Below are 253,968 nucleotides of genomic sequence, written 5' to 3' on the forward strand. Positions count from 1 at the left end.
CCACCCCAGCTTAGATAAAAGCCAGCACTGAAGGAAAAGAAAGTTCCGCTTCGCACACCCTGAGTCATGGCCCGGCAGTCATAGCTGGTGCTCAGCTAGAAAGTTTCCTTGTTGTTGCTCACGGCCTGGCCTCTCGGAGCCTCAGTTCTGTCGCCTGTAAGCAGCAGGGTGTTTCATGCCCCCCAGGACGCTGGCACAGGTTTCAGTCCTGACAGACAGCTCCCGAGGGCGTGCTGTGCCATCTCATTTAATCCTCTCAACAGCCCTGTGGGAAAACTCCTCTAATGTCTGCTTTACAGATAAGGAAACTGAGGCACAAACACAGGTCCGAGGCTGAGTAGCTGGTCTGGCTGGAGCGGGACTGTCTAACCCCAGGCCCGCCCTCTCCACGCAGACGAAGCAGGTCACAGAGAGTGGGACGGTGTTTCCCAAACCACAAAGACCCGTGCAGATGACAGGAGGGCCGCGGGGAGGGTGGGGGCCCCGGACGGAGCGGGGACCGGCAGGGCGTGGCTCAGCACTGGTCAGTGTCCAGGGGCAGGTGCAGAGCTGTGCCGGCTGGGAAGGGATGGAGCAGCCCCGCCCCGCCCCCTTCAGCCGCGCAGGGAACGCTCCCGATTGGCGTCCAGGGGCGCAGGTCAAGTGTCGGCCTTGGCTCTGGCTCTCACGGTGACCTCGGCAAGTCCCTGTCCTTTCCCGAGGCCTCGGTTTCCCGTCTGGCCCGAGTGCGGATGAACAGTCCCCGGACGGAGACAGCGGGAGGCCCGCTCTCCCAGCTCTGTGCTGCCCCCTGGTGGACAAACGGGCGCACTCCTCCGTCGGCTCCAAGACCGGGACCCGCCGAACCTGCCCGCTGTCTTGACCCCTGGCCCTGAGCGCCCGGAGGAGGCGCCCACAAGACTCATTTCCAGGCCCCAGACGAAGGGGAAGGTCCCGAGGACATCTGCGCGGGCCAGGAGAATTCCCTGGTTCCCGCGACTCTGGTTCTGCCCCTCACCTGCTATCTGAATCTGTGCTCACCTTCCTCTCTCTAGGCCTGTTTCCCTGTCTCTAAGAAGGGAGTTAATAGGATGAACCCTGGGGTCGGCCAGCTGGCGTAGTGGTTAAGGTCATGTGCTCTGCTTACCCTGCTGGGGTTCACTGGTTTGGATCCCGGAGGGGACCTATACACTGCTCATCAAGCCATGCTGTGGTGGCATCCTACATACAAAAGAGAGGAAGACTGGCACAGATGTTAGCTCAGGGCCAATCTTCCTCAGGAAAAAAGAAAAAAAAAAAAGAAAAAGGATGCATCCTAATCTGGGAGGCATAAGGCTTGGTTTCCATCCTATTTATGAGTCGTGTGAGCTTAAACAAGTCCCTGCCCTTCCTTGGGCCTCAGTTTCCCCATCTGCACAAGTTGATGTGACCAAATGACCTCAGGACCCCTCTGGCTCTGACATTCAGGGGTCCAAGTGGGAACTATGTGTTTAGGGAAATAAAGAGGAAGTGCAAGGGGCCCCAAGGAGAGCTTTCTTGAGGGAGGGACTGGGTCAAAATCATCTCCGAGGACAGGAGGCCACATGGCATTAAATATATATTCAGGTTTTTAAATTTGACATATTTATGGAGAATACACTGGGTGCCGGACCCTGCACTGGCCACTGGCCACACGATAGCATACAAGACAGACACAGTCCTTGTCCTTGAAGGAAAATTTACAGCCTAGTCAAGGGCACTGATTAGTAAACAAACATTCACACTCTTGTTTGAACAAGTAATGACAGGAATATGGACAAGTCATACGATAGCACTGTTGGAAGGGGAGAAATCAGAAGGGAGGGGTCGTGTGAGTCGGGTTTTAAAGGATGAAGAGGAGTATAACAGGCATTGCACTCTTTTAAATTTAAACCATTTTTCCTGTGACATTGGCTTGTGCAAGGATATCAATGACCTTAGTGAAAGTTCTGTCTTTCCCTGGGAAAGAGGACAAGCAAGTTGTCACGGGGATGGAAAAATCTAACAAGAAAGGCTGCTCCTCTGGGGTGAAAACAGGGAACTACTGACCACGATGAGTAGGGGGAGTCTCAGACACAGAGTGGGGTGCAGAAGGGGCTGGGGCCAAGGGCCAGGGAAGTCTGTTGTGCACTTATTAATAAAAACAACAATCTCCCATTTTAATATGGAGGAACCAAAATGGCCTTGTCAAACTGGCCGTGTTTATGTGTCCTGCCCTTGAATTTGACAGTCATTGCTTCAAGTTTCTTCCTGTGCTCCAAGGCACGAACTAGCTCAAACCTTCCAGGAGCAAAAGGCTTCACCACAGTCTCTCCAGGCCTGGGGACTCCTCTGTTGACGATGTCCCCGGGATGCCTTTGGATGGAGACAAGCCCAGCAGTGCGCCAGAGCTGGGCTCACCCCAGCTGGCAAGAGCCTGTGGCTAATGTTTCAGGAATTTTGCAAGCCAGTTGTGGAACAGTCATTATTAAAAATTAAATTGTATAAATTTGCAATTAAATAAAATATATGAAAATAAAGATAATACTCAAAACTCATCACTTCCTGGTGATTTTACTACATTTCACTATTATCTATTCTCTTGAGGTTGTCTACAACTATCGTGTCTGGATAGTGGAACACTGACATCACGTGGGCTTCTGACAGCTCCTCCCCACTCTGTGTTCGGTGATAATTACATTGGTGACTTGAAATCAGCCAGGGTGGGAGTATTTACAACACAGGAACGGGCAAACACCACAAACCAAGACTTGATTTATTGTTTTGTTGACTTTCTTTGTTTTTTTTTTAAAGATTGGCACCTGACCTAACATCTGTTGCCTGTCTTCTTTTCTTTCTTCTTCTTCTTCTCCCCAAAGCCCCCCAGGACATAGTTGTATATTCTAGTTGTAGGACCTTCTGGCTCTGGTCTGTGGGACGCCACCTCAGCATGGCCTGATGAGCGGTGCCATGTCCGCGCTCAGGATCGGAACCTGCAAAACTCTGGGCCACCGAAGTAGAGTGCGTGAACTTAACCGCTTGGCCACGGGGCCGGCCCCTTTATGACTTTCCAGACTAAGAAAAGTGATGGACAAAATGCTAACAGTGCAGACTAGACTGAAGTGCTAAAGCTGGGAAAGGCCTCAGTTTAACAAATATATTTATAGCAGAGTGAGAAAGAGTGTAACGGTAGATGATATATCAGATTTAATGACAATAAATTTATTGGGAAAAGAGTTAATAGACTGGAATGCAACTCCATTTCAAATTTTGGTTGAATTGCAACCATAGGTTAACTACAGTTACAAGAGTTTATCAAAAATTAACAGAAGCATTCTGTGAGAATCAATTGACCGCCTGGGACTTACCATCGAGAGTTCGTACATTGTGTTGTTATCAGTAAAATTTGGGCTACACGTCCTTTATATCAGTAAAATTTATAATAAACATATGTACATATATCACGTATTCCTTGGGATTTCTGAAGAGCCAGCAGTCAGACCTTCGCCAGCACACCACTGCACAGATCCAAGTTTAATAAAGTCCTTTTCCAAGCTATTTTCTTGGGGGGGAGGCCATCTCCACTATGGGAAATATCTTCAGGACAGAGAGACAGGTGACCTCATGCTTCCACTGAGGACACTCCCGGGACACAAGTAGCTCTGTGGCTCTGGGGTCTGTCATTTTCAACAAGGACAATGAAACCAACACCTTCAAGAGTTTTGTGGTACTCCGTTTCCTTTGACATCTTCCAGTTTAAGTGCCTTAAATAAGGCTATGGGACTACAAGCGACAGCAGCTTCTCAGGGTAACTGCAAGGAAAGCGGGAGTGCTAAGGATGGGTGTGGGGGAGGAGCAGCCACGGTGGCCATCAGCGGGAGCGCCCGCAGCTCCCTCCTGCTCCCTGCGTCTTCATCTCCACTTCATTCTTCTCTTCCCCTGTCCACAGCTTCCTTCTTTCCTTTTGTGCAAACAGCAGCTGCTTTGCAGTCAACAAGTTTACCTGTCCCCAGGACAGGGACCAGCTGGAGCCAGCTGACATGCCATCCACATTCTGCAGACAAAGGATCGGATTGGCCCTTTTGGATCAGGTAGAATTCCTGGACCAATGAGTCATGGCCAGCAGGTTGGAGGGGCAGGGTCACAAGACAGAGACAGGGTCTCAGGGGCCACAGCGAGTGGGACAGGCTCCCGAAAGTCTATGATATTGAAGGAGGTCACACGTGAGGCCAGAGGGATGCCCAGGACTCACTAGGTAGGGTGGTTTTCTTTCATTCCTGCCAGGGAGAAACTCCTCTAGATAACAGGCCACCATGTGGACTGTCCATTACGCAGCCATGCTCCTTGTTATCAGTGAAAACGCCTCAGTGATATAGTTGACATTTTTGTTTGTAAAAAGTTTAAAAGGAATACGTCTCTCGCTCAGACATCTTCCAAATATTGAGATTGTAATACAAGAAAGTCATGTTTCTGCAGTCTAGTGGCTACGCTGGGGCTCCCGGGGTCGTCCATGATCCCAGTCAAGGTGATGATGAGTCAAAATCATCTTGCTCTTCATTTCGCAAGAGGTCCTGAACTCTCAGGCGCAGGCTCGGGAACCACTGGGTCCACCGTGCCTGACACGCTCCTGGTACCGAATGATCGCAACAACTGACAGAGCAGGCTCTGTGGAGCAGATGGCCTGGGTTCAAATCCCGCTCCCTTACTAGCTGTGTGATCTCAGACAAGTGAATCAACCTTCCTGTGCCTCAGTTTCCTTATCTGTAAAATGGGGACAAGTAACAGTCCCTACCTCATAGGGTTGTGAGGATGAAATAAGTCAGTATCTATAAAGTGCCAGAACAGCGCCTGGCACATGGTAAGTGTTCAACAAGTGTTAGGTATGATTATCATTATGATTGGCATCTCACTCTCAGCACCGCCCCTGCAGGCTGGCACAAGGAGTGGGCAGAGGGGCTGGCATTGCCCTCTCCTCTATCATCCACCCTCAAACCAGCAGGCAGGCTGGTGTGTGTGGGGAGGAGCTGTGTGGAGCAGGAGAGTAGAAGAGAGCATGGCAGCCCAGATGAGGGGTGAGTGCAAGGGCACTGTGGCCACCCTGGTGGGGGTGGCTAGACCCGCCCCGCTGGGAGGGGCTCTGGCTCATGTGAGGCTCCAGCAGCACAGGGGCTGGTGTGGCTGTGTGCTTCTCAGGGGAGGGCAGTGTGTGCTCTCAGTGGGGGTGGGTCTAGGGGTATGAGTGCCTGTCTCTGGGTAAGCATGTGGCTCTGGCAGGATGGTGTGTGGGACTGTGGGTCCCCAAGGGAATGGTTTGAATGTACTGGGAATGCGACCAGCTTCGTGGGTATGAGACGCATGCAGCTGAACAGGGCCCTACGCTCAGAAGGGCCTCCCTCTTGGTTAATGCTCAGCTGTCACCATCTTGAACTTCTTCAGAATTTTTGAACAGGGGGCCTACATTTTCACTTCGCACTGGGCCCCACCAGTTATGTAACCAGTCAAGAGTGGAGGATACATGTGTATGTGTGTGGGTGTGTGTGTGAGGTCGTGTGGCTTCTATGTGTGTGTGCGTGCATGTGCATGTCTGGGATGTCTCTTCCTCTGGGCTTGGGGACCAGAATGCTGGTCTCTGTAGGAATTCCATAAATTACAAAGCAAACCTACCCCATCCCCACCCCAGACCCAGGGAGAAGCCTCTGTCTTCGGTTCCTCCCTGTGTCACCCAGCCCAGGACCCCTCTGTCTCTGCAAAGTCCCAGTGCCCACTGCACCCTGAGCCCCACCCCGTGGGACAACGGGAAGGGCAATTGGAGACCTCCGAGATCACCAGCCCTGGGGAGAGCGCAGGACGGGCAGAGGGAGGAGAGGAAGGGTAAGCAACGCTGGCCAGGCACACACTGGCACCACACCCTCCACAGGGGTCATCTCCATCCTCCCCCGCCCGCACCCACAGGTCAGGGAGGGGTCAGTCTCCCCACTTCCCAGACAAGGCCACTCCCTGCACTTCCCAGTCAGGGCTCCCTGTTAGGAGAAGCTGAAATGGTGGTCAGGAGCCCTAGTTCTGATCCTGACTCCGCCCACAAGCTCTTCTGGGACCCTGGACAACTGGGCACCCCTCTTGCCTCTGTTTCCCCATCTGTAAACCCAAACTGTTGAATGTAATGGTCCCTAATTTCCCTTCAGCGCTCACATCCTACAACTCTCAGGTTCCCCCCGGCCGTGAGAGCCAGTGACTCTGCACAATGGGACCCAGGCCCGGGGCCAGCACCAGACCCCTGCCCCAGACACAGTCACTGACTCCTAGACTGAGAGCATCTGGTCCCCTTAGACAAATGAGGAAAGTGTGGCCCTGAGAGGAGACAACACACGCCAACTTAGCCTCAGAGCCCAGGCTCAAAAGAAGTCTTCCTGCCACTTCCGCCCCACCTGCCCCGACGCCCTCCATGCCTCTGATGCTGCGCCCACCATCACTGCCTCTGAACTTCCAGCAGGATTCCATCTCTCTCAAGAAACTCAGCACCTACAACACAATCTCCACCCCCTCTCCACCCTGTCTTTCCTCCAGCCACAGATGAGAAAGGGTTTGAGGACATCATCACATCCATCCCTTATTGTGCAGATGGGGAAGCCGAGCAGATCACTTAGCCCAGTGGCATCAAGTGCCTCTTGACTCCCAATCTCGTGTTCCCCCTCATTTCTCCTTTCCTCATCCTCCTACTCAGGACTCCAAACCCTGCTAACCCAGAGGCCCTGGCTCCTGAGGGACCCAGGGGCTTGGGGTGAGACCACCATATTTTCTTGGGTAGGGCCGGCTCCCAGGGATGGGAGGGTAACCTGGGGAGGGCGCTGCCTGCTCTTTGCCACAGCTGCTTGGGCACCCACACCCCCCACCACTCCTGCCCAGGCAGGGGTGTGCCAGCCAGGCCTGCTGAGGCCCAGAGATCCATTTCGGCCCTCCTTACAAGTGCCTCGCCCCACACAGGTAGGTCCCGGCTTCCACCGGTACAGCTCCCTTTTGTTTGTTTCATCTCCTGGATTTCCACCCAAGAATTTGTTGGAAGACAGATCTCTGGTGTAAAACAGCTCTCAAACCAGGGCCCCCGGCTCCCGTTACTCAGATGGGGAAACCACGTCAGGAGACAAGTGGTTTGTCCCCGATCACAGAGCAAGGCAACACGGGAGCCTCGCCTGGGACCCAGTCTCCTGCCGCCCAGCTGGGCCTCCCCGCCCAAGGCTGCCTTTCAGATCTCCCCCGAAGCAGGGCCTGGTGGGGGGGCTTCGTGACTGCCACGGCAGGAGGCTGAGCCTGGAGTTCAACCAACGACCTCTGACAGCCCAACTGTTTTGTGGGGGCCCAGGTGGCGTCCTGGGAACGGGGCAGAGGGAGGAAGAGGGCACCGCGCCTGCCCTCGGCAAGCTCTGCATCTGGGCCTGAAGATGGGCAGAAGGGGTCCCCCCAAAGCTGACTCTACACCCCTCCCCGCTCACTTTAAGCTCCTCGTTTTCCCTGCCCACGAGCCCTCCTCAATCTTACCACTCTGCCTTTTCCCTGACGTTGCTGTGTCTCCCCCACTCCTCCCTCCCGCCCCAATCTTCCTGGGCTCACTTTCTCTCCTTCCCACATCAGCTCTCCTATCTCACCCTGTTTTACAGCCAGTCGCCTGGGAAACGGAGTGCAGGCCAGAGGAGGGAGAAGGTAGGAGGGGCAAGCGGCTCAGCAGGACGAGCTGCGATGCTCCCCCTTCCCAGGAGGGGGCGCCCTGTCGTGGGCGTGACCCATCCCTCCCAGGGCTCCGCCCCGCAGGTGCAACCCGCCTCCAGAGCCAGGACCGACCTCTTCACAGTCACGGGGCAGGAGGGCAGGGATAATGAGCCCCAGCTTCCAGATGGGGAGCCCCAGGTCCAGAGAGGGGCCAGTGGTGGTTGGGGGTCTGGGGTCACCAGCAGCTATGAGTCTGAGCCCTGCTTCCGGGGCCCTTGACTCAAAACTAACCAGCTCCTGCTGGTCCTGGGAGAGCTGCTATCCTGCAAGAGGGCGGGGCTCCGGCTGGGCTTCCTCTGAAACTCCTGGGCCCACGCCTATCTTTTCTTGGGCCATCTAGTCTTCTTTTTTTTCTTTTCTTTCTTTTTTTTTTTTGAGGAAGATTAGCCCTGAGCTAACATCTGCTGCCAATCCTCCTCTTTTTGCTGAGGAAGACTGGCCCTGAGCTAACATCTGTGCCCATCTTCCTCTACTTTATAGGTGGGACGCCTGCCACAACATGGCTTGCCAAGCGGTTCCATGTCCACACCCAGGATCCGAACAGGCAAACCCTGGGCCGCCAAAGTGGAACATGCGAACTTAACTGCTGTGCCACCGGGCTGGCCCGCTGGGCCATCTATTCTTGAATTCCCTCCAAAATGGACCTTTCTTTTCCCAGGATTCCCATGACCTGCTCCCAGCACCCTCTGCCTCAGCCAACCACTGGTTTGAGGGATGGGGGCAGAACGGTCCCGGCTGCCCCAGCCATGCGTCAGCCCCTGTGGGTGCCTCAGCTCTGCCAGGGGACTCAGGCTGCACCTGCCCCAGAGCACCCCCATCTCTCAGAAACGAAAGCCAGCTCTGGGCCCCGCGATGTGCCAGGCTCTGCTCTGAGACCCGGTGTGTTGGCTCACTGTACCCTCAGAGGAGGTAGCTGAGGCCCAGAGAGGGTAAGTGACCTGCCCACACGGCTGGTAAGCCATAAGGTGGCGCTTAAACTCAGGAGATCTGATTTCAGAGAGAGACTTTAACCACCCTGTCAGAGACCTCCAGTCCCCTGATAGCCATTCTCTCCTTTTTCTAGACCAACAGGCAGTCCAGAATAACGTCCGTGTTTCCCAGTCTCGCTTACAGCTAGGCATGGTCAGGAGCCTAATTTCTGGCCAAGAAAGAGATGTGCACAGTTGCCAGGTCACGCCTTTAATTGGGAGAGGTGTGTCCCCCGCCTTTTCCCTTCCGGCTGGCTGCAGCAGGGGTGAGAAGCCCGGGACGGCAGCCGCAGCCTCCTAACCGGTCTCCAGTCCAGCGTCCACACAACAGCCGGAGAACTCTTCCCATGATGCGGGTCAGATCAGGGCACTCCCCTGCCCCAAGCCCTCAGTGACTCTCCGTTGTCTTCAGAACAAAGGGCAGCCTCCTCGATGATGGGCAAGGTCTTTTCGTCTCTGGCCCTAAACCGTCTTCCCACTCCATCACTTGCCACTTTCGTCCTCTGCCCTCATCCCAGATCAATCATCAGGAAAATCTCATCCTTCCTTACCTACCCCTTCTTCCCCTGCCTTCCCAGTTCCTCTCCCCACATCTGGCACTCTCCTATGTATCCTTCAAGACCCAGCCCAAAGGGCACCTCCTGTGTGAAGCCCTTCCCGACCCTCCCGGCAGAGTGAGCGGCTCCCTCCCTGGTCTGCCGTGGTCGTTGACAGCCCTCTGAGATAGTGATAGCCTTTCTGTATTGTCACAGTCCGCAGACACATTCACCTCTCTATAAGAGCAGGGACCAAGTCTGGTCATCTGTTGGTAGTCAGCACCCAGCATGGGGCCAGGCACCAAGCCAGTGGCAGTCAAGTTCAGTGAGTAATAAAGGAGAGAGAGGGAATGTGTGTGTGTCTGTCCCCTGAGCTGGCTGGAGGCCCAGGCCAAGGAGAGAGGGAGGACATCTAGAAATAGCCACATCCCCAGGCCCCAGATCAGGCCTAGTGCCCAGATAAACTGACTCCGAGTCAGGGGATGGTGGCCCAGAATGGGCGGGTGGAAACTAAGAGGTGTGGCTCAGGCAGCCCATGGCCCTGCAGCCCTCTGGGGTCTGCTAGCCAAGGCAGATGGGCCCTGCCTGCCTGTTGGCATGCAGTCCTGGCTCTCAGACCTCAGTGACCCTCAGTGACAGTGAGTATTTCAGGCTGGGGCTGAGCATCACCTGTTCCCTTGGCCCCACAGCTTGTAGGGCAAAGGGGAGCCTGCCAGCCCCCCACTGTGGAGGGGGCAGTGTTGGGGCAGGGACACTGGAAACATTTGTCCTCTCCCTATTCTGGCCCACCTCACCCTCTTCCCCACTTGGAAGTTCCTTTCCTGAACTACCAGTTGCCAATGCTTAAAGGATTAATGGGATCATCTGGTGAACCCGCTACCATGGAGCTGGGGACACCGAAGGGAAGAGACTGGCCCAAGGTCACGGAGCAAGGCAGGGCGAAGACTACGACAGGGAAAGGCAAGTGGAACAGCAGTATGCCGCAGAAGATCTAGAGCCGGTCTCCCTGGGTCCAAATCCTGGCTCTCCTCTGTAAATTGGGGATGGGAGCATCACCGGGTTATGGTCAGATAACTAGAGTTGAAAGAAAGCTGCTACGTCCAGTGCCTGCACTCGGTGAGTGCTCATCGACGTTAGCGATCATTTTCCGCACCACACTTTACAGCATACAATGCTTCTCTACACCCACTATCTCCCTTGTTCCTCCCAACAGCCCTGAAAGGTAGACAGTACAATCCCATCACACAGCAGAGGAAACAGGCAGAGGGACTGGCTGGCCAAGTTCACACGGCTGGTGTCATGTCCCCCAACTGCCCTGCCCGCGGTCTCTCCACCTGCTCCCCCTTGCTGCCCGCAGCTCATACGCTGCTTCACCCAGCGGAGAGGGTGACTGGGCAGGAGCCAGCCCTTGGCTCCAGATGCCACCCTGGGCTCCTCTTACCCCTGCACTGGACAACCCCATTACTCGTCTGCCATCATCCTCCCCTGACCCTGATCCCATCCTTCAAATCTCCTGGTCTTCCCACTTCCCACCTGTTGAAGGGGAAATCTCTCGCCATAGGCTCCGGTCCTGGTCACCCCTCAGCCCACCCAGACCCTCCGCAAATGGCTCCTTCCTTTTCCTATCTAGCGTCTCTGTTTACTACAGAGCCCAGAGAGGCTGCCCCCCACCAACTCCCAGCCAGCCCCAAGATCCCAGGTCCCCAAAAAAGCCCATGCCAGGCTGACAGCCTTGGCTCTGCACCTGCTTCCTGGAACACACCTGGCCCAGACTCCTGAGGCCAAGGTCTACTTCCTGCCAGCCCTCCTGCCATGGCTTGCCAACTCTCCTCACCTAAGGATACACAGTGGTCACCTGTCCACACCAACCTGGCTCATCAGGCTCCCAGAGCTGCCCGAATCTTTCCAGAATCTTGAACAGGCTGCTCCCGAATGAAGCACACTCTGGGAAACGACCATTGAACCATTGTTTGGTGGCAGGTCACATGACACGTGAACACGCCACAGACCTCAGGTGAGGTGCTGTTTTATAAGCATTAGGTTTACTTTTCTAATTCAGCTTTACCTAATCCAGTATTGTTTGTATTTTTGCAGAGGCAAACTTTTCATTTGAGAGAGGAGTAGTTTGGGGAAGGCGCCAGGGGCAGCCCTGAGTCTGGGATCCAGTCTGATTACCTCCTGGGAACGGCCCTGTCCCCAAGAAAGCTACTGTTGAGACTCGGGCCTCACTGATGCACCCAGGGCAGTGCTCACCTGGGAGGACATGGGCCCCAGGGCGCAGCAGAAATGGCCCAGTCTCGTGGCCCTTGAGATGGAGTGAAAAAGAGACAGGATACTTGGCAGGAGGACAGTTGAGGTGGGGGGCGGGCAGAATTTTCAAACAGAGAAAACACTGAAGAGAAGTGACTTTCTTTGCTCCAGAGACTGTCCATCCCACAAACCCGTGCCAGGCCCTCTACCAGGCTCTGTGGACACGGCAGAGAGCTCTCGCAGGACTTCCGGTGTAACAGGAAGGACAGACTCTGAAACAAACGGACCACGTGAAAGCAGGACAAAGTGCTAAGATAGGAAGATGGGGCTTCCTGGAGGAAGGGACGGAAAGCTAAAAAGTGAATAGGAGTTAACTAAAAGAGGAGGGGCAAGGGAGGAAGAGTATTCTAGGCAAACGGCCAGAGAGAAACACGGCCCCTCTTCAAGGTACAGAAAGGGCAGAGTGGCCACAGGGTGGAGAGCTTGGAGAGGCAGGCAGGGGCAGAGCCCGGGAGCCCTGGGGCTGGGGCAAGAGATGTGGGTCTGGTGTGGAGGGCCATGGACAGCCAGGAAAGGAAGAGAAACAATTAACCTCTGTACTGCATTCCCAAGCTTATCCCACCTTATCTTCCCAGAGTCTTGGGAGGCTGGCTGGGTGGGAAGCGTAATGTGCTTTTTGCAGAGGAAGAAAACGAGACCCAGAGATGGTGACTTGCTCGAGATCACACAGCTGGTATGTAAGTCACCGGGCAGGACTGGAACCCAAGTAAGTCTCACTCTGAACCCCTAAAGCTAGAAAGGTAGAGTCACTCACTCACTCATTCATTCAATACGCTCATTCATTCAATGTCCAATATTCATTCCTGCCTACTACCTGCCAGGCACTCTTCCTGGAACAGGATTTCAGCGATGCATGAGACCAATGAAACAGACGGGACAAGGCTAGAGTTTGGACTTTATTCTGTCGGTAGCAGGAGTGAGGGCGCTGGTTTCTGGGAAGGCAGAGGTGACTGCCCCTCCACTCTGAGCTGCCCACGCCTCTCCTCCCTGCGCAGGGAGAGCCACTGTTCTTCCAGGGAGCATCCTGCCCCAGGCAGCAGTTTCTCAGAAGCAACGGGTGTGGAGTAAACCTCTGTCTTTGCCAACATTTGTTCTCTCAGCCCTACAGTACCTAGAACTCCTGGGGAATAAGGAAGCGATTTCCTGGTGGCAGAAAGAACGCTCCATTCCACCCGCTGTGACTGCACTCCCCCCGCAGGTCCAGGGAAGGCAGGCCCTCCCCTTCACCCTGGCTCCCCACTGAGCCCGCACAGCGCCTGGGCGTAGGAGGTGCTCAGTGAAGATTGATGGAAGGGATGGATTATACAAAGAGAGAGAAAGGGAGAGCTGAGGAAACTTCTCTGCAGTGTCTGCAGGCACGCGATGACCTCAGTGAGGAGGAGATGGAGATATACGTGGGCCGTTTCCTATTGATTCAAGAGAGAAGGCTCATTCTTGTGCGCCTCTGGGACAACCGCCCTGGGGAGGACACCCAGAAGGGAGAAGGGAGTCACTGTTCATTGAGTATTAGTGTGTGTTAGGCTTTCTGTAAGTTCTCTCTTTTAATCCTCGTGACAACCCTGAGAAGTACATCCATTTGGGCAAAAGGAGACTCAGAAGGCAGAAGGGACTTGCTCTGCGTCTCTAGCTAGTAAATGGCAGGCTTGGGATTCAGAACCAGGCCTCTTTCCAAAGATACTCCTTCTGAACACACCATGAACCAAGGAAGGGTATGGAGGGTGTGGAGAGAGGGTTGTCTAAGACTTGATTCCACGGCAGAGACAGAGAGCCCACCAGCACTGTCAGCCAAAGAGAAGAATTCCCAGTTGTAGGTACTGGGGGTGGGGTGGGGTGGGGATGGTCAGCATCCACAGACTTAGGCCCTGAAGGGGGAAACGGGGTCTCCATATTCCTGGGTCACTGGAGCCTCCAGCTCAGTTTCTTTGGCCTCTGTCTCTTACATCTCTCCCCGTGCCAGCAGCACATCCCCTAGTGGAGGCGTCCAGATGGCAGGGAGGGTCCAGGGAACAGCTGAAAATGCTGAGTAGGCCTCCCGCTCCCCTCCTGCTCATGGCCCCATGGATCATCCGGTGCTGCCGGCCCATCTCATTGGCTCTCTCCTGGTTACTCATCTCTCCTCTTCTCCATCTTCCCAGCCTGTGGTTGCCATGGAAACATAGAACAGTGACATCACCATAGGGCAAGGGCTGGGGAGATGCCGCTCTTGGCAGCGACTGGTCCTGCTGCCTGCCAGATGTTATTATCAATATCTGGATCTGCCAAGGGCAGGACAAGGGACAGGGCTCACCTTCCCTCCCCTTTCCCCCTTTTTCCCCAGATAGTGAACATAACAGGACAAGGAGGATACGGGTAATCAGAGGGCTGAGAAGCTGTACACACTTAGAAGGGAGAAGGAGGAAAACCAGGTGTAAAGGAGATAGGGTGCAGCTTAGGAGTCAAACTTTGGTGACCAGGTCCGAGGGGTGGGGAGATGAGGGTAGGGCAGCAAGAATAGTGGGTCTGGGGTTTGTCTCAAGTTCCTCAAAGCACCCTGCCGCTCACCTTAGGCAGGGCCCAAGAGAAGGAGCAAAAGGACTTTGTGGCAGTGTCCCTGCCAACCCGTCCTGAAGACCTCTACAGCCCCTTCCTCACAGCTGCAGCCATTTCTAATCCTGTCTCAGGAATAAGAAGACAGGATTAGAGAAGCAAGGCAACCTGCCTCGGTGGCCCGGCAGGTGAGGGCAGAGCTGCGAGCAGGTCCGGGATCCTGCACGGCCCTTGGAGACAATGACGAAAACAGCAGCAGTGGGAGCAGCAGGGAACATGCAAGTCTGCCACGCTCGGCATTTGAAACATCTTATCTCATTGGATCCCCGATCGCCTCTGTCAGGGTAAACATCGTCATTATCTCCATTTTCAAGATGAAACTGAGGCTGACAGTGGCTTAATTGAATTGCCCACAGCCACCCAGCTAGCACCCGATGGAATGAGAACTGGGACACAGATCCACCTGCCAGCAGCTGTCAGCCCAGCCCCAGCTCTCCCCCACGGCGATAAAGGGAGCACGCCAGGAGGCAGCTTTGGTCCCTGGGGCTCCAGCACCCAGTCCTTGGGAGAGGAGGCCCTGTATCCAGTGGCTGTGACCTTCAGTCACAAACCATTCCACACCCCTCCTCCGCCTGCACCTGCTCCGGCAGTGAGGTCACCAGGGCTCCATGCCCAGCCCCGAGGCCTGATCCTGCAGCTTTGGCAGAAATAGGCCCTTCGGCATTCTGGCAGGTGGACCTGTCCAAAAGAACCGAGACATTGGGGGAGAGAGGGCTCTTCCTCCCTGGCCTCCTTTCCAGAGAGTCAGGGGAAGCGAGCTAGGGGCAGACGTCCTCCACTTCCACATGGAGAAACAGAGGCCCAGGGAGGAGGGGGGGGGGGGGGAGGGAGGGCCCGCCCCACTGTAGGTGTGCGGCAGAGCCGGCGGGGCCCCATGGCTCCCGTGCCGTGCCGTGGCTCCTGCCTGCCCCCTGGATGGACCTCTGTCGGCTGAAGTTCAGTTGGGTGTGACTCCTTATGCTGGGCCTCCTTCTATCCGTCAGGGCTTCGCTGGCACCACACTTCCCCTGGGAAGTCTCCCTGAACCCTCAGATCAGGACAGGTCTCCCCCTAGTCACCACACTAGTTTTGGGTCTCCCCACCCAAAGGGGAGCTGTCTGCGTCTTATTCATGGTGGTCTCCCCAGAGCCCAGCCAGGGCCTGGCACAAAGTAGATGCTTTAATAACTGCTGGATTCAGAAATGAGTGGACTCCTCCAAGCTTTGGTTTGCTCATCTGTAAAACAGGGAGAATAACAGCAGCTGCTTCATGGACTTTGTTTTACAGGTTCAACAAGACAACATATTTAAAGCCCTCAGCATGCAATAAACATCAATACAAGGTGGATCTTATTATATTAAAGGTGCTTTGTAAGCTCTAAAGTGTCAAACGCCTTTGGCAGGCTCTTTAAAGCAGGTGACTGACGGTCTATGGAAGCGCAGGAGGCTTGCCAGGGGCGCAGAGGTCAGAGAAAGGGCGGCAGGTGGGGGCTGCGGCAGCCAGGTAGGTGGGGAGCTGCCCTTGGGCCTTGAAGAGCTGGCTGGTGGGACAGAATTTCCGAAGGAGGGTGACCTGACCAAATGCTGAGAGCTGTGCACAGAGCTCAGAAAAGCCTCGAGCACTGGCAGGTGGATGGGGAGCTGGACTGCAGGGCGGAAAGGCGCGCGCAGGAGACATTCCGAAGGGAGGGGCGAGCACGCGTGGGGTGGCGCGGCGCGGCGGGAAGGGTCACGCTGCCGCCGGAGCAGACAGAGGGCGCAAGGGCAGCTCAGCCGCCCACGGTGCCCCTGGTGACTCTCCCCGCCACCGGGCAGTGGGGAGTGGCAGGAGAGCGCGAATTCTGGCGCAGGCTGGCCCAGGTTTGCAATCTGGGCTCCAATCCACCCTCTCCTTATTTCCTGCGACCTTGTTAGTTCCCCTTTGAGCCTTGGACTCCTCACCTGTAAAATGAGGACCAAGATGCCTGCCCCGCGAGAGTCAGCCAGAGCCTTTCCGGCGTGGGCATCCGCTCTGTGCGAGTTTCCTTTCTCCTCTAGTCTCTCATCTCTGCTCTAACGCCAGCCTCAGTGACTGACGATGTCCGTGGCGTGCGCCCCAGTCTGCCGGCACCGTGCCCCCAGCTGCTTCCTTCTCAGATTCAAGAGCTCCTTGAGGCCGGGAAAGAGAGCAGGTCCGGCCAGCCCAGGGCAGCGCCTTGGAGGCCGGGTAACCACGCCGACGCAGGCGAGCCGGGCGTTAGTGACTGCCCCCTCCCCGGCTCGGCCGGTTGGGGGATGGGCGGCCAGCCCCGGGCGAGTGAGCTGCAGCCTGCGGCTTCCTATTTCGGGAGCCCGGGTGTGGGCCACGCCTCATCACGTGATACAAGGGCTATTTAAAGCGGCAGCGCGGGCCGAGAGCTTCGGGTCCCGGAGTCCTTGCACGCCTGCTCTCTTGGCTCTTCTTTGTTGACCTAGGACAGCCTCACCATGGTGGACGCCTTCGTCGGCACCTGGAAGCTAGTGGACAGCAAGAATTTCGATGACTACATGAAGTCAATCGGTGAGCGCAGCTTGGGATGCTGGGCTGGGGAGGGGCTGGCTGCGTGCCCAGCCCAGCGCAGCGCTCCCTCCCTGACTAGTACCCTGCTCGCCGGCTGCATCCCTCCCGGTCAGGGTTGGGGAGTAGGGAGACGCGGAGAAGGTGGCAGCCTGGGCCAGGGCATACGAGGCCTGTTGGGAGGGGGCTTTCACAGTCTGAACCTGGCGTGAGGGATTCCCAGGTAAGGAGGAGCGAGGAGGAGGCAGATGTGCCGGGCGATGTGGGGGCAGGGAGGCGCTTTCGAGGAAGAGGGGTATATGATCTGGAGTAAGCGGGTGGGTCTGGATAAAAAGAGCATTGATCGCAGAAGGTGGAAAGCTGGCTAGGGGAGGAAAAGAAGAGGTGCATGGGTGGTTTAGGAATTGGAGATGGAACACAGAAAGGGAATGGGGCTGATAGGGAGTGTGCTGTGGCTCAAAGAAGTCGGGAATCCCCAAGAGGAGGGGGAGGAAGAGTGGGGAAGCACGGGGAGTGGGATGTGAGGAGGGGGTGAGATGGGGCCTGCACAGTTAGCAACAACCCCTGCCCCTCCATGTTGGGTTAGGGAGAAGGATTGTCGCTGGAGGATGCCCTCTTTCTCACCAGCCGGCCTCTGACCTGGCCCTGCAGTGGTGTGTAACCAGGCTTTGATCGCTGTCAGTGAGCCTAGTGGTAGGGTGGGGCTAAGGGCCCATGACCAGCTACAACCCAAGGCTCGGGCTGCTCGTGGGGAGGGACTTCTGGGGTGCAGCACAGAGCCGCAGAGCAAGGCCAAGACCTGTTAAAGGCAAGGAGGGTCTTTGGTCTAGGAGAGTGTGGCATTGGGATGGGGAAGAATAAAGTTTCAACGAACCTTACAGGTGAGGTCCTTGGAGATTCCCATACCTTGCCTAGTTCAACAGATGGGGAAACAGACCCAGAGAGAGGTGAACCTTGTCATATCAATTCTGCAGCAGAGCTGATATGAAAACCCAGATTTCTAGATCTACAAGGCAGAACAGGTCCCACTATGGGCCCTGGGGCTGGGAGTGGTAGGGACTGCTTAGCTAATGATTGACCTTAGCCCTTCCCCTCCTGGAATGGGCTTAGATGGAGCAGGTGATACTCTCTGAAATCCTCAGCTATGAGATTATCCTAGTCCCCCAGGCTGGGACAGGGAAAACCCAAATGTTGTGCATGGTCGAGCTAGGTTCCATACCTTCCTCCCAGGGAAGGGGGCCTGGATTGTGACAGATACCCAAAGAAGTGGCGGGGTGGGGGGGGGGGGGGGGGTGGTCCACTCCAGACACCTCTCACCTCTGTTCCTAACCCTTTTCTGAAATAGGGACCAAAGCCCTCCACTGCCCCTACCCTATGCTGGGCACTCTGCCCAGTGACTCCAGGAGCGGAGCCATTCTTTAGAAGCAGGGGGCCCCAGGCAGCTGTTGGGGAAGTTGGGATGCCCAGGGTTAGTTCCTCCTCCCCAAACAGACATTCTAACTGAAGACCTGAGCCCCTGAAGTGGCTGCAACATCCTTGTCACCCTTGTTCCATTATTTTGCCCCAACTTGGACTAGGGGGCTGAGAATCCATCCAGCCTGCTTTTCATGTGTACAGATGGAAAGGATGAGGCCATGGGGGAGAAAAGACTCCCCTCGGCTCTCTCAGTAAATAGCTTCAGCTTCATTTTTGAGTAGAACCCAGCTCTTCCCGAGTCTCCTAAATTCTGTAGCTCAGTTTTAGGTCATAGTTTCTCTTAGCTTAGTCCCTCACTCACCCCCAATGGCTTCCTTCCTCAAACACTCCATACCTCTGGGTAGGTCCTAAGCAAACAGAGCTCCTTGTGCGGTGACAAGGCCCTGCTCTGGGCCGGGGAGGGGACGGGCCTGACTCACTGTGACAGCAGGGGCAAGGCTAAGTCCCTCACTGCCAGGCAGGGCAATAGCACACTGCAGAGCTGCCCGTGCTCCTCTCATTTTAGACCAAGGGTTCTGAGGGGCAGAGGCCCAGCCTGGTTGGTACCAGTGACCACAGGCACACCCAGTGGCCTCAGTGCCCGGATGAAGTATGTGCTGGCAGGCAGAATGGTCCAGGATGAACAATGAAGTTTTGGAGCCTAGACTCAAACTGAGATCACTCTTTGACTTTGGGCAAATCACTTCACTCTCCAAGTCCCATTTGTAAATAGGAGAAAATAAAACCTGCCGTTGAGGGCTGTTAGGAGCAGTAAGTAAAACAACCTGTGTACCACACAGGCCAAGTACCTAGCTTCCAGCAAGCACTAGGTAGCCAGGCATGTGCGGGGACTTCACACACACCACCTCGCCACACTGGGCTGCTCCAGCCTCGCCTCTGCCCTGGGGGACAGCTCAGCATAGGCGGCTGGGGGCAGAGGCGTGGGGCAGTCCTGATGAGAGGTTAGAGGCAAAAGGACAGATCTCAGGGAAGCCACAACCTGAAGGGGTGAAGGCTTTCCTAAGAGCTCTGTTCCACACACTGGCAGGACACTGAGGGCCTCGCCTAGCACCCAGGGAAGCCGAGCTTGGGTTGGGAGGGGAGTCCCCGCAGGGCCTTAGAATAAGAGCCAGGAGACCTGGATTTGAGTCCTGACCACGCACCACTTTAGGCCTCTCCTACATCTGTACACTGAGACAAACACTGCCGTCTGCCTGCCTCCTAGATCATGGATAAGAGGCTTTGAAAACATCTTGTTGCCATATATGGGGGACAAGGGCACCAGTATGTCTCAGGGCAAAAAATTCCAAAGGTGGAAAATTCTTATCCCTAAGGCTTTTGGAAGCCAAAGTCCACATTTCTCTTCTTTCCTCAGCCTGTGGCTTGGAAGCTGCTCAGGTGCCCTGGAAGGGAGCCCTGTGCTCCAGCCTTGGGAGGCTGGACAGCTGAGCAGTTAAGTGAGCTCTGCCGTCAAACAGTTCTGGGTTTGAATTCCAGACACGTGATCCTGGGCTTCACCTCTCAGTGTCTGCATCTGTAAAGTGGAGATCAACCCTTCAGGGAGACTAGGATTGAGTGAGAAAACACTTACAGTGCTCACCACACAGAAAGCACTTTAGCAGCTTATTCTAATCTCAGCTCTGCCAAGACCTGCTGTGGCATGCCTGTCCCTTAAGTTTCTCATCTGTCTAATGGGCTCAATAGTGTCTCTTCATTGCATAAAGCTAACAGGAAGACTGAATTTAAAAATGGCCCGGTGGCGTAGTGGTTAAGTTCATAGGCTCTGCTTTGGTGGGGTTTGCAGGTTCAGATCCTGGGCGTGGACCTACACACTGCTCATCAAGCCATGCTGTGGCGGCATCCCACATGCAAAATAGAGAAAGATGGGCACAGATGTTAGCTCAGCAACACTCTTCCTCACAAAAAAAAAAAAAAAAAAAAAAAGCCATGCAGTCTTTGAAAGTTCTCATCCTCCTTTTCCCTCTGCCCCACACCCAGGCCTAAGAGTTGTTCACTGAGCTCCCTGTACCCTGCCTCTCTGCTCCAGCTCATATGCTCATAACCTTCCCTCTGCCCTCAGGTGTGGGTTTTGCTACCAGGCAGGTAGCCAACATGACCAAGCCTACCACAATCATCGAAGTAAATGGGGACACTATCACCATAAAAACACACAGCACCTTCAAGAACACGGAGATCAGCTTCAAGCTGGGGGTGGAGTTTGACGAGACAACAGCAGATGACAGGAAGGTCAAGGTGAGTCAAGGAAGCAGGCCTGGGGAATGGAGGGTGTTGAGACTCTGAAGGTGAATAGGATGGTAGCCTTGGCGCCCTATTTTTGCAACCTGAGGGGTAGGCTGTTATGCAGGATTAAAACAAACAAGGTCCATAAAGCCTGTGCAGTGCTGCAATGTCCTCAGCACTAAACGCTGAGTCCTGTCCTCTTGTTTTGCACCCTCCGTTCTTGGGAAGCACCTGCTAGCTGCTTCAGAGAATGGGCAGCACACGGCCAGCATGTTCTTCTGACCTCAATGTCTGCTCCAGCTCCAGCCCCAGCCGGGTGACCTTGTGCATGGCACGCAATAGCTCTGGGTTTCTTTCCCCTTCCATAGATGGGGGAGTTATGTTGTCATGGCTGTGACCTCAAGTGCTTTAGGAATGACACCCAGGAGAATTCAGAGCTCTCCACTGAGTGAGCAGGTCATCCTGACTTCCAGCAGCAAAGGAGGCACCTGGGGACAAGAGGTTGAGACCTACTCAGATGCTTCCTCTTCCCCAACCTCCACCTCCCAGGCTTGGCCAGTAACGCTGAGGAACTATTTCTGATGCTGCTAGCCCACAGGCAGGAAAAGCTACCTTCTGGATGGGGCATTGTCTCTGGTGTGTTTGTAGTGTCTTCCCGCTGAGTCTTGGTGCCCCTCCTCCCAGGGAGGGAGGGGATAGCCACCCCCAGTCTCAGGGCTTGTCAGGCTGCAATGGCTGTCTTGACAGCTTGCCTCAGGCCTCCCAGCCCCTGGGCCAGGCATGGGAGAGAGAACTAAGGGCCTTTGACCTCTACAGGGTGTCCCTACAGCAGTGTCCTCCCACCAGACCCTGTCACTCAGCACTTCAGCTGTTTCCTCTTCCTCACGGCTGCCCCCCAGGAAGGACAGGGGAGGGTCTGGTCTCCTCCTTGTGGAGGAAGCTCATTCCAGGATCACATAGGATCACATAAGGAGGCGGGCAGCAGAGCTGGGATGGTGCCCAAAGATGGCAGCCTACATTGGAGAGGTAGCTGCCCTACAACATGCCTCTACCTCCTTGGAAAAGCCCACCTTCTTGAGGGACAAGAACCCCAATTAAACACAACAGTAGTTCCCTGGGATGCCTAGGCTCAAGTAATCTGCTCTGAGTGGGCAAAAAACTAGAGGAATGGGAAGGAGGAGTAAGGTGGTGGTGAGGATGCACACCCAGCCTCCACCCAGCCCCAAACACATACACACAGCCTTCTCAAGATTCTCCTACTGTATCCTGCTCAGTTAGGGTCCCCTAGCCTGGCCTAGAGCCCCCAAATTCCTCGAGAAGAGAGACCTAGGAGAGCTACCAAATGAGAACCAGCTGATGTAGGCTGGCAGCACCCAAAGACTGAGTGGGCATTTGACCTGGGCTGTGGAACACACCAAGGGCACCCAGTCCCAGGACCTGGCAGTCGCTGCCCACTTGTCAGCTGAAGGGTCACGTGATGTGGACAGAGGAGAAGGGTAGGAATACAGGGCAGGAAGTCTAACTTTCCAATACCTCCCATCCCCAAGCCTACTTGAGACATTATGTGTGGTCACCACTAGGCTGGAGAGTCTCAGGACTCCTCCTCACCAGTCTTTCTTGGGGATCTAGGCTAGTACGTGCCCCCTCTGTTTGGGGGTGTGGGGCTGTGGGCATCACCTAGAGTACAGGCCAAGAGCCCATCTTGAAGGTTGGTGGTGCCTTTCAGAGCGAGGCTGTCTGGCTCCACAATACTGCCTGCCTCTGCCTACTTGTCCAACACCTGAAGGCCCCTCCCCCGACCTGGCAGTAGTGGAGCAGAGGCTGGTGGGGAACTGAACATCCTGCAGGGCTGGGTTGGAGGTGGGCTGCCTGAGTTCTGTCCTAGCACCATCATTACTTTGGGTCAGAGGCTGAGTCCTCTGTGGTCCCAGTGGCTGAACCTCATGCTGTCCCTCAATTCTGGCTTGGATCACAGCTCAGGCTCCACCCTTTTTCCACAGTCCCTTGTGACACTGGATGGAGGCAAACTTGTCCATGTGCAGAAGTGGAATGGGCAAGAGACAACACTCGTGCGGGAGCTAATTGATGGAAAACTCATCCTGGTAAGATGGACAACTGTGGAGCCTCACCCAACTGGTTACTACTACTGCCCTTTCAGCCAAGCCTGCTGTAGAAAGCCAAGGCCTCTCCCTGAGAGCAGTGGAGGCTGGGACGATGGAGGGGGAGGCAGGGTCGGGTGGTATAGGTGGGAATTTTCTATGTAGTGGCTTTGGACTCAACCAGGCCTCGGTTCAGATCTCAGCTTATAGGCTGTTTGACTCTGGACAAGTCACCCTCTCCAAACCCAACTGTAAGGAATGGGTATTACTAACATCAGCCTTGCGGGGCTGCTGGGAAGTCGAGGAGACAGCGGAGGCACAGCACAAGGCATCCCTGAGTGGGAGGATCCAGCAGGTGCTCCAGAGCCTTAGCTTCCTCCTCTGTGTTGCCGCCCTGCGTCACCCCAGGGAGAAGTAGAAAGCAGGGCTGACTGGGATCCCAGGCCCCGAGGAGAGGCTCCCATCTCTATCCCAGCATCCCCTTCCCTCCTCTCCCTAGGACTGCACTCCCCAGGCAGAGCCTTTGGGTAGGGACAGGCTGGTGACGGGGGGCACTGACTGCCAGCACAGTCCTTCCACTTCACTCCAGCCCCCCTCCTCTCAGTGCTTCCTATGCCTGGCCTACTGCAAGTACCTGACTGCAGCCTGGAAGGAAGTAACAACCAGGCCAGCAGATCTCTCTCTTTAGGGACAAACCTGGGGACTTCACTCAGAGAATGCAGCCTTGACTGAACACCCTGAGACCCAGGGGCAGAGACAGCAGCCACCTGCAGTCTGCCTCCTAACTCTGTAAGGCCTCAGAATCTTCACTGCAGACCTCCTTGGGGCAGTGTAACCTGCTCACTGCGTTCTTGCGTTCACAGGGGGCAGGGGCCCGGCAGAGTGAAGACTGAGGTGCCTGGCTTTGGTGGGAATGTGATATGCAGGACCAAACACTCACTGGACAACTGGGCTATGGGTGGCCGTGGGCCTGGCTTGCAATGCCAGGCTGGATGGTGGGGTTCAGGCCTCTGGCCCTGGCTCTACCCTAAGTAAGGGAAGGAATGGAGAGTTGGTGCCCTAGCACAGTCCCTCCCCAAGAGTGTCTGGACACTTTTATTGACCTATTTGTCTACTACGTGCCAGGCCTCACCTTGAGCACTGGGGATGAAGGGAGAGGAGTAGTGCAAGGGAAAAAGAAACGCTGCAGTCTTGACCAAGTGATTTCCTCTCTCAAAGCTCACTTTCCAAAATCTCTGAAAGAGGAACTACAATGCCTAACTTAAAGACCTGGGGTAAGTATTAGAAAAAATACATGCAAAGTATCTGGCACATAGCAGGTAGTAAATGAAGACTTAGGATGAAGGTAGGGGACTCTCCCCACGAGAACAGAGAGTGCTCCCAGTACTTCCGGTGCCCTCACCCTGCCCTAACCTGTCTGTCTTTCCTTCCAGACACTCACCCATGGCAGCGCAGTGAGCACTCGTACTTACGAGAAAGAGGCCTGACCTACCGGCTCCTTCACTGACTGCGCCTCTGCCAAGTGGCTGCCTGTGGACTCAGCACCAGATTGCCTCATTTTTTCCTCTGGCATTTTGTATAAACCCAGCTTGGTTGGGGAAGTTCTTCTGGGCTCAGGGGGCACCAGCCTGGATCTAGTTCCAGTTCCCATTGTGTATGTGTGTTTTTTAACTGCATGCAGAGTGTGCTCTGAAGTCAATAAAGCAGAGCTAAGACCACCCGGTTGCCTTTTTGCCTTTGGTGACGTGACTCTGGGAGTCTCGGTTTCCCTGTGTGTCAGAGAGTGGGCAGAAATGACTGCCTGAAGGCCAGTCAGGAAGAGCACTGGAGACTGAGATGGATAGTCTCAGGGACAGTGGTAGCTGACCACCTTACACATATGATGATAAAACCGCTGGACCTACACCTCGCCTTTACACGGTCCCCTCCCCATGGCCAAATGAGCTGGTCCAACCTGGGGTGATCAACCAGTGATGGGGCTTCCCCTGGCTTGGCTACCGACCTGTCCCCACAGGCCCATCCCGCACTGAATGCCCCTGGGTCTGGACAGTTGCTCCCTCTGTGGAATGCTGTGGTCTCTCTCCAGAAGGCAGGCTCAGGACACAGGATCCAGGCTTGTACCATGGTGGTGGGAGAAAATGCCCACTGGCCAGGACGACTGCTGAGCTCCCACCCATGCCCCAGGCCACTGCTCATGGTTACAAATGCTTACTGGTTCTCTAAGAGCTCTGAGGGCAGAGATCATCTGATCATTGCAGAAGGGCGGGGCTTATAAGTGATCTCCTGAGAAGACTGTGACCTGCGGGTGCCTCTGGCCCTGTGCCTTAGCTGGGCCTCCGTCCAAGGTCTAAGGTAACATATTAAATGCTTTTCTGTCAACTAATGCAGACTCAGTGACTTTTAAGTCTGTAAGTTACCCGGGAAGAGGGATTATATCAATAAGAACTTGCAGTAAATTTAAATCCAAACACACGTCCATTTAGTGCCAGGGATTGAAGCAGAGGCCTGACGTGGAACCAAGTGACTCACAGCAGTAAATACAAAGGGAAGCAATGATCTTGGCTTGAGCTGCCTGGTTCAGTGGTCTGGCAGAACGTCACACACAAGCGCAGTCACTGCAAACAATAGTCCTCTGGCTGTGACCACTGGCTGTCACTTCTAGCACAGTGGAATCATGTTAGGGGGAATGGAAAAAGTGAGCACCACTTCTTCCCATGTTCTCCCTCATACTGGCAGTCTCCCTCTGCCCCGACGCTGGATGCAGCAGCGATCAGCCACCCATCAGCCCAGGGCAGACCAACAGGGAGGGCCAATCACTCTGCTCTCCACCCACAGCCAGACGCACCTCCACAGCAGACCCTGTGGCTCCCGCCTGGACTCCTGTGCAGGAATCTGGCTTTGGCAGTGGCAGCTGGAGAAGGTAATAGGACCGCCTGCTGAATGAAGGAAACCGGGTGAATGAATGGGTGAGCTGCAGGGGTCACTTGCAAAGGGACCAGGGGTGATAAGGAAACAATTCATTCGGGCAGATGCTTTTGACATCTAACTCCCAAACCTGCCTGCAGCATGAGGGGAAGCCACCTCCCATGGGAGAAAAGTCAGTGGGGTGGGAGGCCATATTCTCACTATCGAGTCTTTCCAGGAGCCAGGGCTTCAAGGCACAAGGCTCCTGATCCCTCTTCTCTCAGCCACCCCTCCACTCTTTCCACTCTCATTCCTTGTGCTTCTTCTTATGCTTCTTCTTCTTTTTCTTCTTCTTTGCTGCCTTGCTGTCTTTTGATGTGTGTCTTGCCTTCTTGCCTGTATCACTCTCAGAGTCTGAGCTGTCAGAATCAGATGATTTCCTGTCTCTATGTTTCTTTTTCTTCTTTTCCTGAAAAGAATTTAAAAAACCAACATTGTTATGTGTACATTTGCTTTAAAAAATCATGGCATGTAATCAGTAGGGGACCACTTAATGAATTAGAAAATGTTAATTTGAAACAATAAATTAAATTTTCAAGTAATGCCCAAAACAAGTTAAGTGGAAGGATAAGTCATAATACAGTATGTATTTTAGATTGCATTGTTTAACATAGATATGTGTGTGTGTGTATATAAATACACACATATATACATGCATACCATATAATGTGTGTGTCTGTGCACATGCGTACACATATATATCTACCCATTGTTCTTGTTAGTGCCGTCGAGTCGATTCTGACTCCTAGTGGCCCTGTGGACAACAGGGCGGAGCCCCGCTCAGGCTTTGTGCACCACCCTCTCCTCTCCCAGCGCTCTATCAGACAGTGCTCCGCTGCTATGCAGAGGGTTTTCATGGTCAATGTTTTTGGAAGTGGGTGGCCAGGTCCTTCTCCCAATCTGTCTCAGACGGGAAGCTCTGCTGAAACCTGTCCACCATGGGTGACCCTGCTGGTATGTGAAATACCAGTGGCATAGCTTTCAGCATCACAGCAACACAAGCCGTCACAGCATAGCAACCCACATACAGGTGGTGTGGTTCCTGAATGGGAAATGAACCCAAGCCACAGTGGTGAGAGCCCCGAACTTTAACCACTAGACGACCAGGGCTGGCTATCTTTACACATGGCTGTATATATTTAAAATATACAGAAAACAATGGAAAGGACACAAATTGGCAACAAGCGTTACCGTGGGAATTAACTGAATAGGGGGAAGGATAGAGGTCTTTCACTTTTTACTTCATAAAATTCTGTTCAGTTTGATTAAAAATCAAACAAACACATTTATTACTTTCATTTTTTAAAAGCACAGGATATTAAAGCTGAAAGGAGTCCTTATAGATCACGTAGTCCATCTACAGATAGGGCCTCACCTGCCCAAGGTCACAGGATAAGAGTAATAGATTTAGGACTCCTGACTCACAGTCTGGTTTCTATTAGACTCTGCTGCCGGGGAAAATAACTGCCATCAATTAATAAGGCTCTACCTGCTCCCCTTGAATATTTATCATCTCTAACCTTCACAACAACCTTACAAGATTATACTGATAAAGAAAAAAGGTCAGAAAGAACTTTCTCAAAACTATACCCTCCACACCATGCTGTCAAAGTAATAGCACAAACTCATACAAAGGATGGGAGGCAGATTCCCAGGCTTCTCTGGGGTGCTCTGTTTTTTAAGCACTGCACAAGTCTTTTCCTTGAACTGCAAATGTTTATATTGCCTGAGTAAGGTTTCTAAGAAGGAGGAGAGATTACAGGAGGAGAAAGAGACAGAGCAGAAGAGGGCAAGGCTCCCGCTCCCCCTATAGGCTTCCAACCAGCAGCCTAAGAGCTGTAAGTTTGCCTGACTGATACAGCAGGTCTTAGGAGCTGGCTGTGAGAAATGGTGGACAGAACACTGAATCAGACCTGAGTTCTCACACTGTCACTTACTATCACTATTCTGTAACCACGGGCATGTCATTCCACCTCACCTCAAATGTCAAATGGAGATAGGAATAGCACCTATGTCATATGGCTGTGGTGAAGATTTAATGAGATAGTATCCGGCTGGAGAAGTTGAAAGCCACTTGCCCCAGAGATCACACAGGCAGGGTTGGGATCTGCATGTTGATTATACGACTGGAGATCTGAGTTATCCTCTGCAGCCCAGGGCCCCTCTTCCTGTAGAGAGATGGGAAGCCTCATGCTATGGTAGTCAGAACAATTTTGGGATAGGAGAGAATTAAGTTCAAATTCCACCTCGGCCACTTACTAACTATGTAACTTGGAACAAGAGACTTTAACTTTTTTGAGCCTCAGTTTTCTTTTCAGTAAAGTGCAAATAATAAACACCCATTTCAAAGAATGCTATGAGGATTAAACAAGAGAAGTACTTACTATAGTGCCTGATACATGGTAAGCACTCTGTGATAGCCAGAAGTACTGTATTATTCTCTCATTTCAGAGAACTCCCAGAATGTTCTGACAGTCTGGCCAAGTATCTACAGCAAATGACTCAAAGTTTTGAGAGGACATTAAACCAAAATTGTTCCTTGGAGTCTCCAATGGAGTAGAAGGGGGAAGCTCCCCAGACTCACATTACTAAGCTGTAGGAACCATGGCTGGGAGGAGCTGAGAGCTGGCAAATCAATGGTTTGGCTTATGATGTTGCACCCTCCCAGATGGCAAGACCATGGAGCCCACCAAAGGCTACATAGGCGTGGGAGCCTTACCAGGTCCAGCCCCGTAGGTAGGCGAGGGTCCTAGGAAAGCAGATAAGCAAATGCAGAGTCTGGCACCAGTTCCCCCCAAGCCTGTCCCAGCTAGGATAAATAAATGAGGAAGGAGAGTAATAAGACTTCCTCGCATCCAAATAGCACTTTAGTTTATCAAGATTTCTGTGTCCCTTATCTTATAATAATAATCTGGTAAGGTAAAAATTCAGGAATTATTATTTCCATTTCACAGATGAGAAAACTGCAACTCAGAGAAGTAAAGCGAACTGACCACACTAAAGCGACCTGAATGTGCACATTCTAACTCAGAGTCTGGCGTTATTTCTGTTCTGCTCTCTCTCAAAGACAAGGGCTTAGGAGGAGAAAGGAGAAAAACAAAACACTAGAGAAGCCGGGCATACTGGAACGTGGACTCCGGCTAGCAAGGGGGACTGGGGCAGATGGTCTTCTAGACCTCAAGCCAGATGCAAAGGCTCTTTTGTAACCCGAACAAAGAAAATCCAGTTCTCCAGCAGATGGCGTGGTTTTCATCGTATATTTAACCTTGAGCTGGAGAACAAAGAACAGTGACTTCCGAAGTTGCAGACCAACAGGAAAGCCGAGAGTCAGGGTGAGGGGAGAAGATGGAAAGCCAGAGGTGAAACTAGCTTTTGGTGCCTCGACTGCATTCAAGGGAGAAGTGGAGCAGAAGATACAGGGTAAAAAAAAATGACCCAGGGGTGTAAGCCACGGAAGACAGGCCAGGAGGGGCATGGGAAGCAAGTCTTTACTCCAAACTGCTCTCCGGGAAAAGCACACGCCCCGCGCTGCAGCAGCTAGCCCACTGAGTTCCTCTACGTTCCGAAACAGGAGAGCAGCAGCCCTGCTGGAGAGGAAAACAGAAGCAAACCTGAGACAGAGGAGTAACAGCAGCTAGGATTTACTGAGACCTTAGTTTTCTAAACGCTGGGCTGGGCACTTCACAGCCATACCTCATCTACCTCCACAACAAACCTATTAAGTGGGCATAATTATGCCTATATTTTCAGGAAAGAAAATTATAACTTCAGAGCAGTTGACTGAAATAAAATGACTTTACCACTTACTTGCCCAAGTGGTAGAACCTGGATTTGACTCAGGCCGGGTCCCAAAGCAGGTGTTCCTTTTAGCCCTGCCAGTATTAAAGGCAGCACCTAACTTAGCACCTCCCAACTAAAATACACTGATTTGGCCAGAAACCAATCAAGCAAACATTTATTTTTTTTAATTTATTCTTAAGAATTATTCTTGAGAAATGACTATTCTTTTATTCCTGAGAAATGACTGATTGTCAAAAGATGATTTGATTCTCAAACTGACTCTCTGGGGTGAACTTTTGGGAAGTAGGATAGAGGGCAATTCCTGGCTAGAAATTTACCTATAAGGCACCAGTTCATCATAGCTTGGAGAGGGGAAGACCAGAAGAAAAAGGTATATTAATCAACTCACAAATATTTACTGAACTTTAGTTCATACAAAGCACTTTAGAGAGCCCTAGTTACATACAATGTTGCTTAGGAGACAAGGAGAACACACAGATTTTTAATAGAATTCAGACAAACAGAGAGTACCCACCAGTGAAAAGCAGTAGTAGGCGATGCAAAGTAAACACACTCCACAGTAGAGCCTGGCGCCATTCCTCCAAACACGAGCCAAGTTCATCACACAAGGGAAAGAGCAACTCCTTATAACCACACAGTATACTCATTCAACAAATACGTACTGAGTACCTTCTAGGAGCCAGGAATTATCTATTAATTAATTTGTCTCTTATAATGGTTGAGTGAGGTAAAAAATCAGGGATCATGAGCCTTCAAGGAACAAATTATCTAATTAAGAAGAAAGACTAATTAAAAAAGTACAAAAAACATGCCATGGACACACAAGGGAAAGAAATCGATTATGTCCGAGGAATTGGAGGATGGCTGCATGAAGGACACGTCACGTGTTGTACTTCTGAAGGACGAATATGGTTTTGGCAGGTGGAGTGGTGGTGATAGTGCTGATGCAGAAGGAAAGTGAGGGCCTTCCAGCCAGAAGGAAGACAGGATGAGGCAGAGGCTTGAAAGACCTTTCAAGGAGTGACCAATTATCCTGTGTGGCCTACTGACTAGGCACTGGATCCCACCCGCTCTCTGCTCAAAGACATTGGTCCAGGAATTGTCCCCTTTCTCCTGCATCACTTTTTCCCTTTTTACTGGCTCATTCCCAACAATAAAAAAATATACTATAATAGTTCCCATTTTTAAAAAAACTCTCCTGAACAATTTTAACCAGGTTGTCACCCTACCACTCTAGTGAAACAGCTCTTGTCAAAGTTACCAATGACCTCCACATGGCCAAATCCACGGTCAATTCTTGGGTCTCATTTACTTGATCGATTAGTTGAATTTGACACAGTCCGACTTCCTTGCAACACATTCCTCACTTAACTTCCAATACATTCTCTTATTTTTCTGCTGACATCCCTGACTGTTCCTTTTCAGTCTCCTTTGCTGGTTCATTCTCATCTTCATAACCTCTAAAATTTGGAATACTCTGGGGCTCAAGTCCTCGAATCCCTTCTCTTCCCTATTTTTACTCTCCAGGTGATCTCATATATGAACTTAAATACCACCTATGTGTAGATGACTCCCAAATTTATATCTCTTCCCTGGGCTTCTCCTCTGAACTCCAAACTACACATCTAACTGCCTCCTCTACATGGCCACGTGGATATCGGATAGGCATCTCAAGTCTTATGGCCGTCCCCTCCCAAACTATTCCCCTGCAGCTTACTCTCCCATCTTCACAGGCAGCAACTCAAACTAAACCCCTGGCTGCTCCCCACTCATGCTTACTCCTGCAATCCTTCTCCTTCTAACTCAAATCTTCCAGTCAGTCCCAAAACCTTACAGTCATCTCCAACTCTTCTCTTTCCTACCTCACAGCCAATCACTCAACAAATTCTGTCACGTCTACCTTCAAAATAAATCCACACTTCAACTCTCTTCTCACCACCTCCACTGCTATCATTCCAGTCCAAGCCACCATCATCTCTCACCTGGATTATCAATAGTCTGCTAACTAGCTTGCTGCTTCCAACCTTGCCTTCTGACCACCTAGTTTCCACAGAGCAGCAAGAAAAATTCTCTTAAAAGGTAAGTCAGATCATGCCATCCCTCTAGTCAAAACCTCTAATGACATCCATCTCACTCTAAGTGAAAGCTCGAGTCCTCATATTCTCCCGTAAGACCTTCCATGATCTGGTTTCCTTGAACTTCCTCTCTTATTCACTTCACTCTGGCCACAATGGCCTCCTTACTGTTCCTTAAACATGCCAAGCTCATTCTCAACATCCGGCTACTGCACTTGCTGAAATGCTCTCTCTCCACTTATCTGAGTAGCTTGTTTACTGTCTTCCTTCAAATATCCACTCTCATGATGCTTTATGAGAAAGGCCTGCGCTTACCACCCTATCTAAAATGGAAGTCAACTATGCCCCCAACCACCAGTCCAGTCCTCCCTATCTCTCATAACCAAATTAATTTTTCTCCACAGCACTTATCACTATTTGACATATTAGTATTATTTGATATTTGTTTACCAGTTCATTGTCTGTGACCCCCATTAGAATATAAGTACCATTAAGATAGGGATTTTACCTGTTTCATTCACTATTTTGCCTGCAGCAACCACAACAGAGCCTAGCACATAGTAGAAGCTCTTTTAATGAATGAGGTTGGAGGACAGTGTGTGTGGGAAGGGACTGGTGAGAGATGATGCTGGGAAGTCGACAGATTGTGAAGTCTTAAAGGAACTCAGTCTTTATTCCATAGAAGAAAGGGAATCACTGAAGGTTTTTGAGCAGACTACACTGGACAACTCTGTGCTCTATCAGAACAGGCCCAGGACTAGCAGCCTCTCTCTCTCAGATAGGTACCAGAAGAAGTTCTCTGGATAACAGGACAGAGCCAGCGCTGTAGCCAAGGAATGGCATTCCTATTTCTGTTCTATATACAGTACAGCAAAGAGTAATTATCGCAGCCACATCAAAAGAAGAAAATCATGTTCTGGATCAAATATAGCTAAACTTCACTATAATCAGTGGGCAGCCTGATTCCCAAGGCAAATGCTTTTCTTTCTTTTTTTTTTTTTTATTAATGTTATGATAGATTACAACCTTGTGAGATTTCAGTTGTACATTTTTGTTAGTCATGTTGTGGGTACACCACTTCCCCCTCCGTACCCCCCCCCACCCCCCCTTTTCCCTGGTAACCACCGATCAGATCTCCTTCTCAATATGCTAATTTCCACCTATGAGTGGAGTCATATAGAGTTCGTCTTTCTCTGACTGACTTATTTCGCTTAACATAATGCCCTCGAGGTCCATCCACATTGTTGTGAATGGGCCAATTTCGTCTTTTTTTATGGCTGAGTAGTATTCCATTGTGTATATATACCACATCTTCTTTATCCAATCATCAGTTTCTGGGCATGTAGGCTGGTTCCACATCTTGGCTATTGTAAATAATGCTGCGATGAACATAGGGGTGCAACGGACTCTTGAGATATCTGATATCAGGTTCTTAGGATAGATACCCAGTAATGGGATGGCTGGGTCATAGGGTATTTCTATTTTTAACTTTTTGAGAAATCTCCATACTGTTTTCCATAGTGGCTGTACCAGTTTGCATTCCCACCAACAGTGTATGAGGGTTCCTCTTTCTCCACAACCTCTCCAACATTTGTCGTTCTTGGTTTTGGATGTTTTTGCCAATCTAACGGGGGTAAGGTGATATCTTAGTGTAGTTTTGATTTGCATTTCCCTGATGATTAGCGATGATGAACATCTTTTCATGTGTCTATTGGCCATATTCATATCTTCTTTTGAGAAATGTCTGTTCATGTCCTCTGCCCATTTTTTGATCGGGTTGTTTGTTTTTTTGTTGTTAAGCAGTGTGAGTTCTTTGTATATTATGGAGATTAACCCTTTGTCGGATAAGTGGCTTGTAAATATTTTTTCCCAATTAGTGAGCTGTTTTTTTGTTTCAATCCTGTTTTCCCTTGCCTTGAAGAAGCTCTTTAGTCTGATGAAGTCCCATTTGTTTATTCTTTCTATTGTTTCCCTCAACTGAGGAGTTACAGTGTCCGAAAAGATTCTTTTGAAACTGATGTCAAAGAGTGTACTGCCTATGTTCTCTTCCAAAAGACTTATTGTCTCAGGCCTAATCTTTAGGTCTTTGATCCATTTTGAGTTTATTTTGGTGTGTGGTGAAAAAGAATGGTCAATTTTCAATCTTTTGCATGTGGCTGTCCAGTTTTCCCAGCACCATTTGTTGAAGAGACTTTCTTTTCTCCATTGTAGGCCCTCTGCTCCTTTGTCGAAGATTAGCTGTCCATAGATGTGTGGTTTTATCTCTGGGCTTTCAATTCTGTTCCATTGATCTGTGGACCTGTTTTTGTACCAGTACCATGCTGTTTTGATCACTGTAGCTTTGTAGTATGTTTTGAAATCGGGGATTGTGATTCCGCCGGCTTTGTTTTTCTTGCTCAGGATTGCTTTAGCAATTCGCGGTCTTTTGTTGCCCCATATGAATTTTAGGATTGTTTGTTCAATTTCTGTGAAGAATGTTCTTGGGATTCTGATTGGGATAGCATTGAATCTGTATATTGCTTTAGGTAGTATGGACATTTTAACTATGTTTATTCTTCCAATCCATGTGCAAGGAATGTTTTTCCATCTCTTTATGTCATCGCCTATTTCTTTCAAGAAAGTCTTGTAGTTTTCATTGTATAGATCCTTCACTTCCTTGGTTAAGTTTATCCCAAGGTATTTTATTCTTTTCGTTGCGATTGTGAATGGGATAGAGTTCTTGAGTTCTTTTTCTGTTAGTTTATTGTTAGTGTATAGAAATGCTACTGATTTATGCACGTTAATTTTATACCCTGCTACTTTGCTGTAGTTGTTGATTATTTCTAATAGTTTTTCTGTGGATTCTTTGGGGTTTTCTATGTATAAGATCATGTCGTCTGCAAACAACGAGAGTTTTGCTTCTTCGTTACCTATTTGGATTCCTTTTATTTCTTTTTCCTGCCGAATTGCTCTGGCCAGCACCTCCAGAACTATGTTGAATAGGAGTGGTGAAAGTGGGCACCCTTGTCTTGTTCCTGTCCTCAGAGGGATGGCTTTCAGCTTTTGTCCATTGAGTATGATGTTGGCTGTGGGTCTATCATATATGGCCTTTATTATGTTGAGGTACTTTCCTTCTATACCCATTTTACTGAGGGTTTTTATCATAAATGGGTGTTGGATCTTGTCGAATGCTTTCTCTGCATCTATTGAGATGATCATGTGGTTTTTGGTTTTCATTTTGTTGATGTAGTGTATCACGTTGATTGACTTGCGGATGTTGAACCATCCCTGTGTCCCTGGTATAAATCCCACTTGATCATGGTGTATAATCTTTTTGATGTATTGCTGTAATCGGTTTGCCAAAATTTTGTTGAGGATTTTTGCATCTATGTTCATCAGTGATATCGGCCTGTAGTTCTCCTTCTTTGTGTTGTCCTTGTCAGGTTTGGGGATCAGAGTGATGTTGGCTTCATAGAATGTGTTAGGGAGTTCTCCATCTTTCTCAATTTTCTGGAACAGTTTGAGGAGAATAGGTATTAAGTCTTCTTTGAATGTTTGGTAGAATTCTCCAGAGAAGCCGTCTGGTCCTGGACTCTTGTTTTTGGGGAGGTTTTTGATTACCGTTTCTATTTCCTTACTTGTGATTGGTCTATTCAGATTCTCCATTTCTTCCTGATTCAGTTTGGGGAGATTGTAGGAGTCTAGGAATTTGTCCATTTCTTCCAGGTTGTTCAATTTGTTGGCATATAGTTTTTCATAGTATTCTCTTATGATCTCTTGTATTTCATTGGTATCTGTTGTGATTTCTCCTCTGTCATTCCTGATTTTATTAATTTGCGATTTCTCTCTTCTTTTCCTGGTGAGTCTGGCTAGGGGTTTGTCAATTTTGTTAATTCTTTCGAAGAACCAACTCTTTGTTTCATTGATCCTTTCTATTGTCTTTTTTGTTTCAATATCGTTTATTTCTGCTCTTATTTTTATTATTTCCCTCCTTCTACTGACTCTGGGCCTTGTTTGTTCTTCTTTTTCTAGTTCTGTTAGGTGTCGTTTGAGGTTGCTTACGTGAGCTTTTTCTTGTTTAGTGAGGTGAGCCTGTATTGCGATGAATTTCCCTCTTAGGACTGCTTTTGCTGCATCCCAAATGATTTGGTATGTCGTGTTCTCATTTTCATTTGTCTCCAGATAATATTTGATTTCTTCTTTAATTTCTTCAATGATCCATTGTTTGTTGAGAAGCGTGTTGTTTAGTCTCCACATTTTTGCACCTTTCTCTGCTTTTTTCTTGTAGTTGATTTCTAGTTTAATAGCGTTATGATCAGAAAAGATGCTTGATATTATTTCAACTCTCTTGTATTTATTGATGTTTGCTTTGGTTCCCAAAATATGGTCAATCCTTGAGAATGTTCCATGTGCACTTGAGAAGAATGTGTAACCTGCTGTTTTTGGATGAAGTGTTCTATATATATCTATTAAGTCCATCTGGTCTAATTTTTCATTTAATTCTATTATTTCCTTGTTGATTTTCTGTCTGGATGTTCTGTCCATTGGTGTTAATGGTGTGTTGAGGTCCCCTACTATTATTGTATTGTTGTTGATGTCTTCTTTTAGTTCTATTAAGAGTTGCTTTACAAATTTTGGTGCTCCTGTGTTGGGTGCGTATATATTTATAAGTGTTATGTCTTCTTGGTGGAGAGTCCCTTTTATCATTATATACTGTCCCTCTTTGTCTTTCTTTATCTGTTTTGCTTTGAAATCTACCTTGTCTGATATTAGTATAGCGACACCTGCTTTCTTTTGTTCATTATTAGCTTGGATTATTGTTCTCCATCCCTTCACTCTGAGTCTGTGTTTGTCTTTGGGGCTGAGGTGTGTTTCCTGGAGGCAGCATATTGTTGGATCTTGTTCTTTGATCCATCCTGCCACTCTGTGTCTTTTGATTGGGGAGTTCAATCCATTTACATTTAGAGTGATTATTGAGACGTGGGGGCCTACCACTACCATTTTGTGTCTTGTTTTCCGGTTTTCTTCAGTTTCCTTTGTTTCTCGTCCCATGGTTTAATCTGTTCTGATGTAGAGCTGCTACTCTCTGTTGTTGTCCTTCTACTTATCTCCTCTGCTCTTGGTTTTGTAGCCCCTTTCCTTTTTTGGATTTTTCAGGAATGAGGGTTTTCCTGAGGATTTCCTGAAGAGGAGGTTTTGTGGCAATGAACTCCCTTAATTTTTGTTTATCTGGGAAAGTTTTTATTTCTCCATCGTATTTGAAGGATATTTTCGCTGGGTAGAGAATTCTCGGCTGTAGGTTTTTGTCCTTCAGATTTTTGAATATATCATTCCACTCTCTTCTAGCCTGTAAAGTTTCTGCTGAGAAATCTGCTGATAGCCTGATGGGGGTTCCTTTGTAGGTTAGTTTCTTTTGCCTGGCTGTCCTTAATATTTTCTCCTTGTCGTTGACTTTTGCTAGCTTCACTACTATATGCCGTGGAGTTGGTCTTCTTGCATTGATAAAGTTTGGAGATCTATTGGCTTCTGTCACCTGAAGATCCATCTCCCTCACCAGATTTGGGAAGTTCTCAGCCATTATTTCTTTGAATAGGTTTTCTGCCCCTTTCTCCTTCTCTTCTCCCTCTGGTATACCTATAATCCTTACGTTGCATCTCCTAATTGTGTCTGATAATTCTCGGAGAGTTTCTTCATTTCTTTTAAGTCTTGCTTCTCTCTCCTCCTCTGCCTGCAACAATTCTATATTGCCATCTTCCAAATTGCTAATTCTTTCCTCCATATTATCGGCCCTACTGTTCAGAGCATCTAGATTTTTCTTAATCTCCTCTATTGTGTTCTTCATTTCCAATATTTCTGTTTGGTTCTTCTTTATCGTATCAAACTCTTTTGTGACATAGCTCCTGAACTCGTTGAGTTGTCGGTCAGAATTCTCTCTTAACTCAGTGAGTATTTTAATGATGGCTGTTTTGAAGTCATCATCATTTAGGTTATATATCTCATTTTCTTTGGGATTGTTTTCTGCGTATTTGTTACTTTCTTTCTGTTCTGGAGATTTAATGTATTTTTTCATATTGCTTGATGATGTTGATTTGTGCCTCCGCATGGAGATAGAGTTTAGTTGCTCCTTTCACTTGTTTCAGCTGCTGCGGTGGGGGGAGCAGCTGTTTATACTTCACCAACCAGGAACCCTGTCCGTAGTTGCTAACTGGGCCTGGGCCCCTCTTCGTAGCCACAGTGGCCCTTTGGATTCCCTCCTCTGCCGTGGGGGCCGTCACGGGGGGCTTCAGGCTGCAGGTGCCTACTGTTGTTGCCCACCTAGATGCGCTCTCTCCTTGGGGTCTGCACCGGTGTTATGGGCTTTTCCAGCGGTCAGGGGTGGGATCACTTATATTTGTCGCTCCGTTGCTGTCGGCACCCACCAAATCTCACTTGTCCTCTATGGGTCGCAGGAGAGCTATTGGCATCTTCTACAGTCTGTGGTTAGTACACCTAGCTATGCTGCTTTTGCCCTGGGGTCTTCCAGCCTTGTGGCTGGCTGCTGGGTGCCTTCTACTGGTGCTGTGCAGAGGCTTTCCCTAAGGCTTCTGTGAGCCTGTAGGGTTTCCCCCTAGGCTACTAAGCTGGGTCTCTGGAACTCTCTCCAGCCCCAGTCCTCTCCGAGATCTCCGGCAATCCCTAGCCTCACCGGGTGGGCAACGGCAGCTGGGGGTCGCCCCGCCCTCTGGGCTTCTCTCCGGGCCTCTGCCGGGAGCCCTGAGTGCTCAGCGTGGCCCCTCTGCTACCGGCAGACAGAAAGTTTTGTCTGCTGCCTGGCGGAGCTCCGGCGCTTCCCCACCGGGTCGCCGGACCCGCCTTTGAAAGTTCCCCCGCCCCGGTCCTCTCCGAGATCTCCGGCAATCCCTAGTCCCCCGGGGTGGGCAACGGCAGCTGGGAGACCTCCGTGCCCTCCGTGTCTCTCTCTGGGACCCTCCGGGCGCCCCGAGCACCAGGCTGGGTCTCCCCGCCAATGGCGGGGAGAGACTCTCCCCGCGGGCTCAGGTGTGCAACTCCAAAGTTTCCCTCTGCGTTTAGGAGTAATTGCGGGGGGTTTAAGTAGGGTTCTGGTCACCTGTTTCCACCGTCGCTCCTCTGTTGTGTTCTCGCTCCTGCCCTAGATGTGTGTGGATCCTCTGGGGGCGTCCGTTGGAAGAAAGCCGCTTGCGGGTACTAGGCTGCCCGTCGGGGTCGGAGAGTTTTCACCTATTTCCACATCCTCCCGGAGGACAGTCCGTCCGCCTTCCGATGTATAGTCGCGTGGGTGTCTCAGACGTCCTGAGATGCTGTCTGGATATCCTTTGTCAAGCGATAAGTGTCCAAATAATTGTAGACTCGAAGGGCGAGAGACAAAGAGGACTACTCACGGCGCCATCTTGGAATCAGTCTCCCCAAGGCAAATGCTTTTCATAAGATAGCACTGATTCAGAAAGACCCATAACGGCATATGATAGGCGAAAGAAGTTAGCAAAGCACAGACCACAGGTTCATGGAAAGATTACCCAGGGCTTCACTACAAAAACGTCTATTCCTATTTTACCAACCACTTCATATCCCATTTCCATTTTCATTTGCACAATCCTGCCCAACAAATATGACTTTCACTTTTCAGACACAGGGACAAAAACTATCATGGTACTGAATAGGTATATAGAACTAGACCAATGCATACTCGATTTTTGAACAAGGGTATGCCTGCAATGCATGTATCTTTGATAAAGAGGTGAGGGGCTCAAGGCTAGGAAGATCTCTTACTCCTGCCCCTCCTCCTTCACTATTACCTACCGGCAGCAGCAGGAGCCAGTCCCTATTACTCTCCAAACTGAGGGCAAATCTCACGGAGTGAAAGAAGCTGAGGAGCTACAGATAGCAGAGATTATGGAGTCTATCTATTCAAAGGTAGCTAGCACATGCCTATTATGTGCCAGGAATTATTTGGAACAAGTGACATCCCTTCTCTATCCTGGTTCCCCAATATGCCTAGCACGTACTCCCGTCTTAGAGGTTTTACATTAGCCATTCTTTTCCAGGAGACTACAGAAGCAAGTGAGACAATGAAGAAACCTTGTGAAGCAGCAGAGATGAGAACCCAAGAGCCTGTTTCCAACTTTCCAGTTCCAGTTCTGGGTGGCCCAACCATACTTCATTTCCTGTCATTGGACTTCTATGAGATACAATATCCCCCTTGGAGTGAGTGTCTGTCCTTTGCCACCAGATATACCTTGAGTGCTTATCTTTCTCCTTATGCTATTAGCTGCTTGAGTGTAGGTGCTACGTATAACCTTTATTTCATGTGACTTGCCTACCACATATGCCTGCCACACCCTAGGAGTTCCTGCTACCAACTGACCTATTCAGCAACATGGACTGCTGAAGGCATTTCCCTCCAGATGAACCTATTCGGTGCCACATTTGGCGCCCAGAGGCAACTAGTGCTGGGACAGGTGTCAGAATCTGCCACTCTCATACACTCCAGAACATCTATCTGGGGTAGAAGATTTTACTGGTAAGGAAAGCCAACCTTCTGCTGGAATCAAAGATTTAGAGGGTGAAAGGAAATAGACAGGAGGCCTGAAATCTTGACTTATGGTTGTGAACAGAAATAGATCAACAGCTAACATCAGATGGTTGCCAGGGGTAGCTGTGACAGAGCAAGAACTGGCAAAAAAAGTGACCTTATGAGCCCTGTTAAGTCAAGCACCTAACACAACGCACAACAGACATATATGAGACACTCAATACACATTATTTGTTGAGTAAATACATAATTGAAGAGCTAAATGAATTAATGGTTGAAGTGTGGTATATAGAAAAGAATACTGAAGACCTGGGTTCTCATTTCAGTACTATTTCTTATAGTTGTATGACTTCAAGTGAGATCATTTCTCTTAATCTCCATTTTCTTAATGCGTAAAATGGGAGAATAATAATATTTACTCTGGCTACTTCACAGAATTGTATAGGATAAAACAAAATAAAAAATATAAAGATATTTTATAAACTATAAGTACTCAGCAAATATAAGGCATAAAAGACAACGAAGAGATTAACAACGAGGTGAAAAGACAACGATGCCAGATGCTATCTTGGTAGAAACAGTGGGCATCAAAGGGGAAGTTTTAACGGTGTCAACTCCCTAGAGCATTTTTTAATCAAAGAGAACTCGTGAGTCAGAAGTTCATATACACAAAGGTACTTTAAAAAATAATAGGGCATGGTGATTATTACTGCCATTGTTCATCAGACCATTCCTCTCCTAAGTGAAGACTGATGGAGGCTAGGACAAAGGGTTGACTAAGCAGGTCTACAGAGCCTCATACCTAGCAGATGCTTAATAACTGCGCTGGTGAAGTGAAAGACGTATCTCAAAGCAGCTTTAGAAATAAAGCAATAACTACTTTCACCAGATGTATTAAACAATACAAAAACAACTTAACCAAAGACCCACAGAAGTGAGACATCCACAGACACGCTTTAGAAATCTGACAAATATAATTTACCCTCTAAAAGGTTAAAAGAGAAAGAAAAATGCTTGGAACATATAAACAGAATCATGGTAAAAAATCTAGCTCTACTAAAGAAGTAAATTTACCTGTTTGCAGACAGAATCTTATGTGTAGAAAATCCTAAAGATTCCACCAAAAAAACTGTTAGAACTAGTAAATGAATTCAGCAAAGCTGCAGGATACAAAATGAACACACAAAAATAAGTTGCATTTCTATACACTAAGAATGAGCAATCTGAGAAGAAAATTAAGAAAACAATTCCACTTACATGAGTATCAAAAAGAATGAAATACTTAGGAATAAAACTTACACTGAAAACTACAAAACACTGCTGAAAGAAATTAAAAACAACACAAATAAATCTCAATGACATTTTTTGCAGAAATAGAAAAATCCATCCTAAAATTCGCATAGAATTTCAAGGGACCCCAAATAGGCAAAATAATCTTGACAAAGAAGAACAAAGTTGGAGGACTCACATTTCCTGATTTCAAAACTTAACACAAAGTTAGCGTAATCAAAACTTCGAGTGTGGCACTGGCGTAAAGACAGATACAGCCCAATGGAACAGAATAGAGAGCCAGAAACAAACCTCACGGATACGGTCAACTTTTAACAAGGATGCCAAGACCATTCAAGGGGAAAGGACAGTCTTTTCAACAAATGGTGCTGGGAAAACTGGATATCCACATGTAAAAAAATGAAGTTGGAACCTTATTTTACACCATATGCAAAAAAACCTCAAAATGGACCAAAGATCCAAATGTTGGAGTTAAAACTGTAAAACTCTTCGAAGAGAAGGAAAAGCTTCATGACATTGGATTTGGATTTGGCAGTGATTTCTTGAATATAACACCAAAAGTACAGGAAACAAAAGAAAAAATTAATAAGTTGGACTTCAAGATTAAAAATTTCTGTGCATCCAAAGACACAATCATGCGAATAAACTTAACACTACTACTGAACCGTACGCTGAAAAATGGTTACGATGCTAAGTTTTATGTGTATTTTCACCACAATTTTTTTAAATGTAAATCTGGAAAAAAAAATAGGCAACTATCAACAGAGTGAAAAGGCAATCCATAGAATGGGAGAAAATATTTACAACAAGTCCCATACCTGATAAGGGACTGATATCCAGAACATATAATGAACTCCTTGAACCCAGCATCTGTACTTGAGCGCAGTCTCTGACTCCAAAGCATCTGTTTTTAAGCAACACCTACTAGCAGCGGACACACACTGGGCTTTGCTTATGCACGGCACCGTGCTCAGAGGTTTACAGGCATCATCTCATCTTAACAACCTTAAGAAGTAGATGATTATTATTCCCATTTTATAAATAGGGAAACAGATTCAGAGAAATCTAATAATTAACTTAAAAAGTTCCACAGTGAGGAGGTGACCAAGCAGAGATTAGAACCCCGGCAGTCTGTCTCCACAGCCCAGGTTCTTAATTACCATCCTCTACTGCCTCCAAAAATGCAATTCCTCAGCATCCATCTGATGTAATATTTTTAGACATCACAAAGGAGTATTACAAGACTGAATGGCAAAAATGGAAAGATGCCTATGACAAAGGAAAACAGCAGGCAACAAAACTGTCCATACATTTTGATTACATCTAGTAAAACATGCATTTGAAAACAGCTGGTAGAAAACATGTGCCATCATAGCATAGGTTCTGGTAAAGTAGTGAGATTATGGGTTGCCTTTCTTTTGTTTTATATTTAAATGAGGTTACACAGCAGAAACTTCCCTTTTTCCTCTTTAAATCAAGTCCTCAGACCTCTATGAGGAAGGCTCTAGAAGCACTAGCATCAAGAATAAAGGTATGTAAGGCCAAGCCGTGTACTCAGAAGTAAGTGACACGGCAGGCAGGGTGGGCCTGGGGCTGCCTCTGAGAGGACGCTGGGCTGCACCCAGCAATCCCGAAGGTCTGCAGAAGGCTTCCAGAGGGCAGCACTTCGAGCAGGGGCTTTCATCAATTGCCATTTCTTTGGTCCACAGGAGAATAGTACCAAACTAAAACAATACCCCTACTGCCATAAATCAGCATTTTCCAAGTGCCACTCATTCCTATAAATTGCCACAATTTCTACTCCATGTGTTTACAACCTACTTTCTTAACTTAAATTTTTTCTTAAAATTTGATTGTTTCTCTTTTTACTTTAAACAGTTTTACTTAAAAGGGAAACTTTATAACACAATTGTAAATAGAAAGCTTGCACCCCTTGCCTTAAGTAGAAGGTAACTGTAAAAATAAATACTGTATATAAAAAAGACAAAACAAGGTTTTAGCTTATATAACTTACCGCCAGGGTTAGACAGTTTGTTTTCACAGGAGGCAGTTCGGATTTTAAGTACAATGGGGAATCACTGAAGGATTTTAAACAGGAAGAGACATGGTCTGACAATATTTTAACAACCCTCTCCCAGGAATTAAAAAAAGAATAAGAAAAGACACAGAACAACTGAACAACACCGTCATCTACTTTTACCTGTTTATAATTGTAAACACCACACCCTACAAGAACCCTTGTGCACTCTTGGTGGGAATGTGAAAATAGTGCAGTCACTGTGAAAAACAGTATGGTGGTTCCTCAAAAGATCAAAATAGAATGACCATATGAGCTAGCAACTCTACTTCTGGGTATACACCCAAAGGAATTAAAAGCAGAGTCTCAAAGAAATATTTGTACAACTATGCTCATAGCAGCTTTATCCACAATAGCCAAAAGGTGGAAACAACCCAAGTGTCAACGACAAATGAATGGATAAACAAAATATGGTATATACGCACAATGGAATATTCTTCAGTCTTAAAAAGGAAGGAAATTCTGACACATGCTAGTACATGGACGAACCTTGAGCACATTACATTAAGTGAACTAAGCCAGTCACAAAAAGACAAGTACTGTATGACCCACTTACATGAGGTTCCTACAGTGGTCTAAATCACAGAGACAAAAGGAGAGTGGTAGCTACCAGGTTCTGGGGGTTGGGGGGGAGGGTGGTAGACGAGGAGTTACTGTTTAATGGGTATAGAGTTTCAGTTTTGCAAGATAACAAGAGTTCTGGGGATGGATGGTGATGACGATTGCACAACTATATGAATGTACTCAATGCCAAAGAAATGCACACTTAAAAACAGTTAAGATGGGGGCTGGCCCCATGGCCTAGTGGTTAAGTCTGATGTACTCCACTTCAGTGGCCAGTTCCGTTCCCAGGTGTGGACCTACACCACCTGTTAGCAGCCATGCTGTGGCAGTGACCCACATACAAAATAGACGAAGACTGGCATAGATGTTAGCTCAGGAGCACATCTTCCTCAGCAAAAAAGAAAAAATAAGGGGGTTAAGATGGTAAAATTTATGTCACTTATATTTTACAATCAAAAAAACCCCACTGGGGCCGGCCCAGTGGCACAGTGGTTAAGTGCACACATTCTGCTTCGGCAGCCCAGGGTTCGCCAGTTCAGATCCCGGGTGTGGACATGGCACTGCTAGGTGGGCCATGCTGTGGCGGGTGTCCCACATATAAAGTGGAGGAAGATGGGCACGGCTGTTAGCTCAGGGCCAGTCTTCCTCAGGAAAAGGAGGAGGATTGGCAGCAGTTAGCTGAGGGCTAATCTTCCTCAAAAAAAAGAAACAAACCAAAAAAAAGAACCTCACAATTTAGGGGCTGGCCCAGTGGCACAGCAGTTAAGTTCGCACGTTCTGCTTCAGCAGCCCGGGGTTCGCTGGTTCAGATCCCGGTTGCACACATGGCACCGCATGGCAAGCCATGCTGTGGTAGGCGTCCCACATATAAAGTAGAGGAAGATGGGCATGGATGTGAGCTCAGGGCCAGTCTTCCTCAGCAAAAAGAGGAGGATTGGCAGCAGATGTTAGCTCAGGGCTAATCTTCCTCCAAAACAAAAAAAAAAAAGCCCCACTGGGGGCTGGCCCCATGGCTGAGTGTTTGAGCTCTCACGCTGTGCTTTGGCGGGCCAGGGTTTCACTGGTTCGAATCCTGGGTGCGGAAATGGCACCGCTCATCAAGCCATGCTGAGGCAGTGTCCCACATGCCACAACTAGAGGGACCCACAACTAAAAAAAAAAAATACACAACTATGTTCACGGGGGCTTTGGGGAGAAAAAGGAAAAATAAAATCTTAAAAAAAAAAAACAAAAACCCAAAGGCTGCCAATTTGGGCTTCAGCATCTGGGTGAATGGTGATCTATTCACTAAGATAGGGCAGACTGTGGAAGGCACAGCTTTGGGAAAATTAAAGAGTTTTGAGATGTGTTAAGCTTGATGAAAACTCAACAATGAGATGCAGATTTCAAGAAGGCAGCCGGGTATCTAAATTTGAAGTTCCAGAGAAAAAGTCAGGGACAGTATTACAGATTTGGATAAAAATAAGAATACAAGTACTTAATTTGGGGATTATTAGCATATAAATGGTATTCAAAACCAAAGGACAGGATGATATTACTTAGGGAGAAGTTAGAGAAGAGAAGGGAGTGATAAGACAGCCTCGGACATTCCAACATTCAGAGTCAAAGCAGAGGGTGAAAAATCATAATAATGAAGAGAATCCAGCAGTGAGATAAAGACAGTGCTTTTAAAAAAAGAATCAGATGCCAGACTCAGGCCCTGTGAACTTGGCAATAAGAGGTGGAGGGCAAACAGGTATGTTTAAAGTCTCCCTGGGCTAGTTCAACAGTCCAAATGTGAGGGAGAGGCACAAGGGATGAAATGCACAGTAGCAGTGGGAGTGGAAGGAAGAAACAGAAGCGAGATACTTAAAAGATCCCACCGACAGGACTCGATGACTAACCAGACGTGGGATGGAAAGGGGAGGAAAATAAAGGACATACTGGTTTCTTTCTTGGGAGACTGGCAGGTTATTGCTGTCATTAAAATAAGTAATACAAGACAGAAGGCTAGAAACCAGAGTTTTGGTTGTTTTCATAGTGGCAGGGGTGGGGGTGTGCAGGGAGGAAGGCTGAAGAAGAGATAATGATAGTCATGACAGATAGCATTAATTAAGCACTTACTCATTAGCGCTTTCTATCTGTTTTTGGGACTTGGGCATCCCTCTGCAAGGAACACTGTCATCAGAGATCACAGCACCCTCACTTTGAAAATTAAGGGACTAAAGTTAGAGAGCCCAAAGTTACACGGCTGGTCAGTAGCACAGAAGGGCCTCAAACCTAGGTCTGATGGACTCCAAGCCAAAGTGTGAGGTACCTGTGGGATACCAGTTAGGGATGGGGAAGTCATCAAGGCAGCTGAAGTCTTAGGACAGGTGTGATCACCCAGGAAGAGAATACACAGATCAACAAATTATTATTCATATACTTGGCTAATTCTTACAATGGCACAGCGGGCTTTTTTCCTCACCTATAAAATGAGGAATACTTAATTTGTAGATAACACCCACTGAGGGCAAGGACCTTATCACGGTTTTTGTATTCCAACGTTTGCAATGCCTGGAACAAAATGATGGCTAACAAAAGTTTGCTGAAGCTTTAAAAAAACACAGCAAAACAAAACTCCAAAACTTAGTAACTGGCCACAATTAGAAAAATACTACGCAACATAAGAACTACTTCCTGATCAACTGTAGCATGGTTTTTTCATTTCCTCTCTGTAGCAGGCTACAAATGCACTGTTTTTTTCCATACCACAATAACGTCTGTTTTACAAATTGTTCTGCTGTAAGTAGTCGACAGGAGACAGAACCCAGTGAGACAGGCTCTCTCAGCCACTGCTCAGCGCAAATGCGTACTTTCTGGAAAGACAATTTGATAAAATGCATCAAGAGCCTTAAAGCCCTAACTCTTATTTAGGAATCTAGCCAAAGAAAACAATCACAGATGTGGCCAAAGATTTAGGTTGAAAGTAATCAAAAATATCCAATAGTAGAAAAATTATTAAATAAAACATCATACAGCCATTGGCTACAATATCATATGTTGCTCTTGAATCAAGTTTTTGAAGAACATTTAAGGATACCAGAAAATGCTTTTGATAAGAATAATGAAAAAAGCAGGATATAAACTACACCTAGTAAGACTGTAATTTTGTGTCTATATGTATATATAGTCAAATATACATACATAAAATTATTATTACCTAGAAAAAAGGTTGGAATATACCAAAAAATACTATAAGAGTCCCTCTCGGTTGGAAAGATTACAGAAGATCTCAATATTCTTTATGTTTTTCAGTATTTCTAAAATTTCTGCAAAGAGTACCTCTTCGTTTTAAAACTCAAAAAAATGTGATAAAATAAAGGCAAGCCAGCACTCACCTTCTTTCTTTTTCTGGAAGAGTTCCTTGTGGGGTCAGGCTTCTCCAGCTCCGCCGACTCTGCCTCTTCCTCCGCCTCTTCCTCATCAGGTATCAGAGAGTATTTGGTCCCACCTGGCTGCATGAAACAATCCTTCGCAAAGTGGCCTGCAAGAGAAGCAGACGAGGTGGGGAGGGGAGAAGCAGTCTCTCCTCTCAGCAGGTGCGCCTTCCCCAGCAGCTCCCGAAAGGGGCTGGCGGGCTCAGAAGATGTCACTGCTCACTCAGAGCAGCTGCTGGGTTCAGGGCAGATTTCCTGTCACTTCAAGATGGCACTGCTCACTCAACCAGAGCCAGATCAGCAGCTGGTCCTAGAGCTGTGGGCGCCACTGGCACTGATTTGGAAATGGCAGAGGATATGAGGATGCAGGCTTGCGTTGCCCTCCATTAGCAACGGGGCTTAGTAATTTTTAAAGGTCTATTTGGAACTTACTCCTGACAACGAAACGCTGCTCCAGAGAGTAGAATGCTTAGCAGAGGGAGCTGAGTGGCAGGCCAAGCCCTAAAGGAAGATAGCTCTTAGGCAGCTGGCAGGAAGGCAGCACTCACAGCCAAGCTAACACACAGAGAGACGGGCACAGTCACCCGGGGACACTCAACATTCACAGACTGTCAGGTCTGGCAAGGGCCTTAGTGATCATCAAATCCAACAGTGTATTTGCAGAGGATATGAAGGCCCAGAGCAGAGAAGTAGCTCAAGGTCACACAGATAGCAGCAGAGCTAAAACTTACCCCGGGTCTTGTGCCTCCCTGCCCTGTGCTCTTTCTGCTGCACCAAAACCAACCACCTTTGGCCTGACCTTTGCTGACTGGGCCAAATTCCATCTCTCATTATTCTTCTCTGCCTCATGTAACACCTGGTAGACACAAGTTGAAGGTAAGAGGACCCCACCCTCCCTGAGCCTATAGTACTATCAAGGGGCCCTTTAACAGATGCTACAGAGCTGTTTTCGTCTGAACTTCTTGTAGATCTGGTCACAGGGACACAGAGCATTTGATGAGATCATCAACAAGCTATGTGTAAATTACTTTGCAACTCTGAGTCCAGAAGCTGGACAGTGCTTGGAAGGGAAATACAGCATAAAGTTCTCCAAAAATCTGGAATGTTTCCACAACTCCCCCGAGGAAGTACTCTTCTCTCAATCTCATTTTTCCATTCCTCCCTCTACATTAACAATAAATAGGGGCTTAAACCCCACAATCTCAACCAGGACACAAACCTGCTCCCAGTCATTGTAGAACAATCAAGACAGCAGGGTAAATGGAAGGCTAGGGAGAAGGGGTGACAAATTGAGGTCACTTTGAAAATGAGAAGCCTGGCAGTCCCTCTCATTATAGCTCCAACAAGGGAAGGGAGGCTGAAAGAGCTCTTTAATATTTGAGTAAGACTAGAAGAAACCTGAGGAACAGAGCTAAAAGGAAGTGACTAGCTTGTATTCTTTATTACTAAAAGGATATTGTGTTCAGAACTCCGAAGTTAAAGAGAAAAAGATGAGCAAGAAAGAGTTGGACATGGATCCTTAAGGCTTATATTTCCATTTAATTTTTGTAGCAGAACAATAATGGTCCTTAGAGATAAAAATTTAGAGTGTTAATCCTAATCAACCCTCTTCCCCCGCCTGGCCTAGTACGTGGGGACCTTGCCGAGGCAGGGCATCCGTGCAGAGGCAGGAGTGGTGGTGGTGGGGGCGGGGTGCTATAGTATCCAGCAGGGCCAGCATTCAGAAAATGAACCAGAAAAAGCATCAAGCCACGAACTCGGATTTGAGTCTAGTAGGAATAACAGCATGAGCAGGTGAGGCCGTCACTTGACTGAAAAACAGGGTGGGCAAAACTCACACTAGCCGCCTCCTTCATCCAGTAAGGGGTCCGTCCACAGGGAGAGAGACGGAAGTGACAGAGGCGTCACCTTACCTTTGCAGCCACACTTCTTGCAGGTAGTGTTCAGGACAGCCTCAAGGGTGATCTTCTGCCCGGTGTAATCCTGGAAGGACCGCCTCCGCCTCTCTTCCTGCCTGTAACGAGAAAGATTCTGAGTCTTGGCCCTCTTAAGAGATGTGGCTGGAGATACTACAAGGTAATGCTGCCTGTTGGTTTTTTGTTTTGTTCTGGCAGGCAGAAGAGAGAAAGAAGGAAAAGCACCGGGCAAAAAGAGACAGGCAGTGAAAGCAATGACGTGAAATAGACAACTTTTTCATTCAGGTCAAGGCTGTGAATTAATCACTGAGACTAGACCTCATGTCACAGAAGCACAAAGGATGAAGACACACTCACCTCACTAAGCCCACTACAGCCCCTACAAGGTCACTCCTGGGTAAAAAGACTTCCAAAGATTTCCTTGAAAATCAAGTCCCAATTCCTTACCTTGGTGTTTGAGGCCTTTCCCAGTCTCTCTCTAACCTATTTTCCAGCCTCATCTTTACCTGTACAACGTGCTCCAGCCAAGCAGACTATTTTACCTCTCGAGATGGCTCACTGCTTTTGCTCAGGCAGCTCCTCTCTCTCAAACGCTCCTCTTCCCCTCTTTACTTGACTACACTCAAACATTTCAAGGCTCAGCTCAGTCACCACCCCTCCTCCTATCAAGTCTTCTTCCCTGAGCCCCTCAGCCAGAATTCATCTCTTTTTTCACATTCCCACAGCACTTTTTTATCATTCTAAACTGCTGACCAAAGTATTACATACAGAAAAGTGCTCATAAGTACACAGCTTGACTGATTTTCACCATCTGAACACATCCATGTAACCAGTACTGAGATCAAGAAACAGAACACATCAGCACCTCACAAGCCCCTCTAGTAACGCTGCCTCCCCCAAGGGTAACCACTATTCTAATTTCTAATAGCATAGATTCACTATACCTATTTTCGTAAATTATATAAATGGAGTCATAGAGTAGGCACCATCTGTGTCTGGCCTCTTCTGCCTGTTTGTGAGATCCAACCATACTGTTGTGTGTAGTTGTGGATCACTCATTTTCATGCTGTAAAGTATTTTGCTGTTGATGGATATCAGAGTAATTTCTCTTATAAACACTGCTTCTATGAACTGTCTAGCACATGTCTTTTGGTGAACATATATAGATGCATTTCTTTTGGGAGATGCCTCCTTCCCAGTAGGAGCGGACCACTGGGCTGTAGGACATCAGCTTTAGCAGACACTGCCAGATAGTTTCCACAGCGTGTTTACCAATTACACTCCTACCAGTAGGGCCTCAGCGCCCCAGCTGTCATAGCTCTTATTTTTACCTTTACTATAACACACAGTCCCTGCACACAGTAGGTACTCAGAAAATGTTAAATTGAGGAGTATCGCCCTCCATCACTCTCTTTCAAACTAACTGTATCCTAAACACCCTTCGATCCTAGCACATATCCCACTTTATTGCACCATATATTTCTGTTTCTTCTCTAGCTCAGGAGCCCTTTTTATAATATCTGACTCGTGTTTGTCTCCCTGACACCTCAGCCCAAGGCTTGACAAGCATTAACAAATGTTTGTTGAAATTTCTTTGCTCTTCACTCAAAATATTTTTTCTTTACCTGAACCTCTTTAACCTTGAACTCTGAATTTGCCTAAGATTTTTCAATCATTCACCAGGTCTCTATATATATAGAGTCCAGCAAAAACAGAGAAATGTTCTGCCAAAAGAACCACATTACCCAGAGAAATGCAGGATAACAACGTCAAAGCAGAACAAAGCTACCCACTTCACATATCTTAGCCAATAGTTTCATAGGATATGCGGGCTCAAGAGAGGAAATGCAGAAGCCAAAGTTACTCCATGTTCTGTCCCATTCATTCTTCAAAGTTCAACTCAAATATTGCATCTTCTATAAAAATCCCTGCTGCCACAGGTAGAGTTAACTACTCATTTTATTTTGCCAGATTTGTCTACATTTTGCCTCACTCTCTGTCCCATGAGCAGGACTTCAAAGGCAAAGTCTGTGTCTTATTCTTCTCTCTACCTGAGCAGGGAGCACACCATCTAACACACCACTGTACAACAGAATGCAATGATGGATATATTCTATAAACATGTCTGTTCTACTGAACATTTATGTCTGTGGCTATTGAGCACTTAAAATGTGGTTAGTGTGATTGAGGAATTAGAGATTAAATTTTAATGTTTAATGTTTGGATATTAATTGGATATTAAATTTATTTAATTTTAATTAATTTACACTTAAATAGCCATATGTGACTAATGGCTACCCAATTGGACAGTGCTGGCAAGCATATGATTTAAGTTCTGAAAATGTCTGCTCAAATTCCTAGTTTTTGCTCTAGAAGAATCTTACTCAACGAATAGGGGGTCATCTGTCTGGTATGGGTCATAGGAGAGGGTTGTTCCAAAGAGTGAAGCTTGAGTAACAAAAACCAAGGTGCAGGGTGAGGAGGTGGAGAGAAATGGGGAATTACTTATCAACTGGCATAAAGTTTCAGTTAAGCAAGACGAATAAATTGTAGAGATCTGCTGTACAACATTGTACCTATAGTCAACTATACTGTATTGCACCCTTAAAAATGTAAGAGCGTACATCTCATGTTAAGTGTTCTCACCACAATAAAATTTTTTTAAAAAACGAGGCAGGATCTTTGGGACATAATTTGAACAAGTCACCAACTCCATGGCTTTCAGGCATCCTTATTTGTAGAGGTGAATTTCAAGTAGCTGTGAGTCGCATAATAAAACCCTCATTATAATCAATTCCAATATTCTGTGGATTCTAACATACTACAAGCCAAATCATACCTCTCATCTAACACTCAATTCCTCACGTCACTCGCCACATCTCCCTTTCTGTCCTCAGTGCCACCATGCTAGTCTAGGCTTCATGACATTTCACCTAAACAGTAACAATCCCCTCATTGGTCTTCCTGCCTCCAACTTTCCTCCTCCAATCCATCCAGCACACAGAGTTGGACTAATCTTTCTTTTTTTCAGTTCAACGAATAAGTGGCCAGCGCCAGTGATTATGAGTAAGTAGATTCGAATGATAGGACATGGTCCTTTTCCTCAAGAAGCTTACAGTCTAGCAGCAGAGGCAGACATATAAATGGGTAATGATAGTGTGGTGAATCACCAATGTTCTTTCTAAAGAATATGTTATGCTGGCTAAAACCAACTGGAAACTGCCTTTAGCCCCTTTCCATTTGCAGACTTACTTTTTCAATTACCTTGTTAACACTTCGGGGCCTGAGGGAATGAAATATATGAAGGCTAGATTTTGATGGAAAATGAAAGGTAGCTGACAAACTGTGGGTGGCTAGAGACAGCCTAAGGATATTGATCATTACACGGTGAGGCCAGAGAACGGGGTACTCGGAGAGATTAATCTGATCAGGAGCCCCTCCCACTCAAAGGCTTAAGAAAAATTCATATTCTTTGACCTGTATCCAAAGCTCTCCACACTCTGGCCCCAACGAATCTTTCAAGCCTTACATTCTAGTACTTGACCTTCCTCTTCCTTTAAACAAGACTCCCAAATGCGCCGTGTGCTTCCCTGACTCAAGGCTTTCCTCAAGCCCTTTCTTCTGCCTGGAATACCTTTCTTTCCCTTGCTGTCTGACAAAATCTCATCCATTCTTCAGGACCTCGCTCAAATGCCACCTCTTCTCTGACCATTGGGACCTGAAATCAACTCTTCGTCCTCAAGCTAATTCCTAGAATTCTTTCTTTAAACCACTCTTTTAGCATTTATTACATGTTGCCTTATATTAAAGTTATTTGCATAATTATTTCATTACACCAAGCAGTAAGGTCCTTAAGCAGAAACTTTGGTATTGCCATCGTACCTCATGTAAAATATGAACTCAGTACATATCTGCTGAACAAATGAGGAAACGGATGCTCCAAAGAATCTTATGCTACACAGACTCATTAAAAAGCATAAAAAGCACTAACTAAATGATTGCTACACATCAGGCACCATGGGAGAAGAGAAAGATAAGATGTGGCCCCTGTTCTCATGGGTCTTACATAGTCTTTCAAAAGAAAAGGTGTGATAATCTCAAAGAGACATTTTAAAACAAGCACATGTTTGTTTTGTTACAAATAATTACTACATATTAAGTTTCTACTATAGACTGGAAACTAAGGCTCTTTACAAACAAGATTTTACTTAAATCATTCTACCTGAGACGTGGGTGTCATTACCTCGATTTCAGCGTGAGAAGCTGAGGTTCAGAGAGGATAGGTAATCTGCTGAAGGTCATATACTAGTTTGGGGCAGAACGAGGATTCTTCCTGATTCAACTCTAACTCTAAAATTTGTCATTATTCCACCATGCTATGCTTGCTTCCTGGATGCAGCTTTAGAAACAGTTTATAACAAAAGTTACTGGTTCAGCCACTTGGTTATTACCAGAAATAGCCTATATAGAGAGACGTGTGCAGCACTAAACCAGGGAGCCCTTTCCCTTCCCTACACTTGTTCTGAGAAAGAGAGGCAGCTCTTTTATCTTACTTGTTTTATGTTTTACCTTTGTGAAGGTGGCTTTGGGAAATTTTACTGCTTTTTAATGAGTCTGTATAGCAGAGGATTCTTTAGAGCAGGAGCAATTTATTACAATGCAATCAGTAAGTGCCAGACTTAAATAACATTTCTGAGCTCTGAGTTATAAAAGATTTCTACTGTAACTGGAAAGTATTTTGTCAATAATCAGCTCTATAAACATGTCAATATTTAAAGGCTAAACTACAGAAGCACGAAAAACTCTCTAAGTCACATGCAACATCTAGAAGCATCACGCGGTGAAAATTCCACTAGCTTTACTGGCAGGGAGACCTAGATTCAAGTCCTGACCCACTATAATTTACTGTATAACCACAGGCAAGTTATTTATCACCAAGCATCACGCAAGAAACTAGGACTATAAAGCAAAATGGAGATAAGATCCATTTTGCAAGTTGTTACGAGAATTAGATGCACTAAAGTATATAAACTGCCTTCCGTGACGCCTGGCACTTGGTATGTAGTCAATAAATATCACTTCTCTTCCTTTTAGGTAAAATTCCTTCACATCCAAAGTGATTTTGCTCAGAACTATAAACATAAGGGTTTCCAAACTTTTCACGACCAAGATCCCACTCAAACAACATTTATTATTTTTAATTTGTTTTTTAAAATTAATCAATAACATAACAGCCACTGAGGGCACCTGATTAGCATGATAAACAATGATATTTTATCATTAAAAGCCACAAAATAATGTCATAGTTAACCTGAGGATAAATGTATGATTTGGGTTGGCTTTCTATAACACTGGAAACAGTTCATAAGCCCCCAAGACTCCTTCAAGGGATCTAGGGATCTAGGAACCCCTGGTTAGAAATCACTGGCATATATTCAAGAAAGACTTTGAGACGGACAGCAATTTCCCTCTATCACGAGACACCATCCTACATAGACAGAAAATCTTCCATTCCTAAATGAAAGGTCAGAACAGCCAATGAAAGTAAGGTGTTGTGTTCAGAACACAGTGTATCCCAAGACGCAGGAGTCTAAACCCCACTGGACTTGCTCCTAGATTACCCTACCCTCCCACGTGGTCTCTGCCTCTCTTCAACCCCAGTTTTGAGAAGCAGGTAACAGGTACTTCATGAATGCTTGCTGGCTAACTGGCTAAAGGTCAGAAGCATAAAGAGAGTAAGGGGAAGGAAACAAAACTGCTGATGGAGCATGTCTACGCTGGGAGGGTTATATGGTAGCATTTCATCTTAGAACTCTACGTGGCAAAGTGTTATCTACAATACTCTATACCTCTAAAAACCAAAGATCACAAAGGTTACACACTCATCAGTGTCAAAGTCTATAAATGGTAGAGCTCCCAGGTCAGCCTGATTCTCTGGAGCATTCTGTGGTGTGAGAGGAAGTAGGATTTTAGCCTTTCCAAACCTTTTACCTACTCAATGATAACGTTGTTGGGGTCGAGGTCTTTCCCAGTCCCTTGGTTCACAACTTTCATAGAGAGGGATACTTTTATCCTATCATTTTTCATCTGAAAAAGACAAAGCAAGGTCACCAAAAGCTCAAAGTACATCATTTAGACTGTTGATCTAAAATTATCTAAGAATCGAAGCTTTTATTATCATAACAAACAGTGAGCTCCTCTCACAGCGGCGGTCCTGGGTTAGGAACCTTGGGGGTGTTAACAGGTATAACAGGCAGATCCTGTGGCAGAAGCATTTTACTTAGGAAATGGTTTTCATCTCACTCTTGTCCCCCTGGAGGGGAAAGACAGAGTGGTTGCTCAGAAATCCAAGGTCTGTGGAGATAACTAGGCAGAAAACAAAAGCTGTTTCTTCCAGTAAGTTCAGCATAATGATCGGTTCAGAGATCCAGGAACCCAGAATGGGTTTCAGAACATTCCAGTAGACTAGATCTCCTTTTGGATTTTGCTCTAGAGCTTCTTTAAACATGAAGACAATTTTTAGCCACCTTGGTCTTCTTTCGCTTCCTCTAACACTTGAAGCCCATCTTCACTTCGGGGTCTTTGCATGAGCTGTTCTCTTTGCATGGAATATTCTTTTTTAATCTTTTTTCTTTTTTTAAACATTTTATTTTTTATTTTCCCTTCTTCTCCCCAAAGCCCCCCCAGTACATAGTTGTCTATTTTAGTTGTGGGTCCTTCTAGTTGTGGCATGTGGGACGCCGCCTCAGCATGGCCCAACCAGCGGTGCCATGTCCGTGCCCAGGATCCGAACTGGCGAAACCCCAGGCCACCGAAGGGGAGCGCACGAACTTAACCACTCGGCCATGGGGCCGGCCCTGCATGGAATATTCTTATCCCAAATTTTCATGATTCATTCCCTTTCCTTCAGGTCTCAGCTCATACACCATCCCCTCAGAAAACCCGTTCCTGACCACTTTATTTAAATCTACCTCCAATATTGTTTGAACCCATTATAGCACTTACTATAATCTGCAATTATTTTTTTTTCTTAAGATTGGCACTTGAGCTAACATCTGTTGCCAATCTTTTTTCTTTTCTTCTTCTTCTCCACAAAGCCCCCAGTACATAGTTGTATATTCTAGTTGTAGGACCTGGCTCTGCTATGTGGGATGCCACCTCAGCATGGCTTGATGAGAGGTCCTAGATCCGCACCCAGGATCTGAACCGGTGAAACTCTGGGCCGCCAAAGCGGGAGTGTGCGAACTTAACCCCTTGGCCATGGGGCCAGCCCCTGCAATTATTTTTTAATTATTTTAGTTTGTTTACTTTTTATTTGTCTCTTCCAGTTATATTCTATATAAGCTCCACAACAGCTGGGATCATTTACGCCTGGTTCACTCTCGTATCCCTCAGACCTTTGAGGACACATTAAGCACTCAAATATTGTTGAGTAATGTCTCTTTCAGATCTGTCTCCCCGGCCACTCTCTGGTACAAGAGCAGGCCTTGGCGTACGTGCACATTCTCCTGTGGTCTGTCCACACACGGCCCGCATGCCCTCAAGTGAGTTGTAGTTAACAGCGTCCTTCAGTGCTTTCTCACTTCCCTCATGCTGCACGGTGCCAGGTGTTAGGAACAATGACTGTAAACTCTATGTCCTTTTTCAGTTGGTCCAAATTGAAGTGTCCCTGGTAGGTATTCCTTGAAGTTTGTAATAAAGCCTGGTCCCAAGATTAAGTTTCCCTTCTCTCTTTTTGGTTCTTTACTTTTTTGGTTTTTCCTCCCATCCACCACTTGGGTCAACTTCAGGGAGGGAAGTTTTATAAACATGCACCTGTGCACCACATTTACTGTAGTTCACAGCGTTCCTTCGGAGTCTGCAGGACAGACAGCCAGAAGGCTGAAATTCAGGTCCGATTATAGCGGTAGGATTCAAAATAATGTTATGAGCCACACTTAACAACATATACACACTTACCATCATAAAATACCAAGAAAATCTCAGCTTTTCCCCATCTTTTCTAACCACACGAAAGTTGCCCAGAACTTTACCTCTCGGCCAATAAGCTTCACCCACACCTTGTCTCCGACATCGACAATCTCAGAGGGCTTATCCACACGACAGGACGACATGTGAGTTCGATGGACCAGACCTGGGCACAAGAAGAAGAAATAAAATAAAGCACAGGCTGCGTCTGGTATTTATACTCTAAATAACAATGTAAGAAGAAGGTGGGAGTTGGGGATTCACTGACTCGTTAATTTAAACCCAGTCATTAATTTAAAACTGAAAATTAAAACAATTTGAGACTGCTTTTCATACCTAATCAACTAACAAATATTCTTTAAAATAATGGCCAATGTTTGTAAAAATGTGATAGAGTAACTACACTTATGTAATACTGATAAAAATACAAGTTGGTAAAATTCTTTGAAAGCAAAGGGCATAAGAATATTTATACTATCTTTGATGCAACAATATCACCATTGGAATTTCTCCAAAAGAAAAAATTCAATAGAGGCAACAACCTATAGGCATACAAAAATACTTGCAGTATTGTTACCTACAAAGGTTAAAAATAAAAATTACAAAACAAACTAAATGACCAATAATTGGAAAATAGCTTGGTAAACTATGATATATCTATCATAAGGAAGAATAAGCAGCCATTTAAATTACAGTCAAAGAAAATAATTACCATAGATGCTAAGTTAAAAAGTAAATATAAACAAGATGCCATTTTTAATCTATTAAATTAGCAAGATATTTAGAAAATAGTAATAAGCAATGTTGATGTGAGTAAAGTAAAATAAGAAATACTGCTAGGGCTAGTATAAATTTTTAGAAACCATTTAGCAACAGCTATCAAGAGTGACAAAAATATTTAATAAAATTAATTTACAATGAAATAGTTAAAACATAAACTAATTATTAAACAACTTCCTGCCTGTCCAAGTCCCTTCCCGGGAGAACCACCTTCCTCATACCCTAAAATAATCTGGTCAGTCCGTGTGATTGGTTGGAGCTGGCCTAACCCCCAACCGTGGACGCATGACAGTCTTGGTCAATCAAGGTACTTCATCCCCTGGCCACAGTAAGCAGTTGGTTCAGGGATAGAAACTAGCTAATCATACCATCGTTCTCAAGACTTTTGTCAGGATTATAAACTGCAGACGCCAATGCCCATCTTTACCACCAGATGGCAAGAGTCAGCCAGAGGGAAGCGAGAAAGAGCATCAGCAAACAAGAGCCAAAGCCCTGGGGGTGTGAGCTGAGCACCTGATATAGCCCTGGCAGAAGCAAGGTTTATCCTGCACTGCCCAGCAAAATTAGCCAAAACATAGCTCAGCTGTTTCTCTCCCTTGCAACCAAAGAGTTCTGACTAGTAATTAATTTGACCGTAATCACTTCTGGAACTCTGTCCTAAGAAAATAATCTTTTACATGGAAAAAGCTGTATGTACCTGGAAAAGCAACCTACGTCAAAACATTCGTTGTATTTTTGAGACAGAAAAATTAGAAACAACCTAATATCCGACAACAAGGTAACAGTTCAGTGAACTATGGTATAGCCACTTGGTTCATTAAAAACGATGTTCAAAAGATTATGTAAAACACATCAATAATTCATTCTTTAGTAAATGTTTATTGATGGCCCACTATGTGCCAAGCACTGTAGGCAACTAGCATTTTCCCCTATAAATAACAAAAATACAATGAAACATTATATAGTATGATTATGAATGCTTAAAATGGATCTTAAAAATTAGAAAGAATGATGGGGCTGGCCCCGTGGCCGAGTGGTTAAGTTCGCGCACTCCGCTGCAGGCGGCCCAGTGTTTCGTTGGTTCGAATCCTGGGCGCGGACATGGCACTGCTCATCAGACCACGCTGAGGCAGCGTCTCACATGCCACAACTAGAAGGACCCACAACGAAGAATATACAACTATGTACCGGGGGGCTTTGGGGAGAAAAAGGAAAAAATAAAAAAATCTTAAAAAAAAAAAAAAAAATTAGAAAGAATGATCCAAAATGCTATAACAATGGTTATACTAGGGTATAAGATTACAGGTTAATTTTTTTCTTTTGTTTATTTTCAAATATCTTAATAGAGAAAACCCGTCTATTCTGGGGGAAATTAACATAATAAACAATTATTTTGAATGAACATAAACCAGGAATCTAAAGCAAAACCTGATATGACAAAGATTTATGACTACAATAATCGCCCTCCTTGAAGTTACTTGGTAGAATTACTAACCTTAATTCTCTTTCTCTCAATTTCTCTCACACTCATGCATCCACAAGGATATTGGCACATGCCCGTAACTCAAAGTATCTGCCCTCTCTGCTTACCAGAAGCCACTGCCTTCTATGACTACGGTCACTTAGTCTCACAGACCTCCTTCAGCTGATCTGGAGGTCGATAGCCCATCTATCTGAATAACTCTGGAGCCTCTAAAATACTTTATATTATTATACCATCTATGTTTTTAATTTTAGACCATCACATAATCTCCAAATTGGGTAAAATTCATGAAGCTGGGTTTTTTTGTTCCCCATGATAGTGTAATGAGCAGACCAGCCTAATTGGAAAGTCTGGAGAGGAAATTCAGATGCCCTAAAGGAAAATCTTTCATTTTGACATTTTTTGGCTGTAACTGTCCTCTGATTCTAAAATTCACCTCTTTTCTCTATTGCTAATGGAAGTTGTGAAATTAATGTTGAACCTAATATACCTGAAACAAGTCTATTTATTGGAATACCACAAAGAAAGAAATAAAGGCATTAACCATTTGTCCTTCTCCAACCTGATCCCAAAGTAGGATTTTTTGGTCCAGGCATTTCTCCTGGTTAAATATGGCATTTCTCAAAGTAGTCATAGCAAAAAATTGGAAACAAAAGGGAATACAAAGTTATGCTAGGGTGCAGGATTTTTATAGTTGAGACAGTAATGGCTTACTAACAAAAGGCCTTGGCTTATAGGGTAAATTAAACAAGGGGAATGGTCTAGCCCTCAGTCTTGAATGCAGATGTCAGATAGGCAGTTGGATATGCAAGTCTGTAGCTCAGAGTTGGGGTATGACTGAAGATGCCAACGTAGGCATCTTGGGCATGCAGATGTTTGTATACCAATATATTAATCAGACTGTCGATTTACTGATTGTTTTAGGGAAAGACACAATTCACAAATTTATTAATTTACAATAGAGGATACACTTTCCTTACACCTGGAAAGTTCCCAGTCCTTATCTAGTTAAACTACCCATGGCCCCCAGTATCAAACACTTGAAAAGTTAGTGATCAGAAATTGCCTCAACATGGAATCAGAAAAAAAGGGAGACAAATGTTGTGAGACACACTGCCAGTCCGTGAAGGTTTAATGGACTATCACTTCCTCATAAGAGAATCCATCTCTCTAGTCTTATCATCAGATTCATTTCTGCCCTAGATAAGGCAAGAAAAACAGTGCCAACTTCAGACTCTCAGCCTTTCTTATACTCTGTTCCAGGCTGACAACTCCCCACCTGTTCATATAATCTCTCTCTAGACAGAACGATGTAATCAACTGGATTTCAGTCTCCTAAATTCCAATTTCATTCCCATCCCTTTCCATGGAATCACAGCCAGATTATCTTATCCAAGTGTTGAGTGCTCCCATCTCTTCAGTCACAGATTTACAGATAATTACCTGGTATATTTCTACCAACGGCTGATCCTACAGTCTGTACGGGGGGTTCCTCACCACTTTCACTCTCAGAAGACAGTCTGAATTCTTGGGAAGTACTTCATTTCTCCCACATACACCACCAACAGCTGGATCGAGTGAATGGCAGAGAGAACCAAATAAAATATTGGAGGGCCCCCTCACTGTGCTGGGTACCTTACTAAATACAGTACACCAACCCATTCACTTAATCCTTACGTCAACCCTGTGACATAGGTTCCCATAAGGAAATAGTGTAGAAGTTAAGTAAATTGTCCAAGGTCACAAAGCTGATAAAGAAAGAGCTGCAATTCAAACATCAGTCTGTCAGGTCTTCTACAACACATTGATATTTCTCCATTTTTTTTCTTTATTATTGATCTGTGTTATCTTTTCATTAAAAAAGAGAAAGATGAGCTCATCTACAAATAGTAGAAACACACCTGATTCTGTTTTAGCATGTGCTCCAAAACGAAACAAAAACAAACAAACAAAATGTTTTGCTCATCATGCCACATGGAAGGGAGTTCTGAATTCAGAGCTGTTTGTGCCTGGATTTCTGACATCAAGCCAGAAACACCCGAAGGCCTATCAAGTCTGTCATCATGTTCAACAAACCCAACGTGACAATGAAACAGAATGAGTCTCATCTGAATGTCTGCTGGTAAAAGAACAAAAAAAAATCTGACAACTTGGAAAGAGTTAGTATTTCAATCACCATATGAGAAAAAGAGAGTCTATTATGGTTCCTTTAAACATATTCTCCCAACTGCGTTGTTCTTTCACAACTTCCACTGACAATAAAGGAAAGAGGTAAAATTACAAATCATTAGAGGACAGCTGCAGCCAAAAAACGTCAAAATAAAAGGTCTCCTTTATGGGGTCGGCCCCGTGGCCAAGTGGTTGAGTTCACACGCTCTGCTTCAGCGGCCCAGGGTTTCGCTGGTTCAGATCCTGGGCGCAGACACGGCACCGCTCATCAAGCCATGATGAGGTGCCATGCCACATGCCACAACTAGAAGGACCCACAACTAAAAATATACAGTGATGCACCAGGGGGCTTTGGGGAGAAGAAGGGGGGGAAAAAAAGGTCTCCTTTATCTTTGGGGATGTGAATTCCCCCTTTAGACTTTTCAAATAAGGTATCTCTAAGCAACAGTATATGACAATAATGTAAGCACATAAGTTAAAGTGCTTTCACATCCTTTATCTTGTTAGGATTATGGTTTCATTCAAACATTTACTATCACACACTATATTGTAAGCAAAAATGGATCCAAGGATGAATAAGACATGATCCTGCCAGTCAAGAAACTCTAAAAATGCACATCATTCCCATTTCACAGCTAAGGAAACTAAGGTTCAAGGACTGAGCACTTGCTGAAGTCAAGAAGCTGGTAAAGGATGGAGCTGAGACTAGAATTCACGTATTCATTTAATAAAATTTACTGAACACCCACTATGCCTCAGGCACTGTCTAGGCCCTGGCATCCCAAGCCCTGACTACTCCGCAGCTCAGCAGATAAGTGCAGCCTCACTCATTCATTACACTGCACTGTCACTGATTTACAGCTCTAGACTGTGAACAATCTGAGAGCAGCAGGGACCATGTTTTCTTATCTCTGTGTTCCACTTAACACAGTGACCGGAAAACAGAACTCAGTAATTATTTGCTAAATGGAATTCATTACTAAAAATATTTGAGCTTCTATCATAAGCAAGGCACTTTAAAAAGTCTAACATTGAACAAATAAGCTCTGTTCTCAAAATTTCCTGGTTTAGTGCTGGTGGGCAGAGGATAGTGGAGACAAAAAGAACTTCATAAGCTATTTTAAGCTTAAATTTAAATTAATTAAAATAAAATTAAAAAGTCAGGGGCTACAATATTGGACAGCACAGATGTGGTATAATACAAAAATACATTTGGTCTTTGTCCCTGATTCCTACACAGAACTCCTAAAACTCTTGGAATTTCCCTAGTAATAGGAGAGTTTTTTGTTATTCATAATAAGCCCCTTGTAATCACACAAGAGTTAATGCTAACGAGGTGATTTACGGTGGGACCCCTAGATAGTCTCTGGATGGGGCTGGTGACCAGCAAAACCAAATAATTAAGAGGACTGAAACTTTCAGCCCCACCAACCTCCAGGAAAGAGGGTGAGGGACTGGAGACTGAGCTCTATAAAAACTCTCAAACAATGAGATTCCGAGAGCTTCCAGGTCAGTGAATTCATCAGCTTACTGGGAGGGTGTGTGCCAGAGAGGAAATGGAAGCTCAGAGCACCCCCCTCCCATACCCTGCCCTATGCATCTCTTCCATTTGGCTGTTCCTGATTGTATCCTTTATAATAAACCAGCAAACACAAGCAAAGTGGTTTCCTGAGTTCTGAGAGCCGTTCTAGCAAATTATCAAACTTGAGGAGGGGATCATGGGAAACCTTGCTTCATAGCCTGTCAGTTAAGAAGTACAGGTATAGGGGCTGGCCCTGTGGCCAAGTGGTTAAGTTTGCATGCTCTGCTTCAGTGGCCAAGGGTTCACCAGTTCGAATCCTGGGCGTGGACAGGGCACTGCTCATCAAGCCATGCTGAGGCGGCACCCCACATGACACAGCTAGTTAAGGACCCACAACTAAAAATACACAAATATGTACCGGGGGGCTTTGGGAGAAAAAGGAAAAATAAAATCTTTTAAAAAAAAAAGTAGTACAGGTAGCTCGGACTTGAAACTGGCATCTGAAGTGGGGGCAGTCTTACGGGTCTGAGCCCCTTTAACTTGTGGGATCTGACAGTAACTCCAGGTAGACAGCGTCAGAATGAAATTGAATTGTTAAGCACCTAGTTGGTGTCCAGAGAAGTGGAGAACTGGTTGGTGTCAGAAAATACATCAGAACAGATAAAGAGGGGCCAGCCCAGTGGCATAGTGGTTAAGTTCATGCTCTCCGCTTCAGTCACCTGGGGTTTGCAGGTTTGGATCTTGGGCGTGGACCTAGCACTGCTTGTCAAGCCACGCTGTGGAAGCATACCACATAAAATAGAGGAAGACTGGCACAGATGTTAGCTCAGCGACAATCTGCCTCAAGCGAAAAGAGGAAGGCTGGCAACAGATGTTAGCTCAGGGCCAATCTTCCTCACACACACACACACACAAAACAACAAAAACAACAAAAAAAGAACAGATATAGAACATTTCCATCATCACACAAGGTTCTATCAGACACCATGAGAGGGGAAAGAAAATCTAGTTTAAATCTGAATACTTGGAGGAAGTCTTCAACTCAGTAGTGGTTAAAGAATTCTGAGAACAGAAATCTGAGAAAAATAACTCAAATTAGAGTCTACCTTCCTGAATCAAAGATGTTAAAATGTGGAGACCAGAGTTATTTCCTAAGTCAGTCGTTTCAGGATGGGACTTAATAATCTTCCCCCTTTAAGGACAGAGAAGCTAAAATACATTGTAGGAAAGTCAACTGCTTAAGTTATCCAATAAACCTATGGAAGAGCCCAGGATTAGAACTCAGTTTCCTCCGAATTATTTGGCTCCCTGAGCTCCCCCTCTGAGGCTCGTCTCAGCACAGCTGTCAGACAGATTCTCTGGAAGCTGCCAGCCACAGTCAGAGGCATCACCTGACAGGGTACGGACATGAGTGAGTTGAAGACTGACTGCTGGAAGGTGGCAGGCCTTTAATCCCCAGTGTCACACAAATGCTCAAGTGAGGATGGGATCTTCAGGTACTGGCAGCTATGGCAAGTACACTAACAAGACTATCTGTCTGAGGGGCACGCCTATAGGGATGGGGAAGAGTTCCACCTCATTAAACCCTAGCCAACAAAAAATGAGAAACTTTATTATTGCTGACTGCTGGCTGGAAACTACTGGTAAGCCATTTCTAATGCCAAGATGCGATTTGCAGCACAGTAGTCGCCAATGCTAGAGGTATGGCTTTATTAGCCAAAGGTTAGCTGTTGTTTTTTTTGAGGAAGATTTGCTCTGAGCTAACATCTGCTGCCAATCATCCTTTTTGCTGAGGAAGACTGGCCCTGAGCTAAGATCTGTACCCATCTTCCTCTACTTCATATGTGGGACGCCTGCCACAGCATGGCTGCTTGATAAGTGGCGGGTAGGTCCCCACCCAGGCTCTGAACTGGTGAACCCCAAGCCGCCAAGGCAAAGTGTGCAAACTTAACTGCTATGCCACCAGGCCGGCCCCTGAACTCTTTTTTTTTTGGAGGAAGATTAGCCCAGAGCTAACATCTGCCGCCAATCCTCCTCTCTTTTTGCTGAGGAAGACTGGCCCTGAGCTAACATCCATGCCCATCTTCCTCTACTTTATATATGGGACACCTACCACAGCATGGCTTGCCAAGCAGTGCCGGGATCCGAACTGGTGAACCCTGGGACGCCAAAGCAGGATGTTCGAACTTAACTGCTGCATACCAGGCCAGCCCTCCATTACCATCTTTAATAAATCTTTAATTTATTTTAGCACAAGGACTTAACAAGTTGAGTCTCTGGATCTACTAGCAGTGTGATATAGCAGAAAGCCCACTTGGCTAGGCATTAGGAGGCTTGGGTGCTAGTCCTGGCTGTGCCATTACCTAGCTAAATCACTCTGAGTGAGCCATCAGTCTGTGGAACTTGCCTTTTCTACTTAGCACTGTTGTTTAAGAAACAAATAAGATTATAGATGTGAAAGAGATTCTCCAAAAATGTTCTACAAATGCCTATCCATTTACAAAGAAAATTTAAAGCATTATATAATTTGTGTATATATATATATATATATATATATATATATATATATATACATATTTGTGTATATATATATATATATTTTATATATAATTTGTAGTGGCTACAATACTATTTCCATTCCATGTGCTATACACTAGAAAACTCACAATGTTAACCTCAGAGTAAGTAGTAGTCCTCCCCCAAAATCCTAAGATTTGGGACTTGCCTAGGGTGGAATTTAGGTAAGAGCTGATTCCAGAAGTGAGCCTAAGTGGCTATACCCCAGGCCTCCCCCCAAGTCAGAGAGCACCATTCTTCTGAGTTAAGATCTGCTAAAAATGAACTGTTATCATTTGCCTGTATTTATATCTCCACACTAAAAACAAAAACAAGAACAAACTACTGTCTGAAAAATGTAGAGCTTATAATTGGGATGTGGTGGGAGTAACAGCAGAGAGCGGAATGGCAGGGCTGAATTTCAAGTTATAGGCTCCCACCTTGCTTCCGACAGCCTGGGATTTTGATAAAGGCTCCATAGTCTGTCACCATAGCAACCTATAAAAACAAACAAAAAAAGAATCAACGTCACACAAATGAGAATCTCTCCTGTGTAGCATTTAACCTAGTCTCCCTGAATTTCTACTTGGTACTGACTGCTTCTGTCTACTGCAAAACTGACTAAAAGTGATGTTCTGTCAAACATTCTTTCTGTTCTTTTTGAAATTTAGACTGACAGGTATGTGTGAACACATTAAAAACACTGGTGAGATAGCACTGTCGTCAGATGCTATGACAGTACCTAGGAATGCCCAAATCCCACACCTTGGGGATTTCCAAAGGAGGTATATGAACAAAAGAAATAAACAGCAGAAAATCAGGAAATAAAATTACGCTTTATATTAGCTGGGACTGCGGTCTCCAATCCCAATACAGAGAACTTTAATACTGTACAATGGATCATGTAGGACATCCCTTTTTCCTAAACTTCAAATCAAACCAAACCATACAGCCTGCTCTATTTCACTCCAAACCTGTCTTGGGTTTTATCAAGACAATTAGAGAAAAAGCCCACACACAGACATCTGACAGAACCTGAAAAGATATGATTAGAGAGAAAAAGGTTGCCCCCAGGTCTTTTGCAGAGCTGACCTCAGATGGAGAAGTGAGAGGCTTGATGCATCTATGAAATATCTAATAGCAATGAAAGGCCCAGAACCCTCAAGATAAATCACTATCCCAGACCACCTCTCCCTCTCATCCATCCTCTAGCCCACCCCCAACCCATGGATCGGGATCAAAGTTGCCACTGCATTCTATATTTATCACTCGATTCATTATTACTTGTAAAATATTCATTACAGTCTTAAACATATAAACGTTATTTTCTTCAGTAACTTGAATTAGTTGTTTCACCTTGGGCAATCACTGTTTCAGTTTCACCATAACGAAAACAAGGGGACTGAATAAGACAATCCCTACCACACTGCTATTCATTAACATATACTGAACACTCACGACACGCAAAACCCTCTTCAAGAGCTTTACATAATCTCCTGACACCATATGATGTTGGCACTATTCTTATACTCATTCGATAGATGACAAAACTGATGACTAAGTAACTCACCCAATGTTCAAAGCTAGTAAGTAGCAGAGCTGGGATTTGAAAGCTGGGATTTAACTACACTAGAGCTGCTCATGGGTTCCCTTTAACTATACAATCCTAACAGCCAAAAGCAACGTGACAGGGGCTGGCCCCATGGCTGAGTGGTTAAGTTCACATACTCCACTTTGGTGGCCCGGGGTTCCCCGGTTCGGATCCTGGGTGCAGACACGGCACCGTTCATCAGGCCATGCTGAGGCAGAGTCCCATATAGCACAACCAGAGGGACCTACAGCTAGAATATACAACTATGTACTGGGGGGCTTTGGGGAGAAGAAGAAGAAAAACAAAAAAGAAGACAGGCAACAGATGTTAGCTCAGGAGCCAATCTTTAAAAAAAAAAATTGTAAAAAAATGCAATGTGTGGGGCCAGCCCACTGGCACAGGGGTTAAGTGCACACGTTCAGCTTCGGCGGCCAAGGGTTCGCCAGTTCAGATCCCGGGTGTGGACATGGCACCGCTTGGCAAGCCATGCTGTGGTAGGCATCCCACATATAAAGTAGAGGAAGATGGGCACGGATGTTAGCTCAAGGCCAGTCTTCCTCAGCAAAAAGAGGAGGATTGGCAGCAGATGATAGCTAACCTTCCTCAAAAAAAAAACCCAATGTGACATTTGACATCTTATCTGCTCCTGGCAACAACCTTCGGAAGTACATATGGGTATATACTTATGTATATATATGGATATATGATAAGTATATACGGAAGTATATACAGTAGGTCCCCATGTTGCAGATAAGGTGGAATAGTATAGGTACAGAAAGAGCACAGGATTTGGAGGGAAAACTGTGGCTTCTACTCCCAGCTCCGACACTTCTTATCTGTGGAATCTTGAACACAACTTGCCTTTCAGGGCCTAAGTTCCCATTTGTGTTCACTTTGCTGCTACAGATAATAAATGATGTGCATATAGTACCTCACACTGGTATCTGGCACCTAATGTGCATTCAGAAAATTGCAGCTTTTTAATAATTTACAGTCCAAGATACTGAAGCAGAAAAAGGTTAGTAACTAGTGGAAAGGCACGCAACTAACTTAGATACAAGCTAGGCAAAGAACCTCGATCCCATCAGTCCTAGTCCAATGCCTCCTACTTCACTAAGTATCATCATTACTCACTTCAATGTTAGGATGGGAATAGTTAAAAACTTCCATTCTTCTCATTTTTTTAATGGCACTTGAACTAACTCTCCAAGATACAGCATTAACAATGGGTTAAGACCCAAAAGTTCAAAACTCCTGTTTTACACTGATGAATATGCTATGCTGGGGTATAGACCAGGCAGTCCTAAAGAAACAGTACAATCATGCAGATACTAGTACTTAAAATCAAGGCAAGGGGGAACTGGAGGAAGGACTTTAGAGATTAACCAGTCCAATCCTGCCATTTTTCAAATGAGGAGAGTGAAGACCAGAGACACGAAGTGCTTACCCAAGTTCACAAAGCAAGTTGTTCTCTGTAAAACAGGGCCACACGGATAAAGAAGAAAAGACTTTAAACTTCTAAATTACAATAAAAGCAAATCCTTTCTTTCTGGACAAACTAAAGACACTTTGGCTTTTGCTCCAGGGTTCTAGAGAGAGGGTTGAAATGTCTCATATTGTATAATAACATTATTTAAAGGGCATAATTATCTACCAAAGTTAAAAGTAGCATCTGGAAGTTGGAGCCCAAATCACCTTGCTGGTGTAAATTAAGACAATCTCACTTCTCAATCCTGATGCTCCACTGTCACATTAGAATCTTTTGAGGAAATATCATAACAGATCTTAATTTGGCCTCTCCCAAAAGGAAAGGTTAATGTGCTCCAGAATGGATGCATGCAACTGTTCAGTTAGGAAAAGGCATTCGTGCCTATTTCCAGCACCAGGTGTTTCCATCACTGTGTCTCCTAGGGTGCAGTCAGAGTTGAAATTAACAGAATGGCACCTGCTGCAGATGATCACACAGTCTGCCTGGTGTCCCAAGAATAATTAGTCAAATAGCTCAGGGGAAAAAATTCAGTAATTATCTCAACTGAACTCAAGGTTTGGGCAAAATGAATTTACCATCTTCAGATTAGAGGTTGCAGTGGCCTTGAAACCAGGTATCCACATAACGTAAGTGAGAAACTTGAGGCTCAAAGACCTAAGTCACTTGTCCCAAATCACAAAGTTAGAAAGTAGCATGGCTAGAATGGAAGTTTTTGACTTCTATTCCAAGGCCATTTCCACCTTAGCAACACCAATCTCCCCTCAGCATTTCTTCGGCTAAGGCTGGGCTGAGCGAAATCCCAACTCGCAGTGCTGTGCTTGTGCCACTACCATGCTTAACCGACTCCAGCACCAAAACGCCTCTCAGAGGATGAGAGAAGGATGAATACTGGCTTCTCAGCTGTTCGGTCACTGGGCCCCTCAGTCCTGCCAAGCCTGCTAAGAGAACTGCTAGGTATGGGCTGCGCCACCAGTTTCTGGAAGGACAATTCGTCCTAAGAGGCTTGGGTTCAACTTCATTCAAACATTTACTGAGCACCTGTTTGCAAGATACCAAGTCAGGTACTGTGAAATAAAAACAACTTAAAAAAAGAGATGCCCAGCCTATTTTTAAATGAATTTCAAGTAGTTACCAAGATACTTGAGACAAAGCATGGTTTCTGCCCTCCTTAGTAACTCACTATCTAGTGGAGGAGACAGGCACTTATACAAGTAACAAGAGTACACAACAGACTGTGATAAATGCCATAATTGAAGAACAATGACTGGGGAACAACCAGATCTACCTTCCTCCTATACCTCAATTCAGTCAAAAGAGTTCTTACAGGTCTTTTGGTTCCTCCATGCGTTTACATACAGCTGGACAATCCCAGGTACAGAGTAGAAGAAAGTAGACTTGGAGAGAGGACTTGATTTAAAATCCCTGTTTTGCCATTTATTAACCACTGGGCAATTACCTAACTTTTCAGAAGAGTTTCCTTATCCATAAAATGAGAGTAACAGTTTCTTTGAAGAGAGTCAATGACACAGAATGCATGACAATGCTGACATACAATTAGGCTTACAAAATTATTTTTGAATTTTAATGTAACTGAATCTTACTTGTAAATATTAGGCACTCATTAAATGTTTGTTAGACGAATATTTTGAAAAAGTTTCTTCTTTGCAATTTATCAGGAAATTTCTGTTTCCCTAATTCTAGTCACCAGTTTTTTTTTTTTTAAAAGATTGGTACCTGAGCTAACAACTGTTGCCAATCTTTTTTTTTTTTTCTGCTTTTTCTCCCCAGATCCCCCCAGTATACAGTTGTACATATTTTAGTTGTGGGTCCTTCTAGTTGTGGCATGTGGGATGCCGCCTCAACATGGCCTAATGAGCCGTGCCATGTCCACGCCCAGGATCCGAACCAGTGAAACCCTGGGCAGCCAAAGCGGAGCATGCGAACTCAACCACTCAGCCACGGGGCCACTCACTTCTAAATGATGTTTCAAAATGTGCTCCTGAATACTAAGCTAGAACTATAAAGTTCTCTCTGAACACTCCCCTAGCCCAGCCATCTTCGACAGCAAAATATAAAACCTACACTAACTTAAGCTCCCCCTTATTTAAGAAGAAGCTGTAGGTCAGGAGTCACTTTAGAACTCTGAGTGAGTCTGTGGAGGGCAGAGCATGCTTGTCTTTCCTTCGTGCGACACCTGACAGGTGAGGGCTTCACGATCAGAAAGATCAACTTCATCTTCAGTGCTGCTACTTCTTTCTGAGCCCTGGTACCTCACTGACCTGTGGGGATACCACGGGCCTTGAAAAAAGAAGACAGAGGCTTCAAGAGCAGAACTGTTTGTTATTTGTTAGAAAGTTATCCTTTGTATCTTAACTGTTATGTTACCAGTTGGGATCGACTTAACAGAAGTCGAGTCACGATTATCTATAACCAACTGACAGTTACAAAGTCTGTCCTCAAAAGCCTCAAATGATTAGAAGATGAAACTTTTGTCAACTGTAAAGCAAGTACGAATGCCATAAGAAAGACAGAGCTAAAATACTACCTGTACTCATAAAGATGCTGAAAACAATTTTTTGGCTTTAGTTTTGCTTCAAGAAGAGGGAGATAATATTAAGGAATTCCTACCATGTCTCGGGCATTGTCTTTTTATAGATGATAGCTTATTTAACCATCATGGCAATCCCATGGAAGCAGTTAGTATCTCCACCTATCAAATGAGAAAACTGAGGTTCAAAGAGATTAAGCGACGGTCTCAAGAATCACACAGTCAGTAAGCAAAAGAGCTAGGACTGGAATCCAGGTTTTGTCCGGTCCCAAAGCCTCTGCTCTCTAAACAAATACAATCCTTCTCCTTCAAAGGTTGATCATTCATACAGTCATCAAAGATGGAATGAGTACCTATTATTTTCTACCCTCCTCCCTGGGATTGAGACATACACCAGTGAATAAAACACACAGGGTTCTGTCCTCATGGAGCTTAGAGTCTTGTGAAGAAGACAGATATTAAACAAGTTCACAAATAAATACACGGTGAGCCTATTTACTTATGGTGGGAAGAAGATCACAGAGGAGATGACATTAGGGCTGAGACCCAAAAGATAAAGAGAAGTTGGTGGGAGAGTGGGGTAGTTAGCAGCAACTCTGCATGTGTGAAAGTCCTGAGAAGGAAGCAAGCTTAGAATGTTCAGAGCTGTAAGGAGACCAATGTGGCTGGAGCATGAGTAGAGTAGAACAAAACATCATTGTCAGGGTAAGCAGAGGCCAAGTCGTGTAAGCGTCATGAAAATGAGTTTGGATGCATTCAAATACAGTGAAAAGCCTAGAGGAGCTATGAGAAAGCAGCACAGTCCAACCTGTTTTCAAATGGCATTCTGGCTACAATGTGAAGAACAGAGTGGAAAGGGGCTACAACAGAAGTAGAAAGCCCAGTCAGGGCCAGGCAAGAGATGAAGAGCTTAAACTAATGGGGATAAAGAAGTATAAAGAAGTATTCAGACTAGAGATATACTTAAAAGGTGGAAATGGACCAAAGTGGGAGGGAAAATCAAGATCAAATCAAGAGGACAGATCAAGGATGATGCCCAGTTCTAGCATGGGTACTTGAATGGATAGTGGTTCCATTTGCTAAGATGGAAAAGACCAGAAGAAGAAGAGAATTGGTGAGAAAACCAAAAATTTAGTTTAAAACATAAATTAGAGGGGCTGGCCCCATGGCCGGGTGGTTAAGTTCGTGCGCTCAGGCTGCAGGCGGCCCAGTGTTTCGTTGGTTCAAATCGTGGGCGCGGACATGGTACTGCTCATCAAACCACGCTATGGCAGCGTCCCACATGCCACAACTAGAAGGACCCACAACAAAGAATATACAACTATGTACCGAGGGGCTTTGAGGAGAAAAAGGGAAAAAAAATAAAAAAATAAATAATAAATAAATAAATAGATAAAACATAAATTAGAGATGCTGTAAGGTATCCAAATGAAGATGCCAAGGATGCAATTAGAAGTCTGGAGCTTAGAGGAGGCACATGTGGTAGCCAGACACTCCACGAGCCCTTCCCATTTAAACTGTAATGCCCAAGATACTCTCAAGCAGACAGGAGCTCAAACCCAACTGCTTTTCACCCCTAATCTATGCTTAACATAAATGGCAGATTTTCAAAGCCGAAAGAATATACCTCTCCTTGGAAAATAGTGTAGAGAGCAGGCAGGTTCTCCATGGTCTCGGGTCTTCCTGAATTCATCCTTAATGTTCTATGGCTCCTCCATTTCTCTTCTGCTAAAGCTACTTCAAGTGTCCTGTCACAAAGAAATAAGACAGACAACAATTTGAGAGACATCTGCATTAAAGAAGAAACGTGTAGACAATCCGCAGCTAGTCTCTGCAGAATAATACCATTAGATTTAATGCCATGTACTCTTATCCAAGTCTCTCTTGTCCACTCTAATTGTGGAAGTTTTGGAAGCCTTGATCTTATTTCTTTTCACTTTGATACTTACCCATTAGTCTACTGTTTTGTTTGTTTGTTTTTAATTGCTATTATTGCTATTCTTTTGCCAAGGGAAGGCTTTGGGGTGTGTATGTGTGTATGTGAATGGATTCTAAAAAGGGGAATAATAATAGTAATAAGAGTTAACCTTAATCAAGCACATACTATGTCCAGGCACTGGACATTCAATATCTCATTTATTCCTCAAAACTCTCAAGATGTAGGTTCTATTATTATCATATTTTATAGATGAGAAAACCAAGGCTTCCAGAGGTCAAATTACTAGGCCTATGTCAAAAAGCCAGCAAATGGTAAACGCAAACTCTGGTTAACACCAGAGTCCACACTTTTAACCACTACGCTAAGCGTTAAACCTGAAAAGATTTCAAAAAGAAAGAAAATAGCTTACTTTTTTTTCCTGGTAAAATTAAAAACGCACATGCTCATTTTAAAAGTTCAGACAATACATTAACGATGAAAAGAAAATCATCCACAATTCAATGTTATTTATATGCTCTGACTTTTTTATATGTTGAAGTGTTTTTTTCAGTGGAATCATAAAATCACTAATTAATCATTAATAACAGTCATTTTCTTACTTAATATATTTTAGCAATTCATACACACACACACACTCACACCCCTTTAACGCCTACAAAACAATCCATTGTTGGATGCATCAAGTTTATTTAACTATTTATGAATCATGTTAAAATGCAGATTGCAGTTCAGCAGGTCTGAGATGGTACCTGAGATGGTACATTTCTAACAAGCTCCCAGGTGATGCTGTTGCTGTCCGAGTAGCAAGTCTTAGAGCGCTGGATCCAGTCAGAAGGGACCTTGGAGATACTCTCACTCAGCCTTCTGGTTTTATCCAGAGAGCAAACTAGCAATCTAGTAGCTCTTAATCATGCTCGTTTACTCTGCTGGATAAATCACTGCTACATAAAGATAAATCGAATGGTGCTGCTCTCAGTGCTCTTTTTCCTCCCAATTATACCTGACAGCTATACGACTTGAAACTCTATTGTCCTTGGGTTATCATAAGCAAATACTTTCTCCTCTCCTCAGCCCCCAGCACACTCCCTCACTTTCAGACGATGACTACAGGTCCTACTTGTGGAAAGTCTTCCTGACTTACAATGAGCATCCATGAACCCAACCGCCTCAATTGAAACAGAAATGAATGAAAAGTCTGTCAGCCTTCTGAAGCTTAGTTCTAGTACCATCCCAAGGCCCAGGAACATCCCCATCCTTGAGTTCCACAGGACAACTTTGTACTGTATGATAAACTTGCCCTTTTCTGCTTAGGTCAGCCAGAGGTGGTTTTATTACTTTACTAATAGCACATAGAGAGAGTGGATGCATGTTTGTCAGTTCTTGAGAAATGGCTGATAAACAGCTTAAATCCAAGTACCACAGCCTGGTTGGATCCTGCCTCTTCCATGTCCCAGCTACACAGTCTCATCTCTAGTCCTTCCCTTCCTGCTGCCCAGCACCCTTCACCTCAAAAAACCATCCCAGAACAGAGGTTATTAATCTAAGGCCAATGGCTCTGTCAAGACACCTTAATTATCCCAACTCTTGGAGCACTAGTGAGGTACAGCATCGACAGAGGCATCAGCGGCTAGGACATCTAAATTGGGCTCAAACATCTTAGTCTGCCACTTGTTCCTCTCTACACAAAGGTCAGGGAAAGAGCAATAAAAGCGGAAACAATCTTAAGTTGTTTCTTACAGATTTCTGCTGTGATAAGAGTACGAACAGCTATGTTTAGGGCTCTCCTGTGCTCCTTCTGTAGAACAGCAGCCTGAGAAGCCCTATGCAATTCTTCAAGAAGGAAACTGGCATGCATCTTTGAGGGAAAGCCTGAAATACCACAGTAACAGGTCTACAATTTCAGGAAAGTAAAGGGTTGCCACTTTCTAAAAAGGGATTTAAAATTTTTTTTCAAATTTTGTTCCACAGAAACCTAGGGTTCTATGGTGGGTTCTAGGGTTCTATTAGAGGCAGGGATGCACTGTTAACTTCCTGACTTCAGTAGTCATACTGTGCTTATACAGAATGTCCTCGTTTGTAGGAAAACTATTCAGGGGTGATGGGCATCAGGTCAGCAACTGGACTCTCAAATGATTCATAAAAAAATATTATTTGTACTATACCACCATAATTTTGCGGTTGCTTCAAAGTTTTTTTTAAAAAAAGTGCATACAATTAGGAAAAAACATAACCACACCCTGTCCTCCCTCCTCTCGAGCAATGAGAAGTTCAGAGAACAAGATTAAATTGGTAAGATACTTTATAGCCTCTTTGGAGTTTCATTTCATGTGTCACCTTACTGATCTGGCCAAGATTTTCTTTGCTTTTATTGCTGCTTTTGTTTGGATTTAGACCTGTTGTTATTACTTCACAGTACTAATTGGATAGAACCCTGAGAGTTAAAGGGATTTTAATTTATCTTTAACCCAAGTATAAGAATTGAGGGGAGAGGGCCAGCCCGGTGGCACAGTGGTTAAGTGCGCACGTTCTGCTTCTCGGCGGCCCAAAGTTTGCCGGTTTGGATCCCAGGTGCGGACATGGCACCGCTTGGCAAAAGCCATGCTGTGATAGGCTTCCCACGTATAAAGTGGGCATGGAAGATGGGCACGGACGTTAGCTCAGGGCTAGTCTTCCTCAGCAAAAAGAGGAGGATTGGCAGTAGTTAGCTCAGGGTTAATCTTCCTAAAAAAAAAAAAAAGAATTGAGGGGAGAATCAGTTGATAGGTGAAAATACTGGGGTATGAGCAAAGGCAGAATAATGACTCCAGGGCCTGTATTCTCAACCACTATTCTACACTGCCTCAAAAAGAAGTCGCAATCCACACCCAAATTTTGCAGAGTACAGCTCTAACACTAACCAGGTCCCAATATTACAGATTCCAATGAGGAGTAATCAGAAGGGCATCAACACGGAAGTGGCTGCGATGAGCAGGGTCTGGATTCATTCATTCACACACATAACCAAGGACCATTTCTTATTTGGTTTTGTGTTTCCAGTGCCTAGTAGACAGCAGGTACCCAAAGTTTTCTCAAATGAGTGAACAGAGCCTTACTATGTGCCAAACACAGAGAAAGAAGGAAGAAAGCATTCTGATCTAAAGAATGTAGGAGAAGGAACTGAGTTCCACACAATATGCTGGACAGGTCAGAAGACAGGAGACTCAAATGCCAAATTAGTGGCCCAGTCTTCCTCACAACGTTCCTCCGGGGGGCCTCTCTAGCTCTTTCTTCTGTTTCTCTTGTAGGCTCATCCTCCTGTTCTTGGGCATTAAACGTTGGAACTACTCAAGGTTCCGACTTACGTGCTCTTACCCACACTTATGGCTCAGTTATCACCTATATGCAAATTACTCTCAAATTTCTACTTCCAACAAAAATCTCTGCGTTCCAAAGCCATAATTCAAATTGCCTCCTGGATGTCACGAATGACCTCTCCCTTCCCCTGCCAAAAAAAGAACTACTCGGTTGCATAAGCCAGAAACCTAGGAGTTACCTTTGATTCCTCTCTTTTCACGCCCTGCATCCAACCCATCACCAAGTCCTACCGATTTTACCTCCTACATATCTCTAGAATCTGGTCATTTCCCTGCAGTTTGTTCCACCCATACCTCAGTCCACGGCGACAACAACAACGCTCACCTAAGTGTCCTATCTACACCTAACTCTCTTCAGATCAGTTCACACTACTGAGCCTGAGGGATCAAGCCACCTCCTCCATCACACACTCCTTCCCCGTCAAACAGAAAAAAGGAAAAAACCCTCAGTGGTTTCCCATCAGTCTTAAAGTAAAAGCTACAAAGTCCTGCAGGGTCTGACCTCCACCCGCCTCCACCTTCACGGTGTACCACACTCCCCTTCATCCTCTTCGTACTGGTCACAACGGCCTCTTTGAGCTTTTCAGTCTTTTTCCTCCCATTTGCCACAGGGCCTCTGCACAGGCTATTCTATGTGGAATATTCTGCCTTCCTCTCTTCACTCAACTAATTAGAATTCTCCCTTCAGGTACCAGTTCAGGCGTCTTTTCCTCAGAGCTGCCTTCCTGCTTCTTTCAGGCACTCATAGCCTCAGGTACCTCTCCTGGATAGCACTTATTTTACGTTTCTTAGTGGGATCATGGTTTAACACGTCTTCTCCCCGCCACACTCGAGCCCCCGAGGTCAGGGCCCATGTTTGGTTCATAATGCATCCTCAACGCTTTGCACGGTAAATAGCTACAGGACGATTAAAGAGAAGGCCTCGTTCACAGGTAGAAGTGCAAATTTCTCAATAAGACCGTGCTCTGGAGAAGCCAGAGTCGGACGTTTCCTTCGTCCCTGTCTCTCTCGGGGACATAGAGCAGGCCCTAGTAAAAGGCTGCAGAATCAGCGGCAGAAACAAGCCGGTCTCCTCACTCAGAGAGGATCCAGGCCTTGTCTCCCCGGGAGCGTCCGGCACCGGGCTGGACACAGCAGGTGCCCGCTGAAGAAGTCAGCCGTCGCGGGCCCCAGCAGCCGCGGAGACCCCCAGGCTCTGCTCTCGCCTGGAGAGGGGACCCAGGCCACTGCACGCCAGACCCAGGACCTCGGGGCCCGCCTCTGCCCTCTGCCAACAAAACTTCAGCTGAGAAGGGCCAAGCTCACACCACACCGCTGAGGCGCCGCCTCCACATTCCGCAGCCACCCACCCCGACCTTCCTAATACTCACTCTCCGTCAGCTCCAGACCCCTCGGCCGCAGCATTGCGCGAAGCGCCACAACCCAGTCAGCGCGCTGCCACCCACAAGACACAGCGCGCCTAGGCGGGACTCCACCTCCATCCACCAATCCTGAAATCCTATTCCAGTGACGTCAGAGAGAGCTGACCAATAACAGAAGACTGTCCAGGGGGCGGAGCATAGGGGGTATTGGAAGCCGATTGGTTTCTCCAAGCCGGAAGTGCCGGGGGAAGGAGTAACTCGGCACCAATCGTGTGGTGGCTGAGGGTGTCGGCGCGGTCTGTGGCGGCGTTAAGGAGAGCGGCCGCCGCCATGATAGAACAGCAGAAGCGCAAGGGTCCGGAGTTGCCGCTGGTTCCGGTCAAGCGGCAGCGGCATGAGTTGCTGTTGGGAGCTACGGGGTCGGGCCCCGGAGCAGGGCAGCAGCAGGCGGCTCCTGGAGCTTTGCTGCAGGCGGTGAGTGAAGTAGAAGCGGCCTTCCGTCCTCAGCTCATCTTCCTCTCCTCGGAGCGCTGCGCCGGGCGATGCCGCGCCGGCCCTTTCTCCGCTCTGTGGGGGCTGAACGAGGATTTCTATTTGGAGTTAAGGCCGAAAAACGCTGTCCAAGCGGCCCACAGCCCTCAGAGGCTGCACCCGTTTCCCGGGTTGACGCCGGTTTCGCCGTCTCCACTGCCCGGGATGCGGCGTTAGAATTAGAGTTAAGGATCTTGAACTCAAAACCGGGACCGGGGCTTTCGGATCCTAAATCTTTCGGGATCCAGCATAGGGTAGACATCCAGAAAAGTTTGTAGAGTGGTTGGAGGAAGGAAGGAAGGAAATGAGTGATACTGGTTCGCTTTGGGACTTTGGACGAGTTGCTTTTCCCTTTATTTCTCTGCACTAGCGCTGTTAACAATTGAATAATCGCTCGCGGTCATTGAGCCCGTGTGCCAAGTGCTTTGTCTGTGAAAACTCCGTTAATCTTGGTAACAGCTTAAGAGTAAGGAACTGTTATTATCCCATTTTGTAGGTGGGAAAACCAAACTCTTTTTCTAGTAAGTGATAGGAACAGATTTTAAACCCAGAGTCCATGGTCTTAATTATACGTTTCTTGTAAGATGGAGGTAGTGATCACACCTCTCCTTCTGTGCTGTTAGGGTCAGATGAGGAAATGTGTGTGTCCACTCAAGCAGGGGTCAGTAAATCCTGTTTGGCACCGTCCTCAAAATATATGCAAAATTGCTACCACTTCTCTCACCTCCATCCTAGCTTTGAATCTATTGCCTCATTATTATATTATTATTATATTATTGTTTCATTATGGCAGTAGAGTCCTAACTGGTATTCCTGTTTCTGCTCTTATATGTCAATCTGTTCTCAATCCAGCAGCTGGAGGAAGCCTTCTAAACATCAGATCGTCTTACCCTCTGCTGAAAACTGTCAGTGGCTTTCCACTTCACTAAGAGTGAAACCAGAATCCTTACATTCTTTTGCACGCTTTTTTTTTTCCCCCTTTACCTCTCTGATCTACCAGTTTTCTATGGCTCGCCCTGCTCCAGTCACACTGGCTTCCATGCTCCTGTCTCAAAGCCTTTGCATTCGCTGCTCCCTCTGCTCTAGTGCTCTTCTTCCAGATGTCTGCACGGTTTACACACTCAGCTCCTCCAGGTTTTTGCTCACATCTCACTTTTTCAGTGAGGACTTTCCTGACCACCCTATTTTAAATTGCAGTACCTCGCACTCACTAACCCACATTGCTGCTTTGTTTGTCTCCATAGCACATACCACCATCTGTAGGTTTTACTTCTCTCCCTCCATCCCACTAGAACATGAACTCCATTGTTTATTTTGTTCACTGCTGTTTTCCCAGGGCTGAGAACAGTGCCTGGCATGTGGTATTTTTTCTGATAAATGAGTAAGCTGGAAACTACTGAAGAGATTTGAGGATTATTGATGGCGTATTTATTCTTCCACTAAGAAGTAAGGGTATCAGCTGAGATTTCAGTGAATTGCCCAAGCCTAGGCTTAGTGTCAAGACCATAATCAAAACTACTTTCCCCAGAGGGCCACCCTGGTGGTGTAGTGGTTAAGTTCACATGCTCCGGTTCGCAGGCCCGGATCTGAGGTGTGGACCTACACACCTCTCATCAAGCCACGCTGTGGCAGGCGTCGCACATATAAAATAGAGGAAGATGGGCACAGGTGTTAGCTCAGGGCCAGTCTTCCTCACCAACCAAAAAAAAACTCCTTTCCCCAATAATCTGTGTCTTGCAGGTTTGTTGGAAAGCTCAGTTCAATCATTCATTCTTTAATTGAGCTAGAGACAGAAAACAGTGTTGAATGACATAGGCAGGGGCCCTGCACTCAGAGAGCTTGTTTTCTAGTAGGGAATAGAGACAAAATGTGTAAACATGCATAAGGAGGGTGATTTCCAGTAACAATAAGTGCTGTGAGGGAATACAGTAGGGTTCATGGAGTAGAGGGGCAGTGGGGTGCCACTTGAGTTTGAATGATCCAGGAAACACTTTCTGGAGAGGAAACATTTGAAAGGAGCCAAACACAGGAAGGTGTAAGGGAAGATCTTAGAACCAGTGCAAAGATCCTGAGGCAGAAATGAGTTTAACTTGTTTGAGCAATTAAAAGTTGGCTGTGGGACAGGAGCCGAGTGAGGAAGGAGGAGGTACACACTGGAAGCTTCAGTAGGAGAGTGTCGAATTGGAGGCGTAAGTTACGTGAGAAGAGTTGTCTTTCTCTAAATTGAAAGAAAGCCATTCAATCATTGTTTTCCTTGTCTTCTTCCTCCACCCCCCACTCCCCTGTTTTGCAGCCACCTTTGTCTGTATGCAGTGACTACCCTGTACTTCTCTCTCTTTTGTTTAGGGCCCTCCCAGGTGTTCCTCCCTTCAAGCCCCAATCATGCTTCTCTCCGGACATGAAGGGGAAGTGTACTGCTGCAAGTTTCACCCCAATGGATCCACCTTAGCGTCTGCAGGATTTGACCGACTAATACGTAAGGCTTTTTGGTTTTTTTGGTGTTTTTGTTTTGAGGAAGATTAGCCCTGAGCTAACTGCTGCTAATCCTCCTCTTTTTGCTGGAGAAGACTGGCCCTGAGCTAACATCCATGCCCATCTTCCTCTACTTTCTATGTGGGACGCCTACCACAGCATGGCTTGCCAAGCGGTGCCATGTCCGCACCTGAGATCCGAACCAGCGAACCCCAGGCCGCCGAAGCAGAATACGTGCACTTAACCGCTGCGCCACCAGGCTGGCCCCATAGTTTTTGAATTTGAAGTAACTGCCCTCTGCCCGATAGTGATTATTTTTTAAAACCTTCACTGCCACAGAAGGTATCGGTCTGAGTTGGTCACATCACAAACTATGTGGCTAACATGCTAAATAGGGTCATGAAAATGCTGAATGGTCTTGGGTGTAGAACTTGGGGTCCATCTGGTAAGTACAGAAGGAATTACGGTAGTAGTTGGAAAGCGAGTTGCTCTGGTTTGGGAATATCTTCCTCATGGAGGCAATCATGAGCTAATGTAGCAAGACAAAGAGATCCAGATTTAGTGGGTTAGCGGGACTGATGAAGAGAGAACTTTTTCCCAAAGGTGTGAGGCTCTCTGTTGATCAGAATCTTAGCATATAGGAACGAAGGAGGGGATCCTAGAGTGACGACTCACTTGGATAATCTACCTGTACATCATTAGGATCTGCTACCAGATTCCCAGCTACTTGTCAGGAATTACCCATTTTTGAGAAATAGGTAGAAAAAATCAGTTTGGGGTCATTAGAAAAAGCAAGAGAGGGGCTGGCCTAGTGGCGCAGTGGTTAAGTTTTCACATTCTGCTACTCAGGCGGCTTGGGGTTCGCCGGTTCGGATCCTGGGTGCGCACACGGCACTGCTTGGCAAACACCATGCTGTGGTAGGCGTCCCACGTATAAAATAGAGGAAGATGTGCACAGATGTTAGCTCAGGGCTGATCTTCCTCAAAAAAAAGAAAACAAGAAAAAGCAAGAGAAAAGATAACGAAAACATCTGACTTTTTTTCTTCTGGCATCATTTGCCACATTGTGAGATGAAATGAGTCCTTTGGCTCTGTGCTTATAACCCTCTACCTCAGGGTGGATGATATCTCTCTTCACTGTCTGTTTTGATTTAGATGTTTTAGTTCTGTGATCCTTAAATTTACTGGTTGGCCAAGTATCTGGAAGGCTTAGGGACCTTTGCAGAACATCCTTGAGTTGCTTATATGCTTAATTTCATCGAACAAACCAGGAACAGTTTTATCAGCAGAAAAATAACTATGTGTGTGTGCTCCTTAATAGTGCTCACCAAACTTCAGTCCTTGCTAGACCAAGCTCCCTCAGGATAGGAACTGTCTATTCAGTTACCCCCTTTTACCCCAGCACCTGGCATGTAACAGGTGCTTAGTACATGTGGAATGAGTAAATGTGGTATAAAATCATTGCTGTGTGACTTTCAAGTCAGTTGCAGCTCCCTAGGTTTTCCATAAGTGCCATCATTTTGCAATCTGCTTATACTCATAGCAGACTAGTAGTAGTGAGTGTCAACTTTTTTTAAATTACGGGAAAAAAACTTAAGATTTAAAAAATTATATCCATTAACTCAATTTTTTTAACATGAAAAGTGAAAATGTTGCGTTATTTTTGTTTTAAAAAGTATCAGGAGAATTGGTCCAGCTGGTAGAACTAATAGTGTTCCAGTATAATTTCAGAACTGTTGTGGTACATTCCTAAGTCCCCATTCCGTGGCAGATAATGAGTGTCCTTTTGCCTAGTAACCTTCACAGAACCCCTGTCTCCCTCCAGTGTTGTGGAATGTCTATGGTGACTGTGATAACTATGCTACGTTGAAGGGGCACAGCGGAGCAGTGATGGAACTGCATTATAACACAGATGGCAGGTGAGGATTCTGCGTCATCGAATGACAGCTGCTTCTCATACTAATTCTTGGCATCCTTTCGCATTTCATCCTTGAGCTTTCTCTCAGGGACCATGCTGTCAGAAACTACTCCATTTTGGGCAGCTGCTTTATTATCCTATCATCGTCACACCAAGTGAGCTGTTTATTGTTCCATGTGTGCATTTATAGATGCATCATCTCTGTCATCTAAAATCTCAAGAGCCCAGACAAATTTGTTTCTAAGATGTAAAACAAAGTATAATTTTTATATGTAGAAATTAGCTTTTTTTATTATAAAAGTAATGATATTTATTGTGAGAAACTCAAAAAAAACCCCAAAGAAATAGCCCATATTCCTACCACTGCAAAGATAATCATTGTTAATATTGTGATACGTTTTTCTCAAGCCTTTTTCCTACTCAAAGTTGTTTGGTTTTTACATATATGTTTGAGCTACATGTATGATCTTGTCTGCTGTTTTTTTTCCCTTAACCTTATTCACCTGTGTATCTGTTTATCATAAACATTTCAATGATTGCATAATTTTAGAGTAACTAGATAATATAGAAATGTGGTTGTACAAAGTTAATTAATCCCACTAGGTATTTCAGTAAACATTCATTGTTTTACACCTCTGATCTCTAAAATCTTAGGGTTCCCTGAATCAACTGGTACGTAGCCTTGTATACATTGTCCCTATTAATATTGGAGTATAGAAAGCATTCTAAAATCAGTTATAACTTAGAAATCATCCTCAGAGACAACATGAAAGCTTTGATTTTTAGAGGAAGGGTTGGAATTACCACGCCATTGGGTCGGGAGTTGCCACAGTCTGTCTTCCCTCCACAGCAGGGAGGGGTTAAACCTTTTCAGGTGGGAGGACGTCTTATGCGTAAAGTGTTGTCTGTCACAAAGGAGAGAAGGATTGAGAAAACTGCTGTATTCAGTGTACAATATGTCATGGGGACTGTCAGAAGGAAATTTTTTTCACAGTTCATAGGGTGGACCTTGTAACTGGGTCTAGGGGACCAGTAGGATTTTAGTAGGTAGGGTGAGGCGTTCCAGCATCACATGCCAAACTGTCAGAGCACGAGACATCCATGATCTTGAAGAGTTTGGCACATGTTGGCAAGGGGGAAAGATAGATTGCTATTGTCTGTCGTCACTGATTTCTTTTTTGTTCTTCCTCTTACTTTCTAGTATGCTCTTCTCAGCATCCACAGATAAAACTGTGGCCGTGTGGGATAGTGAAACAGGCGAGAGGGTTAAAAGGCTGAAGGGACATACTTCCTTTGTGAACTCGTGTTATCCGGCCAGGAGGGGCCCCCAGCTTGTCTGCACTGGCAGTGACGATGGCACAGTGAAGGTAAGTGTTGGCTGTCTGTGTGTGGCAGCTTCTGAGGTGACGTAATGTGAACCTGATCGTGCCTTCCCACCTGTGCTGCACCCTCCTCTCCAGAACTTTGCCCTAGCACTCGTTTCCCAAAACAGACACTTTTTAAGTAAGGTTAAAATAATTAGCAGTTTTTTAGGTATCCTATAGAATAATATTAGAACCATATGGAACCATTGTGCCTTGGAATAGAATGGACCACCTGAATTGGATTCTTGACTCAGCTGTTTACTTAGTTGTGTGATCTTGGGCAGGTCACTTTTCTGATCCTCAGTTTCTCAATCTTTAGAACAGTGACAGTAATATACATGTCTTACAAAGCTGTTGTGAAATTACAGTCAGTGTGTAAAAAGGTCAGTACATAGTTTAGTAACACAGAATGGGATCTTAAAGGTCATTTAGTCCAAAGATTTCCAACCTGTCTGCATATCAGAATCACCTGAAGAACTTGTTAAAAATACCCAGATTCTGGTTCAGTAGGTCTGGAATTGGGAATTTTTTTTTAAATTAAGACTTTATTATTTTAGAGCCATTTTAGGTTCATAGCAAAATTGAGGGGAAAATGCAGAGATTTCCCATATACCCACTGCACTCAAGCATGCATAGCCTCCTCCGTTATCAACATCCCCCACCAGAATGGTACATTTCTTACAATTGGTGAACCTACATTGACACATCATCATCGCCCGAAGTCCATACTTTACATTAGGGTTCACTTTTAGTGTTGGACAAACCTGTGGGTTTGGACAAATGAATAATGACATGTATCCATCACTATGTTGTTATACAGAGTATATTCACTGCTCTAAAAATCCTGTGTTCCAGCTATTTATCTTCCCAACCCCTGGCAACCACTGATCTTTTTACTGTCTCCGTAGATTAGCCTTTTCCAGAATGTCATATGGTTAGAATCATATGGTATGTAGCCTTTTCAGATTGGCTTCTTTTCACTTATTAATATGCATTTAAGATTCCTCCGTGTCTTCTCATGTCTTGATCATTCATTTCTTTTCAGTGCTGACTATTTCATTGTCTGGATATACCACAGTTCATTTATCCATTCACCTACTGAAGGACATGTTGGTTGTTTCCAAGAGTTGGCATTTATGAATAAAGCTGCTATAAACATTCATGTGCAGGTTTTTGTGTGGAACTAAGTTTTCAACTCCTTTGGGTAAATACCCAGAAGCACAATTGCTGGGTCATATGGTAAGAGTATGTTTAGTTTTGTAGGAAACTGCTGATCTGTCTTCCAAAGTGCCTGGACCATTTTGCATTCCCACCAACAGTGAATGACAGTCCCTGTTGCTCCACATCCTCATCAGTGTTTGGTGGTGTCAGTGTTTCAGATATTGGCCTTCCTAATAGGTGTGTGGTGGTATCTCATTGTTGGTTTAATTTGCATTCCCTGGTGACAAATGATGTGGAGCATCTTTTCATATACTTATCTGTCATCTGAATGTCTTCTTTGGTGAAGTGTCTGTTAAGGTCTTCAGCTAATTTCTTAATCAGCTTGTTTGTTTTTTATTGTTGAGTTTTAAGAGTTCTTTGTATATTTTGGATAACAGTCCTTTATCAGATGTGTCTTTTGCAAATGTTTTCTCTCCGTCTGTAGCTTGTCTTCTCATTCTCTTGAAGAGCAGAAGTTTTTAATTTTAATGAAGTCCAGCTTATCGATTATTTGTTTCATGGATTGTGCCTTTGGTGTTGTATCTAAAAAGTCATTGCCATAACCAGGCTCATCTAGGTTTTCTTCTATGTTAGCTTCTAGGAGTTTTATATTTTATGCTTTACATTTGTGATCCATTTTGAGTTAATTTTTGTGAAAGGTGCAAGGTCTGTGTTTAGATTGATCTTTTTGCATGTGGACTTCCGTTTGTTCTAGCACTGTTTGTTGAAAAGACCACCTTTGCTCTATTGCATTGCCTTTGCTCTTTTGTCAAAGATCAGTTGACTGTATTTATGGGGATCTATTTCTGGGCTCTCCATTCTTTTTTTTTTTTTTTTTTTTCCAAGATTTTATTTTTTCCTTTTTCTCCCCAAAGCCCCCCGGTACATAGTTGTATATTCTTCGTTGTGGGTGCTTCTAGTTGTGGCATGTGGGACGCTGCCTCAGCGTGGTTTGATGAGCAGTGCCATGTCCGCACCCAGGATTTGAACCAATGAAACACTGGGCCGCCTGCAGCAGAGCGTGCAAACTTAACCACTCGGCCACGGGGCCAGCCCCTGCATTCTTTTCCATTGATCAGTTGGTCTGTTCTTTGGCCAGTACCACAGTGTCTTGATTACTGGAGCTTTATAGTGAGGCTTGAAGTCAGGAAGCGGCAGTCCTCCACCTTTGTTGTTCTCCTTCAATATTGTGTTCGCAATTTTGGGTTTTTTGCTTTTCCATATAAACTTTAGAATCAGTTTGTTGATTTCCATGAAATAATTTTCTGGAGTTTTGTTTGGGATTGCATTGAATCTATAGATCAAGTTGGGAAGAACTGGCATCTTGACAATATTGAGTCTTTCTGTTCACACACGTGGAATCTCTCTCCATTCGTTTAGTTCTTCTTTGATTTTGTTCATCAGAGTTTTGAAGTTTTCCTCATATAGATCTTGTACATATTTTGTTAAATTTATACCTATTTCTCTTTTTTTGAATGCTAGTATAAATGATATGGTGTTTTTAAAAATCAGAATTTTAAACGTGTTCCTCAAGTGATTTGATGTAGCGAGAATGACATTTTAGGAACTGTTGATCTCATCCAGCATCTTCATCTTACAGATGAGGCAAATGAGACCTAGACATGGTACCTTATTTCAACAACACACTGCTTTGTAGTACCAACCATTTTATTCTTTCTTTGGCACTGATTTTGGACTCTGGGTGGTGTTTTCACGATTAAACAGGGGGGCCTTCAAAGTAGTACATCTGAGAAACCACACTAAACTTGTGATTGTTGCTTTTTAAATGAATTTGATATTTTCCATAATTAGAGGTGGTGACACTGACATACTGGATTATCTGCTTTGAAAAGTTTTTCTACTAACTGGTTTTTTTAATAAACCTAATCTCTTGGGGCCCCCTTGGTGCTTGGCTAGGAGGAGAGTCTGTGGCTTCGGAATGGTTCCACAGCCCAGAGCTCTTAACCTATTTGTCCTACAGTTGGAGAGGCTTAACAGTAGCTGGTTCGATAATTGGCATTTCAGAGGGAAGTCAGAGATGAGAGTGCCCTGATGAATTTTGTTAACAGACCCTTATTGAGGGCCTGCTGTAATAAACATCTAGGAACTTAATGTTAATTTTTGCCTTTCCTTCCTTTACCTTTTCTCTCACTAGCATTTTGTCTTTTGTTCTTTATATCCGTCCTCCTGTTTCTCTTTCTGTCTCTCCTTAGCTTTTTCTTTTTCTACTACACTCTATTGTGAATATGTCTGTCTTTTTTGTCCTTTGCTTCCTTCGGTTTCTTCTCCCTTAATTAAACTTGACTTGAAATGATTATTTTAACTTTATTACTCAAGGTAATATTTTTTTAAATGTGCAGTATGTCACATCACCTAAAGGTGACTGCTTTTTGACCAGTTCCTTATTTTTAATTTCAACATATTATTTCTAATTAATGCTTCATTGAACAGCCTTTTACATATGCTTTTAGGTACTTGTCAAGTTGGAATGCTTTGTTATTTTCTGTTACTTGGTTTGTAAGTACAGAAATTTAGTAACAGCTGCTTATCTAAGGGGGAAAATGTCATGTTGCTTTTTACTTGTCAGGGTTCTCAACAGAAAGCAAAGGCTTCAATAACTCTTGCATTCTCAGTCTAAACGTGATATCCTGGGCATTATCCATACTGATAGTTTGCAGGCTTTTTAGCAGTTCATTATTTTTTCTAATAAAGCAATTAAGTGAAATCATAATATGTGTAAATTGTTCCCTTTCTCCAACAATTCAGTCCTAGTGCCTTTACATAAACCAAAGAAGGGAAGGCGATTCGAGTTAGGTGAGGTGGGCCAGAGTGGCCCAGAGTGGGGTGTCAGAGCCCAAGTGAGGTGAGGAGAGCATCCATACAGGATGGGGCAGTCAAGTATAGGGAGATGGGGACTGAGGAGGGTAAGGAGGGCATCCACACAACACAGGGTAGGTATTGCGGTGTGGAGAATTAGAGGGGGAGCAAGAGGGAGCAGCCCAGCATGGCGAGTCAGTGCTCTAGCGGAGTAAAAGGGTCATCTGCATGTTGGTGGGGGAGACAGTGTGGGTGTCAGAGCCTGAGCTGAGGGTGTGCCCACACGGGGTGGGAGCAGTTCAGGTAGGGAGGGTGAGGCTGAGCAGGATGAGGATGGCATCCCTGGGGAAGGGCAGCCTGGAGACGGTTATTAGAGCCAGACAGAGTAAACAGGGCATTCACACAAAGAGATGATCCAAATAGGATAGGGAGGGGGTCCACATAGGGTCAGCCCCGAATGGGAATCGCAGTTCAAACCAAGGAAGGGGGACATCCATGCAGGAGAAGGATGGAAGAGGATATGGGAGATTGGTTACGTACAGGAACCTTGATCAAGTAAGTAAATATAATAAGTATAATGGGAGGCAGATTTCTCAATACCGAAAAAGAGAAAACTAAAGTGCGTCTTCTATTGTTGGTGTTGAATTGGAAGTCTCAATGTGAACTTAGAAAAAATAGATGTAGATGTGAGTTTACAGATATGTGTGTGCCTCTGTGTACACGTATTGCCTAACTGTGCACTGAGAGTTTAGGAACAACAACACCCCAATAGCAATGAGTGCATCTGCTGCACAGGTCTTGGCCTATACCATTTTCTGCTAAAAGGAACCAGGGCTCCTTAATTTAGGACTGGGCAGAAAAAGTACATGATGAGCCTGGAACATCTTGTGCAAGAAAGCTTGTCAAAAGAACATCTTATTCAGATGATCAAATTGAGCATTACCAGTAATGGGACAAATCAAAATCGTGAGCCACTCGATAGAATGTGGTGAAAATGCAGCATCACTTCAGTGATATTCTGCAAAGATTTGTAACTTGACTGTAATCATGAGGAAACATCAGACCACCCAAAATGAGGGACATTCTACAAAATAACTGTCCTATAATTTTGAGAAGTGTCAAGGTAGTGAAACTCAAGGAAAGTCAGACTCTTCAGGCTGAAGGAGACTACCTGATAGCTAAAGTCAACATGTGATTCCGAACTAAATCTTTCTGCAATAAAAGACATTACTGGGACAAGTGCTAAAACCAGAAGGAGATCTAAGGATCAGATGGTAGTAATGTGTCAGTGTTAATTTCTTGATTCTGATGGTTGTGTTGACATTATGTAGGAGAATATCTTTGTAGGATAGACACACTAAAGTATCTAGGAACGATAGGCAATTAGGTCAGCAACTCTCAAATGATTTAGGCAAAACAAATGGTCTCTTCCAACTTTTTTTTTGTCAATTTGTGAATATTTCAAAGTAAAATAGTCTTTTAAAAACGATGGTTGTCTAGAACTAAAATTCTGAAATATTTGAATCAGATTTTAAGTGGCTGCCATAGCTTTTAGAATAAAGACGAAGATTGATTTGACCTGAAGTAGAGAATATCTGTTAAGACAAAGATTGTAGTAACTCTGTTAAGATATGTGGAGCTAGATTATCAGGGCCTTGAATTCCAAGCTAGGAGGTCTGGGCTTGATTCTGTAGCCAGAAGGGTTGAGGTGCAGGGGTTGGGTCTCTAGAAGAGGAGAGAAGCACTCTTTTTGGACCATTGATCTGAGTAACTAAACCTAAGCCTTTCTAGCTCATGTTTCCATGAATGAAGTAGAAACTACGTTTCATCCTAAACTATGAGAATTGGGAGGAAGAGGCATCTTGGCACAGAGACAACGCAGTCTCTACTTGTTTACCACAGGATTGAATTTAATCCCATGGCCTTTACTGAGATTCCATGGCTGGTCCCTTCCTTTTTTATGACAACCTTTTAAAACACAGTCACCCCGAAGTCTTTCTCTTCTGAATGAAATGACCCATACTCTTAAAACATTTCCGCATGGCTCATCTTCTCAAGTCTGTCAGTCATTTATTGAAACATCTCTAGGCCCTCTCTATTATCCTCACTTTAACAATGTAGACCCTTGTCGTACTATAAGCTTATTTTTTAAAAAAGAGAACCAAATTGTTTAAAGTATGGTTTTCTAGAGTTGTTATACCTAATCATCTTCCTTCCTCTCCTTTTATTAATAAATCAAGCAGCCATTAAAAATAATGTTAATTTTCTAAAATAAGCATATATTACTTCAGTAATTATAAGAAATTAGCGCACATTTTAATACTTTTTAAGTTAATACAACTTTAATGTAATAGAATCTAAATAGAATTTAGAATAGACTAAATTCTAATCCTCGTTTTGCTGTTGACTTGCCGGGTGTTCTTCAAGTCAGTTCTTTCTTTGAGCTTTAGTTCCTCATCTATAAAAGTTGGGGTTAAACTATATTGTCTAAGCACAGTAACTTTTAAATGTTTTTTATCACAGCCCACATTAAGGAATACATTTTATACTGTGACCCAGTATATACTCCCCTCAGTACATCTATATGCTTTATGAACCAACCCTTTCTATATGTGACGTTTGCTATCTTCCTTTCTGTAATTTTTTTGAGGTAAAATTCACATAACATAAAGTTCACCATTTCAACCACTTTAAAAAGTACGCAATTCAATGGCTTTTAGTACATTCACAATGTTCTGTGACCATCACCACATTCCAATACCAGAACATTTTCATCACCCCCAAAAAGAAACTGCATACTCATTAAGTGGCCACCGCTTTTCCCCTACCTTCCAGCCCCTGGCAGCCACTAATCTACTTTCTGTCTCTACAGACTTGCCTATTCTGACTATTTCATATAAATAGAGTCATACAATATGTGGTCTTTTGTGTCTGGTTTCTTTCACTTAGCATAATGTTTTCAGAGTTAATCATATTGTAGCATGTATCAATACTTCATTGCTTTTTGTAGCTAAATAATATTCCATTGTCTGACTACACATCTTTTGTTTATCCCTTCATCAGTTGGTGGATATTGGATTATCTCTACTTTTTAAAACTATTGTGAAGAATGCTACTACTCACATTCATGTACAAATTTTTGTTTAGTCATCTCTTTTTGTTTCACTTGGGTATACATCTAAGAATGGGATTGCTGGGTCATATGGTTATCTGTGTTTAACTTTTTGGGAAATGTCCAAACTTCTAACCAGCCATATCGTTTTATATTCCCACCAGCACTGTATGAGGATTCCAATTTCTCCACATCCTCACCAACACTTATTTTCTTCTTTCTTTCTCTTTTTTTTTTTTCCCTGCTTATCTCCCCAAACCCCCCCGCACATAGTTGTATATCTTAGTTGCAGGTCCTTCTAGTTGTGGGATGCCACCTCAACGTGGCCTGACAAGCGGTGCCATGTCCACAGCCCAGGATCCGAACCCTGGGCCGCCACAGTGGAGCATGCGAACTCAACCACTCAGCCACGGAGCCAGCCCCATTTCTCTCTCTCTCTTTTTTTTTCTTTTTTTGGTGAAGAAGATTGGCCCTGAGCTAACATCTGTTGCCAATTTTCCTCTTTTTGCTTGAGGAAAATTATTCCTGAGTTAACGTCTGTGCCAGTCTTCCTCTATTTTCTATGTGGGATACCGCCACAGCATGGCTTGATGAGCAGTGTGTAGGTCTGCGCCTGGGATCTAAACCCACGAATCCCAGGCCTGCAAAGTGGAGAACATGAACTTCGCCACTCCACCACTGGGCTGGCCCCAGCACTTGTTATTTTCTGTGTGTGGTTTTTGTCTTTTGTAATAACCATTCTAGCGAATGTGAAGTGATATCTAATTTTTGGTTTGATTTGTATTTCCCAAATGATTTATAATGTTGAACATCTTTTCATGTGCTTTTTGGCCATTTTTATATATCTTCTGAAGAGAAATGGTTATTCAAGTCTTTTACCCATTTGTTAATTGGGCTTTTTGTATTTTTCTTGTTGGGTGTAAGAGTTCTTTATTCTGGGGCCAGCCCCATGGCCTAGTGGTTAAGTTCACACATTCCACTTTGGCAGCCCAGGGTTTCACCGGTTCGGATTCTGGGTGCAGACATGGCACTGCTCACAAGGCCATGTTGAGGTGGCACGTCACAACTAGAAGGACCCACAACTAAAATATACAACTAGGTGCTGGGAGGATTTTAGGAGAAAAAGCAGGGCAAAAGAAAAAAGAAGACTGGCAACAGTTGTTAGCTCAGGTGCCAATCTTTAAACAAAAACGAGTTCTTTATTCTAGTTACTAGACTTTTATCAGATATATGATTTGCAAATATTTTCTCCCACTTCCAGTTGTCCTCTCATTTTCTTGCTACTATTCTTTGATGTACAAAAGTTTTTTATTTTTATGAAGTCTAGTTTACCTGTTTTTTCTTTTGTTGTTTGTTGTGCTTCTGCTGTCATATCTAATAATTCATTGCCAAATCGAAGGTCATGAAGATTTACCCCTATGTTTCATTCTAAGATTTTTATAGTTTTAGCTTTTACATTTAGGTCTTTGATCCATGTTGAGTTAATTTTTACATATGGTGTGAGGTAAGGGTCTAGCTTCACTGTCCTGTGTATGGTTATCCAGTTGTCCAAGCACCATTTGTTGAAAAGACTGTTAATTTCTGTTTTTCTTCTGTTTGAGCCATACTTCTTTGCTCCTTTACATGCCTCAAAGTTTTTTTGTTGAAAACTGGATGTTTGAGTAGTATTATGTGGCAACTCTGGAAATTAGATTCTCCCCAGGGTTTGTTGTTGCTTCTTGTTGTAGCTATGTTTGTTTCATTAATTCTCTGAAGTACTTTTGTGAAGTCTGTATTCTTTGTCGTGTGTAGCCATTGACGTCTCTGTTTCTTTAGCTTAGTGATTTGCTAATGGTTCGGCAGAGATTTTCTTAATGAGGAGGAGGTGCTCTCCTGGTCTTTGCAGATTGGCTCTGTGTGTGTGTGTGTTGGGGCAGTTTACAATGCTGTATTAGCCTTCACTTCCTGTTGTGCAGAGCCTCTGGGCCAGCGAGAGGTGAGAGCGTGGGGCCTTCTCAGCTCGTTTCTGAGCATTTGCACAGCCATGGGCATACGAGTGGCCTTCTAGAGTCCCAGGAATATGTCAGAGCTTTTCACGGCCCTTATTCTCCAAATTGTCCCAGTCCCCAGCCTTTCCTTCCTAGCTTTTTGGTTTGTCTTTTGTTTGCCCTAGCTGTTACCACTCTGCCCTGGGAGAGTTCCAAGTTAGGCAGAATAAAAGCAGACCCTGAGCTCATCCTTCAGGGAGCCACTAGACAGGTAAAAACAACTACAGTGCTTTCAGAATAAGGAATAAGGTCCATTCTTCTCCCTCTGGTACTAGGAACCTATATGGAGAATGTGGGCTCTTGTCTTCAAAGCTATGGCTGAGTAGGGGGTGGAGCCAGGGTAAGTTAGAACACTACGGAACTCTCTCACCACGACTCAAGGGTTTTTTCCTCATTAGGCGTTTGCCTGGTTGCTATAAACTCTTGATTAGTTTCTAGAGGCCTGATAAAGTTGGTTCCGCCAGGTTTTTTGCCAGGTAATTTTATGCTTTTGTAGAGGGACAATCTTTGGGCATTCCCTACTCTGCCGTTTTTGCTGATATAACCTCCTGTCTCCCTGTGTGTTTGTTAATGTAAATTGTAGCCCACTAATGAGTTAGGATCTACAGTTTGAAAACACTGGTCTAATATCCTTGCTGTGCTAAAAATATGTGAACTAAGCAAGTAAAGGATTTCCACTCTAAGGCAATGTTGATTAAGTGTGTTTATTCAAGCTTTAACAAAAGAGCCTGAAAATATAACCCAAGTGATTTGTTCCACCAACCTTTAGATATCTTGGCAAAATTGTGGTCATTTCCCACCATCCTACTAGGATCTCCAGGCAAAATTTCTGAATGGGGCACCTATTAGAGATGTGCTCACTTCCACAAAGTCCTTGAACTTAGGGGTGTACTGTGCAATTACTTTTTAGAGTAATGTTGCTATAGACTCTGCTGTTCCTCTATTTCAGCTTTGGGACATCCGAAAGAAAGCAGCCATCCAGACATTTCAGAACACCTACCAGGTGTTAGCTGTGACCTTCAACGACACAAGTGATCAGATTATTTCTGGTGGTATAGACAACGATATCAAGGTATGTTTGGTATTTATGTTATGTTTCTCTTTCATCTGTCTCCACTCACAGAGGTGAATCTTCTCAAACTTCTGAGATTGTAGTAGCTTTACACTTAATACCAAACTAAGAGGAAGATAGTAACTTAGATCTTGTTTTCTTTCTGTCCTGTGCTTGATGACTTCCTAAGTCAAGGCTTTTATTATAGCTCATACAAATGCCGTCAGGGACCAGGCAGTTAATGTGAAGTGTGAAGCCCCTGTGAGGGGACTCTGAAAATGAAGAGTGCATTCCATGTCTAAAGACATTTGAAACTTTTCTTTTTAACTACGTTAGCCTAGTGAGATAGCAGTGAACCAGTTTGGGATTCTCTACCCTAAGCTCTCAGTGTCTCTTTCCCTCTGAGACTATGAAAGGAACGTTGTAGGAATCTGTAGCTAAGAATGAGAGAAGGTAATGATGCTGGAGAAAGAGGCAATGGGGCAGTAGGGTGTAGTTTAAGCTTTCAAGTAGTTGACGTGGATTCTAATCCCAGTTCTACCGTTTTCTAGTTGTTTGCAACTTCAAGCAAGTTCTTTGACTTCTTTAAGCCTCTGTGTGCAGCGGGGGTAATAATAACAATAACATCTACCTCATAGGGTTGTTGTGGGGATCTTCCTTCAGCTCCACATCCTCTTGTTACTACCCTGTCAGTCCTCCCCTCGTAGCCAAACTTGCTTGAAAGATGGTGATGGTGGTGATGATAATGGTATTATCATCGTCATCTAACACTTACATAGTTCTTACTTTGTGACAGGCATTGTTAAAGCTTGACATTATTAATTCATTCAAGCTTCACAGTAACCCTGTGAAATAAGTGCTGTTAATGCCATTTTACAGATGAGGAAACTGAGCTAAGAGAGGTTCAACAACTTGACCCAAGGTTATAAAGCTAATAGGTGATGGAATCTCAGTTCAAAACCTAGAGTTTGGTTCCAGAGTCGTGCTCTTAATACCTGTGAGAAATCCCCTGAAGATTTTTCTACACTCACTGTCTTAATTCCCTGTCTCCCTTTTATTCCTCAGTTCTGTCTCTTGATCACTCCTCAACAGCCTGACTTTCACCTCCATTGTTTGATTAACCGTGTTCTCTTCAAGGTCACCAGTAATCTCTCTGTTACTAAATCCAGTAGATCTTTGTATTCCTTTTTTTTGTTCTTTTTAAGTGGCTATGACAGCATACTCTCCTGCCTTCTGACATACACTTTTCAGATACCTCTGCAAGCTTTCTCTCTGTGCATTCTTTAAATGTCATTATTCTCCAGAGTCCTTTCCTAGGTGCCCTTCCCTCCATATACCTTTTCCCTGTACAGTTCTCATCTACTTCCATGACTTTAATTGTCCTCTCTGTGCTGATGACTCTATAGTCCCAGCCCAGATCTTCAGCTGCAGAGCCCTGAATACAACCAGCTGCTCGGCATCCCTCACTTAGATGCCACATAAATACTTCAGAATTCCCCATTTCCAGAATTCAACTTCCCCTCCCTTTTCCACAATACAGAGAATGTGGAATCAGAGCATGGGAACCTACTTAGATCATCTTAAGAACTAATGTCTTATTTCCCATGGTGAAGTTCGGCATTAGCTTTAGAATCACTAGAGGGCTTCCTGTACACGGGAGAGTAGGTTGGTGACATTAAGCTATGACAAGGTATTTTCATACTTCTAAGGATAGTGGTGGTAGTAGTAGTAGTATTTAAATTTGCATAAAGTGAAGTGCAGTTCTATGAATTTTAATGCTTGCATGGATTCATGTGACTACCACAAACGGTCCAAAACAATTTCTATCACCTCACAAAATTTCATAGTGTTCCGCTATGTCAGACCCTCTCCCCATCCCTAACCCCGGCCAATTATTGACCTGTTTTTTCCTCCTATAATGTATCATCTAAATGGAATCATACAGTAAGTAACCCATCAAGACTGGCTTCTTTCAAGCTAGGAGAATCTGATGCCCTCACCTCCACTGTGGGAATAGACTAGCCTAAGAATAATACTCTTGTGCTGGTAAGGTCTTCTTGCCACAGATAGTATGGCTTACTCCAGGCTCTTTCTCTAGACTGTTCTGAGCCTTCTGAAAAACAGATATATTCAATTGTGCTGTAGTCCTGAAGGGAAACCCAGTCCCTTTTTAGAATTTGAAGGTTTTCCATGTCTTTTGAGACACATCCTGGATGTTATACCTTCTCTTAGTGTAGGTCATTTCTGCAGATAGCTTATCCCAGTCGTTGTCTGTGATGTATACCAATTCTGTTCTGAAATCCAAACTATCTCAAATATTGGGAGTGTATAAAGATAGTACCATGAGTACAGCAATTGTGTGCAGCATTAGCTTGTTTCTAAAATGTTGCCTTTCATATTTCCTTGAGAAGTCCTCTGGTTCTAGTTTTGTATAATTTGGTGAATTAGTTCCCAGTCACTCTATATATTTTATAGCTTTACATCATAGCTTTGTAGTCTTTATCCTTCTAAACCTAAAAAGTCTTTATTCTGTCCAAAAGCATTCTAATTTTTCTTCCAATGCTTTGTTTTCAAGGATTTTTTTTTTGTTAGAAGTGAACACAGTATCCCCAAAACTGGGCCATCCTTATTGTGTACCTGATCAAGATGCCTGCCTTCTCTTGTCAGCATTGAGAGCTCCCTATTTGTGCACTGTGTATAGTATATCTTATTTTCCAAACCAAACCTCAGGATAGACTTTCCTGATTTGTCTACTTATTGACCTTAGAAGTTTTGCAGAGATGTAAAAATTGCATTCAAATGTATATTTACTAAATCAGCTTTATTGGGAATAAAATTATAAAAATTAAGATAAAATTATTTGTTACGATTTAAATGTTTTTAGTAATAAAAATGACAGTTTGTTCAGTCACTCTTGATGTTTCAGTATACTTCTTCCCAGTGTTTTCCTGTGCCATAGTGTTTTGTATGTAAACATCTTAATATTCACACTTTAGATAAAATCTTCTATGAAGCTCTTTTCACTTAATAACATAAAGCCAGACCCTTGTCTGGAACAGCCCTGCCCTAGATATTACCCTGGCTAACTCACTCTTGCCTTCAATCTCAGCTCAGGTATCTTCTCTTCAGAGAGGATTCTTAGACAAAACTAGACCTTCCTGGTTCGTCTCTATCACATCACTCTTACCTTATTTGCATTGTAGTTAAAGTCACGTAGCATTATAGTTAGGATCTTTTTTCTCTTTTTTTTCCTCTAGTTTTATTGAGACGTAATTGACATATAACATTGTATTCATTTTAGGTGTACAACATGATGATTTCATATGTGTATGTATTGCAAAATGATTACCACAATAAATTTAGTTAACATCCATCACCATCTTTTTTCTTATGATGAGAACTTTTAAGGTCTACTCTCTTAGCAACTTTCAGATATACATACAGTATTGTTAACTTTAGTCACCATGCTGTACATAACATCCCCAGAACTTAGGATCATTTTCTTGACTCTGCCACTTAATTGCCAGCTATGTAATCTTAAGAAAGTCATTTAAGAGGCCGGCCCCATAGTGTAGTGGTTAAGTTTGGTGCGCTCAGCTTCAGTGGCCCAGGTTTGTGGGTTCAGAGCCTGAGTGGTGGTACTCAGGTGTAGGCATGGACCTACACAACTTCTCAGCCATGCTGAGGGAGTGACCCACATACAAAATAGAGGAAGATTGGCAACAAATGTTAGCTTAGGGCAAATCTTCCTCACTGAAAAAAAAAAGAAAGTTATTTAACCTCTTTGAGTTTCCGTTTCTTATCTCTAAATGGGAATAATCAGCCTACCTCATGCAGTTTTTATATGGATTAAATGAGTAAAGAATGTACTACTCCCAGCAACATGGCAGTTACATAGTAACTGTTCAGTATGTCAGCTGCCATTATCATCATCATTTTTCTTTTCTTATTAGAATATCCAGTAATGTAGTAAACTAATAACCATGTCACTGGACATTGAGACTGTTTCATATGTATCATTATCACAAATTATACTGCTGTGGCTATATTTGTACATAGAACTTTTTCCGTATCTAATTATTTCCTTAGAATAGATTTCTAGATAAAAATTCATGTGTTAACAAGTATAAGGATGTTTCCTATTTTGGATACAGGTCGCCAGATTGTTTTCTGGCAATAGCAGTTAATAGAGACAGTATTTGAAATAAGGTTGCTATAATTGTTTGACTTCATTTTGCCCCTGCATAACTAAGGGGAGTGCTGGAGAGATGTGACACCATTAGAATTTCAGTCTTCTCCCTATCTAACAACACCAGTTCTTACATGCTTACAGAAGAGTAATGGCCCCTGGACCCAGAAAGACTCTTTATTGTCCTCTGGCCCTCATAAATTTCCTTAAAAATGCAAAAGAGAGGCTCCTCTTCAATCAGAAATAGACTCAGAGAATATCAAACCTGAAAAGGACCCTAGGCATGTAGTCATCCGTCTTATATTACAGATGACTAAAGCGAAGCCCTAGGAGGGTAAGTGATTTGCCAAGATCACAGAGTCTGTCACTCCGTCAGTGGTAGAGCCAGACCAGAACCCTGTCTCCAGGGGCGAGGAATCTTTCCACTCTGTCAGATTTCCTCCAGTCCCTTAACAAGGGCCTCTGAAGCACTTCAGTGCTTACCAGTCTCGAGCACGTGTTTGACAAGCCCCTGCGCTCCCTCACCACACTGGGGTGCTCCTGGAAGAGCATGGTGTGTTTGCTTCTCAGTCTGTCACAGAGCACTGCCTGTTCTCAGAAAGGGGAGCAGGGAATGGGAGCCCCTGGTAAAATCTGAGGGGAACAAGTTCCGTGTGTGTTTGTGAGCAAATATGCTCTTCCTGCCAACCTCAGAATTTTCTTCTGGGGACAGGATCAGGGAGTCAGAGGAAAATGAAGAAAAGAAGGAAATGTGCCTCTGCTTGATGGCTTGAAGGCCCGACTGGTACTTCTTTGGCATTTCTTAAAATCCTGAGCTCTAGTCAGAGTGGGAGTTCAGTTAGTGGAGTATTTTTGTTCTTTATTTTGTTTTGTTTTGTTTTAACATAGTGGATAAGGGGGTAGAATAGATCCTCATTGGTTTTCCAGGCTTTTTTCTCATCCCTTCAGTTATCTGGGCCAGAAGGATCTTTCTACAATGTGAATCTGGCCAACTCATTCCACTACTCTGAACCCTTCTGTGGTGGCTCCCCAGTGAGGGAGATAAAGTCCAAGCCAGGCATTCAGAATCTTTCATGAGCTGACTTCTGCCTGCTTACCTCTCAAGCATCGTCTGCTACCTCTCTTTGCCTAATGCCCTACAATCCAACGATTTTTTAATGCCTCTCTGCTTTCACATATTATTTCTGCCGGGGAATAGTCTTCCCCTTCATCTAAGGAAAAAATACCTCTTTCTTCTTCCATAGCCTGCCGACGTGCTTCATTCTCTGTGGAGCCTTCCCTTTCTCACTCCCATCCCTGTACCACTGGAGAGTTAACCCCTCTGCCCTCGGTGCTGTTGCCCCTCGTACAGGCCTCTCATCACGTGTTTCCATGTCTGTTTTCCCTACTAGACTGGAAGCTCCTTGAGAGCAGAGACTGTGTCATTTTTTTTTTAATCTCCAGCAGTGCCTGTCATTAATCAGATGCCCAAATGTCCACTGAACAGCTGATTAGGACATTTGCAAAGTGTTTTGCTTAAATTAGTGCCCTGCTCACTCTCTTTGTGGCAAATCCCAGATACGCTTTGGCTCTGCATGAACAGTGTATGCAGGCCTCAAGGAAGAAAGTCTGGAAATAGCACCCACGTGCTGTGAGGGATGGCAAATTGCATTCTCTCCTAGTTGTTACAAAACTAAAGATTTTACCAATGCCTTCTCTGAAGAGGAGGAACACAGCTTGAACAGAAAATGTCGGCCATTTCAAGCTTTCCTGATTATTGAGGCAGCAAACATCCTGACACAAAAATGATTGTGTATCAAGTATGTTGGGTTCCACACATGAGTGAGTTATCGATGGAGAAAGTGGAGTTGTCTGTCTTATGTGTTGCTTTGACATAAAATGCTGATCTCATTTCTGGATGAGGAAAGTGCCTTGCTTAAAGGGACAGCAAAAATAATTTTTCAGTTAGAAAATCTACATGGCAATATTCCATCAAATTTGGAGGAACTTTTGTGTAATACCAATGACCTTTACAAAATTGCTGTTCTTTTTCTATGTGACATTCCAGACCATTTCTGTTGTCTTTAATCTATTTTTTACATAATTGCAGTCTATGTAAATATAAATACTGTTTTGTATTTTCCTTATTTACTTAATAGCTTATTATATAAACATTTTTACATTTAGTCTTCAAAGTTATTTTTAGGAGTCACTTAATAATAGCTACCAATTATTGAGGGCCTGCTGTGTACCAGGCATACGGGCATATATGTGCTAAGCATTCTATTTGTAATCCTCACAACAGCCATAAGAAGTAAATGTTGTTATCCCCGTCTTACAGACCAGAAACAGGCTCAGAGGGGGTCAGTGGCCCAATAACCATAATTGTTAAGTGGCAAAGACTGGTTCAGTCTGGCCCTAAATCTCCGTCTTTCCATTCTTCTGTATTATCTCTAGCATGGGAACTCATAGTGTTGCAGTGTGCTAAAATGAGCCATAACTTAATAAACCGTTTGTGTTCCCTGTCTGACATTAGGTTATTTTCAGCTGAACTGTTTCTCTTACCTTTCCTACCCAGGCAACAGTGAATCTGCAGTTTATTTTTGTTTAAATAATTATGCTTTTCCATAGTGTGTATATACGTATATGTGTGTGTGCAAAAACATATTATGACATTAAATGAACATTTTTAAGCCTGTGTATTTTTGCATATTACCTTGTTGTATACGTTTTACCTGAAATCATGCCCTTTTCAAATGACATGTTTACTTGTTTTTATATAGTTTGAATAATTTATTTTTAATTGCTAAGAATCATAGTTCAAGCATTTTAAATGCTACTTAGTTTTTTAATTCCTAATACATTTTGCTATGATTTGAAAATAACCTCTATAAATTCTATTATTTTTTGTTGAACTTTACCTTAGTACTTGACATTCGTTAGTTTGTCTCTATCTAGTCAAACATAGTAACTTTGATTCTCTTTTTAGAAAGATAAGGATTTTTTCCTTTGATAGAAATCATCTATTTTGTGGAAACCTAGTACTTGGCCCAGAGCCAGATTAAGAAGGGGTAGCAGTGTCTCCAGGCAGTTGACTCTGGTAACTTTATTTCTTTGCTGTTCACGATTTGATTTCTGGGAGCAACTTTTTGTTTTGCAGGTCTGGGACCTGCGCCAAAACAAACTGACCTATACCATGAGAGGCCATGCAGATTCAGTGACTGGCCTGAGTTTAAGCTCTGAAGGCTCTTACCTCTTGTCCAATGCAATGGACAATACAGGTAACTTTGGAAAGGAAAGCTCTCCAGTGCCCACTCTTTGTGGACCCTAAATAAGGTGGGCGTGGGGTTCTAGAAATGTGTGTTGGGATAAATGAGGGTCCACAGAAAGAGTCAAGGATGGCTTGCAGGTTTGTTTCCACCAGGGCAATTAGGAGAACATATTGTAATAGAAAAACTTTGGAAGAGATAGTCAAGAAGCCAAGATTGTAGTCCCAGATCTGCCATCTAATCCATGAGCAACTTTGCGCGTAGCACTTCTTCTCTCTGGGCATCAGTTTCTACACTGATACTATAAAAGGACTGGACTTTACTTTTAAGGCCCATTTCAGTTCTGGCGTGCTATGAATCCAAGGCTGTGGATTCAAGCAGGGTGCAAGAAACTCTTGGTGATTCGTGTATTGAAAAAGGCAAGAGTCTGGCAGTGGATTCAAGGTGGTTCTCAAGCATTTTCAGAGAGCGTCAAGCCTGGGTGATCAGTAGACCTCTTGATATCTCAGTGGTGCTCTTTCTGCTGGTGTGTCTTCCCTGCCTGCTCCAAAGCACTGGTGTGATAAGAGGGCCTCATTAAAACACTTCAACAGTCTGGATTTACACAAACACACACTCTTGTCCTTTCTTTACTTGTTTTTGAGTTGTTGGGTGGGAGAATGGGTCTACATAGCAAAAAAGGAGGATGATGTGTTGGGTTATATGCTTAATTGGGAGAGTTTGGAAATGCCCCTCTGGCATAAAAATTCATAGGTTTGTCAGGAACTAAAATATTTTCACTGATATTTTGTAACAAAAACAGTGCCTAGCACTCAAAGGGTGCTCAATATATATTTGTTGAATGAATGAACATGCTTACCTTCTAACTGTATTCTCAGCTCAATAGCACACTGACATGCATAGCTTCACCTTTTTATGCCTGACTTCAAAGATTGTTGTCATTTTGTTCACACTCAGATAAAACATCTCTCAAATTCCACTATAGGTATAGCTTTAGTTAACAATGGCTGTAGCCACTACTTACCATGGGTGTTTATAAACTGTCTTGGTTTCAATGGATTTCCCATTGATTCATTCTAGCATTGTTCACAGTAAGGAAAGGTGAAATTCCCTAAGTGGTTATTAAAATAATAATAAAGTTTTCTTTTTTATGGCTATATAGTAAAATTACAAATTCTTTATTTTTGTTTATTGCCTCCAATCTTTTAGAGCCCTTTCACATATATCATCTTATTTGATCCTTAAAATACCCTTTAAAAAAAAAAATCAAGTGGTTTTCTCATTTTACATAGGAAACCAAAATACAAAGAACCTCACTATTTACCTGATGTCACCTGTATATACCAGGGCTAAGATCAGACTCAAAGTTTACTCTTTCTGCTTCTTGGTACATTTGACAATTTTAGACTGTCAGGTTCCCCTATGAGCAAAATTAGAAAAGGTGAGTCCTGAGTTTGGCTTTTATAGAAGATTGATTGTCATAATAGTGGTCTTTAGGTTGTCAGATCAAAGCTTTGCTAGATGTGGCTCCTTGGGTTGGCAGAGGAATAATTTGCAAAATGTTTTGTTGAAATTAGTATTACACCTAACTACTTTCTTTGCAAATCCCCAGCAGTGTGTTTGACATTTTCCCTTCCTATCCCCTCAGCCTTCTTCTTTGCCCTTAGTTCCTGTTAATGGAACTTGAACGCCTTTCATTCCTGTTAGAAAAAGAAAAGAACCTTTCCAGGTAGCAGGGTACCATGTTGGACCTCCCCTACCCAGGAAACAGCATCTGTCATTGATATCATTGATAGGATACTGATTTTAGCTGGATTCTCAGGAGGCCTCTGGCTGAATGCTGTTTTGCTTTATTTGTGTGAACTTGCAGTCCGGGTCTGGGATGTCCGGCCATTTGCTCCCAAAGAGAGATGTGTGAAGATATTTCAAGGAAATGTGCACAACTTCGAAAAGGTGAGTCCTGCATGGTAATGGAGTTTTACCATCCATTTGATTCAAGAAACATTTAAAATGATGCTAAGGCACAATGTTTACATATATCAAGTCATTATGTTGTACATCTAAAATGAATACAATGTTGTGTCAATTAAATCTCACTTTAAGCAAAACAAATCAAAAAAAGATGGTGCTAAGGATAGAGAGCAGTAACTACTAAGGGGCTCCATTCCAGTAACACTGTTCCCCATCAAAACTGTTCTTGCCAGGAATAAAACTCACAGAGGCATGGGGGGAAGGCAGTCACAGAGATGGAGAGTGGTAGGGCCAACCCACAAATACAGGACTTCTGACTAAAACCAGACAGTCTTATGCTTTTAATTCCTTGGAAACCATGACCCTCTTAGGTCAGTGTTAGGTTAGGCGTCTAAGGCTATTACCCAGATGGCCTTCCTCACCCTCCCAGTGACCAGCTATCAGAGCCCTGAGAATGAATCCCTCCCTTCAGTAAGCACCATGGCCCAAGTTCTGAGAGAGAGAAATTTTTTCTAAACCCTCAAATTCCCGGTCAGCTCTTGAAAGCAGATTTTCCTCCAGATAATTTGTTAATAGAGAATAATGTCTTTCTTTTGAGAGTCCATTGAGATTCAGTTTCACTTTATAAATCAAATCCTACTTTTTATTGGACTTGGTTTTATTTCTATTTTCCTTCAAGATAAATACGAGTTTTTTTCTTTTTCTTTTTTGCTGAGGAAGATTTGCTCTGAGCTAACATCTGTTCCAGTCGTCCTCTGTTTTGTATGTGAGCTGCTGCCACAGCATGGCCACCACCGAGTGGTATAGGTCCACACCTGGGAACCAAACCTGGGCCACCAAAGTGCAGCACACCAAATTTAACCACTAGACCATGGGGCAGGCCTCCCAGAAAAAATTTTTAGTGAGGATCAAGATAAACAGGGCAAAGGAGGCCTCCATTTGTAGGCAGAACAAAATTTTGTTGTCTGGTCCACTCTTATTTACCATAAATTAAGCATTTTCTACATTTGGTTTTTATATGGTATGAAATAACAAAGTATGCTGTCTTGGGCCACAGAATACAAGATAATTGCCAGTCATCTTTCTGGGGAGAATAATTAAAACTCGACTTAAAAAATTTAAAGTCTCTCATTGATTCTCTAGTCTAATAAAGAGGGATTTGGTATGTTACTGTTGCATTCCTGCTTATTTGTCATTATAGAATCTTCTGAGATGTTCTTGGTCACCTGATGGAAGCAAGATAGCAGCTGGCTCAGCCGACAGGTAAGGGTCACTGGGTGTGAGGTGAGGAACGCTGTAGCTCTGCAGGTGTCTTATGTTTGGTACTTGAAGTGCCGGTACCGAGCTAGAGCAGATGTGGAGTTAGAGCTGTCCTTAGAGGTGAAGCCGTGTGTGGTAGGAAGGGTTTAAAGATCATGTCAGCCAAACATGTCATTTCCACCCTCTTTGGACACATTTTAGACCTGGAGGGTAAACAGTTTCTTTGATTCTGTTGAATTCCTTTTGCCGTGATCATAAAATTCGGCAGGCGCCAGTTTTCCTCGTCAGGTTCCTCTGCGATGCTGCAGTTCATTCCCGAACATGCTGTGTCCTCACCTCCCCCATCATCCCGGCAGTGCTGCGCTCACGCTCACGTGGAAGTTTCCCTCTTCTTTGATCCCGGTGCCTCCAGTCTTCTCTCTCACTTCCCCTCTTCTCCGTTGTCCAAACTCTGTATCTCTCCAGTAATCACCTCTGTTGCGTGTATCAACTTTCCCTGGCCGTCTCTCCCTTACCTCTTGGGCATAACTAATTGCTCTGTGCTGTCATCACGTTTTATATATCTAACCTTTATTAGCATTTATTACCTCTTACAGTCAGACATAGTGGGACACGCCCACTAAATTATCTGCTCCAAGAGGTCAGGGAATGAGTCTTAGTCATCTCTGAGCCCAGGGCAGTGCTTGACATAAGCACTTAGTGAATATTACATGAATGGATTTCTAGCTCAAGGATGGCAGTCGTGTTTTACCCTACCTCTCAGCTCGGCTCTGGGTCATGGCTGCCTCGTTGGGGACGGTTCAGAGCTGGGTCTGGTTCACTGGGGGAAGTGCCCTGATTGCTGGGTGGTGGGTGTGGCCACATGTGGGCCAGGTCCTTTCCTACCGTGAGCTGAATTAAGAGACTGAGGCTTTCTTAGCTGTCAGTTTAAACTGGCTAAGGCATTATGTGATGAATTAGAACCAGAAGGGAGAGAATTCTTCTGTATTTGGTATGTCTATGGCAACCTGTACTTGGGAGGAAGTCAGAGGTTGAAGAGTTGAACACTGTTGGATGGTGAGGAATGATGAGGCCCTCTAATGGCAAACTGTTGGTTTAACTTCCCATTGGGAGAGGTCTTAACCCTGTTTAGCCTAACCCTTCATTCTCCCCATTACAGACTTTCCTGCCTCTCTGCTGAATAGGCACCGTCCTGTAAACAGGACGCCTTGCCTGGGCAAGCTCGGGCTTCCAGCGCATCCCAGGGTCTTCTCTTGGGGCCCTAGCACAGCCACAGGGAAGCCTTTCCGTTTGTGAACAGTGCTGAATGTAACTGAAGGTTCCAGAGTCCAGCTTTTTTTCCTGGCAAGTTTAATATCTGGAAAAATCTGTAGAAAAAAGGGTCCAGGTGAAACAGTGCCGCATGGATGGTTTGAGTCCTGGCGGTTTAGAGAGCTGCCTTGAAGAAGGAGTCTAAGGGATGTTCAGTTGTCGGGTTACTAAAGAAGACCTTAAGAAATGGGTCTCCACAGCCTAAGGTGTCTTGCATTCTGATAGAGTATTCTAAGTGTTTTTATACAGTTTTCAGCAGAGATATTGTATCTTTCCTATGTAATTAGGTGTTTCAGTGATATTTGCATAAGCTTTTCCTCTGAGCAGTTTATTTGTGACATTGGCCCTTTCTGACTTTCTGTGTTCTCTCCTCCCTCCCCACTGTCCTTTAAACCTTACGTGTGGACGCATGGCTCTGGTCTGGGGAAAGCCTGTGTGGCTGCCTGCTGGGGCTTGGCCAGATTTCACAGCCACCTCGCCAGCTAGCCCCAAGTCAGCGGGCAGCTGTGTTATATAAAGAGCCTGGTTCCTGCTGAATGTTGCCATGCCAAAGTGAGGGGCGGACAGGGAACCCCTCTAAATTTAGCATCTAATTGGCAGCCATGCAGAGGGAGGCCTTGAAGTAAACCCTTGGACATCTGGGGTTCTGCTGGCTTTTATGTGCCTAGGAAATGTATCCTTCCTTCTCCAAAAACTGCTTTTCAGCTTGGCCTGGATTTGGCAAACTGCCCCTCTCTACTTGCAAATCACCTGGCTCCTCCTGTTCAGACTTGAAACCCTTTAGCAGTCCTATCAAGGACTGCGGGGAGCCTGGCCAGTCTCTCTGCCATGAGTCATTTGGTCAGCCTGTTGACTTCACGCGATTCTCTTTTGAGAGGACATTCATCGTAACAGGAGCTTCATTAATTCTGTGTGCAGCACTTGGCCTACATTATCTTCTTATTTCTCTCCACCAAGCTGTGAGATCAGTATTATCTCCGTCATTACAACTAAAGAAAGGGAAGCTCAAAGAAGCTTAGAAATAAATAATTGTCTGAGGTTACTTAGCTGTTACATACTTGCATTGAGACTTGAACCCAGGTCTTTCTGACTCCAAGCTCATACACTTTTTCACTATGCCACACTGCCCTTAGCTGGATTAGTGAGGACCGTTACTTGTGCGTGGCAGGAAAGAAGACAGTAGGGAGAGCATGAGCATCACAGGAGTCTGTAGACAAATGGGGTTCCCGCTCCTCTTCCGTCCTCTTGGAACTTTGGTTTAGTTCCTGTGGAGCCTCCCCCTGAGAGCTAAACGGTGTAATTGAGACCAGAAGTGTAATTTTGCATCAGAACTAGGCATCAAGGACTCGTGACTATACCATGTAAGGTGGTTGACTGAATAAAATAAATATGTAAATAATTTTTGTAACCTGGTTGAAAACCACCAGCCCTTTAAATTTACCAACAGATTATTTTTGCATGGTTATATGAAGATAATCTCTCTTTATTTTACCCTTCAACTTGAAATGACCCAAGTACGGTTGAGGGCCACAGGAACTTCTTTTGGTGGGAGGAGCAAGGTGTTTGAGGGTAGTAAGAGAAAGAATACTGGACTATATTAAGAGTACTAATTTTAGTTTGGCCACTGATGGACTGCGTCACCTTGGAAGAGTCACTGTACTTTAGTTTCCTTGTCTATAAAATGACTTTAGCTGGTTTCCACTGACCACTTCCCGTGCTAGAATTCAGCATTCTTTCTGGCCATGAGTTCAGTGCAAGCTTTGGATTGTGTGTATATTTGGGCCATGTTTGTATAGCAGAAATGTCCCTTCCCTTCTCTGAGCTCTGTGCTTTGAATACAATACCAAGAAGTTCAGGTGGATCTGCAACCTAGGCTCCCACCCTACCATGAATTGGGTGACCTTTAAGATGTGCCTGGATGCACATGAGGTTAACTACAGCCTAATTATATCGGATGTTCTTTGAAGAAGATTTCTGTGTGAAGTCCGTAGGGAAAACTGTTTGTCTTTCTTCTCCATTTTCTTTGCCAGTTCAGAAGCTAGTGTTTGAAAATACCAGTAATGCTTATATTTTTAGCTATTCCTATTTCTCCACCCAGTTACTCAAGGGCAGGGTCCATGCCTCATTCAAAATCTGTATTCTTAGGGCCGGCCTGGTGGCGCAGCGGTTAAGTGCACACATTCTGCTTCGGCGGCCCAGGGTTCGCCGGTTCAGATCCCGGCTGTGGACATGGCACCGCTTGGCAAGCCGTGCTGTGCTAGGCATCCCACATATAAAGTAGAGGAAGATGGGCACGGATGTTAGCTCGGGGCCAGTCTTTCTCAGCAAAAAGAGGAGGATTGGCAGCAGATGTTAGCTCAGGCCTAGTCTTCCTCAAAAAAAAAAAAATTGTATTCTTAGTTTCTAAAATCTAGAACACAGTTCAATAAATATAGAGGCAATAAACAAATCATTGCTTCCATTTCCCTTAAAAAGCCATGCCTCTGTCCTACCCTCAGCTCTGGGAGGCCTTACCCTTGCTCTTCATGATGCTTGCAGGTTTGTGTACGTGTGGGATACCACAAGCAGGAGGATTTTATATAAGCTGCCCGGCCATGCTGGCTCCATCAATGAAGTGGCTTTCCACCCCGACGAGCCCATCAGTAAGTCTAGGGAGGGGGGAACTGTGGGAATCTCCCTAAAGGGGCCCTGAGAATGCAGGGACAGAGGTGGACGTCTGTTTTATGTGAATTTCCATCCAGTCTTGATGGGTGTCATTGACAGTCCCACCTTTGTTCTAAGTGGTGAGGGTAAGAACAACGTTCCATTTTCTTCTTACTCTCAAAGGGAGGTTGGTTATTCTTCCTATTTCTAGTTCTTTTGAGTTTACTTCAAGTCTGTGTTTCAATGATGTATTTGGATAAAAAGAATGATATTTCTTACTATTCAGATATAGATTGCAACTTAACATAGATTTTATTGTCCAGCTTAACTAAATAATGGGCCTTGAGTTTGAGGAGGAAGTGCAACTTTCCCCAGGGCTAAGTGTAGCAAGCAGAAGCGCATTTACAAAATGACTGCCACAGGCGTTGTTTCTCCTCTTCCAGGATGACTGAGGTCTTTTTCTGAGGGCCTGACTGACAAGGGACATCCGGATTTAGAGCCTGATGATGTATTCCCCTGAGTCCCGTCCACCCTTGTGGTTTGGAGAGGGCTTGGATTGAAAAGCCAGGCTCCGGGTCCCTGTGAATGGTGTTTAGGAGGAGGGGAATTTAAGCCAAATCGAATTGCTCTTTTATACCAAAATTGGCTCTTGACACAAGAGCCCTTGAGCACAACGTCTCCTTGAACCTTCGTTATTCCCAGTTGTCTTCTCTGTTCTTTTCACCTCAGTTCTCTCAGCATCCAGTGACAAGAGACTGTATATGGGGGAGATTCAGTGAAGATACGGAGTGGAAGACTCCAAGGCTGCTTGACCTGGAGGCCTCAGACTGCATAAGTGGCATCAGATGGTGCCCGGGCCAGCATCTTCCCTTCTGATGAAGCCTGTTACTAGCCAACACTGAGGAGGTGGCCGTGTTCCAACCACCACATGTCTCCCGTTTCACCAGGGTGACTAAGGCAAGCTTCCAGTGGCCTCTCAACACCACCTGCCAGATTTCAGGGACTGTTTGGTTTTTTCCTTTTTTTTTTTTAAATGAGTTTTCTTCAAAAGGACAGACATTGGTTGGTTCGTAATTTCCTGTTTTCTAATCCAGGCCAAAGACAGGGAATGTGACTGAAATTTGTTTGATGGGGATTTTTTATTTTTAATTCAATAACTGGCTTGTATGATATTTTCTTTCTGTATTTCTCTGAGTTATTTTGTATTAAAAGCCAGATAGATGCCTTTTGACAAGACTCGAGTGGACTGGATTTCTTGCCATCTTGTCTGGGAGGCTTGACCACCGTGAATCTGAGCGGGGCATGATGTGGCCGGGGTACGGTCCGTCTAAACTTCCAAGAAGCTATTTACTGGGATGTTTGGGGGGTTTCTTCCCTTCTCTGTGTTTTTAGATTTACTCACTCCTGTGAAAATGACAGAGAGATAATAATTATTTTTCAGTAACAAATCCCTTCCGCTTCCTAGAAGCATATCAGTCAAGAGGGGATGAGGAAGGTCTGAAAGGACCCGGTTCTCGCGCACAGTCTTTAGTGAGCAGCGGCTCTGTCCTCTGCCTCCTGCCAAAGGCGCTTTCCTCAGCAGCAGTCCCTGCACTCAGGGTGTCTTGGCCGGGCAGACCGGGTGTGGCCTCAGCTGGTGGAAGTGACGTAGCTGGAATGCTGCACGGAACTTGGCTCAAGAGGAGTGTGATAAAGTTTTGGTGGAGCTGGGCCATGACATTGTCTGAGACTTTTTTATGATTCTGCTTGCTTGTCTATCTTTTCCTAAACCGACAGGCACATTGAGAAATGCTCTTAGTTGCCTTCTATCCCCGAGGTACAGGTTCCCGTCTCCCCGCATCACTGGCTGACTGTACCAGCTACAAACCAGCGGTAATGAATTCCATGTGGCAGTAGGGAGGGGAACGTGTCGTTTCCAGGTCTCCTGTCTCAACACGGAGGTCTTCACACCTCTAGCCTGGGCTGAAGATGGTTGATTTTATACTTTAGCTCACAAACCTGGATATTCGTCTTAAGTTATTAGAGAGAGGATAGTTTTAAGTGAGCATATGTTCAAGTTCATTTAACTCATTAATGAAGGAACCAGTGTAACAATAAAGCCGTCAAACCAATTACTTTTAATAGAGTGAATGAAGTTTGAGTAAAGTGCACTGGAAACAGAAAGCAATTTATTGTGCCTAGGAGATTTAAGGAAGTTTCACAGATTATGTGAGTATGCTTAGGTTGAGACTTAGAGTCTAGAGCTTTCTAGGTGGACAAAGAAGTGTGCATTCCAAGAACCAGCAGGCACAAGCCTGAAAGCCTGGCAGGTTCATGAACCAGAAGAACTTAAGCATGGTTAGAGGTGGGGGCAGTAAAGTTGCAGAATTGAGTAGGAGCCAAATCCTGGAGAGCTTATACTTCGTGTACTTGATCCTGTAGGTTGTGGTATCCTAAAGTGTATTCCACAGAACACTGTTTCCCAGGAATGTCAGATACATGGGGCATAAAGATCCCGTGCTCAAATACGTTTGGGAAAGACTGGGGTAAATAAAGCGAAACTGGTTTCTTCACTGCAGAACTGCTTGGAGCCTTTAATATACAAAGTATAGTGGGATCGTCAAAGGATGACTCAGATTTCTGGTCTAAGCAATAAGTGTATTTACAGTTATGTCTTTAACCAGGAGAGATTTGGCCAAAGATGGCATGCAAGCTGCTCTTCACGCCTCCAGCACTGTCCCAGGTTAATCCCCAATCCCTTTTAAACACCAGGTCCCCGGACCTCAGAATTGGTCCAGTCCCTTCCACCCACCTTCGTCTTCCTTGGCCTGGGGTAAAACAAGGCTTGAGCGTTGACACTGCACTTTTAAAAGCCTTGCGGTCCCTGGAGAAGTTGGCGATGATTGGGAAGCACCAAGCTCCTGGTGACTACCAGGGCTTCCCCGTAACGCAGCCTCTTCATCCTCCCAAGTGCCTGCTTCAAAAATTAGAAGCCCTTAGCAGGAAATGGCAGCACCACTCAGAACTTGAAGGGCCTAGAGGCCGTAGGCTGGGGAATAGAGCTTTGAGTATAAAATATCCCCAGAGGGTACAAATTGTATTCTCGCTTTGGGAGAGAGATCGCTCCCGAATGAGTAATGACATCTCTGGTTTTCAGTTAATTTCCGTTTATGACTTCCACAGTCTCTAGCCCTTAAAACTGTTGGCTCTTCAAGAGCCAAACCTCTAAGTGCCGAATCTTTTTCCCTGGGTGATCGAGTTTTGTGGGTTGAATTGTCAGGGAAGTGGATTTGGACCAGTCAGGGCTCTTGTGGGAGTTGCTTCCTCACAGAAAACTGTGGTTATTTGTTCTCCCTCGTAGACCCAGAGTCTGCTGCTTGTTAATATCTCACAGGGTGTGGATGGAAAACTGAGGTAAGAGAGAAGAGCTCTGAAGAATTTGGGGCTGCAGGCAGTTGAGCCTGAGGGACAGGCTGTCAGGCCCTTTGGATTAGGACCGGATTGCTCCCTCCTAGAGCCTTTACGGCTTGACAGCTGCTACCCCAAGACAAAGGGAAGGGCCAGGCTTAAAAGACAACCCCTGTTCCCGTGGGACCAGAGGAAGCCAAGTCTGAGCTCTGAGCCAGCCCTGTGGTCACTTGTCTCTGCAGCCCAGACCTGTGTGATCCTTATCTGAAAAAGCCCTGAGTGGGCACCCAGCCCCTCTGCATCAAGCCCTGAGCTACCCCGAATTCTCCTCCTTTCTTCTAGGCCGCAACTTCTTTTCCTCGCTTGCTTCTGCAACCCACCTACACTCTTAGATTCTTCTTTAACTTAGATTCTCTATAGCAGTAGTTCTCAACTTTGGGCAATTTTGCCCCCAGGAACATTTGGCAATGTCTGGAGACAATTTTTGATTGTCACAACTGGGGGGATGTGATGCACGTCTAGTGAGCCGAGGCCAGAGATGCCCAAAGAATTAGGTCCTCCAAAACGTCATTAGTGATGCTCCTGAGAAACCCTGCTCCAGGGCAGTGATTCTCCAAGTGTGGTCGCTGCAGCAGCAGCAGCAGCATCACCTGAGAACCTGTTAGAAATGCAGATTCCAGAGCCCCCCTGAGACCTACTGAATCAAACTTTGGGGAAAGGAGGTGTTCGGGAGTCTTTTAACAAGTCCTCCAGGTGATTCTGAAGCAAGTTTGAGAACCACTGCTCTAAAGGCTGACAAAGTTTTCCTCTTTCCTAGGAGAACCACACAGGCTGTTTACTCATTAATAGTTGTTTGTTTGGTTGTTTTGAGGAAGACTAGCCCTGAGCTAACATCTGCCAATCCTCCTCTTTTTGCTGAGGAAGACTGGTCCTGAGCTAACATCCGTGCCCATCTTCCTCTACTTTATACATGGGACGCCTGCCACAGCATGGCGTGCCAAGTGGCGCCATGTCCGCACCTGGGATCCGAACCAGCGAACCCCGGGCCGCCGAAGCGGGAACGTGTGCACTTAACTGCTGTGCCATGTGGCCGGCCCCTAATAGTTGTTCTTAACTCTTTAGCTATTCCTTGTGGCTTAGTGTTACACGTGCATTGTCTCACTTGATCGTCACATACATGGCAACAGGTTCAAAGAGGAGAAGTAACACCCAAGATCAACCAGCTAGTAAATGGCAAAGGCAGGATGTGAACCCCATCACCACACCGGAGTCCTTCGTGGCTTTTAACCTTGAGTGCACGTTAGAATCACTTGGGGAGCTTTTAAAACTCCAGATGCTTACATCATACCCCAGACCAATTAAATCAGAGTCTCTGGGGTGATCAGTATTTTTTACAGCTTCCTTAGGTGATTGCAATGTGCAGTCAAGATTGAGGACACTAGTGTTAGCCGTGGCTATAACTGTAGCCAGGAGGGCAGCATAGATCCCAGTTGACCTCTCCTGCCACCCTTTGGCTCTCAAGGAAACCGGTGCTCTGACATGTGGTCTGTGTGAGCTTAAGAACATCTCCCAAAGCCCATGGCTGAGCTAAAATTTAGGAGCTTGGCCAGAGAGCAGAGGTTGATCCACTGTGGTCATCTCTACCTGGTGAATATGGGCCCTTGTGTAGAAAAAAGACCACTTGCCCTCCTTGCAAGCACTGAGTGTAGCATCCACAGGTGCCAGAGCTGGAAAAAGGCCTTACAGATACTTAGGTCATCTAGTCCAGCCTCATTTTACAAAATGGGAAACAGAGGAGCAGTAGTTTTCCCAAGGTCACAAGCATATTAAGTCAGTGGTCTTGCTCATTCAGGAAGCATTTCTTCAACACCCCTCTGTGGCAGGCCTGTGCTGGGCTCCGAGAACACAAAGATGACTGAGTCATCACCGCTTCTTTGGAGCCTCATGGGGCAGAACAGCAGAGACAGAAACAAAAATCAGGGCTTCTCAAACTTTTCCCCATAAGCATCCTTAATGGCAGAGGAGAATAAACTGGGGCAGAAGGAGGCACTCCTGAAATTAATAGCTTTATTTTATTTATTTATTTTTGGTGAGGAGGATTGGCCCTGAGATGCCCATCTGCCTCTATTTTGTATGTGGGACCGCTGCCACAGCATGGCTTGATGAGCGGTGTGTGGGTCCACGCCCAAGATCCGAACCCATGAACGCTGTGCCACCGAAGCAGAGCACGCAAACTTAACCACTATGCCACCAGGCCGGCCCCTGAAATTAATAACTTGAAAAGCTTACCTTGAATCTGTAAAGTGCATGATTCCCCTCCTCAAACTTTTCATTTTTAACAGTTTCAGACATAAAAATTGAAAGGTTAATTTAGTGAATACCTATATATGCTCCACCTAGATTAAATTATTCAATAATCTCTACCTCTCTGTCACACACACACAGCTTCCAAGGACTATTGAAAGTAAGATGCAGACATAATTCTTCACTCCCAAATACTCCAGCAAGTAACTCCTAGGAATTTTCTCTTTCATAACCACAATACCGTTACCATACCTAAGAAAATTAACAGCAATTCCATAATACCATTAATGATCGTATTAAAATTTCCCCAGTATCAAAAATGTCTTTCATGGCTATATTTTCAATCTGGAATCAATCAAGTTTCATGCACTGCTACTCTGTCTCTAGTGTCTCTCGATCTAGAACCGTCTGCCCACCTTTTTTCCCAGTGAAATTGGCCATTTAAACGTATGTGCTTTGTGTGCTGCTTTATGGTACAGCTGTGCTTGTTTCCCATTAATAATAAATGTTTTAAATGGCTAAGCATCAAGTAAAATTGACGCTCCAGGAAGACATACCACATTTATGTGTGTTTTGTGTCTTCTCATGTACTTGTTTTAGAAACAGAGGTAAATAAGCAATTCAATACAATCTAATACATACTGTGAGAGGCATACCTACAAACTAGGAGGCAGTGCCTAAGGAGGAGTTAAAGTTTTACTGAGGCAATGACACTTCAAGGAGAATTGGAAATTGGGGAGAAGAGAGGGAGCTGGGATGGGGCAGGGGGCAGGTAAGTACAATCTAGGTCGTGGAAATAAACATGGACAAACAGCACAGATCACCAAATCTGCTGATGTGTTCAGAAATGACACAGCACGCGGTGGTAACAGCCTGTTTGGGGAGTGACAGATGAGTGGGAACCTTGGAAGCTGTTGGAGCCGGATTGCAAAGGGTCTCGAAAGCCTGGTCGGCAGTTCTAGGTTTTGTCCTCTGGAAAGGGAGCCTGCAGAGTTTCTCAGAGCTCTGCACGGGAGGTCAACCGTACCCGAGGATGCTTTTGGGCATGGGTACCCTCTCAGAAGACCACTGTGGGGAGCAGTGGGAGGAACCAGGGAAGATAGATGAGCTCACTGTCTTCAAACATCAAAAGGCTGCCTTGGAAAAGAGAAAACCCCTTACTCTGGGAGGCCTCGAAGCACACAGTCAAGACAAAGAAGATGGTGTCAAGGCAGATCTACGCTCAACAAAGAAACCAGGGAATCAGAGCTGTCCATACATAGCACAGTAGAGAGTTCCTCCTCGCTGGAGGTATGCAAGCAGAGGCTGGGTGACCACTTGACTGGAACGCCTGTGTTGCATTGATTTAGAGGGATAGAGCTGCTCCTCAGAATCCCCAGGGAGTATGTTAAAAAATACCCCTAACCAGGTCCCGCCTCCAGAGATTGTGTTTGAGTTGGGCTGGCGTGGGGCCATGATTCAGGTGCAGGCGGTGTGCACGGTAACATCGGGAGCCACTGGATTAGAAGACCTCTGCGGTCTTTTCCAGCTCCACTGGTCTATGATTGAGATGCTATTTTCCTCAGATTCTAAGAGGGCAATTTCAGGATTCAGTGAATTATTTGCTGTGAAAGGGCACCTGGGTGAGGGCTTATGGCAAGCGATAAGGGGTGGGGAGCCAGCAGGGGGTTGAGAATCCTATCGGGGCATTTGGGACCTGCTGGATGAGCCAGGCCTGAGCTGGCCCCATCTGTCTTCCTATCCCCAGTTGGCCCTTGGACAAGCCCAGTGAAGCATAGTACAGGCCAGCGAAGTATGGGGCCAATTGGAGAGGGCCTCTTGGTCTCTCAATGTCCCCAGCTCAGCTGGCCTGAGGGCAGACTTTAACTGAGAGTCCGTGTGGCTGCCAAGGCCCAGTGGAAAGGGAGATTTGTCTTGGCTGTCAGCAGATTCTGCACTAGGGATTCTGGACCCCACAGCCCCAGACAAGGAGCGTCAACTTTCTACAAGCCATGGCGCCGTCAAAGCTCTTCAGGGGTTCCTGACCTAGACCCTGCCCGTTCACATGCCGCATTCTATCCTCTCCCTTTTTTCTCAACCATTCCTTCTTATCAGAGATTTTTTTTTCCTTTTAAGATTGGCTCTAAAACAGAAGATTTGAAGGAAGTTGGTTGGAGAGGGGTGGTGGCGGTAAGGAGGGAATAGAAAGTAAAAAGTACGTGCAAAAGTTAAAGAAGAGGGGCCAGCCCGGTGGCACAGCAGTTAAGTGCGCACATTCCGCTTCGGTGGCCCGGGGTTCACCAGTTTGGATCCCAGGTGCAGACATGGCACCGCTTGCCAAGCCATGCTTTGGCAGGCGTCCCACATATAAAGTAGAGGAAGATGGGCACGGATGTTAGCTCAGGGCCAGTCTTCCTCAGCAAAAAGAGGAGGATTTGGCAGCAGATGTTAGCTCAGAGCTAATCTTCCTCAAAAAATAAAAAATAAATTTTAAAAAAAAGTTTAAATTAAAAAAAAGTTAAAGAAGAGAAGGGGTCATAGTTCCCGAAATGTACCTTGTTGTTCAACACTTCTGTGTCTGCATTTCTTTTTCTGTCGGCAAGCTTTATTTCAATCAGCCACCGTCTTCTCTCTGAAGTTTTCCATCACTACCTGATCCCAGGCAGTCAGCCATTCTTTCGGCCCCTCCGTTTCTGTACTTCATAGACGCTATGCCATTCTATGTATCGCTTGTAAGTACCTGTTTCTATGTTCCGCCTCTCCCACAGGCCAAGAGTCACACACTCAGATGCAATGAGGGACCAGCGAGGAAAGGCAAGTGGGTGAGGCTGCTGGGTTTAAGGAAGTCAGTGGTGGACGACATCACACTGTTGACCAGAATGCTCATTCCCTGGGCCTTCATCCCAAGGATTCACAGGAGCAACTACCCTGTTCATCTCTGATTCCAGAGCTCCTCAGTCAGTGCCTAGCACAGTAGCGGAACTGACCTGGAGGTCCTGAGACCCAGCTCTGCCATAACGTGCTGTGTGACTTTATAGAACTCACTCCCCCTCTCTGCCCTTTACATTCTCCCATTCTTTATCTCTACCATCTTCAAAAGAGGCATCTTGAGGGGCCGGCCCTGTGGCCTAGTGGTTAAGTTCGGCGTGCTCCACTTTGGCTATCTGGGTTCATTTCCCGGTGCACACCTACACCACTCGGTGGCCATGCTGTGGCAGTGACCCACATACAAAATAGAGGAAGATGGGCACAGATGTTAGCTCAGGGTGAATCTTCCTCAGCAAATAAATAAATAAATAAATAAATAAATAAACCCTTGAAGACCCTCTAGGCCAGTGGTTTTTCCACTTTGCTCTTGAGAGACCTTGGATTGAGGGGCTGGTTGGGGCCCTTCACAGGAGGTGAGGGCAGGCTGAGAAGGCAGGTGCCAGTCTTCTTTCCCCACCAACCAGAGCAGTTCCACTTTTCTCTGTTTTAGAAATGTATCACTTGGGGTCAACCCCGTGGCTGAGTGGTTTTAAGTTCTCTCCCTCCACTTCGGTGGCCCAGGGTTTCGCTGGTTCGGACCCTGGACACAGACATGGCACCAATCATCAGGCCATGCTGAGGTGGCGTCCCACATGCCACAACTAGAAGGACCTGCAACTAGAATATACAACTATGTACTGGGGGGCTTTGAGGAGAAGAAGAAGAAGAAAGGGGGCTGGCCTGGTGGTGCAGTGGTTAAGTTTGCACATTCTGCTTCAGCAGCCCGGGGTTCACCGGTTCAGATCCCGGGTGTGGACCTATGCACCGCTTGTCAAACCACGCTGTGGCAGATGTCCCACATATAGAGTAGAGGAAGATGGGCACGGATGTTAGCTCAGGGCCAGTCTTCTTAGCAAAAAGAGGAGGATGGGTGGCAGATGTTGGCTCAGGGCTAATCTTCTTCTTCTTCAAAAAAGATTGGCAACAGATGTTAGCTCAGGTGCCAATCTTTAAAAAAAAAAACCTCTTGAACAGTGAGATCCAGAGCAGCTTCAGGGTTGGCGAACCTGCTGGGATAGTGGCGCTCCTCAACTCCACGGGGTCAGAAGCGCCCAGGACCCTTCCAGACCTTGCCACATGTACCTCTTCACCCGGCTGGTCGTTTGTATCCTTTATAATAAACCAGTAAAGTTAAGTGAAGTACCTCCCTGCGTTCTGTGAGCTGTTCACAAGCAAATTATCGAACCTGAGGAGGAGGTCGTGGGAACCCCCGAGTTACAGCGGGTCGGTGAGAAGTAAAGGGGACTGCAGACTTGCAACTGGTGTCTGAAGTGGAGGCAGCCTTGTGGGACGGAACCCTTAGGCTGGGGGTGTGCGCCCACTCCAGGGAGTTAGTGTCAGAATCGAATTGAATTGTTGGACAACCAGGTGGTGCTGGAGAATTGGTTGGTGTCAGAAAACACCCCAGAAACTAATCAGTGAGCGCGTGCGGTCCTCGAACGTGGAAGGAGGAGAAATAATAGCTTTAATGTGTCAGCTCTCCTATGAGTGGACTTTCTCAGATGGCTTCAGTGTTTTCACCCACAGAGGGACTGTGATGGAAGATTCAGGCTCTCTGACTAGCTTGGTTTAGCGCAATGGAAGAACTTCTTAACACCCCATGAATCTCATCAGTGCAGCAGCCCCTGCGGTGCCTCTCTTGAGGGCTGACCATGCTTCCGCCTTGTGCTCAGGAAGCGTGGGTATGTTCTGAATCATCTGTGTCCTTTATGTTTGAAGCCTACTTCAGTTTCCCCACAATCTTTCCCTGGTCCAAGGGTTCATCATTCTTCACGTTGACTACTACAAGCCCCTCTCGATGTCATCCCCAGCTCCTGACCCCACCCCCAGCTGCTTGCCAAAGATGTTTCTATCTGTTCCTACAATGAGACTGCCTTCCTCCTTAGAATCCTGGACTTCCAGGAGGTAAAGAGGGCACAAGGGATGCTGGGGCCCAAGGCCAGGAATATCATTCATTCACCACTTATTTGCTGCCTCCTGACATGACCCAAGCCCTGTGGAATATAAAGATAATTGATGACACAGTCGCTGTCCTCACAGAGTTCACAGTCTATTGGAGGAAACCAACAAAATCAGACAAGTACAGCAAATCCCAGCAAAAGCTATCCTGGAGGTGGCACAGGCGACACGTGAGCCCAAAGGAGGGGCACCTCCCTCAGGTGGCAAGTGTTAAGGAAGGCCTCCAGGAGGAAGCGACAGCTGAACTGAGATTTGAACTTTGAATAGGAGTTCTCCAGGCTAAGAATTTGGATGGGAGATGCCTCCTAGACAGAAAAAACAACGTGTCAAAGCATGGAAGTGAGATGGCATGGTGCATGCGTGGATCCATCAGGGCAAGACTCGGACCAAATGAAACGCTCAGGGCCAGGAGCTAGTTCTGCTGAGACAGACGGACAGGCCGTCCCTGGTCCCATGGGACAGACTCAAGAGTGAGTCAGCCAGGCCTTGGGACAGGGAGCCGTAGGCATGATGTGATACAGCCAAGAGCCTGGCAAGGGCTGGTCACCGCCCCAGTGGAATCCACTGTTACTATAATAAGGATTAAATGAAATGTATGTCAAGTGCCTGGCTCAGAGTGAGCACTCAATAAATGGTAGCTATCATTGTCATTATTACTGAATTGTATGGTTAGCGTCACAGAGGGCAGTGGCAGAGGCGCTGTCTGCGAGAGGCCCCAGAGAGGACCTATTACAGAGCTGTTCCATCTGGCCTGAGCCTTTGTGATGCTGGTTCTTGTTCTCTGGTGGGAGATGGACTCGTTGGAGAATCTGATGAAAGCGATGGACCCTCTCCCGAGAAGAAGGCCCATCTGCTCACATGAAGCTTCCCGTATTATTTCAGGGACTTCACAGACTCCTGAAGGCCTGTCTAGTCATGGACGCTTGTTGGACACAGCTGTCACTCACCGAGCATGGCTGAGAAAAGGTCCCCCTGTTATCTCAGCTTATTCCAAGCGGAAACCTCAGCACATGTAGTGTCAGCTCTGTGAAATCAGCGAGGAACATCCTGTGTGTTTTTGGAGCCCCAGGTGGCGTGCTGAGGAAGGGGTGGAGCAGGGAGACTAGTGAAGAGAGCACTTCAGCAGTGCAGGGAGAAGACACGGCCGGCTTCAGGGGCACGCAGCCTCCGCAGTCAGTCACACGGGGCCCTCCCTGTGCCTGGTCTAGTGCTCTGCTGTGTCAGCAGCGTGAAATTCTTGATTTCTTAGCAAGGAGCCTCGAACTTTCACTTTGCGTTGGGCCCCACAAATGAGGTGACCACTCCTCAGAGGAGATGATAACGTACTTGAGTGCTTATTATGGAAGCAGCGCACGAGCGACGGTGCTGGGACAGGAACAGTTTGGGTCCAAACCAAGGGTCTTAATCTATATCATACTGCCTTCTGAGTCAAGAGGTTGGTGAGAGTGGGAGGGAGGGAAAGAATAAGAAACATTCTGTTTCTGGGGCCGGCCCAGTGGCACAGCGGTTAAGTGCACGTGTTCTGCTTCGGCAACCCGGGGTTCACTGGTTCAGATCCCCGGTGGGGACATGGCACCGCTTGGCAAGCCATGGTGTGGCAGGTGTCCCACATATAAAATAGAGGAAAATGGGCACGGATGTTAGCTCAGGGCCAGTCTTCCTCAGCAAAAAGAAGAGGATTGGCGGGAGACGTTAGCTCAGGGCTACTCTTCCTCAAAAAAAAAAAAAAAGAAGAAGAAGAAGAAACATTCTGTTTCTTCTGCCCGAACACTTCCCCACTCCTCTGCCTCTCCTTCCCTCCTGTTATCCTCTTGGTATCAATGTCATTTCCTCAAGCAGGCCTTTCCTAGTCTCCAAATCTAATTGTGTATCCTTATCCTCTCTTTTACTCTATTATTCTTTAAGGCCCTCATCAGAATATATCATTGTGTATTTATTTGTATGTTTTCTTGTTTTAAAGACAGTTCCTCACGAGACTGTTCTCTGAGTGAAGGCAGATTGTTTCGAGTTCATCCTCTTGTTCCCAATGGCAAGCCCGGCACATAGTAGGTATTTCATAGGTACCAAATGAAAGGTAGTTTACAACATGTAATGACAGGTCAGAGTGGGGAGGGAAGCCGGGAGAATGACCCAGGGATTCCCACCTGAGTGAAGGGATCAAAATGCATATAGGAAGTAGGGGTGGCGCAGGGATGACTGAGCGGAGTTGGGGTGTGTTTGGGAGTTTGATGCTTTGGGGAGGCAGCCCTTTCTTCTTTGTTTTTTTGTTTTGTTTTGAGGAAGATTAGCCCTGAGTTAACTGCTGCCAACCCTCCTCTTTTTGCTGAGGAAGACTGGCCCTGAGCTAACATCCATGCCCATCTTCCTCTAATTTATGTGTGGGACACCTGCCACAGCATGGTGTGCCAAGCGGTGCCATGTCCACACCCAGGATCTGAACCAGTGAACCCCGGGCTGCTGAGAAGCAGAACTTAACAGCTGAGCCACTGGGCCGGCCCCTGAGGCAGCCCTCTCTGACTCCCTCCCGTGGCAGCCCCTGGGCAGACCTCTGCCATCACTCTTCTCACCTCGCGGCCCTGGGAGCCTGTCTGTCCCCTGGACTGGGAAGCCCCATGGGTTCTGGCACAAACCTGCAGGGTTCATTTCTGGATCCCAGGGCGCCCAGGGTGCGTAAGCAGTTGAGGCTCAATAAATGCCAGCAAAAGGAAAGAGGGAAGAAAATGTGGCCAGGCACTCAGGAGGGAGGCTGGGATGAGGAGCAGATCTGGGAGTGGATAATAGAGGGCCAAGGTTGGAACCCGGAGGCCCTAGAGACAGGGTGGACAGAGGAGCGCTCCAGCACCCTTAGGAGGCCAGGCCCAGGCCTAAGTGCTTCAGTCACAGAACAGTGACAACTCTGAAGCAGACAGTATGATCCCTACTTTAAGAAAACTGAGGCCCAGAGAGGGACGGCATTTGCCCAAGGTCACACAGCATGTGGGCAGTGAAGCCCAGGTTTCACCCAGGGTTGTCAGCCCCCAAGCCTGCACTCTTTCCGCTTCACTCCCTGCCTCTCCCCCACTCCCCCCTTCCCTTCCCTTCCCCTCCCCTCCGTTCCGCTCCCGCGGCCGCCCCGCCCACCCCGCCCCTCCCCTGCTTCCCTCCCTCTCGGTGGCGGCGGCGGCGGCGGAGCCACGTGGTGGGGCCGGGAAGCCGTGGCCGCCGAGCGCCCGGGCGGCCGCCCCAGCTGGGCAGTGCTGCTCTGCGCCGCGCCGCGCCCGGTGCTGCGCTCCCCGCCGCGCGCTCCCCGCCCGCCGCCCCGGGGCAGGAGGCGCGCCCGGCGGCCGGCCGGCCAGACAAAGGAGGCGCGGGCCGGCGCACCATGGACTCGGAGCGCGGGCGGCCGGCCCCGGCCCTGAGGCCCCGGCGCTCCCGGGCCCGGCCCTAGGCGCGCGGCCCCGCCGCCCGGGCGCCCCCCGGGGAGGACGCGGCGCCCCCGGGGCGCGGAGGAGCGGCGGCCGCCGAGCTCGAGGGGCCCCGCGGCGGACGGCCCGCGCAGCCCCGGAGCCATGGGCAAGTGCAGCGGGCGCTGCACGCTTGTCGCCTTCTGCTGCCTACAGCTGGTGAGCGCCGGACCGGGGTGGGGCGCGTCCCGGGGCTTGCGGGTGGGGTTGTGTCGCTGTGTGTGTGTGTGTCTGGTGCGAGTGCTCGGGCTGGGGTGGTCTGGAGTCGCGGAGCGGACGGGCGGAGCCTGCTCCTGCTGGCCCGGCTGGCTCTTTGTGTGCGCTTGTCGCCCGGCGCGCCCCGGTCCCCGAGTGCGTCCTGTGCGCGAGTCCCCTCGCCGCCCCGCGCTTCGGGCTCCACGCGTCTGGCCCGCACCCTACGAGTGGCCTCCTGTTGGAGGGTGCGCTGTGGGACCGAGGCTGGCCGGGGCTGGGGGTGTGTCTGAGGCTGCTCTGTGGGTCCGTTGAGGTCCCTGCGTGTGTTTCCCTCCAGATCGCTCGTCTGCATGGGTCTCGCTTCCTCCGGGGTTCTGCCTCTGGTCTCCGCCCCTGCGAGTCTTTCTCACAAAGTCCCAGCTCCCGTGTGTCTCTCCCGGGTTTCTCCTTGGTACATCTCTAGATCTCTGGCCATTTCTGGTCCATGTTCATCTGTGTGTGTTGGGATCTTAGACTCCAACAGCCGTTCACTCTTCCTTTGTGCGGTTTCTGCCTCCTTTCCCCCTCCTGACTGGGAGGGCCCAAGAATGGAGAGCCACCTCCGTGGAGAGGGTCACAAGGACCACCCTCTGTGCTTTGGGGCTGGCCATCATCAGTTCCACCAGAGCATCAGGGGTGGGGACAGGCAGACCAGCTCCTCTGCCTGGGCTGGTACCGATGGGGGCCGGGGTACCTGGGTGCCCTGAGGAGGATGGGAGCATCTGGTGGCACCAAGACTATGCCCAGCTTAGGGAACTCAGGTTCTTGTCTCAGGGAGGCCCATGGATTGAATGTGGGGGCTGAAGGGGCCAACTCTGTCCTTCAAGTCAAGCCCTGGCAGGTGCACTTGGGAGGGCGGTTAAGGAGAGGCCAGGGTCTCCTGCTCCCCCTAGAGCTGAGGCCCAACAACGAGGGGGGTTTGAACCTGTGCTTCTGCCCCCGGCAGAGGGGCATGGGCAGAACTCAGCTCTGAGCGTGAGCTGGGGGGAGCCTGAGCCTCACGGGATCTGGGTCTCTGCTCTCGCCTGCGTCCGTCGCTCCTCCTCCACCACAGGTGTGTAGATCATGCAGGGTGAAGCTCTGAGTCTGGACTGCAGACTTCCTCATCCATCTCCGCTCATCTTGGGGACACCAGCCCCCAACTTACCATCCACACACCTGCCCTCAGGCAGTGGTAGAAACAGCCCGGGCTTGAAGACGGTAGTCCTGTGCCCAGCTGTAGGACGCAGGGCAAGTGACTTGCCCTCGCTGGGCCTCCTTGGTCTGCCTATCTGAATTGCTCATCCTTGATGGCTGCAGAAGGGACTTAGTTAGATCAGGTAGGATGGCAACTCCAGAAGGGTAGAGATTATCTGTTTTGCTCCCTGCTAAACCCCCAGCAGCTGGAACAGTGCCTGGCTCTCCATTAATATTTATAAAATAAATGAATGAATCACTTACTTGGCAACTCCTGGCTCGCAGTGGAAACACCCTTCTTTATCTACTTTGAGGAACAGAAAATGCCAAGAAATGCTGAAACTTTCAGAGGATTTTTTTTCTGTTAATTTTTAAATTTTAAACCAAGACATTTTTGTTAGAAAAGTGATATACAGGTATTGTAAAAGTGAATACATCAATAAATAATCAAACAGAGCAGAAGATGAAGGTAAGTTTCCTTTTCTCTACGGCCAGTCCCAAGCCCACAGGGAAGGGCTGCTAACCATTTGTCCCCTGCTCCTTCTCTGTGGATGATAATAACAGTGCTTAGCTTTACAGAGCACTTACTAGGTGCTAGGTACCCTTGTAAACACTTTTTTGGGCGGTTGGAGGGTGAGGAAGATTGGCCCTGAGCCAACTTCTGTGCTAATCTTCCCCTATTTTGTATGTGGGAGGCCACCGCAGCATGGCTTGATGAGCACTCTATGGGTCCACGCCTGGGATCTGAACCTGCGAAACCCGGGCCGCCAAGGTGGAGCCTGTGTACTTAACTGCTACGCCACCCGCCAGCCTCAAAAGCACTTTTCCGTGTATTAACTCATTTTCCTCATAACGATCCTAGAAAGTAACTTGCTCAGAGTTCTACAGGTAGGAGCCAGTCTTTGAAGCTAGACAGCTGACTAGCATCCTCTGTTGCCTTCTTAATGATAAAATAAGTATTTCCGGCCCTGATAATTCGAGGGTCCCTTGGGAGGTGCTTCCTGCTCCACAGAGAGATGAAGGTGGTGGAGGAGGTCCCCACCTCCCGCTTGCCGGCCTCCATAGCTCTCCCCAGCTAAACCCACCCTTCCACTTAGCGGGCTTCGCCAGCTGGGGGCTCTGCAGTTAGACACCACCTGGCGGCATTCTGATTCTCCTGCGTCCAGGCTGGGTGGCTTTGGGCCGCTTGTGAGGGTCACATGAGATCACTGGGGAGGTGCTTGGAGAAGGGACTTGAAAATTAGTCTCTTGGCTCTGTCTGGGCTGATTGCAGACTGGGTCCCTTCAGCTGTGGCTAGCCCCCAGGAGCCCCTGCTGCCTGTAATGTGCCCCCTGATGCTGGAATCCACCAGCCTGACATTGTCACAGTTCGAAGGGAGCCTCAGTTTTCTCATCCAGTGGAAAGAGGCAGAGAGGGAAGAGCATGTTAAATGTTTCTCAGCTGAAAACTTTAGCAGAGGAACTGTGTCATTTTTCCTTTTTGAATGGGGTTTGATCATGACAGTAAAACAAGCCAGTTCTAACTGCTCTTCTGTGGTTGGGGTAGACTTGCTTTGGGTGAGGGAGTAGGGTGTGAGGGTGTCCTGGAGGGTGGGAGGCGCGGGTGGGGGCTGTACCATGCAGGTGGACAAGTGGAGGGGAGAAGTTAAAGCTCTGGAGTTCGACAGGGTAGACCTAGGTTCGAGTCCTGGCTCTCCTTTCCTAGCTGTGTGATCTTAGGTGAGTTGCTTACCCTCTCTGAGCCACAGTTTTGTCATCTGCTAAATAGAGGTAATATGAACAGTTCCCAATTCTTAGGGTTGTCGTGAGGATTAAATGCATACAATGAACTTAGCCTTGTGCCGGGCGGTGTGAGTATTCAATAAACTATAGCTTTTTATTGTTATTATCTTCATAATGTATACCATGGCACTCTTCCTGGAATTGTGGCCCACACATATCCAGGTGCCCCCCCTGCACTCTTCCCTTGTGGGAAGCAGCAGGTAGTTGGGCACTGAGCTGAAAGACAGGAGGCCTGGACAAGCCCAGCTCTGCCCTGATGTCCTCTGAACTTGGGCAAGTCTTTTTCCCCCTGCAAGCCTTGGCTTTTCCATCTGTAAAATGGGAAGAACCGTTGGCCAGCATCTCTCAGGTCCTGCCATTCTGCCCTTGTGGGACTCTGGGATGGTGTCTGGGCTGCCCTGGAGGTTTCGGTGTGTCTCGGTCTGGTTCCATTCCATAGAACCTCTTGGGTCCCGTCCTTGCCCGGGTCCTAGTTGGTGTATCATCTTGATGTTACTAATGCTGGTCACTCCCTAATTTTTATGTTTGTTTCCCTTTTCCTTCCCCTGCCCAAAGCCTGCCTGTCTTTCTTGGTCTGCCTCCTTCCTGAAACCTTACAGGCAGCTCTGTTCTTTGTGTAAGAGGATGAACCAGGGAGCTCTACCAAAGGGAATCATCAGTTTCCTCATCATTGTCATTATCCCTCTTGTTTCCAGAGTCCTGTGCTGAGCACTTTATGTGCGTTACTTCGTTTAACCAAATGAGCTTGCATATGTAAAGTGCTTGGCAAAGTGCCCAGGATGTGTTAAACGATCAATAAACGTTAGCTGTTTTATCCTTCTTATTGTTACTTCACACCACGGGATAGAGGTTTTTGTTATCCCCTTTTCCAGATGAGGAAATTGAGGCTCGGAGAGGCAATGAGGTTTGCCCGTGATCACTAAGCTGATCAGTGACAGAACCTGGACAGAGAGCCACCCTCTCTGCCCTGTGCCACTCTGCTGCTCGAGTGTAAGCAATGGATGGCCTCGGACAGGTCTGTTCATTGCTCTGAGCCTCAGTTTCCTCATCTGAAAAGGAAAACGATCCTATTTCAATAGGATCACACACGGTGTCTGGTGGTTGAGCCAGGGAGCGCTCAGTAAAACATCACTGCGGTGGTTGTTCTTGTCCCAGCTCTGTGTGACCTTGGACACGTGCATTCTCTCCTTTGAGCCCCAGTTTCTTGCTTCGTCAAAGAGAAAGAGTCAGGCCACCTTGCAGAGTTGTAAAAAGGGCTTAGCCAGGTGCCGCGCATATCGTAGGTACTCAGAAAAACATTGGTTTCGTTCTTATCCCTTCTGGAAAGCTCTTTGTTTTCTGGAAGGTGGTGGGTGAGGGGGAATATGTAGCTTCCTGCTGAGCTCCGAGTAATGGTGTGAAACCTGGTCAACCTGATTGATGTCGTTATTAGTGGTAGCGATGGTGAGGGCCGGAGGGGGTGGCTGCCAGCTCCTGGCTTCCTGGGGAGGGGCTGACTCTGCTCTGGGCGCTACAGGTCCTTGGGCCAGGCTGCAGAGCCAGGAGCACGAACTTGTCCTGGCCCCTGCCCCTTTTTGTTCCTCGCACCCCTTCAGACAGGGCTGGCCAACTCCCTGTTACAGATGGACAGATTGAGGCCAAACAGCCCTCAAGACCGTTATGAGGTGAGCAGAGCAAGATGGAATGGAGGTGGGGGCCCCAGGGGGGCCAGAGGATGACCCTGGTTCTGCTCTTTTGCAAGAGTGGGTGGGTGGGTGATTTTGAGACGAGCACCCCGTAAATGGTGGCAGCTCTGAGATCCGTCACAGGGGTTAGGAGCAGTACCTCTGGGGTCAGACAGATATTGCTGCCTTGCTTTGTGACTTCCAGAAAGTCCCTTACCCTCTCTGAGCCTCTTCCTCTTTCCTATAAAGTAGTTGGAACAACAGCTCCTACCCTATGGCAGTTTGGGGGTTCCGCGAGCCAGTGCCTGGCCCAGGGAAGTGTTCCCTGTGGCTAGCTGTTGTTTGCCTTGAGGTTTGGACAAGTCGCTTCAGCCCCCATCTCCACCTGGATTAGAGATTTTAGTGATCAGAGTCATTCCCATAAACTCTTCAAGTGTTAGTTTCTTTATGTGGAAAATGTATGGTTGGGTGGGAAATAATAATACCAACTTCCTTTTGTTCGGTGTCTGCTGTGAGCCAGGCACTGTGCTGAGCACGGTATATACTTGTCCCTTGTCCATGACCGCACAAATAGTAGGGACAGAATGAGGATTCAAACCCAGATCGAGGACTCCACAGTTCTACACTGCCTGCCTCATTGCTCCCTGTGTAGGCTTGTGGGGATGCTGGATATGGAAGCAGATGGAGAAATGTAAATCTTCCTCAGCCCTCAGGGGTTGCTACGAGATGCCAGATCTTCTGAGCTGCTTATTCAAATGCTCCCACCCCCCACCCCAACCCCCCATGGCCGTTTCTACTCACCCCGAGGCCTGTGTGGGGTTTAAGGGAGCCGAATTGTGGGTTGAGAAGAACTTACCCAGGAAAGAAAGTAACCTGCACTGAAGGCTTATCGGCCCTCACAACAACTCTATGGGGTAGGTATGGTTTTTATCTCCCTTACTGATGGGCATACTGAGGCTCGGAAGAATGAAGTGACTTGTTACCAAGGAAACAGAAGATACAGTCTAGGCCTCAGATGAGTGGTCAAGGGAAAAAGATTGGAGAACAATTGTCAGATGTGGACCAAGCGGAGACGGTCACCTCTGATCCCTGAAGTCTCTTCCCTCCTCCAGTTTCAGGGGCGAGTGGGTGATGGGAGAGCAGCCTGAGCCCAGGGATGTGTTTTTGAAAGCTAGTTCCAGGCCACGGCGGGTGGAGCTGGCTTTGGTCTGGGGCAGCCCCGTCCCAGTGCCCTCGGTCTCCCCCCTTGACCTGGAGGGAGAACGGGATGGGGATTCAGAGACTGAGGGCGAGCCTCGGGCAGCTGAGCACGCCTCCCAGGGACACCCGCTCTACCAGCGAGCAGCAAGGTTTCAGAAGAGCTGCTCCTGTGGGTGTCCATTTCAGTGGGTGGCCCTGGTCTCCCGGCTCCTGCCCCTCCAAGCAGCTGGTGAATCCAGAGGCAGGGAAGTCAGCGGGGAGGAGCTTGGGCTTTGGGGTCAGGCTTGCGTTCTAGTTCCACCTCTGCCTCTTTGTAGCTGGATGACCTTGGGCAAGACAGTTAACCTCTCTGAGCGTGCACCTACATTTCCCTAAATCAGGATAACAATAATCTACCGCAGAGAGTCGTTGGAGGCTCCTTTGAGATAAAATATGCAGAGCAGGAGCTCGCAAAGGGTTCACACTCTTGAATGTCCTGGAATGAGAACACAGGTTCTATGAATCTGAATACCGTGGGGTAGGACATGGGACGTGTCCTCTTTTCAAACAGTAGAAGGCCCGCGTTGGAGCAGAGGTTCTGCTAAATCTCTGTGGCCTCGGCCTTGCTGTCCCTCGGTCTTCTCTTCCGTAAAGTGAGAATAATAATAGCACACCCTCCTGGGACTCTTGTGAGGGTGCCTGAGATCCTGCAGGGAGAGCTCTGGGCGCAGAGCCTGGTGCTCACGCAGAGGGAATTGGGGAGGGAGGCTTGGCCCTCTGTGTCCCCCACTGTAAAGGGAGAAGGTGGGCCTCGTCATCTCATGGCGCCCCAGCTCTGAGTCCTCGGGGTGCTCCGTCCTTTCCCCGTGGGGATCAGAGCTGCTGCCTCACCAGCCCGCCCTGCCGCAGGCGGCGCTCACTGATGGGAGTGTCAGGCTCTGGGGAGAGGAGACTGCTGCCTCCAACAGCCTGCCCAAGGCTTTGCCCCTGGGTGCCAGGCTGTCAGGGACTCAGGTGACCTCTTCTTCCCTCTGTCTGTCTGTCTGAACGAGTGTCCATACCGTCCCCATCCCAAATGCCCACAGGGCATATTTGGTTGTAAAATCAAGTTTCAGACCCCGGAGGTTCAGAGCAGGAGGTTCTGACCCATCCCTGACCCCCCGCAGCCCCAGGTGAGCTTCCTGAACTCCAGAAAGATTAGATACTGTTAGGTCAGAGAGTAAGAAGTGCCACCAGCTAACCATATCTGGAGTTGCATTCAGCATATATTTATGAAGCCCCCACAAAGTGCCAGGCACGATTCTAGGTGCTGAGTCACCTTAGGGTACAAAATATGCCCTCCGCTGCAAGTCAGAATCCCAGGGTTCTGGTACTCACTTGCTGTGCAACTTTGAGCTGGCCCTGCCCCTCTCTAGACCTCGTTTTCTTCAGTCTGTGAAATTGGGGGATGGAGGGGGAGAGAGTGTTGAACTCCATCAGTGTTTTTCAAGCTGTCTACAGAGGCTCTGCAGCGGTGGGCTGACAGTCAGGTGATGAGTTCTCTGTCCCTGGCAGTGATTAAGAATTTCTGTGTAGGTTGGATGACCCCTTGGATGTGTAGTGGATCTGATGATGATCCAGGTCCCTTGGGACCACCAGATGCTGGGGGTAGGTCCTGAGAGGACAGTGACAGTAGTACAAAATCGTATCTGTCATGAATAATGAAAACTGTGAGTGTTTTTCTGCTCTTACCATGTCGCTTTGCCTTAAGCATGCTCCTGCTCCCCACACCCCGCCCAAATCACAGAGCCTGGCTGAGCTACCGGCACGGGAAGTCGGGGAAATGGGAGTCTGTGGGCACTTTACGCCCCTGCCTGCTCCAGCTACTCCTTGCCTTAGAAGGGGAGGCAACCCTGGGATTTTCAGGGTAGGGATGGTTCCTAAGCCTCATTTTTTTTGGAGGGGGGTAGGTTCTGCAGCCCCAGCCTGAACCAGAGATGTGGGTTTTCAATTACACAATTAAATGCACAATTAGGCATAATTACCAGTGCTCAGAGCCCGAGACTGCTCATAATAGGCGTGTAATCTACTGCAGCCTCTGTTTATACTACTCAGCGTGCTCCCTAATGATGCCAGGATGCCTTCACACTGCACTGTTGCCATGGAGACGAGCCTGCCGCCACCACGCAGGGCTGACAAATGGGGTTCCAGTCCCGGGCCCCTGGATTGTTTCTGAGGCCTCTGCAGCGAGCCCTGGAGTGGAGGGGCTGGCCGGGGTGGTGAGGCAGCCCTCCTTGCCCTCTGACACACCCCACTGGTTCGAGCCAGCCTTGGAGCCACCAGGAGGACAGGAGAGGGGAGCTTCGGCCCCCTAGAGCCCTCGAGCCCTCAAGCCTTGAGCAGGATGTGCCAGGTCCTGTGAAAGGTCTGGTAAATATGCATTCAAGCCGAGGTCTGGACGCGGGGCCCCGCATACAGCTGGCTCCCACATAGGCCTGGCTCTGCCGTGAACTGGCTCTGTGACCTTGGACAAGTCCTTGCCCCTCTCTGGGGCTCTGTTTCCCCATATGTGAAATGGGCTGCAGGGTCTCTGCGTGTGACATAGTCTAGAGAAGATTGACTGAGCACTTACGACACACCGCCACCTACTGTTGGAGCTGCTCACCTGCAGTAGCTCATCCACCCTCGCTCCACCCCTGTGTGGTAGACACAGCGATCCCCCTTTTACAGAAGCAGGATCCGAGGCTCCGAGCGGTCACGTCAGGCAGTGGCAGACCTGGGACACAAACCCAGGCAGTTAACCTCTGCCCTCTGGCTCAAGTCACCCTCGCAGCAGCCCAGAGGCGGACCATTGTGACCCCATGCCTCAGATAAGGGCTCTGAGGCTCAGAGAGCCGAAGTCACTTGCCCAAAGTCACACAGCAAGGCAGTGACAGAGCAGGTATGCCAAAAGCCAGGATTCTTGTCATTCAGCATGTTTTTATGGACACCTGCTACGCCCCAGCTCGTGGGGACTGGATGAATCAGACACAGTGGAGAAGCAAGACTGGAGCACAGAGGCTTCAGGGTCATTGGGCCTGGGTTCAAATCCTACCACTGAATGCGTGATTGGGGCAAGTTGCTTGACCTCTCTGTGCTTTAGTTTCTTCATCTGTAATGAAGGTGCCATCTAAACCTTGTGGAGTTGTTGACAATATTAGTAATAATAACTTACCAAATGCTTATTTTATGCCAGGCATGTGGCTAAGGCCATTGTGTGCCCTGGATGAAACTTCATAGCATAATCTGTCATTCCCATTTAACAGATGAAGCAACTGAGGCTCAGGACACTCAAGTGCCTTGCCCAGGGCTTCACAGCCGGTGAGTGGCAGAGCAGGCCTCTGAACCTGCTCTTCCGCACCAGGTGTCCCGCCAGAGGGAGGGGTGGCTGTTCCTCCTGCCACGTCCCTGCAGCCCCCGGCTGCCTGGCCAGTTCTTAGGGCATGAGGCTCTGGATAGAAGGGCGATCTGAGGGCGACAGGGCCCCGGCACAGCCAGGGTTCTGTCTAGCTGGCTGCCTCCCCCATTGACATCCTAAAATCTGGGTTTTCGGAGAGGAGGCTGTCAGACATTCCCTTCACCCCTATTCTATACAGCCAGGAAAACCAGGGTTTGCCCAAGACCACGGCCAAAGCCAGTTTAGGACACTTCTTGTGGCCTTCCTTTGCCTTTGGAGAGGTTTTGGGGCTGCGGTGTGTGTGTTTGTGTGTTTGCATGTATGTATGTGAAACCGCGCACACTGCATGCCCAGGCATTTGTGGGGCAGACACTGGCACGGCGAGATTTGTGGATCAATAAACATCCTTCTCGCTTCCTCCCTCTTCATTTATTCATGAACTCTGAACTCCTTGGCTCCAGAGAAACTGCCTGGAAGAAAGCAATTAACGCATAATTAGAACCACTTCTATTATCAACTCTCAATGGGAGGGGAAGGGACTGCTAGGGCGAGGGGGTGGCCCCGGGAGTTCCCTGTGGCCTCAACTCCTTCAGCTGCCCGTTCAGCTCCCGCTCACCCCATGGAGTTCAGCCTCCCTGGAGTCCTGGGCACTGGTCCACCTTCAGCGGGGAGTGAGGACCTCATCCCTGGAGGCATTCAAGTGCTTGCTAAGGCTGGGGAGCAGAGCTTTCTGTCTTGCATACTAAGTTAGAGTGGATAATTTCCAAGTCCTGCCATACTGAGCTTCTTGGGGGCTCTCTGCCAGGGCCTGGGCCAGGCACTGCAGAAAAACTTAAGAAGCGCAACATGGCTCCTGCTGTCTAGAAAACATCCCTGGCCTCAGATCGCAGTGAATGAAGACTGCGATGACAATAGGAAATGTAAATTACCTGGAGGAAGCAATTCACCAGGCAGGACTCCATTCATTGGCAGATGATTAATTGTAATGATAACAGTACCAGCAGTCAACGTTTATGGAGTGTTTCTGACCCCACAGCCACTGCTGTTATTCACCTGGTGTCCCGCCAGCAGAGAGGAGCGGGCGTTCCTGTTTCCTCCCTGAGGAAGAGGAGGACAGGACGCAGGGAAGTGCCAGGCTCTGTGCTCGCTGCTGCTGCCTTGCCTCACTGAATCTTGCAGGGACCCCAGGAGGTCGATACTAATGTTATCTCCAATATACAGGTGAGGAAACTGAGGCTCGGGAGGTGACACAGTGCTGGTGCAGAACTCAAACCCAGGCCTTTCAGACTCTAGAACACTCGTGCTTTGTGCTCTGCCAGGTTTGAGGGTGTGGCTTGCCCTCTCCCGAGCCTCAAGTTGGGCTTGAAAAGCTGTTTCATAGGTGCTTCTGCATCCGTCTCCTGGTGGATGAGAACACCTTGAACCCTCTTGTGCCTCTTGTTCTCACCAAAGGACAGTGAGGAGAGAGTGGCAGAGCCCTGCCACTGATCTGGGTCACCGCCCCCAGAACCAGCCTTGGCAGAGGACAGCGAAGGCCTGGCAAACGAGGGTCTCCGGCCTCTTGAAACAGGGTCACCATGGATACGGGAGCCCAGGCTGTAACCAAGGAGACAGCCCAACAGCCCTTGGGCTGTGACAGGAGGGTGTGGCTTCATGATGGGGAGGGGAGGGAACTGCCACCTGGAGCCCAAATGGACAGAGGAGGAAGGGAGGGCTGTGGGGTCAGTGGGGCTCCCTTCTGGGAGTGGGATGGGGTGCCTGGGACAGTCAGGCTTCCTTCCTCCCTTACCCTGTGCCACCTGAGGGGAGGTTGCCATGATAACCAGCTCCTCTGCCTTGATCCTCTATAGGGCGCTGCCCCCTTCCTCCGAGGGACAGGTGGTCACCGTGGCAACAGCCTCTGTGCCCAGCAGGTCTCTGACTTCCCTGTGGCCCCTTCCCTCACATGTGAAGATAGATTGTCCTTCTGCCACACAGCAGCTCTGTCTAGCTGGAGGTGACAGTCCACATGGGACCAACTTTCTGATATGGACCCTTGACCAGCCTAGCGCTCGTAACAAAGTGCCGTCTGAGCCTGCCGCCCTCATGTACACCCTGCCCGTGGCTCCTCACTGCCTTCCGGAGGAAGTCAGACTTCAGCGCGCATCAGAATCTCCTAGAGGGTTTGTTACTAATGCAGATTTCTGGACCTTGCCGAGTTTCCGATTTAATGAGTCTGAGGTGGAGCCTGAGAATTTGCCTTTCAAGGTGCTGCTGATGCTGCTGGTCTGGAACCACGCACTGGGAATCACTGGTCGAGCCAGTGGGACACTGGGCTGCCTGCCAGCCCTGACGCTCGCCGCTTCTGTGTCCCTGAAATCAGGCTACACTGAAGCAAGCATGCCAGCTGTACCTTACACCTCAGTGCCTTTGCACTTGCTGCTCCTGCCTCTGGAAGTCCCTGCCCCTCTTTATCTCCTTCAGGCAGCTGACCCATCGTTTCCTCTTTGGAGCATCTCTGCTCTCCTGCACGTCTTCCTCTGGGCTCTGGCAACACCTTGCCTCCACCACCTCCATTATGGCAGGCATCACACCGTTAGAATCTGTTCCTATTTCCACATTGAATCTCTCCCTAGACTGAGCTCAGAGAGACCCAGAGAGGTGCCTGAGCTGGCTGGACCTCAGAGCCTGGCCCTCAGTGATGTGTGATGCTTGCATGAACCCCACGAGCAGACGGACAGCCCAGGTGAATAATCACAGAGCTTAGTTTACTCAGCCAATCAAATATTCGTCAGTGCTTACTCTGGGTCAGACGCTGTCCTGGGTGCTGGGGATTCAGTGATGTGGGAGGCAAAGTGCCTGCCTGGGTGGACTCAGATGCTATCAACGGTCGTGTTGGGATGTGGCCAGTGCTATATAGGAGGAGAAGCGGGTGAAGGATGTGGGTGTTATGCAGAGAACTTCCCAGAGACAGTGGTCAGTGTGGAGGCGAGCAGTCTGCAAGCTAGGCACGAACCTTTCCACAGACCTCATTGCGTTCATCCACCACTACACCACTCCAGGCAGAAACTCGTCCCTGTTTCCCAGATGAGCAAAGGGGCCCCAGGAGGGGACTTCACTGGGCCACAGACGCAGTGTGCACGTGGCAGAGCTGAGGTCTGCCTGGATTTTCTGATGCTGAACCCCAAGCTCTCTCCCTCCCGCCTGGCCGCCCCCAGAGTCCAGGCACCTGCGTGGCCGGAGCCTCTCCCTTGGGAAAGTGTCTCCAGGGAGGCCTTATCAGTGTGCTCACGACAGACTCGAGTCCCCTGTCCAGTCAGCCCCAAGCCCACTTTAAGGACCTGCCGGGACTTCTCCAGAGGAAACCTGTGCAGCTGGCGTGTGCACCCAGGTCCCAGGGACAGACCGAGGCCAGCTGTGGGGGGGGAGGGGCAGGTGTGGATGTCACCTACACACGTGTCCCAGGGTGTCCAGGCTTGTGTATGAGGCCCCTGCACAGAAGGGAGCCAGAAGTGGGAATGCTAGCTGGGGCTGGAAGATGCTTCTGTCTTCTAACACAGACTCTAAGGAATCAGAGAATTCAAATTTACAGCCGGGTCTTCCAGAGTATTATGTCTAGGTAGGAAGATAGAACATGTTTTATTTAAGAGTTTGTTAGCTTGGTTTGTAACTTAAATACTTAGACACACGGTGCCTTCTCGGTACTCTTGCTTTGGTGCTGAAGGCCCCCAAATGTCAGAGAAGGGTCTAGACTTGGGGGTAGGGGACGAGCGAGGTTCCCGGGCACCCCTTCTGCCTCGGGCAATGCCAGCTGCTCCAGCCTGTCACGGCCTGTCTGCTGGTCAGCAGCCCCATGAGCCATCTGAGCAGGCTGTTGTCCCCAAGCTGCCGCTAGCTGTCATTCCCAAGACGGGCCACCAGGGACACAGGAATCCTCCGCTGAAGTGAGGCTGTCTGGGGCCCAGGCTGGGAATCGCACCGCGGTTGTGGTTGTTGGCTGCGACAGGCTGGCTAGTTGGCACCCCGGCCCTGATGGGACAGGACGGGCAGGGGTGGGGGCGCCATTTATCAAGGCCTGCTGCAGCGGGATGCTGGATGGACGTGATCGGCTCTCACGCTCCCAGCTGCACAGGCGATGGTGACATCCTCTCCTGCTGCTCCCTGGGAGCGTGAGCGCGGGCAAGTTGCTCAGCCTCTCTGAGCCGAGGTCCTTCATCTGTAAAAGGGAGACAGCAGTACGAGCCTGCTAGGGCTGGCGAGGAGACTCCGGGAGAGAACCCGTGCAAAGCCTCAGCCCGGCTCCTGGCGCTCAGTCAGTGGGTCGGGATTGGTAGCTGTGTCCTTCCGGCTCATGGGAACTGCGATCAGGCTCTTGGAGGGCGGCGTGTCTGTGAGGCACACGGTTGTGACTGTTTGCTGGATGCAAAGCTCCTGGGCAGAGAATCCTGGGAAGCAGGAGCCAGGAGGGTTCCCAGAGAACGTCCCTCTCACCCTTTGGACAGATGAGGACACGGGCCAGGGAGGCAGTGGGGTCTGTTGGGTCGAGTCCCTGTCCCCGTTCCTCACTGCCCCAGGGCTGTTCCAGGAAGTGGGCTGATGCCATTTCTGGGAAGGATGGCAGTTGGGGGTGTGACTGCAGACAGAAATACCCTGAACAAAAATAAGGTCCCCAAGTGGGTGGCAGTGGTCGGCTCCTCTGCTCCGTTCTGGGCAGCTGAGGGCAACCGTCCACAGCTGGACTCTTCCCCGTGGGCTCGACATGACGTTTCTGGGCAGGAGTTGGTAGGGAGCAGCAAAGGGGCCCGTCAGTCCAGGGGGTGCCACTCCATCAGTCATGATGCCACAGATGGCCCCCAGATGGGGCTTGGACCCCATGCTGACGCCTGCTGACTCCAGAAAGGCCTCATTCTCCCCCTCTGGAAAACGGGGGTGCCACTCCCCAGCAGGACAGTAAGTCTGGGCTCATGGCCTCCACGGCCTGGTTCAAATCTTTTTCAGCTGTTGACCTTAAGAAGTTCCTTCTCGTCTTTATGCATCCCTTTTCCCATTCGAGGGAGGAGCAAGGATGATCTCAGTCTCTCCCCAGTGTTTCTGTGAGGGGTGAATGAACCAAAGCTCGCTGAACAGTCGGGAGATGCTCACACACAGTGGGGGTTAGCTGTTATCTCTTAGCTCGTTCTGGAGATAAAGTGAAATGCTACCTGTCAAGTGCTATGCTCAGCATATGCACACAGTAGGCACTTAAGAACCCTGCCTTCCCTTCTCTTCCTCCTGTGAACCAGGCCTGAGGTCAGGCCTGGGCCCTCGCTCTGCCCTTGCTCCCACATGCAGACAGCGCACCTCTTTCAGCAGGTTCTGCCACAGCCTTCTGGCCCAGGGCCAGGGCAGGACTGCAGGAGGCAGCTACACCCCCACCCCCGTGTCTCGGCCCTCCTTTCAATCTTCCCCGCCAGCCTGAGGGATAGGGGATGGGCAGGTGAGGAGGAACAAGTCTCCCAGGGCTGCAGGTAAATGGTTAAGAGCTGGGCTCTGGGGTCCAACCCGCCTGGGTTGCCGCAGTTCTGCCGCACCCCCAGCTCTGAGATCTCAGGCCACACACCCCTCCGTAGAACATGTTGACGACCCATCCCTCCCTCGTGGTTGTGAGGGCTAAATGACACGGTGCATGCAAAGTGCTTGGCACAAAGCCTCGCACAGAGTAAGTGTGCACAGAATATTAGCCATCCGCAACGGTTAAATTTGTGTGCTCTGCTCCGGCAGGCCAGGGATTGTGAGTTCAGATCCCAGGTGTGGACCTATGCAGTATCAAGCCATGCTGTGGCAGATGCCCCACATATAAAGGAGAGGAAGATGGGCACAGATGTTAGCTCAGGGCTAATCTTCCTCAAAAAAAACATTAGCCATCATTTTTAATACTAGGGTTAAAATTCAGAGACAGGCATTTTGAAGAGACATGCTTCAGCCCAGTAAGCAGGGGACACCCTCGCAGGGGCCTGCCCTGGGCCCTGCACAGGGCCTCTCCTGTAGTCCCTTCTCACTGCCCCGGCTCTCACAGGCCCAAATGACCTCTCCTTTGCCTTCTCTTGGGTCAGACCAGAACAGAGCACTGGGGGGGGGGGGGGTCCCCCAGAAGTGGTAGATTACCAAGAAAGGAAGAGGGAGACAGGATGGGGTGGGGGGGTGACACGCCTTCCATTCATCTGTTCCTCCGTGGCACAGGTGAGTCAGAGCCGGAGACCTGCACAGACAACAGACCTTTAGCACCTGGGACAGTCGGGGCAGGGCAGAGGGAAGCCCCTGCGCTGACAGGCCCCCCTCACCCCTCTGAGCTCGCTGTCCTCATCTGTCCAATGGGACCAACAACGCCACGTCACAGGGTGCTGGCGTAAATCACAATCTGAGCTGGGAAGGGCTGTCCAGATGTTGGTGGCTGCTGTGATTCTGCACTGAAGGAGAAGCGGGGAAGCTGGGAGCCGCGCCACAGCTGGGGCAAAGTGGACGGGGCTCCCGAGGCCCCCACGGTTGCTAGGCAGACTTCTCCACCGGACCTTTTGTCAGGAGGGGAAGTCAGAAGTGGTTGCTGTTGCCATAGCAGGGAGGCTGGTCTTCATCAGTATTTCCTTCCTGGGAGCGTGAGGAGGTACCGCTAAATACATCAGAGAATTGGATTTTTTTCCTCTGTCCATCAGGTCTCATGAAGAGTGGCTCAGCTGGGAGAAAGGAACTCCCAACTCCTTCCAGATGTTGACTGGGAGCACTTGACCCCCGCAGTAGGTGCCCAATACCTCCAGTATGATGCTTGACCCAACTGGATACTCAGAAGGCTTGGTGCCCCCTCTCCAGCCCAAAGTTGCTTTCCTGCTCAGCCACGTTGGCATCGGGCCACAGGACATAATAGCCTTTCCAGCCCTTCTCCATGGTGTCCTGCTTTCTCTCATTCCCCTCGCTGTAGCCACAGGAGCCTTTTCTGGACCCTTCTATTGCCAAGCTCCCTCCTACCACAGGACGTTTGCATATGCTCTTCCCTCTGCCTGAATTTCCTTCCCTCTCCTTACTTTGCTAACTTCTCTTCCTTCAGATCCCTTCCTCTGGGAAGTCTTCCTTGACCACCTCTATCAGAGCTCTGGTTCTTGGCACCCCTCCTTCAGAGAACTTAGCACAACGGTAATTTTGCTGTGTGTGCATATATGTGGCATCCTCTCCTCCCCCTGAATGTAAGCTCCACGGGGGGAATAGCTGTGTCTGGCCCTTTTTCTTCTTTTTATTTTTAATTGAGATATAATTCACATACTATAAAATTCACCTTTTTTTTTTGGTGAGGAAGATTGTCCCTGAGCTAACATCTGTGCCCGTCTTCCTCTATTTTGTATGTAGGATGCCACCACAGCATGGCTTGATGAGCAGTGTGTAGGTCTGTGCCCAGGATCTGAACCTGCGAACCCCGGGCCACCGAAGCAGAGCACACAAACTTAACCACTATGCCACCAGGCCAGCCCCTCATTGTGGTTTTGATTTGCATCTCCCTGGTGACTAATGATGCTGAGCATCTTTTCTTGTGCTCACTGGCCACTTGTGTATCTTCTTTGGAGAAATTTCTATTCAAATCCTTTGTCCACTTTTTAATTGAGTTATGTATCATTTTATTGTTGAGGGGTAAGTGATCTTTACATAATCTGGATTCTAGACCCTTGTCACATCTCTAACTTGCAAATATTTCCTCCTATTCTGTGGCTTGACTTTTCACTTTATTGATAGTATCCTTTGATGTTGAAAAGTTTTTGATGATGTCCAGTTTATCTAGTTTTTCTTTGGCTGCTTGTGCCTTTGGTGTCATATCTAAGAACTGTTGCCTATTCCAAGGTCACTCTGATTTACACCTATGGTTCCTTCTAAGAGTTACATAATTTTAGGGGCTGGCCTGGTGGCACAGCAGTTAAGTGCACACATTCCACTTCGGCAGCCTGGGGTTTGCTGGTTCGGATCCTGGGTACGGACATGGCACTGCTTGGCAAGCCATGCTGTGGCAGGCATCCCACATATAAAGTAGAGGAAGATGGGGACGGATGTTAGCTCAAGGCCAGTCTTCCTCAGCAAAAAGAGGAGGATTGCAACAGATGTTAGCTCAGGGCTAACCTTCCTCAAAGAAAAAAAAAAGTTAAAAAAAAAAGAGTTACATAATTTTAGCTCTTACAGTTAGGTCTGTGGTCCATTTTGAGTTAGTTTTTTATATGGTGTGAGGTAGGGGTCTGACCTCATTCTTTTGCATATGGATATCTAATTGTCCCAGCACCATCTGTTGAAAAGGCTATACTTTCTCCATTGAATGGTCTTGGCGCCCTTGTTGAAAATCAATTGACCGTCACTGTATGGGTTTATTTGGGGACTCCCAATTCTATCCCATTGGTCTACATGTCTGACCTTATCTCAGTACCACACAGTCCTGATTACTGTAGTGTGTTGGTAAGTTTTGAAGTCAAGAAGTAGGAGTCCTCCAACTCTTCTCTTTTTCAAGATTATTTTGGTTCTTCTGGGTCCCTTGCATTTCCATATGAATTTTAGGACCAGCTTATCCATTTCTGCAGAAAAGGTAGTTGGGATTTTTAGAGAGATTCCCTTGAATCTGTAGATCAGTTTGGAAATACCACAGTGTTAACAGTACTGAGTCATCCAATCCAGGAACGCTGAGCGTCTTTCCATTTATTTAGGTCTTCTTTAATTTCCTTCAACCATATTCCGTAGTTTTCAATGTATCCGTCTTGCACCTCCTTGGTTAAATTGATCCTGAGTACTTTATTCTTTTTGATACTATTGTAAATGGAATTGTTTTCTTAATTCAAACTTGGATTGTTGATTGCGAGGGAATAGACATTCAACTGATTTTTGCATATTGGTCTTGGGTCTTGCCCCCTTGCTGATCTTACTTCGTAGCTCTGAATTTTTGGTGGATTCTTTAGGGCTTTCTATATATAAGATCCCGTCATCTGCGAGTAGAGTTTTACTTCTTCCTTTCCAATTCAGATGCCTCTGACTTCTTTTTCTTGTCTAATTGTCTTGGCTAGAACCTCCCATACGATGTTGAACAGAAGCGAGGAGAGCCAGTATCCTTGTCTTGTTCCTGATCTTGGGGGACCACTTTCCGCCTCCCCCCGTTAAGTGTGATGTTAGCGGTGGGGTTTTCATGGATGCCTTTTACCAGGTCGAGGGAGTTCCCTTCTGTTCCCATAGTGTTGGGTAAGGGGCTGTGTCTGTTTCTGCTTGTGCTCGCCACTGCATCTCCAGTGTCTGTCATTGCGGCTGACATTCAGTGAAGATTTATTGGTCGAACAGATGAGCTGAGAATGCAGAGGTCTCATCATGGCCTGTGGAGCCCAGTCTTAAGACCCTTCGTGCCGTGACTCCCACTTCCCTGTCCCTGACCTCAGGCTTGGACCCTGACTTCTCACTCACTCCTCTCAGCCTCATCCTGGCCTGACCCACAGACGTGGGTTCCAGTATAAATTAGCCCCATTTCCGGTGAGGAGACGGCCGCAGCCATGCCGAGTGGCTTCCCAGCGGTGTGGCGGGTGGGGAAGGGTGGAGGCGGGATTTGCACCCAGTCTGGCTGGCTTCTCAGACTGCAGTTCCCGCCCGCACCTGCCAGGTTCGGGGCGGGGTGGGCGGGGATAAAGATATTACGCATCTCCGCAGAGCATCAATTCTGTCCTGATTTTGGGGGAAATGAATTAAGGCGGAGGCTCTATTTCAGATAGAATGTTGACGCTTATTCTTTTAAGGTAAAACCGATTTCCAGGAGATTCTGCTTTTGCGGCAGAATCCCAGGAGGTCGACTCTGCTGTCGGGCATGCTCGGGTGTGAAGCAGGCGGGGGCTGGATGGACTTCGCGGAGCTGCTTCTCTTGACCCAAAAGGAACAAGAAGTGCGAGGCCTGGGCCTCTGCCCCGAGGGGAGGGCGTGGTGGTTCCCAGATGTCAGTTATCCGGTCGGCTCCGCCCCCCAACCTGGGAAGTAGGGATTACAGCTCCCATTTTACAGATGAGGAAACGGAGGCCCTAAAAGGACAAATGATTTGCCCAAGTTTTCAGCCTCATAATATTCTGAGTCAGACAGGATGTCCCAGACCCACAGCAGAGTCCAGCACGGAAAAGCCGGAGTCGAGAGGAGGCGCTGAAAGTGGGGCGGTTTTTGTACGGAGGCGTCTGGTCCGGTGGTTGATGGAGCATCCCCTCCGGCCACTCGCAGGCCGGCTCGGCCAGGCTGGCGCGGATGAGCGCGGGGTCAGCCTTGAGGGAGCTTTCGGAGGGAGCCCTGCGGCCCAGCCAGCAGCGCACTCACGCTGGCGGTTTCCGGGGATGCTGCGAGGCACCCCCCGCCTGAGGACATAGCAGAGGGGCCGCCGGAGGACTGCCTCTGTGTTGTCTCATTAGCAGGGAATATGGCCTCCAGAAAGAATGAAGGAAGCCTCACCGAAGGAGGCCGGGACGAGAAGGCCTCAGCGGAGGCAAAGCTACATGGGAACACAGGTCTCCAGAAGCCGGGGCGGAGAGTGGGATCCGGGTGGAAGGCTGGGACTCAGAGGAGACGAAAGAATGGCATTTATCGGTTTGTGTCCTTTGATGTCAACTCCCAAAAGTGGGTTTTATTCTCCTCCTGTTTATAGATGGGGAAACTGAGGCTCCGGGAGGTCACAGAGCTAGTGAGTGATGGATGTGAACAGACGACATCTCTGTGTCGTTGGAGGCTCCAGTGGACCCGCCCGGAGGGTTTCGGGGTTTCAGTGGTGAGGGGGTCTGGCCGCGGTGGTGATGCTGTGTGCCCAGCAGCTGTCCGTGGACCAGAAGAGCTCGTGAAGCAACATGGGGAGGGGGGCAGGCTTAGGAGCCCACAGGCTGTGTGCGAATCCTACCCTGTGACCTGGCGTCTGTTACTTTGCTCCATGGGCCTCAGTTTCCATGTATGGAATATGACACCTTCTCGAGTTGAGAGGAGTAAATGAAAAGGATGTAAGCAGCGTGTCCAGGGTGGGCTCAAGTCCCTGGAGGGAAGTCCTTGCCCTCTTCTCTGGGCTCGCCCAGCACTGACACTCGAAGTCGGTCATCTGCGCACCCAGGGCAGGCCTGGCTTAGAGTTAGGGGCCCTGCTTGGTGGGCGAATGAGAAGAACAAGGGTGGAGCAAGGGGAAAGTGCTGCCTGGCCTCAAAGGGGCCAGGACAGTGGTGGTCTCTTCTCCTTCAGAGCGTGAGTCCTCTGAGCCTGTGGGGGACGCAGGCCCAGAGTCTTACTCTGAGTAACAGTCCTCACAGCTGACATGGCTTTACCCATGGCTACAGGCCAGGCAATGTTCTGAACTTTTTACACATGTTCCTTCATTTAGGCCTTTCCACCATTCCATGAGAGGGGTGCTATTATCCTTATCCCCATCTTACAGATGGAGCCATGAAAGCACAGAGAGGTTAAGTGACTTGCTGATGGTCACACAGCTGATAAATGTGAAAACTGTGGCTCTTAGGCCACAGTTTTAGGCACTAAGCTGTATAGCTTCTCTGGGAACAAGCAGCAAGAATCTGACCTTGATATGAAACCAAGGACTTACAATTATCCTAATATTGACAGATGTGGGTAAGGCACTTTACAGTTTAAAAAGCACATCATAGTATATAAATTGCTTTCATGGTTATGATCTTATTAGATCCTCCAATTTCTCTGTGAAGAAGACAGGACATTATTCTCCCTTTTTGCCAGTGAGAAATGAAGAGCCAGAGGGAAAGTGACTTGTCCAACCAGTGATAATTTACCGAGCAGGTACTGTATGCACAGTCCTTTGCTCACACAACCCCGGGAGGTGGGTGTTAGTATTAGTATTCCCATTTTACAGGTGAGGAAACTGAGGCTCCAGGAAATGATTTTCCCAGACCCCACAGCTTGTGAGTGAGAGCTGGGACCCCATCCCAGGTCTGCCAGACTCCAGAGCCTGGATAGTAACTACTGGGTGCTGGCCTCAGTCCCACGCTGGCCACATGTTAACTCCCAATTATTTTTGTCAACCTTCTGGTCTTCCGCACGCCCCCTGCATCCTCGTAGCCACTCCTGGAATTCTCAGTGCCTCCTTAATTAATTCTCCCTGCCGAAGTGCCTGCTCCGTCCAGGTGCTTTCTGCCGTGCGTTTTTGCCTTAATTATATGGTGTCGTTCATTGTACTTAGTGGGAGGATCTGATTAATCACCGTGACATGTATTCAAATGTCCGTTTGTCTGCAGCCAGCGTCTCCTGGGAGAGCCTGGGTTTTTGCTGGGTTTTCTCTGCCTGGGTTGTCTTCCCCTCCATCCCTGTGTTCCTCTTTGGAGGCTGCCCTGTTCCCAGGCCTGTGCTGCCCACTCCACAGCCTCCTGGGGGGTCTCGGCATCTGGGGCACGGGACTGGGGATGCCGAAGCAATTTGGATATGGGGACATGGGCAGAGGTAGAGTAGGCGTCACCAAGAAGGGGGCCGTCCTGGGAGAGTGGGACCCCGAGCATGGAGAGGGATCCTGGGCCCTGCTCTTAACCCTCCAAGAAAGGCCTCAGCATCTGCCCCTGATCACCCACCTCCCGCCTGTCCTCCTCGTCAGTCAGAGAGCACTGTCCCAAAGCGCGCAGCATCCACATCCCTCCGCTCAACCTCCCCGGGCCCCTAGAAACCAACAGGGTGAAGCGCTGGGTCTGAGCCCCTGCCGCCCACGCCGCCACCCCGCACTTCATCCACCCCATACTTCATCCCCCCAAGTCTTCCAGACCCTCCCTCATCTGGGGTGACTGACTTGTCCCTATTTGCCTGGGACTTTTGGGTTTTATCTTTTAAAGTGCTGCACCCCAAGAAACTCCACAGTCCCAGGCAAACCAGGACACTTGGTCACCCTGCCCACCACTCAGCCTTTGCCCAGACTCATCTGTCCCCATCAATTTCTTCTTTATTTTGTTTTGTTTTCTTTTTTTTTTAAAGATTGGCACCTGAGCTAACAACTGTTGCCAATCTTCTTTTTTTTTCTTCTGCTTTTTCTCCCCAAAGCCCCCGGTACATAGTTGTATTTTTTTTTTAGTTGTGGGTCCTTTCAGTTGTGGCATGTGGGATGCCACCTCAGCATGGCCTGACGAGCGGTGCCATGTCCGCGCCCAGGATCCAAACCGGCAAAACCCGGGCTGCCGGAGAGGAGCGCGTGAACTTAACCACTCGGCCACGGGGCCGGCCCCAAATATCACCTCTTCTGTAAACCCCTCCTTGAGCCTCCAGGTGGTCTCAGGTGTTTTTCTCATTACCGTCATTGTTTTAATAATAATAGTTAACATTTATGGAGCACTTACTGTGTGAGGCACTTGACATACGTTATCTCATTTAATTTTCACAACAACTCCAGGAGGTGGGGAGACGGTTGTTATCCCCATTTTACAGGTGGGGAGACTGAGGCTCATGCGGAAGCTAAACCGAGCAGTCTGACTCCAGAGCGTGCCCTCTGCCCCACTACTCTAGGCTGCCTCTCATGGTTTTCCAGACAGTGCACTGGGGTGGGCGGTGCTGGGGACCAGAGCCAGGTCAGGTGCCCTCTGCTCCCTGCACAAGGGCGAGGCCCAGAGGAGGTGGTGTTGATGAAAGGCCAAAGCTGGTAGCCGTCAGCTCCTAATCCACTTCCTGCCAGACCCAGAAACTAGAGGGGAGGCAGGTGGCACGGTAGTCCCAGATCCGAGGGATGGACTCTCCTGGGCTCCTGCAGGCAAGAAGGGCCTGCCCCACAGGCAGAATGCAAGGAGCTCCATCCCGGAGTGGAGGTTGGGGGTTGGAGAGGACGGGGAAGTCCCCTCAGTCCTGTCAACACTACTGTGATGTAGGCATCCTCGTCCCCATTCCACAGAAGGGGAGACTGAGTCACAGAGCCACTACCTGAAGGCCCTTCTCTGCACTGCACACCGCACCCCCCCACCCCCCCACCGTGGCACCTGTGGGTTTGGACCAGATGGTGGATGAGGAGTCACCCGGTGAGATGGAGGGACCCTTTGATTTTTCCGACTGACCTTGGTATCACCCTGGGCTGCTAGCCCTAGCGTTTATGCAAATTAATGTAGATGTATGCTAATTAGACCACTGCCAAGCCCTTCATTCTAATGGAGCTGCCAGCTCAGAGGTGGCGGCATAGATCTTCCCAGAAGGGGCCGAGGAGCCCCCCAGCTGGGGAGGGTCAGCAGTCACTGGGATGTGGGGTGGGGTTGCCATGGAGACAGAGGCCAAGCCCCAGCGGCTGCCTCTTGACAGGACCAGGGCCAGGCAGATCAGCCCTCTGAGATGGTCCTGGGCCTCCCTAACAGCTCCTTGCTGGTCTCCGAGGGCTAATTACGCGCAAAGTAATGACCAGCTGCTCCCTGGCTTCCCTGGCCCTGCGGAGGTAGAGAGCTGGGCCACAGCAGGAGGGTTCGAGGACAGACAGATGGCAATCTGGGGGCTTGAGGGCTTGAGGGCATGGGGAGCTGTCCTAAGGAGGAGGGAGCAGCGCTGAGGGGAAGGAGATTCCCCTAGAAAGCAGAAGGCCCCCTTGAGCTTAGGAGGTGAGAGTCCCAAATGACGGGGCATGCAAACAGGCTCAGGAGCAAGCCTCGGAGAGAAGGGAAGAGCGAGGGCTCGGCCCCCCAGTAAACTGGTTGGATCTTAGCTCTTCCCTGTGCCCCTGGGTGAGCCCCTCTGCTTCTCTGGGCCTCAGTTTCCTCACCCATCAATGGGGCTAGGATTAAGAGATGGGATGTGAGTATGAGGGGTAATGTACAACAGGTGCTCAATAAATGGGTCTCCACTTCTGAGGCCCATTGAGAGAGGTTATTAATCTCCTTCTGGGGGATTTTTGTTTGTTTTGTTTCTGATGGGAAAGAACCTCCTCTCTTCTTACCCCTTCTCCACGTCCCCTCCGCCCTCGGCTGGGGTGGATGTTCTGGCCTCTGCACTGAGGAGGGAACCAGAGGACCGTCACCCCATCAGGACAGGAACTGAGGCCTCCCTGTTCAGCACTGAGTTCTCGGCACTTGAGAACTGTTTGTAGAATGAATGAATGAACAGATGGGAGGCTCTCAGAACAGTGCCTGGCGCTGATAGGACATCAATCAGCGTTAGCTGCTCCATCACTGCCCATGGGAGGCTGCACTGGCTGACTCTCGAGAGGTCGTTGGGTCCTCGCCCCCTCTGTCCCCTCCTCCACTCTGTCCCTGCCTACGTCCCTAGTGCTCTGGAGAGATGTCTAGTGAGTGGGTGTAGAGACAAGGACCCTTTCCTGTCGGAGTGACTTCAGGAGACACGAGTGACTGCTCTCAGCCTTCTCTGTAAAAGGGGGACCTTCACATCAAGGCGGCACATTAAGGCTGTGGGAGAGGGCACTTGGCTGGCAGGACCCGGAGGAGAGGTGGCGACAGGTCTGTGTGTGCTCAGGCGGGGGCAGCAGGGCTGTGATGACCCAGGCAGAACCTAGGGACAGGCCATACCGGGGATCCGCAGAACCAGCCTCTGGGGGAAAAGGGCCATTAGGCTGTCAGGCAGGCCGTGCCGGCTCCAGGCATGGAGAGCGATTTGGAGCCACAGAGGCCCCCACTGTACAGATGGGAACACTGAGGCCCAGGGGAGGAGACTGGCCCGGGGTCCCACAGCACGTGTGCGTCTGAGGAGGCGGCGGCCTCTGAGCCGTCTAGCACTCTTTTATGTAGTCTAAGCGATGAATCTACAGCATTTTACATTTTTTCTTAACTTTTTCAGAAATATCACTTTGTTGTAAAAAATTTCAGAAACACAGAAGTTTGTGTATTTTAAAGTGTCCCTGTCACCCCATTGCCACTCCCTGGAGAGAGCTTCTCACAACCATTTGTTGTGGGTTTCCCTGCTCTTGATTCTGCATTTACAGTCGCACACATTCTGTGTCAGTCTTTTTTTACATAAATGGAATCGTATTGTTCTGAAGCTTGTTTTTTTCACTTAACAGTGACAGCCTTGGCCATTTTCCAGCAGGATCCAGGCTGGGACAAAGAGAGGCAGAAGTGTTGCGGGGGCCCTGGAAAAGAAAGGGAGTGTGAGTGTGTGTGTGTGTGTGTGCGCGCGTTTATGTGTTGGGGGGAGTCCCCACAGATCACTGCACACAGTGGTTGGGCAAGCTGGCAGAAAAGCCCCCTCATCAGCTCCCAGAGGACTGTGGTGTCTGTCTCTAGACTTCAGCTCTCTGAGGCAGGAGCCACGCCAGCTGGTTCAGTGCCATACACCCTTGCACAGGGCCTGGCACACAGTAGGTGCTCAAGAAATATTTGGTCAATGAATTGACTCCCTACTGGGCCCATCCTCCTGACCCTGCCGAAGACGACCTGCTCTCCGTGATGTGCTCATTTTAATCTCTCGGCAGGCGTCTGTTTCAACTCATGCTCAAATGGCATTGACCCCACATGGGCCCGGAGTTGGAGGCAGAGCTCCGGGAGAGAGAGAAGACCCTCGGCTCAGAAGTCCCTGCTCCTCTCTGCTGTGGATTTGCTCACCTGCCTAATGAGGGGGTTGGATGGGGAGGGGGAGGGCTGCAATCTCCAGGGGTCCTTCCAGCTCTGCTGTTTGTGGCTTCAGTCCCACTCCCTCATTTCACGGATGAGGGGCTGAGTCGAGTTTAATTTTGTCAGCTGCCTCAGAAATCCATTGGGAAAAGGGGGGCTTGAGTTTGGGGATGCGGCAGAGGCTGTTGCCAGACCCTGCGCACCGCTGTGTGCCACGCGCCAGGCTGAGCTTTACATGCCCTGTCTGAATCCTCAGGACATTTTCCTAGTGAGGAAACAGGCTCAGAGAGGGGGAGTAACTTGCCCAAGGTCACACAGTGAGTCAGGGACTGAGCTGGGGGTGGAACTCAGGTCTGCCTGACCCCAGATGGGGAGCTCTTCCCACCTCAGCCCTTGGTGAACTAAATTCGATAAAAGAGACAGTACCAGGCTGGACCAAACCATTCTCCAGAATCTTCCACGGCCCCTCCCTTGTCATTCCTTGGGCAGCCTGACTTCTGTGTCTAAGGCCCATGGCGACATGGCTGGACTTTTGGCCAGGAAAGTCGTTGACTTGCAGGATTGGCTGCTAAGGGCTGGGGCACAAGAGCCTTCTGATGGGTTCCGTGGCCCGGAGCCCGGCCCCCTTCTGCCCTCTCCCCTAGCCAGCTTCCTGGGGCCAGGGTGGGTCCATCTGTATTATCCATTCTTCGCCCCTCACCCCCCACGTGGTGTTGAGCTCCTGGGGTTGGCGTCTAGACAGACAAGAGCATCCTACTGAGAACAGAGGCAGCCCTGACTCGGGGCTGAAGGTTCCCATGGCAACTGCATCCCCCTCAGCTGGCAGCTACCCGATAAATAAATAATCAGAGGTGGGGGTGGGGAGCTAAGGGCAGGGGGAGGGGCAGCAGGGGAGGTTCGAGGAGGCTTCCCTCTGAAAGGAGACTGGGCGTGTCAGGCTTGAAGGAGGCTGGGGGGTGGGAGGGCTGATATTGCAACAGCCAGGTGAGAGAAGACAGTGGAGGGAGAAAAGTGACCAGATGTGAGAGACTGGCAGAGCAGAGAGCGGGACCTGATGAGAGGCTGGGCGTGGAGGTGCGGGAGCGGAAGGGAGACCAGGACCCAAAGTTTACCTTTCTGGCTCATGCAGCTGGACATGTCATGGGGCCCAAACACTGGAAATGGACCAGGTTTGGGGCATATTAGGTTCGTAATGAGCCATCCAATGGGTACTTGGTTATAAAAGGGCTGGAGGCGGAAATGTGAGCAGGTCGTCACTGAAGCTGGGCTGGGTATGCGTTTGCTGGGACAAGTGGAGCAGGAAGAGGGGCCAGGATATGGCCCTGGGGTGTTCGGATATTTAGGGGCCTGACCTGCTGGGGGGATGGGCTGTACTGGAATCAAGGGAGTGGCCAGGGAGGGTGGAGAAGGAGTTGACTTCAGCACCTGCAGTGCGCCAGGCACGGCTCTCACCACTGGCAACATCTCAGGCAGAAATCCCTGCTCTCATGGAGTTTGCCTTCTGATGCAGGAGACAGACAGCGAATAAGGAGTGGGGGGCCGGCCCGGTGGCACAGCAGTTAAGTGCCCACGTTCTGCTTTGGTGGCCCAGGTTTCACTGGTTCAGATCCCGGGTGTGGACATCAAGCCATGCTGTGGCAGGTGTCCCACATATAAAGTAGAGAAAGATGGGCACAGATGTTGGCTCAGGGCCAATCTTCCTCACACAAAAAAAACAACAGTGGCACCTGGATTCTAACCCAGGCTCTGCTCCTAACCACTGGACCAAACTGTAGGAGGTAAGTGGGCAGAGGTGTGTGGGGCAGGGAGGGCCTGGGGACCTTCAAACAGTTTGGGGTCTGAGAGCATTGAGACAGACGGGGCAGTAGCTGGAGGGGATCAGGGGCCCCTTTTTTTTAATGGGAGAGGCTTGAGTGTGTTTAGGACCCAGTGGGAAGGATCCTGGCAGAGGGAAAGGTCAAGTTTACACAAGAGAAGGGACCGTGGATGGTGTGGGCTCCTGAGAAGACAGGGGAAGATGGAGTGCAGAGTGCAGGGGGGAGGGGGCAGTGCCTCAAACACAGCGGGCAGTGAGGGGGGACCAGGTCCTCACTGAGAGGGTGCAAGGGCCCCAGGAGGGTGGAGGACAGTGAGAAGATCTGACGTAGTCATCAGGGAGCGTGAGTTCCCAGAGAAGCCTAGGCGGGCTGTGGGACGGCATCAGGAGCCTCTTGAAGGCTCCGATTACGGATCCACAGTGGACCAGTCTGCCCCGTCGGGGGACTTGCCCAGCAGTGCATGGCTGCTTTATGAGCACTGAGAACACTGTTCACTGGGTTTATGCAGGTGTGGGCTTTTCCTGACAGGTGTAAAGAAAAGGCAGAGGAATACGAGAGTCGGGGTTGCCGACTATGCCGATATTGAGGAAGGGCTGGTGCGACCCCAGCGGGCCAAGTTGGGATGTGAAGAACAGGGAACGGGAGGGCCTCGAGGGGCAGGGGCTGAGGACCTGACGCCCTGGACTGGGCTTGTCATCGCGAAGGGTGCGGGGAAGCAAGCTGGGGTGGTCCAAGAGGGGCTGTCAAATTGAGGACACTGGATGTGATGACACGGTCCAAGGGGTGGCTGTGGATGAGGAGGAATGGAAGGAAAGGTCACGGGAGAAGAGTTTTAAAGACTGAGAGGTTGGGGTGCTGGATGGAGTGGCCCCCAGGTGTCAGAGTGGACCAGGATGACACAGGGATCCAGCTCGTTTCAAAGAAGGGGAAGCCCCGAAGGCTGGTAGGTGAGGAGGCCGGCAGTGGAAGCGGCTGGGATAGCCACAGGGCCCGAGCCTGGGGGCGCAGGGTCGACAGTGCTGCAAGCAGCTTAGGGGCCTCGGAGGGTACCAACCCCACCTTTGGGCCTGAGGAACAGACGATGAGAGAAGAGAAACAGTCACTCGAGAAGACTACAGAGAAAGCAGCATCCTTGGGTGCAACATGTAAGGGGGCGGCCCTCAGGGAAGGAGTGAGGCTAAAAAGGCCCCTGCTGGTTTGGGAGGGCTCCTGAAAGGGGGTGGGGGAAGACTGGGTCAGCGGAAGCGGCAGAGCCCGGTGGAGATCCGGGTAGAGAGGCCTGATGGCAGGCACGTGGGACTTGCTCTGTGGGCGTTGACAGATCCAGACAGGATCGGTGTGACTTCTTCTGAGCTGTCACTCTGGGACTATATTCAGGGGACTCGTCCTGCTTGTCTGGGATCCTACGTGGCAGGGGAGTTGACAGGCCCAGAGGCTGTAGGAATTACCCCAGGCTGTCTGGGCTGCACTGATGACAGTGATCCGACCAGACTCGTATTTTAGAAAAAGCACTCAACTGGGGGGCTGGATGGCCAGCCTCCCTCTGCCAGGAGGTCAGGGAGGGGCTGCATCAGTCGCCCACAGGAGCTTCCCTACTGGCCCACTTCGGAGACAGACTCAAGAAGCTGGCTTGACCTGGCTCGCAGGCTGGCCAGGTGGAAATAGCCCCAAAGTCACTCTTTCCCCTCAGTGCACATGCTCTTGAAATTTTTGCAAAGGTGTAGGTTGCTCTTGTCTCTATATAATTCCTCCCATCAAGGTAAGAAAGACACGCCAAGGCCAGGTATGATTTACAATCACTGCAGCCCTCAGGTTATTGCTTCTAAGTGGTATAACCGGATGGGGAAGATATTCCTCTGATTTTTTTGTTCTGATCTTTGTTAATTAGCTGCATATCAAGCAGAAGTTCTGGAATGTTTGACTTAGTTTTCTAATAAAAAATAATAACTTTAGGCGCCAGCCCAGTGGCGCAGCGGTTAAGTGTGCACGTTCCGCCTCTTGGCGGCCCAGGGTTCGCCGGTTCGGATCCCGGATGCGGACATGGCACTGCTTGGCAAAAGCCATGCTGTGGTAGGCATCTCACATATAAAGTAGAGGAAGATGGGCATGGATGTTAGGTCAGGGCCAGTCTTCCTCAGCAAAAAGAGGAGGATTGGCAGCAGATGTTAGCTCAGGGCTAATCCTCCTCAAAAAGAAAAAAAATAATAATAATAATAACTTTAGAATTAAGATTATTTATAAAACACAGAATCTCAATTAAAAATATATATGTATATTTATTTATTTTTAAAAATTGGCACCTGAGCTAACAACTGTTGCCATCTTCTTTTTTCTTTTTCTTTCTGCTTTTTTCTCCCCAAAGCCCCCCGGTACATAGTTGTATATTCTAGGTGTGGGTCCTTCTAGTTGTGGCACGTGGGACGCCACCTCAGCGTGGCCTGACGAGCGAACCAGCAAAACCCTGGGCCGCCACAGCGGAGCGTGTGAACTTAACCACTTGGCCACGGGGCCGGCCCCCCCAAAAATATCTGTGTATATTTAAATCCATCTCTGCGCTCAGCATTGGAGGGAGAGACAGCATCAGTCAGGTCTGGGTTAGAGCGCTGACGACGCTGCTTTGTGATTATCCGTCTCCTCTACTAGCCTCTGAGTTCCCGAAGGGCAGGAACCACAGCTCACTCACTTCTGCATCCCAGCGCATAAATGTTCTGTGAATAAATAAGCGATGGACCCTAGATGGATGAGGGCGTGTCACATGTCAGAGCGATGGATAAATGGATGTGGGTGGGGTGGAGATGAAGGAGCGGGTGTTGCATGTGAGGATGCAGGGATGCTGGAGCGATGGCTGAGAAGGACAAGACCAGCCAGGGCTCCATGTGCAGTGGAAGGAGAGGTCCTTTGGGGCTGGTCAGGGAGGTCTTCCTAGAAAAGACAGGAATTATGCTGTCCTTTGAAGACCAAGGAGGACTTGGATGAAGGAAAAGGGAAATGAAGGTGGGACTTCAACTGTTATTTCAGCCGCTTGGGGGCAGGAGCTGACCAGGAGCTAAGGAGTGAGCCCAATCCTATCAATGCCAAACTAAGAAGCTTCAACTATTAGGTCTTCCACTAATTAGCCACCATTTATTAAGTCTAATTTTCTGTTAGTTTACGTGCTGTCTCCATGTCCTCACAACAACTTCTCAAGGGAGGGATTAGCTTCCCTATTTATAGTTGAAGAAATAGGCTCAGAGAGGGAAAGTAACTTGCCCTAAGTCACAGAGCAGAGCTGCAACTTGAACCTGAGTTTTAAGGACTCCAAAGCTTCTCTTTTTGACAACTGTCCAACAGTCTGTCAATGAGGTCCCTGAAAACACAGAGGGGTTTTGAACAAGGGCCAGGGTGGGGGTGGGGTGCTGTCGTGTTTTAGGTAGGCATATCCAGGCAGGCTGTCTCCACGGCCACAGTGTGAGCCTGGGCAACTCTGTCACAGCTGCCGCCTCTATCCTCTGATGGCAGCCCCTGGCCAGGACCAGGTGCCAGCTGAGTTGAGAGCATCAAGCTGGACCCCAAACCACCAGGGCTCCCTAAGGCCTGGCAGAGTCAGGGTGGAAATGAGAAGGACAGAAATAGGGCAGGAGCTTTTGGGATGGGGGGTGGCTTGGGGAATTTCTCCCTCAAGGTCAGCAGGCCAGTGGAGTCAAAACTGGCAGAGTCCTTGAAGGTCATCCAGTCCAGTGGCCTCTATGTCTGGAAGAGGAGCCCGAGACCCAGCTGGGCAGGTGGCCTGCCTAAGGTCACCCAGGAGTCAGGGTCAGACTCTCAACCAGAAACCACACCTCTTAACTCCCAGGCCAGTGCCAACTGGGAAAGGTGGTGAGTTGGTACCAAGATGGAACAGGTGGCAGAGAAAGGCAGAATGGCTGCCTGGCTCTGCAACCTGCTGGGTGACCTTGGGCAAGTCACTTCCCCTCTCTGAGCTTCCTGGTCTCTTTCTTCAAAATGAGATAATGATCTCAGCTCTGTTTTTCTGCCAGGGACTGTCCAGTGAGAGATGAGCTTGGAGAGCTCTTTCCATCTGCAGGGCCCTGGGAGGGGGGTCGCCAACAAGAGCAGGCTGGTGCCAGGTGGGTGGGTGCCAGGTTTGGGCCTGCAGCTTCCTGGGTCTCTGCCCAAGCTTTGCCATCTGTGTGGTAGCATCAGCTCCACCTCCTCCTGCCTCCCTGCCGGGAATAAGGCTTCTGGGGTCTTCGCACTTTATCCAAATCTTCCGTCTCCCTCCCCGGCCAGACCCTCTTCTCTTTTCTTAGGACTCTTGGTTGCAAGTGACAGGAATCACATGCACAAGGAGAGAGAGTGCGTTTCAGGTTTAGCTAGATTCCTGGACCTAAAACAACGTCCCCAGGACACGCTGGTCAATGTCCCTCTCCTTGCTCGTTCACCCTTCCTCCCTCCCTCTCTCTCTGTCTCAGTTTTGGCTTCCTCCTCAGTAGGCTGTCCCCGTGAGGTGACAAAGACAGTCACCAGCAGCTCCAAGCTGACACAACACCCGTTTGGCTATCCTGGCAGCTGGAGAGCATCTGTGTCCCGATGCTCCGGCAACTATCCGGGGAGACTCAGGAGCCGGGCAAGGGGTGGACGCGCACCGCTGCCCAGATCCCCGCTGTGGATCATTCGGTCAGACCTGGGGAATTACTGGTGGGCTCAGCCCCACCCAAGCCGCGTGGACTGAGGGGCTGGGAGGTAGTTTCCCAAGAAAGAGGTGGGTTCTGTCGCCAGAGGAAGGGATGTCAGACAGTCAATAACAGCAGGTGTCCTTGGCACCTTCGTTCCTGAGGGTATCGGCTGAAAGATGGAACCAGGGGCTGCTGGGAAGGGTGTGTTGACTGAGTCCTCTGTCAGTTAGCTTTGGCTGTGTCACAGCTCGCTCCAAGACCTGGTGGTTTGAAAGAACCATCTTATTGAGCTCACGATTCTGTCGGTCAGCTGGGAGATTCTTCTGGACTGGGCTGCGTGTCTGTGGTCACCTGGTGGGTTGGCTGGCGTCCAAAGGATGTAGGTGGGCTGACTCGGGTGTCTGCTGGCTGACCAGCTGTCAGCAGGGTGCCTCAGTTCTCGGCGTTGCTCTCTTCCTCCAGTGGGCGAGCTTGGGCTCCTTTACAAGGTGTCCTCTATGTCACAATGCAGCAGGTAGGCAGGCTCAGGGGAACCGGCTGTTTTCAAGCCTTTACTGGCATTAGGTTTGCTCAAGTGCCCTTGGGCAGAGCAAGTCACATGACCAAGCACAGAGCATGGAAAAGGGGAGAGGAAGAATTTGAGGCCAATTCTGCAATCTACTATAGCTCCCTGGGGAAGGGGTGTGAAAAAAATCCCTTTCTCTGCGGCCCATGGATTCTCTGGGCCAGGACAACCTCCAGATGGGGTCTTTGGAAGAGGTGACTCAGGCCCGGGTCCTTCCCTGGGCCCTCCAGGGCCCGGCTCAGCCCATGGCCAGGGCTGGACCCTGCCTCCACCAGCTGAGAGTCCCATGTGGGGCAGGTGCAGGAGCTGCTGGTGGAGAGGGTCTCCTGGCAGGGAGGACGGTGTTCTGAACTCTGACTCCCCTCTCCCCGCAGCCCACCCGAGAGGGATGCTCGGGCTCAGTCCCGCTCTCGCTCCTGCAGCCTTGTCCCACCTCCAGCATCCGTTCGGAACTGAGGCTTGCGTACAATCAGGCCATGGTGCCTCATCACCATGGTAACTGGGGTCACCTGCTTCACAAGGTCAAGGAGGAGTCCCCGTCCTGCCCTTTTAAGGGGTGACTATGCCCTCAGCCCGCTCTTCCCCACAGGTGGCCGCGCTGCAGCGGCAGATCTTTGACTTCCTGGGCTACCAATGGGCTCCCATCCTCGCCAACTTCCTGCACATCATGGCCGTCATCCTGGGCATCTTCGGCACAGTGCAGTACCGCTCCCGGTACCTCATTCTGGTACGACTCACCTGGGCCCTCCCCAAGAAGCCCGCTCCCCTCCCCTCCAGCCATCGCCCCTGCTCCTCCAGCCAGAGCTGCCCCTGCCCCCATGTACCCAGCCCCCTGCTCCGTCTGGGCTCTAGCCCGGCTGGGGGCATGGGTGCCCGAATCCCAATGCTTCTTTGCTCGGCAGAGACAAGACTGGTATTTTTCCTAAAGAATTTTCTAGGGAAAAATCCAAATGTTAACAAGATAGATCATCTAGTGAATGCCTACCACGTGCCAGGCACACTGCTAACAGTTTTTCCTGCTTTACTTATCTTTGCAATAGCCCTGCAGGGTCTGTCTTACCATCTCCATTTTCCAGATGAGGAAAGGAGGCTCAGAAAGGTTATGAGGCTTCCTAAGGTCACACAGCTAACAAGTAGCAATGTTAGAGCATCAGATCCAGAGTGAAGGTTCCTGCCGTGTCACCACGCTGCCTCATAAAGCCCTTGGGAGGAAGGGGCCTTGTCTTGTCTAGTTTCTCAAGCTGCTTCTGGAAGCCTTGACCTTTGTTCCTTGATATTCATCAAGAATGTGGCCGAGAGTGGCGAAGGTGGCTTTGAGGTCAGTGCCTCCTGTGCTCCAGCCCCAGGAGTGGATTGTGTCCCTGGCTCCCTCTTCCTGCTTCCTCTTTCCAAGCCCTGGTCCTCAAGAGTCTCTGTCAAACTCCTGTTTCCACTAGGCTCACCCTGGCCCCCCGCTCTTCCTCAGCGACCCATTCATACGCCTCTCTTGAGGGAAAAGGCTTTTTGGTAGATTTGCTACATAAAGGCCTGACACCTACAGTAACGATGACACACAATGGCATGCTACAGCAGAGCCACCTCCCACTCGTTCTAGGGCTTCTCCCCACCTAGCATGGGCTCAGCTCCCAGAGCCAGGTGAACAGGGCCCTTCGCAAGCGCTCTCTCACCTGACATGAGAGAACCCTTCTCTCCAGGTCTCAGGAAAGGCCCAGGCACCATCTGCCGTGACAGCCACTGGAATTGCAGGCCCAGGACTGGAGTGGAAATATCTAGCTCTTTGCCATGGATGCTGTCTGGTGTCTGTCATCTCTGCAGAGAGGGTAGGATTAGCTACCAGAGGGCGTGAGGGCCAGCCCTACCTCTTCCTAGCTGTGTGATCTTGGAAAACTGAAACCTCCTCTCTGGGCTTAATTAAAGAGAGGGCAGTGCCTTCCCTGCAGGGCTGCTGTAAGGACGGGGTGGATGGAAAAATGATTTGTAAACTATAAAGTGCTCTCTGAGTGAGCTAGTGTCATCGTTTCCCCTGCAGAGGTCTCCTCAGTCTGTGAGCTCTGTCCCCATTGACATGCCCCATCCCCACTGGTCCAGTCCCCGCCCTCACCCCACCCCTGTTTTCCCCAGTACGCAGCCTGGCTGGTGCTCTGGGTCGGCTGGAATGCATTTATCATCTGCTTCTACCTGGAGGTCGGCCAGCTGTCCCAGGTAAGCCTCAGGCCTGGCAGCGCCAGAGGGCAGAGCCTGGCCTTCCCCATCCCCAGACCCCGAGGGCTCCTGGGGTGGTGTGGGTCTGGGACATCATCTCTTGTAGAGACCTCCCTCTACTCGCCCAGACAATCTGTGCTCCCATCCTCCACGCCCACATTTGTGTTTCTGGCCTCCTCTGCACTTCTCTGGAGCAGACAAGACTGAAGGGCAGTCTGTGTGGGGATGGGCTGGGGTCCCAGGTGACCACAAGCTCAGTAGAAACACAGTATGTGGTGGCCCGGAAAGCAGCTCTTAGACTGCATGTGTGGTCAGTGCAAGGGAGGTGAAGATGCCACGCACTGTGTACTGCTTAGACCGCAAAGATTTGAGTCCAGTTCTGATAGATATTTTTCAGAAGAGAAAGAGACTAGTTAGAGTTTGTTCGGGGAAAATTGAGTGGACCAGGTTACATGGAGAACTATTGAAGAAAGTGGAAGTTTTTAGCTTGGAGCCCAGCAAGCTCAGAGGGCACAACTTCTGTTCTTAGATATAAAGGAGGCAAAATATATAAATGAGAGCATTGGCTTTGTAGCTCTACTAGATTCAAATCCCAGCTCGAACATTTCCTAGCTGTGTCACCCTGGGCAAGTGGCCTACCCTCTCTGAACTTCAGTGTCCTCCTCTAGTAAGTGCAGACTGCGTGTGGTGGCTGAGGGGATGAAACGAGATCACACATCTTGGTTCTTGGCACCTGCTCAGCAGCGGGTAAGAACTCGTGAGCTGGGCCTGCCCCTTCTCCTTTTCAAATAGAGACCAAGGACCAAAGAGAGGAGAGGTCTGCCCAGGGTCACACACAGGGAGAGCAGTGGAGAGGCTGAATGGACTGTGAAGGGGCCTGTATTGAGGATTTCACCAAAGGTTGGGAAATTGGACCCGGTCACTGTTCATGTCCCTTCCAGCCCTAAAATTCTGGGGCGCCTGTGGGTGGGCACCAGCCCCTTCCATTGCCGATGGAAGAGTGAGGCCTGCGTGGTCATCGAGCGCCCCCTCCTGGCCAAATGTAGACTCGCGGATACAGGCTCCCTCCGTGCCCTTCACGCATCAAGCCAGGAGAGGAGGCTGCTCCGACAGGCTCAGTTGCCTGGGCCCTGGGAGGATCCCTCCGCCCAGCTCAGTGTCCCAGGCCCCTCTGCCCCCAGGACCGGGACTTCATCATGACCTTCAACACGTCCCTGCACCGCTCTTGGTGGATGGAGAATGGGCCAGGCTGCCTGGTGACGCCCGTCCTGAACTCCCGCCTGGCCCTGGAGGACCACCATGTCATCTCGGTCACCGGCTGCCTGCTCGACTACCCCTACATCGAAGCACTCAGCAGCGCCCTGCAGATCTTCCTGGCTGTGAGTCTCCTGCCCTCCTGCCCTTCCCACCCCCGCCCTGCAGTCCACAAACCCCTTGGGTTAGCCCCGGTTAAGAAGGGACGAGCCCAGGTCTTGCAGCCTGTGCTTCTGCCTGGCTGTTTCAGACCTCGGGCCGCCTCCCTTCACCGCTGCCCCAGCCCCTGTTCAGTGAGTGAGCAGGTTTAAGGACTAGGATGAGGCATCAGACCATGAGTCAGTCCTGGGTTTAACTCTGCAATATACCTGCTGTGTGACCTTGGACAAGTCATTTGTCCTCTCCAGGCTTGTTTCCTTATTCACAAAAAGGAATGACAATATCAGCCTCACAGAGTTGTGAAACTAAAATAAGAATGGCTCCAAGATAGTCATAGTTCCCATTTCTAGAAGGGCCAGCCCTGCCCTAGGCACTTTACACACACAAAGTCACATAATCCTCTTTCATCTTGATGAGTCAGGAAGGTACTGCCCAGGTCCAACTGAGGAAACTGAGGCTCAAAGAGGTAAGATAGGGTCAGCCCTTTGGCGTAGTGGTTGAGTCTGGTGTGCTCCCCTTCGGTGGCTCAGGTTCAAAGGTTCAGATCCTGGGCGTGGACCTACACCACTCATCAGCCATGCTGTGGTGGCAACCCACATACAAAATAGAGGAAGACTGGCACAGAAGTTAGCTCAGGGTGAATCTTCGTCAGCAAAAAAAAAAAAAAGACATAAGATAATTACTTGTCCAAAGTCACACTCCCAGAACGGCAAACGGAACCAGTTATATCTGAGGTTAAGGCTCAGATATTTAACTTCAGGTTGTTCTGGTTTTGCCTTCATCTCAGTGCACCCGCCCCTCCACCCCTCTAGTCCAGGTGGGCAGGGCCAGGCGGGGGTGGAGAAAGAGCGTCTTCTCCTTCCTTCCCCCAGCTGTTCGGCTTCGTGTTTGCCTGCTACGTGAGCAAAGTGTTCCTGGAGGAGGAGGACAGCTGTGAGTGCGCACCCCTAGGGCAGGGGGAAGCCTGGCCGCGCCCCGCCCCCCGGCCCCCCCCCCCCAGCCCCCGCGCCTTCAGCACCCTGGACAGGGCCGGAGCCACCTCTGCGGGACGGAGCCCTGCGTCGCCCAAAGGACCCCTCTTGGGTGGGGGAGAGGCATCAGGTGTGGATGGGGGTCTGCATAGCTAGCCCATTCTGGGCTGAGCCCCAGACATCCAGGTGCCCAGTCCACGGCCCCGGCACCTCCCCCCTACTGCCCCTCTTAAGCCCTGTCCCTCCGAGGGCCTTGAGAAGCCCCCACCCTTGTCAAGCATCCCCACCCCCATCCCGTTCCCAGTCTCGTGTCCTCCCCTCCCCCTCCAGAGGTCTTGCCCCCTTAAGTGTCTCGGGTCCCACCCCCAAGAGCCTTCCCTCTTTTAAGGACTGCCCCACCCCCACCCCCACCCTCATCCCACAAGCTCTCTCTGTCCTTAGGACCTTGGCCCAGCCCTGGCGGAGCTCCTCCAAGTCCCGGCCGCCATAGGCCCATCCCTCAAGATCCGGCAGCAAAGCGTCCCCACTAAGGCCCTGTACCAGTCTGGCCCTCAGATTCCTCCCTTTCAGGACCCAGCCTCCCGTAACTCGCCCCCCACAGCCTCATCCCTAACCGTGCGCCACTTCCCCTTCCGCAGTTGACTTCATCGGCGGCTTTGACTCGTACGGATACCAGGCGCCCCAGAAGACGTCGCATTTACAACTGCAGCCTCTGTACACGTGGGTCGTGGCGCGCAGCGGGGTGGGAATGGGGTGGAGGGCCCGGGGCGTGAGTGGAGGAGAAAGGAGGAGAGGAGGAGCGGGTAGGGCAGCCCGATCTCTCCGCCCCCATGCCTCGGGGTCCTCCCCGCTCACCTGCCTTTGTTTCCTCCAGGTCGGGGTAGCTTCTGCCCCACGCCCACCCACGTGAGGAGCTCCGCCACTAGACGGACAGCCGCCGCCCGGGACTCGGGCCAGGACGGCGGGCGCGCCCCCTGGCGGCCGCGGACCGACCGCAGCCTGCGCCGCCCGCTCTGCCGCAGACGTGGACTCGGCCCCTCGCAGCCAGCCGGGACTTGAGGGGCGGGGCGGGCCGGGGGATCACGGGCTTTGTATTTTTTTTATCTTAGCCTCGGCGTGCGCTGGGGCCTCCCTCCCTTCTCCAGCCTCTCTCTTTCACCCTTCACCCAACACCCTGTCCCCTGTCCAGAGAGAAATGGCAGGACGGACAGACTCACCCCATCTCACCGCGCTCGTTCACCAGCTCTGGGGCAAGGTACCGGGAACTAGGAGCAGGAGTCCTGGGTTCTAATCGCAGTTCCATGGCTGACCCTCTGTGTGACATCTGGCAAAGCTCTTGTGCTCTCTGGACCTCCGTTGCCCCACCTCAGATAATTAAAGTAATTCTGTAGTAGTTGGAGCTCTTTCCAGCCTTCTCATTGGACACTCAATTCCCTGGGCTAGGCTGGGATTATAATTCCCACTTTGCAGATATTGGAAACTGAGGCCCAGAGATGTGAAGCGATTTGCTTGAGGCCACACAGCTAGGCTTTTGGTGGAGGCAGGTTCTGAACACAGTGTACTTTCTGTAGTTTCAGACACCAAAACCCAGCGTCTGATCTCTAAGTTCCATTTCCAAGCCTCTTTCCACCTTGGACACTCTAGAACCCCTGTGGTCTACGCTACACTCACGCATCCCTGCTACCACTCGCCAACGCACCTCTGAAAGCAATATACCGTTCTCTTGTCGGGAACCGGATGGACGGAGCCCAGAGCCCTGAATTCAGCCTGACCTACAGGGAAGCCTGCCTCTGTCCACCCTTGGCAAACCTGTCAGACTCTCTCCAGGAAAGGGAGGCCGCAATTCAGTCATCCCACCCACTTTCAGGTCCCTGAGGCTGGGTCTGCCACACCCAGGATTCCTTATGCCTTCAGCGACTCCACCAACCCCTGATGGCTCCATCCACCTCACCTTGGAAGGCCTGTGCCTCCAGAGTGGAAGAAGGCTAGTCAGCACTGCCCAGTCACCCGTGTTCACAGGTCACCAGTGTCTATGACCACTCCAGTTCCCAGAAGCAACCTCTACAAAGCCCCAAAGGAGTTCTGAAGAGGCAGAATGGGGGTATGGGTCATGACGGGGGTCTGGAGGGCCAGCACCCTCCTTGAGAGCAAGCAGAGATGGGAGCTCATTCTCCCCACCTCCCTACAGACACCCCTGTGGACCCTGCGTCCTGTGGCCTGGCTCGTGAGTCCCAGGGCAGAGGATCAGGCCTCAGCTTCCTGGTTTGTGAAATGGGAGTGGCCCTGGGTTAGGAAGTGAGATGGTTTGCACACCTGAGCCCATCCGTGGTGACCACTCTGGGAGATTCCTTACCCTCTGCCCTCCGGTCTAGCATTCCCTACTGTCAAGGCCAACAGAGCCTGAGCTTGGACCCCACCCCCCCTCATCCACCTGCAGGGCTGTGCAAGCAGCCAGCCCAGGAGTTCCACTGGTCACCACAGGCACCAAGGTCCCAGACGGTCAGCCCAGTTAGCTGATGGCTACAGCTCAAGAGGGAACAGCTCCCTTCAGGTCTGGCTGCTATGTGGCCCCTGGGCCACCTCTTTCCTCCAGCCCTCTCTTCTCCCACCCCAGCCAGCTGTCATCTCGCCCCCACTCTTTCAGCCCCCTTTCTACTCAATAGGTTCAGCCACTGGTGCTTCGAAGCCTCTGTTTTTATAAGACGGTTTTTGCAAGATGACCAAGTTCTCTTCTCACTGGGGCCTTGCAAGGCAGGGACTGTCCCCTGGTTTCTGTGCAGGTGGGTTGATTAAAGATGGTGTTTTCTTCTCTATCTTCCTGTCCTCCTGCCCTGTGAGTCAGCAGGCTCCCTGCATGACGGTGGGAGTCAATGTCATTGTCATTATCACACATTCCTGGGACACTGACTGTGTGGCTTTGGGCAAGTCACTCTCTGTCTCTTTCCTCGTCTACAAAATGCAGAGGTGGGACGATGTCAGTGGGTTCCCCGACCTGGCTTCACGGTTCCTCGGAGAGCTTTCTATTTCTTTTCCCGATTAAGTGCATGTTAAGTTTATGCTTCCAAATATCCTCTGCGTCTTGGCCCTGCCCGCTTCCTGACAGCTCAGCTCCTGACTCAGAGTGAGCTGCGGATGGTGCGCCCCGCATGGCACGTCCTGGATCCCGTCCGGCGATGCAGCCAGAATCAGTATTTTGAATTTTTACAATTTTACCTACTTTTGTGAATAGGTAACATGTATATATGGTACAGGATTCAGAAAGTTCCAGGGGGTTATGTCCTCTTACCTATTTTCATATCTTTCTAAAGATAGTCGATTCTTTCTAAAATTATGTAAATATTTTCCCCTTTTTTACACAAGTGGCAACATAGTCTCACCCTTCAACTCCCTGCTTTTTCCACTTAACTCTGAATCTTCCAACTTTCCCCCCAATAACACGTGTGGAGCTGCCTCCCATTATCTGACGGTGAATTGATAGAGTGGGGGTTTTTGTCAAGATTCCCCAGGCCTTCCTGATGCCGCTGGGGGCTAAGAAGCAGAGGTTCTTACATAAGGATGCCCCAGGCCCATTATGCAAACCTCTGTGGACCACTGCTGGTCATGGCCCAGAGGAGAATAAGTCACAGAGGCTGCCTTCAGGGAGCTTAGGGCGCAGGGGTGAGAGCACAGGGCGAGCAGGCAGAAGGTGAATGCTGACAGCAGGTGGTCGGTGAAAGGCACTTGTCCACAGGAGCTCAGGAGAAGGAGGCAATCTGAGTACCCTGGACGGGGGCAACAGGAGGAAAACACGTGGTGTCTGGGCTAAGAAGAGCTGGAGACTAACTGGTTGGAGGAAACTTCAATGGGGAATGTGTTAGTTTTCTATTGCTGTCAAATTACAACTTTAGTGTCTTAATACAAAGTTATCATCTGACGGTTCTGTGGAAGTCGGACGTGCGTCTCACCGGGGTAAAATGAAGATGTCTGGAGTGTCAAGTTTCTTTCTGGAGGCTCTAGGGGGAAAATCCACTTCCTGGCCTTTTCCAGCTTCCAGAGGCTGCCCACATTCCTTGGCTCGCGGCCCCCTTCCTCCATCTCAAAACCAGCAGCGTCATATCTCTGACCATTCTTCCTCCATCATCTCATCTCTAACCACAAACAGGAAAGGTTCCCCGCTTTTAAGGACTCCTGCCATCAGATCGGGGGCCCCTGGATAACCCAGCACAGTCTCCCCATCGCAGAGATCCCCCATGCCGTGTGCCACGCTCCCAGGTCCCAGGGGTTAGAACGTGGATATCTTTGGGGGCCGCTAGGCTGCTTTCCACCAGGAAGCAGTTGTATCCAGGTTACAGCAGCCGTGAAGGTCGAACCAAAGTGCATCCCTCTGATGGGACGGCAGTGGGAAGGAACTATGGGGAGATTTGAGCAGGAGCTTCTCAGGAGCTGTGCTTTAGAGAGACCGGGCCGGGCTGGGAGGGTGAGTTGAGGAGGACAGTGTTCTGTCCAGTGGGGGCCTAGGCTCTCTCGCTTCCCTGGGTAAATGTGTGTTTGGGGGGTATATGTGTGACTGTGAGCCCTGTGTGTGTAAACCTGGGAGCACTGGGACAGCAGAGTCATGATCCACGTGAGCTGCAGGAGTCAGGCCTGGCTGGGTCCAAATTATCACTGGAGCCAGTCAGGGCGCTCTTCCCACAGAGCCCAGTGATGCTCCCCCAGCTCCTGCCATCTCCTGCCATCCCGGGGCCATCTCCTAGCAACCTCTGCCCACTGGAATAATCCGGGTAGGACAGACCATCTTCAGTAACTGCTGAGTCCCAAGGTGCCCAGGGCATTCTTTGGAGCAATAGATGCATCTGACAAGTGCGATGGTCCACTGGGGGTTACAGACATCCTAGTTTTTTCTTTAATGCACTGAAATTGTGTCTTGCAGCTTCTAAACAGAGTAGGAATGAGGGAGGGCCTGACACCGAGGCCTCATTACCCTACAAGATCCAGCACTCCACCGGCTCCTGGCCCAGGGCAGTGTTTCTCAGCCTTGCAAGCATAAGAAATCCTTAAGACCCAAATTCCTGAGCCTGATCCAAGACGCATGGAACCCAACATCTGGGCAATGATGGAATCTGCGTTTTTTCAAGGGCTCCAGGTTTGGGAAATCCTAGATCCAGGTACAGAGGCATTCAAACATTTTTGAAACTTCCCCCACTCCAGTGTCACAGAGGCCCCACCAAATTCTGCCTGCCAGCTAGATTTTAGCATCTCCTTAAAGCTCAATTTCAATTGTCACTGACTAGTCTTACCATTTTTTTTAATGATTAGTCATTCCAAAGGCTGTGATCAACTCTTGAAGTTAAACATTGACATAACTTCGCCACTAGGTTAGTTCGGGCGGAGGAAAGGCTCCTGGAAGGGAGGCTGCCTCAGGGTCGGAGGCCAGAATGAGCTCTGCCTTTCCTTCTCAGCCTCAGTCACCCAGAGGAGGTGAGGGCAGCTCCGTGCCGCCCCACTGCACCCTGCGCTGGGGGCGCCCCCAGCCCTGAGCCTCTGTTCCAGTGACTCAGTGGTTCCCCTCACAGCCTGCCCTGGGATCAGACTGGGCGGGCCCAGGCAGGCCGGGGCTGCAGAGAGAGCCCTGTGCTGGGCGCCCGCATCTAAATTCTAGTTCTTCCTCTGCCCCGACCCTCCCTGCAACCTGGGGCAACTGCTCCCTGCTCGGGCCTCCCCGATCATCATCGGTGAAATGAGAGGGCTGGACTGGGCGTGATATTTGTGGGCCTCTCTACTGCTGCCATTCCGACGTAGGGCTTCTCCACCCCAACTACGAGGGGTACCTTTTCAAAATACAGATTTCTGGGCTCTACCTACACACACCAGGTTCTAATTCATGGGGCCCAAGCATCTGAATTCATCCTTCAAATGTTTATTCAGGGGGCCGGCCCGGTGGCACAGTGGTTAAGTTCACATGTTCCACTTCAGTGGCCCAAGGTTTGCCGGTCCAGATCCCAGGCACGGACCTACGCACTGCTTGGCAAGCCATGCTGCGGCAGGCATCTCACATATAAAGTAGAGGAAGATGGGCAGGGATGTTAGCTCAGGGCCAGTCTTCCTCAGCAAAAAGAGGAGGATTGGCAGTAGATGTTAGCTCAAGGCTAATCTTCCTTTAAAAAAAATTTACTGAGCACCTACTATGTGCCAGGAACTGGGGAGACAGCAGTGAACAAAACAGACAGTAATCCCTGCTCTCCTGAGGATGTCTATTGGGAGGAGACACACATGAGTAAACCAGTAAAATATATGGTGTATCAGACAAATGTCGTGGAGTGAAACAGGACAAGGAAAGGAGTGCAAGATGCTGATCGATTCCACTTTGAAATTGGATGTCAGGTCAGTTAGGGAAGGTCTCACTGAGAAAGATTTTTGATGAAAGACCTGAAGAAGGTCAGGTAGAAAGCAAAGGGAACAGAAAGTGCAAAGGCCCTGAGGTGGGAGCATGCCTGAATATTGGAGGGAACAAGGAGGCCAAGGAAATGGGGAGAGTAGTAGGAGATGCAATCGGAGAAATGGGCATGTCAGGCACTATATCGACCTTGAAGGACATCACAAGGGCTTCAACTTTTTTTTTTTTTTTAAAGATTGGCACCTGAGCGAATAACTGCTGCCAATCTTTTTTTTTTTTTTTTTTCTGCTTTATCTCCCCACATCCCCCCGGCACATAGTTGTATATCTTAGTTGCAGGTCCTTCTAGTTGTGGCATTTGGGATGCTGCCTCAACATGTCTTGACGAGCAGTGCCATGTCCGCGCCCAGGATCTGAACCGGTGAAATCCTGGGCCACTGCAGCGGAGCGCGTGAACTTAACCACTCGGCCACGGGGCCAGCCCCAGGGCTTCAGCTTTTAATCTGAGTAGGAGGAGAAGCCATTGGAATAATAGAGCACAGAGCTGGGAGGAATCCTTTTGGATACTGTGTGGACAATACACTGTAGGAGGCCAAGGGCTGAGACAGGGAGACCAGGTCGGGTGCCATCAAGATAATCCAGGTGAGGGGCCGGCCTGGTGGCACAGCGGTAGGTTCGCACGTTCTGCTTCTCGGCGGCCCGGGGTTCGCCAGTTCAGATCCTGGGTGTGGACATGGCACCACTTGGCAAGCCATGCTGTGGTAGGCGTCTCACATATAACGTAGAGGAAGATGGGCATGGATGTTAGCTCAGGGCCAGTCTTCCTCAGCAAAAAGAGGAGGATTGGCAGTAGTTAGCTCAGGGCTAATCTTCCTCAAAAAAAAAAAAAAAAGATAATCAAGGTGAGAGATGCTGGCAGCTCAGTCACAGTGGTGGCCCAGGAGCAGCTAAGAAGCGGCACGATTCCAGTGTATTCTGAGGAAAGGACCAGTAGGATTTGCTGGTGAATTGGATGTGGGATGTGAGTGAAGGAGACGAGTCGAAGAGGACTCCAAGATTTTTGGCCTCAGTAAGTAGAAGGATGGAGCTACCCCTGAGATGGATGACAGCAGGAGGAGGAGGTTTGGGGGAAGAGTCCAGCATTTTGGTGTTGGACACGTTGAGTGTGAGAAGCCCGTTAGGCGTTCAAGGAGATGTCAAGGAAGCAGTTGGGTACAAGAGAGGAGAGCTCCGGGCTGAAGATGGAAAGGGCGGAATCACCAGGTTGAGGTGGTGTTTCAAGCCAGAAAATGGATAAAGTCAGCGGAGAAAATGGATAAAGACAGGGAAGAGGGTTGAACACTGAGAGCCGAGTCCCGCAGTTGCAGCTGGAGAACGTTAGCAGGGCCCAGTAGAGAAGACGGAGGTTGGAAAGCCAGGGGGCTGACAGGAGCTGGCATTTCTGAGTTCTCTCAGTTTACTGACTTCATTCTGTAGCAAGAAATATTTCCTGAGTCCTTCCTGTGTTCCAGGCCTGTTCTAGACACTGGGCTGCAGCAATCAACAGGACAGACCGTAGCTTTCTCTCCTGCAGCTTACCTCCGAGGCAGAACTGACATGTATTTTCTTGTTTGGTCTTCCTAACAGTCCTAAGGAGGTAAGTTCTGTTAACACCGCCTTATAGGGGGAGTCACTAAAGCTGGGAGAGGGTAAGTCACTTACCCAAAGTCACACAATTGGCAAGTGGCACAATCAGAGTTTACACCCAGCCACTCTGACCACTGGGCTCATTCTCTAGCCACTGAACACACACTGCCTCGTGGGGAATACCGGTGCCCAGCCAGGGTTGAGAACCACTGCTCTAGGACTGGGGGACTCTTAGTTTTCTACTGCTGCGTAGTAAATTACCCCAAACCCCAGCGGCTTAAATCAACAAACACCATCCCCCACAGTTTCTGTGGGGCAGAAATTCCAGAGCAGCTTAGCTGGGTGGTGCTGGCCGCGGTGTCTCACGAGCTTGCGGTTAAGACTTAGGCCAGGGCTGCAGGTGTGTGGAGGCTTGGCCGGCTGGAGGATCCACTTTCAAGATGGCTTCATCACCCGGCTGTTGGCAGAGGCCTCGGTGCCTTTTGACCTGGAGCTCCCCATTGGGCTGCTTAGGTGTGCTCACAGCATGGGAACCAGCATGCCTCAGAGCAAGTGACCCAAGAAAGAGAGAGGAGACTGGGAAGACCTGGGCTCAGAAGTCACACACCATCACTTCCACCACACTCTGTTGATTAGAAGTGAGTTGCTGGGGCCAGCCCGGTGGCGCAGCGGTTAAGTGCACACACTCCGCTTCGGCGGCCCGGGGTTCACCGCTTCGGATCCCGGGTGCGGACATGGTACCGCTTGACAGGCCATGCTGTGGTAGGTGTCCCACGTATAAAGTAGAGGAGGATGTTAGCTCAGGGCCAGTCTTCCTCAGCAAAAAGAGGACGATTGGCAGCAGTTAGCTCAGGGCTAATCTTCCTCAAAAGAAAAAAAAAATAAGTGAGTTGCTGAGTCCAGTCCACACTGAAGGGATAAGCAATTAGTCTCCACTTTTTGAGGGAAAGATTGTCAAAGACTTTGTAGACATACTTCAAAACCACTACAGGGACTCTGATTATTGTTATAATACTCTTATGTTATTTTTGAGAAACAAAACAGGTCCTTAGAAGAAATGGACTGTCACTCTCCTGCCCTCCACTCTTCCCTGTGACCTTGTAGATTCAAAAGCTGAAAACTGGGCCGGCCTGATGGCATCGTGGTTAAGTTCACACACTCCACTTTGGCAGCCCGGGGCTCATGGGTTCGGATCCCGGGTGCAGACCTACACACCGCTTGTCAAGCCATGCTGTGGTACGTGTCCCACATACAAAATAGAGGAAGATGGGCACGGATGTTAGCTCAGGGCCAGTCTTCCTCACCAAAACAAAGAAAGAAAGACAGAAAAAAAACTTGGCGCCCTGGGAAAAAGATGATCTGATCTGTTCATCAATGGAGAATGCATGGTTTCGGGGACATGGGGGAGACAATTGATAAATATTTATGGAAGAAGCCTGCTGGAGGACCACCTATAATCAGACCCAATGGGTTCCTTCCATGGATGTTTATCGCCACCTCCACATGTCTGTGTTCTGGTGCTGGGCTGCAAAGACGGATCTGACCTAGTCCCTGTCCCTGTGTGTGGGGGGGGGGGGGGGAAGGGTGGGGGTGGAGCCTTCAGACTGGATGGGGGGGAAATTTAGTACAAAAAAAATTTAATACAAAAACCAGAATAGATGCTGTAGTGGCGGTCTGATGCCAGCATGTGGTGGAGAGTCACAGTGACGCACAGGAGAAGGGGCAATCGAGGGGGGCTTCATAGAAGAGGCGGCACTTGGACTGAGACTTGAAGAATGAAGAGGAGGGTGTTTAGAAGACGTGTGTGAAGAGAACAGCACGCCAGGCCAAAAGAGCAGCGGGTTCAAAGGCAGAGAGGTGTGAGAGAGCCTGGCACGTTTGCAGATCTCAGAGGTAGAAGGACCCTTGATATTATTTAGTGCAAACTCCATTGCTGCTTCTGTCTCCTAATAATAGTAATAGGCAACGTTTCAGAGCACCTGCCATCCACCAGGCGCCATGCAAAGCACTGTGGAGGGGCGGTCTGACTTGATCCTCACAACAACCCTACAAAGTGGTTCCTATTGTGATCTCCAGTTCATAAATGAGGAAAGCAAAACTCAGAGAGGTTAAGTACCATGCCCAAGGTTGCACAGCATGTAAATTGCTACATCTGCACTGGTAGGTGGTCCTGCAGCCTCGACTTGCACGTTTGGAGTGACAGGAAGCCTGCTACCTCTGTGGCAAGGACAAAGAGGCTGTGGGTCTTTCACACACTCCAGTCCTGGAGGAGCCACCAGCCTCATGGAAGCAAGGGGTCAACAGAAAGACAGGCGCCACCTTGTGTCTCAAGCCAACAAGCATTTATTGAACATCAGTCCAGTCCCGTTTGCCCAGAGAGCTCTGCTTAGAGGCAGCACGACCAGCCCCCCGTTAGGACAGATGGTGGCTGCAGGGTCTACATGGATGAGCGAGCTGCCTCTCCCAGGTGGGGACTCAGGGGGGGCCTCCTGGGGTGACCCAGAGGGAAGGGCATGGAGCGCTCCAGACCAGAGTTTCCCAAACAGCATTATCCCCATTCGGATTAGATCATTCCTGGTTGTGGGGGGCGTCCTGTGCGCTCTACGACGTTCAGCACATCCCTGGGCCCTACTCGCAGGATGCGCCCCCAGCCCCAGGAGTGACAACCAAAACTGTCTCCAGACGTTGCCACGTGTCCCTGAGGACCAACCTTGCCCCCACTTGAGAACCACTGCTCTCGACAGAGGAAATAAAGAGGGTAAAGTCATCGAGGGGGACAAGTGAGACTTTGGGTAAAGTGTCCTGCCATCTTTAGGCTCCAAACCAGGGCCTCAGTGTCTCTGCCTGTAAGATGGTGTTGGGGTGAAGGGAGGGACATAAACAAGGTCAGTGTCTCCCAACTTGTTAAATTACCACCCCCATCCAGGTTCCATTTTATTTATTTTAAATTTCTTTCTTTCTTTTTGAGGAAGATTAGCCCTGAGCTAACTGCTGCCAATCCTCCTCTTTTTGCTGAGGAAGACTGGCCCTGAGCTAACATCCGTGCCATCTTCCTCTACTTTATACCTGGGACGCCTAGCACAGCATGGCTTGACAAGCAGCGCCATGTCTGCACCCAGGATCCGAACCTGCGAACACCGGGCCGCCCAACCGGAACATGCGCACTTAACCGCTGCACCACCAAGCCGGCCCCCAGGTCCAATTTTAAAAAGCAGAGCAGTGATTAATAATTAATTTGTTTCCCGTTGCCAAAGACAGCTGTGCCAGCTCTGGGGGGCCCGTCTCGCCTCCTGACCTCCTGGACAGTCAATGATTCCAGCCCAGAACAGAGACTCTTCTGTCGGCTGGAGCAACCTCTTCCCACTGAAATACGGGGTGGCTCTCTGGCTTTCAGAAATACTGCAGGAGCACCAGGGCCCCTTCTGCCATCAGAGGCCCCCAAACATCAGATTCAGAATCACAAACTGGCTGGTGAGGTGTGAGGGAGCAGGGCTCCCAACCCCCCAATGCCAGCACCGAAATTCCTGCAGCTACTGTCCCGGGCTCTGGGCTGGGGGTTCACATACGCTGCTGGCTCCTTCACTGCCCTTGTCACCTATTTCACAGACAAGGAAACAGTGATGTCACCTGCCAAGGATGCTGACTTCCAAACCCAGTCACCGTCCAGACGAACACTCCCTGCGTACGTCTCTGTCCACCTTCTGGGCATCCTGCCCTGTGTCCAGGGAGGGGCCTTGGTGCCACCGGGGGATTTGTGAGGGTGTGGGAAATACAGCCCCGGGACGCCAGCGGGGCAGGCTGCTGCTGATTGGGAGGAAATAGTCAACATTAAACGCTCACCTGAGTCCTTACGACGTGCCAGATTTACGTAAGTCTTAATCCTCACAACGACCCTGTGAAGCAGCTGCTGTATTCCCACTTTTAGATGGGGAAACTGAGGCGTAGAGAAATTCAGGAAGATTTCACAGGTGGGAAAGTGGGAAGACGACTCCTGGGTGCCGAGCGCCCGGCGGGGCACTTGTCGTAAGTGACCCCCTTCGTCCCGCCCGCCATCTCCGGCCCAGGTGCAGCCCCCGGGCTTCCGCTACTGTCTCTCCCTTGTTTTCACAATCGTCCGCTTGCTCTTGACCATCTCCCGCTACCTCCTTCGGTCCGAACCCTGAGAGGGGCTGACACAGCGGCACCTGCTGGCAGGCGCTGCCCCTGCGCTGCCTCCGGACGCCCAGACCGGGGGAGACCAGCCCCTGCCAGTCAGCCGGCCCCGCCCACCGGGCGCCCCCGGGCCCACGTCCTCCCGGATGCCTGGACATCCTGACATCCTGCTGCCCGGCCAGAGCTCTCCTTCCCGCTCTCCTTTCTTGGAATCGACCTCGGAAAGGTCACGGACTCTGCAGTCAGACAGACCAGGGTTTGTGTCCCGGCTCTGCCACTTACGAACTGGGTAATCTCGGCCAAGTATAATAATTTCTCAGAAGCTCGGTTGCCTCCCTTGGGGGAGGGGATGTCAAATATGAAACGCCTCCAGACGTTTGTGTGTGAGGAGGTGGAGGGGCTGCGGGAGAAGGGGGGGATGTTTGGACACAGGAAGGGGTCACCTCTGCCTGCCTGGAGCCAGAGTTATACAGGAGGATTCCCCTGGAGTCTGTGCACCTCGGAACCCCAGCCCTTCCCTGGCACCTCACCCCTCCTGATAGGTGCCGGCTCCCACATCACCGTGGATGGGCGTGGGGAGGCTTCAGGGCCCCAGGAAGAGGGTAAATGGGACGCTGGGAGTGGGAGGAGGTGGGGGGGGGGGGGGAGATGGGAGGGGTGGGATGAGACAGAGCATGGGGAGTGACCAGGAAGGCGATTTCTTGTCTAGGTTTAAAAGGTCACTTCAGGCAGGTTAGCCTGCTGCTCCGAGCCGCAGTATTCCCATCTGTACACTGACCCTAATACTGTGTGCCTCAGGGCCATAGAGGGTGGGAGCAGGGCTCTGGAAAGTGTCAAAGCTGTACAGAGAGGAAGAACTCTTACTCTGTTTGGGTGGCCTGAGGCCTCCCCGCCAGACCACATCCTGGAGCAGTCTGGAGGGCCTTGAGTCTCAGCTCCAACCCCGCATGGGTTCACAGAGGCAACCCTGGGCTGGGCGAGCTCTGGCGGCTGCTGAGACTTTCCTGCCAGCCCCACACTCCTTCCCTCGGCCTCTGCAGCGCCAGCCTGCCCCCTGGGGATGGCAGGGGCAAAGGGCCCCTCTCACTATCACAGAGCTCGGCCCAGAGAGCCAGCCCATCGCCTTCTCTCCACCCCAGCATCTGCTCACCTCCCTGCAGCCTTTGCCCTGGGGCCCAGGAATTCTCTCGAAGCCTCCCCTGTGATAAGCACTCCTGTTGCCTAGAAGTGAAAGCAGAGTCCCTGGAAGGGAAAGGAACTGTTCCGGGTCTGAGGACGATCATCCTTCCATCCCCTGTGGCCTGCAAGTCCTGGCTAGGGGTCCGGACTCCATGCGCACGCTACTGCTGGGCTGGCACCTTAGGGATCCTGCCTGGTCCTGTTGGTGCTTAACAGATGTTGGTTGAATACGTAAGCAAATGAATGAATGAATGAGTGAGTGAGTGAGTGAACAGCAGGGTAGGTGTTGTGCTTATTCCCTTCTTACTAAGGGGGAAATTAAGGCATGGTGAGGCAAAGCGCCCTTTCCCACCAGGTTATACAGCAGGGCCTGGACTCCCAGTCTCTGACTCTAAAGCCCTCGGCCCCACCTGCTGAGATTCTGCTTCTCTGCTGCATCCTGCAGCACCCATGCTCTCCACTGGCACAGTAAGAACCATTGGCCTGGGCCAGCCCTGTGGCACAGCGGTTAAGTGCGCACGTTCCACTTTGGTGGCCCGGGGTTTGCCGGTTCGGATCCCGGGTGAGGACATGGCACTGCTTGGCAAAAGCCATGCTGTGGTAGGCGTCCCACATATAAAGTATGGGAAGATGGGCACAGATGTTAGCTCAGGGCCAGGCTTCCTCAGCAAAAAGAGGAGGATTGGCAGCAGGTGTTAGCTCAGGGCTAATCTTCCTCAAAAAAAAGACCCATTGGCCTAATTTCCTGGGTTTTAGGGTACCTGGGCTCCCCACATCCCCCACCCTCTTCTCCCTGGGAAAGGCATACGAGACCTCATCCTGGCAGGGGGACCAGCTCCAGGGTTAATGCACACATGCTGGTGACCACCCACTCAGCCCCACTGGGTGCTGTGGTCGCTGCCACCATGAGGTCTTCAAGGCCCTCTAACCCCTCTGACATGGCCAGGCCAAGCTTCCACACCGGGTGCTTTGGAGCCAGGCAGCCTAGCCTTCAGTCCCAGCTCTGTCCCAAGGGCACATCACTTTCACTCTCTGAGCCTCAGTTCTCCATCTCTCTCTCTGGGTTGCTCTGGGTTTATAAAGATGTGCATCGCTGTGCCTGCATACGGTAGGAACTCAAATATGTGTCTCTTCTGTCCCGTGTCGTCAGTGTGAGATAAATCAACACCCCTGTTGTGAGGTCAATGCCATGGACCACCGAGGACTGCTTAGCTTGGGCCAGCCAAGGAGAGGTGAGGTGGCCAGTGACTGTTTGTCCCTCCAGCCACAGCCCTGCTAGGGTGCAAATGAGGCTCTCACTGCTTTCCTTTTCCCACCAGAGCATCATCTGCCTTGCCCTTCTGAGTCCTAGTGGTTGTCCAGCCAGCATCCTTGGTCCGGCTGCCGAGGGGGCTTTTTCCCTCTGTTCCGATGATCTATCTTAGTGGCTTAAAACATTTTAATATATCTCACAACTTTGTGGGTCAAGACTTTGGGCAGGGCTCAGTTGGGTTATTCTGTTCTATATGGTGTCAACTGGGGTCCCTTGGCAATATTTAGTGGTTGGCTTGTCTGGTCCAGAGAGGTCAAAACACCCATGAGGCTTCACTCACATGCCTGGTGCCTTGGTGGCATCAGCAGTTAGACTGAGCTCAGCTGGACCCCTCTCCAAGTAGTGTCAGGGTCTTCCTGCATGGTCTCTTCAGCAGGATCATTGGGGTTTTACGTGGTGACTCAGAGCTCCAAGAGACCAAGGTGGAAACTGCCAGTCCTCTTAAAAGCTATGTTTGGAACTGGTGCCGTAGTCCATTTGTCAAAGCAGCCACCAGCCAGCTCAGATTCAAGAGGAAGAAATACTGACCCTATCTTTTTATTTATTTATTTACTTCTTTTTTAGAAGATTAGCCCTGAGCCAACATCTGCCACCAATCCTCCCCCTTTTTTTTTTTTTTTTTTTTTGCTGAGGAAGATTGGTCCTGAGCTCACATCCATGCCCATCTTCCTCTACTTTATGTGTGGTACGCCTGCCACAGCATGGCTTGACAAGCGGTGCATAGGTCCACACCCGGGACCCAAACCAGCAAACCCTGGGCCACCGAAGCAGAACATGTGAACTTAACTGCTGCGCCACTAGGCCAGCACCTGACCCTACTACAGAGGCCTCTTGTGTCTTCTGAATTCCTTGAGGGGGTTGGGTTTGCAGACGGGTTTGGAAGTCGGGACGGGAAAGAATGAGAAATGTTCTGCACAATGGGGTGTGAAGAATTTTGGAGTTCCCATGGGACAAACTGGTAAAAAAAAAAAAAAAAAAAGGTGAGAAAAGGGACAGGGACAAGGCCTGGGAAACTTCAAGGGGGTGAGCAGGATGAAAATGTCCCAGGCAAAGAGGAGCTTTCAAGATGGATGTCCCATATTCACATTCATTCATTCAACGGTTCCCTGCGTAGCACCTACCAGTGCAGAGCATTACTAATGATGGCGTGTAAGATCCATCCCGACTTACAATCTAGTGGAGGAAAGCAAAAAAAGTTAAAAGACAGATAAATAAAATAATTACAAATAGTGATAAGTCCTATGAAGGAAACTCACAAATTGCTGAGAAAGAGAATAAAACAGAGACCAACTTTAGATGTTAAAACCCTCTCCCCATCACCACCAAATCTTCAACAAAGTCTGCTACCTGTGCGAGGAGGATTTGTGGAAGTCAGAGGAAGAGGCTGCGTTCTAAATCTGGTTTAACAAAATGTGTTCCAGAGACGGCAGAACAGGACGGAGAGGCTCCCGTGAACGGAAGTTACTCAACATGAACAGGCTCTGATTCCTAGCTGACCCTAGGAATCGAAGACCCACCCCCCACTGCACCCCCCAGATTTTGCAGACATGCAAGACGGACCTCCAGAGAGTATGAACAGAGGAATCAAACGATCCATCACAACCTGGGGTCACAATCCCCGCCCTTGAGGGGGTCACAGTCCAATGGGGGAGGCACCCTCCACACAACTGGAGCACATTAGAATCATATGTGGCCTGTAACAGAGGCCTGTAGGAGGGGCTTGGGCATACAACCTTGAAACACATAGTGAGGAGAACTGATCGTTCTTCTGGGTGAGTTCAGAGAGGACTTCATGGAGGAGGTGACATTTGAGCTGAGCCTCAAAGGATGGGAAGGAGCTCACTAGACATCAGGGAGAATGAACTAGTTGGTGGAAGGCCAGATCGCTCTTACATAGAGGCCCAGCAATGCAGTGGCTTAAAGAACAGGGAAGTATATGTCTATTCACGTGGCAGTCTCCTTGTGAATAGTCCAGGTGGGTGGGCAGCTCTGCTCCTTGTAGTTATTCAGGGACCCAGGCCATTCTCCACAAAATTGTCCCCATCAAGGTCTCTTCAATTGTCTCAGCCCTTACCCTTCCACTGCCTGCTCCTCTCATGCTGGTCCCTCTGCACTGTGTGCCCTTGTCTCCCCCTCCACATGCCTGTGCCTGTGTTGTGGGTCAAAAAAAGACATAGCATGAGGCTGACTCATCTCCTCTATCGAAAAACAGGATGGACCAACATCCAGGCCCCTCCCAGACTGCTCTCACCAATTTTCCAACCCCAGTAGCCAAGTGACAGAAAGCCTAATGCCCACCAGTGGAAGCACAGTGACTGGCCCCATAGCTGAACAGCCCAAGAACAGCCCGGGCTGCAGGTGCTCAAGAGATGTCACCAGGGACTGGTTTCTTGCTTATCATCTCTCAGCAACAAGGCCTCTGGATTGGCTCAGCTCTCAGACAGCACTCATGTCTGTGGGATGCTACAGCCCCATCCTCATCAGGCTGGCCTAACTCCCGAAACCCATTCTGATTGGACCAGTGTAGATCACGTGCCCAGGTGTGAGCCAATCACCACAGCCAAGAGAATGTTATATAAAGATTGGCCAAGCCAGGTCATGTGCTCACTTCATCCTTGATGCTGAGGATGTCATCATCCTCATCACACTGTCTAAGTGGGAGAGGAACCACTGAATCTCTGAATAAAAATCAGGCCAGGGATGGATGCTGGGGAGGCAACCAATGACCAGCAAACCCACTGGGCTTTCCACCAGCCTCGAGGTCTCTTGCCCCTCCCCCAAATCAGTGAACTGCATTCCTGCCTCCTGGCCCTGGCCTGTACCCTCCTACACAGAAGTGCTCTTTTTTTCCCCCTCCTTTTCTGGGACACAGATTGAAGGCCAGCCTTTCCAGCTTGGGTCACAAACATTTGCAGGGTCCTCTGCCTCCATAGATGGCCTATGGACACAGGGAAGAAATGCCTGGCCTCTAGGAATTTCACAGTTCAGTGAATAATATTAGAAGCTACCATTTATTGAGTGTGTGCTGTGTGCCAGGCACCGTTATGCCCTTTCACACATCGCCTCATTTAATTATGCAAAAAATGATAGACATTGTCCTTATTAGCCTGTGTACACACCTCCTGTCTCCTCAGACTGTAAGCTTTGGGAAAATCCACCAGCTTCTGACCACCTCTTCAGCCTCATCTCATGCCAGTCCTCATTCTTGTTTGCACTCACCATGCTGACCTTTTTCCAAGTCCTTGAATATACCATGCTCTATTCCACCCCAGGACCTTTGCACATGCAAATTCCTCTGTCTAAAATGCTCTTTCTCCTATTTTGCCTAATTAACCTATTCATCCTTCATATCTTACATCAAACATTCCACTGAGGGGGTCTTCGCTGACCTTCCAGACAAGGCCAGAGCCTCTGCTTAGAAGCCTCAGGAGCACCCTACCCTTCTTTACAGCACTACTCCCAAGTATAATTATACACTCATTTATGTTTAGTGCCTATTATCAGCCTCCCCACCAGATGGTAAGTTTCCATGAGGGCAAGACTGGAATCTGTTCCACTCACCAGATAGCTTTACCTAGCGCATAACAAAAACTCAGCAAATATTTGTTGAATGAATAAGTTGTATATCCATGCGCCTACCCCCAGCCCAAGATAGGGAGGAGCTGGGTCAATCCCTGTCAGTGTCGTCATAACCTAGAACATGACAAACAATGCTTTATTTGGAGCCAAATGGTACAGGCATTAAGTTCAACGGCTGTTATAAAAGAAAAGTAGTTACTGCTGTAGGCTTAGTTAATCCCTGGCTTTAGGATTCAGCTTTTGCAAGAGTTTAGGACAACTGAGAGTTTAGGGGAGACAGTCCCAAGATGGTTTTCTAAGGCTGAAGCCATCGGGAAAGATGCTCTCCCTTCTTCTGGGACCGAGAGCTGTAAAGTCAACGAAAGCCTAGGCCTGTCTGTAGCTCTCTTGCTGGGCCACATGGAAAAGAGGACTGAGGGATGCTGAGAGACGGACCCCTGGAAACTCCTCTCGAGCCCTTACAACACGATGTTCAAATAAGCCTGCTCTAGGAGACCCAGGTCAGATCAGAAAGGGTTTAGCATAGAACCCGACAGGTAACAGGCCCTCATCGCCCAGAAAACACTATTCTTACAGTTCCCCGTACTTTTCCACCAAAGTGCACATCACAGGTTTAACTGAGTAACTATTCTGGTCATTAATTGTTCACTACCTTCCACTTAGACTGCAGCTTCATTTCTGTGGGAGCTGTGACCTACACTGCATTCCTTACACCCACGTCCTTCCGGCACAGGACCTACCCCAGAGAAGGTGATCAATACACATCCTTTGAACGAATGACTGAATAAATAATTAGGCAGTAATCACCCAGTGGTTCAGAGCGTGTGCATTAGGGTGAGAAAGATTCCAAAAATGCTGTCAGACCCCAGGTGTAAGTCCTGCTTCTGCCACTTACCGGCTGTGTTCGTATGGGCATGCCGCGCGCGCTCTTCTGAGCCTCAGTTTTCTCAGCTGTGAAATGGGGATGATCACGGTACCTATTTTACGGGACCGTTAGTGTGAAATAAACGAAAATCCGTGCGCGAAAGCATTAGTACAGCTCTGAGCACAGTTTTTCCAGCAAGTGCAAACTCTGTGTTCGTTAAGACGATGACGAGCAAGCCTTCCTCTTCCCCTTCGTTCTCCCAACCCACTCTCCGAGGACCCTGCGAAACGAGACCGATCGCCGTCGTTTCACGGAAGAAACAGGATCCACGCCGGGGAATGACTGCTCCAGGGCTCGGGGGTGGGCGGCTGCTGGACCCGCCGGGAGCCAGCCGGGCCTGGGACTCAGCATCCGGCCCCCCCGCCCCGCCCCGCGGGCCCCCTCCTACCGCCTGGCGTCCCCGACCAGGTCCCTCCCAGACCCGCCGCTCCCCGCCCCTCGTCCCCAGAGTGGAGCCCCGTCCCCACTCCCCGAGCCCCATCGGGCCCCGCCCCGCAGCCCCGCGGACTCTCTTTGTTCTCGAGCCGACCCGCCCGGGGCTTGGGAGCCGCTGACTCAGCCGAGCGGAGCCAGGCCTCGGCGCCCCCACCCCCGGCCCGCTGTCCCTGGGGACCCGGAGCCCGGCGCCCAGGGTGGTGGGAGGTGCGCGCGCGCCGGCCCAGCCCTTCTTTTGTTCCTAGAACATTCCTTCGCTCCAGCCCTCCCAACCTGGAGAGGCTGCGGTTTCTGCTCCAGGTTATATTTCGGGAAACTGACACCAAAGATGCCTCCTGAAACCTGGCTCCCTCTGCGTCCTCGTCGTTGGCCTTGAGCAATTCCTTTGACCTCCCTGGACCGCCGTTTCCTTACTTGTAAAATGGGAGCCAAAACGCTGATATGGAAGAGTCGCTGTGAGATGAAATTAAATGCGAAAACACAAAGATGAAAGCTGCAGGCACAAAGGGAACGTCCGATACTTAGCGTCGGAAAGTCTCCACCATAAAAAGCTAACATTTGCGCATTGGGTTCTCCCCCCTACCCCATCCCACATTGCACTGTTTGTCGTCTTCTTAAGGACTTTGAAATCTCACTTTCTCCCTGCTCTTGCACATCACAGCTTCAAGGAAGTTACCGGGCCTGTCTCCGTATGCAGTAAATTCCCCTATTCTGATAATTGCAATTACCTTTTTTTTCAGAGGTATAATTTACGTTCAATGAAATTCACAGACAGAATTTAAACACGCAATCTCATGAGTTTTGACAAATGAAAACACTCCTGTAACTCACACCCCTGCCAAGAAGGAGAATATTTCCAGCCGGTCAGAAAAGTCCCTTCCCAATGAATCCCACCTCCCCCCCAGGCCACCACTGTCCCCATTTCCATCCCCCAAGATAAGTTTTGCCCGTGCTAGAGCTTAATATAAATTAAAGCATACAGTATGTACTTTTTTGAGTCTGGCTTCTTTCATTCAACGTATTCTTCTTGAAATTCAACCATGTTGTCTGTATTAGTAATTTGTTTCTTTACTTTTCTTTTTTTTAAAGATTGGCGCCTAAGCTAACAACTCTTGCCAATCTTTTTTTTTTCTTTCTGCTTTTTCTCCCCAAATCGCCCCAGTACATAGTTGTATATTTTAGTTGTGGGTCCTTCTAGTTGTGGCATGTGGGATGCTGCCTCAGCGTAGCCTGATGTCTGCGCCCAGGATCCCAACTGTTGCAACCCTGAGCCACTGAAGTGGAGCGTGCGAACTTAACCACTCAGCCATGGGGCCAGCCCCCGGTTTCTTTTCACTGATGAGTAGTCTTTCATTATATAACCACACCGTAATTTGTTTCTTCATTTTCCTGTTGATGGACATTTGGGTTGTCTTCAGTTTGGGTCTAGTATTAAGCTATGAACATTCTCATGCAAATCTTTTTGTGGACCTGAGTTTCTATTTCTCTTGGGTAAAGGAGTGGAATTGTTGAGTCAAAGGGTATGTAGATGTTTAATTTTTTTCTTTCTGCTTTTTCTCCCCAAATCCCCCTAGTACATAGTCCTATGTTTTAGCTGTGAGTCCTTCTAGTTGTGGCATGTGGGACACCACCTCAGCGTGGCTTGATGAGCGGTGCCATGTCCGCGCCCAGGATCCGAACCAGTGAAACCCTGGGCCGCCAAAGTGAAGCGTGCAAACTTAACCACTCGGCCACGGGGCCCGCCCCTGTAGATGTTTAGTTTTTTATGCAACTGCCCAGCAGTTTTCTAAAGAGGATGTCCCATTTTACATTCTCCCCAACAACGTGTTACTGAACCAGGTTCATTTTTGCCTGCCACCCGGAAAGCCAAACACCAAGATGGCAAGATTGCAACAGAGCGTGAGTTTAGTTACAAGGCAGCCATGTGAGGAAGCGGGAGCATGAGTCTCAAATCCACTTCCCCGAAAATAGGGACTCAGGGATATTTATGGGATGGGGGCAAGGTGGTCTGAAACGTGGAGAGAGGGGATTGGAGGTGAGGAGAGGTGAGGTAATTGACGATCTGCGCAAGCGTAATCAGACTCCACGCCTCTTCATAGGACCCATGTTCACAAAATGGCGGTGTGAGCATCATCTGAGGGTGGAGTTTTTAGCCTCTTGACGTCGAATGGTTGCTTATCAGACACCTGCATGGGCCCTGTTGATGAGCTCGTGATCTCAATCAGCCTGGAGTGGACAAAGGGGATCTAATTCCTGAAAAACAGCTCACACATCCATTACGATGGTGACCCAGGCTCCATGGAGATGCTATCTATAGGAGCCTAGTGGGAGTCAGAGAGCATATTGCCTAAACAGAGTAGTTAACCATGGGTGGTTAAACAGCTAAAAGCTGTAATCAGTAATTGCAAAAAGGAAAAAAAGTTTTAGTTCCCAGCTACTTAATCATCAATGCCTAACTGTTTACCAGTTTCAATTCCCCTATTCCTTGGTCGTTCCTTATTCTTGAGGGATTTGGGGCAACAACCGATCTAGCTACTTCGTGCTGAATTGGGGCATAGATCTGGGTTGGAGGAATGAAACTGTTCAGCACTCATTTGGAAATATTCTCTTGCTCCTGGCTTCAGGTTGACATTTTTCATTATTAGAATTTTGTACCCTGCTCAACAGCTTTGGAACAACATCTAAAGGCACATTTTGTAATCAACTATTGGACCAGAAGGATAAGAAGTATAGACGACCCAAATTTAACAGTCGCTGAAAAATAGATCTAATCCAGTGGGGCCTCCGTCTGGTCTCCAGGTGGGGCAGACATCTGGTCTCAGTTCCTGATAGTCCTTTGTTTCACTGGATATGCATCAGAAACTGGAGCAATACCCTATCCCCTGAGCTTTCAGTTGCCATTGATGACAGCCAACAGCACAGACTCTCTGCCTGGGGGTCATCACATTCCTAAGGAACTCACAAGAGCAAAGTTATCAATTTATAGCAGCTGGGGAGGCCATAAAATCTACAGAGCATGTCTGGGTTAGTTGAGCAAAGTTCATTCAAAGTTACAATATGGCTTCTTTTCTACAATATGACTTCCCCCACGTCAACCTTGTGTTGAGCCGGTGTCAAGTGCATGAGTTTCAGTTGCTCCACATCCTCCTGGGCGCTTGGCATTGCCAATCTTTTCACTTTAGCCATTCTCAGAGGAGTTGCGTACCTCCTTATGGCATCACTTTTTAAAATAATGAATCAATATTTTAAAAAATGATTAATACAAATACACAATTCCAAGGGTACAAAAGGCTCTTCAGTAAAGAAGAGTCCCAGACCACACAATTTTTCTCCCTGGAAGGTGTCATCCTTATGCGTGGCCTGTGTCTCCATTCATACTGAACTGTCTTTTCCTCCTCTAGAATATAGGCCCCAGGAGGAGACAGAGCAGTGATGGCGTTCACAGCTGTGATCTGAGCTCCTCTCCAGTGCTAATAAAAGTCCAATAAATACTGTTGAATGAATGCCAGGCCCTGTTCTCGACAAGTCATATAACTGATATGTCATCACACCCTGATTCAACAAACAGAGTCCATGTGGACGGAGCCTGGAATGGAGTGATATCAACAAAAATTTGTTCAATGAATGAATGTTCATGAAGGAGATCCCAGGGATTCTTGCAAGCAGTGAAAGCTGGCTTTTTTCTGTTTTTTTTTCCCCCAAACACTGATGTGTCAGGCCCTGTGCAAACACAGAAAATAGACATTTGTTATTTTTGCTGCCCAGCATTGCTTCACGCTTCTGGTAACAGGACTTCAATTTTTCTCTGGGGAATTACCTTCCTCCGCTCAGCCTGCATTTCCATTAGCTCCAAGTGGGCGTGTGACTCAAGCCTAACTCATCAGATCCTCTCAGCCCCTTGGCAACAGCGATGTGCCCAGAGTACAGGCTGGGCCAGCAGAGACCAGCCCTGGACTTGTGTTCAAACTGTTGGGCTAGAGAGCTCTCTTTTTCCTACTGGACTTGAAATTGTGAGGATAGAAGCCTGGGAAAGATGAGATCAAGAGAATTAAGTTATGGATGAAGTTAGGGAGCCAGCCTGGCAGAGGAAACACCCCCAGTGTGAGGAAAGGTGGCAAGAAGGCCAGTGCAGCAGAGAGAAAGAGGAGGGAAGCAAGAGATGAGTTCATGGGGTCAGGCAGAGGCCACTCCTGAGGGGCCTTGTCGGAAATAGGAGTTTGGGTTGTACTCTGAGAAACTGCTGGAAGGTTTTCAGCAGAGGATTCATATGCTCCAATTCTTTTTTTTTTTTTTTTTGAGGAAGATTAGCCCTGAGCTAACATCTGCCGCCAATACTCCTCTTTTTCCTGAGGAAGACTGGCCCTGAGCTAACATCCGTGCCCATCTTCCTCTACTTTATATGTGAGATGTCTACCACAGCATGGCTTGCCAAGCAGTGTCATGTCTGCACTCGGGATCCGAACTGGCAAACTCCGGGCTGCCAAAGCAGAACGCTCGCACTTAACCACTGTGCCACCAGGCTGGCCCCTGATTCATATTTTTTAAAGACTATTCTATGACGATGAGACTGGGAGTGACAGGTAGGGGTGCAGGAAGAGGGGAGACCAGTTAGGAGGCTGTTACCGTCTTCGAGGTGAAGACGATGGTGTTTTGGACCCAGGCCATAGCTGTGGTGAGGAAGAGTGATTGGGCATGGCTTGTTCGAGAAAGGAGCCGGAGCAAAAGAAAGCAGAGCCTAGGAACTTGTTTTTGATCCCCTGGAAATGAAATGAGCCTTGGCTTATGTGCATGATTTCATTAATCCTCAAAACAAATCTTTGAGATTGCCACTATTAGTAGCCCAATTTCGTAGTTGAGAAAACTGAAGCGTAGAGGGGGGAAATGGATTGTTTAGGGCCATACAGAGATTAAGTGGCAGAGATGGGATTCAGACCAAGTCACTAACCCTGAAGCCTGTGCAATTGGCCCCACAGGACGCTGCTTGTAAACTATGCCCCTCCCCCATCCTTTCTGTATAATATCACCTTACTGGCTGGCACTCAGTTCCTTTTGCTCCCACCCTAAAGGAGGACCCAAGGCCTTTTAGTTCCATGATTTACCATGAGCCCTTGTGCTCCAAAGGAACCCTCAGGCGTCAGAATCCTGCCCACCTCCTACGTAACTCCCAAATGGTACCTATGCAAAATGAATGACATCTCAAAGTTCTCAAGCACATTCTTAGTATTGGCCCTGAGTTACACACAGAGCATCTTCATGTATGTGAGAGACTCAAAGAGCACATGTGTCAGTACTGGAGGCTGTGGTATATGATAGGACTGATTTTCTCATAAGTGGCAGAAACTCAGATCAAATAAGCTAAAGAAAAATGAGCTTAGGAAACTTGAAATATAAAACTTATTGGCTTCAGGTATGGCTGAATCCAGGAGCTCAAATGACATATTCCATTTCTCTTGCTTTGCAGGCTTTCTATGTGGGAAGTATGATGGCCTCCCGCAGTCTTAGATTTAGCTTAGCAACCTCAAGAGAAAGAGAAATTTTCTCCAATAGTTCTGGGAGGAAATATCTCAGGAGGACTCTATTTGACTCAATTAGAAGCAAGAGTCCATTCTTTCCCTGATCCAATCGCTGAAGTTAGGCAAATAGGGTGGATAGATATGCTGTTGGGCAGGACATGGCCATGTGCCCACCCCTGTCACCCAGCAATAGGTCGCCTGGAATCAGTATCAGTCAAATCACATAGAATGGTTTCTTATAAAAATAGCCTTATTCCTAAAAGGATTGGAAAGCAGTGCTGGGCAGGCCGATGCAAGAAAAGTCTTCTTCGGAAAACGCTGGCCGTTCCATTGTGACTTTATATGGTTGAACCTGGCAAGTTGTGCCCACGGTTTTTGTACTGGTAGATTTTGGAGGCAAACAGGCCTGAGTTCAAGTCTGAGGTCTGCCACTGGGATCTTTGAGCCCCCTCCTAACTCACAGCATTGTTACACAGTAGCAGTTCATTCTTGACCTTTTTGTGTTTGCTTCACATTTTAGTTTTAAAGAATTTTTGATAGCAACCTTGAAGGGATTAAAAGACTGATAATCACACTGAACAAATGAGAAGTAATCACTGTGCAATGTGACCACAGGACCTTGGCATTGCCTGATGTCTGCAAAATGCTCTCAGGCAGCATGCTGCGTCAGGTGCCTCCAGTGCTGTTTTACTGTTAGAATAATTCCCTGCCTTCACCCTATTCTCTCACACTCAGAAGCCGAGGTCTTGCATGTTACAGTCAAGACACAGCCTCTACTGGGCATCGGCCGAACTTGTCACACCTCTCAGCCATCCGTCTGCCAGACGTCATCATAACAGAATGTATCCTCAGCTAAATCTTGGTAAAAGATTCAGATCCTGGGTACAGACCTGTACATCGCTCATCCAGCCGTGCTGTGGCAGCATCCCACATACAAAATAGTGGAAGACTGGCACAGATGTTAGCTCAGTGACAATCTTCCTCAAGCAAAAGGAGGAAGAGTGGCAACAGATGTTAACTCAGGGCCAATCTTCTTCTGCTTCAAAAAAGTTACTTCAGGTGAATCATCTTATGCCTAAAATTCTATTTTTTTTCCTTTTCATAAACTATAATCTGCCTTTTGCTTCAATGCCCAGGAAGACAGAAGCATCAATCACAGAGAAGAAAAGACCTCTATGGAAGATACCCTTATCCGAGTTGAATAGCCTGCCAGAATTTTCATAATTTTCGGTGGGAGTGTAATTCAGTACCAAGCCTACGGAAGGCAATTTGCTAATATCTATTTAGAATTTTTAACTGTATATGACCTTGGATCAAACTGTTCTACTTCTACAGATCTGCCTTATAGATACGCTTGTGCATGTGTGCAAAGATATACACAAAGAATACTCCTTGCCATTTTGTTTGTTGGAATGAAGACTAGATATAATCTCAACGTCCTGCAATAGAGGAATCTTCAGGTAAGCTCTCTCCATATAATCTAATACTCTGCAGTCACTGAAAAGAGTGAGGTGGAGCTCACTGTACCACCCTGGTGCCAGCTCCAAGATGTGGAATAAGGAAAATGAGAAATGATATGCAGAGTATGCTATTTTTTGTTAAAGAGGGTAAGAAATATGCGCATGCGTGCACAGAATGCCTCTGGTCTCATAGTTCTGAGGCAAAGCAAAAATGGCTAGGGGCAGAGGACACATTTTTGTACCGAGTTTTTTGTTTAACCATGTGCATTTATTAGCTACTAAAATTTTTTTTGAATGTTGCAGTGGACACTGTTGATGCAAAGTCCAGATTTCCTTGGATCTCTTTCATCGGTCCCGTGCGCGCCTCCCTGGTTTTGGTGCTGGTGAGTCCATTTCTGATGGCCCAAACCCCCAGAGCCTTCTGGAGAAGCCTGGCCTCAGCTGCTGGAGCCACTTGGCCCTCTGAGAGCTGGAAGTACCTGGGAGTGTAAGTTCCTGCCCCGCCCCATATCCCACACCCCTACAACCGCGGGCATGACTGATCAGAATGGAAACGGAAGCCCAGCTCCTCTGCCTTGGGGCAAGACACTTAGAGGCGGTGCATCTACTCCGGAATTCCCAGTTTCCTCTGGGATCAAGCAGACCCTACTCGCCTTGCAGGATTTTGTCTGAAATCCCAGCCCTGTTTACCCCTTCCCTTCCCTGTCCTGCTTCTCCCACTCCCTTTCCAGTTTCCCCTGGGAGCCCTTCCTTAATAAATCGCCTGTACAAGAGTCTTCATCTCGGGGTCTGCTTCTGGGAAAACCCAACCTATTTGTTTATGCACTTTTATTAAAACAGGACCTAGTTATTTATTTATTTGCTCATTTATTTAATTAAACAAGTAAGACAGGTCTTTGCTTCACTATCACCATAAGATTGAAACAAAACCAAGCACAAATCAATGATTAATTTCACAAGTCGCACGTCCCCTGCTCCCTGAGAGAGCAGACTGTGCCGTGAGCTACGTGCGTGTCCTTTCAGACCTTCAACCGTCTGTTTTCACTCAGATTTGTCTTTTGTTTGCTTGTTTTTTCATAACTGGGATGGCTCTGTATGTTTCATCTGGCAACCTGCCTCTTTCTTTTAGACTCTGTCCTGACTGTTTTTCCATGTCAGCCTATCTAGACTTGTCTCCAGGGTGAACTTCCTCAACTGCCTGTGACATCAGGCTGCTCTCCTGCTTAGAGCTCTTGAAGCAATGCTTCCCACTCCTCTTGGAATAAAATCCAAACGCCTTACCATGGCTCCAGGTGTGCCCTGATTTGGCCCCGCCCACCTCTTCTGTCTCATCTCACTCTTCTCCCCTCTCCCACTATACTACAGCCACGTTGGCCTCTCCTCAGGTACTCCAATGTGCCATACTCTTTGTTGCCTCAGGGCCTTTGCACAGCCCCTTTCTTCTTTGTAGAATACTCTTCCCCCTCCCTCTTTGCCTGGCTAACTCCTACTTATCTTTGAGGTCCTAGCAGAAAAGCCTTCCCTGAGGCCCCAGGCTGGGTGACATCTCGTGTCATATGTCTTTATAGCACACTGTGTCTTTTGGGTTTTTTTTTTTTTTTTTCATTTTTCTTCTCCCCAAAGCCCCCCAGTACATAGCTGTGTATTTTTTAGTTGTGGGTCCTTCCAACTGTGGCATGTGGGATGCTGCCTCAGCATGGCCTGATGCACAATGCCATGTCCCCGCCCAGGATTCGAACAAACGAAACCCTGGGCCACAGAAGCGGAGCATGCCAACTTAACCACTCAACCATGGGGCCGGCCTACACACTGTGTTTTAAATTGGAGCACTTGTAAATAATTAATTAGCCTTGTTATTAATTCACATAGGTAATTATGCTTCTAATTAATGAATTAATTATCCATATGACTGTCTGTTTCACAGTTTTCTCCCCCTCTGGAGTGCAAGCTCCACCAGGAAGGCTCCCTTCGTCACGATCGTCTGTATCCCTGCTGACTGGCACAGCTCCAAGCACAGAAGAGGCTCGGCAAATGGCGGCTAACTTACAAGAGGAAGACCTGGAAAGCCGTCAGACTGCGTCTCTCTCCAGTTCCTTCCTTCTGAGGCAATGCTTTCTCTTGTCTCTGTTTGGCTCGTGGGCTCCCGGCTTCTTCTCTCTGTGGAACAATGTCTACCACTTGCAGTTGCTGCCCTGCCATCACTTAGGCGTCCTCACAGCTCGGGCTTGCCCCTGGGCCAACCACAGGCCTGACTCCACAGCAGGACCCTGCTGCCCTGGATCCCACCGCCCGTGCCCATGGTCTTGGGTCTCTTTGCTCAAGCTCTTGGGGAAGAGTCTCCCTTGGCTTAACCCAACAGAAGGGTTGGTTTCCCTCGGGCTGGGGTCCAGCCCAGTCATTCCTCATGGGATCTGTCGTAGAAATGACTGTGGGAGCTGAGGTGGCTTATATCCGAATGGGAAGTTGAATGTGGTAAGAAACTGGACTGGCATTTTTTCCACAAATGTAAAAGGAACCAAAAATACAAAGCGTTTTTTTTTTTCTTGTTAAAAAAAAAGTGACGATGGCAACTACTGCTTTCTAGACAAATTTTAGGTTGCTTCTTCACGTTCATAGAGCCATTTGGAGCTGTCTGCCCAGCCTGATTCTCTGGGAATGGACCCCAACCACAGAGAAGGGTGTGAATACGACCCCACTTCAGTGACCCTAGCCGGTTGGTCCAGGAGTAAACACCTGACTCAAACTGAGCCAATCAGAGTCCGCGTGCTGAGAATTTGGAATTTCAGCTGCAGAACTGACATGGCAGTTTACCACCAGATGCTCAGGAAACGAAGAAGGAGGAGGAGGAGGTGGAGGAAGACGAAGGGAAGGAGGAGAAGACAGGCTACAGAGAGAAAAGGGGGACGCAGACTTTCCTTCATCCCGCAAAGATTTACTGAACAGCAACAATGCATCAGACACTATTCTGTGTCCTGGGAATACATCCGTGAGCCATGAAAGCGAACATCCCTGCTCTCTTGGAGGGTATATATTAGTAGAGGAGAGACAGTAAGCAAGACAAATAAGAAAAATAAAGTCAGATGGTGATAAGAGCCAAGGAGAAAAAAAATAAAGATCGGAAGCGTAGGGGCGGAAGGGGACACGTGTTGGCATGTTAGTTAAGGTGCCCAGGGAAGTCTGCACCGAGCAGATGCTGTTCCAGGGAAGATCGAAAGGAAGAGATCAACATCAGCGCCAGCGGTACCCAGAGTTATACAGTGCTCCAAACAAGCCACACGGCCCCTGGGCAAGTTACAATGCAGGAGAGGGCACAGTCAGAGCAGAGGCCCTGAGTGGGAGGGTGCCCGGTGCCCATGGTGGCAGGAGCAGAGTGGGCGAAGGGGAGGCAGTAGGAGACCAAGTCAGAGAGGCCGCAGGGGCTGGATCCGCAGGACCTGGGAATGAGGACAGCCGTGGGCAGTGCAAGCAGAGGAGCGACATGGCCTGATCGACCCTTTAAAGCATGATCCTCAGGCCAGCCAGGCTGCACAGTGGTTAAGTGTGTACGTTCCGCTTCGGTGGCCCTGGGTTCATGGGTTTGGATCCCGGGTGTGGACATGGCACCACTTGGCAAGCCATGCTGTGGTAGGCGTCCCACGTATAAAATAGAGGAAGATGGGCATGGAGGTGAGCTCAGGGCCAGTCTTCCTCAGCAAAAAGAGGAGGATTGGCAACAGATGTTAGCTCTCAGCTAATCTTCCTCAAAAAAAGAAGAAAAAAAGCATGATCCTTACAGTGACGGCAGGGGCAGAAGCAGGCAGACCTGGTAGGAAGCTACAGAAGAGCCCAGACACGAGGTGATGGTGGCTTGGCCCAGAGGGGTAGTGGTGGAGTTGGTGAGAAGGGGAGGATTTGGCTATATTTTGAAGGTAAAGCCAACAGAACTTGCCGATGGAGTGAAAAGAGCTGTAGAGAATGATTCAAGAATGACTCCAAGGGTGACTCTCAGGGAAACCAGAGAGGGCCCACATGACTGCCAGGTGACAACTGTAAACACAGAAGCAGTCTTGCCAGTTCTAGGTGCTGGGCCTCGTGGCTGCATGTCTTGCCCTGGGAACCCATAACATGCACTTGTGTCGATCTAATAAGCTGTCCCATTCCCAGCCTTTCTGCTTAAGCTGGCTGAACGGGTTTCCATCCGGAGCAATGGGAAGACAGTCCCCTACGGATGCCCCCTCCCTTTCTCATTTCAGGGGCCTGAAACCTTGTGGCTCTTTATAAGCATGCCTTCCCTCTCACTGGACCATGAGGCCCCTGAAGGCAGGGACTTTCTCCATCTCTTCATCCTCAGAAACTAACACAGAGCCTGGCTGAGAAAAATCACAGTATTGCTGCCAATTAATTGAGACAAATCGAGTGAAATGAAACCTTGGTCTAGAGATTAATGGACTCAGAAATAAAACACATCCCACGTGGAGACCACCTCCTTCCTACCCCAACCAAAGCAACTCCACTTTTCCTCCTTAATGCATTGGACTTCCAAGCAGTGTCTCTCTGAAGAAAAGGTTCTCTGGTTTTAGAGTTTGAAAAATCACTGTCTATTTCCACACATGTTAATATCTGTTCCTTCTCGCTAAAATGAGAAGAAAGGTGATTGGGCTGGATCTGAAACCAGCCAGGGCACTGCTGACAAGCCACCTGTTTCTCTGCAGTGCACCCCCTAAGCTCGGGGGATGGCAAACCAGGGGGCTCTGGCCCAGGGTGGGGCCAGGAGCTGGAGACAGTTTGGGATTGTCTTGGAAGAGTCAGAGGTTAGAGCCTTCTCCTGTTTCATATACCACCAACACGTCACTTTCAATTTCAGTTTCCCCAGCTTGCATTTTGCCTTGAATTTATGAACCCTTTCATTCCTGGTTAATTATTCTCCTGCCGTCTTTGTAATTGTTGATTAAGTTTAACGAGGTTCTCAAAAAATGTCAAATGAGGGGTGGCCCAGGGTTCACTGGTTGGGATCCCAGGTACGCACATGGCACTGCTTGGCAAAAGCCAAGCTGTGGCAGGCGTCCCACGTATAAAGTAGAGGAAGATAGACATGGATGTTAGCTCAGGGCCAGTCTTCCTCAGCAAAAAGAGGGGGACTGGCAGCAGATGTTAGCTCAGGGCTAATCTTCCTCAAAGAAAAAAAAAATTCAAATGAATCTTTTGAAATCTTTTGAAAAGATAAGAATAACCTTCAAGAAGTCTAAAAAGTGAGAATTATTTATAAAAATATTTATTTGAGCTATAAACTTGTCTCCTGGAAGCCCATGTACTTTGACATGAAATATCAGAAGGGGTATTCTGACCCTAGACAGAAGGAATTGGAGCAGCCTGTATTACACAGATTCATCATTTTTGATAACGTCACTTAATGCAGAATTCAGATCTAGAGGCAACTGCTACATGCTTACCTGGGAAAGCTTTTTTTTTTTTTTTTACAAATAAGACAAGTACTACCTGACTCAGGTTTCCCGGCAGGAATTCTTGATGTTCAGCTGCCGTTCTTCCTGCCTATACCATCAGTACTCAGACTTGCACAATCGTCCCCAAATATCTTAGGTGTTTCGAAGTGTTTATTACCACTTCGAATATTTCATCCCCAGCAGGTTGTTTTGTAACTTCGAATGTTCTTCCAGACATTTCTTCTTGGGGATTCTAACCAGTACCACATATATATAACAATCACTCGGGTTCGTAGGGCCATCACTCTACAAGGAAAGATTTATTGGATTTCACAGTTTTCTGGATTAATGCTAAGTCATCTGACATGCTGTCAGTGTGCCTACTAGTGACACCTTCCCCATTTCCACTGCTTCCAAACGTGATGTGTCCTTTGGTCCAAAATGCAGTGTTGACCAGTTCCGTGCAGGCCAGTAAAATCAGCGCTTTGGCAATCGCCCGAAGGCACCTTGGTTTCAGCTGTTAATTCTGTGAAGTTGAAACTACCTTCTTGAGCTGGACCTGATACTGTGAAAATTCATTTCATGAAAAGAACTTTGTTCTTTATTTTGCATGTGGAGACGCTTCAAAAACTTCAAACTTGGGGCCGGCCCCATGGTCTGGTGGTTAAGTCCACACGCTCCGCTTCGGCGGCCCAGGGTTTCGCTGGTTCGGATCCTGGACGCGGCCATGGCACCACCAGTCAGGCCACATTGAGGTGGTGTCCCACATGCCAAAACTAGAGGGACCCACAACTAGAATATACAACTATGTACTGGGGGGATTTGGGGAGAAAAAGCAGAAAAAATAAGAAGATTGGCATGAGTTGTTAGCTCAGGTGCCAATCTTTAAAAAATAAATACGTAAATAAATAAATGAAAATGAAAACTTCAGACTTTCTTCTGTGTCAACGTTTTACACACATATAAAATAGTTCTTGGAATTAAAATTATGCTAATCGCGATGAAAATTAGAACAGAAGAGTTGGAGATCAAGTTATGGGAATGTCACAGAAAGTGGAGCAAACAACAGAGAGATGGAAAACAGCAGAGAAATTAGCAGAAAACTAGAGAGCTGGTCTAGGAGGTTTAGTATGTGAGTTTCAGGAGTTCCAGAAAGAATGGAGGAAACAAAGTGGAGGAAATCCTCAAAGAAACAATTCAAGAACTCTAGAGAACATTGGCTACCGCAGTGAGGCCCCCTAAATCCCCAGAAAACTAGAGGAAAATCGGTCCATGCCAAGTCACATCGACAGGAAATTTCAGAACAATAGGGACAAAAAGAAGATATGACAAGATTCTGAAGAGAAAAACAAGTCTTCCACAGATGTTAAATCTTGGTAAACAAAGACATGATTCTGTTACTATGCAAAAATCGTTTTGTGCAAGGATGTACTTTTCTGGGAAGTGAGTAAAGTTTGGGTGAACGTCGTTGCTTTGTCTGCTCAGAACTACTCCTCGGTCTTCTGGGAAATGGTCCTGGGCCCTCTCTCTCCCACAGACACCGTTTCAAATGGTGCTTCCGGTCGTGCAGGCCTCTGTCCCACTGGCCATGTTATATCGCAGCCTCCCTAAGATTCTTCAGACCGGAAGCCAGAGAGAATGACTCTGATTTCCTGCCGGGTGATAAGGATGAGAGATTCTACAGCTGTTGGCCACCGTGACCCCAATACATGTTTGAAACACTAGAGTTTCAGGCGGAGAGAAGCAGAGAGGAAAGACTCACGGCGTCTGAGCCCCTGGATCCAGCTGTCCCTGAAACTGGTGCAAGCTGACACCTTGCATTTTCCATGGCAATGTGAGTCTTCCGTAATAAAACAAAACAAAAACATTTGTCTGATCTGGGTCTCCATCACTTGAAACAAAGATTTGTACCTAATACAGAAATGCAAGAGGGCAACTATACTTACTTTGGTAATAATTAATAATTATAACGGATATGCACTGAGGTTTATGATGTGAAATGTTTTCAGTGTATTATCTCATTTAATCCTCCCCATAGACCCTTGAAGTAGGTCCTGTTATCACCTCCATTAAACAGACAAAGAAAGTGAGGACAGAGCGGGTGGGTTTCTTTTTCATGGTCTGAGACCATCAGAGACCCTCCCCTCCAATGGGACACTCCTCTCCTGCAAACACGTCCCCTCCTCCCACTGCCCCCAGGCCGCATGCAGTCCTGCCACCTTCCTCCTGCTTTGTGTTCCGCTGGAATGCTCTTTCTCCCTAGCTCTGCTGGGCACAATCCTCCTCACCCTTCAAGACCCACTCGACGGTGTCCTGCCCGGCTCCGTCCTCAGATATGGATTATTTCCTAGCTTCTGCCAGGTCCTCACCGCAGGTGAGAAATATCCTGAAATTAACGGCACAGATTCTGTTCGGATGAAGTTCAGATCCCAGCTCCGCCTCTTACTTGCTTGGACAGGGGTCTTCACACATCTGGGCTTCACTTCCATCTGTAAAACGGGATGAGCTACAACAGTGTTATCAGACGGTTGTGAGCATTAAATGAGTTGATACACGCACGTAACAGGTTCATAGAACAGTGCCTGCTTTGTAGGGAACCTTAGACAAATGTTAGCGGTTGTGATCACCAACATATGACCTTGTCCTCAAGCAAGTACCTCAGTCTGTCTAAGCCTGAGCTTCTTCACTTATAACATGGAAATAACAATAACCCAGCCTTGCAGGACTGTCATGAGATTTAGATCAGCTCCTGCTCATTAAGCTCCTGGTATTACCATCAGCACACCGTGAGCAGAAGCTGCTGCTGCCAGCAGTTGATGTCTCCATCTATTCTGAGAGTTTCCGCGGCGCACTTTCGGTGGCTCCGTCTCCTCCCCCAGGCATTGGCATCTCCAGGGCAGGTGCCCCATGGGGTGATCCAAGCATTTGCTCACTCGAGACTTCTCTCCCTGGCTTCCAGCTGACTGGCTTCCTGGTTAGAAACTCCGCATTTAAGTCTGGTCAGGTTCTTTTAAAAATAGCTCCTGGCCGCATATGAAATACACAGATCCAGTCTCCTTATAAAAAATGTATGCTTCGTAGCTAAGGCTAAAACCTGCCTTGTGCATCATCATCCCAACCCTTTTAGAGGTTGCCACTGCTATTAGTTTGATGCATTTGATGACTTATTTTTATTGAAGCTGCTCAGGACTTCCCATCTGAAGACTCCCATCCTTCTTCTAATCTGGAAAAATCCTCTGCCCTTATTTCTTCAAGTATTTGCTCCATTCTCCACTCCTGGAATGCACATCAGATGCTCTCAGTCTGGCCTCCACATCTCTTAGTTTCTCCCTCTTTTCCTTCTGGGTCAATTTCTAGCATTATCTTTATTTTTACCTCTGAAATTTTATTGTATTATAATAAAGTAATAAAGAATGCTTTGGAGAGCAGTGACAGTTCGTACATTCCCATATTTCACAACAATTTTGGAAAGCACATGATATTAACATTAAAATGTGGCAATATAGAAAGTTTTGTAAAGAAACAAATGTTAAAAGTAAACTGCAATTGTAATCCTTTTAAAAGTTTTGTCCATTTTGAAAGACCTACAATGAATTAAAATTTCTCAAGTATGGAAAAAAATGTTTTACACTAAAAAATTACAAGAACGATTTGCTAGAATTTGTGTTTTAAATGCCTCGAGGAAAAGAGTAGGAGGTGGAACAATATTTCAAAGGCAGGTAACAACATTCAGCCTGCGAATGTTAATTTGATTTAGGCCAAAACAAAGTAAGGGTGAAATGTCCCATTTTATTTATTTATTTAACTATTCTTTTTCTGAAGATTGGCCCTGAGCTAACATCTGTTGCCAATCTTCCTCTTTTTCTCTCTCTCTCCCCAAAGCCCCAGTACATAGTGGTATATCCTAGTTGTAGGTCATTCTAGTTCTTCTGTGTGGGATGCCACCACAGCGTGGCTTGATAAGCGGTATGCAGGTCCTCGCCCAGGATCCGAACCAGCAAACCCCAGGCGGTTAAAGCAGAGTGTGTGAAGTTAACCACTTGGCCATGGGGCAGTCCTGAAATGTCCCATTTTGTACATAACCAAGGGCCCCCTGGGTCTCTAGTGCGCTGCTTCCTGCCCCGCCCTGCCCCACGGGTGGCCAAGTGCATACACACCATCCCCTTTGCCTCACTTAGGACTCCAGCCCCATAACGATTACAAAATGGCCGCTCAGATTACACCCAATAGCCAGGAGTTCATAGCGCCCTGAAAGATAGCCAGTACCACTGCTTTCCCCAGGAACAAAGATCCTTCCGGAGCAAACGAAATTACTTTCCAAGACCTCCTTAACTTGTGACCCTAAGCATGTAAAGTCTTTCTATCGCTATTCCTCTTTACCAATTATGACTGTAATTTGTGTCGAGATTTTTTTCCGGCTATGCTCAATGTATTTCCATTTCCTAATGACAGAGAACGCTGGCTGGCCACAGTGCCGTGGGTCACCATTTGCTCTTTTTATTGTACTTTGGTTTGTTACCCTTCAAGGCAGATTGAAGCAGAATTAAAAAGAGGGAAGTGCACTGTGACACACACATTTCTCAAACCGAGTAACCTCTGATAACGCATCATCTAATTTAGCCTGTCCCTGGAGAAAATTCCAGCAACTTCGGTGCTTATTCAAGCGCTCAGATCATGGTGTCAATTTCTAGCATAAATCGTGACTCAACACACAGTACTTGGAAAGTAAAAATAAAAGCAAGTCATTTAAAAATAATATTTTCTTAAATGTCAGGATAGATTTTTGTAACAGATTCTATCTGGGTTATTTTTGAATCAGATAAGCTGAAAGTGTGTTCATCAACAAAATAAATGCAGTATGTGTGGCCAATGTGTTTATAAGTTTCTTATTTTAAAGGCAGTAGTGAATTTATATTCTGCAACATCCAATCTGTATTTTATAAATATAGAGCAACACAAGCTGCATCCTAGAGGAAGAAATATGGATTTGGGGGGCATCATTCCACACAAAAAAACCCTTTTGAGGTACTTTCCCCAAATTAAAATTATGTAATTTTTTATTACTTTCCCAGAAAAATAGGGAAACCCCAAAAACACATTACTCTTATGGATAAAAAGAGATAACAACCAATTGCTCTTTTAATCTTTATTGTAAAATTGTTTTAAAGTTCAGTATAATTAGATGTTTAGACATTTCCACATTAATTGCTCACTCATGGGACATAACTAAATAATCCACATTAGACTCTTTTAAAAGCTCTATCTTAATATTGAGCTCTTTTGCCCATCGTTTCGTATCCAGGTTAAAATCAGTGGAAATGGGAACACTAGGAAAGAAATTGTATCTGCTGGGGTCTCAGGTCAAGTACCTTCTGAATGGCAGAAAAAGGAAGTTCTGCTCATCTTACTAATTAATTACTCATTTTTCATCTTGAAGTAACTACTGCTTTCTGGCTTATTTGTGGCACTTTTCTTTTGGTAAGAAGGGGTATAAAAGAGGTCAGATGTTATTGGTTTCTGTTTGGGGGAACATTTCAACATTTTTTTTTTTTTTCTGTTAATATAGCAGGACAGGTTTCCTCAGGGCTTCTTAAACCTTTGGTCTCTTGGCAACAGTCTCTGGTCAGATCCAGATGCCAGCGGCCTTGGGGAGGGTGGAATTCCGCACAGCAGACGAGGCACTGGCTGTAGGAATCTAAGAAGCAGGAAGGCACTGCCTCAGCCTTCAGAGGAATGCTCGGGTCAGTTACTGTGTCTGTCAGATAAATTTGGTCCAGCAGCCAGCTCTCCTGGGTGAGGTTTTTCAGCTGAGTCACGTTGCCTGGGTTGAGCATCCCTTGGGCCGTGAAAGCCTTGACTACGCACTGACTTCTGGTTCCCTCAGCATGTGGTCTTGGAGCAGCGGCCTGCCAGAGAGGTATTAGGTGATGTGTGATGATGCCCGACAGCATAGTACCCTCGCCTAAGCGAGGACCCCCACGGTCACTGTGATCTGCAGCTGCGTGGACGCCTCCATGAGGGCGGAAGGGATTCGGGCCACCTCCAGGCAGGGCCAAGAGGAGGGTTTTGGCCTGGCCTGGTGAGCCTGCTCTCCCCGCTCTTCCTCAGGCCCACTAGTTAATTTGTATGGTCTTTAAAGTCACTTGTAATCTATAATTACGGCCCTTTCCTCATTTTTTTTAATAGAGGTAAAATTTTCCATAGGAAGAAATCTTCAGATTGTGATATACAGGTAGACGAGTTTTGACAAAGACCTACACCCCTGACCCCTGTAGCCCACAGCCTTCTCGAGATAAAGAATATTTTCCTCCCCCTGGAAAGGCCCCCCATGCCCTTCTCCATGAATCTCCTCCACCCCCATGCCAGGCTGCCAGTGCCTCCCTGATAAAAAAGCACAGGAAGGCTCTTGTGTTCTGATTTTTGCAGGTAGCGTCATATCATAAGCAATTGATCGTGGTTATGCAGAGAAGGAAGTCGTATTGACTGACTGGTAAATACTTCATGAATATTATCTCATTTATTTCTCAGAACAACCCCGTCAGGATCAATATCTCAATTTTGCAGGTGAGGCAACGGGGCCCAGATGTGAAGCCTGGGTGGCATGGGCCATATCTGGTGGGACTGTTAGTAGGATCCAGGGCCATCGGACTCCCAAGTTTCTGTCCTATTCTGCTCAAGTTGCCTCAGTAGAAATCCTTATGAGTGACTGTTTTTTTTTTTTTCTTTTTTAAATAACAAGGCCCTGCTGAGGTGGGACAGAGGTGAGACTTGGCCTAGAAGGTGTCAGAACCCTGGGTCTGTATGTCCTTGGGAAGGACCTTGAGTTTGCCATGGCGTGCTGGAGTCTGCTAGGCTCGGCTCAGCTCCTGAAAGCAGACGGTTTAGTTTTCAGCGTGATGTCGAGTTGGAAACAAGCTTGAAATTAGCCACAGTGAGGGTATGCACACCAGGGAAACTGGCAAATGTTACAAACCAGGGCTGTCTTTTCACTCCTGAGAGCCGTTTATTGGGCAATTACCAGCACACCACCCGTGACATCCATCACACTGGCTACCTTTTTCTGATCAGCCTTCCTAAATAGTCAAGTGACAAAGGCCCAGGAGACCAGCATTGGATGTGAGTTTGGTATCCCACTAGATGAGTGACCTTGAGCTCCTTGCTCACATTTGAGTTTCAGGTTAATCCTTGGGAAATGAGGGGAGGGGCAAGCCAAGGCCTATGGGGTCAGGGTCCTGATAGCACATCTAGCTCCGCCTTTCTGACTCTTCCAGGCCACGGGGCGGGGTCAGAGAGCAGCAGGACCAGACAGGTTTTAATGGCCTCTTCGCTGTGAATAATGTAGAAGGCTGCCTGGGGAGGCAGACCTTAATTTTTGGTTTGGCAAGAGAAGCTGCTATTTTAAAGTCGCTGCTTGCTTCTCAGCCTAGAAGAGCTGTCCAGGGAAGGATTCCTGGAGAGACCCCTAGAAGCTATGTAAATATAAGGCTGGTCTGCTCCCTATCTGGTTGGGGGTGTGTGTGTGAAGGTCCTCTTTGTGACCTGACAGAAGCTGCCTCTCCAAATCGGTGTCTGGACGGAGAGCAGGAGGGAAGGAAATTTGCATTCTGGGAGTGACCAGATGGAGACCCCCACTCCGCACCTCTTCCCTTTGAGGGCTCGTGTTGTTAGACCCTCTCTCAAAGACTAACATGTGTTCTCTCTTTTTATTCTCTTTCTGGAATTCCTAGCAGTTAGATGTTCTTCCTTCTGAACTCAGCTGTTTTTTTCCCCCTCTCAGATTTGAGGTTAATTTAGAAAGATTAGAAAACACGTACAGGCAAACAAGATTAATGTGGGCATGGGGAGGGGGCCGACCCCCCTGAATCCAAGGTACTGCCATGAATCCAAGGCAAAGGTACTGCCATGAACTTTCTTGCCCATATCCATTCAGACCCCCTTTCATCTGCGTGCAAATATATAAATAGAAGAGATCTTACTGCGTATGTGCTGTATGTAACCTATTACTCTCACTTAACACGGTTGGCGTATAAATGTACATGCACAGCACTGTTTTCTAATGGCTGGCATTTATTCTGTGGGAGGTATTTTCCTTCCATTATTAGTTTAACCAAATCTCTGAAGCAAACAATTAGATTGTTCCCTCATTTTTGCTATGAATGAATTTCTCATACTTCTTCAAGAAGAATTACATTATTGTCCTTGTTTCACTAATTAAAAACTTTTGGGCGGGCCGGCCCTGTGGCATAGTGGTTAAGTTCTTTGTGCTCCACTTCAGGGCCCTGGGGTTCAGATCCCAGGCTCAGACCTACACCATTCATCAGCCATGCTGTGGTGGCGTCCCACATATAAAGTGGAGGAAGATTGGCAGATGTTAGCTTAAGACTAATCTTCCTCAGCAAAAAAAAAACAAACCTTTTTTTTTTTGAGGACCATTAGCCCTGAGCTCACATTTGCTGCCAATCCTCCTCTTTTTGCTGAGGAAGACTGGCCCTGAGCTAACATCCATGCCCATCTTCCTCCACTTTATATGTGGGATTCCTATCACAGCATGGCTTGCCAAGCGGTGCCATGTCCGCACCCGGGATCCGAACCAGCGAAGCCTGGGCCACCAAATCAGAACACATGCACTTAACCGCTGCACCACCAGGCCAGCCCCAAAACTTTTTTTTTAAAGATTGGCACCTGAGCTAACATCTGTTGCCTATCTTCCTTTTGTTTTTCTTCTTCTTCTCCCCAGGGCCCCCCAGCTGTCTATTCTAGTTGTGAGTGTCTCTGGTTGTGCTACGTGGGACACCGCCTCAGCATGGCCTGACGAGCAGTGCCATGTCCGTACCCAGGATCCAAACTGGCGAAACCCTGGGCCACTGAATCGAAGTGTGAAAACTTAAAACCGCTCGGCCACGGGGCTGGCCCCAACAAAACTTTTTTAACCTCTTCTCTCCTCCTCTTTTTCCAACTGCCCCACCCAAAGATAATCAATTTTAACATTCTGAACATTATAATGTATATCCTTCCATGTCTTTCCTCCTTCTCATATAATTATTTTCCTTTTTTTGTCATGCTTTTTTATCAACAAGATCATATCATGTGCATTTCTATGCAATTTCTTTTTCTTACCTGACAATTCAACATGGAGAGCTTACTTGTCAATGAATGGCATTAACTCATTTTTTCTTTTAATAGCTGCAAAATATTGCATCCTGGTGATATGCCCCACTTATCCAACCATTCTCCTAAGAGTGGGCATTCAGGTTGTTTTCAGGTCTGGTTTGGTTTTGTTTTTGACTTTACAACCAACACAGTCATTAGCATTCTTGTGTGTCTGTCCTTTTATTGTGCCTTTATTTCTATTGGATGGATTTCCAGATGGACAAAAGGCTTTGTGTATTCTAACTTGTAAATTTAAATTAGTAATTAATAAATCAACTAATTAAATTTAAATGTAAAATTAAGTTGTAAATTTAAATTTAAAATTCACTCTCATAGCTTTACTAAGAACCAAGGTTATCACTCTTCTTAATTTTTACCAAACCAAAAAACAAAATATAGTATCTTATTGTTATTTAAATTTTCATGTGTTTGATTGCTAAGAAGAATGGATATCTCTTCCTATGTTTATTGGCCATTTGGAGTTCTTCTTTTGTAAACTGACTGTTCACATTCTCTGCCTATTTTTTTTTAGAGGGTTTGCCTTTTTCTTTTCAATTTATAAGAGCTCTTTCTATACTCAAGTTATAGGAGCTCTTTTATCTGCCATTTGTGATACAGGTAATTTTATTGGTCAAACATCTGTCCTATGACTTTGTTTTTGCTTTCTTTTAATATTTGTATAGGACAAATATGTCTATCTTTTATTTAAATCTTCTTTATTTCCTATCTTACATAAAAGAATTTCCTTGAATTCTAGGTTATACACATAGTATTCTAATTTTTCTTCTAAAATTTTTGTTTTATTTTTCACATTTAAATCCTTAATTCATCTGTTATTCACTTTTTTTTTCCTCCCCAAAGTCCCCAAAGCCCCAGTACATAATTGTATATCGTAGTTGCAGGTCATTGTAGTTCTAATGTGTGGGACGCTGCCACAGCATGGCTTGATGAGCTGCGTGTACGTCCATGCCTGGGATCCGAACCAGCAAACCCCAGGCCACCCAAGTGGAGCGTGCGAAATTAACCACTTGGCCCACTGCCAGCTGCTGTAATTCACTTTTGATACAAGAGAGGGAAAATCAACTTTATTAACTTCTAGAGTAGACCAATACCAGTTGTGCCAGCATCATTTCACCAATGACCATCCTTTTGATCTGAAATGAAACGCCACCTTTACCACATATTATACATGCATATGTGTGTGTGTTTATGTATATATAGGTATATACGTATGAATCCATTTCTGGATTCCATTTGGTTCTTTTAATTTTATAACATATGTATAATATTATAATATTGGTCTACTTCTTTATCGTAAGTTTTATTAGCCGGTGTGACAAAACCTTATCCCTCCTTTTTACAATTTTCTGGGCTAGTTCAAAACATTATTCTTCTGCATGAAGTCTGAAATAATTATATACTTTTGTTCCATGTGTTTAGCTCCTGTTTTATATTATTCTATAAGATTTTATACTTTTCTGTAATTAGGTACAGTAACTTCTTTTAATTGTACGTCTCTCCTAAATTATTTTTGCTACTTGCTTGTTAGCAGTACCAGGAAAGACTGCTAGTTCTGTCGTATTTGTCTTGTGGTCATCCTCTGCCAAATGCCCGGTTAGTGCTAGTGGATGGTTTCCCGGGGCTGCCACAACAAATTGTGACAAACTTTGTGGCTTGGAACAACAGAAACTTTCTTTCTCATGGTTCTGGAGGCCGGACGTCCACACTCAGGTGGCAGGGCCGCGCTCTGTGGGGAGAAGCCTTCCTGGCCTCCTCTGGCTCCGGTGTCTCCCCGCATGCCTGGGCCCGGGGCCGCATGGCTCCAGTCTCTACCTTTGTCTTCACATGGGCTTCTCTTCTCTGTCCTTCTCTGCTCTGTGTGTCTCTCGTAAGGACACTTGTCATTGGATTCAGGGCCCACCTAGGTCATCCAGGATGATTGTGTCTCGACAGCCTTAAGTTCATTACATCCACAAAGACTCCTTTCCAAACACGGTCACTTTCGTGAGTCTCAGGGGGTGGACACGCCTCTTTGGGGAGCCACCTACTGCACACAGGTAGTTTGGTGTGGGTTTCATTTTCTTTCTTCTTTTTTTTTTTTATGACAGTCTGCTAGGTTTTCCTACATAAATAAAAATATCATTTAGCATTCATTAATTCAACAAATATTTTTTGAACACCTACTCTGGGCCAAGGACCGCTGTGGGTCAAGGGTCTAGGTGCTGGGAGACCATTAATAAACAAAACATATGCAAGTCCTTGTCCTTAGAGAGCTTACATTCTGGCAGGGAGAGACGGATAATCACCATGAAGAAATATGAAACGCATCAGGCGATGAAGACTGCTATAAGAAAAATAAAGCAGGCTTAGGGAGCAAGAGTGACTAGAGGGCCATTTCAGATGCATTCATTAGGGAAGGCCACTCTGATCAGGTGACAGCTAAGCGTTCAGCAGCGACTTGAATCATGGGAATCGCTGGGAGAATATTCTTGGCAGGGGTAAAGGTCCTGAGGTGAGCACGTGCTTGACATGTTGGGGGATAAAGGGTTAAGTAGAGAAGCGACAAGTTGTAAGAGGATCACTCTGGCTGCTGAGTATAGAATGAACTCCAGGGAGGCCAATACGGAAGCAGTTAGGAGCCAAACTCAATAACCCAGGAGAGAGCATGGCGGCTTGAACTGGTGCGGTGACTGCGGTGGAGGGGGAAGCGTCCCAGTCAGGGATATAGTTTGAAGACAGAGCTGACAGCGTTGTTGATGGATTGGAGAGGAGAGACATAAGAGAGGGAAAAGAATCAAGAAGGACACGATACTTTTGGCCTAAACTGCTAGATAAGTGGAGCTGTCGCTAATGAGATCGGGGAAGATCGGGGAAGATCGGGGAAGATCGGGAGAGAAGCAGGCTTCGCAGGGACAATCAAGATCACATTTGGGGGGCCGGCCCGGTGGTGCAGCGGTTAAGTTCGCCCGTTCCACTTCGATCCTGGTTTGGATCCCAGGTGTGGACATGGCACCGCTTGGCACGCCATGCTGTGGTAAGCGTCCCACATATAAAGTAGAGGAAGATGGGCACAGATGTTAGCTCAGGGCCAGTCTTCCTCAGCAAAAAGAGGAGGATTGGCAGTAGTTAGCTCAGGGCTAATCTTCCTCAAAAAAAAAAAAAAAAGAATAAATAAAATAAAATAGAATGATGCTTGATGATGGTCATTTAGAATCATTTAGAATGATGCTGGAATGATGAATTTTGGTAAATAAATTGTTGGGCTTTTAAAAAATAATATTTAAGTAGTTTTCATGTATCCATATTTAGAGGAATTAGTGAAGTATAAACATAAATACAATACAGTGTGCAAATCTTAAATGTATATCTCATTAAAGTTTAGAAATGAATATACCCATGGAACCATCTCCCAGATCAAGATAGGGAACATTTCCAGCACCCTCGAAGCTTCCTTCTTGCCCCTCCCAGCAACACCCTTCCAAAACCAAGCACTGCTATCATGCTAGAGCAATTTTGGCTATTTTTAAATTTCATAGACATGTAAGCGTACAGTGTGTCCTCTTTGATATCCGGCTCTTTCTCTCAATGTTCTATCCAGGAGACTCGCTTCCATTACTGTGTAGGGCAGGGCTTGGTTCTTTTTCATCACTCCATGCTGTTCTATTATATAAATAGAAAACGTTGATTTGTCAGTTCCCCTGTTGAGGGATATTTCGGTAGTTTCCATTTTCTGGCTACTAGTAAAACTGCTACAAACATGTCATTTCATTTATCCATATTTTACTTAAGAGTTTTCATTAGGAACTACTGACATTTCAGCCTCAATTCACATAATCTTACGGATTTTCTTCTTTTTTTTTTTTTTTAAAGATTTTATGTTTCCTTTTTCTCCCCAAACCCCCCTGGTACATAGTTGTGTATTTTTAGTTGTGGTTCCTTCCAGTTGTGGCGTGTGGGACACCGCCTCAGCATGGTCTGACGAGCGGTGCCATATCTGCACCCAGGATCCAAACTGGCAAAACCCTGGGCTGCCGAAGTGGAGTGCGCGAACTCAAGCACTCAGCCACAGGGCTGGCCCCTGGATTTTCTTCTTTAATTTATATCAGTGTCTATCAGTCATAGTCAATGCATTCACACACCCAGAATTAAACCTATTTGGTCATAGTACATTATTTTCTTAATATGTTGCTGGATTTGAATCGCCAAGGTTTTCTTTAGAACTTTAATATGTATATAATGTGAACTCGGTGGGTAGTTTTGTGTGCTTTTTAATCAGGTTTACATATTAAGGTTATGCTAATTTCATACAAATAAATTGTGACGCGTTCAATTTTGTGATCTAAAATAGCATTAGATAGACTTGGAATTTTTTTGTTTTTGTTTTTGTTTTGCTAAGGAAGATTAGTTCTGAGCTAACGTCTGTGCCAATCTTCCTCCACTTTATATGTGGGTCGCCGCAACAGCACAGCTGATCAGTGATGTAAGTCCATGCCTGGGATCCAAACCTGTGAACCTGGGCTGCCAAAGCAGAGCGTGCCGAACCCAATCAATATGGCATGGGGCCAGCCCCAGATATACTTGATTTTTTTTTTTTAGGTGAAGAAGATTGGCCCTGAGCTAACATCTGTGCCAATCTTCCTCTATTTTGCATTTGGGACACCACCACACCATGGCCTGATGAGTGGCATGCAGTTCTGCACCCAGGATCTGAACCCACGAACCCCAGGCTGCCAAAGTAGAGCCCACCAAACTTAACCACTACACTACCAGGCCAGCTCGCAGATATATTTGATTCTTAATGATTAGAGAGAAGTCAGCTGTAAAATCATTTGATCTGGTATCTTTTTAAAAATGATCTTTAAAATTTATTTTGATATAATCTTAGACTCACAGAAAAGTCATAAGAACATACAGTAGATTTCAGATTCAATAATTGTTTACATCGTGTCCTATATAATTCTCTCATGCCTTCTCTCTCTCTCTCCTTCTGCAAACAAGGACATTCTCTTATATAACCACATTAAGCACAGTACAATTATAAAACCAGGAAATTTCCTAACAGTTCATTACTATTACCTAATATACAATCCATATTCAAATTTCATCAATTGTTGCAATCATTCCACTTGGAGCTATTTTTTTCCCAGGTCCAGGATCGAATCCAAGATCATGAATTGCACTTACTTTTCCTGCCTTTAATCTCCTTCCATCTGGAATAGTTCTTCAGCCTTTGTTTTTCTGACCTTGGCATTTTGGAAGAGTCCAGGCCAGTTATCTTGCAGATGTCCTTCAGATGGGTTTTATGATGTCTCCTCATGATTAGATTCAGGTTACGTATTTTTAGCAGAAATGTTACAGAAGCGAGCTGTGTCCTTCTCAATGCCTAATACCCTATAAACTGTCAGCTCATGGCGACCATGGTGATGGTGGATCTGACCATTTCATTAAGTTGGTGTCCTCTAAGTTTCTTCAAGGCGAAGTTACCATTTTTCTCTTTATAGTTAGTGAATATTTGTGGGACATTACTTTGGGGCCACTTAGACAGCCTTCTCCTCTTCAGATATCTGGCTTCATTCCTCCTTAAAAAGAATGGAGCTTTAATCCCTTCCCAATCTCTTCTGGATGATCAGTGACTCAAGTTTTCTCTTTATTCTCAGGTCAACTCTCAAATTTTCTGCCTGTCTTCTCAGTTCTATATTCTGGGAAATTTTATCACTTTTTCTTTAAAATCCTTCAGCTGCACTCTTTTAAACTTAAGCAATCATATTATTAATTCCCAAAAGCCCTTCTTGTTCTCTGTTCTTTCTTTCTTTCTTTCTTTCTTTTTTTTTTTTAGGAAGATTAGCCCTGAGCTAACATCTGCTGCCAATCCTCCTCTGTTTTGCTGAGGAAGACTGGTCCTGAGCTCACATCTGTGCCCATCTTCCTCCACTTTATATGTGGGACGCCTGCCACAGCATGGCTTGCCAAGCGGTGCATAGGTCCACACCTGGGATCAGAACCAGTGAACCCCGGGCCACTGAAGTGGAGCGAGGGAACTTAACTGCTGCGCCACCGGGCCGGCCACTCTGTTCGTTTTTAAAACCATGCAGTTGCTGTTGAATGGCTTACAACTTCAGATTTCTCTAAGGATGCTAACTATTCAGTAGAGGGTCCTCTAGATTCTCTTAGCTGCCTCTGAGGTCTTTCTTTCCGACTTGTTTATCTTGGTCTTCTCTTTTAGTCTTTCACACTGTAGGCTTTCCTCAAATGCCTGGCAAGCCTGTTCGGTGTGCGCTTCTAAGACGGAGACAACAGAAAGGCTGTCTGGGATTTGTGAACTTGCTAGAGGCTGTCTGACCGAAGGCTTCACTTTTGGAGGAGTGGGAGGGGCCCTCACCCTGCTGGAGGAGCTCTAAGGGAGAGATGTATTCCAGACAGTGGCTCCCACTCCAGCTGTCTGCATTGTCTCCAGAGACCTTGTTCAATTGCTGAGAGAAGAGCCCCCACTGTCACCTCATATTGCGGTTCTGTGTGGTGGAAGGGCGTTTGGGTGGGCTGTTCCGTTAGTACCTGCATTGACAGCCCATTTCTGACTCCAACCTTCTCTCCTAGTTCTCACTTCTCAGTCAGCAACCTCTCCAGAATTCTGCCAGAAAAACAGATTCTCTCTCTTTCTGCAGCCCTCTCTCCACGTTTCCTAACTTGCTGCTTTCTCCAATAGGCTTCATCAGTCAACTCTTTGCCATTTATTTTCCATCATCCTGAAATTTGCTGAAACCTCTGTTCACTGATGAATGAATTCCCCCTCCATTTTTTTTAGGTGCGGATAGACAATTTAAAAATATTTTGCTGGGGCTGGCACGGTGGCACAGCAGTTAAGTTCGCACGTCCCGCTTCTCGGCGGCCCGGGGTTCGCCAGTTTGGATCCTGGGTGCGGACATGACACCACTTGGCACGCCATGCTGTGGTAGGCATCCCACATGTAAAGTGGAGGAAGATGGGCACGGATGTTAGCTCAGGGCCAGTCTCCCCCAGCAAAAAGAGGAGGATTGGCAGCAGATGTTAGCTCAGTGCTAATCTTCCTTAAAAAAAGAAAGAAAAAAATATTTTGCTATCATTTACTTGAGTCTGCAGAGAACGTAACGCTAGAGTCCGGTTGCCATCTTGAACCACAGCCTCTCCAGTTACCTTTTAATAAATTCCCTTCCCTGCTTAAGCTAACTGAAATTTGCATCTGTTACTTGTAACCACAATGCTTCTAAGATAGAGGGGTATTGTCAATTTGTATCTCTCTACTCTAGGCTTAGGACCCCACCCATTGCTTCAGCCTTTTTGCAAACAGACTGCAATGCAATTGATTAGGGTCCTGGCTTGTTGCGTGAGATCAAGCCAGATCACCTCAGATCAGAGTTTCGGTCGCTCCCTAAATCCTCAGTCACACAGTTAATTTACTTCCTGATTCTCAAATTCAAATGCCTGGACAAGTCAGGCAGATGTCATCAACGAAGGACATGGCCAGGTGGGGACTGGGGCAAACTGAGGATGCCTGCCTCTTAGAAGGCCAGTGGCTACCCGACAGCTCTTAAGATCTCTGCCATGATTTGTGAGCCATGTTGCCAGGTCTTCTGATTTTTAAGAGAAGCTGAGAATCTAAAATTTATGTAAAAATTCCAGACTTTTAAATATTGGCAACTCATGTCTAAAAATTCAAAACACTGTTCTGGCCAATGAAAACACACTTTAAGGCCACATTGTGACATCCGATCTACTCCCTTAGGTGTCTAATCACATCTGATTCACGGGTCGCTTTTATTATTCCTACAACTGATGACAATCTTGCTGTATGTTTCCTGTTAGGCATTGTGCTAAGTGGTTGATGAATATAGTAGTATTTCACTGCCCCACCATACGAGGAAGTAGATAGTGCTTTTCCGTTGTATAGGTGAGCAGGTCCTTGCAGCCAGATTGATCCTTCAGAAATGCAGCTCTTAAATCGTTACATCTTTCACGGCACTTTGATGCCCAGCCCCGAAACCCTCTCACCTCACCTTGCACACTCGGCTCCAGCAACATGGAAGATGCTCTCATTTCCATCAACATACTAATCCCGTTCTTGCTACTGGGTCTTCTGCTCCTGGACACTCTTCCTCTCCTGTTCCTGCAACCACCTCCCCCTCACTCTTTAGGCTTCAGCCTCCACGTCGCTCCCCTCCCCTCAACCCGCACTTTTCTGTCCTCACTGTGGATTAGATTAGGCACTCATACAACGAGTTTCCATAGCACTCAGACCTTTTCGCTGTTATTGCTGGTGTAACAAACTTGGTAATTAAATATTTCTTCCATCTCCACACCCAGCTGAGTAACAGAGCCCTTAAGGATATGACGTCTAGGTCAGATTCCATAACTTCCAGTCACTTTCAGATGTTAAATGTGTGTCCAGCCGGATCTAAAGCAGGGATCAGCAAACTAAGGCCTGTGGGCCCAATCCTCCTTGCCCTGTTTTTGTTAATAAAGTTTTATTGGAAACGGTCACACTCATTCATTTGTGTTGTCTGTGGCTGCTCTTACACCACGTGGTCAGAACTGAATAACTGCCTGGTCCTCTATAGAAAGAGGTAGCCAACCCCACTAAGACGGCTCTAATCCAAAACAGAAACAATAACAAGGGGTGACTGACATATGGAGAAACTGGGACTCATGCATTTCTGGTGGGAATGTAAAACGGTACAGCTGCTTTGGGAGAGAATTCGGCAGGTCCTCAAAATGTTACTAAAGTCACTGCATGATCCAGCAGTTCCACTCCTAGGTACATACTTGAGAAAACTGAAACACATATGTTCACACAAAAAGTTGTGTGCAAATGTTTATAAATGTAGCATTATGTATAATATCCAAAAAGTGGAAACAACCCAAATGTCCATCGACTGATGAATGTATAAATACAATGTAGTATAGGGGCTGGCCTGGCGGCATAGTGGTTAAGTTTGCATGCTCTGTTTCAGTGGCCTGGGATTTGCTGGTTCTGATCCCGGGTGCAGACCTACACACTGCTCATCAAGCCGTGCCATGGCAGCATCCCATGTAGAATAACTAGAAGTACTTACATCTAGGATGTACAACTACGTACTGGAGCTTTGGGGGGAAAAAGAAAAAGAGGGAGACTGGCAACAGATGTTAGCTCAGGGCAAATCTTCCTCAGCAAAAAAAAAAGAGAGACACAATGAAGAGAACTCCCCTTTCCGCCTGTGCACACTGATGCAGTTACCTTTCAGCTGCAGAAGGGAGCTAGCCTTCTTGCTACGGGAGGCAGAGCAAAAATATGAGAAGAACCTGGACCCTTGATGACATCAATGAGCTGCTGAATTAACTAGCCCTGTCACCAGATTTTTTAATATCCGATAATAAATTCATTATATATATATTTTTTTAAGATCAGCCCTGAGTTAACATTTGTTGCCAATCTCTTTTTTCCTTTTTATCCCCACATCACCCTGGCACATGGTTGTATATTTTTAATTGTGGGTCCTTCTAGTTGTGGCATGTGGGATGCTGCTTCAGCATGGCTCGATGAGCGGTGCTAGGTCCACACTCAGGATCCAAACCAACGAAACCCTGGGCCGCTGAAGCAAAGCATGCGAACGTAACCACTCAGCCACCAGGTTGGCCCTCATTATAATTTTTTTAATTTAAAAAGTTTCCCTTTCTGCTCTCCCTCACCAGCCAAGCTGGAGAGAGCAGAAGTGGGCAGGAGGCACAATCCCCACTTTTGCTCCTCTTCCATCTCCCTTTTCAAGACTTACTTCCTCTAGAGCTGGGGCCGGGAGGGGAAGTGAGGATGAGGGCGTATGTCTTCTCCCATGACCACCTGCAGTTGTGGTCCTCTCTTTGCTGATCATTGCAGCATCTTGGCTGCTAATGCCCTCTCTGGGCAGTATCCAAAGATGGCTTTCTCCTGGGGGGCAGCTGTGAGAGATTCGGCAGAGCTGTGCAGAGGCTTTCCACCACCCAGAGCCCTGCTGTGGGAGAGAAAGCTCCAGCTTGACCTCTTCAGTGCACCCTTCCCTGTCCCTCTGAATTTCTCTCTCTCCTCCAGGTGAGACATGCCAGCCTCTTGCTGCTGGGACATCCTTGTCTGGCACCCAGCTCCTTGCAGAGGGACACAGGCAGGATGGTCAAGCCCAGTTTCCTTCTGCAGGGTCCACTGGACTACAAGAAATTCACTAAATCTTGCCACAACACACAGTGTGGTGCGGTTGGATCCAGGTTGCCCCTCGCGGGACCCCCATCCTGCTCAAATAGATGCAGGGCCACCGGGAGACCTCCCGCCTCCGGCTTTCTCTTTCTGCCAGGACTGAAACGCTAAGGATTCCTTCCTATGACCTCTCCCCTTCTCCTCTGTTTTTGCCTCTTTGGTGGAGGAGGGAGATTGTAATATGGCTGTTTCTGCAAGCCCTGGAGTCACGGTGGGCTACATGATTTGCGGGCCCCAGTGTAAAATGAAAATATGGGGCCCCTTGTTCAAAAAGCAAAGGAAAAATGCCATTAAAGTTAAAATATAAAGCTTTTTCCTTTCTTCTGTGGTCTCTCTCTTGACTTGTCATGGCGTTTTTTTTTTGTTTGCTATTTCATGTCATTTAAATAAAAAAATTAGGGGCCGGCTCAGTGGCATAGTGGTTAAGTTCATGTGCTCCACTTCAGCAGCCCGGTGTTCTTGGGTTCAGATCCCAGGTAGGGACCTACACACCACTCATCAAGCCATGCTGTGGCGGCATCTCACACACAACATAGAGGAAGATTGGCACAGATGTTAGCTCAGGGCCAATCTTCCTCACCAAAATAAATAAATAAAGATAAAATTATAAAGCATTAACATGAATTTGCCATTCATCTTTATATTTTATATGTTTATGGTTTTGGGATTGTTTTCTAAGATTGGCACCTGAGCTAACATCTGTTGCCAATCTTCTTTTTTCCTTCTTCTTCTCCCCAAGGCCCCGAGTACATAGTTGTATATTCTAGTTGCAAGTCCTTCTAGTTCTGCTGTGTGGGACGCCACCTCAGTGTGGCTTGATGAGCAGTGCTAGGTCTGCGCTCATGATCCAAACCAGTAAAACCCTGGGCCGCAGAAGCAGAGCGCATGAACTTAACCACTCAGCCATGGGACTGGCCCCTGTTTACATACTTTTATAATTTATATTTTATGTAAAATTCTAGTTTTAAATACAAATATAAGAGCATTTAACTCTTATGCAGAATCACCAAATTTACACAATTTGTATTTCGTATCTTGTATATACGTACGCATTTTGATTTTACCAGAACAAGGAAATAGTGTACCAAACTAATTCAACTGTCTTTATTACTTCTTCTTTTTCTTTCTTTCTTTCTTTTTTTTTTTTTTGGTGAGGAAGATTGGCCCTGAGCTACCATCTTTTGGCAATCTTCCTCTGTTTTGTGTGGGTTGCCTCCACAGCATGGCTTGAGGAGTGGTGCTAGGTCCACGCCCAGGATCTGAACTTGCAAACCCCAGGGCACAGAAGCAGAGCTCAGGAGCTCAACTGCTACGCCAACAGTTCAGTCCCTATTTCACTTATGGATATACACACATTCTATCAACACTGTCTATGTTTGGCTTACTAATGAATAAGGAGGGAAATGAAATAATAGTTACTACTATTCCTAAGAATAATAATCTTAATTAATAATAATTACTACTAATGATAATTAATTGTATGAAATAATTATCTATGAATAAGGAACAAAATAAGCTATTGGTTGCCCTATCCTTCCCTTTTCTTCTATGTCATCATTTTCAGGGTAAGTGGTTGGCTAACACAGGGAAGAAATGTGAGTAAGAAAGGGCGTGATAGGGGCCCTGGTCATGTGTGTTTCTTAGAATGTCATTGCTAGGGGTTAGGAGAGGGCAGAGGGGGTGAAGGGCAGTCACGTACAGTGATGGATGGAAACTAGACCGCCGGTGGTGAACACGATGCAGTCTATACAGAAGCCAAAATATAATGATGCACACCTGAAATTACATAATGTTATAAACCAATGTGACCTCAATTTAAAAAAAAAGAATGCCATTGCCTTCTTTCTTTCTTTTTTTTGTCTTTTTTTTTTCTCCCCAAAGCCCAAGTACACAGTTGTATATCCTAGTTGTAAGTCTTTCTAATTCTTCCACGTAGGATGCTGACACAGCACGGCTTGATGAGGGGTGTGTGGGTCTGTGCCCAGGATCCGAACAGGTGTAGCCCTGGCCACTGAAGTGGAGCACATGACCTTAACCACTACACCATTGGGTTGCCTCTCCTTTATTTGTTTATTTGTTGGCCTTGTTTCTTCATTCCAAGCAAGTTCTGGTTTGAACAGGAACCACGACCTCTCGGGACGATGGGAGCTTCTGCTTTCTCACTCGTTGATGTGACCCACTTACTGGCTGTGGGCCCCACTGAACTCCCACACATCATGAGTCCTCCAGAATTCTGTGCTCCCGGGGCCTCCTGAACACTGTATGCAAACAGGGGCGGCAAGGAAGGGCAGACGCACATATCGTGCTTATGCGCTCTTGCTCATGCTCCATCTTCCCCTCAGATCGCTCATGCAAAACACAGGTTCAACGACGAAATTATTAACAATGTCAAGATGGCAGCAGCAGAGCGTTGAACCAAGCCTGGGGCCCTTCCGAGGACAGGGACCCACGACACTGCGGAGTTCACAAGCTGCCGCAGTTGGCCCTGTCTGGAGGTTCCCCAAGTGTTGTGGTTCTTTTTAGAAGTTGACGCACTTCACATCTCTTTGTCCCACTTTGGGGCCAAATCCTAAAATCTGGTACAACAGAAAGTTTTCCACGCAGTTTCCTGTTAACGCTTGCCTGGCAGAGCCTGCTTCTTGTCTCCAACACTCGTTCTTCTCTTCCTCTCGGATAGTAGAGTTCCTAGTATTCATCTGGGCACAGAGCCATCTGGAATAGACTACACTTCCCAGACTTCCTTGCATCCAGGGTGGCCTCGTGACAATACTGTGGCCAACAGGATAGCTGTGGAAGTCTCCTATTCTTAAGAGACTTCTAATGAGTTTTAAGAGACTCTGTGTGATCATTCATGCTTCTTTCACCTCTTCTGCATTCCTTCCTAGAGTGTGAATCTGGCTTCTTGCATCTTGAGGTTAAGACCAAGTACGGTGGAGCCACAAAAGTAGAGGAAACCTGTGTCCTGACAAAAGAATTATGTAGAAACCTTGGACCACCACCCAGACACACTTGGTTTGGACTTAATTGCATTTTCAGCTAACCCTAATCCTAATAAACATAATTTATTTTATAGACTGTCTTTCCCAATAGACTTTTAGCTCCATGAGGGCAAGAATGCATCAGCCCTGACTGCCCTGTTCACCATTGTGTCATGAACACCCAACACAGTGCCCAGTACAGATTAGGTGTTTAATAGTTGGGTGAATGAATAAATGAAGAAATTGAGTGCCAGAGCAGTTTATTAACCTGCCCAAGGTCACACTGGATACCTGGTAGAAGGCAATTTGATTCCAGGTCTACTTGCCTCAAGAGTCTATGTCCCTAAAACTCCACTCAACCAACCAAGCCACCTCTCAGGGGCAGCCTTATCTCCCATCTTTCTACTCTCTTGGGGGACTGACACCATTGAACGACCTGCAGTTCCCTAAGCACATCTTGCTGTTCCATGTCTTTGGGTTTTTGCTCAAGCTGTTCCTTCTGCCTAGAATACCTCACCCACCCTCCCTGCCTTGCCTTCTCAGCCTGGTGGACACCACCCTGTCTTTCCAACCCAGCTCGTGTGTCACCCAGTACCTCCGAGGAAGGATGGACTTTCCTTCCTCCTTGCTCTCACGGTGCTCTGTACAGATCCCCATCGACCTACCGACCATCTTTTACTGCTCTATGAGCCACAACTGATTCACGCTGCTCTGCCCCCATTTGGTGGGTTTTTTGTTTTCGTTTTGGTTTTTGGTTTTATATGTGGGACGCTGCCACAGCATGGCTTGATGAGCAGTGAGTAGGTCTGTCCCTGGGATCCGAACCCACGAACCCTGGGCTGCCAAAGCGGAGTGCGCAAACTTAACCACTATACCACCAGGCAGACCCCAACTTATATTTATTTACATACGATTGCTTCCCTTTCTCCTCCAAGGGGTGCCAGACTAAAAAGATATTTCCAATACAGAACAAGGACAAAGAGAGAGGGAAGTACAAGGGATTTTAGGAGAAAGAGGTTCCCAAAACTTTCAGTTTCATATCCATCACCTGTAACCTTGTGATTCAGTCAAGGCAGGTTTTATTATCTCCATTTTACAAACACAAAGCAGACACTCAGAGAGGTAAAGCAACTTGCCCAAGGTCACACAGCAAGTGTGTGGCCGAGCCAGGTCTAGGGCTCCAGTCTCCTGAAGTTTGTCCAGGGTGCTTCCCCCCCAGGCCAGGTCTACGACCTCCTCTAGGTCCTCCAGGACCTGGCTTTTGCAGAGAACACCATGTGTGGGCCTGGGTTATGCAGCACATCCCGGCAGCATGTCAGAATCCCTGGAAGACCAAAGGTGGTAAGTCCACAGGAGACCATGAGGGGACCCTCGACTTCCAGTGGTCCTCCGTGTACCAGGCATTGCTGGCTGCTCGGCACCCATTATGCCATTAATCCACAAAAATCTCCAGGATCATTCATTTGCTGATCTATAGAGGCAGGAACAGGTCTCAGTGAATGGAGGAGCCCCTGCCAAGCCTGACCCAACCACTTACCAGCTCTGTGACCCCAGGCAAGTTGCTTCACCTCTCTGGGTCTCAGTTTCCTCAACTGGAAAGTGGGATAATGAAACCTATCTTGTAAGAATTCAAAATAATATTTGTATGCCAAATTTTTCTCAGTGGTTATCACTAAGGGGGAGGATTATGGGGGACACGTTTCATAGACTTCTATAATTGTAAATATTTTACATTAATTGTGTATTATTTTGTAAGAAGAACACTATGTTTGGATGAATATGTCATATATATGTATAAGCTAAGGGTATATAGTAAGCAGGCAGTTCATTTGTTTGTGTATGTATGTATTCACTCAACAAACGTTTAGGGAGCACACGCTGTCTACCAGGCCCTGGCTACAGGAACTAGTGCGTGGGATCCAAGCCCTGAAGAGGTTCCCAGTGTGATTCACTGGGTGAATGGAAGCGTCTGCTGGGGTGGGAACAGAGCGCTGTGTGCAGGTGACAAGGCCAGGCAGGAGTGAAGCTCTAATTGCCAGTTAAGGGTGATGGAGACGCTGGGAGAAGTGGGCACCCAGAACAAAGGGGAGGTTTGTGCACTAGCAGGGCCTGCCGGAGGGCAGCTGGGAAGGTGCTTTCCTGCAGCCAGCGGTGAGTTTTTGCAGGATTATAGGGAAAAGAGTTCTTTGTTTGAAGATGGCTCAATGTGTGTCAACCTGGGTGGCAAGGAAGTCAGGGCCGCAGGATTGAAGGTCCCACCAGTTTGCTCACGGTTGAGAGGGACAATTCTCCGAGAGAGCTGAATTCTCCCCCAGATGGACTCCAGCTCCCTTACGGACTTAAATGCCAAACGTAAACCCTCAAAGTTCAGGAAGAAAATATGTGAATAAGTCCACAAAGTGGGGTTGAGGAAGGTGCTCCTAATGGATGCCAAACCAGAAGCCACGATGTAAAAGATTGATGCATTTGACAAGAAAAACAATCTAAACTTACCTACTGCCAAAGAGCCAACACTGAGTTAAAAGACAAATGACAGATTGCAAATAAATATTTATAACATATAAACCTGATACACATAGTGTAAGCACAGAGCACCTATACAGAAACAGCTTAATAGGAAAATAAAGAACACAAACAAGCGATTCACAGAAGAAATGGCTGGGGAACATAAAAGATGTTCAAAATTGCGACTACACAAAGTGAACCAAAATCTAACAAAGCATGCAATTTTTTCATCTATCAGATGGACATTTAAAAAGGTTAGTAATAGCCCGTGTGGTTAGTGAGGTGTTTGTATCAGGGTACCCTTATATTTTACCAATGGAATTGAAATTAGGCAATTCTTTTGGAGAGCAATTTGACAGTTTTATTAACACTTGAACTGTTTGCCTTCTTCCTCTCCGCTCACTCCCCTAGAATGTAAGATCCGCGAGGGCAAGGACCTCATTTACCATGTGACTGCTGAATTCCCAGCCTTTGGAAGAGCGCAAGGCAAAACAGACCTTTGATAAATGTTTAACTCACTCAATGAAAGCACAATTTCATATTCACATTTCTTTAGGTGCAGAAATTCTATTCTGGGGAATCTATCATTAAAAAATACTTTCATGAGGGCCGACCCTCTGGCCGAGTGGTTAAGTTTGTGTGCTCAGCTTCAGCAGCCCAGGGTTTCGCTAGTTCAAATCCTGGGCGCGAATCTAGCACCGCTCATCAGGCCATGCTGAGGCGGCGTCCCACATGCCACAACTAGAAGGACCTACAACTAGAATATACAACTATGTACTAGGGGGCTTTGGAGAGAAGAAGAAGAAAAAGCCAAAAGATTGGCAAAAGATGTTAGCTCAGGGCCAATCTTAAAAAAAAACTTTCAGAAGGGAACAAAGATATTCCTATAAAAATATTTATTGAAGCATTTTATGAAACTCTGAAAAGAAAATTACAAACAAATAAATGTTCCCCAATAAAGGGGATGCATGAAAAAAAATTATAGTATGCAATATTATGCAGCTGTTAAAAGGAATGCAGTAGAGCTGGACATACAGTCTGTGACATGTCATTGAGAGAAAAAAATGATTTATGCTACACAGATGGGGGATGAGAGGGGACTTTCATGTTTGACATTTTTGGTTTTCTTTTTCATTTATTTATGTGTTTTTAAATAAAAATTATATATATTTAAGGTGTGTGCAATATGGTGATTTGATATACATAGTGAAATGGTTACTATAGTCGAGCTAATTAACAGATCAGCTCCTCCCAAAGTTACCGTTCTGAGTGTTTGATGAGTGCACCTGAAATCTCTTAGCATATTTCCAGTGCTCAATATGGTATTATTATTATCGTTATTTTTTTTAAAGATTTTATTTTTCCTTTTTCTCCCCAAAGCCCCGTGGTACATAGTTGTATATATTTTTTTAGATGTGGGTCCTTCTGGTTGTGGCACATGGGATGCCACCTCAGCATGGCTTGATGAGCAGTGCCATGTCCGCGCCCAGGATTTAACCAGCAAAACCCTGGGCTGCCGAAACGGAGCTCGTGAACTTAACCACTCGGCCACAGGGCCAGCCCCTCAATACAGTGTTATTAAGTATAGTCATTACGCCTGTACATTACATCTCTGGACTTATTCATCCTGCGTAACTACATCTTTGCTCCCTTTGACCAACATCTTCCCATTTCCCCATCACTACTCCAGCCCCTGGTAACCACCATTCTATGTTCTGCTTCTGTGAGTGCCACTTTTTTTCTTTTCTTTTCTTTTCTTATTTTATTTTATTATTTTTTTAGGGTTTTTTTTTTTTTTTGATGAGGAAGATTGGCACTGAGCTAATGTCTGTTGCCAATCTTCCTCTTTTTTTTTTTCTCCCCAAAGTCCCCGTACGTAGTTGTATATCCTAGGTGTACATCCTTCTAGTTCTTCCACGTGGGATGCCGACAGTGGTGCATCCATGCGGTGCTGGGTCTGCGCCCAGGATCCAAACCGGTGAACCTGGGCTGCTGAAGTGGAGCACGCAATCTCAACCACTATGCCACCAGGCCAGCCCCTTTGTTTTCTTTTCTTATCATTTATTTATTTTTTTTAGGAAGATTAGCCCTGAGCTAACTACTGCCAATCCTCCTCTTTTTGCTGAGGAAGACCGGCCCTGAGCTAACATCCGTGCCCATCTTCCTCTACTTTATATGTGGGACGCCTACCACAGCATGGCTTTTGCCAAGCGGTGGCATGTCCGCACCCGGGATCCTAACCGGCGAACCCTGGGCGCTGAGAAGCAGAAAGTGTGAACTTAACTGCTGTGCCACTGGGCCAGCCCCATTTTCTTTTCTTTTAGATTCCACATATAAGTGAGATCATACAGTATTTTGTCTTTCTCTGGCTTATTTCACTTAGCATAATGTCCTCTGGGTTCATCCATGCGGTCACAAATGGTGGGATTTCCGTCTTTCTCAAGGCCAAATAATATTCCATTTTGTATATACCGCATCTTCTTTACCTGTTCATCTGTCAATGAACACCTGGGTTGTTTCCATACCTTGGCTGCTGTGAATAAAGCTGCAATGAACATGGGGTGCAGAGATTTTTTTGAGATCCTGATTTCATTTCCTTTGGATAAATACCCAGAAGTGAGATTGCTGGATTATATGGTAGTTCTATTTTTAATTTTTTGACGACTCTTCACATTATCCTCCATAATGGCTGTGACTTAGCATATATTAGAATTGTAACTTTAAAAAGAGTAAACAAAAATTAATGAAACATAAATGTTATTTTAAAACAAAAGCACTGGGGCTGGCCCCGTGGCCGAGTGGTTAAGTTCTTGCGCTCCACTTCGGTAGCCCAGGCTTTCACCGGTTCGAATCCTGGGCACGGACGTGGCACCGCTCATCAAGCCGTGCTGAGGCGGCCTCCCACATAGCTGAACCAGAGGCACTCACAACTAGAATCTACAACTATGTACTGGGGGGCTTTAGGGAGAAGAAGGAAAAAAAAGAAGATTGGCAACAGATGTTAGCTCAGGTTCCAATCTTTAAAAAAAAAAATACGAAAAGCATTGAAGAGAAAAATTCAGCAGTCTGCCTAGATGACCAGGGTGTGGGTTTCCCCCTCTTCTCCCCTTTCTCCTTCTTTCCTAGTCTTTCTCCCCCTCCTCCCACTTCTCCTCCCACTCCTCCTCCTTCTTTTAGCACATGAAAACTTGACAAATAAAAATGGCAAGCAATAGGATATATTGGAGAATATGAGGAAGCCATTTGGTATAAATCTAATTCGGCCTGACCTTGTCTTTCCAAAAGGGCCTGACCGTGGCATTGTATATCTGCTTTAGAGATTCCCTACGGCATGAACAAAGGGCCTTGGGATAAAGGTGCAACTTCCCTCCCCTCCCATCGTTGGCATCTCCTTAAGGATTAAGCATCTTTCCTTAGGCTAGAAACTGATTCCTGCGCTCACCTGTGACCGCCCAGCTCGAGGCAATAGACTTGCCTCCTGCTACGCCCTCGGAGAGAGCAGACCACTACCTGCTGTGTCCATCAAGCACTGTGCTGACAGGGCAATCTTGTGACTATTGTGGGAGGGACATTTCAATCATATGTGAAACGTCCTGCTTGGGGGTATACAACCACTCTGTGCACCTCACTTCTTTGGTGCCCTTTCTTCCTTCGGGAAGAAAGGCCCCAGGCCATGGTCCTCAGATTTCAGCTCAGAATAAACTCACCCAAATTTTCATTTATAGATTGGTTATGGATTATTTTCGTCGACAGACTCTATCATGTCCATCCGGCCAGGGCTGAGGCTGTGGCTGCGTCAGAACACCGACTGGATATGAAGATTGATGATGATGACGATGGACTCCTGCTTACCAAGTCCCAGGCTACGGGAAGCACTTGCCATTCTCTATCTCCTTCAACTCTAACAGATTCTCTGAGGCGGTGCTGGTCAACGTGCCTTCCTGCTGGAGGGGCCCGTAGGACCGAGTGATGCCGAACCGCTTGGGTTCAAATCTCAGCTATGCCGTTCACTAGCTGTGTGACCTTAGTAACCTTCTCAACCCTAAGTTTCTGGATGGAATGAAGATAATGATAGCACCTCCCTCATAGGGTTGTGGTCAGGATGGAATGAATCCGTACATATCAGGCCTTGAGGGCAGTACCTGGCACAAGTCTACACTTGAGGAAATCGAGGCAAGCCAGCAGGGGTTCCAGCCCACGGACCCTGGCCCAGCCAGAGTCTGACGCCTCCACGCCTGCTCAGTCCTTCCAGTCAGCCCTTCCAGTCTGGCCAACCTTTCCCTTGGACCCTGAGGCAGAAAGGGGAGGTGGAGTGGGGAGAAGTTCCCTTCTGGAACCTTCCTGTGTTTCTTCAGCTGTTGAGCACAGCGGTGGTTCCCTTAATTAAGAAGGAGCCAGCCTTAGGAAAATCAGAAGCAAGTCCGCCGCACTCTAAAATCCTCAGAATTTTTACACTGGGTGCAAAGAAAATTTGTGCGAGTCCCCGGGAGGGTCTCAGGGTCCTGCGCTTGGTGGAGAATCATTTCCTTCTTGGCCTGAGGGAATGGCTGCTCCTTCCCTCTGAGATGCCAGCCGGGGGAGGCAGGCCCTGACCCCCTCCCCGCCCCCGGGGACCCGTAGTCAGGGTGGGGCAGTGAAAGAAGGGACGGAGCTCCATTCGAAAAGTTGCTTTGAAAATCAGATTTTAAAAATATTTTGTTTTGCCTCAAAAATTTTTAGATGTTTCTAGAAAATGAGTAGATGTGAAATCATTTCCTTTTTAAGAAAAGTGAGGTCACAGAGGGAATGTGGCAAATCCGAAGCTGCTTCTGGGCTGTCCCCCTCCCTGCTCCCTTCCCCCTCTTACTTCCCCCTCCCCCTTCTCTCCTCCCTCTCCCTTCCTTCCTCCCATTCCCTTCCCTCCCCACCCCCCACCAGGTGTGGCCAAGCTCCCAGGCCTGAGGATAGAGCCTGCAGTGGGGTGACAGTCCAGAGGGCACCTGGTGAGCCTTTTCACACCCTGACCTTTCCAGAGCCTGGACGCCTCCCCCGCTCCCTTCTTCTTACTTATCGTTTTGTATAATGATTTAATTCCTGAGATTTGTATGTGCTGCTGAGTCTGTGTGTGCGTTGGGGAAAGGAGCCTGGCATTGACCCAACTGAAAATAAAGAATAATAAACCACACGATCAAAACACACACGTAAAAAGACAACTTTGAAAGCAATATTTATTCTGGGTTTGCTTTTGCTTTGAAAGGTATAGCGTGTGCTAGACAGCACAAAATAGAAAAGGCAAAACGAACATACAGCGACTCCCAGCACCAGGAGCCAGCCAGCCTTTGTCAACAGTTTGTTTCTTCTCTTTGGGTTACAGGACACTCGTGCTATTTCTTTTTACCACTTGGGCTGGGGAAGAGAGCCGCTGTCACTGCACACCTGGGTCTAGAGGTGCCCCCCCCCCCCCGCCCGCCTCCAGTGGGGAGCCGGTGGAGTCAGTGGCGCAGCTCTGGGAGAGGTTCCCCTGGAGGGACGGCTAGAGTGGAGCACTGGGCTCTGCTGCTGTGGGAAAGGGTTTGTGAACAGTAAACTGACCAGAGCTTCCATCTGGGCTGCTGGACTCAGCGAAAAGGTCCCCAGAGGGCAGAGGTAGGCCCCTCTTTCCCACACCTCCCTTTGAAACTGCACTCTTTTCCTCACTCATTAAACATTAACTGACCCCCACCCCCACCCCCGCCAGGCCCTGGGGCCTCCCAGGTGGGGACGCTCCAAGAGCTCTCAGCCAGATGCTAGGATTGACCTTCCCATCCTATGCACACAGAAAGAGCCCAGAGGAAGGATGGGGCCATGCCTGGAAAAGATCATGGATAGACCAATGGTCTGGTTCTCTCCGATGGAAGGGATAGAAGGTGGGAAATGATAAGATCAGATTCGTATTCTGGGAAGGCTGCCCTGGCCACCTGGTGGGGGATGGATTAGAGGGTCGAAGAGTAGGTGGCAGGATCCCCACTGAGGACACTGGTCCGGTCACCCTGCAGGAAATGCTGATGACTTCAGCCAGGGTGGTGGCAGGAGGTGTGTGGAGAATGAAGATACAAAAGAGATGATTAATGGGATAGGGGAGCCGGCAGAGGATTCAAGAATAACTCCAAAACTCTGGCTTGAGCAAGATGGGGGTTGACGGGGATACCGGGAAAGAGCAAGCGTGGGAAGGTACGGGCCTCGCTGAGTTCCAGGTGTCTGTGGGCCAACTTGAGATGCTCAGACGGCTGCTAGGTGTTTGGGAGATCCCAAAGGAGCTTTTCCAGGATTCGAGTCTCTGCAGGGCTGTCCCCGGCTTGTAGGGTACCGTTCAGAGCAGGGGTTGGCAAATTTTTTCTGTAATGGGCCAGATAGTACATATTTTAGTCTTTGCCAGTCATATGGTCTCTGTCAAAACTACTCAGCTGCACTGTTGGAGTAGGAAGGCAGCCACAGACGATACTTAAACAAGTAGGCGTGGCTGTGGGCCAGCAAAGCTTTATTTCTGGACACTGAAATTTGAATTTCATATCATTTTTACGTGTCAAGAAATAGTATTCTTCTTTTGATTTTTTTTTTCAACCATTTAAAAATGTTAAAACCATCCTTAGCTTGCAGGGGTTATATAAAAACAGGGAGCAGGTGGGTAATTTGGCCCCCTGGCCAGATGTGGTACTTTGCTGATCCCTGTTTTGGAGAATTAGAAAAAGTCATAGCATCCTCCACTAATACATTTCATAAGTTAGTCTATTATTTCTCAATAGTAACAATTATGACAAACGTAAATTATTCTGTATAAATTACACAAATATTGAACATAATAGAAAATCATCATTGTTGTAAATATATTGCAATCCTTCCATGATAGTCATCCTAGATTTTAGAAAATCACTTAAGATTTTTGATTCTTGAGACATTAATGTCTCATCAGAATCACTTCCTTCTGTGTATGCAGTTTTTGTTTTTTTTTTAAAGATTGGCACCTCAGCTAACATCTGTTGCCAATCTTTTATTTTTTTAATTTTAAAAAATTTTTCTTCTTCTCCCCAAGCCCCCCAGTACATAGTTGTCTATTCTAGTTGTGGGTCCTTCTAGTTGTGGCATGTGGGACACTGCCTCAGTACGGCTTGATGAGCAGTGCCATGTCTGCGCCCAGGATATGAACCGGGGAAACGCCGGGCCACCGAAGCGGAGTGTGCAAACTTAACCACTTGGCCACGGGGCTGGCCCCCTGTATATCCAGTTGATTTCAATTGTAAATTTTTACAGAGTTCCAGTTGTTCATATTTATCATAATTCCTCAAATTATGTATATTGTCTGGAGAAGAACACTTTAAAAAAGTCATGGTATTCTTTTCAGTATTATAAATCTTTCTTTTAAGGATGTTATTAATGAATCTAGTATAGCAAAATAAAATGAAATAACTTTGAATTTTAGTTTTGGGTCTTGGAAATCATAATAAAACGAGTCTTGCTTTTTCTTAGGATTTTCTACATAAGTAATGGCATTAATGTTGAAATTCTGCAATTTGGCATCAATAACTATTTTTCATAAATCTTGCTTCTTTTTTTAAACAAAGAACACCCTAATTTTTTCAATGCTTTCAAGGGCATTATGTATACTAAATTTTATTCCTTCATGATTTATTTATGAGATTTTAACTAAAGACCATTTCATATTAGCCCTGAGCAAACACATTTAAAAGTTCAAATTTGCTAGAATATACTTTGCACTCTAGAATCTCTGTCTTTTTTAGTACAATTAACAGTTCCTAGAAAGGGCTTTGCATCCTGCCTTTTGAGTTTTTGGTGACACGGTGGCGTCCTCTTGACTCTCTCATTGTGGGTTCGACACTGACATTCAGCATTTGAAAATTGTGTTTGAAAATACATGAAACATTTCATCAAAACTGAAATTTTGCTGGATGCTTCCCAGGCAATAGTTAAAAATTCAGTGATGTCAAAAGAATTTTTGACCACATCACTCACTATCTCGTTTAAAGAATATGCAAAACAAAGAAAGCAGACTTCCCTAGAATAATTTTTCAAGGATCTTCTGTTACAATCCGTTCTGGTTTTCCATGCATTTTTGTCGCATTGTCATATTTCTGGCCCCTTGGGTTATTTTTGTCTAGATTTAGTTTTTGTAAGCAGTCTACTGAGAACGTAAAATCCTGCCCTAGTTGAGTCATCTGCTGTGCAGAAGCCTCCAAGGTGTTCACATATAGATATATTTGCATTTTGGAAATGAACAAATCTAAAATAATTGTTGCGGGGCCGGCCCGGTGGTGCAGCGGTTAAGTGCGCACGTTCTGCTTCTCTGCGGCTAGGGGTTCACCGGTTCGGATCCCGGGTGCGGACATGGCACTGCTTGGCAAAAGCCATGCTGTGGAAGGCGTCCCACATAGAAAGTAGAGGAAGATGGGCATGGATGTTAGCTCAGGGCCAGTCTTCCTCAGCAAAAACAGGAGGATTGGCAGCAGTTAGCTCAGGGCTGATCTTCCTCAAAATAAAAATAAATAAATAGAATAAAATAAAATAAAATAGAATAATTGTTGCATATTCTACATAGCTTGTTCCTGGAGTTGTATTTCAAATAATTGAGGAGTGTCTAACCTTTCTTACTTTATTCAACACGATCGTATTCATTGTATCTATAATTTTAATGATTTCGTTTTGTCCTTGAGTCTCTAAACAATGTGTAATGTTATTTCGTGTCAATGTTTACATTTTGCATAAATGTTCTGACATAACTATATCAAATTTTGCTGTGACTCCTGCCAAATAAAGAGTATTTTCCATTATCACGCTCGTTCACTTTCTTGGATGAGCTTAGCTATTCGCTCACCAAAGAGTGAATCAGAAGTCTCATATGTTCAAAAACAGCACCCAATTTTTTCTCATGTTCACACGGATATAATATATTTTCGGAATCACATTGCGATTTGGTTGATGCACATTTCACTTTCTTCGTGTTTTCAGGAATATGCGGTAAATGCTGCCAATCTTTGCTTTCGTTTGCATTCTCATCTAGTTTCATTGAATTTTTTCTATCGCAAAGACTTTACAATGTAGACAAAATATAGAATCCTTTGAGGTAGAACAAAGTAACCAGGATTTAGTGGGTTTTTTTCCAGAAGGATCGTGGGTATTAAGTTTCCGAAACTGTCTACCTGCGTTGCTATCTGGAAACAACGTTTCTTACCTGAGATGGATCATTTCAACCAGATCTGCTGTTTCATGTGCAAAGTCATTTGGTCAGGGACCTGATGGGCAGGAAGTGCATTTGGTCTAATGGGTTCTTTGTCTTTGTTTTCTCTTCTCTTCTCGTTTTTCTTGAATTCCATCGATTATGGAGCGTGGAAGTCCGAGGTAAATGCTCGCCCTGCCCCATCGACGATGTGTTAGTGCCATCTTTTGCTAAAACTAGTACCTCTGAAGCGTCTCCTTTACTCTGGCAGTCCATCTAATTTTTCCAGAAATCCAGCCATCCAGAGGAGTTGCTAAACACGGCCAGTAGAACCAAGTGCTTATGATAGTGCAACTACATGTGTATTTTTTAAATAAGCCAGATTTCTTTAATAGCTTTCCGATTTCTTTTTCTAGATCTCATGATGTTTTAAAAAATGTTTTTCCTACTATCTGGAGAGAAATAATTTCATGATAAAGTCTGATAAAGATTAAGTATTTTATCTTACTATTTATAATGCTTTTTTTTTTTTTGACCAAGATTAGCCCTGAGCTGACTGCTGCCAATCCTCCTGTTTTTGCTGAGGAAGACTGGCCCTGAGCTAACATCCATGCCCATCTTCCTCTACTTTCTATGTGGGACGCCTACCACAGCATGGCTTGCCAAGTGGTGCCATGTCTGCACCTGGGATCCGAACCAGCAAACCTGGGCTGCCGAAGCAGAATGTGCGCACTTAACTGCTGCACCATCAGGCTGGCCCTTATTTACAACACTTTAATGGGGCTGGCCCCGTGGCCGAGTGGTTAAGTTCATGCACTCCGCTGCAGGCGGCCCAGTATTTTGTTGGTTCATAATCCTGGGCGCGGACATGGCACTGCTCGTTAGGCCACGCTGAGGCAGCATCCCACATGCCACAACTAGAAGGACCTACCACTATGTACTGGGGGGCTTTGGGGAGAAAAAGGAAAAAAATAAAATCTTTAAAAAAAACTTTAAAACATTATCAGTGTTACATGCTAATAAACTTTAACAGTATTTAATATTTGTAGTAATAAAATTTCCATAACACAAATAAAAGATTGATTTACAATTAGTGGATCATTATAAAATAATCTTTAAGTTATATCTGTGCAATTCTTACTTTTCGGTTTTTAATGGTAGATTCATGCTATTTGTCACGTAGTAATTTGTGTCATAATGAAAGTACTAGTAAACTTCTTAGAAACTCAACAATTACCTCATGGTACAGAAACACAGCAGCAGATGGTATGAACTATAAGATAAAATTTATCACATTTGGCCAGGCACTGATACCAACTGGATCCTTTTTGTTTTTTTAAGATGATCTCTGATCAATACCATAGTCAAAAAACAGCTCTTGTTTAAGTTATTTGAGATGATATTAGAGCAACAAGATTTTTTATTATTGTCAAAATGGTATGATATATGATAATTTTGTTAGAAAAAGACTTGTCAACATATGCTTGAACATTGTTATCATAATTATACAAATCATTAATTTTTGGAGTCAGCAAAATTATAAAAAACATTTTTAAAATTCTAAATAGCAAAGATCTCTACCATTTGAATGACACCCCTTAGATGTGGTTGTGCTGTGCAGCGTACAACCTTAACAACAGTACCCAAAGGCTCTGTTATGAGAGTGATCCGATGGAGGTTGGTGATTAATACTGTGGGAGCAACACCAATCCCAAGTGAGGAGGATTATTTTATTCTAATGGATGACAACCACTGCCAGGAGAAGGTGGAAGGGGAGATGAGAGGAGGATTACAGATAGAACCTGAAACGACTCCCCACAAACATTACCTACCCCCAATCATCCTACAGAGTGGCCTCTCTATTCTCACTTTCTCTGACTTGAAAAACTGGGCCCTATGGGCAACCTGGTCCTTACCAAGCTCACTCCTGCCTTGGCTTTCTGAAATGCGGCATCGTCTTGGTTCACCTATTCCCTCTCAAAGCTTTTTATTTATTTATTTATTTATTTATTTTTTTTTTTTGCTGAGGAAGATTAGCCCAGAGCTAACATCTCTTGCCAATCTTCCTCTACTTTACATGTGAGTTGCTGCCACAACATGGCTGACAAGTGGTATAGGTCCGTGTCTGGGATCCAAACCTGTGAACCAGGGCGGCCGAGGCAGAATGTGCTGGACTTAATCACTGTGCCAGGTGGCCAGCCCCTCAAAGGTTTTTAGTTGGCTCTTCTTCCTACCTTCCTCAAGACCACAATGATGTACCCTTAGATTGCTTCTCTAGTCTTTCTCCCTATACTGTCTTGTCAATCATTCATTTCATTCATTCATTCAATAAGCATCTCAGGGCCCATACTAGGCTCTGGAGGTTTGAAGATGGGCCAGTCGTAGTCCCTGGCCTCTGGGCTGACGGAAGACATAGGCAGGTAGACTTACCATGTTTCAGACTGTTCTAGATACTTTACACGGGTTATCTCATTTAACCCTTGCCACACACTTATTGGTGGGTTGGAGGAAAGAATGTGCGTCAAGGAGATGTAATGTCCTGAGGTTTCTGGGCTGACGGGATGAAACAGAGAGAAGTCTAATATAAGTTTTCTTGGCAAGTGGGTGCATAGTGGTGCCACTTACAGATGTGGGGATGAGGAGCAGACTGGGGAGGAGGCGCAAGGATGAGGGAGGGTGCAGGCAAACCGGGTTGTCAATATCTGTGGGCTCTCCACGTGGAAAAGTCTAACAAACCCTCGGTGGCTATGAGAGAAGTTTGTACTAAACACTTCAATTTGAGCATAATTAATATATAAATTGTAGCTGCACAGATAGAATCACCCAAGGCAAGACTGATAAAGAAAAAATCCAGGATTAAAAACATGGATAACAGCAACATAGAACATACAGGCTATGTCTTCCAAAATTCTTTCAGTTGTAAATAATAGAAACCCAAATGAAACTGACTTGAACAAAAACAAAACAAACAAAAAAGAAGTTGACTCAGAAGAGAGGACTAGCTTTGGGGTATGGCTAGATCCGTGGCCTCAGTGTTGGCAGGTCATCATGTCTTGGCTTCATTTTCCTCTGGGTTAGCTTTCTTCTCAGGCGGGCTCTTCTTGCAAGGTGGCAAAGATGGCAACTGGCAGATTCAGGCTTATAACCTACCAGTTTAGCAAAGTCCATGGGAAGAACACAGTTTGTTCTTAACAGTCCCGGCAAAAGTCCTGGGGATGAATCTCAATGGTCCTGAGTCATTAGACATTTCCTGAGCTGTGACGAACTGGCCAGGCCTGGGCCATAAGCTTACTCCCGTGTTGGGGTAAGAGTGATGGCCCTGAACCAAGATGGGTGGAAGGATGGTTCCCCACAGCAAAATGGAGCCACTCTGCACAGTCGAAGGGGAAGTGGAGCCTGGATATGCAAAAGCCACCCATGGTCATTACACAGACAATGGCTATAAGGCCGGGATGGAGATGAAAAAGGAGTGGGTCGAGGAGTAGAAGGTGCACCCCACGAGGGGACAGTATTACTGACAGCAAGGGAAGAGAAAGTTTCCAGGAGGGCACAGTATCAGGGTCGAATGAGAGATTAGGGAGAATAAGGACTGAGCCACGTTTACCGGATTCAGCACTGAGTCGTCTTAGTCGGAGTGGTGAGCGCGAAGCAAGATTTCAACGGTTGAAGAGTGAATGAAAGGCGGAGAAGTAGAATCTTTACGTAGACGATCGCTTCCAGTGCCTTGGCTGTGCAGGGGGAGAGAGTTAGATTGTAGCCAATGGGGAGAGGCTGGAGCCTGTTGAAAATAAAGAGCTAAGAATAGTAATATCAGTATATCTATCATTTATTGAGCACTAAGTGCCCGACATTTTGCTGTGTTGGAACATAAAACTTTGGCCCATGTGTTTTGTCTCGGAGTGGAAATTTGATTAAAGAAACAGTCTAGAAACAATGGCAATCTCAAAATCTGCACCCACACGCCTGCCTCCCGTTAGCTCCAACGGATGGACTTTCTTTGTTCCTTTCTAAAGCCAGTCTCTCCTCTGAGCCACTAGACTCAGGACACGGCTCTGCGATCTTCCTCTCTCTCCCACATCATCAATGTTTGCTCTTTAGTGGGCCACTCCCATCAGTTTACAAACATTCTGTTGTTTCCGCCATCTTAAAAGAAACTTCTGTTTGCTCTACCCTCCCAGCAGTTAACAGCTTCTTTGAAGAAAATCTCCTCCAAAGAGTTGTGTCTATTCACTATCTCTCATTCCTCTCCTCTCTGTTCTCTTTTAATCCTACTCCAATGTGGTTTTTGCCCCCCGTATTTCACTAAAGCTGTCTGGCTAAGGTCAGCAATGACCTTCACTTTGTTAAATGCGGTATGGCTCCTCCTTGCTGTGCTTATTTCTCTTGGTTTCCAGGACACTGCATCATCTACCTCCCATTCCTTCTGTCTCTTTATGGATTCCTTCCCTTCTCCCACACTTTTTTTTTTTTTGGAGGAAGATTAGCCCTGAGCTAACATCCGCCGCCAGTCCTCTTCTTTTTGCTGAGGAAGATTGGCTCTGAGCTAATATCCGTGCTCATCTTCCTCTACTATATATATGGGATGCCTCCACAGCATGGCTTGCTGAGTGGTACATAGGTCTGTGCTCGGGATCCGAACCTGCGAACCCCAGGCTGCCGAAGCAAAGCGCAGGAACTTAACTGCTAAGCCACTAGGCCGGCCCCCTCCCACACTTCTTAATGTAGGAATGCTCTGGGGCTCCAAATTTGACCCCCTTCTCTTCTTCATCTACTTTCGCTCTCTTACTAATCTCATCCAATCTCATGTTTAAATACCATTGTACGCCAGCAACTTCCAGATTTATATTTCTGGCCCAGACCTCTTCCCTGAACTCAAAAGTCACTCGTCTGTATAGTCAACAATACTGCTTGAATCTGTTTGGATGCTGATAGATACCTCAAATTTCAAACGTTCAAAACTGAACTCCTAGTCATTTCCTCTCTCAGGTTCCTCGTTCCGTAGCCTTCCACAACAAAATGGAGGACAGCTTGCCAGTACTCAGGCCTCCAAATCCTCAAGTCACCTTAGAGGCACCTGGGGGCAGGGGTGGAGGGTAGGAGAGACCCTGGCGGCAGTGGTCTGCCACGCTGGGGCGGGCGGGAGCATTTTGTAACTTTTTAGACAGCGTTTAAAATTGCAGGTGCTTGATGATGGTGAACAGTGGGCCAACATCTAGTCCATTTTATTACGATTTAAAAATTCTCTACAGGCAAGACACAGCCTTGTTCCTTATTGCCTAAACACAGAGAGGAGCGTCTCGTCACCACAGCCACCTCCTTGGTACGGTGTATCTTGACCCCTCTCTTTTCTTTCACTCTCCTCTGCCCCATTCCTTCACTTAGGAAACCCTATGAACTTCACCTCCAAGAAATATCAGAATCCAGTCTCTTCTTACCACCTCCACTGATGCCACTTTTTTTTTTTATTCTTTTTACTTTTTTTTTTTTTTTTTGAGGAAGATTAGCCCTGAGCTAATATCTGCCACCAATCCTCCTCTTTTTTTTTTTTTTGCTGAGGAAGACTGGCCCTGAGCTAACATCATGCCCATCTTCTTCTACTTTATACGTGGGATGCCTGCCACAGCATGGCTTGATAAGTGGTGTGTAGGTCCACATCCAGGATCTGAACCGGCAATCCCTGGGCCGCTGAGGCAGAATATGCGAATTTAACCGCTGCGTCGCTGGGCCAGCCCCAGCTGACACCACTCTTGTCTGAGCTGCCTTCAACTCTGTTTTAGGTTTGCCATCAAGAGCCTCCAGGTAGGTCTGTGCTTCCACCTTACCCCCCTCAGTCTATTCCTGACACAACAGCGCAGTGATTTTTCTAGAAACATAAGTCACATTGTGTCTAGGCCTTGCTCAATAGCTACGATGGCTTCTCATCTCAGTCTTCATAATGGCTTCTGAGGCCCCACACAGTCAGCTCAGCCCCTTAGGTCTGACCTCCTCTCCTTCTCTCTCCCTTGCTCTTTCTGCTCCCACCCCAGGACCTTTGCAAGAGCTGTCCCCATTGCCGAGACTGCTCTTGCCCCGGATGTCAGCTTGGCCAACTCCCTCATCTCCCTCAAGCGTTTGTTCAGAGGTCACCTTCTCAGTGAGGCCCAGCTGCCCTGACCACCCTCTTAAACCCGGCCACCTGTGCTGCCCTCCCCACCCTGGCATGCTGGAGTCCTCTCATCTGAATCTTCTGTTTTCCTTTTTCTTTAGCACATTCACTCTCTAGTGTAGTACATAATTTACTTATTCCGTTTATTGTTTATTATTCGTCTTTCCAGACTAGGATGTAAGCTGCCTGAAGGCAAAAATCTGTGTTTATTCACTGCTATATCCCACAGGTAAGGTGACCGTACATTTATCATCCCACCCAGGAGAGGAAGGAGCTGCCATTTTCTGGGACATCTTGGGTCTAACCAAGACTTTTTCCCAGCAAACTGGCATATGGTCATCCTACCCAAAGGCCCAGTCAGAGTCAAATTTTTCTGTTAGCTACCTGGAAAACTTTGAAGGGATCCAGACACGCAGTCGACAGCACACTCTCCCCATGAGCTTTCCATCTCACTTCTCACCTCTTTGTTTTCATTCTGGAGCCTATTTGTGATACAGTCTCCCCACTGCTGCCGGAGTAACATCTTTCTCTTCCCCATTTCCAGCCCCTTCCCCTCTTCTCCCCTCAAGGACAATCACTTAGTGCATATCCTCAGAATTATAATTATCGTTGTAAATTACAGTAATATTTTATAATAGTATTTTTGTGTATTTGAATTCTGTTTATGAGAATGGGGCTGTGTTTCTTTTCTTCTTTTCTTCTTCTTCTTCTCCCCAAAGTCCCCCAGTACATAGTTAGGTCCTCCAAGTTGTACTATGCAGGATGCCGCGTCAGCATGGCTTGATGAGCGGTGCCATGTCCGCGCCCAAGATCCGAACCAGCGAAACTCTGGGCCGCTGAAGCAGAGCGAGTGAACTTAACCAATCAGCCACGGGGCCGGCCCCAGGATTGTGTTTCTTACTTAAAATCTTTTTTTCCATAGTGCACCCACCCCATTCCATCATTCCATTCCCCAGTGATGGACACCTGGTGCCTCGTGGTCTCTGCAGCCACAAACCAGGCCATGAGCAACATCCTTGTACAGTTGCTGGGAGCACCCTTGTAAACATTTCTTTGGAATATAAAATAGGAGGTGAACTGCTGAATCATAGGATGTGCTTATCCTTAATCTGATCAAGTTTGGCTATATTGATCCCAAAATGGCTGCAGGGCCTAAGGGATCCTATTGACTCTCTCCTTGACCACATTCAGGTTATCTGGCTTTTTACTTTTTGCTGGCCTCGAAGTATGAAGTGGTGTCTCACTACAGGTCTAATTTGCATTTTTCTGATGACTAATAAGCCTGAGCATCCCTTCATGTGTCTGTTACCCTGTTCCTTTTCCTTTTCTGTAAATTATCTGCTCATATATGCTTTGCCAGTATTGATTTGCAGGAATTCCTAGTTATTTTAGTCATTGTCAGTTTTAATTATTGCAAATATCTTCTTCCACTCAGTCTTCTTTTAACTTTGCTCGTGGTATGATGCTTTGGATAGAAATCCTCAATTTTAATCTGATGGAAATGGTTTGTGCTTTTTTTTGCGGGGGGGAACATTAGCCCTGAGCTAACACCTGCTGCCAATCCTCCTCTTTTTTTTTTTTTTGCTGACGAAGACTGGCCCCGAGCTAACATCCGTGCCCATCTTCCTCTACTTTATACGTGGGACGCCTACCACAGCATGGCATGCCAAGCGGTGCCATGTCTGCACCCGGGATCGGAACTGGTGAACCCCGGGCCACCAAATGTGTGAACTTAACCGCTGTGCCACTGGGCCAGCCACCCATGTTTATATGAGCCAGTTTCCCCAGCTCCACCTACTAAATAAACCCTCCCTTCCACAGGATCTCGGGGTCACCTTTTCTGTATGTTAAATTCGTCTATCTACATGGGTTTGTCTCTAAGTTTTCTACTTTATTCCATTGGTTTGTTTCTTTGTTCTTGAACAAAAACGTGTACTCGAACAAAATGTGTTCTTGAACAATGCTGCAATGTTCTGTGGTCCTGTGGTCCTATGGTTCTGTGGTCCGCCTTAATATCTGGTCCAGCTAGCCCCCCTTCCTTACTCAGCCTTTTCAAGGTGGACTTTTATTTGTGGACTTTTAATCTGGAATTACTGTTGAGATTGCAATTAATTTATAGAGTGCTGAGGAGAGTTGACCCCTACATAGTTCTGAGTTATTTCATCGAAGACACGCCTCTTCATTTAGAGACATTATCACCTATGTCCATTACTATGGTCTTGAAGCTTTCTCTGTAGATATTTGCATATTTTTTGTTAGTTCTTAAGTATATTCAGGTTTTTGTTGCGATTGTGACATGTTTCTTATTATTTTAAAGATTTTATTTTTCTTTTTCCTCCTCAAAGCCCCCTGGTATACAGTTGTCTATTTTTAGTTGTGGGTCCTTCTGGTGTGGCATGTGCGATGCCGCCTCAGCATGGCCTGATGAGCGGTGCCGTGTCTGCGCCCAGGATCTGAACCTGGTGAACCCCAGGGCCGCTGCAGCAGAGCGCGTGAACTTAACCACTCAGCCACAGGGCCAGCCCCTCTTATGTTTTTTAAACTATATTTTCTGGGTGGTTATTACTGGGAGAGGGCGATTCCACTGACTTGGGTAGGTTGATATTCAGCAACCTTGCTGAGCTTTCTTATCAATTCTAATAGTTTTTCTGATGATTCTGTTGACTTTTCTAGATAGATGATTTTGTTTTACACACAGAGTGATAATTTCCTCTCTTTGCTTCGAGTCCTCCCCCTCTTAAGCCTTTTTCCTTTCTTTACAGCACTGGCCAGACCTCCAGTAATATGGTAAACAATAGTGGTGCAGGGGCATCTGGTCTTGCCCCAATCTAAAAGGAATACACTAAAATGTCTCAATTATACACAGAAAGTGAAATATATAACAATGTACACCTGGAATTTATATAATGTTATAAACCAATGTTGCCACAATAAAAAAAAAGGAAAAATAAAACAATAAAAATTGAAAAATTGAAAAAAATGAAAAACTAAAAAATAGTGTGTCAATTAAGTGTAATATTTGCTGTGGATTTTTGGTATAAAATCTTTGCCAACCTGAGGATATTCTATTCTTATTTTGCACAATTAAGAAAGTGTTATTGTAGTAGGGTAAACTTTATAAACAGCCTTTTTTCCAAGATCAGTTGAGATAACCTTACAGTATTTCATCATTAGTCTATTAAAATACGTTGCATTGATAGATTTTTAAAATATTAAGTCAGGCTTTTTTCTGTGGGGCTAGTCCTACTTGATCAAGATGTATTTTTTTTTAATTTAAATATACTTGACATATAACCATGTAAATGTACGGTGTGCAACATGTTAATTTGATGCATTTATATATTATAATATGATTGCTATTGTAGAGATAATTAGCAACTCTATCATGTTACATAATTATCATTATTTTTAGTGGTTGGAATAATCACGTTCTAGTCTCTTAGCAAGTTTGGTGGTTATAACACAGTATTGTTGTCTAAGATATATTATTATTATTATTACTTTATTTTTGAGGAAGATTAGCCCTGAGCTAACTACTGCCAATCCTCCTCTTTTTGCTGAGGAAGACTGGCCCTGAGCTAACATCCATGTCCATCTTCCTCTACTTTATATGTGGGACACCTACCACAGCATGGCATGCCAAGCGGTGCCATGTCTGCACCCGGGATCCAAAGCAGTGAACCCCGGGCCGCCAAAGTGGAACATGTGCACTTAACCCTTGCACCACCAGGCCAGCCCCTAAGGTATATTATTTTTTATTATAATTACAGACAACACTTACTGAACACTTACTATGCGCCAAGCACAGCTCTAACTACCTTATTATATTATTACATTTACCCTTGCCACAGCCTATGAAGTAGCTATTGTTATTATACCCATTTTTCAGATGGGGAAACTGAGGCACAGGTTAGCTTATTTGCTCAAGGTCAATTAGGAAGTGATGAAACAGGGGTGTCTCAGGCATCCTGGCTCCAGAGTCCACATTCTTAGCAGCTACACTATAGTGTCTGAATTTAATTTGGTTAGCTAATATTTTATTTAGGTGTTTGTGTTTCCATTTATAAGTGAAAATAGTTTATAATTTTTCTTTATTAGATTATCTCTGGCCAGCCTGGTATATATAAAGTAGAGGAAGATGGGCACGGATGTTAGCTCAGGGCCAGTCTTCCTCGGCAGGAAAAAAAGAGAATGATTGGCGGCAGATGTTAGCTCAGGGCTAATCTTCCTGAAAAAAAAAAAAAAAAGATTATCTCAAACTTTTAAAAAAATTGACACAGAAGTTACATACCGTAAAATTCACTCTTTTATTTATTTATTTATTTTAAATTTTTTTTTAAAGGCTGGCACCTGAGCTAACATCTGTTGCCAATCTTCTTCTTTTTTCTTTTTTTTTCCTTCTTCTTCTCCCCAAAGCCCCCCAGTACATAGCTGTGTATTCTAGTTAAGGATCCTTCTAGTTGTGGCATGTGGGATGCTGCTTCAGCGTGGCCTGATGAGCAGTGCCATGTCCGCGCCCAGGATCCAAACCAGCGAAACCCTGGCCCCCCCCAAGTGGAGTGTTCGAACTTAACCACTCGGCCACAGGGCCAGCCCCAAATTCACCCTTTTAAAATGTACGTTTCAGTGGATTGTGCAACCATCACCACTATCTAATTCCAGATTTTTATAACACCAAAAAGAAAATCTCTGAACCCATGAATACAGTTACCCACTGCTCTCCTCTGTCTCCAGTCTCTGACAACTGCTAATGTACTTTCTGTCTCTATGGATTTGCCTATTCAACATTTCATATAATTGGAATCATACAATATATGACCTTTTATGGCTTCTTTTATTTAGTATAATATTTTCAAGGTCATCCACATTATCAGTACTTATTCATTTTTATGGTTGTATCATATTCCATTGTACAGACACACCACATTTTAAAAATTCACTCATTACTTGATGAACACTTGGGTTATTTCCACTTTGTGGCTTTTAATAATATCGCTATGAACATTTGTATACAAGTTTTTCTGTGGACATATGTTTTCAATCCTTTTTTTTTTGCTGAGGAAGATTTGCCCTGAGCTAACATCAGTGCTAATCTTCCTCTATTTTGTATGTGGGTTGCTGCCATAGCATGGCTGCTGATGAGTGGTGTATATCTGTACCTGGGAACCAAACTTGAGCCACAGACGTGGAGCATGCTGAACTTAACCACTAGGCCACTGGGGCTGGCCCTTCAATTCTTTTGGGTATATACCTAGGCATGGAACTAATGGTCATATGGAATACTATGCTTAATTTCTTGAGGAACTTATCTTTATTTGAGTTTGAACTCCAGATTAAACATGTGCTTCCACTTCCGACTAAAACGGCAAAATGGCACCAGCTGCTGCCTCCTCCCCCAAGGCCTGAAGAAAGTCCAGCTGAAACACATCCAGAAGATAAGGAGCCAAAATCAAAGGAAGAAACCCCCAGGAAGATTATTTTTAATTGATGTGTGTACACATGCGCACACACACGCACACATACATACATACGCAGCCTGAAATAGACGGTGGCCCACAGGGCTATGAAAGGATAAATTAGTAAAAACAGTTTAAATTCTGCTTTTGTTTCCCTTTGGTTCAGTTCTTCCCTGCCCACTTGCTTCAGAAATCTGGGGTCGTGGCCCAGACCTGGGGGTCCACAGTGGTCAAATCAGGGTAATGGGGAACAGATGGGGCCTGAGCGGCCTTGGGCATTGAATCCTCAGCGTCTACTCGTCCCAGCCCCCAAGGGAGGTTTCCGTTTGTTTCTCAGAGATTTGACGGCAAAGCCAAAGAGGATTTGTGATGTTCACTGGGACGGGCTGAGACTGGGGCCAACCTTTCTCCTCTCCCCCTTCCCCAAGAAGCATTTCCTGGCAGTGGAGTCAATAACCCCAGGAGAATATGATCTGACAGGCGGAATTAAGAAGATATCACATGAGTGTAACTACTTCAAAGGAAAACCAACATACCAGATCACCCATATTATCAGAAAAAGAGATCTTCAAAACAAAGGGCCCAGAGGTGGAACATAAGAAAAATAAATATACTAAAGAAATAAGAAAAGTATTAGCAATATGAAAAATAAGCAAGAAATCATAAAAAAAGTCCAAGTGAAAATATTGGCCTGAAAAATATAATAGATAAAATAAAGAACATCATGGATGTGATAAATAGTTGATACACATAGCTGAAGGATGAATTATTGAGATTTAAGATGAGATGGAGGAAGCTTCCAAGAAGGAAGAAAGGAAGGATAAAGTAATAGAAAATAGGAAAAAAGGTATTATGAAACATGGAGGAAAGAAGCAGAAGTGCCAATACTCATTTTGGGAATATTAGAGTAAAAAACATATTTTAAATGAAAGGACTTTTTCAGTATTAAAGGAAAATGAAAGACCTCAGGTTGAAAGGGCTCATGAAGTGCCAAAAAGGAAGGATAAGAAAAAGTCTAAATACATTTTAGCAAAATTTAAGACTATCAGTTGAAATGAGAAAATTTTAAAAGCTTCTAATCAGAAAGAACAGGGAGTTTACAAAAGGATAAAAAAAATTGGATTGAGGGGCCGGCCTGGTGGCACAGCTGTTAATTTCGAATATTCTACTTTGGTGGCCCAGGGTTTGCCGGTTCGGATCCCGGGTATGGACATGGCACTGCCTGGCAAGCCGTGCTGTGGCAGGAGTCCCATGTATAAAGTAGAGGAAGATGGGCATGGATGTTAGCTCAGGGCCAGTCTTCCTCAGCAAAAAAGAGGAGGACTGGCGGTAGCTAGCTCAGGGCTAATCTTCCTCAAAAAAAAAAAAAAAAATCAGATGGAAATTAGACTTCTCAACGGCAACATTACAATAGATAGTTGTGCTGTAGTAGTAGTATGGTGGATACAATGGATACAATGTGACAATGGAATCAATCTTTTCTTAAGGGATCGAAGGAAAATAATTCTAAACTATCCAAATTATTATTCAAATGGGAAGCTGTAATAATAATAGTCTCAGGCATGCAAAGCCTCGGAAGAATTGCCACACAAAACTCACATAGAAAGTGTACTTGGAGAGAATTCAAGAAGAGAAACAAACCCAGGAGATGCTGTAAGCGATAAGAAGTTCGGGCCAGCCTGTGGGCGAGTGGCTGAGTTCGTGCGCTCTGCTTCCGCAGCCCGGAGTTTCGCAGGTTTGAATCCTGGGCGTGCACCTAGCACCGCTCATCAGGCCATGCTGAAGCAGCCTCACGTAGCACAGCCAGAAGGACCTACAACCAGAATATACAACTATGTACTGGGGGGCTTTGGGAAGAAGAAGAAGAAAAAAATAATAATAAGATTGGCAACAGATAATAGCTCAGGTGCCAATCTTTAAAAAAGAAAAGAGAGATCGAAGAAAGTTAATCAGTCTTTGGAAGGCTTGCTGTAGTCTTAAAACAAGAAAACAAAAAATGGATACCTCTCTCCCCTCAAAAAAGGAAAAATTATTTTGATAACAAGCCAGAAATAAAAATTCAGATAATATCATCATAGTGGGTAAGGAGACACCAAAGGACATGAATGTAAACTAAAGTTCTCACCTTATTAGAAAAACAATATAGATATCAAGTTTAAAAAGGAAGAAGGGAGAACGAAAAGCAGGCTGAATTAAATAAAAGAGAAGCTGTAAATGTGTCAATATATTAATAATTGCAATAAGCATAAAGGGACAAAACTCACCAGCTAAAGTCAGGGTTTAAAAAAAAATTCATGAGGACATGGAAGAGGAAAGAAGACCTTTCAGGTAAATTTTAACCAAAGTAATCTTGTACTGATATATTTATATCAGAAGAAAAATAGACTTTAAGGCAAAAAACATCATTGGGGATAAAGAAGATCCCCATTTATAATGATAAATGATTCAGTTCACCAAGAAGATATAAAAATTCTAAACAGGGGCTGGCCCGGTGGCGCAGCGGTTAAGTGCGCACGTTCCGCTTCTCAGTGGCCTGGGGTTCACCGGTTCGGATCCCGGGTGTGGACATGGCACTGCTTGGCACGCCATGCTGTGGTAGGCATCCCACCTATAAATTAGAGGAAGATGGGCACGGATGTTAGCTCAGGGCCAGGCTTCCTCGGCAAAAAGAGGAGGACAGGCAGTAGTTAGCTCAGGGCTAGTCTTCCTCAAAAAAAAAAAAAAATCTAAACATATGTACGCCTAAGAAAATAGCATAAACATACACAAACTGACCTTAATCGAATTAAGCGGAGAAATTGCTAAATTCACCTTCATATAGGAGAATTTTCACATATCTTTCCCAATTGATGATAGGTCTGGCAGCCCCATAAAATCAGCAAAGTTCAAGATTTGAACAATATGATTAAACAGCTCTTCCTAAAGGACATGTGTGGAAGAATGCATTCAACAATTGGAGAATTTATGTATTCTTCTCAAGTTCTTCAAAAATTAAAAAAAATTATATCACAAGTGTTGGTGAGGATGCGGAGAAATATGAACTCTCATACGCTGCTAGTTGGAAGGCAAAATGGTTCAACCACTTTGGAAAACAGTCTGACAGTTCCTCAGACAAGGACCATAAACAGAGTTACCATGTGACTAAGTAATTCCACTCCTAGGTATATACACCAAAAAAGTAAAACATATGTTCACACAGAAACTTGTACATGAATGTTTACAGCAGCATGATTTGTAATAGTCAAAAGATGAAAACAACCCAAATATCTATCAACAGATGAATGGGTAAACAAAATGTGGTATATCCACACAACAGAAGAATATTATTTGGCCATAAAAAAGGAATGGCCTGAAAAAGGAATAACATGCTGATACATACTACAGTTTGGAAGAACCTTAAGAACATTATGTGAAATGAGAGAAGCCAGTCACAAAAGGCCACATACTATATAATTCCAATCATAAAACTCCTGCATAGGGAAATCTATAAAGAAGAAACTAGATTACTGGTTGCTTAGACCTATGGGTGAGGGAAATGGGGGATTAGGAGAATGATAGCTAAAGGGTACAGGGTTTCTTTTTGAGGTGATGAAAATGCTCTAAAGTTGACTGCAATGGTGGCTGCAGATATCTGTAGATATATTCAAAAGCACTGAATTGTACACTTTAAGTGGGTGAATTGTATGGTATGTGAATTGTATTTCAGTAGAACTGTTAAAAAATTAATTAACTAGCTATAAGGCAAATCTCAACAGATTTAAAAGAATAAGTATCATAACATATCACACCACTATTGTTTGACGTTATTAGTTAAAAGATAAAGCTATTTGTATATTTAGAAATTTACAAGGGAACCTCTAAATAAGTCATGAGCCAAAGAAGAAATCACATTGCAAATTGAAAAACACATAGAACTAAATTAGTATAAAGATGCAACATTTAACATTTGTAGGATGCACAGAAAATAGAATCTCAAGGGAAATGCATGGCTTTAAATATTTATACCAGAAAAGAAGAAAAACTGAAAGTTAGTGAGCTAAATGTAAAAGAAAAAACAACAGAATAAACCTTGAAACATAGACCTAAGGATATAATAACCGAAATAATTAAGGGTAGAAATCAATGAAACAGAATCAACATCAAAAATTATTTTTTTCAATTTGAAATCAGTCATTGTTGATTAACTGACCAAATTACAAAAGCAATCATGGTAGACACCTTAATTCATCCTTCCAATAAGCCTGTAGATCTGGTCTTCCCTGTTGCCAGCATCTCCACCTTCTACAGAATGGGTGGTGCTTTTCTTCATTCCGCCCGTCAGAGAAGATAGTTTGAAGGAGGTTGTCTGCTTCTTTGAAGCTTTTTCCAACAGTATAGATCTTATGAATCAGATCCTGCATGCAGATGAGGCCATATTTACCAAGAGACTGATCAATCAGTGTGCTATCTGTCAGGGCAATTCACTTCTTACTGATTTTGCCGTCACCACGCTTATAAATCAATTCCTTTACTCGCTTCACATTATGGTACCTTCACGCAAGATGTGGTTCATAACGCTCAGCATGTTAACTGAAGCCTTGGTGAGCTCAACAAAGGTGGCATTGAAGATCTGGTGAAAGCAAAGAACCTGCAACACCTTTCAGACGTTTGAGCTCACACCATCGGTATCCCTAATCTTGATGACAAATGCCAATTTGGGTTCCACAGGTACCTAGAAGTTGCCAGCTTTTCTTGCCATCCTAGCCATTCGAATCTCGGTCTGTACATCTGCCTATACTCCTTGTGATAGTGCTTAGCTTTTTCATAGATAAGCTTCCTCCTTGCCATTTGAAGCATCTTTTGACCAAACTTCTTTCTCAGACATTTGATCTTTGGCTTTGCAAAATTCCTTCACTCTTTCTTAAGGCTTTCTCACATAGCAGGAACCTTGTTTTATTTCTCTTCTGTACCCTCCATGGTTCCAGCCAGAAAAGAGGAAGAAAAAAGTATTTTTAAAAAAAAGTTAACAGAATACATGTGTCTCTGGTAAGATTTAATGAGACTAAAAGAGAAGCATAGATGAATAATATAAATAAAAAGAGAATATGACTATAAAAAACATAAATTTAAAAGAGAAAGTTATAGACTATGCCAATAAATGTCCAAATTGTATGAAATGGACAACCTCCTGGAAAATAGAACGACTAAAATCGACTTGAGAAAAAACAAAAAGGCAAGTAATCTCGTCATGATTAAAATTGTACTCTTGAGCATTTATCCCAGAGCAATGAAAACTACGTTCACAAAATAAAACACTTGCACGTGATTGTTCCCAGCAGCTTTACTTGTAATAGCCTCAAACTGGAAACAACCAAAATGTCCCTCAGTGGTTGAGTCTGTGCTACATTCGTACCCCTGCACTGCTTATGCAGCAATGAAACAGAACAAACTATTGATATGTTGTACAACAACTTGGATAGAACTCAGGGGAGTCATGCTGAGTGAAAAAAGCCACTCTGGAAAAGGTTCCATACTGTATGATTCCACTTATACAACACTCTTGAAATAACAAAATTATAGAGATGAAGTGCGATTAGTAGCTGCCGGAAGTCAGAAATGAGGGGAGAGGTGGTTACAGCTATAAAGGGTAGTAAGAGGGATATCTTGATTGGGGTGGTGATGGTTACACAAATCTACACATGAGATAAGACTGCATACAGGTCTACACACACACCCCCACATAGGAGTGCATAGAAAACTGATGAAATCTGAATAAGCTGTGAGGCCACACCAAAGCCAGTCTTCTGGTTTTGACATTGTACTACAGTTACACAACATATGACCATTGGGGAAAACTGGGTGAAGGGTACACAAGATTTTACAGTACTTTTTTTTGCAACTTCCTGTGAGTCTATGATTATTTCACAATGAAAAATTTTTAAACATCGAAGCAGTAAAAACCTCCCACAAAGAAAACGCCAGGCCCTGATGGTTGCACAAGCAAATTCTGTCAACTTTCAGGGCACAGGTCATTCTAATCTTATAGGACATCTTCCAGAGCATAGAAAAAGGGGGAATGCTGACCTCTTGCCAATCCCGTGAGGCCAATATAACCTTGATACTGAGTCCAGAGATAAGAAGAACAGAGAAAGAATATTACAGACCCATTTCACTTGTGAACATAGGTGCAAAGATCCTAAACAAAATATTAGTGATGGGGCTGGCCCCGTGGCCGAGTGTTTAAGTTCACACACCCTGCGTGATGGCCCGGGGTTTCGCTGGTTCAGATCCTGGGCGCGGACATGGCACCGCTCATCAAGCTATGCTGAGGCAACATCCCACATGCCACAACTAGAAGGACCCAGAACTAGAATACACAGCTATATACTAGGGGGCTTTGGGGAGAAGAAGAAGGAAAAACAAAAAAGGAAGATTGGCAACAGGTGTTAGCTCAGCTGCCAATCTTTTAAAAAAACAAAAATTAGTGAGTAATATCCAATAATGAATAAAAGAAACAATGTACTATGATCAGGTTGGGATTATCTGAGGAATCGTTTATCTACATGTTAGATTATCTATAGATATCATTCACTATAATAGCAGATTAAGGAGAAAAAAAATCACATGAACATTTTAATAAATGTAGGAAAATTATTTGACAAAATTTAACATAAATTAGAAATAGAATGGTAAACCAAAGAAAGTACCTACAAAAAACTTACAACAGGTTACATCTTAAGTGTGGAAACTTTAAAAGCATTCCCTTGGGGCCGGCCCGGTGGCCGAGTGGTTAAATTCACGAGCTCTGCTTCACCGCCCAGGGTTTCACCGGTTCTGATCCTAGGCACGGACATGGCACTGCTCGTCAGGCCACGCTGAGGTGGCGTCCCACATGCCACAACTAGAAGGACCTGCAACTAAAATATACAACTATGTACAGGAGGGGGTTTGGGGAGATAAAGCAGAAAAAAAAAAAAAGAAGATTGGCAACAATTGTTAGCTCAGGTGCCAATCTTTAAAAAAAAAAAAGCATTCCTTTTAAAATCATAAACCTGATATGCATGCCAACTATCACTATTTCTATTCAACAATGTGACGGAGGTCCCAGCCACTGCAATAAGACAATAATAAAATCACGGCGGGGCTGGCCCCGTGGCTGAGTGGTTAAGTTCATGCGCTCCACTGCAGGCGGCCTAGCGTTTTGTCGGTTCGAATCCTGGGCAGTCATGGCACTGCTCATCAAGCCACGCTGAGGCAGCATCCCACATGCCACAACTAGAAGGACCCACAACGAAGAATATACAACTATGCACCGGGGGGCTTTGGGGAGAAAAAGGAAAAAAATAAAATCTTAAAAAAAAGCAAAAGAAATTCATGGCATAAGTATTGAAAGAGAGGAAATGAAATTGTTGTTATACTCAGATGATATGCTTATTTTCATTAAAAAACACAAGATAATCCATAGACGAGTTATTAGAGTAATAGATGAGTATAGCAAGGTAGCTGATTACAAGGCCTGCGTACAAAAGCCAATTGCAATTCTACACACCAACAACAATCACATGATATAATTATATAAGGAAATCATTAAAATAGCAACATAACTATGACATACTCAGGAATAAATCTAAAAAAATAGGTACAGAATCTGTACATAGAAAATTATAAAACCGTACTAAAAGACCTTAAAGAAGACCTGAAAAAAAACAACTATCCCATATTTATAGTAGAAAGAGCTAATATCAGAAAAGACAATTCTTTACAAGCTGATCTATAGATTCAATAGATTTTTAATCAAAACCAGTGTTAGATTGGCAAGTTAATTCTGAAATGTATACGTAAAAACGGAAGACCAGGGGCAGGCCTGGTGGCGCAGTGGTTAAGTTTGCACATTCTGCCTTGGTGGCCTGGGGTTCGCCGGTTTGGATCCTGGTTGCAGAGCTATGCACTGCTTGTGAAGCCATGCTGTGGCAGGCATCCCATGTGTAAAATAGAGGAAGATGGGCACAGATGTTAGCTCAGGGCCAGTCTTCCTCAGCAAAAAAGAGGAGGATTGGCGGCAGATGTTAGCTCAGGGCTAATCTTCCTCAAAATAAATAAATAAAATAAAAAATTAAAATAAAAAAAAGAGTAGAAGACCAAGAACAGCCAAGACTAAATTTTATTTTATTTATTTATTTATTTTTTGAGGAAGATTAGCCCTGAGCCAACATCTGCTGCCAATCCTCCTCTTTTTCCTGAGGAAGACTGGCCCTGAGCTAACATCCATGCCCATCTTCCTCTACTTTATATGTAGGACGCCTACCACAGTATGGCCTGCCAAGCGGTGCCATGTCCTCACCGGGATCCGAACCGAAGCGGAATGTGCGCACTTAACTGCTGTGTCATCGGGCTGGCTCCCCCAAAAAAGATCTTAAAACTCGTGTCTGTTCTTGGTCTTTTATTCATGCTATAGTATAATAAAACCCCCATAAAGTTATCTTTCAACTTCAACAATTGTCAATTGCTGTACCATCTTGTTTCATTTATACCTTCTTCTGCTTCCCCCACTCCAGATAATTTTGAATCAGATCCCAGACATTACATCATTTCATCCTAAATAGGGAACTCACTTTAAATGTTTTGACAACATAGCTGCAAGAGGCTCTTTTTGCTCTCTAGTTAAGTTACTCATACATTGCAATAGAATAAAGCGGAAGCAGAAGTTGGATTTTGTTTCCCTTAAATACAGTTTCAAATTTCTTTTCTTTCTTTTTTTTTTTTTTTTAAAGATTTTATTTCTCCTTTTTCTCCCCAAAGCCCCTTGGTACATAGTTGTGTATTTTTGGTTGTAGGTCCTTCTAGTTGTGCTATGTGGGACGCCGCCTCAGCATGGCCTGATGAATGGTGCCACGTCCGCGCCCAGGATTCCAACCCGCGAAACCCTGGGCCGCCCAAGCAGAGCACGAGAACCACCACTCGGCCACTGGGCTGGCCCCCTCAAATTTCTTTTCTTTTTTTTTTGAGGGAGGGAAGATTAGCCCTGAGCTAACATCTGCCGCCAATCCTCCTCTTTTTTGCTGAGGAAGACTGTCCCTGAGCTCACATCCATGCCCATCTTCCTCTACTTCATATGCGGGATGCCTGCCACAGCATGGGGTGCCAAGCAGTGCCATGTCCGCACCCAGGATCTGAACTGGCGAACCCTGGGCCACCGAGAAGCAGAACGTATGCACTTAACCACTGAGCCACTGGCCGGCCCCCTCAAATTTCTTTTTAATCTTGCTAGTTTGATAATATGACTAAAATTTATAAATAAATGCAAAAAGAAGACAGAGTTAGTTAAATACATCAGGCAAGTGGACTGTGGAATTGATTTATCTCACACACGATGTGTGAATTTAAGCCTCACATTTTGCTAAATGCTTATCATGATTATAGAATGTTTTGATCCATGATGAACTTTTAATTCCCTGACATGTTCATTTTTGTCACAATACATGTAGATTATTATTCTTGGAAAAACATGATAGATACACACACACTCCAGCTATAACTTGGAGTACAAAGTGAGATTTTCCCAGGAGCTATCTATAGGAAGTAAAGTAGTTTCCTCTTTCCTGCAAAGAATATGTTCCAAGACCCCCAGTGGATGCCTGGAACCATAGACAGTACTGAACCCTGTATATATTATGTTCTTCTCTATACAGTACACACACACACATGATAAAGTTTAATATACTAATTAGGCACAGTAAGAGATTAACAACAGTAACTAATGATAAAGTGGGCTGTGCGCCATTATTAAGGAAAATAAGGTTCACTTGAACACAAGCACTGCACTATCGGGACAGTCGATCTGATAACCCAGATGGCTACTAAGTGACTAATGAGAGGGTAGCACACACAGCGTAGATATGCTGGACAAAGGGATGATTCACGTCTAGGGCAGGACGGAGCAGGACAGCGCAAGATTTCATCACGTTACTCAGAACGGTGCACAATTGAAACTTATGAATTGTTTATTTCTGGAAAATTCCATTTAATATTTTTGGACTGTGGTTGACCCTGGGTAACTGAAACCATGGAAAACAGGGGACTACATAGTCAGGGATGTGCCGGGTGAAATGATGCTGAGGGCTGAGTCAAATTAAAGAGAGATTTGAAAGTTTCATCCACTTCCGTGATAGCAACTTTCTTCCTGCAATGACTACAAGGATAGCAGCAACTGGATACTCTGAGAATAGCCCATTTTGATGGTGACGCCAGTTATATTTTCTCAAGTTGAAGACCACAAGAAAGCAATGTGAGACCACTGACAAAAACTAAATGTTTCAGAAATGTCTTATCCAAATGTGTGATCACATGACGAAATAATTCACTTTTTTTTTTTTAAAGAAAGATTAGCCCTGAGCTAACAACTGCTGCCAATCCTCCTCTTTTTTTTTTTTTTCTGAGGAAGACTGGCCCTGAACTAACATCTGTGCCAATCTTCATCTACTTTATATGTGGGACAGCTGCCACAGCATGGCTTGCCAAGTGGTGCCATGTCTGGACTCGGGCTCTGAACTGGCGAGCCCTGGGCCGCCAAAGCGAAATGTGTGAAATTAACTGCTGCACCACCAGGCTGGCCCCCTACTTTTTTTGGAAAGATGATGAAAGCCTACGTACTAGCAAATAAATCCCTAAAGCGTTTCTAAACACTGGCATTCCCATACACCATTACATTCGTTTTAAAATACAAACACTTGGGTAACTTTTCAATTTTCATCATTTCCTCACAATATTGTAGTGCATTCCAGACAATATACCTGCAGGGTCACAAGCAGAGTTACAGTATTTATCTACCTATTTACCCATGAATAGATAAATTTTCTCTGGTGATTTTGCATAATTTTTTTAAAAGTTCTGCAAGATGGTATAATCGACCATGGGTGTCTCCACAGGGTGTAAGAGCCAACAAATCTTTTGTAGTTTTGATTCTTGTGTTATTATTTCTTAGCTTTCTCTCACAGGATCCACATTGTTCTCCTTTCTTTACCCTTTGGGCTTGCTCTGTGACTTTTTCTAACTTCTTGTGCTGGGGTGCTTGGCCCGTTCATTTTGGACAATTTTATCTCCTAAAAAATATATTATGTATAAAGTATATTTAAAATAATGTACTTCCCTCCAAATACTGTTTTTGCTCTGTCCCACAAAATTTTTTTAAAAAGATCCTATTTTTTCTTTTTCCCCCCAAACCCCCCTGGGACACAGTTGTATGTATTTTCAGTTGTGGATCCTTCTTGTTGTGGCATGTGGGATGCTGCCTCAGCGTGGCCTGACGAGCGGTGCTACCTCCGCGCCCAGGATCCGAACTGGCGAAACCCTGGGCCGCCAAAGCGGAGCGCTGTGAACTCAAACACTCGGCCATGGGGCTGGCCCCTGTCCCACAAATTTTGACACGTAGTGTTTTTCTTATTATTCATTTCTAAGTAATTTCCTTCACTCTTTTTTAAATGTAATAGTTACTGGGGCTAGCCCGGTGGCGCAGCAGTTAAGTTCACACGTTCCTCTTCTTGGCGGCCCGGGGTCCGCCGGTTCGGATCCCGGGTGCGAACATGGCACCACTTGGCAAAAGCCATGCTGTGGTAGGCATCCCATATATAAAGTAAAGGAAGACAGGCACGGATCTTAGCTCAGGGCCAGTCTTCCTCAGCAAAAAGAGGAGGATTGGCAGTAGTTAGCTCAGGGCTAATCTTCCTCAAATAAAATAAAATAAAATAAATGTAATGGTTATTTAATAATGCAATTTAGTTTCTAAGTATTCAGGATGTGTTGTTTTCAACAATAAAAAACAAAGTTTTCAATTTTGCATCTTATGGTTGGAAAACATGGTCTATATGATACTGAATTTTTGGAATTTGTTGAGACTTTTTTTAGAGTATTATGCATTCTCTATTTTTGAACATGTACTGTATATGTTTAAAAAGTCTGTAATTTGCTGTTGGTTGGGAATAGAATTCTACATATAGCCAGTAGGTTGAGCTTATTAATTGTATTGTCCAGATTTTTGATATTTCTACTTATTTTTTGTTTAGTTGATCTATGTATTTTGAAAGAAGTTATGTTAAAAGCAAATATATATTTCTTCCTGCAGTTCTGTCAGTTACATTATAGTATTTGGAGGCTGTGATGTTGATGTATAAAGCTTTATTATATCTATAATTCATGTTCTATTGACTTTTTTAAACCAATATGTAACATAGTTCTTTACCACTGTGATATATATAAATATATATATAGCTTTCTTTAGGTTCATATTTAGCTGGTATTTATTTTTAAGCATGTTTCATAATTTCATCCAATCACAGAGTTCTTGTCTTTTATTGGTAAGTTTAACCATTTTATATTTATTGGAATTACTCTTTTTTTTTTCTTGAGGAAGATTAGCCCTGAGCTAACTGCTGCCAATCCTCCTCTCTTTGCTGAGGAAGACTGGCCCTGAGCTAACATCCGTGCCTATCTTCCTCTACTTTATATGTGGGATGCCTACCATAGCATGGCATGTCAAGCTGTGCCACGTCCCTAGCCGGGATCTGAACCAGTGAACCTGGGGCCGTCAAAGCAGAACGTGCACACCCAGCTGATGCGCCACCAGACTGGCCCCTATCATTTTCTTTTTTAAAAAAATTTTTTAAATTATTTTTTTATTGCAGTAACAGTGGTTTACAACATGGTATAAATTTCAGGTGAACATCATCCCCCCTTCCCCTCTAGTAACCACCAATCCAATCTCTGTTTCTATGTGTTTGTTTGTCATTGTTTTTATCTTCTATTTATGAGTGAGATCATATGGTATTTGACTTTCTCCCTCTGATTGTTTTTTTCGAAGATGATTCGCCCTGAGCTAACATCTGCTGCCAATCCTCCTCTTTTTGTGGAGGAAGACTGGCCCCGAGCTAACATCCGTCCCCATCTTCCTCTACTTTATATATGGGATGCCTGCCACAGCATGGCTTGCCAAGCAGTGCCATGTCCACACCCAGGATCCGAACCACCGAACCCTAGGCCACAGAATTGGAACATACAAACTTAACTGCTGTGCCACTGGGCCAGCCCCCCTCTGATTTGTGTGTGTGTGTGTGAGGAAGATTGGCCCTGAGCTAACATCTGTTGCCAATCTTCCACTTTTTGCTTGAGGAAGATTGTTGCTGAGTTAACATCTGTACCAATCTTCCTTTATTTCATGTGGGATGCTGCCACAGTGCAGCTTGACGAATGGTGCTAGGTCTGTGCCTGGGATCCAAACCCCAGGCCACCAAAGCAGAGTGCACAAACTTAACCACTACACCACTGGGCAGCCCCAGACTTAATTCCCATCATTTTCTAAATTCTATCCATACCCTATATCTTCCCCAACAAGCCAGTACTTTTGCATCTTTCTCACGTGCCATCGGATTCCTCTGTGAGATCATTTATGGTCATACTGTCTAGAATTTTAGTTTAGGGATTTTATTAACAAACTTTCTGTCTTCCTTTGGTGTTAGCTTTTCTCTTTCTCTCTTTCTTCCTTTCTTTTGACAACACTGTACTTCACTTCCTCCATTTCTTACAGGGACTGAATTGGCTTCAGTTTTGTTTCTTTGAGGCTTTCGTACTGCCCTGATTTGACCTCATGTCACTTGAGGATAGCTGAAAGGGCAGTCACCACCCCCTCAACCCTCACCTACATACCAGCCTTAATTTTCCTGAGGTTTCCTGTTTACAATTCATAGTGTTTCCTGAATCTGTGCCTTTTTTTCCCCCATTCCTTTTGGTAAATTAGCCCTGTCATGTCAAATATTTCTTCTGCCCTCCTCTTTCCCTCCTGTTTTCCAATTATCTGTACATTAAACTATCTCATTCTCTCTTCTATAACTCTTCTCCTTTTTCACTTTTCTATCATTTTGCCTCTTTGTGTTTCATTCTGGATATTTTCTTCTGACCTCTAAGTTTACTAATTCTCTCTTCTGCAGCTTTTGTCTATTTATTTATTTATTTATTTTCGGCGAGGAAGATTGGCCCTGAACTACCATCTCTTGCCAATCTTCCTATTTTTGCTTGAGGAAGACTGTCCCTGAGCTAACATCTGTGCCAATCTTCCTCTATTTTGTATGTAGGATGCTGCCACAGCATGGCTTGATGAGCAGCATGTAGGTCCCTGCCCAGGATCTGAACCTGTGAACTCCGGGCTGCCTAAGCCGAGTGTGCAAGCTTAACCACCAGGCCACCAGTCTGGCCCCCACCGTCTGCAGCTTTTAATCTGTTGTTAAACCCAATCCATTGGGTTATTAATTTTTATTATTATATTTTTCAGTTATAGAATTTTCAGTTTGTAGTTTTGTATACTTTCCCTTTTTTGCCAAAATTATCAATCTTCTGTTTATCTTCTTGAACATGATAAATAATTTGATGACTATGTCATCTGAGGTTCTTTTGGGTCCCTTTCAATTGTCTTTTGTTGCTGCTGGTTTTTGTTCATATTACCTTGTCTTCTACTATGTGTGACTATTTCCATCTGTGGACTGAATATGGTATTTGCATAATCATTCATAGAAACAATTTGAGACCTAGACTGGCGATCTCTTTACCAAAGAGAGCATTCACTTTGCTTCCTGCCGGGTACCTGGAGGCACTGGCATCTGGGGTCGCCTTAATACAATTTCAGGGTTTGAGCTGGTCTGAAGCTGAGTTTCCATCTCTGTAAGAGCTTGTCTACTCTAGTCACCTTTGCTTTTGGGTGCAGTCCTTTGGGATCCAAATCCAAAGTGAGAGTTGTTTACTGGGCTGAGGTGCTCTCTCTCCTAGTAGGTTCTCGACTCCCATCTCCGTTCCCCTAATTACCCAAGGCTGCTGAAATCACCGCTCAGCCTCTTAGCTCCCTCTCAGGAAGTGCCCCACCAGAAAAGTAGTCCTACATGTGGGGCTTACATTCCTTAACTCCTCTCCTTTCCCAGACCCTGGCTCAGTAAGTCTTCACTAACTTGTTAACTTTCCAATGATTTCAAGAAGACATTTTTAGATTTTTCCAGTTCTGCTAGTTTTCCTCAGTGGGAGAGTTGGTCAGAATTTCCTAGTCACCAGTACTGGAAGCCCAACCCTCCTACCTTCCTAGGGGAAAAGCACTCTTATAACCAAGATTTGCTAAGAGACAAAATGACAGCGGAAATGCTAACAGTGTAACAATTACCCAAGCACCGAAACAATGAACAGAAGTGCCACCCAAAGGAGATTCCACAAATATAAAAAACACAAGTGTAAGATAGTTGAAAAAGCAACTTAAACTGACACTGATAACAAATTTTCTTCCGGAAAAGCAGAAGTCCAACTTTGCTTGAAAATGCTTTGCCTTCAGTTTACAAATACCATATTATGGTAGCCTTTAGTAGCCAATAACGGTTGACTAGAAAAAAGAATGAAAGTCTGTGGAATTGAACAGCACCTGTCCATTCTGGGATTGGTTCTCAGCTGCCAGCATGACCAGGTTGGCTGACTCACCAGGAAGCCTCAGACCCTACTTTGAGAACCATAGCCAAACAAAGGAAGAGGGAATGCTTGAAATTCTTGCACCAAAGCTTTCTTGTGCGGCCTTCACTAAAAGTTTCTGTTCTGAGATCTCTGTCTTTCTCTGATTAGGTGACAATGGAATGGATTAGGTTTCTCCTGATGAGATTAAAACATCCTTCTCCTATCCACCCTAATCCTCACCCCAGGTCAGCTTGATCAGATGTTTGGTTTTTGAAA

The 253,968-nt window shown here is 46.9% G+C and overlaps 4 protein-coding genes, 1 long non-coding RNA gene and 1 pseudogene across 13 annotated transcripts; 3 read left to right on the forward strand and 3 right to left on the reverse strand.

Moving 5' to 3' along the window:
• Positions 1-12,434: 12,434 nt before the first annotated feature.
• Positions 12,435-16,452, reverse strand: LOC102147497 (uncharacterized). 5 transcript variants are annotated; one of them, XR_002805695.2, is made up of 5 exons: positions 16,057-16,198; positions 15,220-15,352; positions 14,716-14,815; positions 14,093-14,202; positions 12,435-13,687 (listed from the first exon to the last, which is right to left on the reverse strand). It is a non-coding gene; the product is annotated as an uncharacterized lncRNA (long non-coding RNA). The 5 variants fall into 5 exon arrangements; XR_002805688.2 differs by having other exon boundaries at positions 15,059-15,352; XR_011436477.1 differs by having other exon boundaries at positions 14,093-14,413; positions 15,059-15,352.
• A 64-nt stretch (positions 16,453-16,516) lies between these two features.
• Positions 16,517-24,164, forward strand: FABP3 (fatty acid binding protein 3). Of its 3 annotated transcripts, XM_023626153.2 has the most exons (5): positions 16,517-16,654; positions 20,187-20,359; positions 22,348-22,449; positions 23,135-23,235; positions 23,665-23,746. In XM_023626153.2, exons 1-5 carry the CDS (start codon positions 16,582-16,584, stop codon positions 23,729-23,731), a joined length of 516 nt encoding a protein of 171 aa, XP_023481921.2. In that variant the 5' UTR covers positions 16,517-16,581; the 3' UTR covers positions 23,732-23,746.
• Positions 24,165-24,902: 738 nt separating this feature from the next.
• On the reverse strand, positions 24,903-77,973 carry ZCCHC17 (zinc finger CCHC-type containing 17). 3 transcript variants are annotated; one of them, XM_005607260.4, is made up of 9 exons: positions 77,833-77,973; positions 72,798-72,918; positions 65,983-66,040; positions 57,098-57,198; positions 55,060-55,151; positions 49,062-49,162; positions 47,110-47,255; positions 27,389-27,578; positions 24,903-25,819 (listed from the first exon to the last, which is right to left on the reverse strand). In XM_005607260.4, exons 2-8 carry the CDS (start codon positions 72,861-72,863, stop codon positions 27,420-27,422), a joined length of 723 nt encoding a protein of 240 aa, XP_005607317.2. In that variant the 5' UTR covers positions 72,864-72,918; positions 77,833-77,973; the 3' UTR covers positions 24,903-25,819; positions 27,389-27,419. The 3 variants fall into 3 exon arrangements, with proteins under 3 accessions (XP_005607317.2, XP_001503960.1, XP_070116618.1); XM_001503910.6 differs by lacking the exon at positions 27,389-27,578; XM_070260517.1 differs by lacking the exons at positions 27,389-27,578; positions 65,983-66,040 and having other exon boundaries at positions 77,833-77,927.
• A 72-nt stretch (positions 77,974-78,045) lies between these two features.
• On the forward strand, positions 78,046-110,171 carry SNRNP40 (small nuclear ribonucleoprotein U5 subunit 40). Its single transcript, XM_001503912.6, has 10 exons — positions 78,046-78,297; positions 80,701-80,830; positions 82,652-82,745; positions 83,946-84,111; positions 94,214-94,336; positions 101,644-101,764; positions 103,623-103,705; positions 104,925-104,986; positions 108,833-108,936; positions 109,667-110,171. The coding sequence occupies exons 1-10, from the start codon at positions 78,154-78,156 to the stop codon at positions 109,714-109,716; spliced, it is 1,077 nt and encodes a 358-aa protein (XP_001503962.1). The 5' UTR covers positions 78,046-78,153; the 3' UTR covers positions 109,717-110,171.
• Positions 110,172-123,049: 12,878 nt separating this feature from the next.
• Positions 123,050-164,530, forward strand: NKAIN1 (sodium/potassium transporting ATPase interacting 1). Its single transcript, XM_023634657.2, has 7 exons — positions 123,050-123,195; positions 156,621-156,758; positions 158,153-158,233; positions 159,415-159,612; positions 160,519-160,579; positions 161,256-161,337; positions 161,492-164,530. The coding sequence occupies exons 1-7, from the start codon at positions 123,142-123,144 to the stop codon at positions 161,499-161,501; spliced, it is 624 nt and encodes a 207-aa protein (XP_023490425.1). The 5' UTR covers positions 123,050-123,141; the 3' UTR covers positions 161,502-164,530.
• Positions 164,531-242,464: 77,934 nt separating this feature from the next.
• On the reverse strand, positions 242,465-243,201 carry LOC100070507 (large ribosomal subunit protein uL30 pseudogene; annotated as a pseudogene).
• Between the last annotated feature and the right edge of the window lie 10,767 nt (positions 243,202-253,968).

The sequence above is a fragment of the Equus caballus genome, chromosome 2, assembly GCF_041296265.1.
Source record: "Equus caballus isolate H_3958 breed thoroughbred chromosome 2, TB-T2T, whole genome shotgun sequence".
Taxonomy (NCBI): domain Eukaryota; kingdom Metazoa; phylum Chordata; class Mammalia; order Perissodactyla; family Equidae; genus Equus; species Equus caballus.

Coding starts and splice junctions, on each gene's coding strand:
- FABP3 (XM_023626153.2), top strand. CDS start 16,582: ATGGTGGACGCCTTCGTCGGCACCTGGAAGCTAGTGGACAGCAAGAAT. Junction 16,655..20,186: donor TGACTACATGAAGTCAATCG/GTGAGCGCAGCT, acceptor CTCTGCCCTCAG/GTGTGGGTTTTGCTACCAGG. Junction 23,236..23,664: donor GCAGTCTGCCTCCTAACTCT/GTAAGGCCTCAG, acceptor CCTCTCTCAAAG/CTCACTTTCCAAAATCTCTG.
- ZCCHC17 (XM_001503910.6), bottom strand. CDS start 72,863: ATGAATTCAGGAAGACCCGAGACCATGGAGAACCTGCCTGCTCTCTAC. Junction 57,199..65,982: donor CCCAGGCTGTCGGAAGCAAG/GTGGGAGCCTAT, acceptor TCTTGTGCCCAG/GTCTGGTCCATCGAACTCAC. Junction 55,152..57,097: donor TGAAGCTTATTGGCCGAGAG/GTAAAGTTCTGG, acceptor TGTCTTTTTCAG/ATGAAAAATGATAGGATAAA.
- SNRNP40 (XM_001503912.6), top strand. CDS start 78,154: ATGATAGAACAGCAGAAGCGCAAGGGTCCGGAGTTGCCGCTGGTTCCG. Junction 82,746..83,945: donor CATTATAACACAGATGGCAG/GTGAGGATTCTG, acceptor CTTACTTTCTAG/TATGCTCTTCTCAGCATCCA. Junction 108,937..109,666: donor CCACCCCGACGAGCCCATCA/GTAAGTCTAGGG, acceptor TTTTCACCTCAG/TTCTCTCAGCATCCAGTGAC.
- NKAIN1 (XM_023634657.2), top strand. CDS start 123,142: ATGGGCAAGTGCAGCGGGCGCTGCACGCTTGTCGCCTTCTGCTGCCTA. Junction 158,234..159,414: donor AGGTCGGCCAGCTGTCCCAG/GTAAGCCTCAGG, acceptor CTCTGCCCCCAG/GACCGGGACTTCATCATGAC. Junction 160,580..161,255: donor CCTGGAGGAGGAGGACAGCT/GTGAGTGCGCAC, acceptor CCCCTTCCGCAG/TTGACTTCATCGGCGGCTTT.